The sequence below is a fragment of the Mesoplodon mirus genome, assembly GCF_964341445.2.
Source record: "Mesoplodon mirus genome assembly, chromosome: 9".
Lineage (NCBI taxonomy): Eukaryota > Metazoa > Chordata > Mammalia > Artiodactyla > Ziphiidae > Mesoplodon > Mesoplodon mirus.
The window spans coordinates 29485612-29771128 of record NC_138985.1 but is presented as its reverse complement, the minus strand read 5'-3'; the positions used below and the strand labels follow the sequence as shown (position 1 = coordinate 29771128).

The 285517-nt window shown below is 51.7% G+C and overlaps 5 protein-coding genes and 2 long non-coding RNA genes across 15 annotated transcripts; 4 read left to right on the top strand and 3 right to left on the bottom strand.

The window, feature by feature from the left end:
* Nucleotides 1–99596: 99596 nt before the first annotated feature.
* On the bottom strand, nucleotides 99597–144310 carry RAMP3 (receptor activity modifying protein 3; the record flags this gene model as incomplete). Its single annotated transcript, XM_082632989.1, has 6 exons — nucleotides 99597–100591; nucleotides 104474–104606; nucleotides 123699–123905; nucleotides 141823–141864; nucleotides 142172–142619; nucleotides 144272–144310. 6 exons carry the CDS (start codon nucleotides 144308–144310, stop codon nucleotides 100336–100338), a joined length of 1125 nt encoding a protein of 374 aa, XP_082489115.1. The 3' UTR covers nucleotides 99597–100335.
* Nucleotides 144311–159816: 15506 nt separating this feature from the next.
* LOC309810675 lies at nucleotides 159817–165787 on the bottom strand. The gene is made up of 3 exons (XR_014295041.1): nucleotides 165707–165787; nucleotides 161213–161383; nucleotides 159817–160621 (listed from the first exon to the last, which is right to left on the bottom strand). It is a non-coding gene; the product is annotated as an uncharacterized lncRNA (long non-coding RNA).
* A 23-nt stretch (nucleotides 165788–165810) lies between these two features.
* Nucleotides 165811–175489, top strand: TBRG4 (transforming growth factor beta regulator 4). 4 transcript variants are annotated; one of them, XM_082632847.1, is made up of 11 exons: nucleotides 165811–165874; nucleotides 167802–168266; nucleotides 170186–170509; nucleotides 171115–171286; nucleotides 171568–171725; nucleotides 172347–172457; nucleotides 173224–173368; nucleotides 173766–174011; nucleotides 174187–174298; nucleotides 174412–174526; nucleotides 175196–175489. In XM_082632847.1, the coding sequence occupies exons 2-11, from the start codon at nucleotides 167853–167855 to the stop codon at nucleotides 175295–175297; spliced, it is 1899 nt and encodes a 632-aa protein (XP_082488973.1). In that variant the 5' UTR covers nucleotides 165811–165874; nucleotides 167802–167852; the 3' UTR covers nucleotides 175298–175489. The 4 variants fall into 4 exon arrangements, with proteins under 4 accessions (XP_082488973.1, XP_082488975.1, XP_082488972.1 ...); XM_082632849.1 differs by lacking the exon at nucleotides 165811–165874 and adding an exon at nucleotides 165892–165910; XM_082632846.1 differs by lacking the exon at nucleotides 165811–165874 and adding an exon at nucleotides 166085–166206.
* Nucleotides 175490–181843: 6354 nt separating this feature from the next.
* On the top strand, nucleotides 181844–191799 carry NACAD (NAC alpha domain containing). The gene is made up of 8 exons (XM_082632845.1): nucleotides 181844–182036; nucleotides 184120–190188; nucleotides 190335–190447; nucleotides 190530–190604; nucleotides 190995–191141; nucleotides 191232–191381; nucleotides 191490–191612; nucleotides 191702–191799. Exons 1-8 carry the CDS (start codon nucleotides 181970–181972, stop codon nucleotides 191714–191716), a joined length of 6759 nt encoding a protein of 2252 aa, XP_082488971.1. The 5' UTR covers nucleotides 181844–181969; the 3' UTR covers nucleotides 191717–191799.
* A 1521-nt stretch (nucleotides 191800–193320) lies between these two features.
* CCM2 (CCM2 scaffold protein) lies at nucleotides 193321–249114 on the bottom strand. 5 transcript variants are annotated; one of them, XM_082632851.1, is made up of 11 exons: nucleotides 248950–249114; nucleotides 230560–230715; nucleotides 224326–224499; nucleotides 204390–204473; nucleotides 203412–203595; nucleotides 199858–199994; nucleotides 198821–198956; nucleotides 196111–196168; nucleotides 195625–195763; nucleotides 194794–194932; nucleotides 193321–193841 (listed from the first exon to the last, which is right to left on the bottom strand). In XM_082632851.1, exons 2-11 carry the CDS (start codon nucleotides 230656–230658, stop codon nucleotides 193561–193563), a joined length of 1431 nt encoding a protein of 476 aa, XP_082488977.1. In that variant the 5' UTR covers nucleotides 230659–230715; nucleotides 248950–249114; the 3' UTR covers nucleotides 193321–193560. The 5 variants fall into 5 exon arrangements, with proteins under 5 accessions (XP_082488977.1, XP_082488978.1, XP_082488979.1 ...); XM_082632852.1 differs by having other exon boundaries at nucleotides 230560–230674; XM_082632853.1 differs by lacking the exon at nucleotides 230560–230715 and having other exon boundaries at nucleotides 248950–249113.
* Nucleotides 249115–255578: 6464 nt separating this feature from the next.
* On the top strand, nucleotides 255579–259048 carry LOC309810674. The gene is made up of 5 exons (XR_014295040.1): nucleotides 255579–255709; nucleotides 256044–256092; nucleotides 257334–257428; nucleotides 257755–257975; nucleotides 258923–259048. It is a non-coding gene; the product is annotated as an uncharacterized lncRNA (long non-coding RNA).
* A 3371-nt stretch (nucleotides 259049–262419) lies between these two features.
* MYO1G (myosin IG) lies at nucleotides 262420–277421 on the top strand. Of its 2 annotated transcripts, XM_082631804.1 has the most exons (22): nucleotides 262420–262526; nucleotides 263914–264122; nucleotides 264292–264385; nucleotides 265166–265331; nucleotides 265607–265660; nucleotides 266347–266442; nucleotides 266696–266815; nucleotides 267440–267664; nucleotides 267758–267903; nucleotides 268360–268474; nucleotides 268642–268812; nucleotides 269014–269084; nucleotides 270330–270404; nucleotides 270605–270737; nucleotides 271444–271610; nucleotides 271938–272145; nucleotides 273923–274146; nucleotides 274720–274864; nucleotides 275571–275675; nucleotides 275883–275996; nucleotides 276956–277110; nucleotides 277186–277421. In XM_082631804.1, the coding sequence occupies exons 1-22, from the start codon at nucleotides 262435–262437 to the stop codon at nucleotides 277340–277342; spliced, it is 3042 nt and encodes a 1013-aa protein (XP_082487930.1). In that variant the 5' UTR covers nucleotides 262420–262434; the 3' UTR covers nucleotides 277343–277421. The 2 variants fall into 2 exon arrangements, with proteins under 2 accessions (XP_082487930.1, XP_082487929.1); XM_082631803.1 differs by lacking the exon at nucleotides 262420–262526 and having other exon boundaries at nucleotides 263581–264122.
* The last annotated feature ends 8096 nt before the right edge of the window (nucleotides 277422–285517 follow it).

The window sequence follows — 285517 nt, the reverse complement described above, 5'->3', positions numbered from 1 at the left end:
TATAAAGGAGGGTATGTGGGCAGAATGGGGTCAGCGGAACTCAAGCCCCAGGGCAGGGCTCTGGGGACACCTCAGCGGCTGCCCCTCCACCTGGCCTCCTGGGACAGCCCCATCTTGGCCATCACTGGCTTTCCCTGTTGACCACACGGATAGTGGGTGGCCCTGTCCTGAGACGCAGCGACGTGACCGGGTCTGTGGGACAGCAGGGGCAGCGGGCACAGGGCGCACACTCGTGCATGAAGCCGTGCAAGGAGGAAGCTTCCAGGGGGGAGGGGGGAGGAGGCTGTGTGTGCAGGGCTGAGTGGGCGGAGCTACAGCCCCATGGGGTGCAGACGCGGAGGCCCCAGGCCCCAGAGGCAGGAGCTGTGGCCCCTGGGCTGGGAGTACCTCATACAACCCTCTGAGGAGCTGGAGAGCCCTCTGCGTCCGAGTCTCCGTAAAGGTCAAGACCGCATCCATTTTGAAATCTCAGAATTTGTTTAAAATGGAGCGTCAAAGAAGTCAGCGTGATGACATGTGAGCAGCATGATTCAGGAAAGCACCCCTTCCCCAGAGGTCGTAGGCACAGCCCCTCAGCCGAAGGTCCCAGCACACGGGCCACTGGGGAGTCTGAAGGGTGTGGTGTGCGTCTGTGTGTGTGTTCACAGGTGCGCGTGTGCACATGTGAGTTCATGTGTGCGTTGGCACCTGACATGGGTGCATGTGTGTACACATACATGTGCACTCGGGGACAGGGTGCCACGTTCCGACGTGCCACCAGGTCGCCAGGTCAACACCTACAGACACGTGTGACAGGACGAGTGTTAGCTCCCTGCCCGTGAGGTCCCTGATCCGATACCCAGGGCCACCTTCTTTTTTGGTGGCTTGCATGACCAGAAATGAAGGGACCCCTTGTTTCTCGGTGGGAAGTTTTCTGAGGAGAGAAAGGAAAAGACCGGAGCCAAAAGATATTTTAAACGTCACAGACACACGCTGAGACGCCCCCGTGCTCCTCGGGTGCCTAGAAACGCACGAGGTGCACGGTGGGAATTCATCGATCACCAAACCTTCATGAAATACACGTTCCTAACTTTGTGAATTTCTCCAAAATCTGAAAAAGAGGGAATGACTCAATGCCTTGATTTCTTCTTCTTCTTTTTTTTTTTTTTTTTGGGGGGGGTCGCATCAGTGCAACGTCTGCTCCCAGGCCTGGCAAGTGCTGACCGGACCTGACTGTGAAATGAGAGTGAGTGGTCACATGACACTTGGCTGGTGGGGAGGGGGAGGGCCCTGCTGGTACCTCTGGGCCACGACTCCCACGTTTGCTGTTCTCTGGGATGCCTTGCGTCTGGCCCGGCTTTCCCCGTCCCCACCGCCTGTCCTCCTGATGTGTCCCTCGACCAACATGGCTCTCAGACCCCCACATCGAGCTCTCAGCCCTGCATGCCACCTCTGCCTGCCCCACGTGCCCACCCCCGCCCCCCGCCCTCTCTGCGCCACCACTGTCAGGCTCCACTCCCGGCTGTGGCCTCCCAGCCTCCCTAGCTCCAGTCCTGCCCCCAAGGTGGCCAGAGGGGGGATCTCAGTCTCCTGCCTCTTGTCCTGGTGGCAGAGCTGCAAACTACACAACCTGCCCCAACGGGCTGAAAGCCTGAGGACAAGGATGGGCTCCCAGGCTAGAAATCACAGGTGTGGGGTCCCAGCGGGGCAGAGCCCACCTCTGTCACTTACCACCACGGCCCCGGAGTGGGCTCCACCTGAGGCTGGTTCACAGCAAGGCAGCTGGCAGCACAGCAGGGCCAGCTCCCTGCCCTTGTCCTGCAGGGGACACACAGGCTATTTTTGCTGCTGTCCCTTTGAAACAAGGAAATTCCCTTACTTCTCCTCACGCTCTTTGGCCCCAAGCAGGTCATGAGGCCATTGCTAACCAATCACTGTCCCTGGGAGGCTGAACGCTGACGGTCTTGGGCCTGGGTTCCTGAGTGGGGCCCACAGGGGTGCAGGGGTGGGCTGACCGTGACAGGTGATCTTGAGAAAGAATAACTATCACTACCTTAAGCCACTACGCTTGGGGGGGCTTGGTTATAGGACATTCAATCCTGGCATGCACAGCGATGTGACGAGTAAGAGGACGGCCCTGGAATGTGCTGGGGTGCTTTTGAGGGACCAGCAGGCCCTCTGTGACCTCTGGTGCCCAGGCTGGTAGGAACCCTGACCTTCCTCCACCACAAGCCCCTCTCATGTTTCAGGCTGTTGCCCTCAGCCAGGGCTGCAGGGTATCTCCTCAGGGAGTGTCAGGAAGACCCTCGCAGACTCAGAAGAAGTATATTGAAGCAGAATTCATGACTGTGAAGATCCCAGATGGCCACAGCGTCCAAGCTTCAATGGCTTCTCACATGCTGGGTGACACATGCAGATATGCTGAGAACATGCAGCCAAGCTCGGGAGCTGGTGGGCAGCAAATTTGCCCAGCATTGCAGGGAATGCATCAGTGAAAGTGGCGGGGCCGGGCTGGGCCCCCACGGGGGGACGAGGCCAACACTCTAAGGACCTCCCACAGCGGTGTCTCCTGTAGTCTTTGAGCATTGACTGGGGCCTTGGTTGGGGATGAGGCGACCACATCTGCAGCTGCAGGAGAACAGAGATGGGCAGCGTGGTGGTGACTGATGTAGGGAGTGGTGCAGTGTGAGGGTGCCTGGAGAATGACATCTACCATCATGGTTTCCCAGGAGTCCTCAGGATCTGGAAAGAGCTGGGAGTATTGTTGAATAGGAATCACCATGCTGGGGGCAGAGTCTCTGTGTATAGCGTCTGGAATTGTACATAGGCCATCTTGACCGATGGTGTGGTTGGGCATTCAAAGCACAGCTGGGGGGCTTCCCTGGTGGCGCAGTGGTTGAGAGTCCGCCTGCCGATGCAGGGGACACGGGTTCATGCCCCCGTCTGGGAAGATCCCACATGCCGCGGAGCGGCTAGGCCTGTGAGCCATGGCCGCTGAGCCTGCGTGTCCGGAGCCTGTGCTCCGCAACGGGAGAGGCCGCAACAGTGAGAGGCCCACGTAACGCAAAAAAAAAAAAAAAAAAAAAAAATAGCACAGCTGGAATGTTGGCCTCCCTGGGTGGGTGTGGAGCTGGTCACTGCGGTAGAGGAGCCCTTGTGGCCCCCTGTCCACCATGGGGTAGCTTTGGGTCTTGGCTAGGAGCCTTGCTTGCTTGGTCAGTCTTTTAATTGACCACAGAATGGGCAGCTTAAACAACAGACATTTCTCATCTTACAGTCCTGTACACTGCAAGTCTAAGCTAAAGGTGTTGGCAGGGCTGCTTTCTCCCGAGGCCTCTCTCCTTGGTGTGTAGATGACCGTCCCCTCCCCGTGTCCTCATCGGAGTGTCTCTCTGTGCGTGTCTGTGTCCTGACCTCTTCTTATGAGGATGCCAGTCATATTCAATTAGGGCCCACCTAAATGACCCCATTTTAACTTAATTACCTTTTTAAAGACCTGACCTTTGAAGAGTCCCATGCTGAGGTCCTGGGGGTTAGACTTCAACCTGTGAATTTGGGGGACACAGTTTGACCCACAACATTTCCATTAGTCTCTCTGATCCTCACAAGAAGCCAGGGCACATGTGGGACAGGCATTATCCTCCATTTTATAGATGAAGTGACTGGGGTGAGAGACACTGATGCTTGCCCACCAGCACAGAGGCGGGAGGGTCAGGGAGAAGCCGTCTAGCTCCTTCTTCTCCTTTCCTGCTTGTTGCGCAAAGATCAGGGCTGAGATGAGCATGGACAAGACACCTTGCCAACACACAGCTGACTGCGATCCACCCCTGGAGAGGCTGTCTGACAGGAGTGGGGGACCATCCGGGAGCCTGGGAAGGATGTGGTTGGACTCTCCCAGGAGAGAAGAGGTCTTAGCCAGTGACCACAGCTCTGTACACCCCCAGCCTCTACCTGCACAGCTTCCAGAAGACCTTGCTTCCTGCACCTTCTCCTGGGAAGGCTGTCTCCTTGGGTGAGCCCTGTGCCCCTTGGACCCATTCGGAGTCTTGCAGCACCTGCCTCTCCTTCCTTCATGTCCTTGCCCATTCTCGGGCCACCCTCCTCTGTCACCAGTAGAGACCTATCTGCCTAGTCCACCACGAAACAGGGTGCCAAGTAGGAAACCCAGACTCTCCTCACAGCTCAGATGCAGGCATTCAGGAGATACTCAGTGAGAGGCTGGCACAGCACAGGGTCCTGTTGGTTCTGTTGGGGCCGCCCCCTTGGTGCCACTGCTTCGCTCCTTCCTCCCTGGCAGGACTTCACGTGGTTACAACAGGTATTTACTGAGCTCCTACCATGTGTCACTTCTGGCCCATGGAGCTAACCCACGAGCAGGGTGAACAGACAGCAGGTACCAAACTTCACGCATAGGTGCATCACGGAGTGCACTGAGGGTGCTTCATAAGCACTGAGGGGAGAAGAACAAGGGGTGAGGGCGGGAGGAGGAGGGCGGGGCTGCCGGGCACGGGGGCAATTTCAGTGACATGGAGAAGGTAGGGCCAGCAAGGACTTGACGGGGTCAGACGCCCACCATTCCTTCTGGGATCACTGTAGCAAATTGCACAGGCCCCCGCACCTGCAGTTGTGCCCAGAGAGGTGGGGTCCCCAGCTTAGTGCTGCATGGCTGGTGTGGCAGATAAAGCAGAGTGACTGAGCGGAAGCAGTAAGGAGGAACTTAAGGAAGGATAGATAATTCTGGAACTCTCTCCCTCTGTCTCGTTTCAATATATCTAGCATACCGATTACAAGTCAGCAAAGATTTGTATTGTCCATGGTCACTTTCGGAATGATCCTGCATGCCGTCTCATTGGGTCCCGACTTTTGAAATAAACACATTGGTGCCCGTGTCACAGACAAACAACAGATCACTCTTCAAAATCAAAATTCTCCAAAGAACCGTCTGGAAGAGAATTAAGAGATAAGACAGGGGAGTTTAACTAGGCAATATCTCGTTTCCATCTCTGCACATCCATGATCTTGATGATCTGAAATGTCAACATTCTGCTTCTTCCACTACTTACATGTTCAAAAATTAAGCCAAATCACACTGTCAGGCATTCTCTGAGGACATCTACCTGCCCAGATAGGTGCTGTGAGGCCTGACAAACGTGTAAGCTGCAGTCTGAGTTTGCAAGCGACTTAGCAAAGTAATTTACACATAAAAATATGGACCTTCTTGTATTTAAGCAACCCTATTCAGGAAAGTGCAGGAGGTAGCTGAGTGCGGTAGATAACCACTCTCGGAGAGCACCAGCCTGGGTGGCGGTCCCGACTTGGCCCCCATGGCTTGGCAGGTGCCCTGGGCGATCACCAGCCCCTACCTGGCCTTCTGAGCTGTCCCTTCCTCAGCCACGTGCCCCAGGTCCCACTGGAGTCCCACAATTCTGTGAGAGGTCTGCCCTCAGTCACAAGCATCTATCTGGCCTTTCCCTGTTTTCTAACCCTCTTGACAATTTTACCCAATGAAGATTACACCAAAGGAGACAAGAATCAACAAGACAGGATTCCACCTCAGGGATACTAAATCAAAAGCAAACTGAGACATGTCTTTGCATTTAGTGAGTCTTGAATGTTTTGTGTGCCAAGCTGAAGGCACAGCCTCTGATGCCGAAACCATCTGTGTGCTCAGCTGACCTTGTTGGTACGTGCTGGTCTTTGTATGGGGTTGCTTTCTCTGGACCATGCCGTTCCTTGTCTTGTGTGAGGCAGCGCCTCACCCCTGCGGGCTCATGCTGAATGATATGTGGTCATAATCCTTCTAGAACTTCTTAGCTAAGAGCAAAATGGCTTCGCCTGCTCATTCTATTTTCAACTTCTTTCTGTCTCTTCCCTGTACAGTTTCTCTTGTTCCAGAAACAGGCCTGTATTCAGATCAGAAAGGTGCAAACACCAGCATCGAGTTAAAGTCCCAGGCCAGTGTTCAGATTCTCTGAGCTTTGGTTATTTCACCTCTGAAAAGCGACAGGGACCACAGTGCCTATTGTGATAAAGTGAAAGAATCGTGGAAATGCACGGAGCCCGGCACGCCCGTGCACGTTTGCCGGAAGACTTCCCAACCTGTTCTTCTTGTCTTCTCTTTTATCATTTTTAAACAGGAGACGGCTACCCTCATCTCCTCTCACCCCACACTGAGCAAAACAAAGATGGGGAGCCCGATCAGGAGCAGAGAGTAAACAAAATAATGAGGACTGGCAGGGGCACGGTGAGCGCTGAGTTCCAGGAAACCCCTCTGGCTGCAGCACGAAGGGCTGGGAGACAGAGATGCTAAGACATGCTGGTTTTGCTGAGGGCGGAGTCCCGGGTGGGAAGGGAGGGCCAGCAAAGTGGCACAGCTCCCAGCCTGCTGGCTGCCTGCACGAGGCTGCAACTCAGTGATCTGGGAAGGAAGGAAGGAAGGTGTGGAGGAGAGGATGGAGGGAGGCCGAGCCAGACGCACCTGCCATCTGGAGCGGCAGCTATTCTGGGCCCCAAGCTGCAGAGTGGAGCAGGGTGTCCCCAGAGCCATGCAAGAGAAGGTGCTGGAGGGGAGGGGGGGAGAGAGTGGCGGGCAGAGGCTTCGCGGGGCTGGGAAGCAGATGCAGGAAGCAGATGCAGGCAATGGAAGGGTAACCAGCATTTGTCCACTTCTGCCAGGTGTCCTGGTGCAGCCACCAGCCAAGCCGTGCCAAGCCGAGAGGACCTATGGCCACAGAGCCCAGAGTCCTAGCATCCCCACCGGGTCAGAGAGCAGAGTACGGGCTCTTCACGTGTGTTCCCAGTGGGAGGGGTGCCCACTCCACCTTCCGCCTCCAATGAGAGGACTTTTACTCTTTAGATGGAAACTGGTAATGCTGCTCTGCCTTTTCAGTCTGCAGAAGTCACATCACGTGTCCCTCACTGCGGCTGCCCCTTGAAGACACATGTGGTGCCCACGTCTGCATTTCTTCAACATGTCCTTCCTGGCCTCCCGCCACACGTGCTGTCCAGGTGCTGAGCACTGACGCCCCCAGACTCGCCATGACATCCCGTGCACCTCCCAGGGCTGCAGCTACGTCTCCACCCCCAGACCCCACCCAGGTGCATTTGGGGGTTTTAACCCAAAAACAGAGCCTGATAGCTGTCCTCCCTATCCCATCTCACTGTCTGTCTTCCAATCGCCACAGAACAAAAAAGCAACTAAAATGGAGCTGACACCTTCTTCTAAGAAATGGAAGATTCAAAAATGCTTTTTTTAAAAAAAAAGCTTTAAATAAATGACAAGAACAAGCTAAAAACTCATCATGAATGAAGAAATTTAAATTCCATTTTGATTAAAAATAAAATAGAGAAGTGTTGCTTTCTGTGATGAAACATGTCTCTCACTTTCAAATCTTCATTAAAGTCTCAAAGGTCCCCCCTGTTTTAACACTGCAGCCTGTGTCATGGGGTTATGTGTCTGGGTGAGAAAACTCCCCCCAAAATACCCATTCTGTTGAAACCAGTATAGAGATTTAATGCAATTTCATCCCAATGGCCTTGGTTTGAACTAAACAATAGATTCTAAAATTTATCTGAGAAAATAAATAATGAGATTGTGAAGAAACTTTTTAATATGAAAATTAATGAGGGAGCTTCTTTTTTATCGAAGTCTAGTTGACTTACAATGTTGTGTTAGTTTCAGGTGTACAGGAAAAGGGATTCAGTTCTACATATAGATATTCTTTTTCAGATTCTTTTCCATTATAGGTTATTATAAGATATTGAATACAGTTCCCGGGAGCTTCTCCTTTGAGATAACTTTAAATGATTACGAAAAAAGAGGAAAGTTATTTTAAAAAGAAAAAGCACGTGGGGCTTCCCTGGTGGCGCAGTGGTTGAGAATCCGCCTGCCAATACAGAGGACACAGGTTCGATCCCTGGTCTGGGAAGATGCCACATGCCGCGAAGCAACTAAGCCCGTGTGCCACAACTACTGAAGCCCGCAAGCCTAGAGCCCGTGCTCTGCAACAAAGAGAAGCCACCGTAATGAGACGCCCGTGCGCTGCAACGAAGAGCAGCCCCCGCTCGCCGCAACTAGAGAAAGCCCACGCGCAGCGACGAAGACTCAATGCAGCCAAAAATAAGTAAATAAATAAATATTTTTTTTAAAAAAGAATAAACACGTAAAGATTCTCAGCCAGCTCCAGAAACATGCTTCTCCCCTGAAGGCCAGTCAATAACGCAGTTTGCGGTCCATCCACTGGCCTTGCCTTTGACTCTTCCCGTCGTGGGCATGGTCCTCTGAGGAGGACTCCCTCTCAGTGAACCAGATGTTGGAGGTGCAGATGTGGCTGACACACAGGACGCAGCTGCTATTTCCCGGATTTAGTGCAAATGCACCCATGCAGAGCCCTCACCCCACCACCTCTGACTGGGCCTGTTTTTAGGTGGGAGGTTCTGTCCTGTGGACAGAAAGGAGAGGCAGTGGCCTAACTCCCCAGACGGCCAATTCCAGCTCTTCTGGGCACTTGTGGTTTGGGAACAAGGCTCACCCACCCACCCCTGCCGAGCAGGCTGGTCTCTCCGCCACGTGGGCAGGGCTTAGGGAAGCTTTCCTGAGCCTTATTCCCACCTCCATTCCAACGTGGGGAGAGGGTGTTAACACCGGTCACTAGTGTGCTCGTTGCACTAACCACTCTGCCATTGTCACAGGCATTCGAGTTAGCCGGGTCCTGCTGCGGCTACCGCGCTCCTCGTGGGTGAAGTGAGGGGTGAGACAGGAGACGGTTAGAGAGGGCCTCCTCCACAAGCATTTTCTGGCACAGACAACCTTCTGTTTTTCCAGACACGCTGTCCCTAATGAAATGTGCAGCTACGTTTGTTTTCCCCGACGAGGCTGAGTACCAAACAAACGTACCGCAATGACTGTGTTTAAAGCATAAATTGCTTATGATTCAAATGTTCATATTTCTCAAGCCATGAATCATCATTTTAGTAATACTCAGTAGTTGGAAATGGCCATCGTGTGTGTGTGTGTGTGTGTGTGTGTGTGTGTGTATGAGAGAGAGAGAGAGAGAGAGAAGTGGGGGCCATTAAATGCCATATGGCCTCAGTTTAAAATCAGGTGACCTTATTTACATTTTCCAGTGTTTTGTGAAAAAAGGTCAATTGAGCCCACTTAAGAAACATTGGCGTTGTCTGTGCCTGGAGCCATGTCCTCCTTCTGTGCGTGTGGGAGCTGGGCCCTGGCTGCTGCAGGATGAAGCCAGCTGGGTAGGTCTCTGAGCTCGTCCAGAGCAGGGAGGGTCCGCAGTGCTCGCTTGCCTAGCTGGTTTTGGTGGAGCGGGGACGGTCCCTCCCTCGACACCGCCCCAGCCCGTAGCCTCAGCCAAGTAAGCTTCCCGCAGGGCAGTGGGTGAAGCATCAACACAGGGAACCACAGGCTTGCACGAGGCCACCACTTCCTGACATTCAGGGGACAAGGTGGCTCACTGGCCGGAGGGAAAGTGGAATGAGGAGAGGACCTCGGGAGCGGGCAGGGCAGAGCTAGCATCTCAGCCGCACCCAGGCCAGGTGGGCAGCTCACCTGCTGTCTGAAGTAGCCGGTGCATCTAGCATCATGCCTGGCTGATTTGCTGGGCAGATCTTGCCCGGTGTGGCTGGTGAGCAGAAGAGTATGGAGGGTCACCAGACACCGCATGCCCTCCTATGAGGACCAGTTGGCTAGACCCAGTTCACGGCCTTCGCCCGAGGACCTGCGGGGCCATGCCTTCTGGTCCTGCCTCTTCACCCAGTGCCCCCTCCCTTCATACTGGCTCGTCCACGGTCCAGCTCCAAGGCTCCTCTCCTTTCTCCCACCCACACGTGAAACAAGAATCCTCCACATCTCTGGGCTTCCCCCCAACACAGCAGTTTTGGGCATCCCTGCATTACCATTATGTGTGCATACCTTGGACATCCTCAGTTAAAATGCTGTCTCCGGTAATCCCAAGTGGGGGCAGCATTGGGCACAGAGCCAGCCCCTCTGACCCAGATGCTGAGAGGTGGCCAAGGTGAGCGGCGTGGCTGAGGCCTGCCCAGGTCCAAGCCACCAGTCGTGGGGACCCGGAGCTCTATGTTTGCTGCTACAAAAATGGATTAAAGGGACATTCTCCACCTATGTAGCAGAAGTGCAGGGTCTTCCCTGTTGCTTGGGTTTTTAAATGAAGATGGAAGCCAATTTCTGGGATCCAGGAGAGCCCAAGAGACTGCTCAGGGTATTCTCACAGCCAGAAAGTAATTGAAACACTTTTCAAATAGGCCAGAATGTCCGGTCTGGAAATAGTCTGTGCTTTTTGAAAGTAAAACATATTCACTTCAGATCTCATCCATGCGGGAGGCTTCTCAGCAGCCCTGCTCTGTGCTGGTGATAGGACTTTGTGGAGGATGGACCAGAGGCTCTCACAGCTTTGCATTTCAGCCCCTCTCAGCCCTATCCCAGAGGGTCTGTGAGCTGCAGGGCTGGTCACGAGGGGTCCCTCAGGCCATCTTTCAAAACAACAACAACAGCGATGGCAATAAGAGACCTGCTAGTTACAAACGTCACCACAGTCAGACGTGGCCTGCCGGCTCCCCCCACTCGTCCACAGAGGTCCCAGTGAGCTTGTGCAGCTCCACCTGCTTCTTCGCTCCTCGCCCCCGGGGTCCCAAGATGGGGGAGGAAGCCTAGAGCCCAGCTCCACCTGGGCCTCAGTTGGCCCATCTGTGAAATGGGGATAATGCTGCCTGGCCCGTGTCCCGCTCCCCCCCTCCCCGCCCCCAGGGCAGCCTGGCCTTAGGTGTGGCTGGGGCAGTCAGGCTGTGTTCCAGGAGTCCTTCAGTGATCAGGAGGCGGCGGGACCAGCCACAGCAGAGAGTTGATGAGCAAGAGGCCCCAGCCGCAGGTGGGAGGTGGTGAGGCCAGAAGGGCTCTGAGGTCCCGCATTTGCCCAAACCAGGCCAGTCCTGGAGGTCTTTCCAGTGTCGGGATGGAGACTTCCAACCAGCCCCCTCTCTCGGTCCCAAAGAACAAAAAACTGGCACTCTCCTTTTCCCTCTTTAGCCTGTGAACTCCACCACCTCCCTGGGGGGCACGGGCCTCAGACAGAGGAGGGGGAACACAGCTTCGAGGTGTCTGTGCTGACCCTAGGGCAGTCTCAGTAACCTCCCACCCCGGCCAGCTTCAGGGGCCCAGGCACACCCACCCCACTCCACTCAGCTAAATGTGGACCCTGACTGCCCCTGAGGGCATCCCAGGACCCCTGTCCAGATGGTGCTGGACCCAGCAGGAGCCCCTCCCCACGCGGACCCCACATGCATCCCAGCACCCCTCCCACCAGTCAGGACAGCCGGTGTCCCCGACAGGCTCTGTCCTCCCGTCACGCCCACAAGGAGACAAACACACCAACCTTCACCTCCATCTGACTGTGGGAGGTGAGAGGGTGGGCTTTCCACAGGACCCCAGAGCACCTGTCTCTCCTGCCAGCCCCGGTGACCCTGGCTGGCCCCCGGGCTCCATGCATATCCATGTGGGCTGCAAGCATCCCACAGCAGATGATGGCGCCAGGAGGCTTAGGCACATTTAGACGTTCAGGGCTCCAGATTAGTTAGCCAAAAAGCACTTGTTCTCCCTGAAATAATTTCGGTCTGAAGAAATAACCCCAATAAAAAGTTAATGCACTGACCGACTCATCTATAGCCACTTTGGGGAGGCCCCCAGGGGCCTCAGTCTGACCCTGGTTCTCATAGCAACATGCAAACTTCTCCTGTCTCCGCTCCCTCTTTGGCACCCGGTTCCGGTGTGTAGTCGTCTTGAAGCCTCCTCAAGTGGCTTGGACAAGTCCACCAGTCACGGAGAGTTGTCTGCCTCCTTTTTCCATGCTCCCAACACGCCAGGAAGAAAAGGCACCCTAGAGCCCTGCAGGAAGCCAGCCAGAGGAAACCGTGCCCCCTTCCCCAAAGCAGGTGCCAGGTGACATCTCAGGGCAGCGTGGAGGGAGGGGACTCCAGACTGGATATCAGGTTGAAGTTTCGGTGTAGACTCAATGGGATTTTCACATCAGAGAGTGAGTCCTAATCACTTACAGAGATTCTTCAGGCCATGAGATCTTCCTGAGATGTCGTGTTGTGGGAACTAGGAGACATGAAGACAGCCTCCGCAGGCAAATGGCCGTTTAAGAAGGCTCACTGTGCGCGGTACATTGGTGACACAAAGATTCTTTTTTTTTTTTTTTTTTTGCGGTACACGGGGCTCTCACTGCTGTGGGCTCTCCCGTTGCGGAGCACAGGCTCCGGACATGCAGGCTCAGCGGCCATGGCTCACGGGCCCAGCCGCTCCGAGGCATGTGGGATCTTCCTGGACCGGGGCACAAACCTGTGTTCCCTGCATCAGCAGGCGGACTCTCAACCGCTACGCCACCAGGGAAGCCCTCCCACTATTTTTTAAACCGAGTTTCAGTAGACTTTCTTGAATAAATGCTTCTCAACTTGCTGTATGACTTTGGCCAATTTGACAGAAACTTTAAGAGATTATTTTTTGACAATTTTGTCCAGTATTGTGTATGCTTTGTGGGGGAGAGGATTTGCCAAGCCATTCATTCAGAACTTCCAGAAGTCTTGCCCCAGACAAGGATTCAGATTAGGAAATATTACAAAAAATATCCCCAATGAAAAAAAAGTCTGGGGAAATGTCATAAGTATAAACAATAAGAAAACTCCTTTGTTATCCAAGAGCATAAACTTTTGTATTTTAATGTATAACCCATATGAGCAAGGTCCCATGAACCTGTACTATATCCACAAAATGAAGCCTCGTTTTTATCATCAAATTATGATGGCATGAGCTTTCCCTGGCCTAACTGGGAGATATTAGCTCTTCAAAATTGTTCCCAACGGCTTCTGAGAGTTCTCCAGACACGTGTCCCACATCTACTCAGGAGCCCACCCTTCAGGATTCCCCAAGGCTTCCTCTTCCTGCTTCACATCTAACATCCTATAAGATGACCACTCTTCTGGGTCTAACTGCCACCCATGGAGACAAGCTGAATGCTCCCTCAACGAGGGACACAGCCCCCTGCTCAGTTCCTTCATCTGAGTTGTGTGCAGACTTTTCCAGTTTCCCCCAGAACAACTGTGGCTCTTATCAAAGCTTTAAGAGAGTTTAATTGAGGCGAAGTTGTATGAGTTACAGTTTTAAGTGAGTTGAGGTTCTAATTATGAACAGCAGAAATGGACTCTGACTGATTAAATAGTAAAAGGAATTCATCGAAAAGCTATTTGGCAGATTAGAATATGAACAGGAGCAAAGGGAGAGTGGAAGCATGGACCACAGGTGGAACAGCCCTCAGGAAGCCCCCTGTATACGCTGATCTGTGGACAGTACAAATGGCACTGAGCCCCTGGCACCACCACCTACCTCCCTGACAGTGGCTGCAGTTACATCCTTCCGTTCCATCCATGCCTGCCAAGGATGCTTCTTTCCCAGCTCTTGGCTCCATTTTCAAGCATCTGACTGGCCACGGTAAGGTCACATACCCACTCAACAACAGCCAGAGGCCTGGTTTTGGGGCTACAGGAGGGGGTGGCCCTTTGGAGCCCTCAGACCAAACCTGAGCCCAGAGTTCTTTGCCAGGACAGGCTACATCTTACTCATCCTGTGTCCCTGGATGCTTAGGGCAGTGCCTGACCCACAGCCTGTGCTCAGTGTGCACTTACTGAAATAAACTGAGAAATATTCATCCTCAGAAATAAAAAGTCCACACACCAAAGGATATGCTGCCTTTGATAAAAAGAAAGCAGATTTTTTTTGTCATTGTCCCATCCGAGGACATGTTCCAGTATCCATCTTGGCTTCTGCGTCTCAGCTACCGAAGACCCACTGAGAACCACTCTCCCCATTGTCATCATTCAATCACAGATTCAAGGAGAAACAATTCTGTGAGGCGGGGGCTCTTTCCTGTCCCTGCAATGATCAGTGCTGAAGAGGAGAGTCCTTGCCTTCTGTACTAAGCCCTCAAGGGACTCTGAACAGGCAGGGGGGAAGGGGCTAGTCCATGGCCACTCAGCACATTGTGCTGGAGAAGATGTCCAGACTCCTGAGGAAGGGAGAGATCCTGCCGTTACCGGGCACTTCCTTATTTGGGGCATCAGAGTCTCCACCGGTCAAATGAGTATGCTGAGCTGGCCAGCAAGGTGGAGCCCTCCTGCAGTTCCTCTGTCCAGTACTGCCTGTGCCATCAGGAAGCCCTCCGACCCACCCACCTCTCACCCACAGCACAGACTCCTCCTTGACTCCCCAGGAAGGCTCTTGGGAGTAAAAGAAAAGATACATCTAGATGAAAGTCTTCGAGGGAAGTCAGAGGTCCAGGAAACTGTCTGGCATGGCTTAAAAGCAGCTATGAGCAATGCTCTGTTCTCCTCCTGCTGAAAATAGCCTTCAGATGAGCACGTCCAGGAGGCCCTGTGACTTCTGTTCTCCAGTAACTCAAAAGATACCTTGAGGCTCCTGCCACTAAAATAGAGCCCTCTGTTGTCTCAGGAGCACATCTCTGAGGACTGCTGTGGACAGCAATCTTCCCTGGCGCTCTGAGGCTGCATGTAATCCTGATACTCTCAACCGCACGTAAATCTGGTCAAGGCTCTGCCTTCCTCTGCTAGTCCTTCTGAGTTTGGAGTAGGTTACCAGGAACCAGGTGACGTGCGTGCATCACCACTCATCCTGAAGGCATGGGGAAGGCCGGGCTGTCCTCCCTGTTTGATACATATGGAGACCAGAGCCAGGAGCATGACAGAGCAGGACTCATGGACTCTGAGGCTTTCACAGGGTTAGGGCTTCCCTGGACAGGATAGGCAGTGCCATCTCAACTCAGAATATTTCCTTTTCATTCATTGCTCATTCATTTATGAGTTCAAGAACATGGACCTCACACCAAGCCTTATGCTGGAAGCAGGGAGGTAAATAAGACACAAAACCAGTCCCCGCATGGCTCAGTGTGGAGAGGCAGTGGTCCCACCAACAAACAGCTCCCCGCATGGTGGGGTCTAGGGAGGGATGAGGCATGACCGTCCCGGGGGTACCAGGCTCTGCAGAAATTTCACCAGGAGCAAGGTGAGTGAAATAGCAAACCCCTGGCTGCAAGAAGAGCGGAGACCAAGGCCGGGAGGACTAACCAGACAGGACAGTGCAAGTTCCCCTGTGGTCAGCAGGTGGGGCTCAGTATGGGGGAGTGGAGGCAGGACAACCAGCTCCCCCAACACCCCAAACAAACCCTGGGCGCTGAACTTGGCTTCTGGAATCCTTCTTAGAAGTATACTTCCACGCCAGACTTTGAGTTACTGAGGCCACCACAGGTGCTGCTGGAAACAGCTCCCAGATGGACAGAGCCATGCAGAAGGTGGACATTGTTTTCTCCCCTGCCATGTTGGACTGCTGAACCAGCCAGTACTTACTGTGGATGTGAAATTGGGAAAAACCAAGCACTGCATTCAAAGAGAGCAAACCATGCTTGGCAGGATATTTATTTTCATTAGGATAAATCCTCATCATTCTAAGCAACTGTGATAGATACCTTTAACAGATGTAATTTTGAGAATTAGCAGTGTGCTGTGGGGTAAAAGGAAAGGTATCTGGTATCTGGAGACAAGATTAAAGCCAATGTTCCATCCTAAGAGTCTACATCAGCAGACTCAAAAATGTAATTCTTGTCTCCCAGTGTCTGGTAGCAACCCACTGCATCTTATTACATGTATTTTAAAATTCATTCAAGTGTGGAATAATTGATGATCAGAGAGCTGGGAGAAAGACTTGTGTGTAACTCAATTTGAGGGGCTCTTCACATGCTAGGGGACATAATAGAATAAATAATAAAGGAGCTACCAGATGATGAATCAATTCGAGTGTCAATCCCACACCAAGAACAGCAGAGTCTAGAAGCACCGTGACCATTGCCTAGAGCAGCCCTATCACCCACAGCACCACCATCATGGCTCCCTTGACATTACACCAAGATGGCCATGACCATGTTAGCCCCAGTGCCGCCCAAACCACTGTGCTCGCCCACTGCACCATCATTATTCACATCTCACTTTCTTCCTAACCTACTGACCTCTGAAACTGAGTGCCCTGAGGCTATCCTCAGACCTCCTGCTTTCTGTGTCCACCCTCCTGCAGTCCAGTGGCTTTGAACACCAGCAGTTTCAAGGCCAACTCCATGTGCACACCATTCACTTGAACTTTCTCAGACTCGACACCTCTGCTCAGTCTCCACACAGAAGTCTAAGACGCATTGCAAGTGTAAACATCCACCAGTTTTGGACTTCAGCCCCCCCACCCCTGCTGCCTCCAGCCATTCTCATCTCAATAAATGGCACCTCAACTCTTGCCTCTGTAACTGGCTGCGGAGATGGAAACCTGGCACCACCTTTATTTACACCAAACGCAGGCACCTAGACTTCACCCACAATGCCACGTCTCATGGCCCAGTGCACCTGCTGAAACAATGTGATGCCTTCTTAACTTCCCTCCCTCTGCTCTTCCCCTCTTAATTCTACACAGGAGCCAGCCTCCTTCTTCTAGACAGACGTGAGATCTTGTCACTCCCAAACCCAAAGTCTGTTAAAGGGCCTAACCAGATCCAGGTGCCGCCCCCTGCCCTCAGGTGGCACCGCTCTCCATTTTCCCAGAAGGACATGCCCGATCCCCATCCTCCCACCCTCCCAACATGCCAGACTGGCTTCTTCCTTGGAGACTTTGATCTCCTATTTGCTCTGGAAGCCGGGACCACTTCGCACTTCCTTCACCCATGTTCAACATCGCTCTACCAGAGGAGACTAAGATAAAATACCATGTCACCTGCCGTGCTTTGTCAGCCTACCCCGCTTTGTCTTTCTTCACAGCATGTTTCAGCCTGTTTGGTGTCTGGCTATCCCAATGAAAATGTCAAATCCACGGAGCAGAGGTTGACCTGTTTTCCTTATTGCCGTCTCCCTACCCAGGGCCATCCTGTCCCACGGCAGTCATGGAATGCGTGTTTATCGAGTGGATGAACAGATGGATGAGGAAGCGTGGAAATATCCCTAGTGTTCGTGATGTTGAAACATTAGTGTCTTCCATGTGGGGCATCTAGACCAGAAGGGGAGACACCAGGTCGGCACCGCTAGAAGCACCGCAGACACCAAGAGAAGCACCAGCTCCCGTCTCGGGATCTGGGAGTCGTCATGAAATGGTGGCCAGTGGGCAAGTTCTCACTACACGTGTCCCCACTCCCAGGGAGGGTTTCTGCCAGTGACTGCTTTCAGGAGGTTATCCATAGAAAGGTTCTCCAGGGAGGGGAAGAAATTAACCATGTCCAGATAATTCAAGGTCAGTATTAAAAATTAAAAATAGAAACATAATACAACATTTTCAATAACAGACTTGAAAACTAGCAAAGGAGGTTGCTATAGAGCAGCCCCACGAGAACTTGAAATATGGTAAGGCTGCCCTCAAAACCAAACTGAAAAATCAATCCACCATGTCTCAGAGGTGTGCCAGGTCATCCTCAAAAGACACAGCAGGATGCAGACAACTTCAGCCAAAATGGATGTGGCACCTGCTATGTGCCTGGAGAGCTTCTAAGCACTCTGTGGTCCTGATGACAATCATGTGACCTATTTTGTTGACGAAGGCACTGAGCCACAGGGGGTAGGAGGGGGGCGGAGGGGAGATGAGGTAAATTGCTAGGCCACCCGGCTGATATATGGCAGGACAGGTGCACAGTGCAGGTGGTTGGTGCCTGAACCACCAGCCCTGGTGACTCCTGGCTGTGACCACCTTGTCTTATCTGAAAGGAGAGGGTGTGTGGTGTGTGTGTGTGAGAGTGGCTACGGTGGGGCGTTCTGGTGCCACGGAAGCTTAGAGCAAGGGAAGTCACAGAGATGGCACGGGCAAGGTGGAAGACCTTTACTTCTCTGATCCTCTTGGCAAAGCCATCCCCCTTACAACAGGGCAGTACCCTGGACTGACCCCATTAAATAGGTGTAGGTTGTCTTACCTGATAGCGTGACAGTCAGGCCCCTATGAACCTCCCTTTCTCTGGTGCCCATGTGGGTCTACCTTCTGGAAGGGAGGCACTGGGTCATGTGGGTGGGAATATTCTGGTCTGCACAAATGACATACATTAACAAATTGTTTTATAATTAACCCCTGCACGTCAGTGGAGGTCATCAGCTTCCCTAAGCCAGGTCAGCAATGAGTGTGACTGAGACCTCGGTGGATCCTTTCCCCACACACATCCATAAATTTCTAAGAATCCTCCTGGGAGGAAAGGGATTCCACTTCTGCTCTTACCCCAACTCCCTCCTTGAATACAAGACTGAAAAGCACCTCCTGAATGAGAGACACAACAGCCCCAACCAAACCTTGACTGCAGGTGCAGCAATTACATGGGGTTGGATACTTGGGAGGACTCGCAAGACCGCGCAATTTCTCACGAAAGGTGTGGATAAAGGCGAAGATTCCGGGGGCGGAAGGAAGCACAGGCAACCATAGAAAGATGCCGACCCCCAGGATCCTTTCTCAGTTGCAGAAGACATGTTTCACCTTCGAAACATGAACCACAAAGATACGTGTGAGATGTCTTGGAATTGGGGTCACGGCACAATTAACCTGGAGTAGGGTGCTGGCTGTAGCCATAGGGTCCTATCTTGGGTATAGAGCCGTGTACCTAAAGTGATGGAACCTGGGAATAAAGGGCTGTAATACCTGCCAACTGTGGGCTTTTACAGAGGTGAGAGAAAGAATGCCTCTCCCAGTAGAAAAAGCTGTCTTTCTGGCTTTGCCCACACCTCCACTCTTGAATCTGTCCCCCTCACTCCCCACCCCCCTCCCCACCCTATTCCAGCCACTTCACCTCTCACCTGGCTCGTTGCAATTGTCCTCCACCCTGGGAGTCTCCACTCTGCCCTGGTTCCGTGTGGTGGAGATTGGGGACTGGCACATCACATTCATTCCAATTTTTTCCAGGCCGGCCATCCTCTTCCACAGACCCTGGGGACAAAAAATTAGATTTCTCACATGTCTTTGCACCTGTTCCAGTTTCACCAATTAGACACATCCATACAAGATATTGAAAGCAGAAGAGGTAGGGGCTGAGGACATGGGGAGGGGGAAGGGTAAGTTGGGATGAAGTGAGAGGGTGGTATTAACATATATACACTACCAAACGTAAAATAGCTAGCTAGTGGGAAGCAGCCGCATAGCACAGGGAGATCAGCTCAGTGCTTTGTGACCACCTAGAGGGGTGGGATAGGGAGGGTGGGAGGGAGGCTCAAGAGGGAGGGGATATGGGGATATATGTATACATATAGCTGATTCACTTTGTTATACAGAAGAAACTAACACAACATTGTAAAGCAATTATACTCCAATAAAGATGTTAAAAAAAAAAAAAAGAGGTAGGGGCCCTCCTGCCCCTGTTTCAGCTATTTCTGTTGGCACAAATGGGAGATTTTTCTGCAGTCACATTCCAGTGTCTATTCACCAGCTTTGTGGGCATTTGGAGGCAAGGCGGTATATAGTGACAACAGTGGGTCCCGAATATTGGATCACAACTCAGGTATGTTTTTCCCAGGATGGAATGCAGAATATGACAATAGAATCTAACTAGATTATGAAAGTATAAACCAATTTCACTGAAGGGAGTGGGGAAGAGGTCCTGACCTCAGTAACTTTGGAAATGAGTGGAGTCTGTACGACTCAAGGCAAGAAGAACAGTACATAAATAAGCACTGCACTCTAATTGGCAAAGTTATTTCTCATGGGAGTATGATTTTACAAGTCTGAAATCACTATACATATATACTGGAAATGAAAAATTAACTCAATGGATAGAGGATGGTGAGAACCAGGTTTGTCACTGTTGGAGTTAGAAGTTCCAGAAAAGCTAGAGAAGGTTAACATGAACCATGTGGTATGGAATAAAATTTGGATAGATAACTATGAACTTATGTTTATCCCAATATAGGTACAGATGGATGTGTGTGTGAGTGTGTGTGTGTGTACACAGGTAAGTATACACACATATGTTTCCCAGCCCCATCTGCTGAGAAAGCCTAGAATCAATGTCACTCCTGTAGCAATGAGCACATTCAACACCCAGATCATGGTCTCTAAGAGCATTCTTCAGTAAAAGGAACCAGGGCTCCTTAAAGAAGTGGCTTATTCTAGGACTGGGGCTGGAAATATTGACATATGAAATGATTCTGCAGTATCTTGTGTTATAAAAGATAAGAAAATGCTCAAAAAGCACAAAATGATAGCAGTACACAAAGTGACATAGGAGTAAACCAAAGAGGCTCCTAATGGCCAAAGCTGGAACAATTTGAGCAACAAAATAAGTAATGTAGGATTGGATTATAACACAAAGTATAACATAAACATCCCTGGGTTCTTGCTGATGTAAATGATTGAATAGATGAGTAGACAGGAGGGAATGGACAGGGCTTCTTGCAGCAGAGGTCCAAGGTGTTTATTTCCCCCTCCACAAGGTGGTGCAGCATTGTTCCCCACCCCTCGAAGGTGGGGAGCACGTAGTAACTTCTTTATGAAGAGCACAGCATGGAAGGGGTGGGGGGCAGGGAATAACTTCACATTAGGGGAACTGGCCAGCACTACCCCCAATCCCTCTTCTAGTATTTATACTAGAGAAATGAAAGTGTTCTAATTTTTGTTTTAATTTGTATTTTATAATGATTAGTGTTGTTTAGGATATCCACATGCTTACTTGCAATCCATATATTGTCTTTGAAGTAAGTATCTACGTAAAAATTTTTTTGCTTATTTTTTATTGGGTTGTCTCTTTTTTTGTCTTGTCTTTTTTTTTTAATTCTCTTTTTGTCTCTTTTCTTATACTGAGTTTTGAGAGTTCCTTCTACATTCTGGGTACAAGTTCTTTGTCAGACATAAATAATACTTTGGAAATACTTTCTCCCTCTCTGTGGCTGAGCCTTTTCATTCTCTTAATGTCTCCCCGAGATCAGAAGTTTTAAATTTTCATGAAGTCCAATTTCTTAGTTTGTTTGGCTATGGATCACACTTTGGTATCATTTCTAAGGATGCTTTGCTTAACACAATGCCACAAACATTCATTTCTGGTTTGGCTTCTGTGATTGATTCCTCTTCTCATTATGGTCCTCTTTTCTGGCTTCTTTTCGTGCCTGGTGATCTCAGATTAGATGCCAGCATTATGTATCTTACCCTGTTGGGCTAGGGGAGTCGGGGGAGATTTGGGGTCGGCCTCCCTGTGTCTCCCAGCCCCTCACTCTTCACAGACACCAGGAGGAAGCATTCCAAGCCCTCCTAGGTCCCTCCCTCCCTTACTCTCCCTCTACTTTGCACTTGCTCATCTTGGCTGGGCAGGGCACATCCCCTGTAAGCAAAGATCACCTGTGCTTTCTCTTTTCTTGAGGCTGCTAAATGTGTCAGCCTGCCATCCCCAGCACCACTGGCCCCGGTGACCTGATGACCATTGAAAGATTTCCCCCCCTTAACCCAGGCTTGGCTGCTGTCCTAATGAGAGGAGGGGTCTCCCTTACTGCAGTGGCCAAAGGTGTGGGGGGGAGAGGAGGGAGCCTAGGAGAAGGGCAAGCTCTGCCCCTGCAGGAACATGGAAGGCAGACACAGATGCTTTCTATGATGAACTATCACTTTTTTATTCTAAGATCTCTAAAAAGCAATATTTCCACCCTGAAAGCAGCAGCTTCCTTCAAAGACCCGTATGTGATCTATGTGAGTCTCAGATCCCCCTCCTCTACCTCCACAGCATCAACCTCTGTGCCCACACCAAGCTGACTACACAGCCACCCTTCCTCACACCAGCGCATGCCACGCAGCTTTTCCACCGTTGCCCTGATGGGGTGGGGTGCAAGCCCCCCGACTTTCCCCTCTGGCAAGAGTAGACAGGCTGTGGGAGGAAGACTGAAACACAGTTAGGGGTCATGGCACAGACAAAGGCAGGGTCAGGCTCGGAGCCCACAGGCTGGCCCCAGATGAGAGTCCCACCACCGTCACCACTACCAAGCTGAGGGCAGGAATGAGGGAGCCATGTACCAGGAAGAGCACCGGGGTTTCGGTGGAAAACCCTCTCGGGTTGGAGTCATTGGCTCCTTTCCTTATTAGCTGGATCAGCCTGGGCAAAGGGCCAGGAAGTGACCTAGCAGAGGACAGGGCACCGGCATCCAGGTGCCTTCAGAGGGGCCACCCAGAAAGAGCAGGTTGATGCTCCAGGGAACCCAGGAGTGGCTGGGGCACAGGCTGGATGAGTCCCCAGTCCCTTCTTCACACTTAGTGCTGGCTTTTCTTCCCTCCACCTCTCACCAGGAGACAGAGGGTTTCCTCTCCAGGGAAATGAAGCCAGAGAGGATCCAGGTCTAGGGCACAAGAGGCAGGATAGCAGGAGGGGTGGGACGGGAGCAGGTGAGGAGTGAGACCAAAGGCCAAGCATTGTCTGCAAACCCTCCAAAGCAAGAGAGGTCCACACCCCTGGCCAGCTCCCCAGACTCCATCAAGGCAGGGCACCCTTGGAATACAGCCTTTCTGAGAACCGATATCCTCAAAGATAAGGTTTCCAGGTGGTGACAGGAGGAAAAGCCTGCCCATAGCCAATCTCCACTAAGTACGTGAACACAGCATTTCCCACCAGCTTTAGAGCATGCACGCTCAAATGGGAACCTAGCCTCCACAGCAGGCAAAATGGAAACCTAGAGGAGATAGAGGCAGTGCAGGGGGATAGGATAGAAACCTAGAAATCAAAGCTTCTTTATCTTAGATAGCTTTACCATCCAAAGAAATGAATGGGAAGGGCATTGCAAACAAGGGGGTAAGCAGAAACACAATATGCTAGTGAGAAAAACACAAAGCACTAAAACGTTAATTCCCCTTTGCTTTGATATTTCAAAATTACTGGGAATTCATTCTAAGAAAACAACACCAAACTATGAAAAGCCCCCATGCTTCATGGCTAATAATCATCAGCAATAGGAATCAATCTGAGTGGCAACAATAGAAGAAAAGTGAAGCAAATCACAGCCCACCCACGTGAAGAATTATTGTCTGCAAACCCTCCAAAGGGAGAGTTGCAGCAAGCCAGCAAGCAAGCCAGCATGATAACTAAAGGACCAAGTAGTGATAACAAAGACATTTGTGATGCAATTACAGGAAATTGTATACAGTCGGCCCTTCATATCAGCAGGTTCTGCATCTGCAGATTCGACCAACCACGGATCAAAAATATTCAGAAAGGGCTTCCCTGGTGGCGCAGTGGTTGAGAGTCCGCCTGCTGATGCAGGGGACACGGGTTGGTGCCCTGGTCCAGGAGGATCCCACGTGCCGCGGAGCGGCTGGGCCCGTGAGCCATGGCCGCTGAGCCTGCGCGTCCGGAGCCTGTGCTCCGCGACGGGAGAGGCCACAACAGTGAGAGGCCCCCGTACCGCCAAAAAAAAAAAAAAATCAGAAAAAAAGATTCCGGAATGTTCCAAGAAGCAAACTTGAATTTGCCAAGCTCTGGCAACTATTTACATAGCATTAACATTGTGTCAATTTTTGTCAGTAACCTAGAAATGATCTGAAGTATAAGGAAGATGCGTGTAGGTTTTATGCAAATACTACACCATTTTATATAAAGCATTTGAGCATTTCTGGACCTTGGTATCTGTGGGAGTCCTAGAACCAATCCCTCGTGGATTCCAAGGAACAACTACATGTGCTGTTTGCACATGTTTAAGACGTGTGCATTCCCGGGGGTAAAGGCTGGAAGAACATTGAAAAATGAACACATGGCAAGATTGAATGTGAAGTTTATTAAATGAGGTTCTTGTCGCATTGCTGATTACTCAGTAAATGAACCTTCTGAAAGCCGAAATAACCTAGCTGACTGTGTGTGTGTGTGTGTGTGTGTGTGTGTGTGGTAGTTTAGTGATAGTGTCCCCTGATGGAAGTGGCTGCATAACAAATTGCAATTACCCCTTGCTTCCCAGAGGACACGTCCCCAGGCTGTGTAGACCAGGCTGCTGGAGGCGAAGGCTCTCAGCAAACTGACACTCCAGCAGATGGTTTCCCACACTGTGTTATATGTATTAACATTTAGCCCAGACTTAATTGACAATACTAAATGTTGGTTCTTTAAACATTCAGTTTCATTATTTGCAATGGTAATTTCGGTAAACAGTTGCTATTCCAAAACTCTGTAGTGTGAAATTGAATTTGTTGGTTAATTAATTGGAAGAATGTAGCAACTTCATTCTGCTTACAGATTGTGGCGTTGAAATTAGTGATCTGTAAAATTACTCACAGTACAGCAAAGTCAAAACAATAGAATAAATACACTTATCAGCTTTTAGAAACCAGCAAGCACTGAGTTGCCTGCAACAATGTTATCGGAGAATTAACACACCGCCATGTTGGTTGGAGGATATTCTTGTTTTAATAACAAATTCCTCGCTTGCTTATTGCTTTGGGGTCACTATAGCACCCAAATTATCGTCCTGGACAATTTTTCTTACTAACGTTGCATTTGACAGAATGGAAGTTGGAAAGCCTCACCCTAATGGCAGTTGAAAGGAAAAGGTCTTATTCAGAGAGTGTGGCCTTCTAGCTGAAGGTGGTTACATTACATCAGTATTTTCTATTAGCTTGTTATAAATCTTCCAGTTACAAATTATAACACAAACTACTTCTACCAAGGACATTTTAAATGGTTGACTTCGAAAGATAATCAGCAGCATATGTCTGACGGCCATTAGCAGGCCCAGAACATTACCAATTATAATAATGAGATGACTTTTTTTTTCACCTATTGAATTGGCAAGGATTAAAAGCATGGATAATCCCAGTGTTAACACAGTGGGTAAGAAAGCATCTGACACACTCTTTGAGGAGTAGAAACGGATACAATATTTATGAAAGCAATTTGGTATCAAAATTGTATCAAACAAGTATCACAAGCCTCTGTACAGCACCTCCCAAGAGATTCCATATCTGGAACTCTGGCCTTCAGGTGTGATTGTGGCTGTGTTGAAAAGTGCACACATGAGGATTTGACTCATGGGGCTATTTACAATAATGAATAGTCCAAATGATTAATTTTTCATTGATTCTGGCCAACATTCTGGTGCTGATTAAATGCATTTACAATATGCATTCAATGGGATGATTATGCAAAACTTGGAAATAACGTAGCAGAAGACAACATAACCATACGAAAACCTGTTCATCACATAGTGTCAAGTTGTAAAAGCTGCCTGTGTATTCTGCAGGGCAGCCCCCTTTCCTGAAAGCCATGTGTGTGGGTATTGAAAGTGACTCAGAGGTTTACAGGTGGGGCTTCAGGATGGGGCTAACAGAGGATTTTCTTCTTTTTGGTCATCCATATTTCTTCACTGGAGCATGAAATTGTTTAAGACACAGTAATCACCAGCTCTCCCAAGGAGTGTGGAAATGGCTTCAGCAAGGTCAGGAGAGCACCTCACCTCACTGGGCAACCCAGCCAGCACACAGAGGGGTCTTCAATGAGAAAGTGAGGCCAGGTTGCCTTCCCAGAAGGCTGTACTAGGTTTCCCCTGAATGCCCTGTGGCTTTGTCATGCTTGAAGCAAAGAGGAAATTAGAATTCGAAGAGGCTGGGGTCAGGGACTTCCCTGGTGATCCAGCAGTTAAGACTCACGCTGCCAATGCAGGGGGCCTGGGGTGAATCCCTGGTCAGGGAACTAGATCTCGAATGCCACAACTAAGATCCTACACGTGGCAATGAAGAGCCCGCATGCCACGACTAGACCCAGGCAGCCAAATAAATAAATAAACAGTAAAAAAAAGAAGGGGAGTGGTCAGTTTGCACAGGACCCATAACGGACATCAGCAGATGCTATTGCCCCCAGGTGGGTGGAAATGTCCCAGTTTATCATAATCCTTTCAAGGCTTTTGTCTAAACATCAATTAGTATAATCTGCAAAAATACTGAATCATTATGCTGTAACTATGCTATACACCTAAAACTACAACCAGGCAGGACCCTATGTGGCCTTCCAAGGACAGGCCTTCCCCTTCCCATGGGGGGACCTTCCCCACACCATGTTGTTACCGAAAACCCGGCCTCTGTTCACCGGTGCCGAATAGAAATGGGGAGACAGAGCTTTGGAAGAAAAGAAAGGAGAATCTTTATTACTTTGCCAGGCAGCGGGCTCGTGCCTCAAAAAACTATGTGTCCCAACCCAGAGGGATTTGACGAGGAGTTTTATGACAATACTTCCTAAGGATGGGGTTGCTGACAAGATTAGGGCGTGTGCAGGGGCTCAGGTGGCTGGTCTCCTAACCTTGATGAGCTTCTCTGGTTCCTTTAATCTTGCCTCAGGTGGTTTCTTCTTTTTTCTTTTTTTTTTTTTTAATTTTTGAATTTTATTTTATTTATTTTTTATGCAGTAGGTTCTTATTAGTTATCCATTTTATACATATTAGTGTATATACGTCAATCCCAATCTCCCAATTCATCACAGCACCACCACCTTGCCACTTTCCCCCCTTGGTGTCCATACGTTTGTTCTCTACATCTGCGTCTCTATTTCTGCCCTGCAAACTGGTTCATCTGTACCATTTTTCTAGGTTCCACATATATGCGTTAATATATAATATTTGTTTTTCTCTTTCTGACTTACTTCATTCTGTATGACAGTCTCTAGATCCATCCACGTCTCTACAAATGACCCAATTTCATTCCTTTTTATGGCTGAGTAATATTCCACTGTATATGTGTACCACATCTTCTTTATCCATTCGTCTGTCAATGGGCATTTAGGTTGCTTCCATGACCTGGCTATTGTAAATAGTGCTGCAATAAACACTGGGGTGCATGTGTCTTTTTGAATTATGGTTTTCTCTGGGTATATGCCCAGTAGTGGGATTGCTGGGTCATATGATAATTCTATTTTTAGTTTCTTAAGGAACATCCATACTGTTCTCCATAGTGGCTGTATCAATTTACATTCCCACCAAGAGGGTTGCCTGTTCTCCACACTCTCTCCAGCATTTGTTGTTTGTAGATTTTCTGATGATGCCCATTCTAACCGGTGTGAGGTGATACCTCATTGTAGTTTTGATTTGCATTTCTCTAATAATTAGTGATGTTGAGCAGCTTTTCATATGCTTCTTGGCCATCTGTATGTCTTCTTTGGAGAAATGTCTATTTAGGGCTTCTGCCCATTTTTTGATTGGGTTGTTTGTTTTTTTAATATTGAGCTGCATGAGCTGTCTATATATTTTGGAGATTATTCTTTTGTCCATTGATTCGTTTGCAAATATTTTCTCCCATTCTGAGGGTTGTCTTTTTGTCTTGTGTGTAGTTTCCTTTGCTTTGCAAAAGATTTTAAGTTTCATTAGGTCCCATTTGTTTATTTTTGTTTTTATTTCCATTACTCTAGGAGGTGGATCAAAAAAGATCTTGCTGTGGTTTATGTCAAAGAGTGTTCTTCCTATGTTTTCCTCTAAGAGTTTTATAGTGTCCAGTCTTACATTTAGGTCTCTAATCCATTTTGAGTTTATTTTTGTGTATGGTGTTAAGGAGTGTTCTAATTTCATTCTTTTACATGTCGCTGTCCAGTTTTCCCAGCACCACTTATTGAAGAGACTGTCTTTTCTCCATTGTATATCCTTGCCTCCTTTGTCTCAGGTGGTTTCCTGGCTGCTCCTCCCTTGATTAAGAACTGTTCAAATCTGCCCCCTTGGAACTCAGGGAAGGTCATGGAGGCTGGAGTCTTGCCTATAAGAAATGGGGGACAAAAAAGGCCTCCATGCCCGGGAGCCCCACAGGGCCCTGCTCAATTTCAGTGTCCTCTGCCTGCCTCTTTCTTGGAGAAAAACTTTAGACTCCTGGGCCTTCCCCGAGTTCCAAAGAAGAAGTTTAATTAGAGAAGGGAGAAAATGCAGAGACAAAGAAAAACAGTCAATCAAGACAAAGTTATAATAGTTTAGCCATTAAACAAAGTCAAGGACTTTAGTTCCTCCTCAGGGGCTGTAGATAATATTCTGAGCCATGTCCTTTGAGCTGTTTTGCAGATACTGAAACCCCCACCAGGTGGAAGAAGTTAACTATACACTGCCCACAAGCACATAGATCTCAGAGCTGTTGGAAACAGAAAATTGGTGATGTTGACTCTTGATTACCTCACCATCAACCAATCAGAAGAATGTCCACGAGCTGATCACACACCCCACCACACCTTCCCTCACCCTGCCTTTAAAAACCTTTTCCTGAAAGCCATCGAGGAGTTTGGGTCTTTTAAGCACTAGCTGCCTGGACTCTTGCTTGGTGGTGCAATAAATGTTACACTTTCCTTCAAGATAACCCTGTGTCAGTAGAGTGGCTTTACTGCACATGGGCAAGTGGACTTGAGTTTGGCTGGGTAAAAAAATAAACACCATATTGTAAATCAACTATACTTCAATGAAAAAAGAAAGAAAGAAATGACCTCTGTGGGAACAGGAAAACTTGTCTCTTCTTCTGGTCTGGGCACCTGTTCTGTGTTCTTTTACGAGACGGTTAGTCAGTCAGCCTAAGAGGAGGCAGAAGAGAGGCTCAGAAAAGCAAATTTCTTACACTCGGGAGACATGGAACACCACAAAGGGCCACAGGGAGCACTAGCTGGTCAGGAGGCAGAGGACAGGAGTGAGAGGAGGGCCAATGCCAAAGCCTTTATTAGGGTTTCCTTTGGAAGGACAAAGCAGGGCAGGGTGGACAACTTAGGACTGGTTAGTTTGAGCAATTCTGGTGGCTCTAAGCTATAGATGTGGTCCCTAGTTGCCTGGAACCTTGCCCTGGGGCGATTAAGGTGAAAGAATATTTTCTCCTGGGGCGCACAGGCCAGACGGAGGAGGTCTGCTCTGGACTGGTTAGTTTCCATCTCACAGAACTGCTCCTGGATAGGCTGTTTTCTGTCTCTAAGCATTGGCTAACCCAGAAGAGCCAGTCTCTCCCCAGCCAGAAGGTGTTTGTAAGATGTCAAAACAACATAATACACAGAAAAAAAAATTTTTAATGTAAACAATACAGCACTAGAAATAATGCCAGATACAATAGAAGTTCCTAAACATGGTGTAATGCCAGTACGTATGAGGAGGCTTCTGACACCAGAACAAGGAAGCCCTCAAGTACCCTTTGTACAGACCTCGAGTCTCCTTAGATGGATCCTATACAGAACAGTAATTTTACAGCTGCAGAGACTGTGACTTTGGCAATCGAAAAAAATTAAATATAGGCTTTTAAATAACAAAGGTGAAACACTTGAGAACTATTTAAGGAATACTGCCCTTTCCAGAGGACTTTGGCAAAAGGTGTCTGTGGGGACTAGATGCAGTGTTTGCCAAATAAAAATTGTCGGAATGCTCCCCTTGAACATGAACTGGATGCCAGCCTCATACCAGAGAAAACTAGAGTGGGGCTGCTGTAGACTCTACCCCAAGGGGCAGCCAGAGGGATGACGGCCCCTATGGGATGAACCTCTGGGTGCAAGAGAAGCAGACAGAGACAGAGCTTCCTCTGCAGGATGGTGGCAGGTTGCCCAGCCTGGACCTCGCATGCCTGTGCCTCCTCTGGCTGAAGCCCAGGCAATAGATTTCCTACCCCCTTCCTTCTTCTCCTCATCTCCATGCCACCCCACCAGGGGTCAAAACTGTCGTAGGCTGAGGGAAAGAGGCAGACACACAAGGAGAGAGGAGACAACTCAAGTCAGGAAGGGCAAGGAGACTCCACTCTAACTGGAGGTTGCGTGTGAATTGGGACCAGGCATTTCCAGCACCAGTTTGAGACACTGTGAATATCCAGCACAGTCCCCGAGAAGGACTAGCCCCACGCAGCCGTGCAGGGAAGGGAACCTGGGTCGTATCCACCTAGAACCGTGCAGGTCCCAAGAACCAACCTGCCATCAGGACTGACGTGCGTTTTCCTTGGCATCTGAAGTACAGCAGAGTGTGAGTCACTGAATAAATGCACAGAAGCAGGTCAAATGGTTTTAGCTTAGTCCTTCTTTTTTACTTGAAGTAAATTAAAAGAGTGCTTGTAAACCGAAGCTATTCCACAAAGTGCTTCAATTTAAGTCCTGAGTGCTGATGTCACGGTGGGTTATGTAAGATGAGAGCTGGGAAGAGCCCAGTGGGAGAGCTTAAGGCAGAGGTGCTGCAAATCCCCTTCCCGAAGTCTGTCACATGCCTGGCCGCAGGGGTTCCCATCCCCAAGGCTTGCTGGCGGTGATCTGGGCTTGACTGGCTCCTGGCCAGGCAGGAGCTCAGCGGTCAGTCACCCTGTGCCAGAGACTCCTGCCTGCCACCCCATTTAGTTTACACCCAGGAGACCGTTTCCTCAGAGCCCCAGACACAGGTCCCCTGGTGTCCCTCACAGCCATTAGGGGGCTGCACCACAGACCTGCCTCTGCCCAGAAACTGCCGAAGGCCAAACGTGATTCCTCTATATGCCCAGATGGATGAGATAACGATGATGAGATGTTACAGGAAGGCTCTCGGGGTTTGTGTCTCCCAAGCTCCCAGGGTAGAAACCAGGAGGAAGAGCAGGGTGACCAGTTCCTGACCACACAGGAGGTCACAGGAAAGCTGGGACAAGAGCCCAGATGTCCCTTCCTCTCACAGGTCTGACCCTGCCCCCTCCACCTGGGGTGCAGGTCCCCGGGCTGGAGGTGGCAGAGAGCAGGACTCAGAGCAGGGACTTGCCCAGGTGGCCCCGGTGCTTCTGGGGGCCTCCCGGTCCCTCCATGCAGTAGGAGGACGAGGGGCATCCCTGTGGGCTCCGGGAAAAGGTCAGTGAGATTTGCTGGGGGTCAGGGAGGGTTCTGACAGTATTAGAGGGTCTTAAGGCAGGGAAATGGAAGGCTTGGCTCCACTGCCACACCCCCTTCTCCAAACCTGGTCCCAGGCAGAAATGCACCCACACCAGAACACAGCAGAACAGGGAACACAGGCCAGCCCAGTGCTCCTGGAGGAGGCCTCATTGGGGAAGATGGAGGGGGACACAGGGAGCTTTACTCAGGACACAGACCAGTTTAAGAAAACACAGACTAGGGCCTCCCTGGTGGCGCAGTGGTTGAGAGTCCGCCTGCCGATGCAGGGGATACGGGTTCGTGCCCCGGTCTGGGAGGATCCCATATGCCGCGGAGCGGCTGGGCCCGTGAGCCATGGCCGCTGGGCCTGCGCGTCCGGAGCCTGTGCTCCGCAACGGGAGGGGCCACAACAGTGAGAGGCCCGCATACCGCAAAAAAAAAAAAAAAAAAAAAAAAAAGAAAACACAGACTAGAACAAAACAGTGATGGTGGAACGTATTGGCTTTCTCATCTCTTCCTCTTCCCTCCTCCCTCTCCCTCCCCATCCCTCCCTCCTCCTCTTCCTGTCCCCCTCCCACTTTTCTCTTTCCCTCCTTTCCTCCCCCTTCCTCCCCTCCCAGCTCTGACCTTCACCCTCAGGATGCTCTCTCCAGCTGCTGAAAAGATGGCTCCCAGCAGCCTCTGACTTCCTTGGTCCTCAGCTCCAGCCATCTCTGAAAGAGAGAGGAGTACTTTCCCCCAGTACTTTTGGCAGTACCCTGGGCTTGGCTCTGATGGGCCTGATTTGGGTCATGTTTCATCCCTGAGCCAATCACCATGGCCGAGGAATGCAGCACTCTCACTGGCCAGGCCTACGTCATGTGCCCAACCTGGGCCTGAGATGGCCACACGGACCACATATTGGGGATGAAGGGGCAGTCCCCCAAAGAGATGATGGATAGACAAAAATAAGAGTAACCAAGAGAGTGACTTAAGTCACCCAGGGCACAGGGTCTGCTGTCTCCGTCCAGAATCCAAGATGAAGGAACAAAAGATTCAGAGATGGAGGGCCTCCCTGGTGGCGCAGTGGTTGAGAGTCCGCCTGCCGATGCAGGGGATACGGGTTCGTGCCCCGGTCTGGGAGGATCCCATATGCCGCGGAGCGGCTGGGCCCGTGAGCCATGGCCGCTGGGCCTGCGCATCCGGAGCCTGTGCTCCGCAACGGGGGAGGCCACAACAGTGAGAGGCCCGCATACCGCAAAAAAAAAAAAAAAAAAAAAAAAAAAGATTCAGAGATGGAGAGAGAGAGAGAGCATTCACAAATGCACATCAGCTTTTATGCTTTGATGACACAGAAGAATCAACCATGGCTTTATCAGGGGCTCAAGTCTAGCCAGCTGGACAGGAATTCCTCTTTCTTGGGGGGGGAGGGGATGGGGGGAGCAAGAGTAACAGGATGAACCAGATGGACCAGTGTATAGACTGAGAGGCTCTTCTCCAACCAGCTTCATCTTCCAAGCCCTGAGGCTTCCAGGGATAGTGAGTGAGGCGTTAGGAGAAGCAAACTCCCCACAGCTCAGGAAAGCCACCTCCTGTCATCCCAGACAGCCCTCTCCACTTTTGTCACATGCCAAACAGTCCCCTATGCAAGGGGACTACCTAAAAGAGACTCACTTCAGCTTCAAGGACACACATGGACTCAAAGTAAAAGGATGGAAAAGACAGCAGGGATAGCTCTCCTTGTATCAGAAAACATAAGCGTTTAGCCAGAAATAGTAATGACAGACAAAGAAAGTCATTACATAATGATAAAGGGATCAATTTGTCAAGGGGATTTAACAGTTGTAACTATATATGCACCCAACAAAAGAGGATCTAAATAAATTAAGCAATATAAGGAATCTGCAGCGAGAAAAAGACAATACAATAATAGTAGAAGACTTTAATACCCCACTTCCAAAAGTGGATGGATCACCCAGACATAAAACCTAACAGAGGCACTTCCCTGGTGGCGCAGTGGTTGAGAATCTGCCTGCCAATGCAGGGGACACGGGTTCGAGCCCTGGTCTGGGAAGATCCCACATGCAGGGGAGCAACTAAGCCCGTGCACAACAACTACTGAGCCTGCACTCTAGAACCCACAAGCCACAACTACTGAGCCCACGTGCCACAACAACTGAAGCCCACGCACCTAGAGCCCGTGCTCCGCAACAGGAGAAGCCACTGCAACAAGAAGCCTGCACACCGCAACCAAGAGTAGCCCCCACTCACCACAACTACAGAAAGCCCACACACAGCATTGAAGACCCAACACAGCCAAAAATAAATAAATAAATTTTAAAAAATAAATTAAAAAACCTAACAGACATTCCATCCATCAGCAGCAGAATACACATTCTTCTCAAGCAAAAATGGAACATTCTCCAGAATAAATCATATACTAGGTCACAAAACAAGTCTTTACAAATTTAAGAAGACTGAAATCATACCAAGTGTCTTTTTCAACCACAGTGGTATGAAACTAGAAATAAAGAAAGGGAGGAAAACTGGAAAATTCACTAATATGTGGAAATTAAATAACACACTCCTAAACAACCTATGGGTCAAAGATGTGTGTGTGTGAGTGAGTGAATACACACATATCCTATAGGTGTGTATATCATATATATATGGAGGAGGGGTGTTTATTTTAAGGAATTGGCTCACACTACTGTGGGGCCGGCCAGTCCACAATCTGCAGGGCAGGCAGCAGGCTGGAGATGCAGGGAGGAGCTGATGCTGCAGCTCAAGTCTGGAGGCAGAATTTCCTCTTCCTCAAGGGACCTCAGTCTTTTCTCTCAAGGCCATCAACTGATTGGAGGAGGCCCACCACATTTTAGAGGGTCATCTGCTTTACTCAGAGTCTTCTGATTCAAATGTTAATCTCATCTAAAAAGTACCTTCACAGCATCATCTAGGCTAGTGTTTGATCACACACCTGGGCCACATGGCCTAGCCAAGTTGACACATAAAATTACTCATCACACCATCCTTCAGGAGAGAAAGAATAGGGTCTGAGTTGGTGCAGGTATGGTGAGGGTACCTGTGAGCGGAAGCAGGGTCTGGAGGCAGCAGGTACAGAGTGAGGTCCAGGAGGCTCCTGGCCTGGGTGATCGGCAGGACACAAGGGCCCAAGGCTGATTCAGCCGCTGGGGCTGCAGGGTGATAACTAGCTGCCACTCAAAAATTTCCCCCTGACGGAAGAGCTATTTGTTTTCTCAAGCTAATTAGAAGCACGGCCATCAGGGAGAGTCCCGTGCCAGCGTTTGAAAATAGAATCACTTTCCAAGGCAGTGCTGTGCTGAAAGCTCCCCCGTGGCCACAGGAACAGCTGCCCCCACCTGGAGGGCCAGGCTCCATCACGAGATGGGGGTGCAGTCAGCAGGGCCCTGCAGGGCAGGTGGATGACAAGCTCATCTCCAGATATTCGTGCCCTGGGTTTTCATCATCTGCAGAGACACGGGGCTGAGTGGGTCAAAGCAAATGAACTGGCAGCTGAGGTGGCCCCAGCAGGGCCTTCGACCCTGCAGATAAATGATAGAAGCACAGGCTGTACCAATCCTTGCCTCTCCCATGCTGGAGGCCACAGAGAAAACAAGCTGAGGTCCAATCTCGAAGTGAGAACTTGATTAGATGCTCAAACTTTGAAAGTCATGGTTTATAAATCCACTTGGTATGTTAGCTCCATTTCCAAAACATCCGTGAAGTCGCCCTGCTCGGTCCCATCCCTATTTTTACGTAAAAAACACTTGCTTTCTTTGGGACTCAAGGAAGCACAAGCCATTCATTCATTCATTTATCCATTCATTCATTTATCCAGCTTTATTGAGATGTAAATGACATATAACATTGTGTAAGATTCAGGGGTACCACCTGATAATTTGATACACACATGTATTATGAAATGGTTACCACAGTAAAGTTAGTTAACATCTCCATCACCTTACATAGGTAAAACATGTCTTTTAGTGGTGAGAAATTTTAAGATCTACTCTCTTAGCAACTTTCATGTATACCATACAGTATCTTGAGCAATATTCACCATGCTATACACTAGCTCCACAGAACTTATTCATCTCATTTGTCTTGTACTCTTTGACCAACGTCTCCCCATCTCCACCACCTCCAAGCCCCAGGTAACCACCAATCTATTTTCTGTTTCTATGAACTCAATGTTTTTAGATTCCAATACAATAGCTTTTTTTTTTTTTACAATAGCTACATTAAGGTCTTTGCCAGATACAGTAGGTGGAATAATAGCCCTACAGAGATGTCCATGTCCTAATCCCAGAACCTGTGAAAACATTACTTGACATGGCAAAAGAGTCTTTGCAGATGTGATTAAGAATTTTGAAGTGGGAAGATTATCTTGGATTATTTGGTAAACTCACTGTAATCACAAGGGTCTTCATAAGACAGAGGCAAGAGGGTCAGATTGAGAGAAGGAGAATGATGATGGAAGTTATGTGGGACCACAAGCCAAAGTATGCAAGCAGCCCATAGAAGCTGGAAAAGTCAAGGAAATGGATGATCCCTCAGCCTGCAGAATGAATGCAGCCCTGCCGACACCTTGATTTTAGCCACTGAAGCTGATTTTGGACTTCTGATCCTCCTGAACTATAAGATGACAAAGTTGTATTGTTTTAAGCCATGAGGTTTGTGGTAATTTGTTACAGCAGCTATAGGAAACCAATACATCAGAAAATTCCTACAGCTCCATCCTCTCAGCATTGGCTTCTGTCGATCAGCTTGTCCATGTGGTTGAGACTGTCCAGGTTCTATGTATGGAAGTCATATTGGATTATAAACTGTATAATTTTAAATACTAAGTGATGTAACTCTAAGTCTTATGTAAATTTTATGGAGAATGTTCATTTTTTGTTTTAGGAGGCAGTCAAGTCTTAAGCTCCAGCCCTTCTGTTGGCTACATCCTGATCAAAGTTTGGTTTTCACAGCCTCTGCAGTGCTATTTGGATCTATCCCATGTGCATAGCTCAGGGGCCAGTCTGAGACATGGGTGCCGTCTGTCAGCAAGGTTACCAAAACCTTGGCTGAGTAGGACCAGATCCACACATGCGCAGCTTAGGGGTGAGCTCAGAAGCCCATAAACAACATCACGGGGTCACTTTCCCAGGCTCCTTGCTCACCAAGATCTCACTGGCTCTTTCCATTTGCTTGAGGTTCTCGTGTGTTTCCTCTGGCCCAAAATTGGGAGCATTAGTTGTCCTGTTCTGCTGTGTGCTTCCATAACTGTGCCTGCATCTGAGCCCAAGAAGTGGGAGGGGGGAAACAGTGGGGTCCCCCCTCTTAGAATCACATCATCACCATTTTGAGAGGGAGTCCCTTTCCTCAAATTAAAAATACAAGTATGTGGAGCAGACTTAGAGATACTGATATAAGCACAGTGCAAATAGGATGTCACCTTTCCAATGGGAGATAGTGCCAGTACAATGGGTAGAGAATGAGGGGTCATAATCAGTGGGTACTGCAGACAAGGGTGGTGAGAATGTCATAATTACCTTATGTATCTCAATATATGTAAAGAAAATTAAAGTCAACCCATTTTCATTTTGGAATATGTCATCTCATGAAACTCAAGCGGCTACATAACCTGTTCCTGAAGATGTTCTTCTTAAATACAGCAGAGACAAAACGAAGAAGACCCTGACAAGTGACCTTCCATGAGGCATCAGCCAAGCAGACAGCTTCTGATGAAAATCCTCTCACCTTGAGGTTGAAGGAGAAGAAAACTCAGAAAGGAACCCAAGATTGGAAAAGATAGAAAACCTAGAAAGGACAAAACTAGATGATAAAGGAATACAGTGGTTTTTTTTAAAAAGACAGTACCACAGCTCTTCTTTGCATGAATTAAAGAACCTCAGGGCATTTTCAGGAAACCATACTAGAGTGAGAAATAACTGGGAGAAAGACAAGAGCTGATTCTTTTTTTTTTTCTTTTTTTTTAAATTTATTTATTTATTTATCCATTTTTGCTGTGTTGGGTCTTCGTTTCTGTGCGAGGGCTTTCCCCAGTTGCGGCGAATGGGGGCCACTCCTCATCGCGGTGCGCGGGCCTCTCACTATCGTGGCATCTCTTGCTGCGGAGCACAAGCTCCAGACGCACAGGCTCAGTAGTTGTGGCTCACGGGCCTAGTTGCTCCGCGGCATGTGGGATCTTCCCAGACCAGGGCTCGAACCCGTGTCCCCTGCATTGGCAGGCAGATTCTCAACCACTGCACCACCAGGGAAGCCCGAGCTGATTCTTAAAAGAGACTCTTGATGTCATGTGTCACAGTTCAGCACAGCAAGCACTTATTTCAAAGTGCTAAGCTTTTGAGTTTTAATTTTCTAATTAACAAGCAAAAAAATTGTCACTGTGCTTGGTATTTAAATTGTAAATATATGTGCATAAAATTAATATTTTAAAGAGTCAATTTGTTTCTCTGTTCTGACTTTTCCATCTTTTCTACTCAAATTTTTTAACTCATTCATAAAACAAACAAAAAAGTTTTAAACACCTCCATTGATTTATCAAACAGAAAGGAGTAAATCTAGAATTACTTAATAACCTAAAAGAAATTGAAAGAACTAAAAATCCGTTGGAAATCACTTTTTGTGTATTTCCAATTTTGAACACAAAATACCTTAAGTTATTAAGTAGTTAACCCAAAGTTATTAAATAGTATAATATTAACATTCCCCAAGAGGTCACAATAAACATGCATTTATCCAGATGTAAATTGTACCAAAATGCCCTAGCTGAGTTTTTAACTGGTAGAACATACATACACAGTACAAATAGGAGACTATGGTCACAAAAAGAAAGCTCTTATTAATCTGAGTCCCTTTAAACCTTTTTAAATTGCTACTACCTTAATTCCCAACAGTAAAAATAATCCTGAGGGACACACCATTTTCATTTATAAAACATTTATAAATTTGTTTTATGGATTTCCTCCATAATCAGGAAATCACTCTGTCTTTTGGAGTTTGCAAAAAGCAATTTGATATCAGTTTATTAAGTAAAAATAGTGAGTTAAAAGAGTAAATCTATAATAGGATTTTTATTTTGTATACAAATATGAAAAAATTTCTCACTATTAAGTGAAATATGGAATATTAACATTATGTAACAAGCATGAATGATTTGATTAATTTAATCATCTTTGTACCTTATATTTTTGGAGACATTTATTACTAAAGGAAATATTTTTAAAACAAACTTTTACTCTAGATTAGTGTTAGATTTACAAAAAGTTGTGAAAATGGTACAGAGAGTTCTCGTATAACTTACACCCAGTTTCCGCTATTTATGTTATATTCTTATATTATGTATTATCTTATATACAATATTATTATATTACAGTCCACATCTTATATTAGTATGTTTCAGCTAGTGAATCAATATTGACACATTATTATTCACTGATGTCCACACTTTATTTGGACTCCCTCAGTTTTTTATCCACATTCCTTTTTCTGTTCCAGGTCCCACCTGGAACACTATATAATATTAGTTGTCATGTGTCCTTAGACCCCTCTTGGCTATAACAGTTTCTCGGGCTTTTTCTTGTTTTGGATAACCTTTACAGTTTTGAGATATATTGGTCAGGTATTCTGTACAATTTGCCTAAATTGGGGTTTATCTAATGTTTTTCCATGATTGCACTGGGCCTATAGGTTTTTAGGAGGAAGACCACAGAGGTAGAGTGCCCTTCTCATCACATGATATCAAGGATGCATACTACCAACATGACTTATGGTGCTTACCTTGGTCACCTGGCTGAGGTCATGTCTCCACTGTGAAGTTACTCTTTTCCCTTTCCATGCTGTGCTGTTTAGAGGGAAGTCACTATGCACAGCCCACACTTAAGGGACAGGGAGCTATGTTCCACTTCCAGCAAGACAAAACATCTTCATAAATTATTTGAATTTTCTTCACAAGAGTTTTGTTGCTTCTCCCCACTTATAATTTATTTGTGTGTTCAGCCATTTATTTATATCACACTCGCGGATTTATTTTATTCTTTGGGTTGTAATCCAATACTACTGGGTTAATTTTGTTGCTATATCGGCCCCAGCTTTGGCCATCGTGAGCTCCTCCACTGGGTCCCCGTGTTCCTGTGGCATCATCATATTTTTTCCGACACTTCCTCTTCTGGCACTACCAGGTAGGTTCTCCAGGCTCACCCTGTATATTCCCTGTCCAGGGACAGAATCAGCCAGTCCTCCAAGCAGCCCTAGTTCCTTTTATCAGAAAATGGGAATAGAAACCAAGATCTGGGCTCTGGTTGTGCTTATTGCAACTGGAGTGTCCTTCCTTCTAGGCCTTCTCAGCACACAAAGCAATGTAATATGTGTGTGTGTGCTAACCCGTGTGCATTCGGATATCTATGATCATTTCTGTGTGTACCGTCTGTAGCTGTATTAGCTAAACATGAATACACATTGATGCCTCAGACTGTGATCTTTTTTTTTTAAGATTTTTTTTTGATTGGACGATTTTTAAAGTCTTTATTGAATTTGTTACAATATTGTTTCTGTTTTATGTTCTGGTTTTTCGGCCACGAGGCATGTGGGATCTTAGCTCCCCAACCGGGGATCGAACCCACACCCCCTGCACTGGAAGGCGAAGTCTTAATCACTGGACCGCCAGGGAAGTCCCTCAGACTGTGACCTAATACCACTTTGTCCATTACAGCCTTCCTCCCTTGCTTGTCTGCTTCCTCCCTCTGCAGTAGTGAGAAATCTGCTCCCAGCATCCACCATTCATGTACTTAATTGCTCATTACAGTGTCTGCGGAGTGGTTTCAGAGTTGTTGCCCTGAAAAGGAACAACTTTACCAACCAGAGGACAGTGCCATGAGCAAGAGCTTCTGCCCTTAGTCCTACAGTTACTATTCATTTCCAGAGTTACCTAGGTTCTTATTCTCCCACTCCCTTAATGAGGTTATTTTATACATTTGTGAAAGCTATCTTTCTCAGTATTAATTCCATCTGGGATCCTCCAAACTCCTAGATGAATTTTTAAGTTGCATATATTAAGGTTCACTCTTTGTAATGTAAAGTTCCATTTTAACAAATGCACAGTGTCATGTGTCCACCATTAAAGTGTACAGAGTAGTTTCACTGCCCTAAAAATCCTGTGTGCTTCACCCATTCAACCCTCCCAGCCCAAGAAAACCTGGTAACTGCTGATACCAATCTGTTTACCACCTCAATACTTTTGTCTCTTCCAGAATGTAACATAAATTGAATCATACAATATGTAGCCTTTTCAGACTACCTTCTTTCACTTATCAATAACCATCTAAGGGTCATGCATGTCTTTTCATGGCTTGGTATCTCATTCCTTTCATCACTGAACAATATCCCACCGTATAAATGACCAGTTTGTTTATCCATTCACCTGTTGAAGGATATCTCGACTGCTTCCAGTTTTTGGTGATTATGAATAAAGCTGTTATAGATATTTGCGTGCAGCTTTTTTTGTGGATACAATCTTTCAAATCAGTTGAAAAATATTCAGAAGCATGATTGCTGGATCATATGATAAGGTTATATTTAGCATTATAAGAAACTACCAAACTCTCTGCCAAAGTGACTGTACCATTTTGCAACTCCACCAGCAATGAATGAGAGCTCCTGTTGTTCTGCATCCTCACCAGAAACTGGTATGATCCTCTTTTATTTTTTAATTTTAGACATTCCAGTAAGTTTTTGTCATGATAAATGATGTTGAGAATCTTCATATTCTCATTTACCATCTGTATGTCATTTTTATGGAAAAGTCTGTTTAGATCTTTTGCCTATTTTGTAATTGTGTTGCTTGGTTTATATACTGTTGACTTTTAAGAGTTCTTTGTTATTCTGGACACAAGCCCTTTATCAGGAAGGTGATTTGCAAATATTTTCTCCCAGTCTGTGGTTTGTGCTTTCATTCTCTTAACAAAGCAAAAGTCTTTCACAGAGCTAAAGTTTTCAATTTTAAGGAAGCCCAATTATTAATTTTTTTCTTCCATGGATTGTGCTAATTGTATTGTACTACAAAATTGCCAAACCTGAAGTCATGCAGATTTTCCTACATGTTTTCTTCTAGAAGTTTTATGATGTTGTACATTTATTTCTATCTTGAGTTAATTTTTATATAAGGTGTGGAGGTCTGCTTCTAGGCTCTTTTTTTCTTTGCATATGGGTGTCCAGTTGTTCAGCACTTTTACTGAAAAGATTATCCTTTCTCCATTGAATTGCCTTTATGCCTTTGTCAAAAGTCTGTTCACTATACTTGTGTCAGACTACTTCTAAGTTCTTCTGTTGATCAATGTGTCTGTTCTTTCACCAATATCACAGTCTTGATTATTGTTGCTTTATATTCTTTACATCCTCATAATTGGCAATTTGTGTTTTCTCTCTTTTTTCTTGGTTAGCTTGGCTAGAGATTTGTCAATTTTACTGATATTCTCAAAGAACTAGTTTTTGGTTTTATTGATTTTACCTTTTGTTTGCCTGTATTCAATTTTGTTGATTTCTGGTCTAATTTTTATGATTTCCTTTCTTCTGCCTGCTTTAGCTTTAAATTGCTCTTCAAACTCTTGTTTCCTAAGGTGGAAGTTTAGATTACTTATTTTAGACCCTTCTTCTTTTCTAATATTTGCATTTTAGTGCTATAGATTTCCTTCTACCAACCTCTTTAGCTGCATCCCCGAAATGTGCTAAGTTAAATTTTCTAGAAATCTCTCCCCCAAAACAGAAGCAGAAGTACTTCCCAACTCATTTATGAGGGCAGCACTACACTAATACCCAACACCAAAACCAGATAAGATATTGTAAGAAGTATATTTTAATTTCTCTTGAGACTTCTTCTTTGATCCATGGGTTTTAAAGTGTTTTGTTTAATTAGCAAATATTTGGAAAATTTTCACCTTTCTGTTACTTATTTCTAATTTAATTTCACTGTAGTCCAAAAACATGCTTTGTATGATATTCATTCCTTTAAATATATTAAGACATGTTTCATGGCCCAGAATGGGATTCATCTTGGTGAATGTTCCATGTGAGCTTGAGATAAATATGCATTTTGCTATTGTTGAATGGAGTAGTCTGCAGATGTCAACTACATCCAGTTGATTGATGGTGCTGTTGAGGTCCTTACTGATTTTCTATGTGCTTGATCTATCAATTACTTGACAGAGGAGTGTTGAAGTTACAACCATATAGCGATTTGTCTATTTCTCCTTTTCGTTTTATCACCTTTATTTGATGTATTTTGATGCTCTGTTCTTAGGTGCATACACGTTTAGGATTATTGTGTCTTCTTTTCCCTTCATCATTCTGTAATGTCATTCTTTATCCTTGATGATATTTCTTATTCTGTAGAGTGCTTAGTCTGAAATTAACATAGGTAATCTATCTCTTTGTGGATTACTTTTAGCTACCTGAGTCTTAATATTTAAAGTGGGTTTCTCGGAGACAATATATAGTTCTGTCTTATATTTTCATCCAATCTGACAAAATATGTCTTCCAACTGGTATATTTATATTAATCATATTTCACATAATTATTGGTATAGTCGGACTTGAAATTTTTTTATTTGTTTCATTTTGTCTTCTCTTTTCTTCCTTCTTTTTCTGTCTTTTCCTGTTTTAGTCGAACATTTTATATTATTCCATTTTTATCTCCTCTCTTGGCAAATCATTTAGACTTCCACTTTAAACTTTTCAGTGGTTGCTCTAGGGTTTACAATATACATTTTAAAATAATCTACGTCTACCTTCAAATAACGTTATACCATTTCACATGTGGTGCAATGTTCAAATTCAATACAAAGTGGAGACCAGACTTGAGAATTCTCTGAGCAGACAAAACCACTGAAGCCACATAAGCAAAACTAAATCTAGCTTATTTCACAAACATAAGCAAAACTTAGGTTATTTCTTGTAAATGTCTCTGATGATCATAAACAAGTCATCTTTCTAAAAATGGTATAAGATAATCACTTTTAACCAATCCTCTGGAAAACCCATTGTAATAACCAATCATTGTAAATGCTAAACTTCCTCGTTTTCACTTTATAAGACATCCTATAACATCATGACCCTGAGTTTCATATCAGTTTTAAATTTGGAAGCTCCGAATTTGCGAACCATTCCTATATGTACAATAAAGTCTCGTAAAAACAATTTTATTAATCTGGTGGTTTTAATCTTGCTATTTCTGGATTTTGGACAGCAGGTATCTTACAACAGGCAGACTCTGGGCCCGACGACTTGCCCTGTGCACCAATCCTGCCACTTACCAGCTGGGTGGCTGAGCAATTTACTTCCCTTCCCTGTGTCTCAGTGTCTTCATCTACAAAATGAGTCACATGGCTGTCATCAGGACAACAAAGTGCTTAGAAACTCTCCAGACACATAGCAAGGGCCACATCCATTTTGGCTGAAGTCGTCTGCATCCTGCTGTGTCTTTTGTAGATGACCTGGCACATCTCTGAGAGACTGTGGATTGATTTTACAGTTTGGTTTTAAGGGCGACCTTACCTTATTTCAAATGCTCATGGGGCTGGTCTATAGCAACCTCCTTTGCTACTTTTCAGGTCTGTTGTTGAAAATGTTATGTTTCCATTTTGAATTTTTAGTTCTTTCTTTGAATCAGCTGGACATCACTCATTTCGTCCCCTCCCCAAAGAATCTTTCTATGGATGACTCCCTGAAAGTCCTCCTGGGAAGTGGGGACACACGTAGAGAGAACCTACCCACTGGCCACTATTTCACGGGGACTCCCAGACGGGAGGACAAGAGCTGGTACTTTGTGTCTGTGGTGCTTCTAGTGGTGATGACCTGGTGTCTCCCCTTCTGGTCTGGATGCCCCACATGGAAGACAATTTCCAACAACAACGATACAGCTCCTTGAATCCTGGAGATATTTACATTTGTTCATTCACTCATTCATCTACTCAACAAATCGTATAAATCCTAGGAATAAAAACTCTGTCATTTCCCAACAGACATTTTTGTGTATTCTGTGCTTGAGGCAAGCCCAGAGCTGCATGAGCTGTGAGGAGGGCACAGGGCCAGTCGCTTCTCTAGGGGGATTATGGACATTAAACACATTAACAAACACACACAGAACATTGTGAGATACAAAGGTGCCATGAAAGAGAGCATCTCGGAAGTGGTGTGGGACTGAATGGGCAGGCAGGCTGGTCTGTGGAAACGTCATTTAAGCTGAAACCTAAAGGTCAACAAGAAGCCAGAGTCAGGCAACCATTCATCCATTGCTCCATTTATTTATTCACCACCCCAGGGGCACACTGGGCCTTCTGGAATCTGGTTGTTGATACTGTTGCAGCAAAAATAGAAATGAAGTTTTCCTTTTCATGAGAGCAAGGAAAGCAAAGGGAGCAGTGAAAGGCTGGAGAAGAAACATAACCTGGCCTGAAAGAGTTAATCACTCCTAGTTTTATTTTAACTGTTACTAATCTGTAGTGTCTGTAACTAGATTTGTACTTCACAAAGCTATCCTCACTCCCTGACACTATGTAAATTACATTCTGCACCTATCACCCCTAACTCTGTGTGAGTTACATCCTGTGCCTATCACTCCCTAACCTTATTACATCCAGTTGCTTACATTCTCTACGTCCCCTGGTAACAAATCACCCCCTGTAGCTTTTGCATTTCAGAAAGAAGATCGCTGGCCGATAAACCAGAGACAAACGGACCCAATTACCAGACTGCCCGACCCCAATTACGAGGCTGCCTGAAGCCAGCTATGACTGTTTTGAAATAATGCAAAGGAAAAAGAAAGCAAGACCTTCACTACTTTGATCCTTATCACATACCCCAGACTTTGAGCCCCAAGTGTAAAATCTTCTCCGATTCCCTAGGGAAAGGGGCACAGTTCTTGAGGATCTAGCCTGCTGTGTCTTCCCTTCTGCCTGGCAGGAAAATAAAGCCATCTCTCTCATCCTCCAAAATCTCTGTCTCTGTATTTCTGTTCGGCATCGGTGCACAGAGAAGCAGAGATTTCAGCAACAATACTCTTTAATCCCCCTCAGGTTCTAACCCACTGTACTTCCAAATGAGACCAGTGAACCTATCGGGAATCTCTGAGGAACGATAGCGAAGGGATAAAAGAGAATGGTGGATTTTCAAAAAGCATAAAGAAGTAAGATACTGTGATATTGTGATTTATATTGAGAAATACATACAATCGTTCTTGGGGGATTGGTTCCAGGATTGCCCCATGGACACCAAAATCCATGAATGCTCAAGTCCCTTGTGTAAAATAGCGTAGTATATACATATAAACTACATACATATCTAAATTACTTATAATACCTAATATAATGTTAATGTTATGTAAATAGTTGCCAACATCCAGCAAATTTAAGTTTTGCTTTTTTGGAACTTTCTGAATTTTTTTTCGAATATTTTTGATTCATGGTTGGTTGAATCCGTGGATACAGAAACCAAGGATGGAGAGCTTACTTTCGTCTTTGTCCTATTTCTGACACAGGGCTCCTAAAACCCTTGGAATTTCCTAAGGGAAGAGAGTGATAAAGCTGTCTTTTGTTATATTAATGAGGTGATTTGGGGAGATGGAGGCTGGTTGCCAGGAGAACAATTAGAGGGTTGGAACTCGCTCAGTCCCACCCCTCCCCCAGGCCTCTGAGGAGGGGTGAAGAGCTGGAGGTTGAATCAATCACCAGTGGCCTTTAAAAATATAGCAGTGTGTCTGTATACCACAGGGAACTCTGCTCAATATTATGTAACAACTTAAATGGGAAAAGAATTTGAAAAATAATAGATACATGTATATGTACAACTGAATCACTTTGCTGTACACCTGAAACTAACACAACATTGTAAATCAACAATACTCCAATATAAAATAAAAAGTTAAAAAAAAATCACCAGTGGCCAATAATTTAATCAATCGTGCCTATGTAATGAAACCTCCATAAAAAAAGCAAAAGGAGAGCTTCCAGGTTGGTGAACACTCAGAGATTTGGGGAGAACGGTGCTCCTGGAGAGGGCATGGAAGCTTCGTGCCCTTTCCCCATACCTTGCCCTGTGCATCTCTTCCATCTGGCTGTTCATCTGTATACTTTAGCATATCCTTTAATAAACTGGTAAACTAAGTAAATGTTTCCCTGAGTTCTGTGAGCCACTCCAGCAAATTAAACAAACCCAAGTGTTAGGGGAAACAGTAACTGAAACCACCACCCTGGCCAGGCAAGATAGTCGCAACTTGCACAAGTTATCTTACAACAGGAGGTCCTGGTAAGGAATGCAGAACAAGCTACCATCAACCGGAAGAATTCAGAAAAGGTCAAAGGAGAGAGGAGAGAGGTGCCAGTCCATATGTCTTACCAACCTCCCAGAATCCTTCTCGCTGGAATCCATCTTGGCTGAGTGATACTGGCACCACCAGGAAGGACCCTGAGTCAGAATGATTGGCCAGAGACAACTGGGAAACTAAGCCCATCACCATAAAACCCGAGACTGCAAGCCACATGGCAGAGCAGTTCTCCTGGGTCCCCTCACCCTGCTGCTCTCCGCCCGGGCGCCCCTTCCCCATAAAGTCTCTTGCTTTGTCAGCACGTGTCTCCTCGGACAATTCATTTCCGAGTGTTAGACCAGAGCCCACTCTCGGGCCCTGGAAGGGGTCCCCCTTCCTGCAACACAAGGATAGAGTCATTGCAACCGCCAATCTATAGGTGCTTTACTTGAAGCACAGGTGACAACCTGGACTTGAGACTGGCATCTGAATTTGGGGAGAGAGGATGAGGGGGCCAGTCTTGTAGGACTGGGCCCTTAACCCATGGAATCTAATGCTATTTCCAGGTAGATGGTGTCAGAATCCAGTTGAATTGTAGGACACCCAGCTGGTGTTGAGGAGAATTCCTTGGTGGTGTGGGGAAACCCCCTCCGCATACACATACTCACTCACACTGGAACTTGTACCAGACCCCTTGGTATCAGAACCACTATTACATACATTCTGAAAACTACAGACCCTGGAACTCTACGCTGGTCCCAGATAAGGCTGTAGGGTCAGGGACCTAAGCCGAGGCCCAGGCATATCTAGACAGGGAAGCAGTGATGTCTCCACACCCACAGGGTCCCAAAGACCACAGTGTGAAGGGTGCTGCCTTTTCCGTAAGGTCTGTCTGAGAAGGAGGCCCAGGATATAAGGTCTAAGAAATAAATGTACCTGGACGCAGACAAGACATTTGACAAGATCTTTCATAACACCTCTCTGGCCACAGTGAAGAAGTATGACAGTATAGTGTGAGCTATAAAGACAGGGCGTATCACCAAATAATTGAAGGAGAGCAAGACCCATATAAAAAAAACTTCAGGGGCTTCCCTGGTGGCACAGTGGTTGAGAGTCCACCTACCGATGCAGGGGACACAGGTTCCTGCCCCGGTCCGGGAAGATCCCACATGCCGCGGAGCGGCTGGGCCCGTGAGCCATGGCCGCTGAGCCTGCGCGTCCGGAGCCTGTGCTCTGCAACAGGAGAGGCCACAACAGTGAGAGGCCCGCGTATCGCAAAAAAAAAAAAAAAAAAAAAAAAAAACTTCATTTCAGTTTGCTAAAGCACAGTATATAAAATTGAGGGTTAGAAATAAGTAAGAAAAGAAAAGCAATGGGCTTACCCTTATACACATCAGAAAACAGATCATTAAATGCAGTTTCAACAATATTCCAAATGAATAATCACAGTTATGTTTCTCTCATCAGCTCATTCATTCCCACCTAATTAATTCTTGCTCCATGGGATCCTGGGATAGCATTCTATTTTCAAAAAGCAGTTCTAGCTTGCTAGAAATCTTTTTTTTTTAATTGGCATTGGTTTTTTTAATTATAGAAAATATTATATAACATAAAATTTACCATTTTAGCCATTTTTAAATTTTATTTTATTATGGTAAAGACATAACATGAGACCTACCCTTTTAGCGGATTTTTAAGTGCACCATACAGTATTGTTATCTATAGGCACGATGTTGTACGTTCGATCTCTAGAGTGTATTCATCTTGCATAACTGAAACTTCATACCCGTTGGTTAGCAACCCCTTCAACCTCCTCCCCCAGCCCCTGGCAGCAACCATCCTATTCCTTGCTTCTATGAACTTGACTATTTTAGATTCCTCATATAAGTGGAAACACACACTAACTGTTCTTCTGTGACTGGTTTATTTCACTTAACATGAACCTCAAGGTTCCTCCGTGTTGTTATATACAGCAGCATTTCCTTCTTTTTAAGGCTGAACAATATTCCCGTATATGTATATACCACATTTTGGTCATCCATTCATCTGTTGATGAACACTTGGATTGTTTCCACATCTTGCCTATTGTGGATAGTGCCACAATGAATATGGGGGTGCTAATATCTCTTCAAGTTCCTGACTTCAATTATTTTTGATAAATACCCACAAGTAGGACTAATGGATCATATGGTAGTTCTATTTTTCATTTTTTGATGAATCTCCATACTGTTTTCCACAGTGGCTGCACCAGTTTACACTTCCACCAACGGCGCATGAGCATTCCCTTTTCTCCACACTCTCACCAACACATTGTCTCTTATCTTTTTGGTAATTGCCATTCTAACAGGTGTTAAGTGATATCTCATTGTGGTTTTCATCTGCATTTCCCTGAAGATTAATGATATTGAGAATCTTTTCATATACCTGTTGGCCATTTGTATGACTTGTTTGGGAAAATGTCTATTCAGGTCCTCTGCCCATTTTTAAATTGTGTTATTAGAGTTTGGGGAGGGTTTTGTGTTTCTTTGGTTTTTGTTACTGAGTTGCAGTCTGAAAGTTGTCTAAGCAACATCAGCTTAAGTCCAAAGTCTGTACAGAATTTTTAGAATCTGAGTAGTTGACAGTACCTAGTGCAGTCCTTTCAGTACTAGATTCTGAAATTAACCTTCTTTGTTGAAGACCTAATTTCTCAGCCTTGTAAATTAGAGCAGAGCTTTCAGGCAATCACAAGAAAGCAGAAACCAGCTATTGATGACAAGGCTCTGGTTATTTTATTACAGTTACCAACAGTAGGAAAATAGAGGGAGCACAATACATAATTACTGCATATGGATTTAATCAGTGTTTCTTCTGCAGTTAAGAACATCTTACAGAAAGTGAGGGCATTGACTTATCTCCAGAACCTGCCTGTGAAGTGTACAATCTCTAAAACACAGTTATATTAATGATGTTTTACCTGAAACCTTGGGAAGGTTGAACTTCTCCTTTGATTTGACAGATCTTTCCATACAGTTTTTTTAAGTGTTGAACTAATTAAGAAATATGGAGCATACAAAAAAACTCATTATTTCTACCATAGCTCATTTTATATATAAAAGAACAAATCTTTGTGCTTTTCTGACAGTTCTGTGGGAAATCACAAGGATGGTTTTAAGTGTTTTTTTAATCCAAAATATATTATTTTCCTGAATTCAGGGTTTGATCTCCGTGAGACAAAAAAAATCAAAAGAATTATAACAGGTGATTTGGTCACTTAATTAAGATGGAACCATAGATGCCTAAGAAGATGGATTGGTTACCATTTAAGCAAAATAACATATGTTATTTTAAATAAACATAGAAGATGATAACATGCTTGAAGGAGCCTGATTTATCGCAGAATTGAGGAATTCCCTCCCATGTTCTGTTTTTAATGAAGGATATAACAAAGTCACCAAGAGCACAAAAATGTACCTGGTAGGATAAGGAGTCTCTGCCATCTTGGCAGATTACAGAAAGTAAAAAACTTTTTACTTCCTTGGGTTAAAACAGACTAAGGACTCTAAGCCAATCATTTTAAGAGAGAGAAAATGTAATTTCTAGTTTTTTAATAACATAACAAATGGCAGTAAATGATCTACAAGTTCCTTTTTCAAATATCATTTTATAGTTCAGCACGGGAGAAAAGCTAGATTGAACCATGTGGTAGTGGATGGAGGGTGAAGGCATCATTATGAACTCATGTTTAACCTAATATACAAATGTACATCCAGATGAATGGACATTGACATATATGGACAAACATATATTTATAGACATGTGTATATGCACAGGTCAGTATGCAGACATATGTTTCTGTAGAAGAGGAAATCTCCCCCTCTTCCCTTCTAGGTTCTTGGCTGGTCTAATAATTAAATTGACAAAAGACAGATCAAAAGGAGAAAAACAAATTTAATTTCATATGTACGGGAGTCCATAAAAATATGAGACTCAAAGAAGTGACAAAACCAGGCAGTTTTTATACCTTTTAGACAAAAAAAAAACATAAATTAATCTTATGTAGCAAGACTTTGGTTTAAATTCAGATCTTTTCACCTATTTCTCTCTCTGTATCTTTTTTACTATTATGGATTTTAAAGACAAATTTTAAAGCTAATGAGCAGCATGATAATTCCAATTGTTAAGGATTAGCCCCTGGTGTTATTTCAGAGCTTCCAAATAGTGGTACATAAATGAGCTCCATTCCTCACAACATATCAGTTGTCCACGTGGGCAGGCCCACATTATTATGAGATTCACAAAACTCCAAAAATTTGTCTTCTTTCACGAAATGATGGAAGTCTATAAAAGCTGTGACTTGAAACCCTTGACAAATGTTCATTATGTAAATCTATTGTCACATCAAGTGTAGAAATTTTTAAAAAAATAATTCAAGTAAATCCCACATAGAGTAGAACTGTAACCATGACTCCAGTGCTCCAGGCTCCCACAGAAGACACTATAATTAGTTTTTTCATTTTCCTACACCCCAACAAACAAATGTTTCATTTTCACGGTGCCGTTAGCAGAGGCAATACTTCACGGATGGGGTGCAAGGCTTACGGAGCTGAGTTGTAGCACATTATTAACCCACTAATGGTGTGTAAACACATCATCCTCAATGCACAGTTTCCTCCTTCTAGACACGCTCCCCAGAAAGGCGGCTGGCATATTCTCTACCTCATTTCCCTTCCAGCCTCCTGGAACAGAGTTTCTGATGAATTCCTCAACTCCTTTCATGTCCAGATACTTCAGTTTTGTAGGTTTTGAAGCCAAGGATACAGGAGAAATGGTAACTACATGAGAAATTATAAAGACTTTTAAAAATTAACTAAAGCTTTTTTGAAACAAAACTGAGTTATTTGTAGTGAGGTGGATGGACCTAGAGTCTGTCATACAGAGTGAAGTAAGTCAGAAAGAGAAAAACAAATACCATATGCTAACACATATATATGGAATCTAAGAAAAAAAGTGGTTCTGATGAACCTAGGGACAGGACAGTAATAAAGACGCAGTCGTAGAGAATGGACTTGCTGACATGGGGCAGGGGGGAGGGGAAGCTGGGATGAGGTGAGAGAGTAGCATGGACATATACACACTACCAAATGTAAACTAGATAGCTAGTGGGAAGCAGCCGTACAGCACAGGGAGATCTGCTTGGTGCTTTGTGACTACCTAGAGGGGTGGGATAGGAAGAGTGGGAGGGAGGATCAAGAGGGAGGGGATATGGGGATATATGTATACATATAGCTGATTCACTTTGTTATACAGCAGAAACTAAAGCAACATTGTAAAGCAATTATACTCCAATAAAGATGTAAAAAAATTAACTAAAGCTTTTTAAAAGATAATTTAATGTTTAGGGCAGTAATAATAACAATATATTGTGGAATTTATAACATATGTAGAAGTAGAGTATATTACAATAATAGCACAAAGAACAGAAAGGGGGAAATGGAAGTACACTGCTGTAAATTCCTTTTACCACACAAGAAGTGGTAGAATATTGCTCAGAGGTAGACTGCAATTAGTAAAAGATGTATACCACAAACTCTAAAGAAATCACTAAAAGATCACTACAAAAAAAGCTGATAATCCAACACAATAAGTGGCATGGGAGCTTCCCTGGTGGTGCAGTGGTTGAGAGTCTGCCTGCCGACGCAGGGGACACGGGTTCGTGCCCCGGTCCGGGAAGATCCCACATGCCGCGAAGTGGCTGGGCCCGTGAGCCATGGCCACTGAGCCTGCGCGTCTGGAGCCTGTGCTCCGCAACAGGAGAGGCCACAACAGTGAGAGGCCCGGGTACCACAAAAAAAAAAAAAAAAAAAAGTTAGAGGTTGTCAGATTGAATGAAAAATCAAGGCCCAAGTATATATTCCTTACTGGAAATCTACTTGAAATACAAAGACACAAATAAGTTAAACGTAAAGGACGCAAAAAGGCATACCATGCTATCATTAGTCTAAAGAAAGAAATAGCATATTAATATCTGACAAAGTTGATTTCAGAACAAAGACTATTACAAGGGATAAAGAGAATCTTCTCATAATGATACAGGTGTCAATCAAGAGGACATAACATAATCCTGAATGCTTGTACCTAATAACATAACTTCAAAATACATGAAGTAAAAATTACATAGACAAGGAGATATAAACAAATCCACAGAGAAGTGAAAAGGAGGGAATACTTCCTGAGTCATTATGAGAAGCCAGAAGTACTCTGATATACCAAAACTAGATGAAGATATTCCAAAAAATAAAACTATAATATCTTTCATGTTAAGTGTAAATATTCTTAACAAAATTTTAGCAACTTGAAACTAACAATATATAAAAAGATCATAAATTGCAACCAACTGGGGTTCAACTCAAGGTTGACTTAAAATTAGAATATCAATCAGTGTAATTCACTATACATATTAACAGATAAAAAGGAAAATACATATGGTTATCTCAATGTTTGCAGAAAATGCATTTAATAAAATCCAACATCCATTCCCGATAAAAATTCTCAGCAAACTAGAAATAGAAGTGAACTTCCTCAACCTGATTAAGGGTATGTACAAAAGCCCACAGCTAACATCATAATGATGAAAAAGCAAATGTTTTCCCTCTAAGATCAGGAACAAGACAAGTGTTCCACTCTCACCATTTCTATGAATATTGTATAGGAGGATACACTATTCATAGAAATGAATTTCCAGTGCAATAAGGAAAGAAAAAGAAATAAAAGTCATTCAAATGGGAGTGGAGAAAGGTAAGTCTTTTTTTTAAATGAGGCTGAAACAAGTTGAAATAGATAAGGATATAGACATAGACAGAGATATGGAAGGAAAGAAGAAGGAAGGAAGGAAGGAAGGAAGGAAGGAAGGAAGGAAGGAAGGAAGGAAGGAAGGAAATTCAATTCATAGGTTGCACCATATACAAAAACAAACTGATAAGTTAACCACAGACCTAAAGGTAAAGCCTAAAACTATTATATTTCTACAAGAAAATATAAGAACAAGTCTTTTTAATTTTGGATTAGGCAAAAAATTCTCTTAGATACAATATATGCATGATCTATAAAAGCAAAATTTGATAAATTAACTTCATGAAAATTAAGAACTTCTGCTTTTGTGAAGACATTATTAAGAGAATTGAAAGATAAACCACAGATGGGAAGAAAATATTTTCAAACTATTTCTCAGCAAACTACAAAAAACAAGGGAATAAACCAAGAAAGAGAAAAATAGAAATTCTGCAAATCTGGGAGCAAAGAGTTTTATAAGTTTTTAAAGAATTTTCCAAGATGCCAGAAAAGAGAAGTCCTAGGACTGCAATTCTGAAAAGGTGCAGAGAGCCACCACTGCCCATTGGAGCAGGAGGAGAGATGTCTCCAAAACCAGCTGTATTTGTCATAACACCTACTGTGTTTGTATGTATTGAGAAGAGATTTTTCAGTTCAGAATAAATTAATGAGAGTGTCAAGATTCATTTTATATGTCAACTAGGCTGGGTCATGATGCCCAGATATTTGGTCAAATATACTTCTGGATGCTTCTGTGAGTATGTTTTTGAATGAGATTAACATTTAACTCAATAGTCTTTGAGTAAAGCAGATTGCCCTCCATAATGTGGGTGGGCCTCATCCAATCAGGTGAAGGCCTGAACAGAATAAAGACTGACTTCCCCTGAGCAAGAGGGAGTTCTGCCAGCAGATGGCCTCTGGACTTGAACTGCAACACCAACTCTTCCTGGATCTCCAGCCTGATGACCTTTGGACTCAAACTGCAACTCTTTCCTGAATCTCCAGCCTACCGGCCTTCCCCATCAGATTTTAGACTCAACAAGCCTCTACAATCATGTGAGCCAATTCCTTAAAGAAGGTTTACACAAACACACACATACACATCCTGTTGTTTCTGTTTCTCTGGAGAACCCTTACTGATACAAATAGCTTTCCAGATTGCAATATGTTTGCTCACCACCAGACTGCTGAGCCCAAGTGACACGTTATTCATCTTGGTGATGGCATCATCCTGCTTCAAGGAACTAACAGAGTTAATGTAAAGATAAGCTCAAAAAGACCTCAAGACACAATACCTTGAAGAATAGCGAGATTCATTCCCCTCTCATATCGCAGTTCAAGGTGAGTTCCAGGCTGGTGAGCTGGAAAAAGTGACACATCTTCCTTCCAAGTTGTGTTCTTCTATCCCCAGGGGCTCTATCATCCCCAAAACAGGGTCTGGGCCACTTCAGCTTGTTGTGGGTGGGAAAGGAGAAAGGAGTCTGAAGGAGTTGTGTCCACTGCAATGGTCATGGCCCAGAAGTGTCTGTCATCACTTCTTTTTTTTTTTTATTGGCTGCGTTGGGTCTTCATTGCTGTGCATGGGCTTTCTCTAGTTGTGGCGAGCAGGGGCTACTCTTTGTTGTGGTGCGCAGGCTTCTCATTGCGGTGGCTTCTCTTGTTGCAGAGCACAGACTCTGGGTGCACAGGCTTCAGTAGTTGCGGCACGCAGGCTCCGTAGTTGTGGCGCACAGGCTTAGTTGCTCTGTGGCATGTGGGATATTCCCAGACCAGGGCTCGAACCCATGTCCCCTGCATTGGCAGGCAGCACTGTGTCACCAGGGAAGTCCCCCTCATCACTTCTGCTCACATTCTCACAGGAAGGAATTAGTCACATGGTCACACCCATCTGCCAGGAGGGCGAGGAAATGCAGTCCAACCATGGGCCCAAAAGAAGGGAGGACAGGTGTTTGTGGTGGACACACGACAATCTCTGCCACAGGTTCCCAGGAACCTATGTAAACACAACAGCAAGGTAATTATTAATTTCCAGGAATGAAAACTTGTACAAGAATGGAAATGAAATGATAGCATTCCAAGTCCTGGAACTACAAACACTACTTACCTATTAGAAAATGTAATCACTAGCTATTGATCTAGATTCTGTGACAAAACTATACCAGCACATCAGGGACCAGGGAGGTGTGGGTTTATGAGTGGGAGGCAAGAAAGCTAAATCTTCACCTTTCTACAGTAGAAACAGTAGATAGCATCCAAACCTGGAAAACCAAGAAATTGCAACAGAAATTTATTCCTTAGAAATAGGGAGATGGAGAACAGACCATTACCTCAAAGAGTTGACAGTGGTTGCCAATGGGTAATTAGAATTTAGAACAGGTAGGGATGAAGCAGGTAACTGCTGTTTTAGTTAAAAGTCTAGAGCATTTGTCCTTTTAAATCATGTACATATTACTTTGATGAAATACAAAATATAATTTAAAGAATTTAATTAATGATGCAGAAATGAGAAGGAAGAAGATTGAGGAGACGGCTATCAATTTGGGTCAAGGGCCCAACTGGCCTAATCTGCTGTGATCGGGCAGTGTGGTCAAGAAGGGATCTGAGGCTTCTGCTAGAAATATGAGGTCAGACAGCAGGACGTGTGATGCTTCCAGAAAGGGCCAGGCTGGCCTCCAAAGCAGGAGGGAGGTGGAGGAATGTTTGGGCAAACCACAGGTGCTCACCAGTGACCCAGCTTTGCATTGATTTCTACTGGATACAAATCAGTTCAGAAATACTTGGTTGAACATCGCTTCTGCCCAGTTCTAGTTCAGTTCCCCCAGTGAACTGATACAACAATGAATCAGACATAGGTCTTTCCCTGCTAACAAGAACAAAATTCATCCAAAGGGTTTTACTCTGTGCCGGGTTCCACTCATGAGCACAGGTGCTGTCTCACCTTGCAGACAGTCCTGCTGGGTGAGTACTAGCATTAAGCCCATTTTAAGATGAAGAAACTGAAAGTTGGCCAACTTCCCCCCACCTCCCACCAAAGGAGGAGCCTGAAAAGTGCTCCTTTTAACCGCCACTCCCCATACTGATAAGAATACACGTCTTTTATGGAGTATTCCCACACGCCAGCCTCTGTGAAAGGCGTTCTGAGAGTATTCTTTGACTCTCATAAAACTTGGTGGAAATGGTATTGCTGTTATTTGCATTTTTCCTGTGAGACAAGAGGATGCTTGTCAGCCTCCCCAGGTAATAAAAAAGGCATTCACAGATGACCTTCAGGAGTGGGGGTTGACTTCCGTCATTCAGGAAATCTCATCTGTCCCAAGCACAGTTCCTCTGGGTCCTGACTTCCAGTCCAGATGTGCCCTGCTCTGCGGTCTGGGCGATGGCTCAGCTTTGAGGCAGCCAGAATCCACCCTCTGCCCCCTGCACGTAGCACCAAGGTCTTCTCTAAGGAGATGGGTGAGAATCCTGGAGGGGGTCAGATTGTATGTTCAAGCACCCCAGAAGAGACATCTCTCATTTCACGCTTTCTTTTCATTTCTCTCATCTTCATTTCGCATTGGCCTCCTTGATCGCCCTAACCCGGGTTTCCATGAGGCCCAGTCGCCTACCTTCTTCAGGCCTTTGCTCAAATGCGGCGCCCCGCCCAAAATGCAGTCTCCCCAACAGGCACCCCACCCTTCCCTGTTTGTTTTTCCTACAACTTTTCACCAACTAACACGCTATACATTAATGCGTTTATTGTGATTACTGTCTCACCCCACTGCCCCCGGAAAATTAACCCCACAGGAAAGGCTGTGTGTCTGTTTTGTTCACTGACTTATCTTTAGAACCAAACAGAATCTTTGGGACCTAGCATTAACAAAAATGTTCTTACACTTGGCACCAACACATGATTCATATGAGAGAAACTTAATAAATTAGACTTAATCAAGCTTAAAACTTTAGCTCCTTGAAAGTTCATTAAGCTGATAAAAAAAAAAAACTACAGACTGAAAGAAAATATTTGCAAGCCACTTATCCAATAAAGGACTCGTATTTAGAATATATAAAGAACTCATATATAAAGACTATATGAGAACTCTCAAAACTCAAAAGTAAAACAAACAAGCAATCCAATTAGAAAAAAAAGCAAAAGATATTTCACCAAATAAGAGATACAGAGAGCAAATAAACATGAGTAAATGTCATTAACCATTAGGGAAATACAAATTAAGACCACAATGAGACATCAATATATACCTTTAAATATAAATAAAAATAAAGTTTAAATGAAAATTAGTGGTAATGCCAAAAACTGGCAAGAATGTGAAGCTGGATTTCACATGTATTAATGGAGAATGTAAAATTATACAGCCTCTCTGGAAACGATTTGGTAGTTTCTTACAAAACCCAACACACGCTTGCTTTATAACCCAATCATTACAATCTTGTGCATTATCCCAGGGAAATAGAAACATATGTTCACATATAACCTCTACACAAATATTCACAGCAGCTCTATTTATAATAGAAAAAATACTGTAAAAGACCCGGATGCCATTCAATAGGTGAATGGCTGAACAAATTCTGGTACATTCCATATGATAGAATACTATTCAGCAATAAAAAGTAATGAACACTTTCTGGTTTGGCATGTAAGGAGCCTGGAAGTAGCCCTTCTCTTCTAACAGCAAGTAAAAAGCTGAATAAACTGAAAAATCAACCACTCTTCTTAGAGCTGTAAGAGAAATGAGGTCACGTGCTGAACCTCGGCTCCAAAAGTGGGAAGGCAGATACAGAAAATCACGGTACACTGGAGCAGAAACCTCCACGGGAACCAGTCAAGGTGGGAAAACCAGAACTGTAATGAGTTACCGGAGGCTAGGCGTGGGCTGGACTGAGAGTTAAAAACCCCAGAGGGACACAGGGCAGCCCCTACACGTTTGTGAATTTGACCTCCAGGAGCACAGCCAAGTTCTCACAGTAAATATCACAGAAAAATCCCTTTGTACTTCTGGTAGAGGGAGGGGAAAAGGAACCATTTTGAAATACATCAGAGCCCTCAGTTCATCTTAACAAGGAGAAAGTTGTTAACCAGAGCCTAACCTGCTGGGGTTGATCAGAGCTTAACTGATCAAGGGAAGTACCCAACTCCAGCCCCTTCTGGCTATACTGTCCCACCTAAGGGAGAAGGGAAAAAAAAAAAAAACAGAAACACTTGTAAAGTCCACAGTCCAGAGGTGTGGTCTCACTAAAGGACGGAGACCTAATCACGGGACTATAGAATGCTTCTCCTCCCCCTACACCTTACCACCACGTGATTAAAGGCATCGTATTTACTGCAGTTCCTTTCACCCAGTATGTCACATGCAACTATCAAGAAAAAATTACAAGGCACACTAAAAGGGAAAAGGAAAAAACACAGTTTGAAGAGACAGAGCGAGCATCAGAACCAGACATGACAGGGGATGTTGGAATCAGCAGAGAATTTAAAACTGTGATTCACATGCTAAGGGTTCTAATGGATAAAGCAGACAGTATATAAGAACAGATGGGCAATGTAAGCAGCGAGATGGAAATCCCAAGAAAGAACCAAAAAGAAATGCTAGAAATCAAAAACACTGTAACAGAAATGAAGAATGACTGCTTTGATGAGCTTATTAGTAGGCTGGGCATGGCTGGGGAAAGAATCTCCAAGCTTGAGGATATATCAGTAGAAACCCATAAAACTAAAAAGCAAAGACAACAAAGTCTGAAAAGCAACAGAGCAGAACAGAATCCCCAAGGACTGTGGGACAGCTACAAAAGCTATGATATACCTAGTGGGATTACCAAAAGGAAAAGAAAGAGAGAACGAAACCGAAGAAATATTTAAACATTAATGACGGAGAATTCCCCCCAGATTATTGTCAGACACCAAAACACAGACCCAAGAGGCTTAGACAACACCAAGCAGAATAAAAGTCAAAACAAAAAACAAAAAACAAAAAACCTACACCTATGCAAATCATTTCCAAACTACAGAAAGTCAAAGATAAAGAAAAAATGCTGAAAGAAGCCAGAGGAAAAAACACCTTACCTATAGAGGAGAAAAGATAAGAATTACATCCAATTTCTCCTCAGAAATCATGCAAGCAAAATATGAAATATTTGAAGTGCTGAAAGAAAAAACCCACCAACCTAGAATTCTGTACTCTGCCAAATTATTCTTCAAAAACAAAAGAGAAATACTTTCTCAGACAGAGAGACAGTAAAAGGACTAGTGGTTGCCAGGAGCTGAGGGGAGGAAAGGATGACTAGATAGAACACAGGGGATTTTTAGGGCATTGAAACTACTCTGTGTGATATTATAATGGTGGATACATGTCATTATACATTGTTCAAATTCATACAAAGCACACATAACACATGAGTGAACTCTAAGGTAAACAATGTGCTTTGGGTGATGATGACATGTCACTGTAGGTTCATAGATTGTAACAAATGTATCCCTCTGCTTGGAATGTTGATAATGGAGGAAGCTATGCATGTGCGGGGTGACGTTATATGGGAAATCTCTATACATTCCCCTCAATTTTGCTGTCAACCCAAAACTCCTCTTTTAAAATTGTCTTTTAAAAAAAGCAATGAACTATTGAAGCATGCGACAACCTTGATGGAACTCAGGGGCGTGATGCTCAGCGGGGGAAAAAATTCAGTCTCAAAAGGTTGCTTATTATTTTATTCCATTCAAGTCACTAGGAACACTGAATTTAAAAAGAATAAGATATTGCTTCATATCCATCTGTAAAAAAAAAATAAAATCCCCTAAGGAAAAGTAAAATAAGAGGAATCCCCTTCAGAAAGAACGTATCAGTAGAAAAATGGTTGTAGTGTGGCCAACAGAGACCCAAAATAAAATGGAACCAAGCAGACAAGACAGACCTGGGGTTCAGTCACATACTCTGTGTTCTTAGAAAAACCACCAAGAGACAACAAATCCTATAAGGACTTCTGACTCTGCTAAGGGTCCTACCTAGGAAAGTTCCCAAAGAGAAGCTCCAAGGACAGCCAAACATCCAAAACTTATGGTCAAGCTATAAGGGCCATCCAACCCCCTTTTGCAAGTCTCCCAAGGGTGACTTCTGTGGTTTTTGCTTTTAAAAATCCCCCAACCCTGGCCCATTCCCTCCCTGGGAACGTACTTTCGGTCACAGTTTACAAACCTCGTGAAGAAAAATAAAGCTGTCCTTTTGCTTTAAGATAATCCTGACTCCTTTTCTGGGATTTATTTCTAATTTAGGATGACAAAACGAACCAGAAAAAAAAAAAAAGTAAAAAGCTATAATGTCAGTTGAGGGGCAATGCAAGGAAAATGGTGCCCAAAACAGCAGATCAGGCTGAGGGATATAGCCACCCTCTCGGGACAAATGAGCTCAGAGCCACACAGGCCCACATTCCCCAGCCCTGGTCCTCTCCCCAGGATTCCCAGGGGAAGAGTCAGACCCTCTCTGGGTTTCTGAGGACATGTGAGTTTCTGGGGGACCCTGGGTTAAAATTCAGGAGGGGCCGCTCCCTTGCCTGGCCCGGCCCCTAGCTAGCTGACGGTGTGCTTTCCCACTCGGGGGTCTCGCCCCTCAGCTGTAAAGCCTGTGAGGGCAGGGCGTTGGGTCTGCACATCCTTGAGGCCCCTCCAGCTCTAATCTCTGTAACAAAGCGTTTCACTAAGACCCTCAGGGGAGAGGGACACTCAGATGTGCTGGGGCAAACAAGTGTCAGGGAATCTGGGGAAAATACCCTCCCTCTTAACAGGAAAGACACTCTTTTGACAGAGTTCAAGAAGGCAGCCTGTTTGTCACTGAAGAAAGACTGCCCTTTGGGGTTTGAAAACAGCAGGCCGGGGCCTTGCATCCTCCACTAGGGGTGAGAAAGGAGCTCAGTGCCCGCAGAGCAGAGCATCGCCGGCAGGGGGCAGCAGAGGCCAGGCCACAACGCAGGGCCCCGGCGCCCCAGCGCCCCAGCGCCCCAGGTTGCGTCCAAGATGCTTCCTCCAGGGCTGGGTCCAGGATGTTCTCAGCAAAGCTGCATCTGCAGACCCTCACTCCTAGCCTGGTTTGATTGCGTAAGCACGCATCTTGCCACTAACATCCTTCTGCTCTCCACACCCTGCACAGCCACAACCAGTGCCTGGAAGGGACTGCGCCTCATTTACTGAATGAATGAATGAATGAACAAACAAACGAACGAACATACGAACATACACATGAATAGCGGTGGAGATCAGGACACAATCTGGTGTAGAGGCAATTTGTTGTGACGGAGAGAGTTCAGGTTGAGGGCTCCCTTCTGCTCACCTCAGACGATGCTTGCAACTCAGAGGGCGCGAATTTAAGGCTACTTTATGCCACTGAGTTCGTTCTCAGTGTGTCTTCCCTGTACTAAGTGCCTTGGGGCCACGCCCGGTGTCTTCACCTCTGTCACAGCCCAGTCCTGTGTCCTTGTGAGAAGCACAATGCCTGTAGCAAAATGCTCCCATGATACTGCTGTTAAACACTCTGTTGTAAGATGATGTGTGATATGAACCCAAATTATTTGGGAAAACAAGGGCATTGGTCTTGGAAAGATTCTCACAATCTGACCCCTCCTGATAGAAAAGCGATGGCACCAGTTAGCGAGTCCTCCTGCTCCCGAGTCACTATAAGTGGTAGTCAGATCTAAAGTCCCAGTCATACTCGGGGATGTCTTTGTGTGTTTCTATCAGAGACATGGTATCTGGCTGATGATGTTATTTACAAAATGATTATGTTCCCGGTCTATCATTCCTCACTTATCAGCTGGAAATTTCCATGAAAAAAGAACTTTGTATTTAACCCTTTGTCCTGACTCAGGCAGTTGTCAGTCTAGCTTTCAGGTAGTCTCACTAGCTTTCTGGTGAGATGAGACATCCCGTACTGTCCTTTTCTAGCGTAAGATAGGCCACCTCTCATTGGAGTCAGTTCTCCTTGTAATGGGCAGTGGTTTGGGGGAGACCACAGTCTGAGGGGTGGTAGGCTGGGTACACAGGCTGTCAGTTGAGCTGGATTTGGTTTCTAGGCCTTCGTGACGTACAGAGTGAGGAAATATGTGTATTTTTAAAGGCTGTTCTATGCTCTTGTATGAGATGGTCAGTCAAGTACAGGCGCAAGAGGAAATAAAGGAGAGACTCAGGAAAACAAAGTTGATTACAGCCCCAGGTCCTAGAGACAGGAGACCCAGAACACTACACGGGGCCACAGGGGAAGCACCAGGGTGAACAGGAAGCAGAAGCGGAAGTGATGGGAAAGCCGAGGCCACCGCCTTTATTGGGAAAAAAGGGCAGGGCAGAGCAAACAGCTTGGGAATGGCTGGTTTGAATAATTCTGGGGGGCTTTGGGCTGTAGATGTGGTCCCTAGTTGCCTGGTGCCTGGCCTCTGAGTGATTAAGGCAGAGGAATATTGCCTCCTGGGAGGCACGGTCCAGGCAAAGGGGGTCTGGCTCTGGACGGCGGAGTTCTATATCACAGGTCTGCTCCCGGATGGGGCCTTTGCTGTCTCTAAGGATTGGCTGATCCAGGAAGGGTAGTCTCTCCTCAGCCAGAAAGGGTTTTCAAGATGCCAAAACATCAGAATATACAGAAAATTTTTCACATCAGGCGTACCTCAAAGATACGGCCAGTTCAGTTCCAGACCACCACAGTACAGTGAATATCACGGTAAAGCAAATATGGTAATAAAGCAAGTCACAAGGATTTTTTGGTTCCCCACTGCATATAAAAGTTACGTTCACACGATACTGTAGTCTGTTAAGTGTGCGGTAGCATTCTATCTAAAAAAAACAATGTTCATACCTTAATTTAAAAATACTTTATTGCTAAAAAATGCTAACCATCCTCTGAGCCTTCAGTGAGTCATAAACTTTTTGCAATAGTAACATCAAAGATCACTGATCATAATCACAAAATGATAATGAGGAAGTTTGAAATATTGCAGGAATTACTAAAATGTGGTCACAGACACATGAAGTGAGCAAATGTTGTTGGAAAAATGGCACCAATTGACTTGCTCAAAATGCAGGGTTGCCACAGACCTTCAATTTGTAAAAAACACAGTATCTGCAAAGCAATAAGCAAGGTGCAATAAAAGGATGTCCATGTATACAATACAGAGGCAAAATGCATTGTGAGTTCATATTTCAAAATTAAACACAGAGCTCCAGAGTTTTTGTATACTTTAATCAGTCTTAAATTTGCACCTCCTTTGTCTGTTGTTTTTTTAAATGCCAGTTCCTATTTACTTTATCCAGCATTCCATGTATCTGGTTAAATTTGGACTCCAATGTATACGGAACACATAAATATATAAACAAATGTATATATTAGATAAAATGTAAAATAGAACATATATACTGTTTAATATTTCCTATGTAATATTGTATTTAACCTTTAATAAATAAGCATAATGCATAAAACATAGTATATAAAAACTTGAGGAAAACACAGCAAACTACAAAGAATGATTGTCTCTGGATAGTAATATACAAGCAATTCTTATTTTCATTTTTATAGTTTTCTGAAATTCCTAACAAAACAATATTTAATATGCAAACCTTGATAAGCACTAATTGATGCTCTCCCAAATTTTAATTTGCATGCAGGAAATAATACTACAAAAGAAATATAAAAGCAGGGAATTCCCTGGCGGTCCAGTGGTTAGGGCTCTGCACTTCCACTACCGAGGCCATGGGTTCAATCCCTGGTTGGGGAACTAAGATCCCATGAGCCACGCGGTGCGGCCAAAAAAAAAAAAAAAAGATATATAAAAACAACCCCTTATGAATGATTTTATGATGTTGTTAATATTAGAAATGTTTGTTTTGTTTTTAGTTAAATGTGTGGTGTTTGTAACTTGACCCCTAACATGCAGGATGTCACAGTGGTTGTCTCTAAATGTCAGGACATCCTGCCTAGAAGCGGTACCTGCCCCGCCCACCCCAAAATGCTGTAAGAGTCAAAGAGCTCCTGGTTATTTTCCCCTGGCTGACCCTGCATCATTGCCCCGCCCTTCTTGTCCACAAAGCAGAGCCCCAGGATTCTGGGGATGAAAGGGCCCAGAGTCCACACCTCCACTTAAGCCCATTAACAAACCACGCCTTCCTGTAACACTTTATGGAGCATCCTAATAAATGAAAGCTCATCGTTGCAATGAACAGGTTTCCTAACCTCAGACCTTCGATCTCCTTGTCTCATCTTCCCTGAACGCACCTCCCTACCTCTTCACATCTACCTCGGGTGCATCCTGCAAGATCCAGCTCCACTGCCAGGTTCTCATAGCTGGCCCACACTTCTCTCCACTGCATTCCATTTGTGTGACCCTCCTACCTTGCGGTCCAGTCATTCCTTCTGTGCCTGGATACCCGTGAGTGTCCCCCCAAGTTGGCCTGTGGTTCATTCATCTCTGCATCTCTCAGCACCAAACACATCACAGGCTCTAAGCTTGTATCTATTCAAGAAATGGAAGGTGTCCTTTAGAAAAAGCACACAGAGCTGTCCAGTGCTGAAATGGGAGACCCTGTGGGTAGAAAGCTCACCACACACTCCATGAACATCAGGAAGCTTCTGCCCTTCCGGGCGAGGGGTGTAAAATGGTGAACAAGCCCCTCCTCACCAAGCTTATGGTCCAGAGGCTTATGAGGAGCCTTGCAGACCTTCTCAGTACTGTTGGGCTTTATTAACTATTTTTATTGGAATGCAACTGTAGGGGGCACTGCACAGCTGCACAACTCACCGGCGTACAGCTTGCCGGATTTCCACAACATGCAAACACAGTGTGTGCAGGACCCACCCAAGAAGCTTCTAGGCTCTCTGGAACCCCTTCCAGCCACTGCCACACTTCAGGGTGAGGCCGACCCCCAGACGGACCTCTGACTCTACCGATAAGGACTTCAACTTTTGAAATTGGTGTAATGGAATTTTATGATATGTACTCTCTTTGTGTATGTGGGGTTTTTTTTCCACTTAACAGAATGCTCAAGGGCCATCTTTTTACATGAATAAAGAGTAAACTTTAAATAAATTGCACACCTGAGTGGTTTTAATAATTCAGACAAAAAGTAAAAGGATTTACAGTGAAAAGTATGCCTGTCTCCTACATCCCTTCCTCAGAGGTTACCACTGCTACCAGTTTATTCACCTTCTTTTCAGGCAAACAGGCTTCTGTTATGTATTGTGTGTGTGTGTGTGTGCATTCTTTCTTACAAACAAAGTGGCACATGCTACGTACAGAAAAGAACTCTTTGTGAGATTACCTCCTGAGTATTTCCCGAGTTAGCCTGCCTTCTCTCCGTCCCTATCACCACCACTCAATCCGCCTTCGAAGAGTACACCCAGTTACTTAACAGAAGTCACTCGACTTGGCTTTGTCTGGTATTTCCTCATGACTCGATTAGTTTATGCTCCAGGGACAGTAAGACTCCAGAAGCCATTGTTTCCTACTAGGAGACACTGTGTGTCAGTGTGTCCCCCTGCAGGGACACAAATCTTGATCCCTTGATTAAGGAAGGATCTGTACATACAGATGGATAACAGGCACATGAAAAGCTGCTCAACATCACTAATTATTATAGAAATGCAAATCAAACTACAGTATGGTATCACCTCACACCAGTCAGAATGGCCATCGTTAAAAAGTCTACAAATAATAAATGCTGGAGAGGGTGTGGAGAAAAGGGAACCCTCCTACACTATTGGTGAGAATGTAAATTGTTACACCCACTATGGAGAACAGTATGGAGGTTCCTTTAAAAACCAAAAATAGAGTTACCATATAATCCAGCAATCCCACTCCTGGGCTTATATCCAGAAAAGAGGAAAATGCTAATTCAAAAAGATACATGCACCCCAATGTTCATAGCAGCACTATTTACAATAGCCAAGACATGGAAGCAACCTAAATATCCATCGACAGATGAATGGATAAAGAAGACATATATACAATGGAATATTACCCAGCCATAACAAAAAGAGTGAAATAATGCCATTTGCAACATGGATGGATCTAGAGATTACCACACTAAGTGAAATAAGTCAGACAGAAAGATGGATATCATTTTATATGTGGAGTCTAAAAAATGATACAAATGAACTTATTTACAAAACAGAAATATGCTCACAAACATAGAAAAAAAACTTACAGTTACCGAAGGGGAAAGTGGTAGGGGGAGGGATAAATTAGGAGTTTGAGATTAGCAGACACACACTACCATATATAAAATACATAAACGACAAGGACCCACTGTATAGCACAAGGAAATATATTCAATATCTTGCAATAACCTATAATGGAAAAGAATCTGAAAAAGTTATATATGTACATGTATAATTGAAACACTTTGCTGCACACCTGAAACTAACACAATGTTATAAATCAGCTATACTTCAATTTTAAAACAGGAGGGGTCTGCAGTTTTGTCTATGGTAAAATCACTGAAATCAGTTTGTGATGAGTTTAGTAATTTGTGGGGGCTTCTTTGAGACAATGTGCCTGTTTGTCATCAAGCATCCATTCACAGGGGTGACGCTGCCAGCATCAGCACTTACTCTGGCGCCTGCAGCAGGCTCGGTCTGTGTTCATGTTGTCTTAACTGCCTGGAGCTCCACTGCCTGTGGGACCAGGCAGTACTTCTCAGATCTGTGGCTCCTGCAGTGCAGCTCAGCGTCTTCAGGAGGCCTGCCTGCGGCTGCAAAGGGTGAGATCCAGGAGGAGTGGTGGATGGTGAGGCCAAGGGTGAGGACCTCAGATGCAGAGCCGTGTGCCCAGTCCTGGCCCCAGGGGATTCTGGGGTGCCTTCGATGCCCATGCCTGCTCATCACGGGGATCTTGTCCTTGGTCTTGTCTTCATTCTAAGGCCTCATGAGTTCTCTCTTCCTCTGGGCAGAGCATCTAGAGCTTTGATTTTGAAACCAAATGTGCATTCTTGACCCTAGAACCCCTGTTTATTTGGCAAGTCACAGTCTAGAATCAATGCAAGGGAAGGATTGTTCCTGAATGCTTTGATGAGTACATCTAGCCAGGAGGAGGGGCTGTGGGTATGATGCCATCTGGCTCCTCCAGCTTCATTCTTCACTTGAGGGTGGTCTTGTCCATGATCTTGGCTTAATTCTAACATCTTGCCTTTTCCGGAATGGAGGCCTGATTCTTCAATTCTAAAACCAAATGTGGATTCTAGATTCTACAGTATTGAGATCTAAAGTAAGTTTTCAATATTACTTAAATGTGGAATCTGAAATATGACACAAATGAACTTATCTACAAAACAGAAACAGACTCACAGACATAGAGAACAGATTCGTGGTTGCCAAGGGGGTGAGGAAGGGATGGATAGAGAGTTTGGGATGAGCAGATGCAAACTATTAGATATAAAATGGATAAACAACAAGGTCCTACTGTAGAGCACAGAGGATTATATTCAGTATCCTGTGATAAACCATAATGGAAAAGAATATGAAAAAGAATGTGTCTGTGTATATATCTATATCTATATCTGAATCACTTCGCTGTACAGCAGAAATTAACACAACATTGTAAATCAACTATACTTCAGTCAAATACATGTTTACAAACTAAAAACGTAAAGTTTTCATTGCGTAGTACAACCTGGGTGGATGCATCTCTCAGGACCTTGATCATCTGTGAACGTAGCTTGACTGCATGTGCCGTTTCTAGTGTAATCATGTTTGGGGTCACCCCGAGACATGTTGGAATAGAGTCCTAACAGCCAAGGATGTGACTAGGCACAGAATACTGTTTTTAAATGCATAAATACGATCCTGACAATCTCAGAGACAATGCAGTTGGGATATTGTGATATGTGTGCTTCTTTAGTAATGCATTAAATAAAGCAAAATCCTGCAGAGTGTGCAACAAGCATCATAATTTTATGAAATTTAATGATGAAAATAAACCATATTCAGACTCTCTGCCACAACTGTAATGCAATATGGAATCATTTGTGATTTTCCTTGATGACAAAGTCACAGGTGCTGCTGACAGCGGCTATGCCAGTTAGGTGTTAAGAGCAATAGTCACACCTTTTCTGCCACCTCTTGAAGTGGAATCAACTAAAAACACGGCAGTCGGGGTGATAGAAAATACATGTGTGCATATGTGCGTGTGTGTATGTGTATTTCACCTTCCTCACTGATAAGGTGCTTTAGCAACTGCAGAGTTCAGCCTGCAGCCACAGCTGGACCCCTTCCCAACCCTGACACCTCATCTGTCACACACTCCAAGGCAATTTCCAGTACATGGAGCAGACATTTACCCCGAAGGATCCTCAGGTGCAAAGAGGAAAGAGAGAAGCTTCCTGACCTCCTTCTAGAAGGAGGGGCTGGTGGATCCTGACCTCTGGGGCACCACCTGCCCTGGGCAAGCCTGGCAGGTCAGGTCCGGGGGCTCAGGCCCATCCCTGCTCCTCATGTTGTCAGTCAGAGAAGGGGAGGGTAGACCACCCTCCCAGCTCCCGGTTCGCAGGCCCGGGCACGGAGGTGGGAGGAGTCTTCCGTGTACCCCCTGGTCTTTCCCCCTGAAGCTTGGGGTCTGCGGTGCCGGGTGGCAGTCCTCACTCTAGCCACCTGCAGAGGGAGCTGCTGCTTCTCCATGATTCTCTGGAGCCTCTGTCCCCAATAGACTCCAGAGTGGACAAGAGAGCCTTGCTGAGACTCCCAGCCCCCACCCCACTCCCTGTCCCCTAAACAAAAGCTCTTATTTCAGTCTCACGTGATGCCTGTGATAACTCATTTTGTGTATCAACTTGGCTAGACCATGGTACTCAGTGTTTGGTCAAATACTCATCTAAGTGTTGCTATGAAGGTATTTTTAAGATGTGATTAACATTTAAATCTGTGAACTTTGATCAAAGTACATTACCCTCCATGACATGTGTGGGCCTCATCTAATCAGGTGAAGCCTGTAAGTGAAAAAAGACTGAGGTTTCCTGAGGTAGAGGGGGTTTTGCCTACACACGCCCTTCAGACTCAAGATCGCAGCATCGGTTCTTCCCTGGGTCTCCATCCTGCCTCCTGCCGGGCAGATTTCAGAATTGCCAGCCCCATGATTACATGAGCCAACTCCTTAAAATAGACGAAGAGAGAGAGAGAGATGGAGTAACAGAGAGAGAGATTGAGAGAGACAGATAGAGGAAGGGGAAAGAAAGATTGAGACAGAAAAAAAGAGACTGGGAAAGACAGGAAGAGGGAGAGAAAATGCAGATGTCAGAGTCTTTCTTGGAGATCAGGGAAGCAGAATACAGAGGAAAGAGCAGGGGCAGGGTTGTCAGGTCCACCAGGGCCATGCTGTGCTTCTGTTTCCCTCACACCTCGAAGGCAAATAGAGGATCTTCAGGCCGGACCTGCAGAGCAGATGCCGGGTACCTGGGTCCCACAGCAGCGGGCGGGAGGACCAGGGAAGACACCACTGTGGTCCACCTGCTGTGGTCCACCTGCTGTTCGGGGGCAAGGGGAGGGGGGTCAGGGAGTCGGGCAATTCTGCTCCCCTTACCCGGAGGCAGGACTAAATGACCAGTGATGAAATCAGGATGAAAGAATCTCTCTCTCTCTCTCTCTCTCTCTCTCTCTCTTTCACACACACACACAGAATTTGCTGCTGCTGTTTCATTTTTGTTCTTGTTCTTGTTGCTGTTTACTTATTTTGTGACTTTCCTGGGTTAATTCTGTAGATTCTGTATTCCTGGCAATGCGTGCACATTGAGTTCTCTCCTAGCTTTAGTTCTTTTTGTTATTTTTAAGTCTGGCTTCCTATGAGTCACGCAGGTCAGTATCATTTAGAGATCAGCCAGTTATCGATCCTATGATGTTCTTCAATGCCTTGAACCACCTTTTGCCAACGGGATCTGTTTGTAAAGGCCCACCTTGAAACTGTTGGCAGTTTACAAGATGGTTTAGCTTTCGTTTCCTGCTTGCCCATTTCCCAGGTCCTTCCTGGGCATGGATGCAGCCCTATGCATGCCCAGGAAGGTGCCAGAGCTTTTTGAAGTACCCTATGGTCATCTAGTTCTCCAGGTCTTCCTTTTACATTTTTGGCCAGTCTTTTTTCACCTCAGCTGAAATTATAGCCTGTGTAGCTTCCATATTACTAGCAGATTGCTAGTGTTTTCTGTAATAGGATAGGGCTTTTTTTTCAGAACTGAGCTCTGAGTCAAATCAAGTAGAGGCTGTAACAGCGGAGTGAAGATTTTCCAGGTTACTTCTAGTTTGGTCAAGCTGTTGACTCTGTTCTGAGCTTCGGGCTTTTAGTGGAGCTCTCAAAATGGTCATTCCTCTGTTGGCTGCGAGGCTGCCAACATTTCATGCCACTGAGCTGGGGAGGAGGGGCAGATGTCATAGCCTTAATTTACACCACCACATACCCTGCTGTTCTTAGGAAAATTCAGGATACTTTTTTTTCTCGAATGTATGCTTTTTAGTTTGTTCTGTACCTTTGGTTAATTTCCAGAGTTCTGAAATGGTTGGGTTTTATTGGTTTGTCATTACTTTTGCTGCTTTTGTGGGAAAGTAGGTTCCTAAGATTCACCTTTCCAGAAGTCAATCTTTCTCAACAGCCTGTATTTTTAAGCTGCCTTGAAACCCTTTAGGAAGCAGGTGAGGTGTAAAGCATGAAATGATTATAATAGTCATCCTAGGGCTTCCCTGGTGGCGCAGTGGTTAAGAATCCGCCTGCCAATGCAGGGGACATGGGTTCGAGCCCTGGTCTGGGAAGATCCCACATGCCATGGAGCAGCTGGGCCTGTGAGCCACAACTACTGAGCCTGCGCGTCTGGAGCCTGTGCTCCGCAATAAGAGAGGCCGCGACAGTAAGAGGCCCGCGCACCGCAATGAAGAGTGGTCCCCACTCATTGCAACTAGAGAAAGCCCTCGCACAGAAACGAAGACCCAACACAGCCAAAATAAATAAATTAATTAATTAATTATTTTAAAAAAGAATAAAATAACAAGAAGCTGTAATAAATCTCCAAAAGAAAGTGGATATTTAGAGTTGTGTCTCTAAAAAATGGTGTTTGCGAATTCAATGAAAGTCACTGAATTCAATGGCCTCCTTACCCAGCCACATGAAAGAATTGGTCACTGCTGCTGCTCCCATAACTGGAAGACCTCACCAACGCCATCTCTCTGGGGTCTCCTCTGCCTCCTTTTCCAGGTGATCCTGTCTCCCCGCCTTTAAATGCAAGAATCCCCCAAGTCTTGGTCCCCACCCAGCCCGGCTCCCCCATTTCCAGGCCATGCGCGAGACAGAGGGAGGAATCAAAGATGATGCCAGGGTTTGTGCAGAGAGACTGTAAGAACCTGAGCCCGGCCTGGCCTGAGCCGGGCCGAGGGGAGTAGAACTGGGGCCCTGGTGGGGCCGGAAGCGAGGAGACAGATGGATGACTGCATCTTGCTGGAGTTACAAGGGTGGGAATACTTGGCCTGATAAATCCAGATCAGATGTGAAAGGACATTTGTATTCGTTGTCAAACAAGATGCCTTTTGGTACGTGTCAGAGCACTTTCCGATTTGCCAATCTTTGCTGCATCTCCTGCTGTGGGAAAGTGTAACTGCTGTCCCTGTGTGCTTGTAATGACCCTGGATGACAAAGTAGCAGGCTGACAACAGCCCTGGAACCTCGGAGAGAAAGGCCCCCCGTGGTGTGGTTTTGCCATCAGATACACACAGACGTTCAAGGGAGGTGGTCTGTTGTTGGTTCATGAGGTAAATACAACCCTGTCAACAACTAGCCGTGTAATCATAGGACAACCCACAGGGGCGAGAGCCCTGGTCTCTGGCTGTCCTAATGGACCCCGTGGGCCCATACTGTACTGGTGGGTGATGGACCTGAAGCTGTCCACTGCTGTGCAGAGAACGAAGGCCCCCATTTAAATTCATTAGGCAGCCGATCACCCACGCCAGGCCTCTGTGTACCTGCAGGGGCCCTTTTCTCTTGTTTTCCACTGCAGGCGTGTTTGGGCAAGTGTCCGTGTTCTGGTTTCTTTGGCAGGTCTGTGTGTCTGGAAGGGAGCAGTCTTTCCAGAGACACCACGACGGCTTGGAAAGTGTGGTCCTTAGGCCCATGCCCTTGACTATTAGCCAGTCCCAGGAACACAGGAGAAGATAGATTCAGAAGGACATGTCCCCTGCCCAAGGGAATCAACAAGCCTCACATTTGAAAGGCAAATCTGTTTGTACTGGTTGACAGATCCTAATAGGCACTTATATAAGATCTCTAAGAAGGAAATGAATGCCTCCTAGTGCTTTGAATTCAAACATGCTGACTCTTGGGCTTCCCTGGTGGCGCAGTGGTTGAGAGTCCGCCTGCCGATGCAGGGGACACGGGTTCGTGCCCTGGTCCGGGAAGATCCCACATGCCGCGGAGCGGCTGGGCCCATGAGCCATGGCCTCTGAGCCTGCACGTCCGGAGCCTGTGCTCCGCAATGGGAGAGGCTACAACAGTGAGAGGCCCGTGTATCGCAAAAAAACAAAACAAAACAAAAAAAAAGCTGACTCTTTAAGAAAAATTCTCAATGCCGTGGAGGGGGTACTCCAACTCAGAGGGACAAATGGAACTGAAGCCTCCACCAACCTTGAATTTAGATGCTGTTGCTAAGCTACAAGGCCAAGAGCAAAGAATGTGATTAGTTAGTAGTAAAAAGGAAACAGCTCCAAAAAAGCCTAAAATATCAAGACATTTAAACAAGATATTTTTTTAAATGTCGCTATGCTCTGAAAGAAAACACAGGAGAATTATACAAGGATTTTTCTTGGATTACAAAGAATTTTCATTTCATATTACATGTCACAGTTCATCCTTTGACAAATTTAACTGGTCTAGTCTTGATTTAAAAATCTGCTGTTTATCTTCTCCTGTATGGTATTCACAATGTGGAATACAATGCAGGCAAAGCAAATTGTGTTTGTTTCCTCTTAATAAATTGAATTAATTCAAACGTCTTCAATTTCCTATTCTGGTTTTATGAGTCACTATCATTTCCACTAAACGCTTAGCACTGTGGATGTAATCAGGTATTCAACCAAATTGAATTATAATAACTAATGTCTTTATCTTTAAAAAATCAGTTTGTACATGTCAAACCGTGCTGCAAATGCTGTGGGTCCACAGTCACGCCAACAGGTCTGGGACATCTGCGTGAGCGTATGGCTACAGTTAGCTGAAATATCATTTCCAAGGTGCCTGATTGGCTCTAAGTCCATGATTCGTGAATGATCTTTGATTATCTGGAAATTTTTGAATAAATTAAAATTCCACAAAGAGAGAGAGAAAGTACGGTGAACTGAGTTATTACTTAGACGTGCCTGTCTATATAAAAACAGATTTGCTGGGCTTCCCTGGTGGCGCAGTGGTTGAGAGTCCGCCTGCCGATACAGGGGACACGGGTTCATGCCCCGGTCCGGGAAGATCCCACATGCTGCGGAGCGGCTGGGCCTGTGAGCCATGGCCACTGAGCCTGCGCGTCCGGAGCCTGTGCTCCACAACAGGAGAGGCCACAACAGTGAGAGGCCCGTGTACCCCACAAAGAAAAAAAAAAGCCAAATGCATATCAGCCAATTCTTCCAACATATACTGAAGGCTGGCCGTGGCCAAAGACTGGTCACCTCCGTGGGCGGGAATCCAAGTCCCTGAGTGGGGAGGTAGGGGCCACGTCCCTGCAAGGCTTCCACGTCTGCAGAGAAATATGACGGGTGCAACTGAAGGGGGCCAGGCCCGGGACTCTGCCCTCTCCCCACAGCAGGTGAGGCTCCCGAGGGGCAGGGCTGGCCCAGGGCCTTTCCACAGCACCCCAAGGGCTGTGAGTGCAGGGCCCCAAGGAGGGGTCTCAGGTGTGGGAGACCCCTCACCCCCAGCACCCCCAGCCAGCCTCTGCGTTAAGGGGCCAAGGTTGAGCCCAGGTAAACTGCAAGGTGAGATTTCGTGGAGTCAGGAGGGCAGAAAGCTGAGAAAACAAGGCAGGAGGCCTGCTGGGGATGTGGGTGAGCCTGGTGGGGGGAGGTCGAGGCTCAGGAAACCTCTGCAAAAGCTGGGCTCCCCACACACCAGAGGGCCCAGCCTAGTCAGTCCACACGCTCTCACCCATCCCTTCAAAACCTCAGGGCCATATGCCTCAGCTCTCAACCGACCCACATGAGGCAGCTAGAAAACGTGGTGGCTCCACTTTGAGCTAAAATTATACGCAGTTTGTGTGGGAACATCAGCTACCTGTCACTCCTCAGAAGCCAAGAGAGCTGCTGAGCTCTCGTTTCACCCAGAAGAGGAAAAGCATTGGCACCGTGCTCCCTGCGACGCTCCAGACACGAGGTCTGCAGTCAGGCAACACTAGAAGGGATCCGGGGGCGGGGTGGGGGTGGGTGGGTGCCTGCTCCAGGGTGTGGCTGTCTCCTGGGTGCTCACCTGAGGGGTGGGAGGCTTCTGAGCAGCAAGGGACTGTCCAGTCCTCCGAGCTGAGGATTCAGCAGTCAGTAGGACCCTTGACCCTGCCCTGGAAAAACCCCCTGGACTTCAGCGCCTAGCCCCGCCATGATGCCTTTGCTCTCCCCCCCAGCGGGAAGGGGGTGGGGTAGGGCTGGCTGGTGACCCACTGCCCAGGAGGTGGGAGGCCCAGAGGGACCAGTGCCCACCCCTCCCCCCCAACTTCCCCAGGGAGTCTGGGGTTTGTTCCCATCGACAGCAGACATGTGGAGGGGCTGCCATGGGCCCAAGTGTGCCCTTGCACAACCAGAGAGCACTGGGCAAATTCCACAGCGACCACGTTGCCCCCTCCCTTTCCCGACTTTCCCTGACCACCTCCATCCCCATCCCCATCCCGCCAAGATGTCGGGTACCAGCTTGAACCGGCCTGGTTTAGGAAGGATCCCACCTTGGGCCTCCAGAGGAGCTCAGAGGATGGCTGTGGTGTTGGGGGAGTGAGGCCAGGAGGGGAGCAGGGGGCGCCCAGGGTGACTCAGGGCCTTGGTGTCAAGGGATGCCCATGCGGCAGCCTGGGGGACTTCCTGAGGCCAAAGAGAAGGAGGGCAGTCTGAGAACACGGGGGACTTGCCCAGGAACCAAAACATGTCCTGGCAGTGCCCAGGCAGCCCCCAAGCCACGACCCACCTGCAGCCCCCAGAGAGGCCAGAGCCTTGGCCCTCACCCAAGAGAGACCAAAATAGGCCAGCCGGGGAACCGGACAACTTAGTATGAGGGTGGCCTTGGTGGACGTGGGTGTAGTTGTGACCCTGGGAGTGTTGTGTGTCTGGGTGTGACCCTGGGTGTGAGGATCTGACCCTTGATGTGGACGTGACCCCCTGAGTGAGGGTATAACTCTGGGCGTTTGGGTTTGACCCTGGGTATGTGAATACGACCCGGGTATGTGAGTTTGACCCTGGGTGCAAAGGGAAGAAATGGCCTCCTGGGCTCCCTGGGCAGCAGTGTTGCCATGGGGGCAGCCTGGTTCCTGAGGCACTGGGTGGTGGCCACCTGCCCAGTGGCCTGGAGAAGAAGGCAGCCCTGGCCCAGCATGGGCAGCCTGGGTCTGCAGTGGGAGGAGCAGCCCTGCTGACCTCTGAGTCGCCTTGAGGTTGGTCTTCCCTTTCCTTGAAGGATTACCTAAGTTCACAGCCAAGTGGCCTTGTTGTGCATCCTGTAGGATCTGGGAAGTCTGATGTCTCCTCCCTTTGTCCAGCTCTGCCCGCTTTTGTTCAAGCTGCAGTGTTTCCACTCTGTCATTTCATGATCTTTTTACCCAATGATGGTGAAACGGAACAGGACTCTATGGTCCTTGCCCGCCATGTCCTCCGCCTGCCTTTTGTTTGTGGGAAAACTTTAGCTGAAGAGTAACTTTAATCAGAGACATGAGAAAATGCAGAAACAAAGGAAAGCAGTCAAAGGAGACCAAATAATAATAGTTTAGTCATTAAGCATAGTAAGAACACTTAGTTCCTTCTCAAGGGCTACAGACAATATTCTGAGCCATATCCTGGGAGCTGTCTTATAGAGACTGAAACCTACACCAAGTGGAAGAAGTGAACTACATGATGACCAGACAGTAGCCATGACATCAGCTGCCACAGTTCCAATAATTGGCCTCAGAGAAATGGGAACAAACCAACCGTGGAACTGAAGATTAACTGTACTTAAAACAATCAAGATGATGCTGATCAGACCACCCCATGACCAATTTCAAGATGACTGTCAGAGCTGACTGTGGTATTTCTACACGTAGCCCCCTCCCTCCGTCTATAAAAGCTCTTGTCCATGGATTGTCGGGGGAGAGTAGGCCTTTGGACGGGAGTCCGCCCTCCCCACTGGCTGCCAGCGTCCAAAATAAAGCAAGCTTTCCTTTCCGCCAACCTTGCCTTTTTATTGGCGTTTGAGCGGCGAGCAGTCAGACCCCACCTTCAGTTATAATAGTCCAGCCACTCCCTGGTGTCCTGGTATACACGGATACATAAAGGAGTATAAGAAGCTCATAAAGGGTCTGGTGGGTAAGTCTCCGCGCTCCCAATGCAGGGGGCCCAGGCTCGACCCCTGGTCCGGGAACTAGATCCCACATGCATGCCGCAACTAAGAGTTTGCATGCTGCAACGAAGACCCAGAGCGACACAACTAAGACCTGGCGCAGCCAAAAATAAATTTTAAAATAAATATTTTTTTAAGAAAAGAAGAAGCACGTAAAGAGCATGTGTACACATATACGTAATGTCCACAGATAGATGTAGGTATACAGACAGAAGGAGAACAAGGTGTTCATGTGCCATGGTCACAGTCGGTGATCTGGGTAAAAAGTTTATGGGATTTCTTGCAACCCCTATACATCTGAACTTACTCAAGGTAAGCTTTTTTTTTTTTTTTTAAATATCATTATGTGTGAACCAGGGTTTGGGTTTTCTAGAAAGATGACCCAAACCCGTGTCAAACGAACGTGGCACGTTCGTCCATGAGCTCTGTCTGCACCAGTCCCTTCTCTGGGACTCACCGGATCTCTGACCCACCAGGACCCTGAAGAACATCCTTTTTCTGGGCCTAACGCAACCCACCCCTCCGCAGATCCCACATCCCAGTGTCTCTGGAAACCACTGGCCTGGGCTGTTTCCAGAGCTCCCCTCTCCCAGATTTCCCAGGGATCCTGGCCAGGCTCTGCTCTACTGAGACTCAGGGCGAGGACCCCTCTGCACGCTCAGAAGAGCTGTTTTACACACAGGCCTATGTCTTCCTGCTGCCCGTCACCCAGCCGCTGTCACCCCTCAGGCTCCCCCAGGTCACTGCCCCAGCGCTTCTATATCCAGACATTGCCCTGAGCGCTGGGAGTGGGGTGAACACTTGCCCTGCCCAGGCGCAGGCCCCTGCTCAGGGGGTGCCCTGAAAGCATGGAGGACACTGAGATGGAAGGCAGGGGGAGTCAAGGGGCCCAGCAGTGCTGGGGCGAGCAGAAGGGGAAGGACAGACCTCAGTGGCCCCGGGGGACCGGAGTGGGAACAGTGCCCTCACAGAGGGCCGCGCACTGAGCCTGTGGGCCCTGCGGCCACAGCCCCGCCCCTGTGCCCTGGGTACCAGCGCGCTCTGTGCTTCCATCCTCCACCTGTGACGTGGGGCTGAGAAGACAGCCCTGAGGGCTCCAGGACGGCAGCCCCGCTGCCCTGAGTCCCCTCCAGTGGGCTGCCCCCTGCCTCGCCTCAGAGGTACACTGAGGCAAGCCCTCACTTTTCTGGTCACTCTCAGATAACAGAAGCCACCTTGGTCCTGAGACAGCCTCCAGGTTGGCTGTTAAAGCAGCCAGCCCAACATACAAACCAGTGTCTGGGGAAGGCCTTGCTCCCCGCCGCTTCCTGCGCCCACCTCGGGCTCCTCCAGGCTGCAGGGCAGTGGGTGCAGGGGCGTCCCCTGGCAACCCCCTCTCCAGTCTGGGCAGGGGTTTAGGGCTGCTCAGGTCCTCCCCCAGCACGGCATCTCCACGCTGAACAGCAGGAGATGCACGTGAGACCCTCTGAGCCGCCTCCTCTGATGCTCCTGCCAGAAGACTCAAGGTCAGGAGAAGCCACCTGTCTCCCAAGAAGCCTCCCTCTACCTGCCAGAGCCCTGCTGCCCTAAGTCCCAACCTCTCACCTCCCTCAAAGGGAGGCAGTGGGCACCTGTGGTCCTGAGGTCTCAGCCAAGACAGACAGGGAAACCTTTCTGTCTCTGCATCCTGTGCCATAGGATGGTGCTACGGACTGAACCGTGTCTCCCAAAATTCATGTGCTGAAGCTGTAACCCCAATGTGACTTTCAGAAGACGACATGAGACTTTTAGGAAGGTGATTAGCTTAAATGAGGTCATAGGGTGGGGCCCTAATCTGATAGGACTGGTGGCCTTATAAAAGGAAGAGACACCAGAGCTTTCTCTCTCTCTCTCTCTCTCTCTCTCTCTCTGTGACATGTGAGGACACAGCAGGAAGGCAGCCATCTACAGGCCAGGAGGAGGCCCCCCCCACCAGAACCCAACCCCACTGGCACCCTCATCGCAGATTTCTAGCCTCCAGAACTGTGAAAAATCAATGTAGTTTGAGCCGCCAGTCTGTAATATGTCGTTATGGCAACCGAGCTGACTAAGACAGATGGCAAAACACATCAAGTGTGCCTAAGCAACCCACCAGCAGATTCCCTTAGCCATCAGGAGACAGTTTTTTAAGTCAAATTAGTATCATCTTTCCTTCACATCAGCTTCGACCATAATGCTAAGAGCTGATCTACATGTGGTGCTTCCTTCGTGTCAGGGGTCACTTAGATCCTCAAAGTGACCCTGGGCTGGAGGCATCACTCATGATGCAGGTGAAGAAGCCAGCCCCCACCTGCCTGAGGGGAGGGGGAAAAAGAAGTGAGCCCCGGGCTGCCCTGGCCTGTGGTTTGTGCCCCTTGGTGTGCTTCCTCCTAGTTTGCAAAGTGCTTTCACAAGCATCATATTTAACATGACCATTCAACAGACTTATCCAACAAGGCACTGGTGAGCTCCTTCTGCAGCCCACATGCTGCGTGCATGAGTGCCAGAGGGCCAAGGACACAGGAGACAGACACACCACCGCCCCCCTGCGCTCCATACAGAAGGTAAGAAGCAGTCAAACTTACACAAGTATGTGTAAAGTTGCAGTTGTATAAACTACAAGTTCAGTGCCATCCCACTCGAAACTCTCACTGGAATTTGTGAAGAATGCGAACAAGGACCTTCTAAAATTCATACAGGACAGGAAAGATCTGCAGACAGCTCAGTGCCCTTTGGAAAAAGAGCAGAGGGAGGACTCACTCTCCCAGGCACACAGACTGATTCCAGAGGTGAAAAGCTGGAAGAAAGACCTCGGTTCTTGTCTCCTTTGAAGAAAGAATTCAGCAAAGAGACCAAGATTTTGAAAAAGATAAAAGCATTTATTAGAAGCAAAGTACATGTGGAAGAAGCAGAGTATGTGTGGAAAAAAACAAAATACCTGTGAAAGAGCACACAGGCGAGCTCAGAGTGAGTTGCACCCAATAGGAGTGGCTTAGATTGCTTACATAGGGGCAGTTTTCCGGGTTGTCTCTGGTCAATCATTTGGTCCTGGTGTGAGCACGCGTCTCTCAGCCAAGATGGATTCTAGCTGGCATCTTCTCCCTCCTTTTGTCCTCACCCTGGACTAAGGACCTTCTCTGCGCATGTGTTGGGCCAGGAAATCCACAGGAATGCACCCGATCAGGGCCCAATGGTCCTCCTGGTAACCCATCTCGAAGCATCAGCAGGAGACAGCTGCAGCTGCTCAGCCTGGGGCCTATACATCTCCTACCTCAAGACCTGCTTCAGAACCTCAATGACAGCAGCCAACTTTGCTCCAAACAAAGGGCCCCTTTGGGGGGCTAAATATGAGAGGGAGCAACACCAGAAAGCAGAGGAGAAAGGACAGCTTCATGGGAGGTATTGTTCCTTGTTCCTGACATGGAGACACACAAAGCCAGACCCCATGTCACACCATTTACAAAGGTAGACGCCATGCAGATTAAAGACTTCAATGGGAAAGGTATAATTATAAAGCCATGAGAAGAAAATGGAGAATATCCTCGTGACTAGGGATGAAGAAAGCCTCCTTAAATAAAATAAAAACAATAAGTAAATCTTCTTAAATAAAAGCACAAACCAAAAGTGAAGAACTGATGCATTTGATGACACATCCATATGAAGGCCTGTTCAGTGACGAACATCATGTACAAATTCATGGGTGAAACCACATCTAAAACTGACAAGAGAGTGAAATCTGGACTGTGAGGAAGTCCTGGAATGAATGATGCAAAGTCAGAAACTCCAACAGATAGATGGGGATGAATAGGAATTATGGGAAAGGAAACCCCTTGGCTAATGAGTCTATGGGACACTCTCACCCTCACTGGTAACAGGATAAAGCACAGCTTTTAAAGGAGAGGACACCTTGTACCCAATAGAATCACACACAGAAATTTAAAAGGGGTATGATACCAAGTGCTGGCTAAGACGTGAAGAAAGGGGAATGCTCCTGCTCCACCAGGAGGAGAATAAACTGGATTCAGTCATCTCAGAAGGCAATATGGTGACCCTCATAGCATGAAGCAGGTGCGTGCCGAAGCCCCAGGAACTCTGCTCGAGGGTAGACATTCCAGAGAGACCCTCACAGGGCTCCGAGAAGGGGTCTGTGGAGGATGTCCATCACGGGATTCAGGGTGGCAACAGGGCATTGCAGACCACCCTGGCATCCTCAGGAAGAGAATGGCCAAGTCAATGTGCCAGGTGGTTGGCTGACCCAACACTCAGTCCCCACCCCTTTGTCTACCTCCACCTTGCAGCCTGGAGAACATAAATATTCACTCTTTCCAGATGCCCGCACCGATAGACGTGGTTGTCAAAGAGAGAGAAGCAAGCGTCTGCTGAGGACGTGGGGGGACCCCTTGTTCCCTAACTGGTTCAGCACACTGAGAACGGCGAGACAGGGAGAGGCAGGGACAGAGACAACGGGTAGAGCAGGGAGAGATACTACAGGTGCACGAGGCGAGGGCAGTGAATGGGGAGAGATTTCCCCTTCCACCCTTCCACTGGATACTTTGTTTTTGTGTCTCTCATCTCTCTTGCCTTCTGAACTGGCCTTCAAAGGCATCCAGTGGGGTGGATGCAAGGCCTCCTGTCTCACTGAGGACGGTAACTCTAGGTTTGGAGGTGATGGGGTCTCTCTTCCCCTCCACCCTCCCCTCAGTCTCAGGGTCCTCCCAGATCCATTGTCTGCTTTGTTTGCTCTGATCTCTGTCTTTCAGGTTAGAGGCTAAAATTCCCATCACCAGTTGCCAATGTGTGTGTCAAGTTTGGGGGTGGGGACCTGCACATAGGTCCAGGTAATTCTCTGACACCAACTGGATGTCCTACAATTCCACTCACATCTGACACTGTCTACCTGGAGATAGAGTCGGATCCCACAAGACTGATGCCCTCCCTTCAGATGCCAGTTGAAAGCCCAGGTTGTCACCTGGGCTCCTGACCAGCTGGCTCTAAATTCAAGGTTCCACAACCCCCTCTTTCCTTGGGTTCAATATTAATTTGCTAGAGCAGCTCACAGAACTTAGAAAACACATTTACTCATTTACGCATTTACGAGATCACTGGTTTATTATAAGTGGATGTAATTCAGGAACATCCAGATGGAAGGGATGTGCAGGGCAAGGTATGGGGAAGGGCATGGAGCTTCCACACCCTCTCCAGGAGCACTGCCCTCCCCGAATCGCCAAGCACTCACCAACCTGGAAGGTCTTCAAACCCTGTCCTTTTGGGCTTTTGTGGAGGCTTCATTACATAGGCAGGATTGATTAAATCATTGGCCACTGGTGACTGATTCAGCCTGCAACCCCTCTCCCCTTCCCGGAGTTTGGGGGGCGGGGGTATTGGGACTGCAAGTTCCAACCCTCTAATCACATGGTTGCACGGTTGGATCTCCTGGCAACCGGAAGTTTCTTTTCCAAAATCACATTATTAATTATTAATTAATTAATTAATTTCCAAAATTAACATAACAAGAGACACCTTTATCACTTTCACCACTTAAGAATTCCAAGGGTTTGAGGAGCTCTGTGCCATAAACAGGATGAAGACCAAATATATATTTCATATTATAAATCATGATATCACAGAGGATCTCTGGAGAAGTCAGCTGCCCCTGGACCACATGTGACTATTTAAAGGGAAAACGCTGAAACACTGGCTGGAGGCTCCAGCGAGAAGACAGGGCCAGGGGACGGATGTGCCTCGAGGAGGGTGACCACATGTGGCCACACAGCCTCACCACGGGGGTCCCCAGAGGTCAGCGTGCATGGCTCTGGCCTCCCAGCTGGGTGGCTTCCTTAGGGTGGGGATTGTCCAGCCTCCTGCAGGAGTGGGGAACATTCCGGAGAGGAGCACAGAAAGTGGCTGGGCCTCACCTCCCCACCCAGGCTCTCAGCCTCACCTTCACCCCTCAGCCCCTCTGGAGTCACCGGGTCTCCTGTGGGGGGAGAGGGCACGGGGAGGGCATGGAGGCCTCACTGCTCACCCCGCAGACGGGGCCGACCCACAGCCCACGCCGCTGGAGCCCTGGCTCCCTCCAGGTCCTGGGTCCCGTGGTCCGCCCACTTGCCTCCTATCGGCCTGGCCCACCCAGGCCTCGCTTAGGTCTCACTTTCCTCCACTTTGCAAAATCCACCCACTTCCGGCTTCAAACTGTGCTGCGGATTCTCCTCGGCTGTTGTTTCCTTTGTTATTCTCTTCATCCTCTTGTTCCTCCTGGGTAGGTTTAGTCAGGTTTAGGTGAATGACCGTGTTAATCCACCTCTTTAACCAAAAGTCCTGTCCACAAGTTTCCACCCCGCACCTGGGGTTCTCTCCCAACTGAGGAAGAAAAGGAAGGACTGTGGTCAGGCCAAGCAATCCCACCAGGCCTGCCTGTCTCCAAGCCTTCCGTTACTGTTTCCCGTCTCTGACGTCACGCTGCGTCCTCAGAACCCTGAGCTTTGCCTGAAAGGGGAGGTGTGGAATTTAGACGTCCCTTTTGAAGCCTGGCTTTCTATTCTGTTGCCTCACTAGAAATTCAGGTCAGTCTTGAAACTCAAAGCCAAGTAGTGACCGTCTTGTCATATCCGTTATCTGAGTGAAATTAAGTCAGCAGGAGGGAACCCACGGAACTACCTGAATTATGGGGAAATGGACATGCATCGGTTTGATGTCTGAACAAACACCACCATCCCTCATGGTACAATGGGCACAGGTAGCAGGGGACTTTGGCCCTACCAGGTCTTTTGGGGAGGTAAGAGACTCAGATTGAAGGATGGGGGGTGTTAATATAGCCCAGGGGGAATGGAATGTGCCCGCGGCCCCGCTGCACCAGCCCTTTCGTTACTGCCTTCAGTTCTCGTTTCAGGTTCAGGGCTTCTCCTCTCTTGGAGGCTGGAAACTATGGCCATTCAGCAAGGGGACAATAGGACAAACCTGCAGGTTTCCTGTTTGAAGTTCACGCTCAGCATGGCTCCATCCTGACCCTCAGGTCAATCAGCCCTCAGCAGCGCCAGGCTTTCTTCCTATGTCAAGGCCGGGTGACGTCAGAGCCTTGCTATACCAAGCAAAGGCACTGGGGTCAGACCTGTCACCCAACCTTTCCCTCCAGGCTGGCACCCAGGCTGACCTCACACAGCAGATGTGTCATGAATGGACATGCTTCTCAAGTGGAAGCTCTCATGGGCGTCCCAGGAGACGATGGAGGGAAGCACCTTCCCCTGCCACCCCCTGCACAGTGCCAGGCGTGGGAGGGGCTTCTGGATGACGTCTAACCTTTGGGAAAACACATGCCGTGTGGTCCCATGGGCAGGCGGAGGAAATCCTGCTAGATGCAGTTTGCTGTGTTTTTACAGCTCCTGCAGCTATTCAGAAGTCCAATATCAAATTGGAGGCCTGGGAGAAGCTGTCCCTGACAACCAGATTCCATTCCAGAAACATCAGCTCCCAATCCTCAGTCCTAAACGAAAATCCTATCATTTCTGGTAGCCACCAGTCAATTCATGTGCTCAAGAACGCAGCCACAAATGTACCTAATGACTCTCACAACTGCAACTTTGGTCTAAATCTCTCCTAAGCTCCAGACTGAGATATGTACCCCGGGCACCCAAAACCTAACATGTCTAGAACTGAACTCATGCCAGAGGGAGGGGATCAGGGATCCCCAGGACAAGGAGGCCTTTATTTTTTTTAAATAAGTTTATCTATTTATTTGTTTTTACTTTTAGCTGCGTTGGGTCTTCGTTGCTGTGCGCAGGCTTTCTCTAGTTGCAGCGAGTGGGGGCTACTCTTTGTTGCAGTGTGTGGGCTTCTCATTGTGGTGGCTTCTCTTGTTGCTGAGCACAGGCTCTAGGCGTGTGGGCTTCAGTAGTTGTGGCACGCGGCCTCACTAGTTGTGGCTCGCGGGCTTAGTTGCTCCGCGGCATGTTGGGTTTTCCCGGGCCAGGGCTCGAACCCGTGTCCCCTGCCTTGGCAGGTGGATTCTTAACCACTGTGCCACCAGAAAAGCCCGAGGAGGCCTTTACATTGGGCTTTGCAGGAGAGTAGGAGGCAGAAATGGGAAAGGGGATAGGCAGAAATGGAAACAGATTTGAGAAAATTTTACATTGTAGAATCAATAAGGCCTGGAGATTGAGCAGATGTAGTGGTGGGGTCGGGTTAATAGAGAGGAATCCAACAATATTAAGCAACACATTTTAAAATATTATTTTTAGAATTGATAATACATGTACATGTTCAATATTTAAAGAGTACAAAAAGGTATAAAATGAAAAGTCAATCTCTCCTTCTCTTGTCCATCTCTGGACTGGGTCCACCAGGGGCCATGAAATACACAATGCTCTGAACCTGACAGCACACCGTGGGGATTACCCCCACTCAACACACAACAAATGTACCACCTTGCATTTAACTAGTATTCTGCTTGAACATTCAAGGTGCTCCCAAACTTCTGCTGTAGTGAATGTCCATATAGATTACATATATATATGTAGCCAATCTATGACTACAGTTATTTCCCAGCAGGAGCAAGCCACCAGCATTTCCCACCTCCCCACCAGCTGTAACCCAGGCAAGTGTGGCTGAGAACTCTGGGAATCCCTTCTTCCAACCAACCCCTACTGATAAGGCAGTAGCTCTACCCAGGTGTAGCAGGCTGAGAATCCTGGACCAAATCGTCCTCAACTCAGCTCACTCATAGGGTAATGTTCAATGTCAGGAGAGGCAAGCCACAAATACCAGAGGCTACTGCATATGCCCATCACCCCAAGTGTAAAAGTGGGGTGTCACTTCAAGAGAAGCAAGCCACTGTCCTGACCCCCAGCCTCAAAACAGTGGCCAGAGGTTCTCAGAGAAAGAGACAAGCAGTGAGAACAGACAGCTCTATGGCTCTCTCTGGGGAACTGACTTCATTTAGAACAGAACATGGGGAAGTTCAAGCCCAAGGGCGCCGCCAAACATGATGTAGATTTTGGTGGTGAGCAATTAAGAGGAGGCTGGCAGCTCCATGAGAGCAGCAACTGAAATGGGACTAGAAATTTAACAGAGAGAACTAGGGAAAGAGACAGCTGAGTGGAGCCCTCCTCAAAGGCTTTGAGCAAGCCTCAAAACTGGCCTCAAAGAAAGCCCTGCTAAGCAGTGAGACATTAACTGGATCAGACTGTGAAGCAATGTATGTTTCAGGGCTTGTCAATCAAAAACAGAGCAATCAGCTAGCAGTTAGTGGGTGATACCTGGGTGTGATACCCATAGAGGTAGGCCAACTGGAAGTTCAACAGGGATATCAAGGAAACCCAGTTAAAACCCTTGTCAGCCCTAGGCGAGGAGAGGCTGTGTCTTCTGAGGAGTAAAATCAGAGGCTGCATGCTTCAGGGGATATAGATTTCATCAAAATAGTCTATACAAGTCACTAAACAAATGAGCAAGCAGATGAGAAAACAACAACAAACTCTTGAGGAGAGGGAATCAATATCCAGAGTTGCTACAATAGATTATCTAAAAAATCTAATTTTTCACAAAAGAAATTTGAGACGTAAAGATACAGGAAAGTGTGACACGTACCCAGTTTGGTTTTTTTATAGCAGGCAAAGCCTTGAGGTAGGGCTGGAAACAAAAGATGAGGAAAAACGAGGAAAGGCTAGGGATCCCCCTCTCCAGCACGTGGGGGTCCCTTTGTCTGATGTTCTGTCTACAAACAAGGAGGTTCTCCTGGAGGCTTGCCATCCATTTAGCAAGGTTCCAGGGTTCAGCCCTACCTCAGGTCAAAGCCAGAGGGTAAAGGATAAAAAGGAAACCACAGGCCATGGCCGCTGAGCCTGCGCGTCCAGAGCCTGTGCTCCGCAACAGGAGAGGCCACAATAGTGAGAGGCCCGTGTACCGCAAAAAAAAAAAAAAAATTGCCTGTCTTGTTTAGATTGAATTATAGAAGTACTTTATATGTGTATATATACTAGATATTTGACAGTTGTCCTATCTGGTTTATTCCTAGATATCTTATAGTTTTGTGGCTATTGTGGATAGGATATTTCCTACAATAATTTATATCTGAATATTGCTGTTATATAAATAAATTAAATTGATTTTGGTTCAAGCCACCACTAAAACCTTATTGGTTCTAACTACTTTTATGATTTTCCTGGCTTTTCTACACAGAGCATCATGTTTCTGCAAATAGTGACAGTTTTGACCCTTCCTTTTCAATTATGTCATTTACTGTCTGAGTCTCTCTACACTGACTAGGGTCCCCTCCATAAGACTCAGTGCCAGCTGTGAGTGTGAGCATCTTTGTTTTATTCCTGAATTTAAGACAGATGCTTCTGATGTTTCTCCATGATGAAGCACATGTGTTGCAGACTTCTGGAAGCTGCCCTTTTCTGAGTTAAGGAAGTGCCCATCTACATGCACCCTGTGCTCCAGTTTTGCTCTGTTTTTTTGCAGGCTGCTTCATCCAGAATTCATTCGCACTCCTTTATCTCATGCTTCTCCTCTGGAAGCTGAGAACTGAAAGACTTTCTCTCAGCCGCTCTTGCAGCTAGAGGTGGTCATGTGATATAAGTCAGGCCAAGAGAGGGAAGGAGAAGGTCCCGGGAAAAGCTGGATTTACTGAATAGAAGGTGGTATCCCAACAAGAAGACGCCTTTCCCTTCACCCTATCCCTCTCCTCATGCCTGGATGTGGATGGAATACCTCAAAGTACAGCAGCTGGACAAGCTTGTGGAGAGAGGTAGAGTCAGCCCAGTTCTTTCATGACGTCCTTGGATCACTGCCCCAGCCTTCTGGTCACAAGATAAAAAAAATAAACCACCATCTGTGTCCTTTTATGGGAAGATGCAAGCACAAGAGGAGACACAGGAGAGGCTCAGGAAAACAAAGTTGATTTCACTCCCAGGTCCTAGAGACAAGAAGCGTACCAGGCAGGGCCACAGGGGAAGCACCAGTGTGCTCAGGAGGCAGAAGCAGGAGTGAAGGAAAGTCTAGGACCCTTGATTTGGGTTTCCAGAGGAAAGGCAGGGCAGGCCGGGAGAAGAGCTTAGGACTGGCTTGTTTGAATAGTTCCGGTGGGCTCTAAGCTACAGGTGTGGTCCCTAGTTGCCTGATGCCTGGACTTTGGATGAGTGAGCGAGAGGAATATTGCCTCCTGGGGTGCACAGGCCAGGCAGAGGAGGTCTGGCTCTGGATTGGTCAGTTTGCATATCACAGGCCTACTCCCGGATGGGCCCTTTGCTGTCTCTCTAAAGATTGACTACCCCAGGAGGGTCAATCTCTCTCCAGCCAGAAAGGGCAGCAGAATGAGTCCTAACGGGGCAAGGTGATGCTTCCCTTGTAGAATTATTTGGGGAACTTTCCAATTTTGTTGATCATCTGGAACAGTTTGTATATAATATAGGAATAGATGATGGAACTTACTCATAAACCCACAGGGCCTGTTGTCATATTTTAGAAGGTAATTGAGTAACTTCCCAGTTTCTTCCGTGCATATTATCCTGTTCAGGTTTTCTACCCCATCTTTGGTCTCCAAAATGTATTTATCACTTTATTGTTCAAGTCTTCTCTGACTTTTCTATTTTATTACCTCTGCTTTTATCATTATTTCATCCTTCTATTCTTTTTGGGTTTTCTTTGCTATTTTTTACTAGTGTGTTATGTTGAATGATCAGCTAATTTTGTTTTGGTCTTTCATATTTTCTGAAGAATGCATCTAAGTTTATACACTGACATGGCCATCAGGGATTTGGGTCCCATCAGCATCCCCAGCACTTTCTTCACTTAAGCCGTTTGTGCTGGCAGTTGGCCAATGTTGGGAGGGATGCTGACTGGTCAGTGCCCTTGTTCAGGTCATGCTGGGCAGTAGACACTCTGCATACCTTCCCACACTGAGTGTATATAAACACATCTTGGGTACGTAGGTGTATAGATGGTGCTTTTATTGTTATTAATTTTTTAATAATTTATGACTTCTATTTTTATTTCTTCTTGAAACAAAAATTATTTATATATAGAAACTTTTTCTTTAATTCCAAGTAAAAAGGTGTTTTTTCTTGCCTTTTAGTCCAATAATATAGTCAATATCACTTTAATTTTTGTCAATTTCCCATGGATATTTAAAAAGAATGACTATTTATATTTGCAGAGTATAGATAGATGATAGATACATAGATAGATGATGGTAAATATGAGATATATACTATATCAAACTTATTGTTATTCAAAACCTATACATCCCTACTTTTTTGTGTTTGACTTCTGATCTGTTCAAATCTCCCATAATGTTTATAAATGCCTCTATTTCTCCTTGTGTCTCTGACAATTCTTGCTCTGTATCCTATGAAGCTACAGTGTTTCGTGCAGCTGCTTCTCTGCATGTTCCTGTCTTACCCATCATTCAAGGCTAAACCAATTCTCTTCTGCGAGGCTCCTCAGGTGCACAGAGCTGAGCCTGATCCAGCCCTCCCTGGACACCCCCTTCCTCCCATCTGTCTGATGGATTGACCTCACTCTGCTCTGTAGGGGAATTCTCTGTAACCATCCCTCACCTCCAAGACTCCGAGACAGGGAAGCCTTGAGAGCAAAGATGTTGTCTTAAAGGACCCCACCCTCCTCACAATGTCAAGCACCTATTTAATTAATGCTAGTTAACTAGACCAGCATCTGTGCTTCCCAGATATCTTATTGATCATAACTAATATCTATTTGGTGCTAATTCCTTGATTGAGTACTCAATCTTCCAGTTGTAAAATTAGTAATACTTCTGTACTAAAGCAGATCTGTATAACAAAGAGACATCCATGAATACACCATATTGTGAGCACCACAGACTACACGCAGAAGCAATGATAATATTGTTTTATCTTGTCTGTTATTCCCCACCGTGAATTGGTGCCACCCTGGGACAGAGTCCCTTTCACATCTGCTCTGGTCTGAATGTCTGTGTCCTCCCAAAACGCGTATGTTGAAATTCTAATGCCCCATGTGATGGTATACGTAGGTGGGGCTTTGGGGAGGTGCTGAAGTCATGAGGGCGGAGCCTTCATGAATGGGATTCAAGCTCTTATAAAAGAGACCTCAGAGAGATCCTTAGCCCCTTCCACCAAAAGAGGACACAGCGAGAACGCGCCATCTGAGAACCAGGAAGCGAGCCCTCACCAGACACCTCGCAGAATCGTCCAGCGCTGCAATCTTGGACTTCACAGCCCCCAGAACTGTGAGAAATGATTTCTGTTTATAAACCCCCTGTCTGTGGTATTTTGTTATAGCAGCCCAAAGGGACGAAAACATCCTTGTAAACAACCAAAACGCTTAGAAACAAAACATATGGAGCAGAGAGGCATCAGCCAAAGGAAGCAGCTTCTGTGGCCAGAACCCACTTTCCCTCCAGTTGCATCCATTCAACATCCACTGACGTTTGACTTGAGGCACATCCACGCAGGGTTGGGTCAGGGGCCGAGGGCTGAGCATGGGAGGAAACGCAGAGTGCAGGCCAACACAGTCCCCGTCACAAGTAGCTTGACGTGGGCGTCAGTTTACAAACGTATGATGTGCGTGCCCTGGCTCTTACTGGGGCTCAGTAGATTTTAGCAGAAACAAACTGGAAAGGGGACCTGTGAAACTCGGTAAGGAGACTGAAAGGAATGTCCTGGGCCACCTGGGTGGACAATGCCTAAAGCAAGGCGCACAATCACATCGGTGCTCGGGGGAAGGACGCGCTGCAGTCACCTTCCATCTCCAGGCGCTTTGGCAGGACCACCTCTTCTCCCCGCCAGTTCCCCTCCACCCACTACGGGAGCACTCGAGCCTCTGCAGCCGTCCCATTCTGTGACCTGGGAGTTCTAAGAACTCTGCTGACTGCTCTGTGGCCTGGTGGCCGTTGCCCCTCTGAACAGAGGACGTTCATATCACACCTCCAGCCAGAAGGATCATTTTCAGTGCAAAGGTGAACACAGAGATGAGAGCTTCCCAAAGGGGGTGGGTCCAGCCGTGGAGACTGAGCCCCAGGAAGTGGGACAGAGGTCAGAGAGCCCCGAGTAAGGGTACACAGATGGGCTCTGGTTGGCCAGATGACTACAGAGAGACTTCTGGTAGTGACCAGAGAGTCTCAGAAAAGGACTACACGCACAGGCAGGGGTGCAGCTCCATTCTGGTCAGAATCCTGTAAACAGACAGTGTGCGTGGTGCCCAAAGGGGCAGAGAGCTTCCTCCCCAGCTCGTCCGGTTCTCCTAGTGGTCACGGACGGGGAAAGGGGCAGGTCACGCTATCTGCAGTAGTCAGCTCAGCTGCCATCACAAGGCTGGGCAACTTAAACAACAAACATTTATTCCCTCACTGTTCTGGAGGCTGGAGGTCTGACATCAAGCTGCCAGCAGGGCAGGTTTCTCCTGAGGCCTCTCTCCTTGGCGTGTAGACGGCCGTCTTCTCCCTGTGTCCCCACATGGTCTTCCCACTGTGTGTGTCTGTGTCCTGATCTCCTTATAAGAACACCAGTCATATGGGATTAGGGTCCAGCCATGTGACCTCATTTAACCTTAATAAAAAGGTTTTATCTCCAAAGAAAGACACATTCTGAGATCCTGGGTGTTCGGGCTTCACCACATGCATCTAGGGGACACACACCGTTCATCACAACCACCATCCTGGAACCATATGTGTCTTCGCTGACTTCACACACACACTCACATGCAGTCACACGCAATCACACACACTCACAACACGTGCATGCACACTCTCATACTGACTCACACTTACATACGTTCACACACACTCACACACTTTCACAATTATTCCCCAAAGTAATAAGACCTGCTGACAAGTGACACCCAGGCAGAGAAGACCCGTCTCCCACACAGGAGAGAGCAGTGCAGGGCCCCGTGCAGGCTGTGCAAGCATTAATGTGAGGGGTGCATCCCCCCAACCAGGGCTCAGTCAGCCTCCGGAGGAAGTAGTGTCTCGGCTGAGACCTGAAGGTGGGTCATAACTGCCCAAGCAGAGTCCGAGAAGGGTAGAGCGTCCTGGCATCAGGACAGGAACGGTGTGTGTAGGCTTGGCATTGGAGGAGCTGGTGATGTCAAGAATCATGATGCTCAGGAATATTACTCGGCCATAAAAAAGGAACAAACTAATGCCATGTGCAGAGACATGGATGGACCTGGAGATTGTCATGTTGAGCGAAGCAAGTCAGACACAGAAAACCAAATATCCTATGATATCGCTTATATGTGGAATCTTAAAAAAGGGTACAAATGAACTTATTTACAAAACAGAAGTAGAGTTACAGATGTAGGAAACAAACTTATAGTTACCAGGGGATGGGGGGAAGGGATAAATTGGGACATTGGGATTGACATCTTCACACTACTATATATAAAATAGATGACTAATAGGAACCTGCTGTAGAGCACAGGGAACTCTACTCAGTACTCTGTAATGGCCTATATGGGAAAAGAATCTAAAAAAAAAAAGAGTGGATATTTGGATATGCATCACTGAATCCCTTTGCTGTGCACCTGAAACTAACACAACACTGTAAATCAACTCCACTCCAATAAAAAATTTTTTGAAAATGCCACCAGGAAAAGAACCCAAAAATCATGTGGTGCAGAGGAAGGTGGCTGGGGGTGGGCTGGAGCTACACCGGGCCTGGGGGGTTGTGCACATTCTGCTGAGAGCCAAGGACACCGCCACCTCCTGGCCTGACTTGCGCTTTAGGACACTGGCTAGGTGCAGACCGGCTGGGAGGGGAAGCAGGACCGGGCGTTGGTGAGGGAGGCACTGAGGGGGCGGGGACGAGGCTCTGGGGAGGCCGGGGAGGGTGGGGGGCAAAGCGTGTGGGCCTCCACCCCTTGGGTCAGATCACATGGGGAAAGAATCACTCCTTGTGACCCCACCAGCCTCTCAGCGCCTTTCCTCACTACAGTGCTGGCGGAGGTGGGGTGCCAACATCCTGGGGGAACAGAGAGGAGCCCCATGGCCCCTCCTCCGGGATCAGCTGCCAACCACAGCCGCAAGCCAGTCAGCCACCTCTGCCGCTGCGGGGCTGCCACAGGAAGGCGCAAGCTCCTTTCAGGGTACCCGTTCGGGCTGGGAGCAGATTTAGATGAGGCCCCGGTGGCCACGAATGCCTGTGCCCTGCAGAATCTGGTCCTGGGGCTGCAGCACCCCAGTGGCGCCCGCTGCTTGTACTTGTGCCCCAAAGTTGGGCAGCCCTAGGCCTTTGATCTCATCCTCTGGGCAGTGACTGCACCATGGGGCAACTCTGTCCACATGAGGCAGGCTTTTCTCCAGGCAGGCTGCTCTGGGCCAGCCCACACCTGCGGGCAGTGGGGCAGCCTGAGCCCACCGCAGGCCCTAGGAGGGAAGCTGTCCCGGACCACCCAGGGGTACCTGACGGGGGCCCAGGGCTGTGAGTGAGGCTGACTCCAGAGGGCATCTCTCCTAGGCACTGGGGGAGGGGACGATACTTCTGGCTTTAACTGAGTCAGATCAGCTGGACAGATGGGGGGCTTTCGAGACAGGGAGGTCCCCTGAGGCCACAGAGCCCTGGTGAGCTCTAGCTGGGCAGGCAGACAAGATCGGAGGCCCCAATTCCTTCCAGACTCAGGGCCAAGGAGGGCTGTGGAATGGGAGGGCAACCGTGCATTCCTGTGGCTTATCTTCAGGCTCCTCTCCTCTCCCTCCCCTCCCCTCCCATCCCATGGTCTCTGGTTGGCTGTGAACTGGCTTTTTCCAGGAGCTCGGATGGAATTCCACTGTATCTTGAGCATCACAGAGAGCCATGAGCCTCAAAAACAACAAAGCCGCCCAGTTTCCTGCTCTGCTGATGGGAATCTCCATCCGAAAGGCATGGTGGGAGGAGCCGGCACCTGCACCCTGAGGGAGGGGCTGCCCAGCTGGAGGGGGGGCCACACAGAAGCTGCTGCAGAGGCCGACGACGCAGCAGGAGTGATGGGGAGAAACCCGCCCGCTCTACAAGCTGCTGGGGCCTTTCGCTGGCCAAACCCAATCGGGGAGTCGCCTGGGCAGGGGCCGCTCCCGAGCACAGAGCGGGCCCGGAACGGCCTTTGTCAGACTTCCTCCTGGTGACACCAGGCACCCGCCATGTGGACCCTCTGACTCTGCACGTCCATCACGACAGTGCAGAGCCGTGCCTCCGGATAAGGAGAGTTCTCATAGGCAGGCAGGTGTGGAGGGGACCCCAGTCCCTCAAGAAGTTGCCCCTTGTCCACAGCCTCCCCGGGTCCAACCCTGCATCTCATCCGGCATCCCCTCCAGCCTCCTTTTGTCCTGAGCACATCTGACCCTCTAGCCCCTGCTCAGGCCAAAGCCCCAGTGACTCGGTTCTGGCAGCCTTTGTGGGTCCTCTCCCGCGGCCACCCCGTGTCCTCTGCTGACCAAAGGCCAGGCCAGGGACTTTCCTGGGGCCCCTCGGCAAGTCGGGGAGGAGCCATGTCTTGGGCACCTGTGTAGCCACACACGGCCTCTCTGCTCCCGCAGGACTCAGGGGACAGCGCCAGCCAGTTGCCAACCATACATCCTGTACCCAGTTATGGTCAGAGACATGAAGGGTGACCTTTGGGGGCCTCTTTTGTCTTCCTGGAAACGCGCCGTGTGGCTTGCAGGATCTCAGCTCCCCGACCAGGGATCAAAGCCGGGCCATGGCAGTGAAAGCCCGGAATCCTAACCACTAGGCCACCAGGGAACTCCCCCACCCCGGTTCTGATGTTCTGACTGATCCCCTTCCATTGACTGCATTCATTTTGGCTACTTTGTAAGTTAAATGCATCCACTTTAAACTGAACATAAATGACAGCCATAAGAAGGTGTCTTCATCCCTGGACACAAAGGGACACCCAGCCATAAGTGGGCATCTCTGGACATGGGTGGACACCCTGGACATGAGTGGGCACCCTGGACACCAGGCATGTGGGGGAAGCAGCAGCAGCGCTGGGCTCAGGTGGCCTTGCTCCCCTTTCTTGGCTGCCCCGAGGCAAGCTGTAAAAACAGCCTCAAGGCTTTTGCTGCCTGGTGACCAGACCAGCCCCAAGGAGAAGGCTCCTGATGAGAGGGACCAGAAATAAGCGTGTAGGAGGGACGGGGTCAAACCTTTGCGGGGAAACGCCCTCCCTCTGCCTGCACATCTCTGCCTCCCTGCCGGGAACTGCTGCTCCCCAAGGGGACACCCAGCTTCCCTCCACTTGGGCCCCTGCCCGTGGGGAAAGGGTGGGTCTGCTTTGCTGGAGGCTAGACCGGCCACTAAGGGGGCAGTGGGTGGGAGGAGCCTCTGCAGTGACGACACAGAGGGCCCGTTCCTCCTTCCTCTATCCCTTAAATCTGCTCCCGCCAGGGGAACCTCGCCTTGTTTAAAGCCTTTCCGCATCTCCAGTTGTTTTTTTGTAAAGTGGCAGCTTCGGGGCTGCCCACCTGCTCCTCAGCACCTCTCCCACACCCTTCAGGACCACCCAATCTCCCAACCTTCTGGCCCACCCGTCATCTGCCAACTCTGCTCTTTCTGGAACCTTCTCCAACAGTCCCAGCAGGATCAGGGCTCCCCCAGCAAGCGTCCCCAGTGTAACCGTGGCCTGCTGATCGGGGGAATGGTGAGGACATCAGGGGGGTCAGGAGTGCCCTCCCTCCACGAGGACCCGACTGAAGCCACGTAAGCTTCCCACCATGGGTGACATGTTCTTGGTCCTGTTGCCTTGCAGGACAGGAGATGGTTCTGACAGTGGTCCCAGGATTGCCACCTGACCACATCCAGGGGATTCTTCTTGGTCTCCATGAACTGGATCCCTCAGCAGCACTTGACGCCTTCTGGAAACTCTCTGGTTCTCTCCCTCCCTCACTGTTGCCCGGGACCCTCCTTCCTAAGGTCGGAACCCTCGGGACTTTGCCCTAAGCTCTCTTTGCGCCCCACTCAGCACATCCCCTGGGACCATCGTCCACTCCCACGAAGGGACACGTCACCCTCCACGAAGGGACACGCCAGGGACTCCCCAGTCCAGACCCCAGCCCAGACTTTCCATAATAGCAGCCAACAGTGAGCACCTACTGTGTGCCAAGCTCAGCAAGCTGTGTGGATTATCTCATCCCGTCCTCCCAAGGCCCTGTGTAGACCAGGTACCCACCTGTGCAGAGGCCACATACTTGTCAAAGGTCACGTCGTAAGTGCTCAGGCTGGGATTAAACCCAGGTGGTCCCCTGCAGCACCCTGACCATTGTGCAGAGGTCCACACAGAACACACAGAGCACACCTCGGCCAAGGACACGTCGAGGGTTCCTGCACCAACCCCCTCCAGGGGAGGGGCACCTGGCTGATCTGTGTACGTAAGTAAGACAGAGGCAAGTCTGCACGTGTTCTCGGAGAGTACTGGAGGATGAGGGACAAACTGGGGATGGATGCTGATGCTCACGTGCTGGTCGTGGGTGGACGGGCTGGACCGTCTGTGTGAGCCCACATGTCATTCTCAGAGCACAGCCCTGGGCTCACCACACGCACTCAGGACCACAGAGGCTCCGCAGGGCCGCCTTTGATGTCCCTGTGTCTGATCTCTGTGTGAATCTGTTGTCTCTGCGGGTGTCACGCTCAGCTGTCAGGCTCCACTGGTGTCTGGCTGACTGCTCCACTGTGTTGACAATGACCTGGGACATAAATGCTCCACATTCTAATCCAATTAAATTTGAGTTCCTTGGTGGGGTGGTTTTAAGGCCAGGCTATGAGGTTTGCTCTGACCCTATTGGGGCTCTTTGCAGTAGTCTCTGTCCCCACTTATCTCTGGTGGTAAAATCCAGCTGCCGGTGGTTTAACTTGTGCTCTTATGGAGCTGCCAGCCTCCTCTCATGCTCACCTCTGCGGTGGAGCTGCCAGCCGCTTCTCACTACTCACCACCAAAATGCCCCCAGTTCTTGAGAGCTCCCTTAGGCTTGGACTTCCCTACGCTCTATTCTAAATAAAGTCAGTTGTCATGGAGAGAGCTTCAGAGCTGCCTATCCTTACGGTTGCCTCTCCCCTAGGGAAAATCTCGGACCCACTGTCCAGAGCTTGGGTTGTGGCATGACACCCCCGCTTTATGAGCAGGATGTTGGGTGGGGACGGCAGCTTCTGGTCTTCTCAGCCTGCCTCTCCTGGCAGAAACCTCCACTTTAGAGGCAAGCTGAAGAGACATTGATGGGGCCCCAGTATTCTCAGCATGCCATGCCTGGGGTAGAGCCCCCCAGCAAATACCAGTGAGATCTGGCCGGGGGCAGGGAGCCCTGACATCTCAGCTGCTCATGACTAAACTTTAGTCTCTGTAACATGGAGGTTGGGGTGGAGGGGATGAGAAATCCTGCCCCTCCCAGGGAAATACCATATCGAGATTCCTTGTCTAGAAAGTGGAGAGACATGGCATCCCCTTGTCTGGGAGCTGGAGGAAGAGGGACACAAATGCACACACATATACACACATGCATACACACACACGTTCCCTGTGTGGGCCTGGCACCCAGGACCCTCCATATCCTAGAAAAAAATTCATCAATAGGTGAAAATGTGAGGAAAGATTCAAATATGAAACTTGAGTAGACATGCCTCTTATTCCGGGATCCTAAGTTCTTGAACAGGGTGAATGTTGAATGCAGGTTTATTTCCCTTCCTGATGAGGTGAGTGGGGACCGGCACCTGGGCTCCCACCCCCAGTCCTGTCCACAGCAATGCGGCAGCTCCACGGCCCCCAGCCCTCAGGCCCTCCGTGCAGGGAACTCCAGACTCTCCAAACACACACAGCACAAGGAGCATTTGTCTGTCAGAGTCCCAACCTCACCTCAGCCAGAAATGGTGCCCAGGGACTCCCACGCTAATAAATGTTTCTAGAAATAAGTGCACAAAGGACATCAGACTGCCGGGCCGGCCCTAGAGACCCCTTGCTCCCTGCACCCTCCCCCACTCACAGCCCATGTCCTTTGCTGGATCCTCTTCCCCCCGCCTTCAACTGATGCAAAGCAAGAGCCACTGTGTGCAGGGCACAGGGGTGACACTTAGTGTGCCAGATGGAGGGAACCAGCCCTCTGCCATTGTGGGACACAGTGACAAAATAAAGGAGTGAGACGAAGCGGAGGAGGTGTGAGACATCCATAGGAAAACCCAGGCAGACGGAGGGGCAGAACTGGAGCTGGGGTCGGGGTGGGGGTCCCAGATGTCCTGGGGTCCCCACCCTGGTGGACACACACCCTCTCTGGTTATTCAGTCAAATTCTAACCAGGGCAACAGGATTTCTCAGATGTGATTAAGGTCTCAACTTTACTGGCCCTCAGATAGGGAGATTATCCTGGCAGGCTTACCGATCATATGACTCCCCCCGATAAATCCAAGTCTAGAGGTCAGAGGGGTCAATATGATGTACAGTCTCCTTTGCTGGCTTTGAAGATGGAGGGGGCCATGTAGCCAGGAACATGTGCAGGGCCTCTAGGAGCTAAGAGCAGCCCCACCGACAGCCACAGGAAATGGGGCCCTTAGCCCTTCAACTGGCCTTTGCCACACCCCGTGAGCCTGGGCAAGAACCCCAAGCTCCGGATGACATCTTGGCTCCAGCCTGGAGAGACACTGCACTGAGAACAAGCAAACCTGGACCCTGACTCCAGGCTGCAGAGCTGGACTACATCCAGCCTTGAAACCTGTGATATTTGTTACCCAGCAGTAGGCGCTGACACAGCATCCCTGTGCGTTCTTCACCCGACACATTCAGCAGCCCCGCTACAGGTTTAAGGAGGCAAAGAACTGGGTTAACCGTGCCCTGGTTTTGCCAATGAGCACAGTGAAAGACGAGAGGACCGAGGGGCTGACAGAGCACGCAAAGGCATGACCAATAGTCCACTGACCAGGATTCAGGCTGGGTGGGAGGGAAGGCAGAGAGCCAGAGCTGGACGGAGCTGGCCTGGGGGTCGGAGGTCTCAGTGGGGCCAGGAGGTCTCTAAAGTTAGCATAGTGAAGAAAGTGCACTGTAGAGCTAAGGGGGGTGGTCAGGTGGTCTGGTGCCTGGCCCAGGATTGCAAGGGTCACCACTCTTGGTACGGGTGGGGTCCGCAGCCAAGAAGGGCCACTTGACAGCCATGTGCACACAGGAGCAGCCTCTTGGTGGGGGCCCAGCTTCTTATGGGACCCAGGAAGTGAGGACCCCTGGGGAGGAGAAGGCACACACAGCATGTGCTCCAGAGGCCCTCAAACAGGGAGTGGCCAGGGCAAGCCAGGGGCTGGGCTGCACACCCACCAAGGCATCCAGGCCCCCCAGGACATCATCTGAGAAGAGGGCCAACATTTTAAAGGTTTGAGATGGTCTGAGACCCGCGAGCACTCTGACCCCGCACCCCGGACTCCAGAGGACATCTGGCAGATGTCCAGCAAAGATGGCCAGCAGAGGCTCAGGTAGCGGGAGATGCACTGGAGTCACCGTGGGTTCACATTCAGGTCACAGACTTCTGTTCCTCGGCCAAAGCTGCCTCAAGAAGCAGAAATGCCAGGAGTTTCAGATTCTGTCCCTACACTTTGCCCCTACCCGCACCTCTGGGCACCTGGAGGGGACCAACAGGCTCAGGGGACCACCACATCTCTGGGCAGGAAGGGGGCGGGGCCTCTGAAGGACACGGGGACTGCCCTGTCAGGTTCTCTCCACGTCCTCTCATAGCCATGGCCCACCTCTGGCTCCCAGCAAGACCGTGCTGAAGCCAACAGCCCACATCCCAAAGCCTCGGCCCCAGAACTGGAACACGGACAAGGCCCAACGAGAGGTCTGCGGACAAAGTGCCCCCACCTGCTGCTCCCAGGTCCCCAGGACCAGGTGGGGGTCTTGGCAAGCCCTAGGTGAACTTGAAATGCTGGAAGGATAGTCTCCCCTCCATCCTCAAAGCGCAGGGTGCCAGTGGGAAGCACAATACCTCTTCAAGCTGGATGGGTAGATCCCTCCTGCCTGCCCACATTCCCCTGGTATGAAGCTCTCTTTGCCACTCTGAGCTCTGACATTCTGGAGCCTCAGGCACTCCCCATCTGTAAAATGGGCATGGGGGACTTGCCAGTTCTAAGAGGCCAGGTGGGGTCTCTGTGAATTCCCTGAAATAAAACTGGAAACCCCAGAAGTAGCATGACTCTTTACTCAGAGAAAGTACAGACATGGCAGACAGAGCTCAGCCAGAATGAGAGCACACGGGACCCCACCCCGAGGCTGTGCTCACAGCGGGGGGGCCGTTAGGAAGGAGGCCCACCCAGCTCCAGCCCCTGGTGGTGGCCCCAGACAGCAGGTCTAAGGCTGTGCTGTGGCTCCTTGGAACCCCCAACCCAACCCTCAGTCTTCCAGATCTCTAGGTGGGCTCCCTACCCAGAGGACTCAAGGCCTGCGAAGTGAGGACCTACAAAAACTCCCTCCCAATCTCTCTTCCCCCAACCCCCAGCCAGGTGGGAATAGGCACACCCTTTCAGGTGGTGCCAGGGTTGGGCCAGGGCTGGGGGTGGAGTCGGGACTGGGGGTGGGGCCAGGGCTGGAGGTGGGGTCAGGACCAGAGGTGGAGTCAGAGCCAAGGGGTGGAGTCAGGGCTGGGCTGGGGCCAGGGGTAGAGTCAGTTGGGAGGGCAGGGTCGTGGTCTGGCCGGGGCTGCAGATGGGGCACCGCAGGACTCAGTGCTAGGAACCCCGAGGCCCCAGCCCAGCCTGGGACAGCGTAGGCAAAGCAGCGGTGACTTGTGCCCAGCACGCAGGCTCCAGCCGCGGCACGTTTTCTTTCACCAGCCCAAAGGCCGCCCAGGCAGGGTGGGGGGCAGCCGAAGAGTGTCCACCGGCTCTCCCAGCCCTGGAGAACTTTCTTCTGCTTCTCCAGGCAGGGCCCCTCGGACTCACCGGGCCCTCACACCACCTGGTTGGTGCGTTTGCTGCGCCACACCACCACGCCAGTCATGATGACAGTCAGCAGGATGGGCAGTGCAATGAGCGGGATGAGAATTTCGTCTGTGGGGTCCTTCCAGTGCTGCCTGTCCACGGAGCAGTTTTGGAAGAACCTCCTGTGGACCCCAGCAATGAAGCTCTCCGCCAAGGGGTTGGGCCAGTAGCAGCCCAGCACGTTGGTCTCCACCTCGGTGCAGTTGGTGAAGCTCTCGTAGTACCTGCGAAGGCAGAGGCCTTGACCGCCTGGCTCCCCTGCTCCTTCTCACACTGGCCCTGACCGCCGGGAAAGTGGGGGGAAGTCCCGTCTGGCCTCCTGCTCTCATCATGGCCCCAGGCCACAGGGGAAGGCCTCCTGCTATGAGCCCTATTGGGCCTGCTGGGCCAGCAGGGTCCATCTCCCTGGCGTCCTTGCCCAGAGGTTCTCTGGCATGGCGACCCCATGCCCTGCTTCCCACCTCTAGGCCTCAGCCCCGCTTTCATCTGCCGCTGAGCCCCCTCCCCAAAGCACACAGCCATGTTCTCCTCCCCTTCGCAGGCTGCTGCGTCACAAACTCGATTCCCCTCGTGCCCACCCCAGCAGACAATGACCTCTGCACAGAGCCTGGTGTCATCAAGCCCAACTCCTGACCCTCCCATCTTAAAACAGAGGCAGCAGAGCCCAGCAAGGAAACTCTGAGGCCATGAGCTCCCCAAAATATACCTCATGCCCCGTTCTGCATCTCCTCCATCATCCCTGCCCTCATCTTGGTCATCCACAGCCGTCACCTGCTTCCTATGAGGACGTGAACTCCCAACGCCCAAGGTGTGGGCCCAGCACTTCTCAGGTCTTCCCAGAGGGTACTCTGGGCCTGGCTTCTTTTTCCAAGACCAAGGGATGTGTGGAGTCACAGCCACTTGGACCTGCAAGGCCCTTGTCACCTAAGGCCTCTCTATGGGTCCCCCCCGGGGAGGAGGTCTCTCTGAGGCAGGCCGAGGGCCAGCGGCCTCCCAGTCAAGTCAGCCTGCCCTCATTTACCTGGTTTGGGGGAGCGTGTCCCACCTGTGAGCCCAGCCTCGGCCTGTCTTCCTCTCAGAAGTCCCCTCCCCCAGCCCCCATCTGACAGGACACGTGGGATTCACCCCGCCCCAAGGTCTTCCTGTCTGTGTCGGTTAGCTGGAAAGGGCACTCAGCAAACCACCCATGAGGAGCCACGCCCATCCAGCAGGCAGGCTCTGGACAGCCCTTGAAGCCAACCAAGGGCTACAGCTACCAGGAACAGAGTTCAGCCCCACGGCCAGCTGGCCTGGGATTAGCGGCCTCTGGGGGTGGTGGCCTAGGCTGGCAGCCATTGTCCAAGATGCTCTGGTGAGAGGGCTGGTCAGACACGTGCCAAGGTGCACCAGCCCCAGCACTGCCCACCCTCTCTTGCAGCTGGCAGAGTGCTGCATGCAGGACAGGTATGGGGGCGGGAGAGGCTCCTGCCTCAGATCCCCACAGGCACCAGGCCCTGTGGCCCCCCTCCTCCCTCCGGTGTGGACCCAGGGAGAATGGCCTGGCCTGAGCAACAGGAAGGAACTGCTTCCTGCAAGGAGCTTCTTGTACAGAACCTCGTCTCTGCCTGGAAAGGCGGTGGGAAACGGGGCGGCTAATCGCTCAACCAGGCCTTCGTAGTGCCCACGCCTCCTGGCAGTTCCGGGCAGTTTCCCAGCCCAGACGCTTGGGTTGTTGGTCAGGCACACATCTGCCCTGCACCCCTCAGGTAACGCAGACGAGGGAAAGCCACACGAGGCAAAAGAGAGCGGGAAGCAAAGGGTACGGCCTGGAATCCGTGTGCAGAGCCGTGATGTGGCCCCTGGGACATGCTCAGGCCCTGGGACATCTCACCCGGCAGGTTCTCGGGCAAAAACATCACTCCCCAAGACCCACCCCTCCCACTGGGCCCCGTCAGTGACCTGCCACCCCAGACAGAGCCTCTAACCGGACACCCTGCCAAGCCCCGACCCACCCCAGGGCTCAGTAGGGCTGAAACGAAGCAGATGGAGCTGGGGGAAGCCCCACTGTGGACAGCAAGCTGCAGGGGCTGGGGAGTGGTGTGTGGCCCGAGTGACCCCCACGCACGGAAAACAGCACAAGACAGCAGCTTAGGGGTCAGGATGAAGAATCAATGTCCTTCAATCCCAGCTAGGCCACTGACCATCTTCCTGACTTTGCCCACTTTACTTAGCCTCTGTGAGCCTCAGTTTCCCCGCCTGTAAATGGGGTTCATAATTCTTATCCAATAAGGTGACTGAAAGGACAAATGAGGTGAAGTGAATACACTCCTGGCAAGTGCCTGGCACGTAGTAGGTGCTCGGTGAGGTCTCAGGGTGAGCCCCAAAGGCCAGGAATGGGGCAGAGCTGAGCACAACACCCATCTCTGTGGATCGACCTACAGGGCCAGGCGCAGAATGCCCACACCTGGTGCTTCCCAAGAATGCTGGGAAGTGTCTCTGAATGTTAATAGCAAACGCTTTTAGGATGAAAGGCACCGAAAGGTCAGGCACTCAGACACATGGCAAGAGCTGTAGAGGCCAACTCCCACATCCCAGCATCCCGCCCTTCCCTGCGCTGGGGAGGCAGCAGGCAGGGACGCACACATTTGCACACACAGCTCCCGAGCCCTGTTAACTCGCCAGCCCGAGTTCAGGCTGGAGATGAAATCAGGGTGGCCTTCACAAGGAAGCTGCTGTTTGTGTGACATTGCAGAACCAGGGTCACGACAGGGTCTGTGCTTCCCAAGCGTACCCTGGTCACCCAGGGCCTCCCCATGTCCTCCCTTCAGCCTGGCTCCCAGAGCAAGAGAAGACGCAGCCATAGGCCAGATGGGAAAGGGGGATGCAGAGGCTGGGAGCGAGGCAAACCGCCCCCGTCAGACTCCCTCTCCCGCCAGGCAAATTACCCTGCTCAGGTGGATGTCGGCCCCTCTCTCTCCAACTCCCAGACCCCCCTCCTGGCTGCCCCCTCTGCTGTCCTCAGGCCCCAGGGCTGGATGTCTGATCTCCTCACTGAGGCTTTAGCAGGTGACAAAGGCACAGGATGGGAAGCGCCCACCTCATCCTCCCTTACCCTGACCCCTGCGTGTCCACTCCAGGCTTGGCGTCCAGGCCAGGCTCGGAGGACAAGAAGAAGCCTGGCCAAGCCCCCAGCCCCCTTTCCCAGCAGACACAGAAATTTCATACCGTTTGGTTCAGCGAACGACTATGTCTGCGAGGGGCCTGGGGACGCGCCCACAAGGAGCCACTGTCCCCTGGGGAGTTGGGCGTGGAAGCCCCTAGAACCGCCACTGGGGGCAGAGAACACAGGGGCCGGGGTCTTGGAGGGGAAAGGGCTGATGCGACTGAGCAAACCCGGGGCTCCCAGGAAGGATGGGGCCTCCAGGCAGGCGCGGCTCACAGGACAGTGTGAGTCTGCAGCGGCCGCCAGCAGCACACCAGGTTGAGATGGCCAAGTGGGAAGTGCAGGAGGGCAGGCACAGCCCGTCGGTGATTTCTGAGGAGGTGAAAGGGCCACCTTGACACTTGATGCTAGGTGTGACCAGAGGAGATCAAAAACCTCGGGAGCTTCTAGAACGTGGGGCCCTCTGTGGTGAGGCGCTGCTCCCACCGTGCCAGGTAGAAACCAGAGGGGTTCAGTTTCTCCGGGGTCCACTGGTCCTGACTACAAACCCAGCCCTGGCCGGTGCTGTGAAGAAAACCCAAAATGACAATTTCCACCCAGCATGGACCGTGAAGAGAGGCAGGCACGCCAGGGAAGGACAGTAACCCAATTCAGGAAGGTCAGTGGGTGTCAGGGTTTCCCAGAGACATGACCTCGCTCAGAGGAATGGGGGACACAAAGCCTGGAGTGTCCAGTTTGGAACTGCCAGGGTGGTCCGTGAGGGGAGCGGAGGGTTGTGAGGCTTGGAGTGGACCTCGGAGCATGTGGGGCACAGACGCAGAGGGCAGGACGTGGGCAGGGCAAGGGCGGGGCACGGGCACACGGTCAGCAGGATACGGACGGGCTGTGGGCAGGGGGTAGGCAAGCCATGGGCACGGCGTGGGCAGGGCGCGGGCAGGCCCAGTGCCTGAGCAGGGACACTCACACGATGAACTCCGACAAGTTGCACCACTTCCAGACCTCCACCTTCTTCATCCTTTCAGCAAAGGTCTTGCCGCAGCGAGGCAGCATGGCCAGCATGCGCTTCTCATTGCAGCCGCCCGCTGGGGGACACTCCCCTAGAGAGGAGACAGCCGTGAGCACTGCTGGAATTGCTGGCATGAGCCTTGAAGGGCTCCTGCTGATGTCCCTCAAGGCCAGCTGGGGTCCTCCTCCTTCACCTTGACCTCCATGTGACCCGGGGAGGTTGAAGCCAGTGCAGAAAGAGTGGCCCACTTGGAGGCATCAAGGAGACAGGACCCAGAGGGCCCGTGGCCTCCCGGGGCGGCATGGGAAGAAGCAGGTAAGAGGAGGGCAGCACGCAGAGGGACAGGGGTCCCGGGAGTGGAGAGGCTGAGGGCTGACGGATTCCGGGCTGGGTGGGGGCAGGGAGCAGGGACGACCACTGCACCTCGAGGGTGAGGGCACCTGGAGCATGTCCCAGGAAGGAATCTGAGAGTCTGATGACAGTCCCAGGCCTCTGGGCAGCGACAGAGGCCCCTTGACAGTAAGGACTGCCCACCCTGTCAAAGCCACCCCCTTGAACTCCAGGAGGCCAGGGGCTGAGGGCTGCAGGGTCCAGCAACAGCGGCCAGTCCTTTGAACACTCTTGGGGTCTGGCAGGACCCCTGCCCCACGATTTCTCATCACTCTTCCTGAACTCTGCCCCCAACACTTCCTGTCCCCTCCACCCCCAGAGAACACCCTCCTCCCACTGGGAACACCCGCTTGTCTGACCCTCAGGACCCATCCCCCCACCCTCTCCAGGCACCCGATTTCCAGGGGTCAGTTCCCCACCTCGTAATCTTCCCTCTCATGACCCCCAGCTTTGGGTCCCATCATATAATCAAGAGAAAGCCCTGCTGTGCATGTCCTGGAGTATGTATGTTGTACTGATATATGTATGTGTGTATGTCTATGTGTGTGTGTGTCTTTGTGTACGCTGCCCTGTCATGTGTGTCTTGGTGTGTGTGTGTTGTGTTCACATCTGTGTGCGTTGTGTGTGTAGGGATATCTGCCCTGCCATGTGTATCCTGACATATGTATGTGTATGTATATATGTGTACTGCCCTGCCGTGTGTGTCCTGATGTGTGTTGTGTGTATATGTATGTCTGTGTGGTATGTGTGTTTGTACATGTGTGTGTCTATGTGTACGCTGCCCTACTGTGTGTATCCGGTGTATGTGTGCCTATGTGGGACTCACAACTTCACAACTTACAATCATCTTACAATAATGAAGACAGTGTGGTACCGGCATAAGGGTAGACATATAGATCAATGGAATAAAATTGAGAGTCCAAGAATCAACCTTCATTTTAGAATAAAATTATTTTCTATAATTGCACCAAGACAATTCACCAGGGAAAGAATAGGCTTTTCAACAAATGGTGCCGGAACTACTGTATATACACATGCAAGAGAATAAAGTTAGACCCTTTCCTCACAATTTACACAAAAATTAACTCAAAACATATAAGAGAGCTAAATGTAAGAGCTAAACCATAAAAATTCTGAGGATAAAAGGAGAAAGTCTTTGGGTCCTTGTATAAGACAAAGTCTTCTTAAATATGACACCGAAAGCATAAACAACAAAAGAAAAAGACAGAAGGTGAACTATGTCAAACTTTTTCACTTTTGTGCTTCAAAAGATACCGTCAAGAGAGTGAAAAGACAACCCATCGAATGAGAGAAAATGTATGAAAATCATATGTCTGATAAGGGGCTTGTATCTAGAATAGATAAAGAACTCTTACGACTCTATAAAAAGACAGCAATGACCCATTTAAAAATAGGCAAAGGATCTGAATAAACATTTCTCCAAAAATATACACAAATGACCAATAAGCACATGAGAGGATAATCAACACCATTAGCCATCAGGGAAATGCAAGTAAAAACCATAATCAGATATCACTTCACACCCCCCAAGATAGCTAGTATCAAAAAGATCTAACAAATGTTGGTGAAGGTGTGGAGGAATTTGAACCCTCATATGCTGCTGGTAGAAAGGTAAAATGATGCAGTCACACTGGAAAATAGTTTCCTGGCAGTTTCTCAAACTGTTAAAAATACAATTACTATGTGACCCCACAATTACACTACTAGGTGTAGGTAGTGTGATTTCTGTCCATAAAAGAATGAAGTACTGACATGTGCTGCAACTTGGAGAAACCTTGAAAGCATTATGTTAAGTGAAAGATGCCAGTCACCAAATACCACAGATTGTATGATTCCATTTAACGAAATCTGCAGAATAGCCAGATCTATAGAGGCAGAGTGCAGATCAGATTACTTAAGGCCAAGGGGGTTGGTGGAAGGGGGCATGACTGCTAATGAGCATGGAATTTATTTAGGAGTGATGAAATGTTCTCAACTGGATTGTGGTGATAGTTGGGAAACTCTGTAAATATACTAAAAAACACTGAACTATATACTTTAAATGGGTGAATGTGTGGTATGTGAGTTATATCTCAAAAAGCTTTTTTAAAATTAAAAGCTGGGGGCTTCCCTGGTGGCGCAGTGGTTGAGAGTCCGCTTGCCGATGCAGGGGACGCGGGTTCGTGCCCCGGTCTGGGAGGATCCCACATGCCACGGAGCGGCTGGGCCCATGAGCCATGGCTGCTGGGCCTGCGCGTCCGGAGCCTGTGCTCCGCAACGGGAGAGGCCACAACAGTGAGAGGCCCGCGTACCACCAAAAATAAATAAATTAAATTAAATTAAATTAAATTAAAAGCTTTTTCAAACATTCAAAAGTTGAAAGAAGGTATTACAAGCACACTCAAACTTCAGGTAATATTTAAGAATTTCCTTTAGGGAGAAGGAAAATAATATCAGAAGTAAATATTGATCTTCACAAAGGAATGAAGAGCACCAGAAATTGTAACTCTAGGAGTAAATATATAAAATTTGTTTCTCAATATTTAAATCTTTTAAAAGATAACTGACTGTGAAAACAAAAACAATAATGTATTGTGGGGACTTCCCTGGTGGCGCAGTGGTTGAGAATCCACCTGCTAGTGCAGGGGACACGGGTTCAATCCCTGGTCTGGGAAGATCCCACATGCCGCACAGCAACTAAGCCCGTGTGCCACAACTACTGAGCCTGCACTCTAGAGCCTGCAAGCCACAGCTACTGAAGTCTACGCACCTAGAGCCCATGCTCCACAACAAGAGAAGCCACCGCAATGAGAAGCCCGTGCACTGCAATGAAGAGTAGCCCCCGCTCGCTGCAACTAGAGAAAGGCCATGTGCAGCAACGGAGACCCAAAGCAGCCAAAAATAAATAAATAAATTTATAAAAATAAATAATGTACTGTGGATTTACAACTTAAGTTTAAATAAAATGTATGACAGTGATAACATAAAGGGCAAAAATGGAAGGTTCTTGTGATATTCATGAATTGATAGAATATCATTTAAAGATAGACTGTGATAAGTTAAAGATATACACTACAAACCCTAAAGCAACCACTAAAGTAACCAAAAAATAATAATAATTACAGCCAATTAGTGAAGGAGAAGTTGAAAAGTGAAAAAAGTACTAAGTCCAAAAGAAGGCAGAAAAAGAGAGAAGAAGAACTTACGGTACCATGGTAGATTTAAAACTAACCATATCAATAAATTATCATATTGAAAGTAAATGGTCTAAGCACCCCAATTAAGGAACAAAGATTGTTAGATGAGATCAAAAAGCAAGACCCAATATTAGGCTACTTACAAGAACCCTACCTTAAAATGACTCAAATAGATTCAAAGTAAAAGGTGGGAAAAGATATGCCATGCTACCACTAATCAAAAGAAAGGTGGAGTGGCTAAATTAATACTGGACAAAGTATATTTCAGAGCAAAGAATATTACCAGAGATGAAAAGAGTCATTCCATAATGATAAAGGGCTCAATATATCAAGAGGACATAGCAATGCTAAGCATGTATGCACCCAATAACAGAGCATCAAAATACACAGAGCAAAAATGAATAGAACTACAGGGAGAAAATGACAAATCCACAATTATCATTGGAGAAGTCTATATCCTCTCTCAATAATTTATAGAACAATAGACCAAAAACCCAATAAGATTGGGCTTCCCTTGTGGTGCAGTGGTTGAGAGTCCGCCTGCCGATGCAGGGGACACGGGTTCGTGCCCCGGTCCGGGAAGATCCCACATGCCGCGAAGCGGCTGAGCCTGTGAGCCATGGCCGCTGAGCCTGCGCGTCCAGAGCCTATGCTCCGCAACAGGAGAGGCCACAGCAGTGAGAGGCCCGCGTAGCGCAAAAACAAAAAAAACCCCAATAAGATTATAAAAACTTGAGTAGCAGAGGTGTGCAGGGGTAGGACAGGAGCCCAGTGGCACTGGGGTGGATACATATGGTTGTTGGGTGAAAAGGAGAAGTGACACTGGAAGGTGGACCCAAAGCCAGACTAGTGCAGGTGTGCAGGCCTTCCCAGTTTATTTAAAGCCTAACAGAAGGCAGAGGTGAGTTTTTAAACTCAGCACTCCCCCACTGAACCCAACCTGAGCCTCAGAGCCTTCACGTCACGGTGTCCCAGGCGAGCAGGCAACCAGCAGCCAAGATGGAAGCTGATGCCCCTTCAAGAGGAGGGTTGCCATCTCTGCAGGAAGGGAGGGCGATGTCCTTCTGAAGCTTAACCACGCCACCCATCAGATGCCAGCCCCGCCCCCTTATAGTCACTGCTTTGCTGTGTGGCTCTGGAGAGGCCCTTCACCTTTCTGGGCCTTATCTCCCCGTTTATAAAAAAAAAAGGAGTTATTCTGATTCTGGCTGTTTTCACTCGTTAATAGTCATGCACCTGGGAAATCTCTCTCAACTTGTCACCATCTGGCCCCCACTGCCCCCCACACACACCACTCTGCCAGAACCCTCTGGCCGCCCACCCTCCTCTGCAGGTCACCACAGCCCCCCTTCCCAGGCTCCAGCAGGTCTGGCTTGTGTGCTCCCATGCTGTCAATTCAGTTCTATTTTAACACAGCTCTCGACTTGGTCGTTGAAGGAAATAATCATTGTAATAAAAGCCCATTGAAGGCAGAACAAAGCCATTCCCCTCGGAGGCTGGTGCAGACCACCATACCTGGAGATCTCTGCAGCTAGGGGGGTCCCTCCCGGCCCCTCTCAGCACTGAGTCTCTCAGGGTGACCACGTGAGGTGTCTGACTTGGCCGCACACCAGACTCACCCAGGCCACAGCCCAGGCCCTGAGACAGGGACCAAGAATCAGTGTTTGTTAAACTGCCCCTACGGCCACATAATTCCAACGTGCTGTCAGAGCCGAGAACAAGTGGGAAGAGCAATGCTTGCTCACAGTTACGTGCACACAGGCACGTGGAGATCTTGTGCAATGAAGATTCTGACCCCGCAGGCCTGGGGCACCAAGATGCTAATCTCTGACAAGCTCCAGGTGGGTGATGCGAGACCCAGGGCCACACTCTGCAGAGTAAGAGACAGAAAATGGGAGCGCTGAAACCAAGGGTCAGAGGGGAGTCAGACGGCCCCGTGGCTCTTCTCCCCGGCCCAGACGCACTCACTCTCCTCTCTGAGGCTCGGTTTCCCTATCTGGAAATGGAGCCGTGACACCTCCTTGCCCGGCTTCCCTCTGCTTCAGTTCTGACCCGTGTCCACTGAGTGCCCTGTCCTAAGTGTGGTCCAGCTCGCCGAGCCCTGCAACAGTCCGACAAGACAGGGCCACTGTGACCGGGGCCAAACCCAGGTGCAGCCCTGGGTCCAGAGCCATGCAGGCCCGCAGTTAGTGACTTTAGGGAACGAAGGCTCTCAGGCTGAGGTGGAGGCAGATGATGAGAAGGCAGCCTATGCTCCTTTCTCCCACTGACTGCCCTGTTCCAAAGGCATCTTTTCCCCGCAGCTTGCTGACAGGCTCCCCACCACAGGCTCTGAAAGTCCACCTGATGTTCTCTACATCCAGCCTTTGTACCCATTCCTGGGCCTGTCTTGTCGTCCCCTGACAGTATCCTCTCAGTATCCTTCATGGCTGTCCTGGGCTCCACCCTCCTCCCACATGGGCACAGGCCAGGCAAGTCTCACACTGTTCGCCCCTGCTGGCTGCTGCCACTTCTGCCAGCCATGGCCCAACTGGACCTGGCCCGTCTAGACCACCTGGACCACCATCTAGACCCAACTGAACCTGGATCCATGGACGTGGATGACCTGGATTTTAATCCTCTGGACCTGGACCCCCTGGACCCCTTGGGCCTTGAATACCTGGACCCTGGACCTCCTAGATGTCCCCTGGACATTGAATACCTGGACCCCCTGGACCTCTTGGACCCCTTGGACCTGGACCCCCCTGGACCTGGACCACCTAGACATCCTCAGCCTGACCCAACCGCCACCTGTCAGATCACTGAGACCCAGCCCAGGGCTTTCTCGTCCTCCCCTCCCACTTCTCCCCACCACTGGAGCCCCTTCCTCCTCTTCCTTCCTGCTTCCTCATGGACAGAAGCTCCATGAACCCAGAATCTCCATGTGTCCCAGAATCGCCACATACCCAGCACCACAGGGGCCTGGCCAGGGCAGGTTGAGAATGTATCATCAAGGACCACATGACATCCTAAGGCAGGTTTCCTGGGATAACTTCTCCCACCCATGGGGGCGGGAGGCGGGGTGGGAGGATGCTGTGAGGATGCACAGGGTAGGCACCATGGGACACCTGTCTGATCAACGACAGGTGCCCTCCGTGAGGGGGTGGGGAGACTGGTAATTACGGCACCATTTCTTTTTTTTTTTTTAATTTTATTTTTGCTGTGTTGGGTCTTCGTTTCTGTGCGAGGGCTTTCCCTAGTTGCGGCGAGCAGGAGCCACTCTTCATTGCAGTGCGCGGGCCTCTCACTATCGTGGCCTCTTTTGTTGCAGAGCACACGCTCCAGAAGCGCAGGCTCAGCGGCCATGGCTCACGGGCCTAGTTGCTCCGCGGCATGTGGGATCCTCCCAGACCAGGGCTCGAACCCGTGTCCCCTGCATTAGCAGGCAGATTCTCAAACACTGTGCCACCAGGGAAGCCCATGGCACCATTTCTGATGCACAGGCTTAAGGGGCTCCCAGCCAAACCCAACAACCTGCCCTGTGTTATAACAGTGAGGTAAAGATGCAGATTCCTGACAACACCAAGAAAGTGTGTTGCCGCCACCCACTCAAGCTACCAGCTGCATTAGTAGAGGTCTCGGGAATTAAATTGAAATAGAAAACCATTTCAGTTTGTTCCATCAGAGAAACAAAGAAAATGCAGGACTGTGTTCCTTCTGTCTAGGGGACTTCCAGACTCTGGGAGATGATAAACAGCCAAACAGATGCATTTCCAAGAGAAAGGCCTTTTATGGCCAGTCATTTGGAGATGAAATACAGAAGCTCTCGTTCTCCTCTGGTGCAAATCAGCAGCGAGCAGACTCAGCAGGCTCTGCAGCGATGGGCCACGGCCAGTAGGGCTGTGGGAGGGTGTGGTTTCTGAAAGGTTCTGCCCCCAGTGTCTGCAGTCTGAGGAGTTCCCTCCCCACACTGGACCTCAGTTTCTGTATCTATACGATGAATAGGGACGTCAGAGGACCTTCAAACACCTCTCGGCTAACCACCTCCTTGCAATCACTGCGTCACTGGGGTACTTGATATCCAGCCGCTGCATCTGGGCTCGCTTGAGTCCACAGAATCCAATGTGACAGTAGGTGGCTCAACAGCAGGACAACATTACTCCCACCAGTGACAAAAACAGTGACAGTGACATGTTAATACACATACACACTGGCATGGGCACTCTGTCTGGGGGTGCTGTAAGTGAGCCCCTGGGAGCCACAGTTGCTAGCAAACTCAAGTGCCCACAGAATGCGTCCCAGGCACTGATGGGAGCTTCCCATACATACAACCCTTTCATTCCACACTCTTGGGCCCCGCATGTCGTTATGGAGACTGAGCTCATTGAATCCAAATGGCAATCACAACAGCCCTTTATAGGTTGCTATTCCTGCATCCACACTAGAGTGGGGGAAACTGAAGCTAAGGGCCAGTAAGTAAGTGTCTTATAATCTTGGGGTTAAGCTGCTGCAAAGGGAGGCCCCCAGGATTCACACCCAGACCCAAGGGGCTGGTCAAGGGCTAGGCATGAAACCGAGCAGTAGGCCTTGGATTAATTAGTAGAACTTCAACCAAAAGTGAAAAAGGATAGGGGAAGAGGCTTTTTAAACTCAAGTAAGTAAATTTAACTTAGTCCAACTATTATTTTTGGTTTTACACTGGCCAGGTGAATTGCCATGACACACGATGTCCTGATTCCCTATCTTTCCATTTGTATGTTGTTTGTTGTTAAAAAAGGGAACCTCATTTGGGTAAGTCGAGGGAATTGTTGGACTTCACCCTTCTGTTTTTGTGCTACAAGAGTTGAATTTTGTTCTTTGTGTGTATCTTTGCATTTGTCTTGGGCATAAGTGTGACTTCTATGGGAAACAAAATTTGTTTTCTGAATGCAGCACCTCAGGGTGCATCCTCCAGAAGTGGACCACTTCCAGTTGCAAACCAATGAAACGTAAAAAGATGATTTTCCTTTGTAATACAACCTGGCCATAATACTTCCTAGATTCAGGGGGGAAAATTTGCCCTTTAATGGGTCCCTAAACTACGCTACTATTATGCATTAGAGCTATTTCACAATAGAGAGGAAAAATGGGATAAGATTTATAAACTAATAAGCTTTATATTGAAATAAATACCTGATTCATGAATAAGTTTTAAAATGAAGGTATGGGACTTCCCGGTGGTGCAGTGGTTAAGAATCTGCCTGCCAGTTCAAGGGACACGGGTTCGATCCCTGGTCCAGGAAGATCCCAGATGCCACAGAGCAAATAAGCCCGTGCTCCACAACTACTGAGCCTGCACTCTAGAGACCACGAGCCACAACTACTGAGCCCACCTGCCACAGCTACTGAAGCCCACACACCTAGAGCCCGTGCTCCACAACAAGAGAAGCCACCGCAATGAGAAGCCCACGCACCGCAATGAAGAGTAGCCCCCACTCGCCACAACTAGGGAATGCCCGTGCACAGCAACGAAGACCCAACCTAGCCGAAAATAAATAAATAAATAAATAAATAAATAAATAAATAATTTAATGAAGCTATGAGATCTCTGCCTATCTGGATATATGTATGTCTGTGTATACTTTATAATTATATGTCTTTATCCTTGGATAGTATTACCAAAACTAATTTGTAAATGAGCTCTACTTAATTGGCTTAAAGAAAAGTAAGTGCTTACAAATCAAAATTTCTAAATACAACAAAAAACTAACCAAAATGAATTTCAGGTTCATGTGATCTGGGGAATATTCAGTATTAAGTTAATATCCAGCATTAAAGTTAGTTTAAGTATAGTTAATACAGACATGTCTTTAGAGTCATCAATGTTAAGTATGATAATTTTATTGTACCTAAGTTTACTGAAAGTTAGTAAATTCATATTATATCTATTGAAAAATTGTCAACAAGAAAATTAATTTGGTATGATGATACTGTCATAAGTAAAAAAAATAGAGATAAGTGGTATAGAAGCTTTTAGGTGAACTCTTCAGAAGTAATTACGTTTTAGTCTTTCCAGATTCTTAGTAACTTGAAACTTTCGAGTTTTGCTGAATTAAGTTAAAGGATAAAAATTTCTTGAAGGTCTAGGTCATTTTTAAGTTAAAATACTGGAATATTGATTGCTAGACAAGTCTATCTTCTTTTGTCTTATGAGAGAAAAAAAAACTAAAGATGTTTGGGTTTATTAGACACACATCTTGAACCACTTTAAAGAGAGAAATTATGCTATAAAAATGTATTTTAAAAAAATATGTTTTTAGAGGTTAGAGAGTTTATAAGTTTGCCAATCAGAAAACGTTGGTATAACAAACAGTTCAGTTAGTTGGCTTTTGGTTTTTGCTGGCGATTAAGGTTTTTAAGGGTCAAAAATTCAAATAAATATGTGATTAAACTATTAAAAATAATAAGGAAATCATTTCAGAATGTAAAGAAAATACGCTGTCAGCAAGAGAAGGATGGAGATATTTTTGTTAAAGAAAAAGGGAAAATAATTTTGTCCTAGAGCTCATTGTTTCTAGATGGGAAAAAATAAGGGACAAACTTATATAGATACAGAAAGTTGTAGAAAGTTTATGGAAAAGGAACCTTAAGGAAAGAGTTTTGTGCATGGTCAGGATTGATTGAGATTAGATTGAATTTAAAAGCAAACTAATACAGGACTAGAGTTTGTTTTTCTCTCTCTGTTAAGAGAACAAAGTTTTCCTGGAATATTGAGCTGCCTTGATAACAGATTGTAAGTTTCTTTCTCTAGCTAACTTTGAGTTTCCCAAAGGGCCCCTGAGCCATCTCAGAAAGACATATTAAACTAATTAAGATTATTTGGTCTATTAAACTACATGGAAAACATTATATGAAAAAATTTCTCTAATAAAGTTGTAACAGAGTATAACTACTCGTGACATGTATCACTGCTTGCTTTAAGTCTACTGCTTGGAGCATGTGCAATGTTTGTGTGACAATTTGATCTAATTGATAAGATGTATAACCTATAAAATGTTTCCCTGTCAACATACCTTTGTAGCTGTTTGTTATGTCTGATTAGTTTTCCCCCAACATGGATAACTAGGCAAACATATAAACAAAAAGTAGGAGTAGCACCAAGGGACATGATAGACCCAGAGCAGGCAGCAAACACAATCAAGGGACAGATATTTTTATCATCAGTGCTTTCTACTGAAAGATTTGGAGTCAAAAGGGGGAAATGACAGAAGAAATTTTCACATATTGAGGTATAGGGAAGCCTTTCTGGTTTACATGATTTTTTTTTTTTTTTTTTTTCAGTACACGGGCCTCTCACCGCTGTGGCCCCTCCTGCTGCGGAGCACAGGCTCCGGACACGCAGGCTCAGCGGCCATGGCTCACGGGCCCAGCCACTCCGTGGCATGTGGGATCTTCCCGGACCGGGGCACGAACCCGTGTCCCCTGCATCGGCAGGCGGACTCTCAACCACTGCGCCACCAGGAAAGCCCGGTTTACATGATTTAACTCAAATTTTATGCTAATTTAAAACAGCCTGTTTGTGGTCTACTAAACATACATTGTATGTCTGCTTTAACCATTAAGGGAAAAAATACATTTGGAGAATAGTACAAACATGCATTTTGATTATTATCCTCATTGTAATATATCTACTGATTTTCAAATGTTTGTCTAGGTGCTATGACAAAGCAATCAAAGAGGGAAGTAATGTTTTCATAATACAAAATATTGATGCTAAGCTTGGAAATAGGGACTATTTCCAACTCTGTGTCTGTTCCCCAAATTGAGGCAGGACTAGGTCCCATTTCACCAGGAAGTAACCAGAGTGATCATCACCCCATTCCCTCAAAGATTTGGGAAAAGTTAAAACAAAAACGGAACTAAAACCAAGTTCCTGTCAAGTTTATGACTAACCTTTCTATCCAAAACTTTATTCCCTTTCATATTCTGCACCTGTTCCTCCTCAGGATTGGAAAATATCAAAGAAAAGGGGGGGGGGGCTTCCCTGGTGGCACAGTGGTTGAGAGTCCGCCTGCCGATGCAGGGGACACGGGTTCGTGCCCCGGTCCGGGAAGACCCCACATGCTGCAGAGCGGCTGGGCCCATGAGCCGTGGCCACTGAGCCTGCGCGTCTGGAGCCTGTGCTCCGCAATGGGAGAGGCCACAACAGTGAGAGGCCCGCATACCGCAAAAAAAAAAAAAAAAAAGAAGCTGACAATGATATTTCAAATAAGCCCAATTTTGCATCTTACAGCCAGGGAAACTGAGACCAGTGAGGGCAAGGGAGCATCCCAAAGGACCCAGGGGACAGTGGCCCCCACGGACAGGGCCTGAGACCCTTGAACGCCAGGCCAGGGCTCCCTCCTCCCAGAGCTGGCCAGGCTCAGACCCTGCTCTGCAACTCCCAGTCTCAGCAAGTCTCTCCCACCGAAGCCCTCCCCAAACACGCATACCCTATTACTTGTTCTTGGATGATTTCTTTAGAACGATCTTTCAGAACAACCTTTTCATTCAATCCATTCCCAATTTGTGAGCAATGTGTTCTCCCAGGAGTTGTGTTTTCTTGCTGGAGAAGGGATCTGGGAGGGGAAGCCTCGGAAAGCCGCCCCCTGCCCCCTCCAGCCAGTCTCTCCAGACGCGCACACACACTCACACTGAAACATTGTCCTCGGAAGATCTAGCACTCCCAGTTCTGGATTCCTTTCATCCACACCCCTGCGCCTGGTGTGAACTTAGGAGCCCCGGGACGAGGAGCGCACTATCTCACGGGGAGGAGGGAGACGGACATGCCCGCCGCCGCTGCTCGCTCGGGTGTCGCGCTGGCATGGCGTCCCCAGCTCCAGGGCAGCGAGGCCGGGGACATCGCAGCTGGGAGGAGCAGGCCCAGGCCGAGTCTGCGGCTGGCGGTGCAGAGCCCGCAGGAAACCCTGCGCCTTCCTTCCTAGTCCGGTCGGTCGCCATCAGCTTGGAGAGAGCCTGGGGGCCGCACCCGGTCACCCCTCGCCCTTCCGGAGCGGGGCGCGCCGGGCTCGCCCAGGTCGGTGCAGGGGAGGAGGTGCAGCCAGGTGCGGATGCAGGAAGGCAAAGGCCGCGCGGATCCCACGGCCCCAGAGGCGGTTGGGGCCCCCCGGTGCCGGACCGAGCGTCCCCTTACCGCAGAGCAGCAGCAGCAGCAGCAGCAGTAGCGGGAAAAGGTGCGGGCGCCGCCGCGCTCTTGTCTCCATGGCTGACCAGCTGTAGCGCGCGGTCCAGCTGTGTGGCGCACCATCCAGCTGCGGCGCGCGGTACAGCTGAGTCCGGCTGGGGGCGCTAGGGGCGCCCGGGGGCGGAGCCCAGGCGGGGATGGGGCCACAAAAAGCCCGCCCCCAGGAGGTGCCTTCCCCCAGGATGTGCTCTGCGCCCCTTAGGATGCGCCTCCCTCCCACCCAGGTGCCCTCCCTCAGGTCGTGCTCCTCCAGGACGTGCTCCCTGTCAGGACGCTTCCTCCCCCAGGACGCTCCCATCCCTAGGACGAGTCACCGAAGGACGCGTCCTATCCCCCAAGATATGTCTTCCCTCACTGGACGGTCCTTCCCCAGGACGGATCCCCTCCCTAGCGCAAGCCCCCTTCCTGCAGCCCTGGAGGCGCGGCCCACCGCAAGTGAGCGCCTGGAAGGCTCCACCCATCTGGGCTGCGGGGCAAGATGAGGGGTGGGTGAGGGCAGCCTGCCAAGGGCGGGCAGGATCCTGCGGATGCATCCACCCTCACCCCAGCCTGAAGAAGAGCTGGGCAAGGTGTCTGGAGAAGGACTGCTGTGCATCTCTGTGCCATGAGAGACCGGGGAGGGCAGCCCCCCTGGGGAGAGAGCTGGCTGAGAATGGGGATATCTGTGTGTGAGGGTGTGGAGAAGAGCCCTCAGGGTGGAGCGCAGCTGATCCCCGAACTCTTATTGGCCTCAGGCCCCCAGGATACTTTCCTGGGGCCTCGCCTGTGCCAGGAGCCTTTGCACCCCTCTGGACTAGAGCAGGTGGGGCCCTACACGCGTGCACTCGGCTGCACTCACGCACACACCCCACTGCCCATGGCTAGAACCGTGTCCTCAGGCCCTGGTCCTGCCCTGTGCCCTCTGGAGGCCTCAGGGGACAAGACGAGGGCCAGGAGAGTGACTGGGTACCCCTAAGGACCTGACCTAGAGGAGTGTCATGGGCTCCGAGGGAGGGAGGGACCTGGGATTCTCCAACCATGGGTCACTTCACCTGGCTTGGTCACCTCTGTCACCCTCAGCCCCTAGCATAGACTCTGGCCCCATGGAGAGCTGGTCACATTGTCACTGGTGGGGACCCCTCTGCCCTACGGTGCCCCCAGTCCATCCCCCCCAGCACGTGCTGGTCTGAGGGCTCCGGGAGCAGGGTCGGGAATATGGGGGCCCCCTCAGGGATTGGTTGCTCTCAGCCTGGGCCCTTCCCAAGTCAGAGGGATGGAGCAAGTGGGCTCCCCACCTGGACAAGGGCTCCACCTCTCTGAGTGGTGGGAGGTGGGTAATAACCCCACCCCGAAGTCCAGGTCCTGCGAGGGAGGGCCGGGTAGAGGGATTCTAGTACAGGCCTCGCAAAACAACTACCTTGCAAGAGCTGAACTGACCTTTCTTGCATGAGGAAGTCCACTTAATAAGGGATTGAAGCTTTCTGTGCTTTTTCTGATTACAACCAGAATTATTTCAAGGGAGAATTCAAGCTAATTAAAATTGACCAGCCGTCCTGCCTGCCTTCTGCCCTAGTTGGTGGCAAGCACAGATGCAGGGGCGACTCAGAACCTGTGACCCAGGCCTTCCACGCGTTCAGCGGGGGCTGAAGTCTCAGCCAGTGTTTCCTGCCAGCTGCCCTCTCTCAGATGCCCTGCACCAAGGGAGACAAGCCAAGAGCACGGTCCAGGTGTCCACCAGTGTCCCAGGAGGCCACAGACTCACAGAGGCCTACACCACTCCACGAGAGAGGCTAGGCCAGACCTCGCAGGCAATTGTACACAGCTAGCAGGCTGGAATGGGGGAGATGGGCCAGATCGGGGGGCAGACCAGACAGCACCCTGGAGCCTGCGCCAGCCTGGGGCTGTGGCTCCACACTGACGGTACTAGGGAACGAGCACCCTGGGAGGCAGGGCGCTGGAGGAAGCTGCTCCCCTGTCTGGGACGCCCTCCCCTCCCCCATCCCATAGACTCGGCTCCCTGCATCCCACTTCCATGGAGCTCCTCCGTGCCCCAGGGCAAACTCCCAAGGCCTACAGGCTGCCCACGCATCCCCGTTAGAGGGAGTGCCTGAGAGGCAGGGCCCTGGCTTCCGTTCCCTGTGCACAGTGCCACGGCCCGCACAGGGCACGTGGTCTGCTGGTGCAGGTGGTTTCAGGCAGGTAGTGAGAAGGGGGTTGGGAGAGTCCCAAAGGGGCCATCGTGCTGGGGCCCCACCCTGCTGCTCCCACATTCATCCTGTCCTGGCCCCCGCTGGGCACACTGGACCCCCCTGTGCAGAGCTGTCTCCCCTGCTGAGAGCCGGCTGCTCCCCTTCTCTCCGGAGAGGTCATCAGAGACTCTTCAAAGGTCATCAGACTCTTGGCTGCCCCTCCCCCTGCCCGATCCAGGCTGGCATTAGTGGTTGCTATGGTCTGTGGATCACAGAAGGAGGGACGTTCTGGGAACTCCAGGGCCAGAACTTAAGAGATGGGCAGCTCTGGCTTGTTGCTGTGCAGAGCTGCTTCTTCACGGACAAGGAGCAGCCATGTGGGCGGCCCTGGGGTGAGAGGTCACCTCGACATTCCTCCAGCTGCACTGAGGTCCTGGCTGAGCCGGAGCCAGCCTCCCCCAGGGTGGTGAGGAAGGACGCGTGTTTGCTGTCTACGCCACTAGGTCTGGGTACACGGGTGTGAGGGTGTGATGTTCCCAGGAAGACAGGAGGGGCTGTCCCTGTGGAAAGATGAGCTTGAGAGGGGAAGGTGGGAGGGTGGAAGCTGGGTAAGGGGACACCCTGGACAGGTGGGTTAGGGTCAGTGCTCATGAGAGTGGGTGCTGCCCTAGGACGATGCTGTTTCATCCACAAGCAATCTGCCCTTAAGATGGGGAGAGGCTGTAGCCTGGATCCCTCCAGGATGGAAGCCCCTACTCACAAAACAGCCAGCTCCTCTGGGCCAGGCTGATGATGTCTGGGAGGCCAGCTGCAGCCCTCGGGCCTCAGGGCAGAGAGAACAGGCCAGGTCCAGGGGATTCCCTGAGCTCACAGGCTTTGCTCTCAGAGGAGCCAGTCACCCCTCCCTAGAACCATCTCCTCCCCACATGGATGGATCCAGAAACCCACCTGAGGGTCTCCCAGCCAGCCCTCCTCCTGTTCCCCTGAAGCCCCAACTGCCCTCGGTTCAGCTCACACACCCTTGAGAACAGGTCCAATCAGCTTTTATAGGAACCCGCCCCAAGCTCGAAAACTTCCCCTAGAAACGACAAATCTGGTCCAAGTCCTGGTGTCGGCTCTTCCATTAGACACTCCCAGGGCCTGGCCCCCTCCCCACATGGCGGCCCAGATCTGGGTTTCAGAGTGGGGTGTGGGGGAGCAGGGGGTCCAAGATGCACAAAAGTCCAGCCAAGCTCTGTTATCTCCTAAACACAAGACGCTCAGGAAAAGAAAAAAAAAAAAAAAAAACCCTCAGGGAGCTTCAAGTTTTCCATCTGAAGCTGAAGGGGATAACTGCCCTGCTTCGTTCTCAGGTCAGAGGTGAGGACTGAGGTCAAAGAAGCTTCTCTGTGCTGAGATTCACAGGTACTGGGGGATGCAGGTGGAGGTGCTGGAGGTGAGGATGGTGGAGGTGGACATGGTGGAGATGGTGATGGAGATGGTGGCGATGGAGATGGTGGAGCTGGAGATGGTGGAGCTGGAGATGGTGCAGATGGTGGTGGAGGTAGAGATAGAGATGGTGGAGGCGGACATGGTGGAGGTGGACATGGTGGAGATGGTGATGGAGATGGTGGCGATGGAGATGGTGGAGCTGGAGATGGTGGAGCTGGAGATGATGCAGATGGTGGTGGAGGTAGAGATAGAGACGGTGGAGGTGGACATGGTGGAGGTGGACATGGTGGAGCTGGACATGGTGCAGATGGTGGTGGAGGTAGAGATAGAGATGGTGGGGGTGGAGACGGTACAGTGGAGATGGAGGTGGAGATGGGGAGGACCCAGATGGCCATGACAGGCCCAGAGTAGCCATCATGCCTGTCGGCCTCATCTGGCTCCCCCTTGCAGCACACCCACTCTGAGCAGGCGGCTTCCACATTGGGAAGGCAAGGCCATCAGACCCCACCTTCTCTAGCAGGCCTGCAGGCAGCTCCCTGAGGTCCTCTCCTCACCCCTGCCTGGCCACGGGCCACCAGATGGGAAAATAGCAGATGTGTTGATTGAGGAGGGGCCCCTGCAGGGTCCAGGGACCCATGCCAGGTCCTCTGGGAAACACAGGCACTGGACGAGCACAAGACCCCACAGGTAAGACAGGCCCTCCCCTGTGGTTCACGGTAGGCTCAGGCCCTGTGGAGTAAGCTGAGCCCTCAAGGGTGAGCCCAAGTGGTTTTTCTCCCCTGCGAGTGGCCTGGCAGCCATTGCCACCCAGAGACCAGCTCCGAGGGTGTCATGGGGTGGGGAGATCCCCTGCCCCTAGGGGAGGGGACAGGGCCCACTGCTGGATCCCACAGGGGCTGCTCTCCGTCTGTACTGCTGGGCCCCAGGGTCTGAGACCCCAGAGAGGAAGCGGCGGCTCCTGCACCTGCGTCTTCTCACGTGTGACACGGGGACGCTCGGTCCCCACGCTCACGTATGATGCGCCCAGGCAGCACCTGGCCCCTGACTCGCTCCTCCTGAGGGTGCGGCCCCCTGCCACCGGGGTCTGCTGACCAGGCGTCCCTACAGCTGTGGTCCTGCGTTCCTTCGTAGGCCACCCAGTCTCCGTTCACAGTTCTCTATATCAGACTATCCCATGCCAGTTACTGTGTGGCTTCTCTCTCCGGATCCAGCCCTGACTGACACAGTATTCTCATGATATTTATTCAATAATTTTTCTCGTAATGGTTTTAGGAGCAAATTCTCTCGACAGTAAAGGAGCTGCTTCTCTAAGTAGAGGGTTTGTGAGCAAATGGGATCAGAGAAACACGGGGCGTCTCGGCTCCACGCATCTCGCCCAGGAGCCAGCATGAGAGGAGCCGAGGCTTACGGCCGGCCGACTCCTCCTGGGAGACTCCCCTCAAAACCCAGACCGTGGGAGACTTGGCTGGACAGGCCGGCGGAGCGGGGCAGGTGCACGGGTACTTGGCGCCCCCTGCCGGTGAAACACTGTCTCTCCATCCTCAGTGAAGCGCCGGACGTGACTCCCGCATGTGATGCGGCAGAGCGTCTGTATACAAAGTAGGGGCGGCAGGGAGATCCCCCTCGGCCGGCCGGGAGAGGGACCTGACCCTCAGCTGTTTCCCAGGGCCCAGAACTCAACTCTGTGTTGCTGTTGTCGTTTCTGTTGTTGTCGCTGTCGCTGTGAAACACACATCACATAAAATTTACCATCCTAACCACTTTCAAGTGTACAGTTCAGGGGCATTAAGCGAACTCACATGTGCTACCATCACCACCACCCATCTCCTGAACTTTTCATCTTCCCAAACTCTGCCCCCATTAAGCAGTAATTCCCCTTGTCCTCTCCCGCAGCCCCTGGCAACCACCATTCTACTTTCTGCCTCTGTGAATCTAACTGCTTAGGGACCTCATAAGTGAATTCACTTTTGTGTCTGACTTAAGTCATTTCCCATAATGTCTTCCAGGTTCATCCACATTGTAGTATGTGTCCTTCCTTTTTGGGGCTGAAGAATATTCTGCTGTATTATACACCACATTGTGTTTATCTATTCATTATCACCCACTTCCTCTTTAAATGAACAAAGCAAGTTTACTTTCATTTAATTTCATTTTTGTAAAACCTATCAGAAAATGTTTTCAGGAAAATACACCAAAATGTTACCCATGGTCATTTCTGGATCTGAAGGGATTTGGGGTGATTTTTTTTTTTGGCTGTGCCCCACGGCATGTGGGATCTTAGTTCCCCAACCAGGGATCAAACCCGTGCCCCCTGCAGTGGAAGCGCGGAGTCTTAACCTCTGCACTGCCAAGGAAGTCCCCGGGGTGAATTTTAATTTGTGTTCCTGTTTGTTTTCTCATTTTCCTATAGTGGTGTATGTGGCATGTGGTAGGTCTTATGTCATATGTGTGCTGTGAGACTTTGCGTTTGCATTTATATGTGTGTGAACACGTGTGTGTTATGTGCTGCATATACGTGTGTGTGGTGTGTGGGTATGTGTGGATGTCTGTGTATGTGCAGTGTGTGTGGGTTTGTGTGTGTGGTGTGTGCCATGTGTGACACGCATGTGCTGTGTGTACCTGTGTGCACGTGTGTGCAGTGTGCCGTGTGACACACATGTGCTGAGTGTAACTGTGAGTGTGCATGTGTGTGATGTGAGTGTGCTCCCCAGCTGGACACAGTGAGCACAGTCCTTTCCCAGACTTGACCTCCTCCCTCCACAGCACCTGACCCTCAGCCCTCGGACCCCACCCACCTGTGCCAGGCTCCTGCCCTGTGGCGCGGGCAAAGGACAAGCTGATTTCAGGGCCGGTTTGGAGCACGGTTCTCGTGAGCTCAGGGGTAAATGTGACAATGACAGCAGCTGCCCCGCCTCTCCCAGGGCTGGAGGAGCAAAGGTACTTTGGACACTGGGGGGCACAGTGTGAGTTGAAGGGATGTTCTTTGGGGACGCACTTTCCTTCTCCTGTAAGAGGATGCGGCACTCAGTACGGAGACCAATGGGGACAGAGGGAGAGGCAGGAAACCCCTCCCCACGTGACACTGCAAAGCAAGAACCAGTTCTTTAGAGGCCAAGGAGCCCAGGGGCCCGGCTCCGCTCCAGGATGGTCTCGGGGAGGAGGGCTCCAGCACCACACGCCCCCTGGTGGCTGGGCTTTTAACGTCATGGATGAGAAGATGAACCTGGACTTCGGTGAAAGAGAAAGAGGAAGACCAGTGTGGTTAGCAGAATAAAAGTCCCCAAAGATGTCCTGGCCCTGATCCCCAGAACCTGGAAATATGTCACCTGATGTGGCAGAGGGACTTTGCAGATGTGACTAAGGCACAGACCTTGAGATGGGAAGATCATCCGGGGCTGTCTGGGTGGGACCAACCTATCACCTGACCCCCTCAATCAGGGAGACCTTCCCGCAGGTCTGAGAGGTGAGGTGGAAGGAGGAGGCACCAGAGGGACTCCGCCCACCACTGCAGGCTCTGAAGAGGGACGACGGGGCCACAGGCCAAGAAACATGGGTGGGGGACTTCCCTGGTGGCACAGTGGTTAAGAATCTGCCTGCCAACGCAGGGGACGTGAGTTCGATCCCTGCTCCAGGAAGATCCCACATTCCGTGGAGGAACTAAGCCCGTGCGCCACAACTACTGAAGCCTGCGCGTCCTAGAACCCGCATGCCGCAACTACTGAGCCCACGTGCTCCAACTACTGAAGCCCACGCACCTAGAGCCCATGCATCGCAGCAATGAGAAGCCCTGCACCACAACGAAGAGAAGCCCCCGCTCGCCTCAACTAGAGAAAGCCCTCACCCAGCAATGAAGACCCAAATCAGCCAAAAATAAATTTTTAAAAACAAGAAACATGGGTGACCTCAGAAGCTGAGAGCCAGTGAGGAAGGGGGACCTCAGTCCTACAACCGCAAGGAAGTGAATTCTGCCAGTGACACAAACAAGCAAGGAAATGGACCCTCCCCTGGAGTCTCCAGGAAGAAGGGGGTCCTGAGACACCCTGATTGTAGCCCAAGGGACCCAAACTGGACTTCTGAGCTACAGAACTATAAGAGGATAAGTGAGTGGATTTAAGCTGCTGCGTTTGTGGTGTCATGGCAGCTCCAGAAAACTCATCCACCCTAAAACAAATACGGTAAGTCCCCTATGTATGAACGAGTTCCGTTCTGAGAGCGCATTCGTAAGTCCAATTTGTTCATAAGTCTAACAAAGTTAGCCTACGTACCCAACTAACACAAGCGGCTATGTAGTACTGTGCTGTAATAGGTTTATAATACTTTTCACACAAACAATACATAAAAAACAAACACAAAAAATAAAGAAAACATTTTTAATCTTACAGTGCAGTACCTTGAAAAGTACATTATTACAGTACAACAGTTGGCATACAAGGGCTGGCATCAAGTGAACAGGCAAGAAGAGTTACTGACTGGAGGAGGGAGAGGAGGTGGGAGATGGTAGAGCTGAAGGATCGTCAGCAACAGGAGTCAGAGGGAAAGCTGCAATGTCACTCACGCCTGACGTGGATGGAAGGCATGTTCACATCTTTGAAAGTTCACAACTTGAAGGTGCGTATGTAGGGGACTTACTGTACAGCTCACGTCTTGCCTTGGGCTCCCTGAAACAGACCCCGACACCAGGAACCAGCATGAAACCAACGTGAGTGGTTTCTGGGGAGGCCCAGGGGAGTGGGGTTCACTTGAGGTGGGAGAGGCGAGAGAGGGCGCAGGGGAGGAAAGGAGGTCCAACCCCAGAGGAGTGTGGGCCAGGCCAAAAGCAGTGAAGCCCCCAGGCGGGGCTCAGGGAATGTCCGTTTTATTTTGTGTGCAGTAGGCCTGCTCTGCAGAGCTGATTAGATGGCACTTTCAGCAGGCCCCTATAGCCACAGGGAGGGCACAGCCGGCAGATGCTGACAGGACTCCAGAAAGGATGGACAGAGTGAGAGAGAGTGACTAGTCAAGGATGGATGCCCAGGGAGTGCCCCAGCAGTCCAGTGGTTAGAGCTCCACGCTTCCACTGCAGGGGGCACGGGTTCGATCCCTGGTCAGGGAACTAAGATGCCACATGCCGCGCGGTGAGGCCAAAAAAAACCAACCAAACAAACAAAAACCAAAAACAACCACAACAACGAAACACAATTTTTAAAAAAAAGATGGCTGCCCAGGATGGCAGCTCAAACCCCCAGTGGGTGCTGGTGGCAGTCCCTGAGTAGGGGGAAGAAAGATGTGGGCTGGCAGGAAGGGGTCTGCTTGAGCCCTGCAGGGGAATGTCCCCAGGCAGGTCCATGCCTGGGCCTGGAGACCAGGGGGCAGGTTGGGTGGAGAAACAGGCCTATAGGTCTTTGGCATCCAGATGGTATCTGAAGCCAAAGGAAAACACGAGATTCCCAGGTAAAGTGTAGAGTGAAAAGAAAACGAGCCCAGACAGAGGCTTGGGCGCTCTGACGCTGAGGTGTTCCTGGAGCACCATTTCTGAACCACCCAGACCCCGGTCCTGTCACTGAAGTTTCTGGAAAACTCGGGCTTTGGAGCCAGCCCTCTCGGCTGGAAACCTCAGGCTGAGGGTCTGTGAAGTGAGCACATGGCTGAAACTCTGAGCTTCAGGATTTTAGCTTGAAGATGGAGCGCAGGGTCCACGCAGAGCTGCAGTGGTGCCCACGTGAGCCGGGCCGTGTGCTCCGACCCTCCATGCCATGCTGCACCACACACACTGCCGAGTGACAGCAGAATTCAAGGAACTGAACAAATTGAACAAAAGGACAGGGCCTTAAACAGGCAGCATTTAAAATCAAAGAGGAAAGAGTGGGCTTGGAGCAATCTGTCAGCTTTGAGGGAAATTAATTATATTAGTTCCTGACCTGACACACATTCGCACACATACGATTTCCAACGCACCAAAAGAACTTAACGTTAAAAAATCCATCAGCGTATTACTAAAACTACAGAAGGATGTGTTTATAACTCTGGGCTAGGTTAGTCCGGGTTATAGCAAGAAGGCATAAAGTAGCGCACAATTCTGACCACATAAAATTTTACATCTTTCACAAGACAAAAAAATACCATAGAGTGGTAATAAAAACAACCTAATGAAAGAAAGTATTTGCAACACACAGAATTCATATCCAACAGGTAAGAGGAATGCCTACAAATCAGTAACAGCCTGACAGGAAAGGGCACGGGCCACAGAGTATGAACAAGCAGGGCACAGGAGACGATGAAACGGGGTAACATAAAATGCGGTCACCTCGCTAGTCATTAAGGAGTCAAAATTCAAACAGGTGTAAATTCTGATGCCATCAGTGTGCCTGACACCCACAGAACAAGCTTGGCTGGCTGAGGGGTCCTGCTGAGCACCAAGCCACAAGGCCCGTTCCATGGTCCTGGATGGAGATGGACGCTGGCCACTGCAGGAGTGACCCTGCCAGGACAATATAGGAGGCCATCTCCTGCCCCGCTCCTCCCCTCTCCAGTCCCCCTGTGACGCCTCCTACCGCAGAATCTAACAGGAAGCCAGCTGGCAACACGGCCTCGGAGATGTGGCTCTCAGATCCCTCGCTCTGTGTGACTATTTAGGTTTAATTACCCGCGGTGAAACAAATTACAGATTCAGGTCCTCAGTTGCACTAGTCACGCTGGTACTCAAGAGCCTCCTGTGGCTGCACATACTGGACACACTTCCACCACTGGAGGAAGTTCTGGGGAGCAGCGCTGCCCAAATCACAGGCGCGGGCAGGCTGGTGGCAGTCCACGATGGCACGCTTGTCCTCACAATGTCTCCTGGGGGCAGAGAGGGGGGCCGTCTCCCCAAACCTCCCTTCTCAGGCTTGAGAAATGTGCGCATTGCAGAGGTGCTCCCCACTTCCCTGGGGACCAGCAGAGAGACCGCCACACTCACCCCCTGCCTCGGCCGTCTCCCTCTACTCCTCCCCTACAATCACCTCTTTCACCACGTCCAGACAGGGGTGGGACACACATGACCGCTGCCCATCCACCCATTCACTCAGCAGGTATACACTGGAAAAGTCCCACCATAAACAAGCTTTCCTTTTCCAGCTGGACCCTGACAGATATTCCGGCTGAAGTTCGCATTAGTGATGGCAGACCTGAGCCTTCAATAACATGACCTACTTACCTGATCGATGACCTGATTCGCATGAAGTCCCTCTGTAGCACATGGTGGATGGAGCCTGGCTTGTCTAAGTGCCCTGGCTTCAAATCCCGGCCCTGCTCTCCTACACACCCCTGGGGCTGAAATGAAAGAACGGTTGTCTGTCTCCTGTGGGAAGCATGCTCTTTGAACAGTGCCAAGTCAAAAGTGTGCACCCAATGTACACCTGCTGAATTAATGGATGGATGGGTGGTGGTCATGCATGTCCCACCCTCTCTGGCTGGCAGCTCACTCAGCCTGCCAAAGCTGGTGAGCAAGAGAGCCATCACATCTGCATTTTGAGAAGCGGTTAGGAGGACGGACCCTGAGGCACAAGGTCACAGGGAGAGGGAGGTAGGAGAGAGTGAGGAGTGGAAGTGAGGTATTTAGGGCTAACATTGGCAGGACTTGGCCAGAAGCCCCCCGGGCTTAGCAGGAGAGGGGCTGGCCGGAGCCCAGAGGAGAAACAGGGCTGCCGGGCGGGTGGGCCGTGCAGAAGCCCCAGCAAAGCAGAGGGCTCGGCCACGTGCCTTCAGGACCTCGCCATTGAGAGGCTGGTTGCAGGAGGTTAAGCCTCCTGCCAGGCACAAAGGAGGGGCTGCCAGGCCAGGAGCGCCTGGTGTCACAGTGGGCACAAGAGGACCACACATCACGGGAGCAGGACGATGAGGGCTAGGGGTGCCGACAAGAGGTGGCAGAACCTTGGCAGGAGTGGGTTCAGAGGCGGCGGGCCTGCTCTCCCTGCACTGAGCCTGAGTGGGGAGCTGTGTGCAGTCTCTCCAGCCACAAGGGACCTCTGCTCCCCGCTCCAGGCGTCTCTGTGCCCTCGCTGTTCACTTACGATGCTGACTTTTCTCATTCTTGGAAACCACCATTTCCTCCCTCGGGGGCCCTCCTCCATGTCTGCTCCCCGGGATGACTATGCCTTCTGTCTCCACCTGGCTCTGCCCCCAACTTCACACGCCAAGATCCAGCTCTGGAGTCATCTCCTCTGAGCAGCTATCCCTGGCTCCTTCTTTGACACCCCCTCCCACTTCTGGGCTCAGGATTCTCTGTGGTTACAGCTCTCTGCTGTGACATCTGGTAGCCCCAAGCCACCCCCTCCGCAGCTTGGGAAACGGGTTTTGCCATTAAGTGCTGGAATAGAACTGTCTTTGCCGAACTTAATGAAACTGCCAGGCAGCATGAGCAGTGGAGAACACTGGTCTGCAGAGAGATGGAGCCCAAATGCCGGTTCTTCCTCTGGTCTAGCTGCGTGCTTCCCCCACCTCTGTGTGATCCATGGTTTCTCCTTTTGTTACCGAGTCCAAGCTCGCTCTGCTCACCGCACGACAGGCCAATAAATCAGAGACAGGTGTTGAGGCACGCTGGCAGATCGAGAAGATGGCAGATTAAAGTCTCAAAATAACCATCTTATCAGGGTTTGGATGCCAGTTTCTCTTATAGCACAGAGAGTGGGAGGAGATGAGGAAGTAAAGTAAAAAGGCCATAAGTTTTGCAAATATCACCTGGAATGACCAGCCTCAGGGAGGGGAGGTGTTCATTTCTTCTTTCTTGCAGCCATCCACAAGTGGACAGGGCCAGATGTTTTCCTGAACAAAGGCACTTTGGTTTAACATTAAGGCAGAGGGGCGGGGTTCCCCGAGGCAGGCCATTGTGTATAGACAGTATCCTTTTAGTGAACAAAAGCAGCGGAAAGTGAAGGTTAAAGTAAAAGAAACAGATCCAACATGTCAAATTTGGCTCTTCCTGTTACACTTTTGCTGTGCAAACTGCTTTTTAATTTTTTAGATTAGATTCATGTAAAATAATAGAACATGGAAGATGCCAAATTGTTTTTAATTAATTTGTTATGATCATGCTACCACTCGGTAATTGTAAAAGCCTCTTTTAAAGTTAAAGAGTGACATCAGAAACATGGTTGAGTGAAAAACTACCTTTGTCCTTCCCCTTCGATCTATGCCCAGTAAAACATCCACAGCTCAGCAAAGGCTCCTCTGCCCAACACAACAGGACGGGGAATGTCCACACATCAGTACATCTAAAGGTGGGTGAACTGAAATAGAGAAGACAGAACCGTGGGAACAGTGGGATGGGTGCCTGCCTGCAGTCCCAGCCCTCTGACCACGGCAGCTGAGCCCACAGCTTCAGAGAACCCAGGAGCAGCAGAAGGGGCACATACGACTCAGGCCTCCCGGCTGCACCGGCACCTGTGGCCACAGGTAACTGGGCAGCAGTGGCAGTGAGGGCTGGGGGACCATCCTCCCAGCCGCTGAGGCGCCCACGACACGACCCCATCTGCAGTGGTGGAGCCCGGGAACCTTAAAACACCAGACACAGGAGAGGTGCCCTGTGGACCCTGGCTCCCCTCCCCTTGTCTTCCTCCTCCACAGGGAGCCTGTGTCTCAGGGGATCCCAGACATAAAGAAAGAGCCCACCATCCCAGGGATGGCAGAAACAAGGCACCAATGACCCCAGAGGCACAAGAAATGACAATGAAGGCACAGAGCCATACTTCTTACAGAGACGATGAAGCTGGAAAGTGCACTGAAATAGAACCAGAGGCAGCTCAGCTAAGAGAACCCAAAAACTTGTGTGCTAGCGCCACCTACTGGAAAATAAAAGAAAGGACTCTAACTCCTAACCTGTCCAGCCTCAAATGCACCAGCAAAGGAACAGTTCATCAAACATGAAGAATCACAGTAACACTACATAAAAAGAAAATGACAATTCTCCAGACACCAAACATAAAGTCATGAAATATTGTGATCTGATAGAGAATTCAGATAGCTGTCATCAAGAAACTCAGAGAGATACAAGAAACTTCAGAAAGGCAGTTTAATGAGCTCAGGAATAAAAATGATGAACAGAAGGAACACTTTACCAAGAAGACCGAAACTCTAAGAACGAACCAAAGAGAAATTATGGAGCTGAAGACCTCAATAAATGAGATGAAGAGACTATTAGCACTGGAAATGGAGCAGACCATATGGAAGAGAGAATTAGTGAGCTCCAAGATAGAAGATAGAAATCTAACAATAATACAAGTAAAAGAGGAAAGAGAAATAAGATATTCCTTTAAATGAGGAGATCATACAAGAGCTATCTTTTAGAAAGGGCAATATTAGCATAATGGGTATCCCAGAAGGAGAAGAGAGGGAGAAGGGAATTTATTTAAAGAAATAATAGCTGAACACTTCCCAAATTTGGGGAAGGAACTGGATACACAAGTCCATGAAGCTACAAGAACACCTAATTACCTCAACGCAAGAAGACTTTCTTCGAGACACATTACATTAAAATTGCCAAAAGTCAAGGACAAAGAAAGAATTTAAAGGCAGCCAGGGAAAAAAGAATGGTAATCTACAAAGGAACCCGCATTAGGCTATCAGCAGATTTCTCAGCAGAAACCCTACAGGCTGGAAGGGAGTGGAGTGACATTCTCAAAATACTGAAAGATAAAAATTGTCACTCAAGAAAACTCTATACAGGGACTTCCCTGGTGGCGCAGTGGTTGGGAATCTGCCTGCCAATGCAGGGCACAGGGGTTTGATCCCTGGTCCGGGAAGATCCCGCATGCCACGGAACGGCTGGGCCCGTGAGCCATTGCCACTGAGCCTGCGCGTCCAGAGCCTGTGCTCCGCAATGGGAGAGGCCACAACAGTGAGAGGCCCGCATACCGTGCAAAAAAAAAAAAAAAAAAAAAAAAAAAAAAAAGGTTGGGGGGAGATGAGGTTAGGAGGCTAGTTTTGATACTGTATTTCCATAATAATTTACACAAGTTTTTTAAATAAATTTATTTATTTACTAATTTATTTTGGCTGCATTGGTTCTTCATTGCTGCACACAGGCTTTCTCTAGTTGCAGCGAGCGGGGGCTGCTTTTTGTTGCAGTGCACGGGCTTCTCATCGGGGTGGCTTCTCTTGTTGTGGAGCACAGGCTCTAGGCACATGGACTCAGTAGTTGTGGCACATGGGCTTCAGTAGTTGTGGCTCACGGGCTCCAGAGAGCAGGCTCAGTAGTTACGGCGTATGGGCTTAGTTGCTCTGCAGCATGTGGGATCTTCCTGGCCCAGGGCTCAAACCCTTGTTCCCTGCATTGGCAGGCACACAAGATTTTTTAAAAAGAAAAAGGACTATTTTAGCTATGAGGCATTTTATACAAACCTCAGGGTAACCAAAAAAACATAAACACAGAGCAGAGACATGAAACACACAAAAAAAGGAAACTGAGAAAAATATCAAAGAAGACCACCAAACCAAAATGGCAGACAGAAACACAAGGAAAAAGAAACAATGGAGTTATAGAGAAACCAGAAAACCAAAGATAAAATGACAGTACTAAATCCTCATTTATCAATAATCACCCTAAGTGAAACTGGATTGACTTCACCAATCAAAAGACACAGAGTGGCTGCGTGGATTAAAAAATAAGATCCAAATATATGCTGCCTCCAAGAGACTCACCTCAGCTCTGGAGACAAACATAGGCTCAAAGTTAAGGGATGGAAAATGATACTTCAAGCAAATGGCAGCCAAAACAAAGCTGGTATAGCCATACTTATATGAGACAAAATAGACTTCAAGCCAGAAAAGGTAACAAGAGACAAAGATGGACATTATGTATTGATAAAGGAAACAATTCATCAAGAAGACAGAACAATAATCGATATATATGCATCTAATATAGGAAAACCAAAATATTTAAAGTAATTACTAACAGTTATAAACGGAGAAATTGACTGTAACACAATAACAGTAGAGGAGTTTAACACCCCGACGTCAGTGGAAAGATCATCCAGACAGAAAATCAACAAGGAAACAACACCCTTAAGTGAAACATCAGACCAGATGGATTTGATAGATTTATAAAGAACATTCTATCCAAACGCAGCAGAATACACATTCTTCTCAAGTGCACTTGGAACTTTCTTAAGGATAAACCATATGTTGAGACACAGAAGAAGTCTCAATAAATTTAAGATTGAAATCATATTAAACGTATTTTATGATCACAGTGGTATGAAACTAGATGTCAACTACAAGAAGAAAGCTGGAAAAATCACAAATATGTGGAGACTGAACAACATGCTACTGAACAACTATTGGGTCAACAAAGAAATCAAAGGAGAAATCACAAATTACCAGAAGACAAATAAAAATAAATAGGGCTTCCCTGGTGGTGCAGTGGTTGAGAGTCCGCCTGCCGATGCAGGGGATGCGGGTTCGTGCCCCGGTCCGGGAAGATCCCACATGCCGCGGAGCGGCTGGGCCCGTGAGCCATGGCTGCTGAGCCTGCGCATCCAAAGCCTGTGCTCCGCAACGGGAGAGGCCACAACAGTGAGAGGCCCGTACCGCAAAAAAATTAAAAAATAAAAAATAAATAATAATAAATATACTACATACCAAAATGTGATGCTGCAAAAGTGGTACTAAGAGAGAAGTTTATAGCAATACAGGTCAACTCAAGAAACAGGAAAAATCTCAAATAAACAATCTAACTTTATACCTAAAGGAACTAGAAAAAGAACAAACGAAGCCCAAAGTTAATATAAAGACTGAAATAATAAAGGCCAGAGCAAAAATAAATCAAATAGAGACTAAAAAGACAACAGAAAAGATCAAAGAAACTAAGAGCTGGCTCTTTGAAAAGACAAACAAAACTGACAAACTATTAGCTAGACTCACTAAGGAAAAAAGAGAGAAGGCCTTGATAAATAAAATCAGAAACAAAGAAGAGGAAAAAAAGACAGATACCACAGGAATACAAGGACTATAAGAGAATATTATGAACACCTACACACCAACAAGTTGAACAACCTAGAAGAAATGGACAAATTTTTAAAATCATACAAACTTCCAAGACTGAATCAGGAAGAAATTTTAAAAATCTGAATATACCAATCACAAATACTGAGACTGAAGCAGTAATCAAAAAGCTTCCAAAAAACAGGGACTTCCCTGGTGGTCCAGTGGTTAAGACTCCGTGCTTCCACTGCAGGTGGCACGGGTTCAATCCCTGGTAGGGGAACTAAGATCCTGCACACCGCACGCTGCAGCCAAAATTTTTTTCTTTTAAAAGCATCCAAAAAACAAAAGTCAGGCACCAGACAGCTTCACAGGTGAATTCTACCAAACATTCAAATAAGATTTAATACCTATCCTTCTCAAACTATCCCAAAAAATTGAAGAGAAGTGAACACTTTCTAACTCATTTTACAAGGACAACATCACCCTGATATCAAACCAAAGACAACATAAAAAAAGAAAATTACAGGCCAATATCTCTGATGAACACCGATGTAAAAATCTTCACCAAAATATTAGCAAACCAAATTCAACAATACATCAAAAGGATCATACACCACAGTCAACTGGGGTTTATTCTAAGGACACAAGGATGGTTCAACGTCCACAAGTCAATCAATGTGATACACCACATTAACAAAATGAAGGATAAAAAACATATGATCATCTCAATAGATTCAGAAGCATTTCACAAGATTCAACACCTATTTAGGATAAAAAAAAACTTTCATCAAAGTTGATATAGTGGCCACCTCCTAGAGTAATGGAAATAAAAATAAAAATAAACAAATGGGACCTAATGAAACTTAAAAGTTTTTGCACAGCAAAGGAAACCATAAGCAAGATGAGAAGACTACCCTCAGAATGGGTGAAAATATTTGCAAACAACGCAACTGACAAAGGATTAATCACCAAAATATACAAGCAGCTCATGGAGCTCAATATCAAAAAAACAAACAACGCAATCCAAAAATGGGCAGAAGACCTAAATAGACATTTCTCCAAAGAAGATATACAGATTGCCAACAAACACATGAAAGGATTCTCAACATCACTAATCATTAGAGAAATGCAAAGCAAAACCACAATGAGGAATCACCTCACACGGGTCAGAATGGCCATCATCCAAAAATCTACCAACAATAAATGCTAGAGAGGGTGTGGAGAAAAGGGAACCCTCTTGCACTGTTGGTGGGAATGTAAATTGATACAGCCACTATGGAGAACAGTATGGAGGTTCCTTAAAAAACTAAAAATAGAACTACCATATGATGTAGCAATCCCACTACTGGGCATATACCCTGAGAAAACCATAATTCAAAAAGAGTCATGTACCACAATGTTCATTGCAGCTCTATTTACAATAGCCAGGACATGGAAGCAACCTAAGTGTCCATTGACAGATGAATGGATAAAGAAGATGTGGCACATATATACAATGGAATATTACTCAGCCATAAAAAGGAACAAAACTGGGTCATTTGTAGTGAGGTGGATGGACCTAGAGTCTGTCATACAGAGTGAAGTAAGTCAGTAAGGGAAAAACAAATACAGTATACTAACGCATATACTGGAATCTAAAAAAAAAAAAATGGTTCTGATGAACCTAGTGGCAGGACAGGAATAAAGACACAGACATAGAGAATGGACTTGAGGACAAGGGGAGGGGGAAGGGTAAGCTGGGATGTAGTGAGAGAGGGGCATGGACATATATACACTACCAAATGTAAAACAGATAGCTAGTGGGAAGCAGCCGCATAGCACAGGGAGATCAGCCTGGTGCTTTGTGACCACCTAGAGGGGTGGGACAGGGAGGGTGGGAGGGGACGCGAGAGGGAGGGTGTATGGGGATATATGTATACATATAGCTGATTCACTTTGTTATACAGCAGAAAGTAACACAATATTGTAAAGCAATTATACTCCAATAAAGATGTAAAAAAAAGTTTATATAGTGGGAACATATCTCAACATAATAAAGACCATATATGACAAAGCCACAGATAACATCATACTCTTTTCCTCTAAAATCAGGAACAAGACAAGGTTGCCCTCTCTCATCACTTTTATTTAACATAGAATTGGAAGTTCTAGCCACAGCAATCAAACAAGGAAAAGAACTAAACTGTATCCAAATTGGAAGGGAAGAACTAAAATGGTCACTATTTGCAGATGACATGACACTCCACATAGAAAACTCTAAAATACCAAAAACTCTTAGAACTAATAAATGAATTCAGTAAAGTTGCAGGATATAAGATTAATATACAGAAGTCTGGTTGCTTTTCTATACACTAATAATGAACTACAAGAAAGAGAAAGCAGGGATTTCCTTGGTGGCACAGCGGTTAAGAATCCACCTGCCAATGCAGGGTACACGAGTTAGATCCCTGGTCCAGGAAGGTCCCACATGCCGCGGAGCAGCTAAGCCCGTGTGCCACAGCTACTGAGACTGCTCTCTAGAGCCCACGTGCCACAACTACTGAAGCCCGCGCACCTACAGCCCGTGCTCCACAACAAGAGAAGCCACCGCAATGAGAAGCCCACGCACCGCAACAAAGAGTGGTCCCTACTTGCCGCAACTAGAGAGAAAAGCCCACACGCAGCAACAAAGACCCAACAAAGCCAAAAAGAAAAAAGAAAAAAAAGAGAGAAAGCAAGAAAACAATTCTGTTTAAACTTGCATTAAAAAGAAAAAAATACCTAGGAATAAACTTAACCAAGGGGGTGAAAGACCTGTACTCTGACAACTATAAGATGTTGAAGAAGAAAACTGAAGACAATTCAAAAAATACAAAGAAATCCATGTTCATGGATTGGAAGAATTAATACTGTTAAAATGTCCACACTACCCAAAGCAATCTACAGATTTAATGCAATCACTATCAAAATACCCATGACATTTTTCACAGAACTAGAACAAGTGATCCTAAAATTTATATGGAACTACAAAAGACCCCAGAATGCCCAAAGCAATCTTGAGGAAAAACAAAAAACAAAAAAACAACAACTAAGCTAGAGGTATCTTGCTGCCTGACTTCACACTATACTACAAAGCTACAGTAATCAAAATAGTATCGTACTGACACAAAACCAGACACATAGCTCAATGAAACAGAATAGAGAGCCCAGAAATAAACCCACACACTTATGGTCAATTAATCTACAGCAAAGGAGGCAAGAATATAGAATGGAGAAAAGACAGCCTCTTCAATAAGTGGTGCTTGGAAAACTGGAGAGCTACATCTAAAAGAATGAAATTAGAACATCTTCTTACACCATATACAAAAATAAACTCAAAATGGATTAAAGACCTAAATATAAGACTGGAAACCATTAAACTCCTAGAAGAGAACATAGGCAAAACACTCTTTGACATAAATCATAGCAGTATTTTTTGAATCTGTCTCCTAAGGCAAAGGAAACAAAAGCAAAAATAAACAAATGGGGCCTAATTAAACTTAGAAGTTTTTGCACAGCAAAGGAAACCATTGCCAAAATGAAAAAACAACCAACTGAATGGGAGAAAATATTTGCAAATGATATGACAGATAAGGGGTTAATATCCAAAATATATAAGCAGCTCATACAACTCAACATCAAAAAAAAACCCCACAATTTAAAAACAGGCAGATGACTTGAATAGACATTTTTTCAAAGAAGACATACAGATGGCCAACAGGCACATGAAAAGATGCTTAACATCAGTAATCATCATAGAAATGCAATCAAAACCACACCTGTCAAAATGGCTATCATCAAAAGGACAAGGCCCTGGGAGTCGCTCCTATTTACCAAGTTACTATGTCCTGGCCTCTGAATGTTAGAGGCAGATGCAGATAGGTACAGCCATACAGACAGATACAGAGGTAAAGAAGACATACCCCCTGCCCCCACAGTTAGGAAAACAAGCACTAACTGTGACGCAGTGTGATAAACGCAGGGCTCAGGCCACGTGGTGCTAGAGGGGGCAGGCTGACTGGGTGTGATGGGGTCGGAGAGGCTCTCACACTGAGGGGAACCAAGCAGGGTTGGGGGGCAGGAGGCCGAGGCGGGGGAGCAGGATGAACAGAGGCAGGAAGAGGGCTGCCAGCCAGAGGCAGGAAGGTGAGCCCTTCCGGACATCTGCGCCCACCCTGTCCTCGCAGTGAACCAAGGGAAGCTTGCAGCGTGCTTGCTCTCAGAACAAGTTTTGGGACGTGAATCTATTGCTGCGCAGGCTCTGTGTGCAGACACTGCCTTTCAGAGCCAGGTTTGATGTCCCAGAATGAACCGGAGCTTGAGAGCTGAGAAGGACTTGCAGAAAGTAGAAAGCCACTTCGAATCCAATGAATGTTTCCCTCTAAGAGCTCTAAGGAGCAGCTTTTATGGGGAGTATGAAGACATGAGGACCGTGAGAGTACTTGTTTGTTTTTCCATAGCTTCAGAACTTGAATCTCCCTTGCTTCCCCTAAAACCCCTGGCACCTCTAGCCTGGCCTGATTCCAGCAAAGGTCAGGTCTGTCACTGGCCCTGGCTGACAGGCACTTGTGTCAGAGAAGAGTATCATAGTCAGCTTGGGCTATCATATCTGAATACCACAGAGTGGGCAGCTGGAAGTCCAAGGTCAGGGTTCCAATGAGGGCTTCATCCTGGCTTGCAGGCTGCCATCCTCTCACTGGGTCCTCAGATGGCCTTTCCTCTGTGCATGTGCATGGAAAGAGAGAGAAAGAGAAAGAGGGTGTCTCTCCTCTTCTTATAGGGCACCAGTCCTATGGGATCAGGGCCTCACCTTAGGACCTCAATTAACCCTAATTATGTCCTTAAAGGCCCCGCCTCCAAGTACCCTCACACTGGGGATTCAGGCTTCAACATATGGACTGGGGGCACAAACACTGAGTCCACGAGAAGGAGGTTCCTTAGCTCCAATCATTCCAGCAGGGGAGTCACACACTCAGGCTACCTTCTTCCCCTTGCCTGAAATATAGGACAAAAGTACAACAGCCGGGACTTCCCTCGTGGAGCAGTGGTTAAGGATCTGCCTGCCAATGCAGGGGACACAGGTTCGAGCCCTGGCCCGGGAAGATCCCACATGCCGTGGAGCAACTAAGCCCATGCACCACAACTACTGAAGCCCATGAGCCTAGAGCCCATGCTCTGCAACAAGAGAAGCCACGGCAATGAGAAGCCCACGCACCACAACGAAGAGTAGCCCCTGCTCGCCGCAACTAGAGAAAGCCCATGCGCAGCAACGAAGACCCAACACAGCCAAAAGTAAATAAATAAAATTTTTTAAAAAGACAACAGCCGTTGTCACCACAAGAAGAGCTTGAGCCCAGGTGTTGTTCCACACCTGATCCATTCATAGCCTTGTTTAACCACCAGAGTCAGAAACCCACTTGGACAAGATTAAGCACTAGGTGGGCTGGCCGGGGGCCCCCTGGGACCCTGCCCCCGCTCTCCCATCTCCCTCCCCGTGCTGCAGAGGGACCCAGGCACGGACGTCCATCCTTGGAGCCTACCGCTAAGGCAGAAATCTCCAGATCGAAAAGGCCTCCCGGCCGGCCCTACCATCACCACCCTTGTGTGCCAGGGACCAGCAGCAGCTACCAGAAGTGGGGAGAGCCCTGCCCCACAAACACCCTTCCAGAGAAGAACCTTGGGACCCCACACGATGGTCTCCACAGTGTTTCTCTTCTCCGGGTTTTACTTTGTAAAGAGTATCAGCCATCCCTGTGTCTGCACAGCGCCGAGCTCCCCAGCAGGCTGCTCTGTGCTGCATGTGTTTGGTGTGAATTCTCCAGAGGTGTATTCTCTACTCTGTTCTAGGCCACAGTTTGAGATGGTTTTCCTTGCCTTGTTCTGTGGGTGGGAGCGTTTGATTTCTAGATCTTTGAGTCCTTAGAGCCCCATCTTGGGCACATCCTGGGTTGTGTCTCCTGCTGGCTGTGTTCAATATCAAGTTCGGCTGGCAGGGCAAAGGCCACTTGCAGCTCTGCTGAGCCTTCTTGGGGTCCTTCTTTCACCTTACTCAGCTCCTGATCGTTTGTTGCTACCCGGCGAGGTTTGCTTTCTGTTCAGGACTTTTTCATCGTCTTCACAAGGAGGCTCAGCCGGGACACCTCAGGGGAGTCCCCTCCCCTGGAAGGTGCTGCTCTTGGTGCTTCCATTCCGCGCCCCCCTTCCACCTGGAGTTCTGCATCCTTCTTCCCAACCAGTCCCCAAATGTGGTGTCTCGGGGCTCAGCCAGGAACCCCTTCCTGCACTCTTTCCCTGCAAACCCCATGCGTTTCCCATAAGCTGACAGCTCCCCTGACATTCCGGACACTTCTGGCCTCTGGCTTGCTGTATATCCGGGTCCCGGTGGGTCTGCCTCCAAAGTGCACGGATGCCCCCCACCGCACAGTGCCCCGCCTCACCCCTGCTGCTGTAGCAGCCACCTGGTCTCCCCCCTCACCCTGCCCACCCCTCACTCTGTTCTCCACACAGCAGCCCAAGAGGTCTTTCTAAACACGCACCAGACCCTCCTCTGCTCAGGCCCTTCATTTATTCCCATCACACTTGGATGCAAGTGCAAAGCCCTTTTCCTGGACCATCGAGACGTGGGGTCTCTGTCTCTGCTGCTGTCCCCTCGGTCCCCATGCTCCCACCGTTCCAGCCCCTCCAGACACTCCCCACTCTTGGCCTCAGTCCCCTTCTCCCAGACTGGACAGGCCCTAAGTAGCCCCAGTCTGGCCCCACGCCTTTATTCTCCGCTGCACTGCTTGCGTTCATGGATCAATGGTAACGGAGCCCCCAGTCCCCGGTGGCCTTCCACAAAGCCCGCGTCATGGACCAGCTATGACAAGGGACATGGCCAAAGCAAAGCTCCTGTTCACGGCTCACTTCCTAGAGCAGGACTGCAAAGGCAGCTGTCCAAGCTTACCTTGGGGTCCCTGTCTTCCAATCCTATGGATTTTGATGCTTTCAGTGAGAATTCTGACCACTATTGCTTGGCTTCCTGAGTCGCCCTTGGGAAGGGGAAGTGGATCTGAGTTGCCTCTCCACCATTACAGAAGCGCAAGGCTGGCTTCTGCTTCTTCAAGAGGACCCAGTGAGACTGACGGCCGAATCACATAGAAAACAGGCTTCTGACCCGCAGCCCGCAGCAGCCAGCCCAGGAAGCCGGCCGGCTGTCACTAGGGACAATCCAGGAAGCTAAACAATAACCCCTGTAACAATCAGCCCCAAAAGGCCAGAATTTGGTCAGTAACTGGCAGCTTCCCTAATTTCAGTCCCTACCTCCAACTCAGGACCAACCAGAGAAAGCCAGACACGCTCCCCCAACCAATCACATGGGACACCCCCTTCTAGTGAGGGCACCTCCAGCTTCCCCAGGCCCACAGCCCCCATCAGGGCAGCCCTGAGCCCCTTCTCCTCCAGGAAGCTGTCCCACTGCCCTGCCTGCCCTTGAGTCTCTGCCAAACCAAGTGATGGGAGCAACTCCCTCGCTACAGCCAGCTCTGAACACACACCTCTGCCTTCCCCATCTGGTTGGTTTTGTTTATTTCCACACGAGAAAGCTAGATTTCATGAAAAATTTCCAATTACTTTTTTTTTTTTTTGGCTGCGTTGGGTCTTCATTGCTGTGTGCGGGCTTTCTCTAGCTGCGGCCACTGTCCCAGGGTGAAAAGTGACCGGGCGGCTAACTGGGCATGGGGGAGCCTGTCCTGGCCCCTCAGGGTCTTGACTCCACCTCCTGCAGTGCACCTGAGGCCTTGTTTCCTGATTTTCACAGCTGACGCACACTTCTGTCAGACATGTCACATCTCCAGCAGATTTTGTCTTTCGTAGAAGCAGAGCAGCTGGGCTGCTGGGGACCCGCCTCCCGTGGTTCTGTCCTTGCCCCACCTTGCTTTCCCCTGAGGAGCCCCAGGGGAGGCGGGATCCGGCCACCCCCCCACCCACCTGCCGATCCTGTGTGCAGGGCAGGCCGTGTGCCCAGACCTCAGCTCCTCCGAGGATTCCTGCACAATCTCCTGTGTCAACGATGAGAACTGTCCCCAAGGCACCAAGTGCTGCGCCAGGAGCCCCTGCAGCCAATCCTGCGTGGTCCCCCTCATAGGTAATGCCGCCGTCCCTGCGCCCCAGCGGAGCCCCATCTGGAGAGAGGGAGGGACCAGCTTTGTCCAGGGTCCCCTTGAGCTGGCACTCCACACCCCGCTCTCAGTGAACCGCCCAGCGGCCCCATAACAGCCCGGCCACGACACCGCTTCACCTGCTGGACCCACCAGAGGCCCAGCTGTGGCCCGCCTACTCCCTCCCAGCATCACCAGTGCGCGGCCCAGCGATCCACGAGGGCTGCTGTCCCCCTCCCAGCCTTTAGGCTCCAGGCCACCAAGGGGGGGTGAAGGTTGGGGGCCGCCAGAGACCAGCAGTGTGGCGGCCCCAGCAAGCCAGCGGGTGATGAAGGCCTGGCCCGCCTCTCCCCCAGTGCCTGTTCCAAAGGCTGGCCGCTGTCCCCGGGTGCAGGTCCCGCTGGCCCCAAAGCTCTGCTTAGAGAGAGACGAGTGCTCCAGGGATGACCAATGCATGGAGAGCCAGAAGTGCTGCTTCAGCTCGTGTGCCAGGAGGTGTATGGTCCCCGCCACAGGTAAGCATCCCGGAGACCCCGCCTGCAAGACACCTTCCCGAGACACTGCCCTGGGGATGGTGGACTTGGCTTCTCCCTTTGCCTCCCCTGACCTTGGGGCCTCCGCAGGTCCCTGAAGGCAGTAAGACACAGGAGAGGGCGGGGGCTCAGGCAGCAGTGACCCAGGGCTGCAACAGCTGCAGGCCTCTGCAGGCACTTGATGCCGTTGGGTTAGAGAGTGGGTCTCAGACTAGCAAAGGGGGCTCAGAGGAACACTTGCTTGGTGGGACTTGGTCCAGCCAGGCCCACCTGCAATGCTTGTGCCTTTGCCACTTAATCTGGGGAGGAGTCTGGGTTAGGAGCCCAGAGACATGGTTCCCGGATAACAGTCCCTGCCAGCTGTGACCTCGCCTGCCTGCCTGCCCAAGGGCGATAGTGAGGGCCCGAGACGGTAGGTGTGGAGGGCTCACTGGCCCACACACAGCATCCCTCCCTCCCCTGCCTCCATCATGACCAGGCTCCACCTCCTCTTAGGCCTCCGCGTCCCCTGCAGAGGACTCTCTCCAGTGAGGGACATCCCTGAGAGCCCCTGGCTGCCAGGAGGGACCGGTCCAAGTCCTCTCAGCCAGAATCTTCTCTCCTGGATCCAGTCAGCCCCAAATGCCTCCTACCTGCTGCTAATAAAAACCCACTCGGCTTCATGTCTCTCCGTCTTCTGTCTGTCCTTGGCACCTGCTGAGGGGGTGGGGGGACAAAGCATACAGAGGTTGCCTCCGGGAGCTCCCCAGCAGGCCTGGAAGCTCCTGGAAGCTCCTGGAAGAGCCAGGCGCTGGGAGCTGGGGGCCGTGGTGGCGTCTCTGGGCTGGGAGAGACTTCTCCACCAGGCTCTCGGTCCCGGCCCCTGGGGCCTGACCCCTTTCAGAGGTGCTGCTGAACAGGGGTTTGGGGAGCATAAGCAGAGCCTGCAGGTAGGGCTTGGGGGTCAGCGGCTGCCAGACCTCACTGGCCTTGACCAGCGTAGGGGACACACGAAGGGCAAGGTGTTAGAGGCTGTTCCTCGGGCAGCCTGGTTTACAGCCTCCAGTGACGTGTGCATACCCCACCCCACACCCAGTGAGTGTCTTATAATTCATTTCAGGTCAGACAGAACCAGCCAGAGGGAAGTCCATCTAGTCGAGGAATTAGGGCTCCACGCATCCACAGCCATGGGCAAGGCTTCAGTCCCTGGTCTGGGAACTAAGATCCCACAAGCTGTGCAGTGCAATGCAGCCAAAAAAAAAAAACAAAAAAAAACAAACCTAACCACAGCTCAAGTCAGGCCCCAAAATCAAGGACTCAATCCCATAAAGCAAGGGTCTCCAACCCCGGGCCATAGACTGGTACCAGTTCGCAGCCTGTTAGGAACCGGGCAGCACAGCAGGAGGTGAGTGGCAGGCGAGCAAGCAAAGCTACATCTGCTGCTCCCCATCACTTCCGCATCACTCCCCATCTCTCCCTCATCACTCCCCATTGTTCCCCATCACTCCCTCATCGCTCCCTCATCACTCCCCATCACTCCCTCATCGCTCCCTCATCGCTCCCTCACAACTCCCCAACACTCCCCATCGTTCCCCATCACTCCCTCATTACTCCCCATCGCTCCCTCATCAATCCCCATCGCTCCCTCATCTCTCCCTCATGACTCCCCATCACTCCCCAACACTCCCTCATCACTCCCCATCACTCCCTCATCACAACCCATCGTTTCCCATCGTTCCCCATCACTCCCTCTTCACTCCCCATCACCCCGTCATCACTCCCCATCACTCCCTCATCACTACCCATCGTTCGCCATCACTCCCTCATCACTCCCCATCGCTCCCTCATCAATCCCCATCACTCCCTCATCTCTCCCTCATGACTCCCCATCACTCCCCATCACTCGCTCATCACTCCCCATCACTCCCTCATCACTCCCCATCCTTCCCCATCACACCCCATCACTCCCTAATCACTCCCCATCGTTCCCCATCACTGCCTCATCACTCCCTCATCACTCCCCATCACTCCCTCATCACTCCCCATCCTTCCCCATCACACGCCATCACTCCCTCATCGCTCCCTCATCACTCCCTCCTCACTCCCTCATCACTCCCCATCACTCCCCATCACTCCCCTTCACTCCCTCATCACACCCTCATTACTCCCCATCGTTCCCCATCACTCCCTCATCACTCCCCATCGCTCCCTCATCACTCCCTCATCGCTCCCCATCACTCCCTCATCACTCCCTCATCACTCCCTCATCGCTCCTCATCACTCCCTCATCACTCCCTCATCGCTCCCCATCACTCCCTCATCACTCCCCATCGTTGCCCATCACTCCCCATCACTCCCCATCACTCCCTCATCACTCCCCATCGCTCCCTCATCACTCCCTCTTCACTCCCCATCACTCCCGCATCACACCCCATCACTCCCTCATCACTCCCCATCATTCCCCATCACTCCTTCATCACTCCCTCAAAACTCCCCAACACTCCCCATCGTTCCCCATCACTCCCTCATCACTCCCTCATCGCTCCCTCAAAACCCCCATCACTCCCTCATCTCTCCCCATCACTCCACATCAATCCCCATCACTCCCTCATAGCGCCCGCATCACTCCCCATCAGTCCCTCATCGCTCCCTCATCACTCCCCATTACTCCCTCATAGCGCCCGCATCACTCCCCATCAGTCCCTCATCGCTCCCTCATCACTCCCCATCACTCCCTCATCACTCCCTCATCGCTCCCCATCACTCGCCGTCGCTCCCCATCACTCCCTCATCACTCCCTCAAAACTCCCCATCACTCCCCATCGTTCCCCATCACTCCCCATCGTTCCCCATCACTCCCTCAAAACTCCCCAACACTCCCCATCGTTCCCCATCACTCCCTCATCACTACCCATCGTTCGCCATCACTCCCTCATTACTCCCCATCACTCCCTCATCACTCTCCATCGCTCCCCAACACTCCCCATTGCTCCCTCATCACTCCCTCAAGACTCCCCATCACTCCCTCATCACTCCCCATCACTCCCTCGTCACACCCGCATCACTCCCTCATCACTCCCCATCACTCCCTCATCACACCCCATCACTCCCCATCACTCCCTCATCACTCCCCATCACTCCCTCATCGCTCCCCATCACTCCCCATCACTCCCCATCACTCCCTCATTGCTCCTTCATCACTCCCCATCACTCCCCATCATTCCCCATCATTCCCTCATCACTCCCTCAAAACTCCCCATCACTCCTTCATCACTCCCTCATCCTTCCCTCTTCACTCCCCATCGCTCCCTCATCACTCCCTCATCACACCCCATCGTTTCCCATCGTTCCCTCATCACTCCCCATCGCTCCCTCATCACTCCCCATCGTTCCCCATCATTCCCTCATCACTCCCTCATCACTCCACATCTCTCCCTCATCACTCCCCATCACTCCCCATCACTCCCTCATCACTCCCCATCACTCCCTCATCACTCCCTAATCACTCCCCATCGCTCCCTCATCACTCCAAATCGCTCCCTCATCACTCCCTCATCACTCCCCATCACTCCCTCATCACTCCCCATCGTTCCCCATCACTCCCTCATCACTCCCTCAAAACCCCCCATCACTCCTTCATCACTCCCTCATCACTCCGCATCACTCCCCATCCCTCCCTCATCATTCCCCATCGTTCCCCATCACTCCCTCATCACTCCCTCATCACTCCCCATCACTCCCTCATCACTCCCCATCGTTCCCCATCACTCCGTCATCACTCCCCATCACTCCCTCATCACTCCCTCATCACTCCTCATCACTCCTTCATCACTCCCTAATCACGCCCCATCGATCCCCATCACACCCCATCACTCCCTCATCACTTCCTCAAAACTCCCCATCACTTCCTCATCACTCCCTCATCACTCCCCATCACTCCCCATCACTCCCTCATCACTCTCCGTCACTCCCTCATCACTCCCCGTCGTTCCCCATCACTCCCCATCACTCCCTCATCACTCCCCGTCGTTCCCCATCACTCCCCATCACTCCCTCTTCACCCCCCATCGTTCCCCATCACTCCCTCATCACGGCGCGTCACTCCCTCATCACTCCCTCATTACTCCCCATCACTCCCTCATCACTCCCCATCACTCCCCATCACTCCCCATCACTCCCCATCACTCCCTCATCACTCCCCATCGTTCCCCATCACTCCCCATCACTCCCTCATCACTCCCTCATCATTCCTCATCACTCCCCATCACTCCCCATCACTCCCTCATCACTCCCCATCGTTCCCCATCACTCCCTCATCACTCCCCATCACTCCCTCATCACTCCCTCATCATTCCTCATCACTCCTTCATCACTCCCTCATCACTCCTCATCACTCCTTCATCACTCCCTCATCACTCCCTCATCACTCCCCATCGTTCCCCATCACTCCCGCATCACTCCCTCATCACTCCTCATCACTCCTTCATCACTCCCTCATCACTCCCCATCACTCCCTAATCACTCCCCATCGATCCCCATCACACCCCGTCACTCCCTCGTCACTTCCTCAAAACTCCCCATCACTTCCTCATCACTCCCCATCACTCCCCATCACTCCCTCATCACTCTACGTCACTCCCTCATCACTCCCCGTCGTTCCCCATCACTCCCCATCACTCCCTCATCACCCCCCATCGTTCCCCATCACTCCCTCAAAACTCCCCATCACTCCCCATCATTCCCCATCACTCCCTCATCACTCCCTCTTCACTCCCCATCACTCCCTTATCACTCCCCATCACTCCCTCATCACTCCCCATCGCTCCCCATCGTTCCCCATCACTCCCTCATCACTCCCTCTTCACTCCCCATCACTCCCTCATCACTACCCTTCGTTCCCCATCACACCCCATCATTCCCTCATCACTCCCCATCACTCCCTCATCGCTCCCCATCACTCCCTCATCGCTCCCTATCACTCCCTCATCGTTCCCCTTCACTCCCTCATCGCTCCCCCTCACTCCCTCATCACTTCCCAACACGCCCCATCACTCCCTCATCACTCCCTCAGCACTCCCCATCACTCCCTCATCACTCCCCATGGTTCCCCATCACTCCCCATCACTCCCTCATCACTCCCCATCCTTCCCCATCACACCCCATCACTCCCTCATCACTCCCCATCGTTCCCCATCACTCCCTCATCACTCCCCATCACTCCCCATCGTTCCCCATCACTCCCTCATCACTCCCCATCGTTCCCCATCACTCCCTCATCACTCCCTCATCACTCCCCTTCACTCCCTCATCACACCCTCATCACTCCCCATAGTTCCCCATCACTCCCTCATCACTCCCCATCGCTCCCTCATCACTCCCTAATCACTCCCTCATCACTCCCCATCGTTCCCCATCACTCCCCATCACTCCCTCATCACTCCCTCATCGCTCCCCATCACTCCTTCATCGCTCCCCATCACTCCCTCATCACTCCCCATCGTTCCCCATCACTCCCCATCACTCCCTCATCACTCCCTCAAAACTCCACATCACTCCCTCATCGCTCCCTCATCACTCCCCCATCACTCCCTCATCACTCCCTCATCACTCCCCATCACTCCCTCATCACTCCCCATCCTTCCCCAGCACACCCCATCACTCCCTCATCGCTCCCTCATCACTCCCTCATCACTCCCCATCACTCCCCATCACTCCCCTTCACTCCCTCATCACACCCTCATCACTCCCCATCGTTCCCCATCACTCCCTCATCACTCCCCATCGCTCCCTCATCACTCCCTAATCACTCCCTCATCACTCCCCATCGTTCCCCATCACTTCCTCATCGCTCCCTCATCACTCCCTCATCACTCCCCTTCACTCCCTCATCACTCCGCATCGTTCCCCATCACTCCCTCATCGCTCCCTCATCACTCCCTCATTACACCCCATCACTCCCTCATCACTCCCCATCACTCCCCATCACTCCCCATCACTCCCCATCGTTCCCCATCACTCCCTCATTACTCCCCATCACTCCCTCATTACTCCCTATCACTCCCTCATCATTCCCCATCGCTCCCTCATCACTCCCCATCACTCCATCATCGCTCCCTCAAAACTCCCCATCACTCCCCATCACTCCCTCATCACTCCCCATCGTTCCCCATCACTCCCCATCACTCCCTCATCACTCCCTCATCACTACCTCATCGCTCCCCATCACTCCCTCATCACTCCCCATCGTTGCCCATCACTCCCCATCACCCCTCATCACTCCCTCATCACTCCCCATCGCTCCCTCATCACTCCCTCATCACTCCCCATAACTCCCTCATCACACCCCATCGTTCCCCATCGTTCCCTCATCACTCCCTCTTCACTCCCCATCACTCCCGCATCACTCCCCATCACTCCCTCAAAACTCCCCAACACTCCCCATCGTTCCCCATCACTCCCTCATCACTCCCTCAAAACTCCCCAACAATCCCCATCGTTCCCCATCACTCCCTCATCACTCCCTCATCGCTCCCTCATCATTCCCCATCACTCCCTCATAGCGCCCGCATCACTCCCCATCAGTCCCTCATCGCTCCCTCATCACTCCCCATCACTCCCTCATCACTCCCTCATCGCTCCCCATCACTCGCCGTCGCTCCCCATCACTCCCCATCACTCCCTCAAAACTCCCCATTACTCCCCATCGTTCCCCATCACTCCCTCAAAACTCCCCAACACTCCCCATCGTTCCCCATCACTCCCTCATCACTACCCATCGTTCGCCATCACTTCCTCATTACTCCCCATCACTCCCTCATCACTCTCCATCGCTCCCCATCACTCCCCATTGCTCCCTCATCACTTCCTCATCACTCCCCATCACTCCCTCATCACTCCCTCATCACTCCCCATCACTCCCCATCACTCCCTCATCACTCCCCATCACTCCCTCATCGCTCCCCATCACTCCCCATCACTCCCCATCACTCCCCATCACTCCCTCATTGCTCCCTCATCACTCCCCATCACTCCCCATCATTCCCCATCATTCCCTCATCACTCCCTCAAAACTCCCCATCACTCCTTCATCACTCCCTCATCACTCCCCATCACTCCCCATCACTCCCCATCACTCCCTCATTGCTCCCTCATCACTCCCCATCACTCCACATCATTCCCCATCATTCCCTCATCACTCCCTCAAAACTCCCCATCACTCCTTCATCACTCCCTCATCACTCCCCATCACTCCCCATCACTCCCTCATCACTACAAATCGTTCCCCATCGCTCCCTCATCACTCCCCATCGTTCCCCATCGTTCCCTCATCACTCCCTCTTCACTCCCCATCGCTCCCTCATCACTCCCTCATCACTCCCTCATCACACCCCATCGTTTCCCATCGTTCCCTCATCACTCCCTCATCACTCCCCATTGCTCCCTCATCACTCCCTCATCACTCCCTCATCACACCCCATCGTTTCCCATCACTACCCATCACTCCCCATCGCTCCCTCATCACTCCCCATCGTTCCCCATCGTTCCCTCATCACTCCCTCTTCACTCCCCATCGCTCCCTCATCACTCCCTCATCACTCCCTCATCACACCCCATCGTTTCCCATCGTTCCCTCATCACTCCCTCATCACTCCCCATTGCTCCCTCATCACTCCCTCATCACTCCCTCATCACACCCCATCGTTTCCCATCACTCCCCATCACTCCCCATCACTCCCCATCACTCGCCATTGCTCCCTCATCACTCCCCATCACTCCCTCATCACTCCCCATCACTCCCCATTAACCCCCATCACTCACTCATCACTCCCTCATCACTCCCCATCGTTCCCCATCACACCGCATCACTCCCTCATCGCTCCCCATCACTCCCCATCACTCACTCATCACTCGCTCATCACTCCCCATCGTTCCCCATCACTCCCTCATCACTCCCCATCACTCCCCATCGTTCCCCATCACTCCCTCATCACTCCCCATCGTTCCCCATCACTCCCTCATCACTCCCTCATCACTCCCCTTCACTCCCTCATCACACCCTCATCACTCCCCATCGTTCCCCATCACTCCCCATCGCTCCCTCATCACTCCCTAATCACTCCCTCATCACTCCCCATCGTTCCCCATCGTTCCCCATCACTCCCTCATCGCTCCCTCATCACTCCCTTATCACTCCCTCATCACTCCCCATCGTTCCCCATCACTCCCTCATCGCTCCCTCATCACTCCCTCATCACTCCCCTTCACTCCCTCATCACTCCCCATCGTTCCCCATCACTCCCTCATCGCTCCCTCATCACTCCCTCATTACACCCCATCACTCCCCATCACTCCCCATCACTCCCCATCGTCCCCCATCACTCCCTCATTACTCCCCATCACTCCCTTATCACTCCCCATCGCTCCCTCATCACTCCCCATCACTCCATCGCTCCCTCAAAACTCCCCATCACTCCCTCATCACTCCCTATCGTTCCCCATCACTCCCCATCGTTCCTCATCACTCCCTCATCACTCCCTCATCGCTCCCCATAACTCCCTCATCACTCCCCATCGTTGCCCATCACTCCCCATCACTCCCTCAAAACTCCCCAACACTCCCCATCGTTCCCCATCACTCCCTCAAACCTCCCCAACACTCCCCATCGTTCCCCATCACTCCCTCATCACTACCCATCGTTCGCCATCATTTCCTCATTACTCCCCATCACTCCCTCATCACTCTCCATCGCTCCCCATCACTCCCCATTGCTCCCTCATCACTCCCTCATCACTCCCCATCACTCCCTCATCACTCCCCATCACTCCCTCGTCACTCCCTCATCACTCCCTCATCACTCCCCATCACTCCCTCATCACTCCCTCATCACTCCCCATCACTCCCCATCACTCCCTCATCACTCCCCATCACTCCCTCATCGCTCCCCATCACTCCCCATCACTCCCCATCACTCTCCATCACTCCCTCATTGCTCCCTCATCACTCCCCATCACTCCCCATCATTCCCCATCATTCCCTCATCACTCCCTCAAAACTTCCCATCACTCCTTCATCACTCCCTCATCACTCCCCATCACTCCCCATCACTCCCCATCACTCCCTCATTGCTCCCTCATCACTCCCCATCACTCCCCATCATTCCCCATCATTCCCTCATCACTCCCTCAAAACTCCCCATCACTCCTTCATCACTCCCTCATCACTCCCCATCACTCCCCATCACTCCATCATCACTACCCATCGTTCCCCATCGCTCCCTCATCACTCCCCATCGTTCCCCATCGTTCCCTCATCACTCCCTCTTCACTCCCCATCGCTCCCTCATCGCTCCCTCATCACTCCCTCATCACACCCCATCGTTTCCCATCGTTCCCTCATCACTCCCTCATCACTCCCCATTGCTCCCTCATCACTCCCTCATCACTCCCTCACCACACCCCATCGTTTCCCATCACTATCCATCACTCCCCATCGCTCCCTCATCACTCCCCATCACTCCCTCTTCACTCCCTCATCACTACCCATCGTTCCCCATCACACCCCATCACTCACTCATCGCTCCCCATCACTCCCCATCACTCACTCATCACTCCCTCATCACTCCCCATCACTCACTCATCACTCCCTCATCACTCCCCATCGTTCCCCATCACTCCCTCATCACTCCCCATCACTCCCCATCGTTCCCCATCACTCCCTCATCACTTCCCATCGTTCCCCATCACTCCCTCATCACTCCCTCATCACTCCCCTTCACTCCCTCATCACACCCTCATCACTCCCCATCGTTCCCCATCACTCCCTCATCACTCCCCATCGCTCCCTCATCACTCCCTAATCACTCCCTCATCACTCCCCATCGTTCCCCGTCACTCACTCATCGCTCCCTCATCACTCCCTCATCACTCCCCTTCACTCCCTCATCACTCCCCATCGTTCCCCATCACTCCCTCATCGCTCCCTCATCACTCCCTCATTACACCCCATCACTCCCCATCACTCCCCATTACTCCCCATCGTCCCCCATCACTCCCTCATTACTCCCCATCACTCCCTCATCACTCCCCATCGCTCCCTCATCACTCCCCATCACTCCATCGCTCCCTCAAAACTCCCCATCACTCCCCATCACTCCCTCATCACTCGCTCATCATTCCCCATCGTTCCCCATCACTCCCCATCGTTCCTCATCACTCCCTCATCACTCCCTCATCGCTCCCCATCACTCCCTCATCACTCCCCATCGTTGCCCATCACTCCCCATCACTCCCCATCACTCCCTCATTGCTCTCTCATCACTCCCTCATCACTCCCCATCACTCCCTCATCACTCCCCATCGTTCCACATCACTCCCTCATCACTCCCCATCACTCCTTCATCACTCCCCATCCTTCCCCATCACAACCCATCACTCCCTCATCACTCCCCATCACTCCCTCATCACTCCCTCATCGCTCCCCATCACTCCCTCATCGCTCCCCATCACTCCCTCATCACTCCCTCATCACTCCCCATCACTCCCTCATCACTCCCTCATCGCTCCCCATCACTCCCTCATCGCTCCCCATCACTCCCTCATCGTTCCCCATCACTCCCCATCACTCCCTCAACACTCCCTCAAAACTCCCCATCACTCCCTCATCGCTCCCTCATCGCTCCCTCATCACTCCCCATCGTTCCCCATCGTTCCCTCATCACTCCCTCTTCACTCCCCATCACTCCCTCATCACTCCCCATCGTTCCCCATCACTCCCTCATCACTCCCTAATCACTCCCCATCGCTCCCTCATCACTCCGAATCGCTCCCTCATCACTCCCTCATCACTCCCCATCACTCCCTCATCACTCCCTCATCACTCCCTCAAAACTCCCCATCACTCCTTCATCACTCCCTCATCACTCCGCATCACTACCCATCCCTCCCTCATCACTCCCCATCGTTCCCCATCACTCCCTCATCGCTCCCTCATCATTCGCCATCACTCTTCATCACTCCCTCATCACTCCCTCATCACTCCCCATCACTCGCCCATCACTCGCCCATCACTACCCATCGTTCGCCATCACTCCGTCATCACTCCCTCAAAACTCCCCATCACTCCTTCATCACAACCTCATCGCTCCCAATCACTCGCCATCGCTCCCTCATCACTCTCCATCACTCCCTCATCACTCCCTCATCACTCCCCATCGCTCCCTCATCACTCCCCATCACTCCCTCATCACTCCCCATCGCTCCCTCATCACTCCCCATCACTCCCCATTGCTGCCTCATCACTCCCTCATGACTCCCCATCACTCCCTCATCACTCCCCATCGCTCCCCATCACTCCCCATCACTCCCTCGTCACTCCCTCATCACTCCCCATCACTCCCCATCACTCGCCATTGCTCCCTCATCACTCCCCATCACTCCCTCATCACTCCCCATCACTCCCCATTAACCCCCATCACTCACTCATCACTCCCTCATCACTCCCCATCGTTCCCCATCACACCGCATCACTCCCTCATCGCTCCCCATCACTCCCCATCACTCACTCATCACTCGCTCATCACTCCCCATCGTTCCCCATCACTCCCTCATCACTCCCCATCACTCCCCATCGTTCCCCATCACTCCCTCATCACTCCCCATCGTTCCCCATCACTCCCTCATCACTCCCTCATCACTCCCCTTCACTCCCTCATCACACCCTCATCACTCCCCATCGTTCCCCATCACTCCCCATCGCTCCCTCATCACTCCCTAAGCACTACCTCATCACTCCCCATCGTTCCCCATCATTCCCCATCACTCCCTCATCGCTCCCTCATCATTCCCTTATCACTCCCTCATCACTCCCCATCGTTCCCCATCACTCCCTCATCGCTCCCTCATCACTCCCTCATCACTCCCCTTCACTCCCTCATCACTCCCTCATCGCTCCCTCATCACTCCCTCATTACACCCCATCACTCCCCATCACTCCCCATCACTCCCCATCGTCCCCCATCACTCCCTCATGACTCCCCATCACTCCCTCATCACTCCCCATAGCTCCCTCATCACTCCCCATCACTCCATCGCTCCCTCAAAACTCCCCATCACTCCCCATCACTCCCTCATCACTCCCTATCGTTCCCCATCACTCCCCATCGTTCCTCATCACTCCCTCATCACTCCCTCATCGCTCCCCATCACTCCCTCATCACTCCCCATCGTTGCCCATCACTCCCCATCACTCCCCATCACTCCCTCATTGCTCCCTCATCACTCCCCATCGTTCCCCATCACTCCCTCATCACTCCCCATCACTCCCTCATCACTCTCCATCCTTCCCCATCACTCCCTCATCACTCCCCATCGTTCCCCATCACTCCCTCATCACTCCCTCATCACTCCCCATCACTCCCTCATCACTCCCTCATCGCTCCCCGTCACTCCCTCATCGCTCCCCATCACTCCCTCATCACTCCCCATCGTTCCCCATCACTCCCCATCACTCTCTCATCACTCCCTCATCACTCCCCATCACTCCCTCATCACTCCCCATCCTTCCCCATCACACCCCATCACTCCCTCATCGCTCCCTCATCACTCCCTCCTCACTCCCTCATCACTCCCCATCACTCCCCATCACTCCCCTTCACTCCCTCATCAAACCCTCATCACTCCCCATCGTTCCCCATCACTCCCTCATCACTCCCCATCGCTCCCTCATCACTCCCTCATCACTCCCTCATCACTCCCCATCGTTCCCCATCACTCCCTCATCACTCCCCTTCACTCCCGCATCACTCCCCATCGTTCCCCATCGTTCCCCATCACTCCCTCATCGCTCCCTCATCACTCCCTCATTACACCCCATCACTCCCTCATCACTCCCCATCACTCCCCATCACTCCCCATCGTTCCCCATCACTCCCTCATTACTCCCCATCACTCCCTCATTACTCCCTATCACTCCCTCATCACTTCCCATCGCTCCCTCATTACTCCCCATCACTCCCTCATTGCTCCCTCAAAACTCCCCATCACTCCACATCACTCCCTCATCACTCCCTCATCACTCCCCATCGTTCCCCATCACTCCCCATCGTTCCCCATCACTCCCCATCACTCCCTCATCACTCCCTCATCGCTCCCCATCACTCCCTCATCACTCCCCATCGTTGCCCATCACTCCCCATCACTCCCCATCACTCCCTCATCACTCCCCATCGCTCCCTCATCACTCCCCATCACTCCCTCATCACACCCCATCGTTCCCCATTGTTTCCTCATCACTCCCTCTTCACTCCCCATCACTCCTGCATCACTCCCCATCACTCCCTCATCACTCCCTATCGTTCCCCATCACTCCCTCATCACTCCCTCAAAACTCCCCAACACTCCCCATCGTTCCCCATCACTCCCTCATCGCTCCCTCAAAACCCCCATTACTCCCTCATCTCTCCCCATCACTCCCCATCAATCCCCATCACTCCCTCATAGCGCCCGCATCACTCCCCATCAGTCCCTCATCGCTCCCTCATCACTCCCCATCACTCCCTCATAGCGCCCGCATCACTCCCCATCAGTCCCTCATCGCTCCCTCATCACTCCCCATCACTCCCTCGTCACTCCCTCATCGCTCCCCATCACTCGCCGTCGCTCCCCATCACTCCCCATCACTCCCTCATCACTCCCTCAAAACTCCCCATCGTTCCCCATCACTCCCTCAAAACTCCCCAACACTCCCCATCGTTCCCCATCACTCCCTCATCACTACCCATCGTTCGCCATCACTCCCTCATTACTCCCCATCACTCCCTCATCACTCTCCATCGCTCCCCATCACTCCCCATTGCTCCCTCATCACTCCCTCATGACTCCCCATCACTCCCTCATCACTCCCCATCACTCCCTCGTCACTCCCTCATCACTCCCCATCACTCCCTCATCACTCCCTCATCACTCCCCATCACTCCCCATCACTCCCTCATCACTCCCCATCACTCCCTCATCGCTCCCCATCACTCCCCATCACTCCCCATCACTCCCTCATTGCTCCCTCATCACTCCCCATCACTCCCCATCATTCCCCATCATTCCCTCATCACTCCCTCAAAACTCCCCATCACTCCTTCATCACTCCCTCATCACTCCCCATCACTCCCTCATCACTCCCTCATCACTCCCCATCGTTCCCCATCACTCCCTCATCACTCCCTCATCGCTCCCCATCACTCGTCATCGCTCTCCATCACTCCCTCATCACTCCGTCATCACTACCCATCGTTCCCCATCGCTCCCTCATCACTCCCCATCGTTCCACATCGTTCCCTCATCACTCCCTCTTCACTCCCCATCACTCCCTCATGACTCCCCATCACTCCCCATCACTCCCTCATCGCTCCCTCATCACTCCCTCATCACTCTCCATCACTCCCTCATCACTCCCTCATCACTCCCCATCGCTTCCTCATCACTCCCCATCACTCCCTCATCACTCCCCATCACTCCCTCATCGCTCCCTCATCACTCCCTCATCACTCTCCATCACTCCCTCATCACTCCCTCATCACTCCCCATCGCTTCCTCATCACTCCCCATCACTCCCTCATCACTCCCCATCACTCCCTCATCACTCCCCATCGCTCCCGCATCACTCCCCATCACTCCCCCATCACTCCCCATTGCTCCCTCATCACTCCCTCATGACTCCCCATCACTCCCTCATCACTCCCCATCGCTCCCCATCACTCCCCATCACTCCCTCGTCACTCCCTCATCACTCCCCATCACTCCCCATCACTCCCCATCGCTCCCCATTGCTCCCTCATCACTCCCCATCACTCCCTCATCACTCCCCATCACTCCCCATCACTCCCTCTTCACTCCCTCATCACTACCCATCATTCCCCATCACACCCCATCACTCCCTCATCGCTCCCCATCACTCCCCATCACTCCCTCATCACTCCCTCATCACTCCCCATCGTTCCCCATCACTCCCTCATCACTCCCCATCACTCCCCATCGTTCCCCATCATTCCCTCATCACTCCCTCAAAAACTCCCCATCACTCCTTCATCACTCCCCATCACTCCCCATCACTCCCTCATCACTCCCCATCACTCCCTCATCACTCACCATAGCTTTCATTACTGCCTGAACCATCCCCCTAACTGCGCTCCACTGAAAAATTGCCTTCCACGAAACCCGTCCCTGGTGTCAAAAAGTTTGGGTCCCCCTGCCCTGAGGCTATAAATTCAGGGGTTCCCATAACCCCCCAGATTCAATAATTTGGTAGAACGACCCACAGACCTGTGAAAGCAAAATACTTATGTTATAGTTCTATTATAGAGAATACAGACCAGGAAGAGCCAGATGAAGAGACACATAGGGTGAGGGCGTGGGAGGGGGATACAGGAACCTCTTTCCCCGTGGGCTCAGGGTATGCCACCCTCCCAGCACATTAACCATCACCAGCCCAGAAGACCCGAGTTTCTGTGTCCAAAGGCTTTCTTGTGTGTTCTTGAATAAGCATTGTCAGGAACTTCCCTCATGGTCCAGTAGTTAAGACTCTGTGCTCCCAGTACAGGCGGCCCAGGTTCAATCCCTGGTCAGGGAACTAGATCCCGCATGCCGCAATTAAGAGCCCACATGCCGCAGCTAAAGAGCCTGCATGCCGCAACTAAAGATCCTGCACGCCGCAACGATGATGATCCCACGTGCCACAGCTAAGACCCAGCACCGCCAAATAAATAAATAATTTTTTTAAAAAAGCATTACAAGGAAATCATCAGCAATTGGTGATTAACTCAATCCCCAGCCCTCTAATCACACGCCTAGAGTCACTTCATTAGCATAAACTTGGGTATGGGAAAGGGGCTCATTACAAATAACAAAAGGAAATTAATAAGGAAATTCCTATCACTCAGGAATTTGCAAGAGTTTTTGAAGCTGTGTGCCAGGGACAAAGACCAGATTCCGTTTTTATTCAGTTTTTATGTGCAGCCCGGTTTTCGACACCTACAGTCCACATGAACAACTTTCAGTTCTTTAGACACCTACACCCAGGCCAATTTGCCACCTCAGGTGGCTCAAAGTGCAGCTTAGGGCAGTTCACCTGGTGGTGTCAGACGGCTCCACCCAGACCGACTGGGTCGGAAAGGCAGGTGGGCCCCACCTGCTGTTTTCAGCAGCTCCAGGAAGTCAAAGACTGCTGGGTGAGGCTGCAAGGCTTCCTGATTTCAAGGTGCCCCAGAATCTCAGGCATCTCGCCAAAATGCAGATTCCAATTCTGAAGGTCTGGAATTCTGCATTTCTAGCTGCTCCCAGGGGAGGTAAAAAGTAAAAAGGGAAAGAAAGCTGGCCTTCCAGGACTGGGGCGTGTTGGGGGCCGGATGGTGGGAGGGGTGTGTGGACGGCCACGTTGGAAGGTCCTGAGTTGGGTAATGCACAGCTGGGAGCACAGTTTAGCGCCGGAGAGGAGGGGCTGCAGGAGGACGCACGGGAGGGAGGCCTGGACGCTGGGCAGGTAAAGGGCCGTTCCAGGGTGTGAGAAAGATGGGGCTACAGGTCCTGAGGGAGCCACACCTACCATGCAAAGGGACTCACAGTGCGGTGCTACTGTACCTCCAGGAAGCCCGAAGGCTGGAGGACAGTGGGCACACCCTCCCACACCCTCGCCTGTGCTGGGCAGGTGCTGGAAGAGCTTCTGGGGAGAGAGGTGAGTCTGAGATGGAGCTGAGCCCCTCGACGGAGCTGCCATTCCTGCCGGGGCCCAGACCCAGAAAAGATCCCCGGCGGGCCCTGAGCCCACCCTGACTTGAGCTTAGAAGGAACGGAATGGGGGCCCACCAGCCTCCCCCCGCCATGCTGAGGACTCCTCCCCTGCAGAGAATGCTCATCACGCCCCAGTCTCTGCATTAACCACGTGTCCAGCTTCTGTAAACTTGATGCTTTAACATCTGTCCTACATGCATACACTGGACACCTCGATGATATGCCTGACTCACCTTGCTCAGCCTCCTGCCCCCCACACCCCTCCTTGGGGGTGCAAAGTAACCAATCCGGAGACCACACCCCCACCAGTTCGTCTAGGGGGTCTTATACTCCTGGTCACTCTCCCAGTGCAAGGCCAGGGACCACACCACTAGGGGGAGACCTTCCACCCCAGAGCCCACTGACATTATTCACACTAGCCGGTCCTAATAAGCCTGTTCATCCTGTCTCTCCAGCTCCTTCCAAGGAAACCACAGTAAAGGCTCCTACCCACAGTTTCTCCCCACTCCTGCCCCCCACCTCCCCACCTCCTGGCTGACTCTGTGCTTCCCCATGTGGCTCTTCGTGGAGGGATGTGCCTCCTTCTCCTGGGAACTGTGAATGATAAACTGTCTTCACTGGCAGTCATCTCAGATTTCCTATTAACATGCTATATTTTAATAGTCACTTTCAAGGGCTGGACATCCATCCCAGAGAGACCCAGGGGCTGTGAAGGGGGTTCTCTCCCCACTGCACCACCTCTCGATGCTTGCTCACAGCAGCCCACCCCAGAGTTCCCAGCACCTACTAGGCTGATCCCCTAGCCCCACCATAGCTCTATCACCCCTGCAATGCCCAGAGAGGCCGCCCCCTGCAGCACAGGTACTCAGTTCCTGCAGACTCCAGAGCAGGAGCCCAGGTGGAAGGCAGAAGAGGCTGTAAGAAGGGCCCCATCAGTACGGCTCAGTGCCTGGCCCACAGGCTGCCATCACCAGGCCCCACTCCATCAACTATACCGTGCACTTCTCCACCCCGCACCAGGAGGGCTCTGCAAGACTTGCTGGTGGACGAGGTGGAAGGCTGGGCAAGGTGGAGTGATGGGCAAGGGGGATGGAAGGACGGACATGATGGAAGGAAGGGCAAGGGGGAAGGCTGGGAGAGTCATTCCATGGGCTGTGGGCCCCGGGAAGCCGGCCGTGTTCAGGATTCAGGAGGGCAGAAGGTCCACCACCCTACCCCAGCTGGGAGGGAGCCCCCGGCCAGGATGGAGAGGCATGGGGAGGTTTGGGTGGCTGTAGGAGACCTGGGTGCTCACTCTCCATGTGCTCTTGGGCTGTCCTGCCCTCCCTGGGCCTCAGTTTCCTGTACACAGAGAAGGGCAGAAAGGACATGTTCATGTGCCCAGCAAGAGCTGGGGCCAGGCTGACTTTGGGACAGCCACCAGATCTGATTCCTCCTCTTACTCGGGGGTCTGGAGACGCATGAATGCTACCAGGCCCTGAGGGAAAGTCTTCTCCTGAGAGGAGAGCCCTTGGCCAGGTTTGTCCAGGGTCCCCAAGGCCACCCCCAGGTTCTGTGATTCTCCAAAAGGACTCAGCGTAGAGTCACACCCATGGCTACGATGTATTCTCACAAAGGAGGACAGAGCAAACCCTGCAAAGAGACAAAGGCACGTGGGGTGGACTCTGGAGGAGGCCAGTCATGAGCTTCTAGACCTCTCCCCAGAGAGTCGCCCTGGAGGCACTGAATTCCCTGGCGACAAGCTGGGACCACTGGCAGGAAGCGTCTTCCAAGGAAGCTCGTTAGAGACTCAGCATCCAGGGGTTTTATCAGGGGCTGCTCTTGTAGGCACCCTCTGCCCGGCGTGTACCAAAATTCCAGACTCTCCGAGGGAAAGCAGCTGTCAGCACAGCGCACTACTTGTCCAGTTTGGGCACAGGGGGCTACTCTTACCATAGCGGGAAAGTTGTTGTCAGTGTCGGGAACTGTTTAGCAGCCACGTTTCCAGACACCAGTGGAGGGCCAACCTGGCCGGCAGACCCGTCAGGACTGGCAGCCTCGGACCTGCTGTGTCAGGGCTCTTCTGCACACCAGGGCTTCTGGCAGGTTGTGGTTTGAGTCCACCTGGGGCAAGAGAGAGGGCAGGTTGAGGACATAGTGATCAACCATCCTGGTTGGCCTGGGACTGGGGGATTTCCCTTGATGGGGACTTCCTGTGCTGAAACCAGGACCATGGTGGGCACACCAGGATGGCTGCTCATCTAGTTGAGGCACAATTTCAGGAGAGAAGCCGCTGTTAGCAGAGGGTGGTAGCAAGAGTGCGAGGATCAGCCTGGAAGGAGGCAGAGGGAAGGGAGGGAGGGCATCCACGTGGGGGGCTTATCTGGAGGGCTCCCGACAGAGGCCTGTATCCCTGCATCCTGACCACACATCCTGAAATAGCACTTTGACAAACCTGGAGACTGAGGCAGGCAGGTTCAGTACTCGGCCCAGGTTACAGGGTGGGCACGTAGTAGGACCAAATTGGTACCCTAACCTCCTCACGGTCATCTGCCAGCTCATCTGGCCCTGATTCCAACTGGAATGGGAACAGGTGTTGGCAAGTACCCACACCTCTCTGCACCTCAGTTTCTCCATCTGTCAGCAAGTGTGTTGGATGAGAAAGGCTCTGAGGTATCCCGGCTCTCCTTTCCACCCTCCCTCTGGGAAGGAGACAAACTCATCTCCTACAGCTCTGATGTCCTGCCAGGTGGACCCATGGCTTGTTCCTCATCGAGGACCTTGCTGTCCGAGGAGGGCATTTAGGTCAGATCCCCGCCCCAGGCCATTCCATCCCTCAAAGTCACCAATAAGGCAGTTCTGGGATCAGGAGGAAGGTGGAGGGTGCTAGCAAGTAGAATCAGGAAGGAAATAAGGGGACATCCCTGGTGGCACAGTGGTTAAGACTCCGCGCACCCAATGTAGGGGGCCCGGGTTCCATCCCTGATCAGGGAGCTAGATCCTGCATGCTGCAACTAAAAAAAAAGATCCCTCCCGCGACAACGAAGATCCCACCTTGTGCTGCAACTAAGACCCGATGCAGCCAAATAAATAAACCCACAGAACTGAGTAACTACCTTTCTCCAACACCTCTCCCCACCAAAAAAATGCCAGAAGTTTCTCTCCAGAGAGGGTAGTGGAGGGCATCTGGAATGAATTGCCTCAACCCTCTGGGAGAGCAGGCTTACCTTGTTAAAATCAGAGTGACTGTGGCAGTTCTAAATGCAGCCTCAAATCCTTGGGCACTCCTCCCCTTGAGACTGAGGTCAGAAACCCCCTCTTGAGTTTAGATGGGGCCATGGCCACTTCCACCATGGAGAACGCAGACCCTGTGTGCTTCTTGAGGCTGGTCATGAAAGGCAACGGGGTCTCCCTTGTTTGCTGGAGCACCCACGGCTGAACCCCTGAGCTAAGCAAGAGAGGCCAGCACACACAGGCCCTTGGTAGACTGTCTCTAGCTCTGAGTGGTTCCAGTGGAGGTCCCAGTCATTGCACAGCAGAGACAAGCCATCCTCAAAACATCCACAAGCATAACAAAGCAAACGGCGTCGTTTGTTCCGTAGCAACAGTAACGATGATGAAGGAAACATACGCATGCTCAAACCTGAGGCCACACACCCCCCGCCCCACCCAGTTGTCCTCCTCAGTCAGGCTCCCAAAATGTTGGCAGCTCTGAAAATGCCTCTGCAGAGTCTCACCAGCCCAAGAGGAAAGACCTAAGAAGAAGACAGCAGCAGATACCCAAGAAAATGGCCTGATGGCGAGGTTCACTGCCACTATGCTCCACTCACGTGCTAGAGTTCCTTCTTTTTAGCCCACCGCGCTTTCGTTTTCTTTTTAATATCACAGCTTTATTGAGGTATAATTCACCTAACATAAAATTCGCTCTTTAATGTGTACTCAGCGGCTCATCATACGTTCAGTTAATCGTGCAACTATCTAATTCCAGAACATTTTCGCCACCCCAAAAAGAAATTCCATACCCATTAGTCACTCCCCATTACACCACCGCCCCCATCTCCCCAGCCCCTGAAAACAATTCATCTACTTTCAAGTCTACAGACTTGCCTCTTCAGGACACTGCATATAAATGAAATCATGTAATACGTGGTCTCATTGGACTGGCTCCTGTCAACTGAAAAAAATGCACAATCTAAAAGCTGAGAATTGTTTTATTTGGTGGACTGAGGATTTCAAACCCGGGAGGCAGCCTCTCAGATTGCTCTGAGGGACTGCTCCGAAGAGGTATTGAAGAGGAACCAGGATATATAGTTTTGTAACAAAAACCAGGTGGTCAGAACAACAAAAGATTACTGTTAATTAAAGAAAACCGGGCATCTCAAGTTAATTAATTCAGCGCTTTTTATGTATGCGAAGATGCTAGTCTGCGCCCACTGAAATCATTCCTTTGATACGCACCTCAGCTATCTGGGGCCAGTATCCTGTTCTTTCCCATCCTGAGTCCCCTCGGCTCACCATCAAGGTGCAGCTGTAGTGGCTTGATGGCTGCAACATCCTTTGTTCATTGATTTAGATTTAGATTCCATACTTTAGAAATTTTTAAAAAAAGGAAAAGAATAGAGGAGAAGGAAACAGGAAGGAAAAAAAAGGAAGAAGGAAGGGAAGGAAGGTGGGCGAAAAAACACCTCATGTACAATTTTTGGACTCCACATAAACTCAAAAAGCTTGAAAGCTAGAGGCTCACAGAGTAACCAAGGCTTCAAAATCAGGAAATGATTTCTAAAACACCCAGCCACACTATCAATCAAGCAGGAGGATATAATAAAGACATTTTAGACCTGCAAGGCCTTTACTGACCTCCTTTGCATCATTTCTCACAGAGGTACTGAAGGATGCGCTCCACCCAAACAAGGACATAAACCAAGAAATAAGATAAAGGACAGAAAATAAGAGAGCTAGCATCAATAGAAGCAAAAGGAATACTGAGGACCTGGTAAAGGGAGATCCCAGGACGACACTCGCGCTGAGAGCATAGAGGTGATAATCCACATAGGAGGTCAGAAGGTTCAGGAAGACACTTCTTCAGTAAGATTAAACTGGTGACCTAGCTGAAGTGTCTGAACATCTTGAGAGATTTATACAACTGGTGAAGGATTGAGGTAGAAATTGTGACAAATACATGGAATTTTTTTTTCCATTTTTAAAATTTTTTGGCCAAGCCACACAGCACGTGGGATCTTAGTTCCCCGACCAGGGATCGAACCGACGCCCCCTGCGTTGGAAGCACAGAGTCTTAACCACTAAACCGCCAAGGAGGGCTTCCCTGGTGGCGCAGGGGTTGAGAATCCTCCTGCCAATGCAGGGGACACGGGCTCGAGCCCTGGTCCGGGAAGATCCCACATGCCGCAGAGCAACTAAGCACGTGAGCCACAACTACTGAGCCTGCGCTCTAGAGCCCGTAAGCCACAACTACTGAGCCCACGAGCCACAACTACTGAGCCCATGCACCTAGAGCCCGTGCTCCGCAACAAGAGTAGCCACCGCAATGAGAAGCCCACGCACCGCAACAAAGAGTAGCCCCCGCTCTCCGCAACTAGAGAAAGCCCGCGTGCAGCAACACAGCCAAAGATAAATAAACTTATTTCTTTTTCTTTTCTTTTTTTTTTTTTTTTTTTGGCGGTACGCGGGCCTCTCACTGTTGTGGCCTCTCCCGTTGCGGAGCACAGGCTCCGGACTCGCAGGCTCAGCGGCCATGGCTCACGGGCTCAGACGCTCCGCGGCATGTGGGATCTTCCCGGACCGGGGCATGAACCTCTGTCCCCTGCATCGGCAGGCGGACTCTCAACCACTGCGCCACCAGGGAAGCCCAATAAATTTATTTAAAAAAATAAAAATAAAAATAAACCGCCAGGCAGGTCCCTGGAATCTTAAGCCAAAAAAACACAAAGCAATTCTTAATTCCATGGAAATAAAAAGTCGTGCAGGAAGAAAGATAAATCAAGTCCACATACAAAACTCAGATACATCTTGCTTGGCTTACCCCGCAGTTTCTTTTACAAGTAAACGTCAATATTTAAAAGTCAAGAGACTGCACATAAAATTCCAGAATCCTAGATCCTTTTTTGGAAAAACTGCAAGATCTAGGCAATTTGTGCCCATATTTCCGCACACCTGTGCTGAGAGGCCTTCCCAGCGTGTCACAGCCCAGCCCTGGGCAGTCTACAGCCGGGGCTTCTCTAGAGGCTGTGAGAAACCCGCGGGTAAGGCGCGGGGCTGGGAGGTGGAGGGAAGCACGCACTGACGACAAAGCGTCGCCGCCTATACTCCGAATGAGGGCTGGGTACTGACCAGAGGGCCCCCAGGCCTCCCAGCCTCCGTTTCTGGACACTCTATTCTTCCCCACCGCCCTTCCCATTTTTCCAAAGTTGCTCAGCAACTGTCACTCACTTCATCTAGTCCGTGCCCTGAGCAAACATCGCCCCAGCCGGAAAAAGGAACCGGGAGTGATTTCCGGCTGGGCGGCAGGCGGCGAGCCTAGTTTCCGGCGGCGCGCCGAGTGACGTAAAAGAGCGCGCCGCGCAGCGTAGGCCCAGGGCCGTGCTGGGGCGTATGGAGGTCAGCTGGGGCGCTTGCGGTAGCGGCGGCGGCGGCGTAGGTCTCGGGGCCGGGGGGAAGAGGGTCCTGAGGAGCTCAGGTCCTGAAGGCATGGGGGCGTGGCCGGGAGAGGAGACCTGGAGGGCGCACGGGACGCAGGGGGTAGGGGTGGGGGGCTGGGGGCACGGGGGTGGGGGCGGGCCCGGTTCAGAGCCGCGCCTGCTCGCGCGCACGCGCCCCTCTTCCGAGGTCCCGCGTGGCGGCCTGCGAGCCCCGCACTGGTTCTCTGCGCTGTCGCTGGCTGCCCTTCGTGCACGTCGTTCTCCTTCTGCGTCTGAGGGCCGAACTTCTGGGTTGGTGTTTCCACAAATCCCAGTTGGGCTTCTGAACTTGTTTTCCTCACTAGCTCGTAGGACAGTCTTTAGTCGGGAACGTTTTCAGTGCTTCCCCGCGTTTGGGGCTCTGTGGATGGTGGATGTTACCCTTGGGTCGGTGTTCCTCCTCTCTGAGTCTCTTGCTTTATGTACAGTTAATCTAAGCTTTCTACAGCTGCAACAGTGAGCTCACGTAAAAATAAAATGTCCCACACCAAGTTCTCGGAAATCGAAGGTCAGACACGTTCTCTGCTTTGGCAGGAGGGAGGCCCAGGTTATAACGCCTTTTATCGTGCCCCGGCGGTGTGCCTTACCCAGGTCATTTATTCACGCTGGTGAGCAGCACAGAGTTGTTAAAAGCAGCTGCATCGGGATATGTAACATTCTTGGAGGAGGTAACGTTTTTCGTCTGGGTGCGGGAAGATGGGGGGTGATTTTCCGAACCCTATGAAGGGCGGTTAAAAAAAAAACAAGGCAGCAGGCCTTGCCCTGCCCTGCCCTGCCAAGGTGTAATGAAAGTGCAAGGCCTGTTTAGAATGAGGGTGTGTTCCAGGGAGGAAAAAGGTAAAACTGGGAAGATAGTTCTGGGCCATGTTGTGAAGTGCTTTTTATGATTGGTTCAGGAGGTTTGCTCTTGGAAAGTGTGTGTGTCTGTGTGTTTAGTAGGTCGGTGAGTAATAGTGTAGGTTGGTTTGGGGAGGCTCACTCACACAGCTATAAGTATTAAAATAACATCCACAGAAGCTGTGGGATGTATATATGGACGATATGTCCAGGGTTTTCCATGAGTCTAATTTAAAATATTGTCTCATCGTCTCCATAAGTCAATAATTTTTAATCCTGCGTACTTTTAAAAATAAAAAAAAAGAGGGGGGGAACGCTGTTCAAGCCCTGTGTGCCAAGACTCCCACTCAAGAGGTCTTGGGTCGGGCCTGGGATTCTGAGGTGTTGAACCATTCCCTAGATGATTCTACAGCCAGGACTGGAAACCCTCCAGCCCAAACTGTGATGCTCCTAAGTCTGGTTATTTGGTTATATTATGTACTGAAGCAGAAGCCCTCTGAAATTTTTGCTTCAGAAAACGCTGCTGCATGCACATGGTCAGTCAGGAAGGAGAGGTTTGGGCTGGTTTATGGGGACTGTGGCTGTGACTCTCTCTTTATTTTTTTAATAAGTTTATTTTATTTCTTTATTTTTGGCTGCGTTGGGTCTTCGTTGCTGCGCGCGGGGTTTCTCTAGTTGCGGCGAGCGGGGGCTACTGTTTGTTGCGGTGCGCGGGCTTCTCATTGCGGTGGCTTCTCGTTGCAGAGCATGGGCTCTAGGCACATGGGCTTCAGTAGTTGTGGCGCGCGGGCTCAGTAGTTGTGGCACGTGGGCTTAGTTGCTCTGCGGCATGTGGGATCTTCTCGGACCAGGGATCGAACCGTGTCCCCTGCATTGGCAGGCGGATTCTTAACCACTGCGCCACCAGGGAAGTCCTTGTGACTCCCTTTCATTTGTCTGGTTCTTCTGTTGTGTTTGGAAGTCGGGAACTGCCTCTGCACCACTCCCTTCTCTGTCCTTTTTCTCTTTAGGGCTTTGGAGTCACTTGCTAGGAGGCTTCTCTCCCCGCCCCCCGGGCCGCCATGGCTGCTCGGCTGGTGAAGCGATGCACGTGCCTCCTGAGGGAGGCCACCCGTCTGGCCCCTGCTGTGTCCCCTGTTGGCCAGCTGAGACTCGCCCGGGGAGCCCAGAAGCCTCTGACTTCCTCGGCTACCTCATCCAGCTCCCACCTCCCAGGTCCTTTGTCAGAGCTTGTGGAGAAGGAACAGGTGTTTACTCCCTACCCTGAGCGCCAGGAGGTGGACCAGCTCATCGAGAAGGCCACCAGGCCAGAGGAGCTCCTGGAGCTTCTGGGTGGCGGTCACTGTCTGCACGAGAACCACGCTGCCCTCACGCTCATCCAGCTCTCTCGCCTGCTGTCTGAGAAGCCGAAAGACAAAGCCTTGCTCATACAGGATGCCCGCTTTCGGCAACTTCTCCATCTTGTCAACAGCCAGGTGGGTTCAAGAGCCCTTCCTGCAGGTTCAACAAGCAGAAAACAGCAGAGGCCCTGGAGTCCAAAGCATCCAGTCACTTTCCGGATATAGATAGGAGCTCTGCTGTGTGTTCAGGCCCTCCACGTCCAGTGGTATTTTTTCATTTTATAGATTCCAAAGTACTTTAATGTGTTTCTTCTCTTTTTTTTAAATTAATTTTTATTAGAATATAGTTGCTTTACACCGTAGTTTCTGCTGTACAGCAAAATGAATCAGCTATTCGAATATATATAACTCCTCTTTTTTGGATTTCCTTCCCAACTAGGTCTGCTTTCTCTTTTGTTAATCCTCACAGCAGGTCTGTTAGGTGAATATTGCTGTCCTCATCTTACAGACAGGCAACGCAGACACAGTAAATAGAAGCACAAGGATCGAGCACGGTTCTTCTCAATGCCTTGGGGGCTTTCCCCCTCGCCCTGCAGTCTTGGCTTGCATAGCCCCCACTCAGTGTCTGGCTGATGGGGGATACACTCTTGAGGCTGGAGGAGATGAGGGGTGACTAGCGGAGGATCTTGAGCTGCCCGTGGGCATTATCCGATCAGATCCTTAAAGGTGGAGCGTGGAGAGAAGGGACCTGTGTGTGGCAGGGATTGGGGGCAGGACTCTACCCAGTTTATGTTCCGTGTAAGGAAGGACTCCCTTCACGCAGACTCTTCCCGTGGCTCCGTGGGATCTGCTGGAGCCAGAGGGCCTGGGGCGCAGCAGAGAGGTACAGACCCTCCCCCTGGCTGCTCCAGAAGGGCAAGGTCCTGTGTCCACTTGTCAGGGATGAGGAGGAGGAGACTCGCAGCTCAAGGAAGGGGCCACATTAAATGAATTTTTTCAAACTGTAGGTTATGAAAGTGTAGTAGAAGTGGCCAAGTGTTTTTAATGCGATAGAGTAATGTAGAAAACAGTTCACATGTAGTCAGGGAAGTGTTTTGTGGAACTTTTTGTCTTAGTTAATTGTGTATGTGCAGGCCACAGTACAGATTTATTTCTTACTGAGAATATAACTCAAAAATTAAGTAGATCCCTTCTTTTTCTAAGGCTATAATTCTAGTTATTCATTGAACATTTTACACACAAAGTAAGCTTTAGAGACAAGACTGGACATTTGGAACAAAATTACAAAATTGTAATTACAAAACTACATTGTAACAAAATTACAAGCTAGTAATGAACCAGGAACAAAGTATTTAGGAGGGTAAGCAGTGAATAAGATTTCTTTTAAAGAGCCCTCCTACTTCAGGGAAATCTGCAGAAAAAGCAGGAGCCACTGGGGGCTCTTGTGATACTGAGATCAAATTCATACCTATTATTTTGTTTTGCTGCACCACGCAGCTTGTGGGATCTCAGTTCCCCAAACCAGGCACTGAACCCGGCCCCTGCAGAGGAAGCGCAGAGTCCTAACCACTGGACCGCCAGGGAAGCCCCTCATACTTTTCTTCTTCTGCCCGGCCTTTCGCACAACAGCTTTTTTGTTTGCCCCTCACGTCGTGTGTGTGATTTCAGCTCCCCCTCTCAGCAGTGCAGCCCCATTTCACAGATGAGGGCTCAGGAGACTTGCAGAGTGGCAGAGTTAAGAGCCTCAGCGCAGCAGACAGCAGAGCCCTGCTCAGCTACCAAATACTGCCTTCCCTGGGGGTGGGACCCGAGGGCTCCGCGAGTGGCCCCCGTATTCCTCTGAGGCCTGGAGACATGCCCTGCAGGGGGCGCTGTGGTGGGCCTGCTGGCCCAGACAGGCTGTGATGGAGGAGCAGCCTGGTGCGCCTGTGTAAGTGGCAGGTGGGGAGCTGCTTCTAGGGAGGCAGCCACCAGCTCGGAGCCTTGGCCCGCTCTGTAACAGCACAGGGTCCACAGGGTCCCAGGTGTGACCTTGCCTGTGTCCCCCCACCCAGATAACTGCAGTCTGGCATGGGACCCTCGTGAAGCTGCTCCGGAGCCTCTATGCACTGGGACTTCCCCCCACCTCCAAGGAGCTGCGATCAGTGGAGCAGGAGGTCCGCTGGCGCATGCGCAGGCTAAAGTACAAGCACCTGGCCTTCCTGGCCGAGTCCAGCGCCACCTACATGCAGGAGCAGGACTCCCAGGAGCTGCTGGGGGAGCTGCTGGTGCACCTGGAGCGGCGCTGGGCAGAAATCGATGACAGCCGCACGGTGGTGGCCATGATGATGAAGACGGGGCACCTCTCCGAGTCTCTGATGACCCGCCTGGAGGACAAGGTACTGGGATCCAGAGCCCTGGCAGCTTCTGTCCGGAGTCTGGGGCGTGGCCCTGGAGGGACTGGCGCTTCACACGGCTGGAGGCAGCTCTCCGCTCCCACTGGCTCCTCCAAGCATCTAGGGGGGTGTGGAGCCTGAACCCCACTCCTTTGTATTCCTCCAAAATTGCGTCTTGCACATAACCTGGAAGCGGCGTGGCTGGCACCTTCTGAAGTGTGTCCTGGGCCACCCCCGTGGCTCAGCCTCCGGCTAGTGCTTCCTAGAGATACCACGCCTGCCCACCCCCTGCTGCACCCCCCGCCCCGCAGTCAAGTCAAATTCAGCCCCTGTTCCCGTAGTAGCGGGGGCTGGCCCAGATGACTGCCACAGCAAGCTCTGCAGCTCATGGGCCCCAGGTCCCCTGCCCTGGGACCTGGGGATAAGTTTGGCTGCGGACATGGCGCCCCGGTCTGGGGGCTCCCTGGGGTGGGCGTGGGGCAGGCCCTGCACAGATGGGGCCTGTGTTTAGTAAGCTCAGGCCCAGTTACTGTCTCGCAGGGCCTGCACTGCATGGGACCCCTGGCCCTCGGGCCGTCGAGCTGACCCCTGCCGGCTGTGGTTGACAGTGCCTGGAGCTGGTGGAGCAGTTTGGCCCCGAGGAGCTGCGGAAGGTGCTGGTGACATTGGCAGCTCAGAACCGGCGGTCGGTGCCCTTGCTGCGGGCCATCTCGTACCACCTGGTCCAGAAGCCCTTCCCCCTGACGAAAGGCATCCTCCTGGACCTGGCCTACGCCTATGGTGAGCCCTGTGCACGGAGAGCAGAGTGGGGCGGAGGCTGAGTTCTGGCCGCAGCTGTGTCAAATTCGGTGCCTGCCTCACCCGTGGCGGGCACTGGCCTAAGAGGCTGCCACAGAAACACTGTGACTCACGGGCCCTGATCCTCTCTGCTGGGCCTCAGGGATAAATTTGGTTACAGACACCAAGCTCTTACTCCTTGAGACCAGGGTGGGTGGCGGGTGGGCCTGAGGGTGGCCTGCCGATCGATCCTCACCAGTTAAATCTCGGGCTCTGTCCCCAAGGCAAACTCGGCTTCCACCAGACGCAGGTGTTCCAGCGCTTGGCTGCAGACCTGTTGCCCCACACTCCTCGCCTGACGTCCAGCGAGGTGGCCCGCTGCACCAAGTCCTTTGCCTTCCTTAAGTGGCTCAATCTGCCCCTGTTTGAGGCCTTTGCCCAGGTGAGCTGGGGTACAGACCTGAGGCCTGGCTTTGAGGGCCTTCTGTGCCTGACCCCCTGCTTAAGCCGGCTCCCTGGTTGTTTCATTAGGGAGGCCCCTCCGGCCTGGAAACACTTTCTGGTGGCAAACATGGAGTCTTTATTCTGGCTTTTATTTGGAGAGAAGTGATACGTAGTGAAAGTAGTGAAAGAAAATGTAGTTGAAAACGGCTTATTCCATTCTTCCACCAAACTTTGTAGAGTTTTTGTCTGTCTCTGGGTAGCTGTGTGGGGAGCAGTGTAGACGGCGAGCCTGAGAATCCACTCAAAACTCTCCCTAAACTTCCAGCTGCCCCAGAATGGAGTTGTGAAGAAAGAGGATGTTTGCACTTAGGTTTCTGTGCAACAGGTTGAAACTGTGTTTGTAGGCTGAGGAGTATTTATTTCTAAAGCTGTCGTCAGGGACCTTTTGTGTGTGTAATTGCCTCTGGGAGGATAGGGTCTGGCCCTCTGCCCACTGCCCTGTGTAAATTACCCCTTGGGGCTGGGAGCTCGTGGGCTCTGGGGGAGGACCAGGTCTGCATGGGGCACTGGCCACCGGGCCCCTCTCATCCGGCCTTTGTGTCCTCCCTGACCGGCCCAGCACGTCCTGGACAGAGCCCAGAGCATCACTCTGCCACAGCTGTACAACATGCTCCTGGCTTTCGCCCGTGTGAACTTCCACCCAGAACGGGAGGATCCATTCTTCAGCCTGGTACAGTCTTCACGCCCCCAGCTCCTGCACTCTCCCTGCCTCGGATGCTCAGCCCTCCTCGGAGCAGCTCGGGACTGAGTGGGAGGGAGGGAAGAGACCGGATTTGTGCTGAGGGGCCCCGGGTGTAGGCAGTAAGGAAGAAGGCCCGGCATGGGGACGTGGAGGGAGCTGGCTAGAGCCCGGCGTCCCAGGGATTGTCTGGGGACGAAACGCAAAATCCGGCATGGCAGCCAAGGGTCAGGAGGGCATCCGACGGCTCACTGAGCAGTAGGGCTGGGGGACCCTTGCTCTTGCTTCCTAGTGCTCCCTGAAGGCCCTGTTGGGGCTCAGAGACCTCAATCCACTTGCAGGGGTGAGAGTGTCCTGTGAGTGGACTGGGTATGACCCTAGGGCCCCCGCGGTGGGCACTGCCGCAGCCGGCCAGCTGCTTCCCCTTTCATAATCGCTAACTCCTCTCAGGGCCAGAAATACCTCCCCTGTGCAGGAGACGTGGTTTTGTGCCATAGGTCCCTGCCAGTGGGAGGGGCAGCGGGGGGAACCCAGCTGCTGTCCAGATTGGGCCTAAGGGATGAGGAGGGTTTCTGGTACCTTCCACCAGGGGTGCCCCAAGCCTGCCCAAGAGCACCTTGGCCAACGTTGCTCCCCATCACCCCCCTTGGGCCTCAGCGTGGCCAGGTCATAACGCAGCTCCAGCTGCCGCCCGCCCAGGGATGCCTGCGGCCACGGAGCAAACCTGCTTTCCCTACCCCACCCCGTCCTTGCCCAGGTGCATGAGAAGCTGGGGTCAGAGCTGGCAGGCCTGGAGCCAGCCCTGCAGGTGGACGTGGTGTGGGCCCTGTGTGTGCTGCAGAAGGTGCTGGAGGCCGAGCTGCAGGCTGTGCTCCACCCTGAGTTTCACACCCAGTTTCTAGGTGAGCAGTGGGGGGTATTCCTCCCTCTCCCGAGTGATGGCAAGCCCACTGTGCATCCCCCTCCCCGCCCGGCCCTCACCCCACCCCACCCCATCCCATCCCATCCCATCCCAAGTACCGCCCCAGCCTTGAGCCAGGAGGGAGCCTGGGAGCCTCGGGGCTCCGCTCACCATCGGGGAGACCGGGCAGGCCCGGCTCACCCAGCATCTGCTCCTTCTCTGTCCGCTCCTAGTGGGTGACCGGCAAACCCTCTTCCCGCTGCTCCTGACCCAGAGTCCAGGGTGAGACTTGGGTGAGGGGTGCCTCTGGCTCTCGCACTTGGCCCCCGTGTCCCTCCGCCCTCTTCCTCCTGGCCCTCCACCGGCCCCTCCCCTCTCTCTCCATCCTCTCCTGTTAGGTGGCAAGTCCCCAAAGGATCAAAGCACCTTCCAGAAGCTGCTCCATATCAATGCCACTGCCCAGCTGGAGCACCCCGAGTACATGGGCCCCCTTTTGCCAGCCTCAGCCTTGGTCCCCAGGCCCTCGGCCCTTGACAGGAAGGTGACCCCCTTGCAGAAGGAGCTGCAGGAGACGCTGAAGGGGCTGCTGGGGAGTGCCGACAAGGGCAGCTTCATGGTGGCCACGCAGTATGGCTGGGTTCTGGGTGAGGGCCCTCCCCCTCCCCCTCCCCCTCCCAGCAGTCCCATCTGGGGACTGTTCTAAACCTGCCCCCTCTGCTCTCCAGGGTCTCTGTTCATCCACCGTAGGGGCGGGGCTGTCAGTCCAGTTGGACGCCAAGGGACAGTCCCCAACACGTTTTCATTCCATGCTCTCCCTAGATGCTGAGGTGCTACTGGACACCGACAGCCAGCTCCTGCCCCTGAGGGCCTTTGTGGCCCCTCATCTCGCCCTGCCCTCTGGCAGCCAGCCACTACCCCCGGGGGCCAAGAGGTGAGCGACCACACAACCCTTGGGGGCCACGTGCACTTGGCTCTTCCGCATTCCCTCTTCTCTCCAGGGGCCTAGGAGAGCTGTCAGCACCCACAGCGCCCCTCTCCCTGCAGGCTGGCCTTCCTGCGCTGGGAGTTCCCCAACTTCAACAGCCGAAGCAAAGACTTACTGGGGCGCTTCGTGCTGGCCCGGCGCCACCTGCTGGCCGCTGGCTTCCTGCTGGTCGATGTGAGTATCTGTTGGGTGGGCGGTGACTGCACAGGGAGAAGCCCCCGGCCCAGTCGGGTTATGGGAGGAGCCAGTGCTCACGGGGACCCCAGCTCTTGAGGTCAGGACCCCAGCTCTTGAGGTCAGCCATGTTAGGATTCCCCCTTCACGTGAGAAAAGGGAAGCTTGAAAGGGTGTTGTGTCCTTCCCAACGTCACACAGCTTTTAAGTATCTGATGCCGTAGGCACTGTTCCCACCTCCACAGCCAGGGCCTCTTAGACGGGGTAAGACCAACCAGGTGCCCAGGTCCGAGTGCCCACGTGTGCCTCATCCAGGATTCTGCCGTGGTCCGGCCCTGGGGCCTGGCTCCAGCTTTTCACTGCAGAGACTTCTGCCATGGGAGCAGGCTGTCCTGTTAGGGGCCAGAGATTCACATTAGTGACTCTCTTGTTGAGTTTTTTGTTTTGCTTTTGGTACAACTTATAAAATCTAGAGGCTGCTCTTGGTCCTGTGTAGCCGTGGGCCCCTGCAGCTCTGAGCACTGACCAAGTCAGGGTCTCTTCCCCACACATGCTGCAGCAGCTCCGTGGGCTTCTTCCTTCGGGATTTGGAGGCCAGGGGTGTGGTGTGCAGGGCAGCAGGCGGGACAAGGGTCCCCGCCTGCCCTGACTTGCCTCCTGCGTCCCCAGGTCCCATACTACGAGTGGCTGGAACTAAAGTCTGAATGGCAGAAGAGCGCCTACCTCAAGGACAAGATGCGCAAAGCAGTGGCGGAGGAGCTGGCCAAGTAACCTGTCCCGTAGCGAGGACTGTGTGCCCAGGGGGCCGGACTCCCCTGGAGGCCTAGCCACGAGCGCTGGGTGGGCCAGAGGTGGCACGCTCGAGGACAAACCTCAGGGCAGGACCTTGGCCGGAAGTGGGCTGGTGGCCGGCATCTCTGAGTGGCAGGTCGTTCTTTCGTGGGTAATAAATCTTTAATCAGCTGCCTCTCTGTACCAGCTTCTCTGCCACCCGTGGAGGACCCTTCTCGTGTACATCCGTGCACGGCTGGCCTGTTGCTCAGACGCAGTCAGCCCTGCACAGGCCGAGTCCTGCAGTGCGGAGCCTCGGCACACGAGGACCTTCCCGGGGGGCCAGTTGGGTTTTCAGTGCATGGCTTGGGGTTCTAATCATGGCGTGGTTACTGATGACAGTCATCCTGGGAGGTCCCCTCCCATCCAATGGTCTTGGGAGAGGGGTGGACCCTGACGGCCTACATTGCCACGTGGCATGAGGCCAGTCACTCAGGAGGCACTGGCTCTGAGTAGAAGACGGGCGTGCACTTGACTGCCACTGGGACCAGAAGAGACCCCGGACCAGAGTGCCGTGGTGTCATGCTACCATTGTGGGAACCGTCTGCCTGCGTAGCCCGGCCCCCTTCACCACACCAGCAGCAGCGCCCCCAAATGCTGGAAAGAAATAGGCATTCTCCGGATTCCCTGGCGGTCTAGTGGTTAGGACTCCATGCTTCCGCAGCTGGGGGCCGGGGTTCAATCCCTCGTTGGGTAACTAAGATCCCACAAGCCACGCAGCATGGCCAAAAAAAAAAAAAAAAAAAAAAAGGGCTTTCTTCCAGTCCCTCACAAGAGACGTTGCTGAGGACAGGGCAGTGTCATGTGCCTCCAGCAGTACAGAGTGGAGAGAGGCTGGTGTGAGTGGGGCTGAGCAGAGGAGAAGGGCCATCTCGCCCCCGTGGGCCCCCGTCCCAGCTGTTCCCCGCTCCCCCAAAGCGGTCCGTCAGAGTGAGTCACACAGGCATTGGGGTAGAGGGGGGACCATAGGGCACCAGCTCACAGGACGTGGGTCCTTGTCATTTGCACAGGCTGGCAGGGGTTCTTCACCCAGAGAGAAGGGCAGCCAAGATGGCTTTCTGGAGCTGCCGAGTCCCAGCCCAGGCAAGATGAGGGAGCAGGGAGCACTCCGCAGGGAAGGGCGAGTGTGGACAAGCGCACGGGGGCTGAGCCAGCAGGGGCGCCTCTGGGAGCTCCCACGGAGGAAGGAGCTCGTCCTGTTCACCAGCATCTCTGGCTTCTATCTGAGATACTTTAACAGATTCTCTGCAGTTGTAAGGGACTACACAGTGGTCCCTTGTGCCCCTACCAGTCTCCCCAAAGGTGACATCTTGTAGAACTCTGGCACATGTCACACCAGGACACTGATGGGAATAAAGGTCCACATGCAGGAGATGGGCATTGCCACCAGGACGCCTCCACCTTGTTCTCAGCTAGCCAGCAACTGCCAACCTGTCCTCCATGTCTGTTCTGTCACTTGGAGAATGTCCTATAGAGGAATCATACGGTATATAACCTTGAGATACTGGGTTTTTTCACGGCACCGTTCTGTGGTGGTTCATCCAGTAGGTCCTTCCTTGTTACTGCTGGTAGACTGACTCAGCCCTGTGTGCGGGTGTTTGTGAAAACCTAAGCTTTCATTTCTCTGGGATAAGTGCCCGGGAATACAGCTGCTGGGTCGTATGGGATTTCTATGCTGTTTAAGAAACTGCCACAGTGTTTGCGGGGGTGCTGTACCATGTTACAGCCCCACTGGCCACGTGAGAAGCAGTAAAGTCTTCCACATCCCCGCCAGCCTTTGGTGTTCTCAGGGTTTCCTGCAGCAACGCTGGTGGGTATGGAGTGATACCTTTTCAGTTGCATTTGCCTAATGGCAAATGCTGAACACTTACCTAATTTTTTTATTCTAGTCATCTTGGTGGGTATGAAGCGCTATCCCATTGTGGTTTTGATTATCATTTCCACGATGACTAATATCTTTTCATGTGCTTATGGCCTATTTACATATAATTTTTGGAGAAACACCTATTCAGATCCTTTGTCCAGTTTTTAATTAGGTTGTCTTATTGGGTTGTAAGAGTTCTTTATACGTTCTAGAAACAAGTCCCTTATCAGATAAATGACTTGTAAATATTTTTTCCCATTCTGTGGGCTATATTTTCACTTTCTTGATGGTGGCCTTTGAAACACTAAAGTTCTAAATTTTGGTGAAATAGAGTCTCTCCCACAAGTGGGGGCTAAACAGAAGGGAGCCCCACCTCTTGGCCACACTTACCTGGGGTTCAGCTCCAGCAGCGGGTATCTGGGGGCAGGATAAGTGTCAAAGCCCTTCATCCCCCCAGGGTAGGGGCAGGGGGTGAGGGGCCCTGTGTTCTTGGCTGCACCACTCTGCACAAGGTGGATTCTCAAATACTCTAGACTCTTTCTTCGTAAATTTGCACAGATTTATTTTATTTTTTGGCTGTGCCACGTGGCATGCGGGATCTTAGTTCCCCAGCCGGGGGAAACCCACTCCCCCTGCAGTGGAAGCACAAAGTCTTAACCACTGGACCGCCAGAGAATTCCCAGCGTAGATCTTGAATAGCTATTTCTTCACCTATTTGCCCTTCAGACCCTTTCCAGGAGCTTTAAATGTTTGCCTGTTTTATAATTTTCACCAGTTTTCACTGGGGAGCTGGTCAGTGGAGCTCCTCATGCTTTCATTCTGAAGTCCATCTGCTTTTTACTTATTTTTCTTGCCTTACTGCAGGGGTTAGAACTTCCAGCACGGTTTGAAAAAAGGGCGGCGGAGGGGAGCTTCTGTTGAGAACAGGCATCCCTGCCTTGTTCCCAATCTTAGAAAGCATTCAGTCTTTCACTACCAAGGGTGATGTTAGCTGTAAGGCTTTTGTATATGATTTTTATCAAGTTTATTTTAACTTGCTGAGAAGTTTTTTTTTTTAATCTGACTGGCTGATGGGCTATGTCAAATGCTTTTTCTGTATCAATTGATATATAATTTTTCTTCTTTAGTCTGTTGATGTAGTGGGTTACATTGATCTTCAAGTGTTGAACCACACTTGCATAGCTGGAATAAATTCTACTTGGTCATGGTGTATAATTCTTTTTATACATTGTTGGATTTGATTTGCTTATATTTTAGATTTTTTTGTGCCTGTGTTCATGGGAGATATTGGTCTGTAGTTTTTGTTTGTTTGTTTTGGGTACTGTCTTTGCGTGGTCTGGGTATCAGGGTATGTCTTGTCTCCTAAAATGAGTTAGGAAGTGTTTCCTCCTATTTTGTGGAAGAGATTGTCTAAAATTGACGTTAATTCTACTTTAAGTACTTGGTAGAACTCCAGTGAAACTATCTGGGCTTGAAGACTTCTTTGGGGAAGCTTTTTTTTAAGTTACAAATTCAATTTCTTTCATGGTTTTAGGATTATTCATATTATCTGTTTCATCTAGTTTGAATTTTTGGTAGATTTCAATTTTCAAGTAATTGTCCCTTTCTTCAAAGTTGCTGAATTTATGAGCATTGTTGGTAGCGTTCCCTTAGTATCCTTGAAATGCCCTCAGACTCTGTAGCCCTGTTATTAGTCAGCATTCTCCAGAGAAACAGGGCTAGCAGAATATATGAGAGAGAAAAATGTAAGTGGAGATTTATTACAGGAATTGGCTCTGCAGTTATGACGGCCAAGAAGTCCCATGATTTGCATTTCTCAAGCTGGAGAGCCAGGAAAACCATAGTCATTGGTATAAATCCAGTCCAAGTGCAAAAGCCTGAGAACGGGGAGGGATGTGGGGTGGCGTGTCACTGGTATCAGCCCTGGAGTCCAATGTCCGAGGGTAGAAGGACGTCCCAGCTCAAGAAGAGAGTGAATCCACCATTCCTTCATCTTTGTTTCTCTCTGACCCCACCCCAGCGGATTGGCTGATTCCCACCCACATTGGTGAGGGCGGATCTCTACTCAGTCTACTGAATTAGATGCTAATCTCCAGAGATGCCCTCACATACACACCCAGAAATAGCATTTAACGGGCTAACTGGGCATCCCAAGCCCGGTCAAGTTAACACATAGAATTAACCATCATAGCCCCCATTGCATACTGGTCATTTGTGTCTTCTCTATTTTTGTCCATCTTGCAATTTTACCAATTTTCCAAAGAACTATTCTTTTTTGTTTCATTGATTTCCTCTGTTGTTTTCCTGTTTTCAGTTTCATTGATTTCTGCTCGACTTTCCTTCTTTCTGCTTGTTTTATTTTGCCCTTCTTTTCCTAGTTTCCTGAGGTAGAAACTTAGATGATTGATTTGAGACCTTTCCTCTTTTCTGATATGCTGTAAATATTCCTCTTAGCACTGTTACCTGCAGACCACATAATCTGGTATTTTATATTTTTATCTTCATTCAGTTCAGTTCTGTGTTTCTTAAAAATTTTCTTCTAGATGTGATTTTCCTGGTTGTTGGGTTCTTCCCTGATGTCCCCGGTATGATGGGTGATTTTTTTAAATTGTATCCCAGACAGGCTTTATGTTCAAATTTTTATGAATTTTAGCAGGCAGTCATCCTGTTTGGGTTCAAGATGCAGGTCCTGGGCTGCTTTCACGGCCTGTGGTTCTAAGGACAGTATAACACTCAGGGGCTTTCTTGCACTGTGTTGGTCTCATGCCGCTGGGCCCTGCTGGTGCTCTCGAATGGGTGGGAGGCACTAACTAGGCTGGACCATCCTGTGCCTTGGGTTGGGGGGGGGGTGTTTTCCTGGGGGAGGAAGCCCAGCTTGCTGGGCTGAAAGCCTGCCATGGTGGGGTTTCCCTTGCCAGTGCCCCCATCCGCCAGAGCCTCTGGTTGGGGGGCAGGGGGGCAGGAGCCTGAGTGAGGTGGGGCACGGTGTGGGGAGGAATGTGCTTCCCTTGACCCCATATCACGAGACTTCCCTTGATCGTCGTACCAGTTCTGCCAGACTGCCTAGAATTGTGACAGACTCCCGTCCACATGAGGATGAATACCTGGCCCTCCTGGTAGCAGCTGTGTGTGGGGAGGAGGGGTGGGTTAGGAAATGCCGGGCGTGGGTCCCCTTCCGTTGGGTGGGCTGCTCTGCCGTTCCTCCAGTCCTGGGGTCCCTCACCAGCTCACCTTCCTCTTTTCATCTTTGAGAGTTCAGTTTTGGTGGTCTCTAATTTCCTGCATTTTTCTTGGTTTAGTCAGAAGGAGCAGGGCGACAAGCTCATGCCACAGGGGCTGGCAGAGAAGTGAGACTTAAGAAGGACTCCGCTGAGGCGATGAGAAAGGGGCCTTAGGAGGACGCAACTTTCCCCCCACCCCCGGCTGTGCCGTGGCTTGTGGGATCTTAGTTCCCCTACCAGGGCTTGAACCCGGGACCCAGCAGTGAAAGCGCCGAGTCCTAACCACTGGACCGCCAAGGAATTCCCTGAAGGAGCAACTTAGAAACTCTTGGATGCTTCCAAGACCCAAGAGGGTGAAGATGGGTGTGGAGGAAAGGGAGGAAGAGGAGTCCCCCAACAGTGGGACAGACGGACAGATTTCCAGCGACAGAGAGGGATGCAAGATGCAGGGCTTAGATTGGGACATGATGTGTCTGGTGCCTGGTGCACCGGGGAGATGCCCAGCAGGCAGCCCCTGGCTCCGTGGGCTCTGGGGTAGAGCCAACAGAAGATTGAGGATGGAGGAGACTCCCTCCGCAACAATGGCTGCTCTGATTGCCTGCCCCCGCCCCCGTCTATCTCTGGGGTGGTGACAATCTTCATCTGTCTCCCGGAGCCTGGCACAGGGCGGATGCTCGGCGAATCTGAGTGCGGGCGGGCCTGCGTGGAAGCAAGGGCGCCATCTCCGGAAAGCTCGGGGAGGGTTTGCGTCCTCGGGGGTGTGGCAGGGGCGGTTGCTGAGAATGGAGGAAGGCGTGTTTCTCCATCTTCCTTCCATTGCCCGAGAGCTGAAGGGTGGGACAGCGGGGAGCCCCGGGGACCAGTCAGCCCGGAGCTCCGCTGGGGCTACCTTCCCTGCTGCGCTCCCGCCAGCCGGCTCTGGTTGCCATGGAGCCGGGAGGCGGTTGCCACGGAGACCGACGTGCGAGGACCAGCCAATCAGTGAGAAGCTGCGGCGCCAGCTCTCCTCTTGGATGGAGGCGTCGGGTTAGGCTGGGGACCCCTGCCCGGGTAGCTGGGGGCCGGGAGTTCGATTAGGGGTACTACGCCGCCGCCTCCCCCAAAGCGCCCCGCCCACCAGAACCTCCAACACCGCCCCCGGCCCCGCACCCCGAATTCTGGCGACCCTCTGACTCTTCCCGACCCGGCTAAGGGCTGACGCCTCCGACTGGCCCTGAACCCCTCTCCCGTTAGTGGGGGCGGAGGGGTGATGCTGCGGGAAAGGCGGGGCCGCGGACCGCGGGTGGAGAGTGCAGCCGGGGTGGGGCATGGGGAGGGAAGGAGGCTGTCCCACCCCCTCCGCTCCCGGCGCACCGCAGTGCCTGGCGCGCCCGCGCACGCTCACTCGGAGCGCTGGGCGGGCGGGGCGGCGCTGACGTCATCCACTGACCCTCTTCACCCCCCGGCCGAGGGGCGGTGGCCGCGCAGGCTCCGCGGGACGGACTCACGGACAGACAGGGGACGGAGGGACGGGCGTACGGCCAGGCCATGCCGGGGGAAGCTGCCCGCTCCGAGCTGCTGCTGCCGGAGGCGGGCGGAACAGGGCCCCGCACAGGTGAGGCCGCGGGGCTCTCCCGCCTGCGTGTGTCTCCACCAACCCCTCCCGTTGTCCCCGTCCCCTCTCCACCCCTCTCTCTCCGTCCCTGTCCCCGAACCATCTCCGTCCCCGTTTCCTCTCCGCTCCCCGCCCTCTCTCCGTCCCTCTCCCTTCTCCATCCCCGCTCCATCCCCTTCCTTGGTCTCCTGACCCTCCGGGCACCGGAATCCTAGCCCAGCCCTGGCCCCCACTCAGGACTGCAGGGAAGGGCGGGGTGGAGCTGGGATGTCCTCCAGCAGCCAGAAGCGACTTGAAGGCCTTCGAGCGTCCAGGGCTCCGTGCGCTCCCCGCCAGGGTCCCCTGCCGCGCCCCATTGTCTGAGGGGAGCAAGGAGCCTCGCGGCCGCGGGTTGTCAACTGCACCCTGGCCACTGGGGATGCGCGGGGCACCCGCCCCTCCAGATGCTTGAGAGCCGCCTCAGGGCTGGCGACTGGTCCTGGCTCAGGAGGGAGGAACAGGGCTGGAGCTGGAGCCTGGGGAAGCCGGAGGGCCGGCTGAGGTCTGGAATGTGGGAGGCCCTGGGGGAGCATGGCCTGGGGAGCAGTAGCCCTGGAGTGCAGGCCCGAATCCTTGGACAGACTCAGTCAGCAAGTGTGGGAGGGAATCTGCCTGGGCCTGGGAGAACCAGCCAGCGATGGCCACCGGGCAGGAGGTCAGCCATGTGAGCCTCCGGGAGGGCCAAGGGCACCCGACTGTGGGTGAGAAGTCCCCTGGGGCTGAAACCAGGGCTGTGTCCAGGGGCCTGGCCTCCCTCTGGGTCCGGTGAAGTGCGGTAGGGCTGGCTGTGCTTGGACTGTTTGGCGACCTTGAATGAGGCACAAAAGCCTTTGACCTTTGGCTTCCCTTCCTCCGCTCCCTTGGCCCAGCTCCACCCTCTGGCTGTCTTGGGGCCCTGGAGTCCAGTGCGGTGCACAGGGGTACCACACCAGGCTCAGTGCCAAGAGCCTGGTCTCCAGCACCCAGCCCTGCCTGCCACACCCACCTCTAGGGGTTAGGTATTCATCGCACTCCAGTGGCCCCAAAGGACCCCCTTCTCTGGACCCCCTGGCCACGCCAGCACCCCAGCAGTGTGGCCCAAGGGTCCGGGTTCTGCCACTGCCGGCGGGCAGCCTGGGGAGGGGGCTGCCCCTGCGTAAGCCCCCCTCTAATCCTGGCAGACACTCCCCTTTGCAGACTGAAAGCTGAGGCATAGGAGATGTACTTGTGGGAGGTCTTGGGTGAGCATGGTAGAACAGGAACCCTCCAGAGAATGTGGCCGGGGCCTGGGCAGCCCCTGTCCACTGCCGTGAGATGCCCCACAGATGTCCCATGGCATCGGGGTGGCTGCCACCGTGGAGACTCAGCTGGACGCTCTCTCAGGCCCCCACAGCTGCACACAGGGCAGGGCAGGGCCGCCTCCGCTTCCCCGGAGGGCCAGCAGCACTGCCAGCAGGGCCTCTGGCCGAGCCGGGACGTCCTGCCTGAGGGCCACACGCCACGGCCCCTGCTTCCCCTCGTGCATGTGCCAGCTCTGGGAACGGGTGGGGTGGAGCCCAGGGAGACCCCGACAGCTTGGCCTCAGGTGCAGGCAGCGAGGAAAGGGGAGAGGTGAGGCAGAGAAGCAAGAGCCCCACTTCACAGCAGGCGTGAGATCTGGAATGTTCCAGAGCTGAGTGGAGTGCAGGCCTCCTCCTCCCTGGGGGCCCGCTGACCTGGGGGGTCATGAGCAGGCCTCTCCTGGCAAGCGCGGCCGAGGCAGCGCAGATTACGGGCAAGGAGTCAGCAGGCTAGTGTCCGAGGCGACGGGAGCTGGTCTCATCTTTACTGAGCATCTCGGAGAAGAGCCAGACCTCAAGCTGCTCACTGTGGTCAGAACTCTTGGAAATCCTCCCCCAGGCACAGCAATCGCCTTTCCCTCTCGTGACCTCTCTTTTCAGCGGACACCCACCCCCGCGGGCCCCCAGCCCTGTGCTCAACTCCCGTCTGAGGGGGGACGGCTGCAGCCTGGGAGCTGCTTCTCAGGGAAGATGCCTGCCCTTCTCACGCCCTTCTCTCTCCACAGATCTGTCCTGCGATGCGGCTGCGCCTACCACCCCGAGGGGGGACCAGCTGGAGCACTGTGTCCTGACGCCTGAGCCCAGTGCCCTGGCTCTCACGTTCCTGCCCAGCAAGCCGGGTGCCCGGCCCCCGCCTGACGGAGCCAGCTGGGATGCAGGGCCGGGACGCGCCCCCTCGGCCTGGGCAGTCCAGGCAGAGGGCGGCCCCAGCCCAGGGTCCCCCGAGGTTCGGCCTGCTGAAGGTCCTCTCCCAGCCTCCCTGGAGCCCCGGATTGTGATGGGCGAGGAGACGTGCCGGGCATCCCCACTGCCCAGGGCAACCCTGCCAGAGCTCAGGGACTGGGAGGGTGGGCACGCCAGCCTGAACCCACCCCCCGAGTTGTGTTCTCAGGGTGACCCTCCTGTGCCTTTCCCTGCCCCAGACTCTGATTCCTACTTCACCCCTCCCTCCACCCCGACCGAGACAGCCTCCACCCTGCTCCCTGGCCCCGGGCCCCACAGGGATGCCCAGGATGCCCAGGCTGAGCTGGGGAACTCGCCGCCAGCCTCGCCCTCAGGCTCCTACATCACGGCAGACGGGGACAGCTGGGCCTCGTCCCCATCCTGCTCCGTGAGCCTGCAGGCCCCGGCTGATGGGCTGGATGTACCCTCAGGCTGGGGCTTCTCCCCACCTGGGTCTGTGGCTGATGAGAGGGAGCTGCCCCTTGCCGGGACCCCAGACACCTCGTCCCCAGAGTCCAGCCTCTCAGCAGACAGCAGCTCTTCCTGGGGCCAGGAGGGCCATTTCTTCGAGCTGGACTTCCTGGCCAACGACCCGATGATCCCTGCTTCCCTCCTGCCCTTCCAGGGCAGCCTAATCTTCCAGGTGGAGGCTGTCGAGGTGACACCGCTGCCCGCCGAGGAAGAAGAGGAGGAACAGGCGGAGGAGGGCGAGCAGGAGGCCCCCAGCCCCAGAGAGGACCTGGCCGGGCAGGGCGAGGACGACAGCACGTTCGCATCCTCGCTGCAGTCGCTGTCCGACCTGTCCATCACTGAGGGCATGGACGAGGCCTTCGCCTTCCGAGATGACACCTCGGCCGCCTCCTCTGACCCCGACTCCGCCTCCTACGCGGGGGGTGATGATGAGAGACTGTACAGCGGGGAGCCCCACGCACAGCCCACCACCCTGCTCCAGGACAGCCCTGGTGAGGCCGCCTCCTGGGGCCCTGAGCCCACTCTTGGGGTGTCCGAGGGAGAGGTTGGCCGGGCTGCCAAGAGCCAGGAACCCATCTCCGATATAACCGGGGTGGGCCCCGCTCCAGGCCAGGTGTCCGCTGCTGCTATGGCCCCTCACGTCCCACAGAAAGCCCCAGGCCTCACTGGGGTGACCCCTCAGGCCTGGGCAGCAGAGGCAGGCTCCACCATGGGACCAGCACCTGTTGCCACAATCACACCTCAGTCCCTGCAGGAGGGAGACGGCGCTGCCTTAGGCTTAGAGCCCCAGACTTCGAAGGAAGAGGTGGGCCTCGACCCTCTGCAGAACCTGGAGGAAGAAACAGGCCAGGAGTTTGCCGCTGCAGGCAGCCCTGAGCCCCAGGCAGGAGAAGTGGAACCGGCAGCATCCCCGCCCCTGCAGGATGCAGGCTTCCCCACTGGCCAGGGATCTGAGCCCCAGGCCAGCCCTGAGCCCCAGCCAGAAGAAGTGGACCTGACGGCATCCTTGCCCCTGCAGGATGCAGACCTCCCCTATGGCCAGGGATCTGAGCCCCAGGCCAGCCCTGAGCCCCAGCCTGAAGAAGTGGACCTGACCGCATCCTTGCCCCTGCAGGATGCAGACCTCCCCTATGGCCAGGGATCTGCCCCCCAGGCCAGCCCTGAGCCCCAGCCTGAAGAAGTGGACCTGACGGCATCCTTGCCCCTGCAGGATGCAGACCTCCCCTATGGCCAGGGATCTGAGCCCCAGGCCAGCCCTGAGCCCCAGCCTGAAGAAGTGGACCTGACGGCATCCTTGCCCCTGCAGGATGCAGACCTCCCCTATGGCCAGGGATCTGAGCCCCAGGCCAGCCATGAGCCCCAGCCAGAAGAAGTGGACCTGACCGCATCCTTGCCCCTGCAGGATGCAGACCTCCACTATGGCCAGGGATCTGCCCCCCAGGCCAGCCCTGAGCCCCAGCCGGAAGAAGTGGACCTGACGGCATCCTTGCCCTTACAGGATACAGGCCTCCGCTCTGGCCAGGGATCTGCCCCCAAGGCCAGCCATGAGCCCCAGCCAGAAGAAGTGGACCTGACCGCATCTTTGCCCCTGCAGGATGCAGGCCTCCCCTGTGGCCAGGGATCTGCCCCCGAGGACAGCCCTGAGCCCCAGCCAGAAGAAGTGGACCTGATGGCATCCCTGCCCCTGCAGGATGCAGGCCTTCCGTCTGGCCAGGGATCTGCCCCCCAGGACAGCCCTGAGCCCCAGCCGGAAGAAGTGGACCTGATGGCATCCCTGCCCCTGCAGGATGCAGGCCTTCCCTCTGACCAGGGATCTGCCCCCGAGGCCAGCCCTGAGCCCCAGCCGGAAGAAGTGGACCTGACGGCATCCCTGCCCCTGCAGGATGCAAGCCTTCCCTCTGACCAGGGATCTGCCCCCGAGGCCAGCCCTGAGCCCCAGCCGGAAGAAGTGGACCTGACAGCATCCCTGCCCCTGCAGGATGCAGACCTCCCCTCTGACCAGGGATCTGCCCCCGAGGCCAGCCCTGAGCCCCAGCAGGAAGAAGTAGACCTGATGGCATCCTGGCCCCTGCAGGATGCAGGCCTTCCCTCTGACCAGGGATCTGCCCCCGAGGCCAGCCCTGAGCCCCAGCCGGAGGAAGTGGACCTGACAGCATCCCTGCCCCTGCAGGATGCAGGCCTCCTCTCCGGCCAAGGATCTGCCTCTGAGACCAGCCCTGAGCCCCAGCCGGAAGTGGACCTGATGGCATCCTTGCCCCTGCAGGATGCAGGCCTCCCCTCTGGCCAAGGATCTGCCCCCGAGGCCAGCCCTGAGCCCCAGCCGGAAGAAGTGGACCTGACGGCATCTTTGCCCCTGCAGGATGCAGGCCTCCCCTCTGGCCAAGGATCTGCCCCCGAGGCCAGCCCTGAGCCCCAGCCGGAAGAAGTGGACCTGACGGCATCCTTGCCCCTACAGCATACAGGCCTTCCCGCTGACCAGGGATCTGCCCCCAAGGCCAGCCCTGAGCCGCAGCTGGAAGAAGTGGACCTGATGGCATCCCTGCCCCTGCAGGATGCAGGCCTCCCCTCTGGCCAAGGATCTGCCTCTGAGACCAGCCCTGAGCCCCAGCCGGAAGTGGACCTGACGGCATCTTTGCCCCTGCAGGATGCAGGCCTCCCCTCTGGCCAAGGATCTGCCCCCGAGGCCAGCCCTGAGCCCCAGCCAGAAAAAGTGGACCTGACGGCATCCTTGCCCCTACAGCATACAGGCCTTCCCTCTGACCAGGGATCTGCCCCCGAGGCCAGCCCTGAGCCCCAGCCGGAAGAAGTGGACCTGACGGCATCCTTGCCCCTGCAGGATGCAGGTCTTCCCTCTGACCCGGGATCTGCCCCCGAGGCCAGCCCTGAGCCCCAGCAGGAAGAAGTGGACCTGATGGCATCCTTGCCCCTACAGGATACAGGTCTTCCCTCTGACCAGGGATGTGCCCCCGAGACCAGCCCTGAGCCCCAGCCGGAAGAAGTGGACCTGATGGCACCCCTGCCCCTGCAGGATGCAGGTCTTCTCTCTGACCAGGGACCTGCCCCCGAGACCAGCCCTGAGCCCCAGCCGGAAGAAGTGGACCTGATGGCATCCTTGCCCCTACAGGATACAGGCCTTCCCTCTGACCAGGGATCTGCCCCCGAGGCCAGCCCTGAGCCCCAGCCGGAAGAAGTGGACCTGATGGCATCCCTGCCCCTGCAAGATGCAGGCCTCCCCTCGGTCCAGGGATCTGCCTTTGAGGCCAGCCCTGAGCGCCAGCCAGGAGAAGTGGACCTGATGGCATCCTTGCCCCTGCAGGATGCAGGGCTCCCCTCTGGCCAAGGATCTGCCTCTGAAGCCAGCCCTGAGCCCCAGCCGGAAGAAGTGGACCTGACAGCATCCCTGCCCCTGCAGGATGCTGGCCTCCTCTCGGTCCAGGGATCTGCCTCTGAGGCCAGCCCTGAGCCCCAGCCAGAAGAAGTGGAACCAGCAGCATCCTTGCCCCTGCAGGATGCAGGCTTCCCCTTGGTCCAGGGATCTGCCTTTGAGGCCAGCCCTGAGCCCCAGCCAGAAGAAGTGGACCTGATCGCATCCCAGCCCCTGCAGGATGAAGGCCTACCCTCTGGCCAAGGATCTGCCTCTGAAGCCAGCCCTGAGCCCCAGTTGGAAGAAGTGGACCTGACAGCATCCCTGCCCCTGCAGGATGCTGGCCTCCTCTCGGTCCAGGGATCTGCCTCCGAGGCCAGCCCTGAGCCCCAGTTGGAAGAAGTGGACCTGACAGCATTCTCACCCCTGCAGGATGCAGGCCTTCCTTCAGTCCAGGGATCTGCCTACGAGGCTAGCCCTGAACCCCAGTCGGATGAAGGAGACCTGATGGCATCCCCGCCCCTGCAGGATGCAGGCCTTCCCTCGATCCAGGGATCTGCCTCCAAGGCCAGCCCTGAGCCCCAGTTGGAAGAAGTGGACCTGACCGCATCCCCACCCCTGCAGGATGCAGGCCTTCCTTCAGTCCAGGGAACTGCCTACAAGGCTAGCCCTGAACCCCAGTCGGATGAAGTGGACCTGATGGCATCCCTGCCCCTGCAGGATGCAGGCCTCCCCTCTAGCCAAGGATCTGCCACCAAGGCCAGCCCTCAGGCCTTGCAGGCTGACAAAGGCTACACCCTAGGGACAGAGCCCATGACCACCACAGCCCAACAGAAAGGAGGCAAGACTTTGGAACTGAGGCCAGCGCCTGAGAGAAGGGACCCAGACCACACTGGAGGCTCAGACTCTCTGGCCTTGGATCAGATCCATCTGGGTGGCCTGGAGCCAGCTGCAGATGCTCGGATACCCTTGGACGGAGATGCAGGCCCTTCTAAGCCTGCCACAGAGACCCCAGACACACCTGAGCCTGCCACGGAGGCCCCAGACACACCTGAGCCTGCCACAGAGGCCCCAGGCGCACCTGAGCCTGCCACGGAGGCCCCAAGTCCCCCAGAGCCTGACTCCAGTGGGGAGGAAGTAGCCAAGGACCTTTTGGCACCTGAGCGGGGAGCCTGTCCTGATGCCCGTGTGCATGGGGGTGATGGAGCTGAGCCCAGCTCACCCCTAAAGGAGGCCCCAGGGGCTGAGAACCAGGGGCGTGGAGTTCTAAAGGCAGTCGTCTGCAGCCCAGAGGCTGGCCAGGTGGGGCCCCCAAGCCCCGTGGAGGAGGGAAGGGCCGCCCTGGGGCCCGGGCTTCCCGTGGCTGTGGCCTCAGAGGCTGGGCTGGGCTCCTGCCCAGAGTCTCTATCAAGGGCTGTACCCAGGCTGGGAGGGAGCTGTCCCAAAGATCCTGCCCTGGCATTTCCACTGCCCTCAAGGCAACCAGAGCCTGTGCGGGGCCCGCACAGCGGAGAGCAGGCCCGGGCAGCCCTGGGAGTCCTCGGCTCCTCCCCGCCGCAGCCTCCACGAAGCCCCCCAGGGGGCCTGCCCAGTGCACCCCAAGACAGCATCCAGGGCGCTGAGTCCTCCGCTCCTGGTGTCCTCGTGCAGACAGTCCCCCACCGCGCGGCACCCCCTGGCCCCTGCCCTTGCCAGGTCCCCGGGGAAGACTTGGGGGAGGGCGCGGAGCCCCTGGGCTCTCTGGGGCTCCCACCACCGAGGGCAAAAGGCCAGCGGGCGGTGGCTGCCTTCTCAGGGACCAAGAATCCCCCCGGGGCCGGGCAGGTCAGCCTCCCGCCCCACTTCCCCCTCCTCAGCCCCAAGGTGGCCCCCAAGGGGGCTACCCATGCCAAAGACCTGGCCTCGAGGATCTCGCCCCCCTGCCAAGTGCCTCCTGGCTCTGGGCTCCGGAGCCCAGCCGGACCTCGAGGGCTCCCAGCCGCCGAGCAGCAGGATGACCAGGACAGTTTGGAAGAAGGTGAGGGGCATCCAGGCTGGAGCAGTGTCCTGAGCCGGGGGCTGCAAGGGGCAGGGACGCCACCCCCCGGCGCAGAGCCAGTGCTGCTCGCCCCCAGGCCCCCGTCCGGAAGGCGGAGGCCACCCTCACACCTGCCCTGTCCTCAGACTCACCGCAGGCTCCGGGCTCGGGCCAGCACTCAGACAGCCACGGGGAGTCGTCGGCAGAGCTGGAGGAGCAGGACCTCTCGGGACCGCGGACCGCGCAGTGCCCAGCCCAGGTGCCCTATCGCGGGGGGGACATGCAGCCCTGGGAGGGCTCCACGCCCCACCCTCGGGTGCTCAGACCCCTCTGTTCCTCAGGCCCCGGCAGGCGGCGGGAGCGAGGAGACCGTCACCAAAGTCAAGCAGAGCCGCAGTGAGAAGAAGGCCCGAAAGGTGGGCTGGGGCCCTGCTGGGACCCTGCACCCCCGGGAGGGACCAGGCTGGCCTGCAACCCAAGCACCCAGGACTGGGGCTGGCTACGTAAGGGGACCCCTTCCCACCCCATGGCCGATGAAGTCCACTGGCAGGGGCCGTTGGGTAAAGGCAGTAACGGGACACCTCGTGCAAGTAACTGGGCCTGGGCTGTCAGCTGACGTGGCCTCTCAGCCCGGGTCTGACACCCTCTTGTACACACTGGGGGCCAGCTGGGAGGGTCCACAGAGGGTCCCCGGGAGTCGGTGGCAGAGCCCTTGTGACCCTGGCAGCATGCCACCTTCCCCTCCCCCAGCCCCCACCGGGGACCTCTGGGGCTGCTGCCCGGGCCTGAGACCGCTGTGCCCCCAGGCGATGTCCAAGCTGGGCTTACGACAGATCCAGGGGGTCACCAGGATCACCATCCAGAAGTCCAAGAACATCCTCTTTGTCATCGCCAAGCCTGACGTCTTTAAGAGCCCGGCCTCGGACACCTACGTGGTCTTCGGCGAGGCCAAGGTCCAACTGGCCGGCCGTGGGCGCGGGGCGGGGGCGCGGGCCGGGGGCTGGGGGCGTGGGCTCGGCTGACAGCTGTGCTCTGTGCTGCAGATCGAGGACCTGTCCCAGCAGGTGCACAGAGCTGCGGCTGAGAAGTTCAAGGTACCCTCAGAGCCCTCCGCCCTGGTCCCCGAGTCAGCGCCAGGGCCGAGGGTGAGGCCAGAGTGCAAGGAGGAGGAAGAGGACGACGACGACGAGGAGGTGAGGCCCAGGGGCACAGGCCCAGCCCCACGAGGGGGGCAACTTTGCTGGGGGCCTCTTCCCGGGGGAGGGGACCGCTACAGCACCTCCCTGCTTGCCTCGTTCCAGGTGGACGAGACGGGGCTGGAGCTTCGAGATATTGAGCTGGTGATGGCGCAGGCCAACGTGTCAAGGGCCAAGGCCGTGCGGGCCCTGAGGGACAACCAGAGCGATATCGTCAACGCCATCATGGTGAGTGGCCGGCCCCTTCGCAGGCGCCTTGCTGCCATCTCCGCTGTGGCCTCACATAATGTGACCCTCTCTTTGTGCGCTTCCTGCAGGAGCTGACAATGTAGCTGCTGACCAGAGACCTGGCTCCACCCCTGTCCCCCAGCTCTGCTGCTCAATAAACCAGTGTCCCCTCATCGCCTCTCTGCTCCTCCAAAGGCTCTCCCAGCGCAGGCTCTGGCTAAACGGGTCGGAGGAAGCGTGAAGAGGCTTCCTGAAGCCACGCAGGCCCCAAGGAGGGTGGCGGTCCCTCCCCCGTGTCCCAGGGCGCCCAACTTGCCCAGAGATTGCGGGCAGTCCAGTCACCTGGCTGCGGCCCCAGGTATGGGCCTGGGGACTGCAGTTTCCGGAAGGAACTCCCCAGACACAGGGGCTCAGAATTTTCTGCAGGGCCCCTGAGCCGCAGCAGCTGCAGGAAGGCAGCGTTTGCTCAGGGACTCAGCAGTTCATGCCCCGAAGTTCCTGGCCCCTCACCACGGCCCAGCTCTAGGAGTCACTGTCCTCCCCGTGTCCTCTCCTCTCTCCTACAAAGGCCAGGGATCTGCAGGGTGGGAGCCATGCCCCAGGACAGAAGAGGGAGACCACGAAGTGGGAGGCCACGTGTGCGTGGAGCCCCCGGAGAGGAGGAGCAGTTCCTGACTGGCCACAGAACACTCCTGGGACACCAGGTCCCCTCTGTGCTCAAGCCCAGGGTGGGCTGTGGAGGCGCTGGCCCCTGGACTAGGTGGCTATCTTTAGCTGTTCCAGATGCTTCCAGGGCAGTTCGATTTGCACACATGCCTAGAGACAACACCTACCAACGGTCTCCCTTAGCCTTGCCCAACCCAGGCCCACAACCAGCTCCAGGAGAGCCGGGGCCAGAGCCAAGTGTGAGACCCCTCCTCCCATCCTGCCCCGCCCCTCAGCAGGGGGGGAGCCCAGAGGGCTGCAGACCCCCGTCTGGTTCCCACACGGCCTCACCGCGAGCCCACGGCCCTGCCCTCCCTCCTGGGGGCTCAAGTACCCACCCTGCTGAGCCTGGTGCTTCCCCCACACGCGGTCAGGGGCCTCGCAGCAAAGCGCAGGTGTCTTGCGGGCGAGGAAGCAGTCCTGGAGCAGGGCCCTCCCGCGCCCACACAGCAGTGCCCAGGCCCCAGCCTGCAACCCGACGGCCCTGCCCTGGGGTCACCACCACTGCCTCCCCATGTCCTAAGGGCACAGGAGGGGCTGAGCCCAGGGGGGAATGAGGCAAAGGGCCTTGAAGAGGTGGGCACAGTGCCCCCACTGGCCTTCCTGACGACCGGGGACCCTGGGCTGCAAGACGACGCACTCTCAGGGTGGGGACTGCACTTCCGGTGAAGCGGTGGTGTGCAGGTCTGCTGTGGAGACCACCATGACAGTGGATGAGAGCCGGGGACTGGGGCTTGGGTGATGGGGGAGGACAGCCAGTGCCGCTCAGACAGCCCAGTGCCCAGGTCCCCCCAGCGGGGGCCTGATGTTCACATCCACGTGTGCTTAGGACACCTGCTCTCTGCCCTGTGTCCACAACCCCAAATCAGGCCCTCCCCTTAGGCAGCGGGCATGAGCGCCCAGCCCACTGTGCCCAGCCTGGGCATGCGGGTCTGAGACAGAGGCCAGAGCGCACATCCCGGCTCCTACCCCACTGGAGCAGGAACACGCTAGCAAGCAGAGATAAATTATTCACATTGCAGTAAACTTCTTTTAAGGTCTCTGAGAGTTTCAATAGAAACGTCATGTGCAAAATGACAGCTGTCCGGGGTCTGGCTGACAAGACCCCCTCCCGAGGCAGGGTGGCATGCAGGGGGGCGCAGCGCGGCCTTCCGCCCCAGCACCAGGGTGCCTCCTTCACAGTAGAGCCACCTGCGCCCGGGGCCCCGCGCGGGGAGGGCGGCGGGCAGGGGTTCCGGCGCCATCAGGCCGAGTCCTGGTCCATGCTGCAGCCCAGCGCCTCGATGTCGTTGCTGATGTCCGAGATCATGCGGTCCCACTCGTCCCCCTCCGAGGGCGCGGACTGGTCATCAGAGCTGCCCGCGGCCCTGTTCCCATTGGAGGTGGAGGTGGAGGTGGAGCTCATGGCCCGTCGGTACCTGCCGAAGCTGTCGGTGATGATCCCGCGGCCGTCCTTCACCCCGATGGTCTCCAGGAAGTTCTCGAAGTGCTGGCTGTCCTTCTCGGGGATGAAGGGCCGCAGACCTGCACAGACATAGCACACCTGACCCTGAAGCTCCCGCACAAAGCCCACGGCCCGGCGGGGGGGCCACCCCACCACCCGCCCGCGTCTGGCCCCGCCCTGCCTCTGCAGCGGGGCAGGCGTGGGCCTGGAGCCACACCCTCGTGTCACTCCCCTCAGTCCTCACAGAAGCCCCACTGCACAGGTTTCCAGATGGAGGAGAGGAGAGGAGAGGGCGGAGGGGAGGCTGATGCTGGGCTCTGAGCACTGGGCCCCGCCGCCCAGCTGTGCTCCCGGCGCCCGGCTGACCACCCATTTCCTGGACAGAGACCCCCTCCTATGTGAGGACAATACGAACAGGGGCCATGGACCCCAGCGTCGGGTGGTGACTGACTCCAGGGGGCAGTGGGGTCAGCAAGAGCTCGGACTGAATGCAGCAGGTCCGCTTCCAGCCCTTCACCCCCATGAGCGGTGCGCCCCCATTGGACCGTTGAGGGCAGAGCCCAGGACCCAGGAGCCTCCACCAGCCACCCTCAACCAGCCGTGTTCTCTGGGGTCGGCGTGGGGAAAGCAGAGGCGCTACCAGCCTCGCACGCCTGGGCAGCCGTCCAGGGCCCTGTCCATGGCAGGCTCTAGGCACCCCCGCCCGCCGCGCTGACTCCGCGTGCTAAGCTCTCGGGGCCTCGGCTAAGGCCGCCCTTCACCGGGAGTGGCGTCTTCACCCCCACCCCGCCCAGCAAGCTCCTGCCCCGCCTCCCAAACCTGCACAAGCACCACCTCCTTGCAGAGCCTCCCCCGGCCCTCTCCAGGCAGCACGGCGCCCACCTCACCCTCAGTCTGGCTCCCGTGGGGCCCCTCCCGCTTCCCCGGGAGCAGGTCCCCACCCGTCACTGGGACGGCCCCTCTCAGCCGCATCACTCAGGCCTCGCTGTCTGGCCCCATTCCTAACGGCACCCCCGGCTGTCGAGCGCTCACCGAGCAGCAGGAACTTGCGGCTGTCCCCGTAGAGCTGCCGCAGGTTGATGCAGAATTCGTGCACTGAGGCTCCATCACGGTACTCGTGCAGCAGTGCCGCGAACTGCTGGATCTCCTGCGACGACAGCTTGGTGCGCAGCTGCCGAGAGAGCCGGGCCCGGGGCGGGGTGGTGACCGGCGCTGCCGCCCCCCTGCCCAAACCCCACGCGACCCCAGAGGACCTGCAGCTCCACAGCTCCAGCCGGCAGGAGAAAGAGGAGCCCGTACCATCCGCCCTAACCTGCAGCCGCAGCTGACCAGGCTGACCGCAAGTGGGCGGAGAGCGTGTCTGCACACCACTGCCAGGGGGCAGCGACCAGCGCCCTGGAGCCCACAGTGACGCTCAGCCAGTTGACCGAGTTTCTAATGAGAACATCACGTGAAGTCGGGGGGGTGGGGGGAAAAGAATCTGCTGAGTGATGACAAGGCCCATCTGGCCCTTCCAGGGAGTGACCCGGTCCTCCGCTACCGTCCACCACCAGAGACCCAGGGACAGGCCTGTGGTCCAACCCTGGAGGCCAGAGCAGCCCCCATGCTCAGGCCTTGGCCAACTCACGCCCTCCCCAAAGACTGACCTGGTGGGAAAGGCAGCGAGGCCCAGTTGCAAGCAAGGCGCCCACGCTCACCCCCAGCCCCACAGAGAAGCACGCCTTCATCCTCCCCCCAACCCTGCCCCACCCCCGCAAAGAGATTCTAACCCCAAGCGCCGCCGGCCCCAGCACAGGCCTGCTAGAGCACGTGGGCTCTCTGGGGCCGGGGCCTCCTGACGGCGGCGAGCGGCGGGCAGCGTACCGTGAGCATGTAGTCCTGCAGCAGCTCGGCGGCCGTGGCGCTCAGCTCGCTCTCACTGACCGTCTTGGCGTGGGGCGCCGTCTGCATGCAGAAGGACAAGGGCGACACGCCGCCTGCATGCGCACACTCGGGGAAGGAGCTGCAAGGACGCGAGCCGAGCCGTGGGTGGGCGGCCCCCCAGCCCTGCCCCATGCCTGCACCCTCGACCCCCCACGGGGGCCCAGTTAGGGCCAGGGTCTGAGAGGAGGAGGGGGCCCATCAAGGAGGGAGGGGCTCGGGCTGGACAGAGAAAGACACGCGCAGGGAAGGACCCAGAAGGGGCCCTCAGCCTAGCAGGGTCTCAGTGGAGCGATGATGTCACTGGTGTGACCCTGGGGAGCCCACTCACTGGAAGGCTCCTGAAGGGGGCGGGGTCAGGGGGAGGGATACCGACGAGGAGGGTGGAGCCAGGCAGCCATACTGGCACCACCAGGCGGGGGTACTCACAAAGTGCTGGCTTCCGTCTCATAGGACTCCTTCATGTCCACCTTTGTGGAAGAGTCGTCTGTGCAGAAAGTGCAGAACACAGAAGCTTCGGGTTACGTGAGGGAGGGGGCACTGAGTGCAGTGTCCAAGCTCTAAGCAGGAGACGCAGAGCCCTGGCGGTGGGGAGCCTGCAGGCCTTCATGGGCAGAGCCGGCCAGGCCCCTGGGGTGCACCCCTTGGGCTGCACCCGCGCCTGCTCCTCCTGGGAGTCTTGTGAGATGCACCATCTGCTGCAGGGCTGGGCAGGAGGCAGGACAATGCTCTGGCTCTCGGAGGATGTGCCAGGTGGCAGGGCTGGAGAGGGCTTCCCAATGGCCAGGACAAGAGAAGCACCACTGGCAGACGTGGGCACCACGCCCGGCAGCATCCTAGGGGCTGTGCTACTTTGTCTTCTCTGATTCCAGCAGGTATCACCACTGCTCCAACTTTTAGACGAGGAACTGAATCAGAGAGGTTATGCAACTTGCCCCATGCCACACAGCTGGTGAGGGCAGAAGCCACGATCAGAGCCGGCAGGTCTGAGCCCCAGCCTGGACCCAGCCAGGCTCCATAGGTGGACGGCTGCTCCTCGAGGACAGACACAGGGCCTCAGGGTGCCTGAGCCCCTCAGACCAGCAAAGGGCCTGGTACACAGCAGCTACTCGGGCAACACCAAAGAGATGACCTAAGGTCCGTGTGACACAGACGAGGAGGGACGCCGAGGCACCATCACACGCAGCAAGCGAAGCTTTAAGAGAAAAGGGATCCGAAAACGTGGGAGGGGGGAGGGGACAGGGAGAGAAAAGGGACACTGCTGGCAGTGGGAGGGGAGTGTGCCGTGAGCACAATAATGGCCCCAAGATGCCCCCGTCCAAACCCCAGGTGCACGTGCCAGATGACGTGGCGACGGGGCTGGAGGTTGCTGGGCAGCTGACCCTGAGACAGGAAGACGCCCTGGGCTATCTGAGGGGGCTCGACGTGTGCCCCGGGCCCTTCGGTGTGGAGGGGGAGGGGCCGGACGGAGCTGCAACAACAGGAGGTCAGAGATGCCACCATGGCTGTGACCGTGGAGGGAGGAAGGCCACAGGAAGCTGGAAAAGGCAGGAAACAGCTTCTCCCCAGAGTCTCAGGAGGAAGGCCACTGGCCCGCACCCTGATTGGAGCCAGTGAGACCCCCGGTGGACTCGAACCTACAGAACCGTGAGAGACTAAGTCTGTGTGGCTCAAGCTGCTCGGTCGTGGTGACCTGTCACGGCAGCAGGAGAGAACTGACCCGGCAAGGAAGGCCCTGAGGCGGAAACCAGCAGAGGATGCGTGTCTGAGAGTGTGCGCGCATGGGGAGTGTGTATGCTGCGAGCGTCTGGTGTGCACGCTCGTGTACGTGAAGTGTCTGTGAGGACGTGAGCGTGTGTGCTGTGCAGAGTGTGTGCACGCGTGTGATGATGTACGTACGTGTGCCGTGTGTGTGATGTATGTGATGGGTGCATGTGCACACGTGGTGTGAGTGCAGGTGTGCCTGGACCCCAGAGGGAGACCTGAGGGCTGGGGGACAAAGGACACCCACGCAGAGAGGAGGCCGGCAGGAAGGAAGCCCACGTGGGCAGGCTGAACATCCTGTGTTTACTTCGTGAAAACTCATTTAACGGTATAATTACGATCTGTGTACTTTTTAGTAAAAAAGCTTATTCAAAAAAAACCACTACTGGAAATTTCAATGCTGAACGTTTAAATATAGCTCAATAAACCACCTGCCACCCACTGCGGAAGCCGCGGGCCTCTGGGCCTCAACCTCCCCACCTGCCCGTGAGGACAGGCTGCTGGCCTCGCCGGGCTATCTCTGCAGTGCTGTGGCGGCTCCAGCGTGAACAGCGAGACGAGGAGGAGGTGAGAGAGCCAGCCCTTCCTCAGAAAGCCCCCTCAGCTTCGTCAGCGCGCAAAGGGCTCTGCGCTGCTTGTGGAGACACGTGAGCCGCCGGGGGCGCGTGCAGGGCTGGACTCTCCACAGAGAGACCAGAGGCTGCCTGCCACGGAGGCTACCGCTGCGCTGTCTCCAATACCTTTCCTTCTGTTCACCTGACTGACAGAAGCCACGGGTCCTCAGTATACTAAGCATTTGAAAAGTGGATGCTCTTGGTGTTTAGAAGATTGAGCTCAAGTGGGCTACCACACAACTGAAGCATCTTGTGCGTGCTCACAGATTCCGGAAAACGCTCCCCAGATGCCCACACGGGGGAAGTGGCTCTGAGCGCTGGTCCGGCTACACCGCCTTTGGGCCCCTTGCTCTTCCTGCCATTGCCCCCCACCCCGCCCCGGGCAGGCCTCATCTTGGAAGGGGCCCCATACCCACTCTCAGCCCCAGCGCTGGGAGCCCCGCCCGGCCCTGGGTTCTAAGTTTGGTAAAGTGACTTTGGCCAGGCGTGGTTCCAGAAAAAGTGTTCCCGGCCCCCAAAGTTACGCAGGAAGCCACCAGGTGGCCTAAAGCAGGGAGTGGGGGGAACACGTATGCCTTGACTACACTTGCAGATTAACGCCAACAGTGAAGTCTGGGAACAAAGGGCGTCGGCTCACGTCCCCCGGGACAGTGGCCACAGGGTCACCGCTCAACAAGGCTGCCCCGGCGCTGTCCTGGGACGAGCTCGCGGCACAGTGAGCCCTGGCGGGAAGGGGTGGCGGGGCCCTCTTGCTCACGTACCACTGTGAAGGGACAGGTGGTGGGTGGGCGTCGAGGCCCCGTCAAATATGGCTCTGTCCAGGAAGTCGATGGTGGACTCCGTGTACACGATCTGGAAGACCTGGCCGAGCAGGGAGCACAGCTCTTCCGCGGCGACCTGCCAACGGAGGACAATGCGGAGGCTTCCTGGGCCGCTTCCGGGCGTTCGACACCTCAGATGCAGAACGGACGCCTGCACTGAGGGCCTGACGCCTCCCACTGCCCAACGGGGCCGCAAGGACACCAGCCCACACCCAGGAAGCTGGCTGGACCTGCAAGAGGGTCAGCTGCCGGCCCTCCTCCTCCACTGCCCTTCCAGCCAGCACCGTCTCCCCACTCCTGTCCCAGCCACGGGAAAGGGGCAGGGAGGGAACAGCCCCCGGGCCAGGTCACACGGACGGCATTCCTGACACCGCACAAGTGTTTCACATGTGTGCCGTTAACGCAGGGTCCCATCTGGGGCGGCTCTGCCCCTGGGACACGGGGCAGTGTCTGCAGGAGCTTCTAGCGGGGACAGGCCAGTGAGGCGACCCTGTGAGGAACAACTCCCCAGCTGGAAGGTGGGCGGGGCTGGGGAGGAGGGATGCTGATCAGAGGCTACCTAAGGTGGGGCGGCCCTGCTTTGATCTCACAAATGTGAAAGCTTAACAGAAGGGTATCAAGGGGCTCCCCGAGGCTGGTGGCTCTTGGGTGGCCGAGGTGGGGCCCCAAGCCCCAACTCCCCACTCCCAAGCATCTTCCCCAAGGGCACAGCTTGGGGTACAGACCACAGCCCCCGTCCGCGTGGGGGAAGGAGGGGTGGGGCCCACCAAGAGAAGAACAAACCAGCAGACTGGGAGCCAGTGGGACCTGGGGTGGGACCTGGGTCAGGTGGTATACGGGGCTGGATCAGGATATAGGCGGGGCTGGCTCTGGTGTGGGTGGAGCCTAGGCAAGCTGTAGGTGGGGCTGGGTCAGGATATGGGGGGGATGGGCAGGCCGTGGGCAGGGCCTGGGTACCAGCTGCCAACCCTGCTCACCTTGGTCTCCACGGCCAGGATCACCAGGCAGCATGCCTCCACAGGCCCCACTCCGCTCTCCGACAGGGAACCTGCGGTGAGGCCTCTGGAACTTTCTGCACACAAACTCTGGCTGGGGGAGATGCCGGGGTCCTGGGCTGGGAAGTCAACACCGTGGCAGGTTAGGGCAGGTGTGGGAGCTCAACAGCAGGCTCTGGGCGGCCCCTACCTGACTCAGGTGGGAACAAGCCGAGCCAGGCACCCCCCCACCGTCCCCTTCCCTTCACGAGAGCACCCTCCCACCCTCGCTCCCCTGCCACTGCCCACTCAAGGCCATCACCTTACATGACCTTCTAGCATCTCTGCCAAAGACAGAGCGAGTATCTTAGGCTGAGAGAGGAAACGGCTCGTGTTCAGCTGCTTGTGATCTACACAGACGCAGGCATCCACAGGCTGCTAGCGACAAGGTTCATACACAATCCCGACAAGAGATGGGGAAACGAGGCACAGGGGGCAGGGCGCCAGGCCGAGGGTGGGTGAGGGCCAGAAGCCAGGCAGGGGTCTGGACGTAAGAGCCCCCGCTGTGGGCCTGACACTGCACGCCGCCCCCTCACACACAAGGTCTTGTGGGACGCGAGGGGGAATTCCTGAAGTGGGAAGGGGGGCCTGGGGCCCAGGGAAGCTTCTACAGGAACAGGGCTCCAGGCCTGTCTGAGCGGATGCTCAGACACACCTGGGAGCAGGAAGTGGATGGAGGTGAAGGCTTGAGCTCCCCTGATGCTGGGGTAGCTCAGCACAAGCCCACCCGGGAGGGAGACCACCCGAAGCTCAGACACGGCTGAGAGACGGGAACCCAACCGGGAACAGCCATGCTTGGGGTGGATGGGCCTGCAAAGACCAGGGCTCTGAAGGGCAGGGCTGGCCGCACCCTGTGTGGAGGCTGAGCCCCATGAATCCCACGGTTAGACCCCGGACTGCACCGTCCCACAGACCCATGGGCCACAGGTGCTGAGCGGTACCCGAAGTGGAAACTACCCACAAGGTCTCAGTTAGGACAAAAAAGACTGCGTGAGCTCTCACTAGCAACTGTTACCCTGACCTCACTGACGTGATGTCTGGACATAAAGAGCTAAATGAAATACGTTAGTAACGTTGATTTCACTTGTTCCGTTTTACTTTTTTAGAACATTTTTAGTAGCTTTGTGGCTCGCACCCGTGGCTGCTCTCAAGGAAGCAGACATGTGGCTCCAAAGCCACGCAAAGCAAGCCCCCTTCCAGTCCCCCAGCTGCATCCAGCCACAGGCCTACAGGCTGTCCCCACAGGTGCCGGTTCAGATCCACTGTCCACTCTCCTACATCCACAGAAACATCCTTTAACGAGATGTCTGCATGCTCTCTGAGCTCTGCCTGCCACACGGAACCTCCTGCAGCCAGATCTGACCCCTACCCCTGACCCCATGTTGTCCCAAATGCCAGCAGAGCCCGGGCTGAAGGAGGCACACAGACAGCCTGCGGGTAGTAGGCACTTAGTAAGTGTTAGCTACCACTGCCGGCACCTGTGCTGAGGACGGCCACGACGTGCCTCATTTCACACACAGCGCGCGTGATGGGCACAGGAGCCTCTGAGAGACCAGGAGGCCCCCGGTCTGGAGGCTTCCCTTCTGGGCCATCTGCTAGAATGAGGAGGCCGCTCCAGGACACGGAATTCATTCTCTTCCTTTAACTTGAAAGCTCTCAAAGCCCTGGGCCCTGGTTTTCATCTTTGGGGAAGTTTCTCCTATGGAGCCCATCCCCTCTCTTAGAAATAACTGGGTCACCTGTCTTCCTAGTACTCTGCTCTGTGCTTAACGCTGAGAAATGTCCTGGACGCAAGAAACCCAGGGGCCAGCTCGCCTTCTACCGGCCCAAACGCCGGGAGGCCCGCAGCCAGAGCGCTCTCCTCATTGCTCGGTCCCTAGGGAGGCCCCAGACCTCGGGCCTCCTGCGGGGACAGTCCCCTGGCAGGGCACGGCAGCTACCACGGCGCTGGGCAGCACAGGTGGAAGCAGCTACACAGCCAGTTCCTCAAGCAGCCGCCACCACCCACCCACCGGGCGGCCATCTGCTCCCCGTTAGTCCAGGAGCAGCAGCGGAAGTAAACAGAATCCTCCTGACAGGTTTACTGTGGGGATTAAACGAGATCACGCACGTCACACGCTTTCTACTATTGAGCCGCCTTCAATTGTCATTTTTGTAGCTTGAAATGCAGCTTCATGTGGTTCAACCTAAAATAATGCCTGTCGTTAAATGGTAGCTGCTCACTGAACACAACACGGGGAAGTGAGGAACGAGCAGAGCACAGAGGGGCCCTCGCTCCAAAGTGCAGCACGACAGAGCGGGGTGCGTGTGAGTGTGCGTGTGAACTAGCGAGTGTGAGTGTGTGGGGCCCGTGTGAGTGCATGCGAGTGAGTGCGGGGATGTACATGGGTGTTACACGCATGTGTGGGGAGTGTGTGTGCGTGCATGCGTGCTGCATGTGACGCTGCGGAGGGGACGCTAAGCCACAGCCACACGGAGGAGAGGGGCTGTAGGAATCCCGGCAGCCACCTGCGCAAACCGCTCCAGTTACCTGTGCACACGGGCCCGCAGCATCCCCAGCGGATTCACAGGCCCTTGCACGGGAACCTCCTTGAAGCTCGAGGAGTCAGTAATGAGAAAGCTCACCAGGGCCCTGGCTCTTAAGAAGCCCTCGGATCCCCATGAACTAACGACCTCAAGCAGAAATACAACTCTGCACTGCCGGAAGCACAGCGTGCGACCCAGGCCGGTCCAGCGGGCCACCCTCACGCCCCGCCACCGGCCCTTTGGAAATGAGCAGCTCCAGGGCTCAACCCAGCCGCCGCCAGTGCCTAAAGGAGCCCAGGACAGCGTCCGTGCTGCAGCGACAACCTGAGAACTGCCCACCGGGACGGGCACGGCATGTGTGAAACTGTGATTTCTCTCCTCATTTCTCGGGGACTTAGGCCAGGGCTCTGGACCTGCGAGGCAGCCAGTCCGGCAGTGCCAAGTAAGGCGGCGCTGCACCCTCATCGCCAGGTGAGAGGAGTGGGCTGGGTGAGGGGAGCTGACGGCTGGTTTAAGGTTCTCTCTGATTCTCCTACACGGACACACTCAGAACGTCTCGCAGACACTGCTGGTCTGGTCTCATCTTTGCTTCGTCCGCTTTGGGAAGACTGCCTGGCCAAAGGCAGGGGCTGAATGTTGGCTGGGCTGAGCTGAGGCCCACCCTCAGCCTGTGGAGCCACCTGCGCCCGGGGCTCTACCAGGCCTGGGTGCCAGCGGCCACGTCAGCATCCTGGACGGGGGCCGCGCTGAGCGACGGTGGCTGAGCTCAGCACCTGTTCCCCACAGCCTCCTGGGTCACTGCCCTTCTCCGGCCAGAGGGCTTCTCTCAGGCACAGTGGGCAGCAGTGGCTGACCCACCGCTGTAGAAACTGTCTCCAGAGCTCCATGAAATCCACGGACTCATTCCTCAGGACAGAGGCGTGGTCGGCATCTGCCAAGGACCCTCCTGACCCCGCTCCCCTGGTCCATACCTGTCTTTAGGACCACCAGGTGTGAGGCGTCATCCCGCACGTAGGACACGGCGGCGATGTCATGGATGGGGACCCTGAGGATGGTGTCCTCCCCGTCCCTCCAGGCCAGCTTGACGTTGTAGGCAGACAGGCTGATCACAGCGTCATGCTCCTGGGTCAGGTGTCCGGGGAGCTGGTGGGCTCTCTGGAAGGAACCACACGGCATCAGAAACACAGGGCCCGGCCACGGGCTCCCCTGGGATCCCGCGCCGTGTGTGGCACATGCAGCCCACACAGCCAGTGCTGACTCATGAGCAGAGCGCTGCTCCCTTGAGAGCAGCCATGCTCGCCCCCAGGGCACTGCTGTGTTCAAACCACGTTGGGGGGTCCTTCTGGAACCGCCTTTAGACTCAGACCTGTGGCATGTGGTTTGGATATCTCGAAAACGTGAATTGTGAAACAGCCCAGAACCAGCAGGAGCGAGTCTGGAGAATAAAGCTCATGTTCAGACTGAGGAACAGTCTTGAGAGCCAAGGGCCAAGTGCACCCTTAACATGATGGGACTCGGTCATCCCTCACAGCCATGAAGGCCCAAGGTCAGAGGGCCAAGAGCTGGTGTCAGAGAACAAGGGTCAGAGGTTGGGGTTAGGAGGTGGAACAGGCTGGGGGTCAGAGCTTGGGGTTAGGAGGTGGAGCAAACTGAGGGTCACAGGTCAGGGCTGGGAGGTGGAGCAAACTGAGGGTCAGAGGTCAGGGTTGGAAGGTAGTGCAGGCTGAGGCTCAGAAGTCAGGGTTAGGAGGTGGAGCAAACTGAGGGTCAGAGGTCAGCGTTAGAGGAGGTAGAACAGGCTGAGGGCCAGAAGTCAGGGTTAGGAGGTGGAGCAGGCTGAGGGTCAGAGGTCAGGGTTGGGAGGTGGAGCAGGCTGAGGGTCAGAGGTCAGGGTTGGGAGGTGGAGCAGGCTGAGGGTTAGGAGGACAGAGTCGGGCAGATGGGGTTACCTTTGCATTGTCTATGTAATGCAGGATTTCAGTCCTACTGGAGGGATTCAGGTATCCTGGGATGGATGTTAACTGACCTAAGTACTAAAAGAAAGTGGAGAGAGAAAGTGCCATGAGAAAGGGAAGATGAGCCAACACCACCACGGGCCAGCAGAGCACCGCGAGAGCCTCACGCATCCCCACCACCAGGCCCCTTGGCCGCAGTCCCAGCTCGCAGTGGGGGACTCCCCAAGGTGGCGTGCTCCAAATTTTTAGCAAAATCTCTACCGGCCGAGGAGAACACTCCCACACTTCCCACCAGACTGCATCAATGTTGTCGTCAAAGTCCTGTCTTAAGGACACCTCAAAATTAGTTTGGTGGAATCTGGATTCTAAAAGGACAGACAAGGGACTTCCCTGGCGGGCCAGTGGTTAAGACTCCAGGCTTCCACTTGCAGGGGGCCCTGGTTCAATCTCTGATAGGGGAACTAAGATCCCACAAGGCGCATGGTGTGACCAAAAGATAAAAAGAAAAAAGAAAAATAAATAAAAGGACAGACAAGGATGGCTTGTGTGTCCGGGTCATGGTTAGAAACTGAAAACAATGGTTCTGCACAACCTGCTAAAAGTAAACGTGTTAACTCACGAAGGGCCAGGCAGCAGAGTAGTGAGCACAGAGAAATGAAGTGACACGAGGCCATGAAGCACCTGCCTAACAAACCTCAACGAAAAGGGCCCCGAGTGTGGTGCAGACACAGTGCTGCTTCAGCTGTGTTCACGTCACATCTCCACCAATGAACACAGTCTTTAAGTGTGATTTAATGGGTTACTGATTTCTCTTACAGCCAGCATTTCTCATCCTCTCACTAACTCGAATGTTTAAGGTCGCTGTTAACAGGGTGACAACAGACTTCCTGTCTCCAGTCCGTCGTCACTCCTGTCCTCACAAGAAAAGAGATGAACAAACTGAAAAATCAACATGTCTTCTCAGATCCATCAGAGAACAAGGTCACAGGGCAAACTGCTGCCCCCAAAACTGGAGAGAGCGACGGGGGACAGAGAATCACAGCCCCCGGGGAGAAGCCACAGGAGCCGGCCTGGGAGGCACACCAGAAGGGGACTGACCAAGGGTTGGACACGGGCATAGACAAGCTTGAGACAAAACTCTGGGGGCCAGGGAGGAAGGCCTCTTTACCTCAGCTCCTTTTACCTGAATCACCATACCCAGCTTTCAACAAAAAATTATAAGGCATGGTAATAGGCAAAGAACACTGAACACACAGGGCAAGCATCAGAACCAGACTCAGATATGGCAGAGATTTTGGAATTATCAGACCAGGAATTTAAAACAACTATGATTAACATGCTAAGGGCTCTAATAAAGTGAACATCATGCAAGAATTGATCGGCGAAGTAAGCAAAGAGATGGAAATTCTAAGGAAAAAAATCAATGGGAAATGTTAAAAACCAAAAACATTACAACAGAAATGAAGAATGCTTTTGATTCATTCACCAATAGATGGACACAGCTTGGAGATATGTCAGTAAAAACTCCCCAAACTTAAAAGGAAATAGAAAAAAGAAAAGAAGGGGGAAAAAAAACCCAAAAAAGGAATAGGGCTTCCCTGGTGGTGCAGTGGTTGAGAGTCTGCCTGCCGATGCAGGGGACACGGGTTCGTGCCCCAGTCTGGGAAGATCCCACATGCCGCAGAGCAGCTGGGCCCGTGAGCCATGGCCGCTGAGCCTGCGTGTCCGGAGCCTGTGCTCCACAACGGGAGAGGTCACAGCAGTGAGAAGCCCGCGTACTGAAAAAAATAATAATAAAAATAAAAATAAAAAATAAATAAAAAATAAAAGCACTTCCTCTAAGATCAGGGACAAGACAAGGATGTCCACTCTCGCCACTAGTATTCAACATGGTTTTGGAAGTCCTAGCCACGGCAATCAGAGAAGAAAAAGAAATAAAAGGAATACTAATTGGGAAAGAAGAAGGAAAACTGTCACTGTCTGCAAATGCCATGATACTATACATAGATAATCCTAAAGATGCCATCAGAAAACTACTAGAGCTAATCAATGAATCTGGTAAAGCTGCAGGATACAAAATTAATGCACAGAAATCTCTTGCATTCCTATACACTAACAACGAAAGATCAGAAAGAGAAATTTAAGGAAACAATCCCATTCACCACTGCAATAAAAAGAATAAAATACCTAGGAATAAACCTACCTAAGGAGGTAAGAGACCTGTACTCAGAAAACCAGAAGACACTGATGAAAGAAATCAAAGATGACACAAACAGATGGAAAGATATATTATGTTTGTGGACTGGAAGAATCAACATTGTGAAAATGACCATACTACCCAAAGCAATCTACAGATTCAATGCAATCCCTATCAAATTACCAACGGCATTTTTTACTGAACTAGAATAAAAAATCTTAAAATTTGTATGGAGACACAAAAGACCCCGAATAGCCAAAGCAGGCTCGAGGAAAAAAACGGAGCTGGAGGAATCAGACTCCCTGGCTTCAGACTATACTACAAAGCTACAGTCATCAAGACAATATGGTACTGGCACAAAAACAGAAATATAGAACAATGGAACAGGATAGAAAGCCCAGAGATAAACCCACGCACCTATGGTCAACTAATCTATGACAAAGGAGGCAAGGATATACAATGGAGAAAAGACAGTCTCTTCAATAAGTGGTGCTGGGAAAACTGGACAGGTAAAAGAATGAAATCAAAACACTCCCTAACACCATACACAAAAATAAACTCAAAATGGATTAGAGACCTAAATGTAAGACCGGGCACTATAAAACTCCTAGAGGAAAACATAGGAAGAACACTCTCTGACATAAATCACAGCAAGATCTTTTTTGACCCACCTCCTAGAGTAATGGAAATAAAAACAAAAATAAACAAATGGGACCTAATGAAACTTAAAAGCTTTTGCACAGCAAAGGAAACTGCAAACAAGACGAAAAGACAACCCTCAGAATGGGAGAAAATATGTACAAACAACACAACTGACAAAGGATTAATTTCCAAAATATATAAACAGCTCATGCAGCTCAATATTAAAAAAAAAAAAAAAACAACCCAATCAAAAAGTGGGCAGAAGGGCTTCCCTGGTGGCGCAGCGGTTGAGAGTCCACCTGCCGATGCAGGAGACATGGATTCGTGTCCCGGTCCGGGAAGATCCCACATGCCGCGGAGCAGCTGGGCCCGTGAGCCATGGCCGCTGAGCCTGTGCATCCGGAGCCTGTGCTCCGCAATGGGAGAGGCCACAACAGTGAGAGGCCCGCGAACAGCAAAAAAAAAAAAAAAAAAAAAGTGGGCAGAAGACCTAAATAGACATTTCTCCAAAGAAGACATACAGATGGCCAACAAACACATGAAAAGATGCTCAACATCACTAATCATTAGAGAAATGCAAATCAAAACTACAATAAGGTATCATCTCACACCAGTTAGAAGGGGTATCATCAGAAAATCTACAAACAACAAATGCTAAAGAGGGTGTGGAGAACAGGGAACCCTCTTGCACTGCTGGTGGGAATGTAAATTGATACAGCCACTATGGAGAACAGTATGGCAGTTCCTTAAAAAGCTAAAAATAGAACTATCATATGACCCAGCAATCCCACTACTGGGCATATACCGAGAGAAAACCATAACTCAAAAGGACATATGCACCCCAGTGTTCACTGCAGCACTATTTACAATAGCCAGGTCATGGAAACAACCTAAATGCCCATCAACAGATGAATGGGTAAAGAAGGTGTGGTACATATATATACAAAGGAATATTACCCAGCCATAAAAAGGAACGAAACTGGGTCATCTGCAGAGACGTGGATTGACCTAGAGACTGATACAGAGTGAAGTAGGTCAGAAAGAGAAAAACAAATATCGTACATTAACGCATATACGCATATGTGGAATCTAGAAAAATGGTACAGATGAACCAGTTTGCAAGGCAGAAATAGACACAGGTGTAGAAAACAAACATATGGACACCAAGCGGGGAAAGCGGGGGCATGGATGGTGGTGGTGGTGGTGGTGGGATGAATTGGGAGATTGGGATTGAGATATATGCACTAATATGTATAAAAATAGAGAACTAATAAAACCTGCTGTATAATAAATAAATAAATCAATAAATCAATAAAAGAGAAGCCACCAGGATGAGACGCCCATGCACCGCAACAAAGAGTATCCCCTGCTCACCACAACTGAAGAAAAGCCCGCATGCAGCAACGAAGACCCAACGGAGCCAAAAATAAAATGAATAAAGAATACAAAACAAAATAACAAGAAGTATAATTGATATGTTAAGAAAGGAGAAACAATGGAATTATTAAAATGCTCAAATAAAACCAGATAAAGCAGAAATTGAGTAGAAAACAAAACAAACAAAGAACAAGAGCAACAAATAGAAAACAATTATAAATATGGAAAATATTAATCCAACTATGTCAATAATCACTTTAAATGTGAATCATCTGAATATACCAATTAAAAGACAAAAACTGTCAGACTGGATAAAAAATTCAAGACACAAGTATATGCTGTCTACAAAAAACCGACTATAAAGAGGGTTATTACATAATAAAAACATAATAATCCTTAATGTTTATGCACCTAGCAAGAGAGCTTCAAAAACACATGAGGCAAAAACTGATAGAACTACGGGGAGAAACAGATGAATCCACTATTACAGCTGAAGACTTCAACACCCCCCTCTCAGAAATGGACAGAAAATGACAGATCCAGCAGGCAGAAAATGATAAGGAGAAAGGTGAACTCAACATCTTCCACCAACTGCATATAACTAACATCAACAGACTGCTTCATCCAACAACAGCATTCAACAGAATACACATTCTTCTCAAGCTCACACGAACATTCACCACGATAGAGCACATTCTGGGCCATAAAACACACCTTAACAAATTTAAAAGAATAGAAACCATACAAAGTATGTCCTCAGATCCCAGCGGAATTCTTTCTTTTTTGGCCGCGCTGTGCGGCTTGCAGGATCTTAGTCCCCTGACCAGGGATTGAACCCAGGCCCCCTGCAGTGGAAGCGCAGAGTCCTAACCACTGGACCACCAGTGGAATTCCTTGAAAGACACAATCTACCAAAATTCACATAAGGAGAAATGGATAATGTGAATAGGCATATAAGCTATTAAAGAAATTGAATCAATAATAACTTTCTAAAACGGCAAGTATCAGGCCCAGACAGATTCACTGGTTAATTCTACTCAACATTTAACGAAGAAACTATACCAATTCTCTATAATCTCTTCCAGAAAATGAAAAGAGAAAACACTTCCTAACCCATTTTTTGAGGCAGCATTACCTTAGTATCAAAACCAAAGATACTACAAGAAAGGAAAGACCAATATTTCTCATAAACATAGATACAAAAATCCTCAACAAAATATTAGCAAATCAAATCCAACAACGGATAAAAAGAATTATAAACCAAAAGCAAGTGGGATTTATCCCAGGTATGCAAAGTTGACTCTACATTCAAAAATTATTAAATGTGATCCACCACTTTAACAGGCTAAAGAGAAAAATCATATGGTATCAACAGATGCATAAGAAGCATTTGACAACCTCTAATATTCATAACAAAAACTCTCAGCAAACTAGAAATAGAGGGGAACTTCCTCAACTTGATAAAGAACATGTACAAAAAACCTACAGCTAACATCAATACTTAATTGTAAGAAGCTCTAAGGTTGCCTAAGACCAGGAACAAGGAAAGGATGTCCCCTCTCACCACTGCTTTTCAATACTGTATTGGAAGTCCTAGATAATGCAGTAAGACAAGAAAAGGAAATAGAAGGTAGAGATTGGGAGGGAAGAAATCGAACTGTCTTTGTTTGCAGATGCCCTCTCTGACGGGGGAACCAAGCAGGCAGGTTACTCTGGGGATTATCAAATGCAAGCAAGGTAAACACAGAGGCCTAAGCCAGTTCACCTACTGCTGTGCCAGGCAACCACCTGCCCACAGAGAAGAAAACTGGCACAGAGAGAAGAGGGACTGGCAGAAGCTCACGTAGGGCACAGAAGCAGATACAGGCTGAGTCTAGGCACAGTCAGATGAGCATCCTAAACTTCACAACAGCTGCATTCAAAAGCTGTTCAGTGTGTGCTGGGTAGCTCCAAAGGGAAATGCATACTCATTCTAAAAAGTTTTAGATTTTATCCTTTCTAAGCTTGGGGTGAGGGGGAGAGAATAAAACTAAACTGTGTATTAGTCTCCCCACTCTCTACAGGGCTGAGAATCCACCCCTCTGACAGAACAGTTTAGAAATAAGTAAGCAGCACATCTAATTACTGGCTCATACTTAAGGTTGTTACAAATGAACATTCCAGAACGTTGTCACAGATGTGCAGCTAGCAGAGGCCTTTCTATCTTCTTCTTTTTTTTTTTTTTTGCAGTACACAGGCCTCTCACTGCTGTGGCCTCTCTCGTTGTGGAGCACAGGCTCCAGACACGCAGGCTCAGCGGCCATGGCTCACGGGCCCAGCCGCTCCGCGGCATGTGGGATCCTCCTGGACCGGGGCACGAACCCGTGTCCCCTGCGTCGGCAGGTGGACTCTCAACCACTGCGCCACCAGGGAAGCCCTATCCTCTTCTATGTGTTCATGTAAACCAAATGCAAACCCTTCCTTAAATTTATCAATATTACCTTTCATCTATTCTTACACTTCCTGATTTCAAAACTTACTACAAAGCTACAATAACCAACAGCGTGGTATTGGCATCAAGACAGACATTCAGAGCAATGAAATAGAATAGAGAGCTCAGAAATGAACCCTCATATACAGTGTCAGTTGATTTTTGATAAGCGTGCCAAGGCCATTCAATGGGGAAAGGACAATCTTTTCAACAAGTGGTACTGGGAAAACAAGACTCCACACACAAAAGAATCAAGTTTGACCCTTAGCTAACACCATACACAAAAATTAACTCAAATGGATCAAACACCTAAATTTAAGGCCTAAAACTATAAGACTCTTAGAAGAAAACATAGAAGAAAAGCTTCATGACATTGGATGTGGCAGTGATTTATTGGATATGATACCAAAAGCACAGGCAATAACAGAAGGTGGAAGCAACTCAATTCTTTATGGAAGAACTGGATAAACAAAATGTGTTATAAACAGTGAGATATTATTCATCGTTAAAAAGGAAGGAGGGCCTCCCTGGTGGCGCAGTGGTTGGGAGTCCGCCTGCCGATGCAGGGGATGCGGGTTCGTGCCCCGGTCTGGGAGGATCCCACGTGCCGCGGAGCGGCTGGGCCCGTGAGCCATGGCCGCTGGGCCTGGGCGTCCGGAGCCTGTGCTCCGCAACGGGAGAGGCCACAACAGTGAGAGGCCCGCGTACGGGAAAAAAAAAAAAAAAAAAAAAAAAATTAAAAAGGAAGGAAATTCTGATACATGCTACAACATGGATAAGCCCAGGCACAAAAAGGTAAATATTATATGATTCCACTTATACGAGGTATCCAGAGTAGTCAAATTCAGAGGGACGGAAAGTGGAATGGTGGCTGTCAGAGGCTGGGAGGAGGGAGAAACGGGGTTATTGTTTAATAGGTACAGAGTGTCAGTCTGGCAAGGTGAAAACAATCCTGGAGGTGAATGGTGGTAATGGTTGCAGAGCAACGTGAATGTTAGAACACTTAAACTGTACACTTAAAAATGGTTAAGATGGTAAATTTTATGTTATGTGTATTTTAACACAATTTAAAAAACCTTTAATGTGGAAAAAAAGCAGAGGCAATAAGAGAAAAAAATGACAAACTGGACTTCATCAAAATTTAAAGCTTTGTACATCAAAGGACACCATCAATAGAGTGCAAAGACAACTACCAAATGGTAGAAAATATTTGCAATCATATATCTGAAAAGAAGTTAATACCCAGAATACACAAAGAACTCCTATAACTCCACAACAAAAAAACAAACAACCTGATTAAGAAATATGCAACGGACTTAAATAGATATTTCTCCAAAGAAGGTGTATAGGTGGCCAATAAGCACATGAAAAGATTCTCAATATCACTAGTAACTAGCGAAATGCAAGTCAAAACCACAGTAAGATACTACTTCACACCCATCTGGATGGCTACCATCAAAACAGAAAATAATGTGTTGGTGAGGACATGGAGAAACTGGAACCCTTGTGCACTGCTGGTCGGACTGTAAAATGGCACAGCCACTATGGAGAACAGTATGGTCATTCCTTAAGAAAGAAAACATAGAATTAGCATATGATCCAGCAATTCCACTTCTGGATGTCTATGTAAAAGAACTGCAAGCAGACAATAAAACTCTTAGCAGAGGGCTTCCCTGGTGGCGCAGTGGTTGAGAGTCCGTCTGCCGATGCAGGGGACGTGGGTTCGTGCCCCGGCCCAGGAGGATCCCACGTGCCGCGGAGCGGCTGGGCCCGTGAGCCATGGCCGCTGAGCCTGTGCGTCTGGAGCCTGTGCTCCACAACGGGAGAGGCCACAGCAGTGAGAGGCCCGCGTTAACGCAAAAAAAAAAAACTCTTAGAAGAAAACATAGGACAAAAGGTTCATGATATTGGATTTGGCAATGACTTCTTGGATTTGATACCAAAGGCACAGGCGACAAAGGCAAAAAAAAAACAGACAAACTGGAGTTCAACAAGATTTTAAAGTTTTGTACATTAAGAGACACTATCCACAGAGTAAAAGAGCAACCCACGGAATGGGAGAAAATATTTGCAAATCATATATCTGACAAGGGATTAATATCTAGAATATACTGAGAACTCCTAAAACTCAACAAAAAACACCTGATGCCAAAATGGGCAAAAGATTTGAATAGACTTTTCTCCAAAGAAGATACACAAATGTCCAATAAGAACATGAAAAGATGCTTGAGATCACTAATCATTAGAGAAATACAATCAAAACTACAATGAGATACCACCTCAAACTCATTAGGATGGCTAGTGAAAAACAAAACAAAAACAGAAAATAACGAGTGCTAGCGAGGATGTGGAGACACTGGAACGCCTGTGTACTGTTGGTGGGAATATAAAATGGCGCAGCTGCCGTGGAAAACAGTATGGAGGTTCCTCAAAAAATTAAAAATAGAATTACCATATGACCCAGCAATTCCACTTCTGGGTATAGATAAACCCAAAAGAATTAAAAGCAGGGTCTCAAAGAGATTTCTGTATTCCCATGTTCATAGCAGCATCGTTCACAATAACTACAACATGGAAGCAACCCAAGCGTCCACTGATGGATGAACGGATAAGCGAGATGTGGTATATCCATACAATAGTATATTGTTCAGCCTTAAAAAGGAAGGAAATTCTGCAGTACATTACAACACAGGTAAAACTTGAGAATACTATGCTAAGTGAAATAAGCCAGTCACAAAAAGACTAACAGTGTATGATTCCACTCATATGAACTTCCTAGAGAAGTCAAATCCATAGAGACAGAACGATGGTTGCCAGGGGCTGTGGGGAGGAAAGAATGCGGAGTTTTTGTTTAATAGGTATAGTTTCAGATTCACAAGATGAAAAGAGTTAATTAAGGTAATGGATGGCGGTGATGGCTGCACAACCACGTGAATGTATCTCATACTACTGAACTGCGCCCTTAAAAATGTTTAAGATGGTACATTTAATGCTATATTTTAACACAATTAAAAAAAGAAAAAAAACTGAAAGCAGAGACCCAAACAGACATTTGTACATCCATGTTCATAACAGTATTATTCACAATAGTTAAAAGTTGGAAACAGGGCTTCCCTGGTGGCGCAGTGGTTGGGAGTCCGCCTGCTGATGCAGGGGACACGGGTTCGTGCCCCGGTCCAGGAAGATCCCACGTGCCACGGAGCGGCTGGGCCCGTGAGCCATGGCCGCTGAGCCTGCACGTCCGGAGCCTGTGTCCGGAGCCTGTGCTCCGCAACGGGAGAGGCCACAACAGTGAGAGGCCCGCGTACCGCAAAAAAAAAAAAAAAGAAAAAGAAAAAAGAAAAAAGTTGGAAACAACCCAAAGCCCATTGATAGATGAATGGATAAATAATATGTGGTGTGTGTATATATATATTGCACTGAAAAGTTCTGAAAAGAAAAAGTTCTGGAAATGGATGGTGGTGATGGCTGCACAACTATGTGAGTGTACTTAATACCAATGAAATATACACTTAAACAGTTAATTTTATGTTATGCATATTTCACCACAATAAAAAAATCGTATCCTAGCTTCACTCAATAATTGCATTTGCTAAAAACCTTTTGAATCATAATCAGTATTATACTGTATATTAGTTACCACTTCTAGATGTGTATCATCCCAAATTATTAATTTCGCTTAAATTCAAATAGTAATAAAAAATATATTGACTACGTTGGGGTCATATAAAAGTGCCCTGGTGTTATCATGTCTGCAGGACTGTACAAGGATTGCCCCGCCTCCACATGGCCTGGGGGACAAAAGGTCACCACCACCGTCTTGCCTTTCTCAAAGTGCCACCACACTTCAAACTCAGGCTCACAGATCACCAAGAAGGATTTACTTTCTTCACAGAGGTGAGTCCTCACTCATTGGAGATTTTTTTCGCTGTAACATATGTATTAGTAAAACATGTTTTGTCAAAAAGGAAAATTGCAGCTCTCATTCCTGCTGTAACTCCAGATGGGACAAAGTGTGCCTCCTGGGCAGTTCTTACAAAAGCCTTCCCCACTGTCCTGGGCAGTCCCCTGCCGGTCCTGACCAATGTGCAGCGCCCCCTTCAGCGACGTCAGGGACCAGCCCACACCCGCCGTGAGATGACATGGCGCGGCGTGCTGTGCCGGTTAACTGATCATAGCACATTCAGGTCACAGCTGCAGAGGGTGAACGTGATGGAACAACACAGACCAAGGGGACATCTGACTAGCGGTCACATCAGCTCCATCAGCCCTGGCAGCAAAAGCCGGACTGTCTTGGGCACCCGCTAACCCCACTGCCGTTCCTGCCGCCCTTATAGAGACTACAGCCAACACAGGAACGTGCTGGTGAGCTCATCACTTCAGCTCTAAACAGCGGAAAGTATTTCCAAAAATAATTGCTGATGAGATACAAGAGAAGTCCATTTTTATACTGAGCCGAAGTCAGCCTCCCTATAACATCCACCTATTTGACCTCGATCAACAAGTTTTCCACGGCAGAGCGTGGGCGCTGATGGAACGGCAGGACTCTATGAGACGTGGGATGGGGACACCTAGGTAGATGCACTTGAGAACCTCAATCTCATATTCTTCTCAGCACTCTAGGCCTGCAGAAGTGGCCCAATCCCACTTGTTAGAAGCCACAGGACCCCCATACACACATACGCACACACACACACAGCCCTTGCTGAAAAACGACACACGGGCCTCACTGGGATGGGCACCTTTCATGACGATGCTGTTCTCCTCAGGGTCTGCCCCGTCCGCCCCTCCTGGCCATAAGACCTGTTCCTGGGATCAAATCTCAACATAGCACGATCGGGACCCGCTGGGAAGAGAGACTGAACACTGATGGAGCAGCAGGTGCCGGATGGAGGCGGATGGACCGCCAGCTGGATGAGCATGTCTATGGGGCTCTGCACTTAACCCTGGTCAGGGGCCCGGACACGGCTCTCATGAACTGCAAGCACAGCTTAGAAGCTCAGCAAACACAAGGCCCATGTTAAACTCAGTGGAGATTGCAGAACTGCTGAGCCAACTGTGGATAAAGGTTCCAAAAGATGCAGAGAGGTGGGCCCGCTGGACGGGGTCTACCGTGTAAGACCTGGAACCCCACGACTGCCCCTGCTACTTGGGAGGGCTGGGAGGACACCCCACCCTCAAGGATGAGCTGGAACGAATGGGCTGGCAGGGGTGCTGGCACCACCCAGCGGCTTGGCGGTGGCTGTTCTCAGGGGGAGAGCTAATGGGGGAGATGCTTTAGCACTAGGCTTCCTGGAGCGAGGGGGATGACAGGACCCTGCGAGAGCAGAAGCCCGGGGGCAGCCCTCAGCCACCAGGAGCAGGGCAGGCAGGCATGCTCACTGCAGCGGGCAGTGACTGTAAATGGCCAAATGGTGGGGCGGGGGCTGGTATGCAGGCCCCACAGAGATGCAACTAGAGCAGAGGCGTTCCCAGGGGCCAGGGAGCTGCTGCGAGCCACGTACACAAACAAGGACACCACCACTGAGCGTGCTGCTCCAACGCAGAGTGGCCGTCTCTGACCCGGTTTCCAGTCCCAGGAAGTGCCTGAGGGAAAGGCCAAGCCCAGGAGAAGGAATCTGTAACACCCACACGAGTGTGCGCTGCAGCAACGCCCCCAGTTCCCTCCGAAGGGACTCACAGCCACTCACTTGGGTAACAGTACACGGGGGAAGGAAACTGTTCGAGGCTTGGAAGAGAGGGTCTGAGACAATGCTGAAAGGCAGGGGCCCAGACCACCAGCAAGGTCCTCTACAGGGTCGGGGCACATCCAGGAGGGGACACCTGCAAGGATGCCACACCTCCTCAGAACGCAGGGCACATCTGGAACCAACAGTCATTACACCACGCCTGGTCCCCAGTGGACAGAACGCATGGCTCTGGGCTCCAAGGTACGGCAGCAGGAGTGGCTCTGATCACCATCAATCCAAGAGACCCACTTGGGGAACGTGTGCTCCCAGCCCTGAAACTTTTGGCTCCGTGTGTTTTGAGAGCCTGGCTCTAGGGGTAAAAGGCTTCTACCAGGGGACACAAAAGGGATCTAAACTTAAAACCGCAGTCACCTCCTGATGCCAGCAGACAAGCAAGCAGAGAAAGGTGGTACTGTGCTGCAGGGGCAACCGGCCCGGATCGTGATGAGAAGGTGGGGAAGCTGCTACATACTGGGGACAAAGAGGTGCCTGTGTGGCCTTTAGGGGCCCCTTACACGCCCGTAAGTGGGCAGATACACATCTTTTTCCTCTGCTCCATCCTGCTTCCTTCCCTCCCCTTCTCCTGAGAACACACCCTGAATCATCAAACACAATCTCCAGTTTCAGGCCCTGCTTCTAGAGAACCGAGACATCTCTGAACAAAGACAAGTGACAAACAGGGAAAACCTTAACACTAACTTCACCGCGAAGGGCAAACTCACCTACCACACTGAGCGCTAGGGAAAATGTATGGGAAAACCACCAACCACCCGACAGAAAAATGGCTGTAGAAAGACACTTAAGAGATCTGACTCGACCATACGAAAAGATACACAACCTCACTCGTAAGTACAAACTGCGAGGTAACAGACTATGACCATCAGACTGGCAACGATCAAGAAGCCCGCATGTACACTGTGTGGCCCCTTAGAGTGTGGATGAACAGGCATTCGCCCAGACTGCCCGTGGTGTACACCAGCTTAAATCCCGCATGAAGGGCAACCTGGAAATGTCTGTCCAGACAAAAATAGCCGAGCCCTACACCCAGCAATTCTACTTCTGCAATTTATCCTAGAAGGTTAGTAAAATGTGTAACAGAGACAAATTAAATATGTATGAATAGATCACTGGTTACATAAAATACGGTACAGCCATTATAACAGGAGGGAAATGGACGAGGCAGCTTTATGTGCCCCAACCCACCACGATACGTCAAGATATACTGTTGCGTGTAAATAACGAGGTGCAAAGTGTGCACTAGGTAATCGTTTGGGAACAAATGCATGTGTGTGCTCAGATACGGACAGACCGCCCATGCAGGGACACACGAGAAACTGATGCCAATGGTTCTTTCCAGGGGCAGGGGGGTGGGGGGGACTGGGGACCTCTCCTCACCAGGCATCTCCTTACCGTCTGAATTTTGTACCATGTCCGTAACTTACCTATTCAACTATCTGAATTTTGTACCATGTCCATAACTTACCTATTCAACTTTCAAAAATACAATAAATAAGAAATAACAAAGCTTATCAAGAAGCATCTTGGGTTTGGTATCACACATGTGATTAATTACCCGCTGCTGCCCCCCGAATTAAAAGCCAGAGTGTCGGTTCACAGGTCCCGAGCCTGCACCCCTGCACCACCCTGGGCCTCATGGGGTCGAAATCCTGGGAAGGATGCTTCTGCTTTAAAAAAGCCGGGTGAGGATTCAATGAGAAAATGTATTTAAAATGTTAAAGTGTTGCCGTACAGGTAAGCATTCAGAAACGAGAGGCTACTGTGAAGTGCCTCTCACCTTCACGTTAGTAATGTTCATTCTGAATACAAACTACTTTCCATAAAGAACTACACTCGAGGGCCTCCCTGGTGGCGCAGTGGTTGAGAGTCCGCCTGCCGATGCAGGGGACACGGGTTCGTGCCCCGATCTGGGAGGATCCCATATGCCGCGGAGTGGCTGGGCCCGTGAGCCATGGCCGCTGGGCCTGCGCGTCCGGAGCCTGTGCTCCGCAACGGGAGACGCCACAGCAGTGAGAGGCCCGCGTACCGCAAAAAAAAAAAAAAAAAGAAAAAAAAAAGAGCTACACTCGAGTACGCGGGAGGCAAACTCTCACCACTAGTGCACTGTGTTGTCGTGGCTGCTTTTATTTTTATCAAAGTGATACATGTAGGAAGTTTAAAAACGTAAATAGTCCCCAGAAGTGTGTAACAAAAAACAACCATCTGGTCCCAACCCAGGCAACCCTATAAACTGCTTCCCAGAGGCAGCAACTCCAGGGTCTTCTGGATCTAGGACCAACTTTCTAAGTAATGGTTTTACATTGCTACTGCCTGATTCATCAGTCTAAGACATTAGCTGTTGATTTCCAGTTACGGCAGAGAAAGAGTTAACTCCCTTACATCACCACCCCCATTTCTTCCTTTTTTCTTACAATTTAGATAATTATTACTTAATCATTACTTGGTGCTTATATCCTCCTGTTAGGTACATTCTATTTCACCGCTGTGCCAAGAGGTAGTGAAATCACAATTTTCTTTAAGCAGAGTCTTTAATTTTTTTTAACCTTTAACTCTAAGATAATTGTAAATGGCATGCAGTTGTAAGAAGTAATACACAGAAGTCCACCGTACCCCGCACCCTGTTATACCCAAGGTAACATCTCTGTGATCACCCAGCATCACAACCAGGAGAGTGACTACAAGGTCAGGTTACAGAACATTCCAATACAAGGTCCCTCTCACTTCTCTTTTACAGGCGCACCCACTTCCCACCCACCTGGTCTCCTCCTTAACCCCTAGCAAGCCCTATCGGCTCTGCATTTCAATAATTCTGTCATATCAAGAATGTTATACAAAGGGAATCATGCAGTATGTAGCTTTGGGGATTGGCTTTTTTCACTCAGCATAATTCTCGGCAGATTCCTGGAGGGTGTGAAGCAATCAGTAAATCATGCCTTTTTACAGCTGAGTAGGGTTCCACGGTATGGATGCACATCATTTGTTTAACCATCTACCCACTGGAGGACATCTGGGGTATTTCCAGTTTTTGCCCATTATGAATAAAGCTGCTTTTAATATTCATGTATAGGTTTTTGTGTCAACACAGATTTTCATTTCCCTGGGATAAATACTCAAGAGTGCAACTGCCAGGTCAGACGGTAGTTGCATGTTTCGTTTTTAAGGAACTGCCCACTTGTGTTCCAGAGCGGCTGCACCATTCTACACGTCCACCAGCCATGCATGAGTGACCCCCTGCATCCTCGCCAGCATCTGCTGTTCTCACCACTTATTTAACTTCAGTCCTTCTGTTTGGTGTGTAGTGATGTCTCCCTGTGGTTGTAATTTGCACTTCCCTAACGGCTAGTGAGGTTGAACGTCTTCACGTGCTTATTCCCATCTGACTGTCTGCTTTGGTGAACTAAATGTCTCTTCATGACTTTTGCCCATGTTCTAATCAAGACTGTTGGCTTTTCTACTATTGGGCTTTGACAGTTCTTTATATACTCTAGATAAAAGACCTTTGGCAGGTAGGTGGTTTGCAGATATCTTCTCCCAGTCTGTAGCCGGTGTTTTCATCCTCCTAACGGAGTCCTCTGCAGAACAAAAGTTTTTAAATTTGATGAAGTTCAGTTTACCAATCATTCCCTTTTTGATGTCAAGTCTAAGGACTCTGCCTACCCTGGGTCCTGGAGATTTTCTCTTAGGTTTTTTTCTAAGAGTGCTAGAGTTTTACCTTTTCCCTTTAATTCCACGATCCATTCTGAGTTAATTTTTGTATAAGGTGTGAGATTTAGCGTGAGGTTCATTTTTGTCCCAATGGGTGTCCCACGGCTCCAGCGCCATTTGCTAAGAAGACAGCCCTTCCACTGACTTGCTTTTTGCGCCTCTGTCAAAAATCAGTTGGGTGTCTTTGTCTGGGTCTGTTCCTGGGTTCATGATGCTTTTCCACTGATTACTGTGTCAGTCCCTCCGCTGCTCCCTCACAGTCTTCATTGCTGTAGCTCTAAAGTACATCTTGAAATCAGGCGGACTGATTCCTCTCTTTTAAACTCTTCTTTTTCAAACCGTTCCAGCTATTCTACTTCTTGTGCCTTTCCATACAAATGTTAGAACACTTGTCTATATCTACAAAATATCTTGCCGGGATTTTGATAGGAAATGCATCAAACCTGTATATCGATTTGGGGAAAACTGACATGTTAACTAGGTTGAATCTTCCAAACCATGTACGTGGTATGTTTCTCCACTTATTTAGATCTTTGATCCTTTCATCCGTGTTGTGTAGTTTTCAGCGTACAAATCCTATACGTTTTGTTACGTTTATACCTAAGCATCTGTATTCACAACTGTAATATATTTTTTGCTTCGTACTGCCTGATTTTGGTATCAGGGAAATATTAACCTCACAAATGAGTTAAAAAGTGTTCCCTCCCCTTCTGTTTTTCTGGAAGAGACTGTGTAGAATTAGTGTTAACTCTTTAAACATATGATAGAATTTTCCAGAAACCACCTGGGCCTGGAGACTTTTTTATGGGAGTTTTCAAATTAGATATTTAATTTCTTTAATAGTTGCAGGACTATTCAAATGATCTATTTACTGGTGACCCGTGGCAGTCTGTGCTCTTCAAGAGACTGGTCTGTTTGCTGGCTGCTGTCTGAGGGTGCAGTCGCCTTGGGTGCTTTCATCAGACTTTGATTCTTCAGGGTCTCTTAGCACTTGAAGGATGTCGTCACTTCCTTCTGGCCCCGTGGTTTCTGACACGAAATCTATCATTCCGCTTTCCCTACAAGTAAAGTGTTCTTTCTCACTGCTTTCAAGACTCTGTCTTTGTCTTAATTTTCGGAAGTTTCACTATGACATGTCTTGGTGTGGACTGCTTTGGGTTTATCCTGTCTGTGGTGAGCTTCTTGAATCTCTGAGTCTGTCTTTTACCAAATCACAGCAGTTTCAGCCATGATTCCTTTGATCAGCTTTTCAGCCCCACCGCACCCCGTCTCTTCTCCCTCCAGGACTCTGAGGGCACAAGTGTCAGAAATCTGCTCTAGTCCCACAGGGGGAGGGGAGCACACTCTGTTACCAGGTGGAAGGGCTGACTCCCCACTGGCCTCCGCTGCCACCTGAGTGGGGGGCTCCTCTTCCCTGCTGGACATGGTTGGCGTTCTGGCTCCCCAAGTGGCCCAATGACATGAGGGGTGGTGTGTGTCACACTGCTGCTGTCTGAGGGCAGAATTCCAGGCTCCCCACATGGTCTCCACTGACACCGCAGTTCCACTAGGGGTTCATCAGGGATAAAGCCCCCGCTCCCCACTCAGCCTTCTCTGGGGTGGGTGCTGGCCCCTACACAGTCTTTGCTGGTAGAGGCGGCAGCGGGGCCACAGATTTTTCAGTCACATTCGGTTGGAACTGAGCAGGTACTGTAAAACATTTTCTGTCCTGCTAAGCCATCCCTTTCCTGGTCCTTTGGCCAGAGAGAGTGAACTTTGTTGGCATTTTGTGTGCACCTGTTGGCTGCTCTGGGTTGCCAGCTTCTTCAGTTCCAAGCTTGGGATACATGAGGAAAAAGAGAACCGGGGCACTCACCAAAGGGGTCGCCCCTTGGGTCCCAAGGCCCCTGGATGGTCTGCCGTCACTCTACCTTTCAGAGTCTTCTTACGGTTGTTGTATATATAACGTCCAGGAGTTTCAGGTGTACTTAGTGAGAGGAATATGGAAAAATATGTCGACTCCCTCTTCCTGGAAGCGGAAGTCCCCAACCTTTAAATTTTCCTGGTGTAATATGGGCCTACCCTTCCCTCCACTTGGTTTTCAATGTACACTTCTATCTTCCCAATTCTTCAGCAGCCTCGACTCCAACATATAAAACCATCTGTGTTCTCTTCTCCCAGAGCTGCCCTAGCCTGTTCCTCAGAGTCCCATCTTGGGAATTCCCTCTGTTCTTTTCCGTGCTTAGAGCCCCGGTTCTGGATCTGCATCTCCCACTTCCTGGTGCGTCCCTGTGCTCTGAGGCAGCACATCTCCCAGGAACCTCGTCAGAACGGGCTGTGAGGGCTCACGTTTTAGAAACCTGACTGTCCGGTCATCATGACCAGAAAGGGACCCTCTCGATCTGAGAATCATGTCTGGTGGTGAATTTTCTGCTAAAGGTTCTTCCATTACTGTCTTAACAACTTCCTCCCACTCTCCCCCATTCTTTCTTCTTATGAGTCAGAGGTTGAACCTTCTGGATGGATCCTATCATTTTTTTCTCTCCCTCACCTTTTGTTTACTGATGTTTGACCTCCTTGTCTTTTGACCCCTCTAATGAATCTTTTACGACACATAATTCAGATCCTTTCATTCCGAAAGCTCGTCTCCACCTGTTACCCTGCTATCTCACAGTTAACAGGATTTCCTCTTATCTTTCGGACAACATTCTGTATTTTTATTTTTCCCCCCGTTTCCACACTGCTGCTGTTGCATTCACCTTTACGTCTTGTGTTTGTCCCGGGCTCTATCTTTAGATTAAACGTCTTCCTCAAACGTGCACGTCTCCCTGACTGCCCACGAAAGAGGCCGTGTGCACGGGCAGAGGTGCAGACTGTCAGCTTCTCTCAGGCCGGCTGGGGGGTCACCCCAGCGTCATTCGAGGCGGCACTTCTGCGGGTTGCGTGGCTTCCACATGAAAGCACCCCTCCGAGGATCCCCTTGTGGGAGAGGCCTGGTTGCAGGCCTATCTGGAAGCTTGAGGGAAAGGGGGTGGGCAATTCTCACCGCTCCGGACAGAGGCTTTGACTTAATCTGCTCATCTTCACACTGGGTCTCTCCCCACCCTCCTCCGGGCCAGGTGTCCCCACGTCTAAAGCCCCCCTAGTGTCATGTCTCTACCAGGGAGACCTCCCACCTCCCCCTGTGGCAGGTGAGAGCAAACCCCTCCAAAAAGCCCACACCGTGCTTCACGCCCCCCCAGCCCCCGGGTCCAGCTGGACAGCTCTGCGTCCTCTGACGGACACAGGTCCAGCTCCGTGGGCTCTGTGAACTCGTCACCCAACCTTCGTCAGCTCCCTCTGCAAGTTCACGGGCCTCTCTCGTCACCACAGTCCCCTTTCCCATTCTCTCTGACTGCGCAGTTTTATTCATTTCTTTTCATGTAGTGTTTAGGGGAAGCGCTGACAATACACTAGTGCGCGTCATGTTTACCCACAAGTGGGCAGGGGCTTTGACAGGGTTCAGGGGTCTGTGTCCTAGGCTGTGACAGCGGCACACAGATTAGCTCTCAGCCTTGACCAAGGAACCGAAACACACGGCCAGCCTTTATGAGAAAGGAGGCAGCTTGCTACTGGAGAGAAAGCCAGAAATGGGGCCAGAAGACAGAGACCTGGGGTTTGGGCACCCAGTTATCGGACACACCACCGCAGGGGCACCACCGGGTGGGAGTCACCCGAGGTGTGAGTGGGGACGGGTCCCAGAACCGCGGCGTTTGGTGCATCAGGGGGCCTTTGCTGGCGACGGGCAGGCGGGTCCTGCGGCCGTGGACTTACCTTCACCTCCTTCTCGATATAGTCGCTCAGCAGTCTGTCGGGCTCGACGCGCTCAGGCAGGGACAGCACCACAGTGTGCAGAGGGCGCCTCTCTGTCACCTTCTCATGGGCTTTCTTATCTCTACTCTTTTCACCTTTTAGGAATACTCGTTTAAACGGCGACACAATTCCAGGCTGCAGGCAGAAACGGCAATGATTGGAGTTCATTATTCACAAAGGCTTTGCGCTGTACCCATGGCTAACAAGCGGAAGTGGCCAGAAGCACCACCACGGTCCCCGTGCAAACGGGCCAGGTACTGCCAGCCGGGGTGGGCCGGGCCCAGTGCTGCCTCGGGCACCGAGGGGCTGGCCCCTCACCTGTTCATGGACACTTACAAGGTCAAGGGCCAATTCTCAAGGTGAGTAAACTCAGGAGGCGAGAAGGGGCAGGAAGGGGGAGGTTCCCTCAGAAGACAAAAATGCAGCGTTGCTCTCAAGTGACCTCCCGGGTCCGCTGGGTCACTTCCCTGCAGGGTCCTCGGAGAAGGCGGGGAGGTGCGGCCAGGGCTGTGGCATCAACAGGAAACTCAGCTCAACGGCCGCGAGGCCCGCCTCTTCCCTCACCCGTAGGAACGCAGCACGCGCTCTGCTTTCCCCTCCCTCCGCCGGGGCCTCGGGGGCTCAGGGCGCTGACCAGCACCTGGGTGGCCTCACCCCGTGGTCAGTGTCTAGAGGGGCCTGGAGGCCAACCCTGCGATCAAAGTAAACCTGCAGAGGGAGAGCCAGGGACAGCGGGGAGAATAAAGTCAACCTCGCCTGCGGGCCCCAGGAAAAGGCCCAGGATTCCCTCCCTGCAGCTCTGTAAGAGCCCTCCAGGCCCTCCGCAGGCACAGATGTTCAGAGAGTCAGGCATGGGCACTGGGCACCTGCACACAGAGGCCAAAGGTGACCGCTTCCAGTCACACAAAGGAACCAGAGAACACAAGACGCCAATGTGCAGCCTCGGTAGGGAAACATCACCGAACACAGCAGCGAAACCCAAAGGTGGTGACCCACACCAGACCGAGAAGTCACCTTCCATCGTCTTGTCTGTGATTCTGCAGCTCGCCTGCCTGGGCAGGACCCAACGCCAGACAGCGGCCGGGACCTAGGGCAGGCCTAGCTGTGACCAACACTTACAAGAAACAAATGCCTATGTCACCAAACACATACCAAAAGCTCTCGTTCCTGTTTCTCCTCTGCAAGGGGGAAATTCAGCCACATGCCATATCCCACCCAAAACAATGCCTGTGAGGCGCCTCGGCAGCCCGTCAATCTCACAGATGGAGGATGGAGAGGGGCCCTAACTCCCTCACAAAGGCAGGTGAGGCCTCGTGGGTCTCCAGGAGGTCCTGCAGGGCCCGCCCCACACAAAACATGCCCTTAGCCAAGTGGACCCCAGCATTCTTCCTGCTCCTTCTACAGCCGGAGCCCGGCTTTCCTCCTCTGCTTCTCGGCTTGCACGCCTTACCCCTGAGCACCTGGCCCTTGGATAGCTGCCTTTTACCCCACTGATCCACCACAACTAATACCGGAGCGCCCCTCCTCGCACTGGACACCCACCGAGTTCCCACTGCCCATCCCAGTGCAGCCCCTCAGCACTTCGTGCTGCGTGGGGGGCTGGGGGAATAATGCTGATGTGAGACCCTTGGGGCTGGGGAGGATCAAAGCTAGACGACGTGCGTGTGGGGCTTCGTTTACTTCTCTCTGCTCTTGTTTACATTTGAAATCATCCGTAAGATTTTGTTTTTGAAGGATGAGTACAGTTCCTGCCTACAACTGCTTAAACTTAAGCTGAGACAAGATAACAGCACGAAAGGTTAAGGGAGACAAGATAATCAAGCCCGCCATCATAAGGAGAGCATCATCTCCACGGTCTCAGATGAACTACAGAGGAGAGAGGGGGCTCCTCGGAGGAGCCCGAGACGGCTGATCCCAGCCCTCAGACAGCCCGCCCCCGGGCCTGCTCAGGCTTCTTTCTCCTCCATCCCACAGGAGCTGTCGGCCCCAGCACAGATTCGGGGAGTGGAAGAGAGGGTGAGGCATTTCAGGTGAAATCCGGGGGCAGGGGGGTCTGGACCAGGTGACCGCGATGTAGGGCTCACGTGGAAACGGTGGGACACTGTCACCCGCCATTTGCCAGACAAGCACCGAGGGTAAAGTTGACACTGAGAGCTGAGTAACGTAAACATCACGTTTCGCCAGCCTGACGCAGGCAGGTCAGGCCCGGCCCTGAACCGTGACTGCCACGCTGGCTGGCGTCCGAGGCGGTCAAGGGCACACAGACGCCTCTTCGGTCCTGTTCTGCTGGACTGTGTATCTGCACTGAGAACCTCCGAGCCCCTGTGACGCGCAAGGCACTGCCCCAGGGCTGTGCAAGTACCGAGACGTGCGGTGCAACGTCACACAGATGGCCTGTATCCCAAAGTGGCCGGAGTAAACCTCTGTCCCTACACCATGTCCACCTGGTAACCTCACAAAGTTCACTCTCCCAATCATAACCAGCGCGGGCACAGCCCACGGTTGATTCTGGGCCCGACGGCGCACGAGAACAGCTCAGCTCGACCTGTTTGCTGCTCCGCCTCGCTACTCCTCTACACCTGGGAGCAACAGAAACCAGTTCTGAGACGCGGGGTTTGCCAAGGTCAGCCTCTTACCAAGAAGCCCGTGCCAAATCGCCAGGTCCACAGACCACATGCAACCCATGCCGTTATTTTACTGTTGAGGGACGGGTCGTAAAGTCACAGTCTGCACACAGAATCAGTCTGTGTGGCAAGGACCCAGAGCCCGAGTCCTGCAACCCACCTTAAGGAGAGACCCTCCGCCAGCCCATATGCCTCATGTCTGGCCCCTGCACAAGGAAACCAGGACGCCCACTGCAGACGCCTCCTACTGCTCAAGGATCAGCTTTCCCTATGCTGAGCCCCACTGCGCCTTCTGCTGCCTTTACCTCTTGGGAGTCAGCACCCTACAGGGGAGCAGTAACGTGTCTGATGCCTGTGCCAGCCAGCATCAGGAAGGAAGGCCCTGTGGGGGGGGTGAGACGGAATTCCCACCCTCAAGGTGGTCACCATCAAGCAGGGGGAGATAAGCCCAAAGCAGATGAACAGGGACTGAATCCATGATGAGAACTGCCAGCCAGGTGCCTCGAAGGTGTGCTTTAGGGCCCAAATGCCCTGTTTTTAAAGGAGCTACCCTGGCAACAAGGCACGGCCCCGTGAGGCCCCGTGACGAATAATGGCGCCTGCCCTCCACTGCTCACAGGCTGGCAGAGGCGAGGGGAGCCGCCCCGGAACCCAGGCTGCACACAAGACCACCTGGCCAAGCATGAATTTGGCATGACTGATCTGGAATCAGACAAGCTTCCCTAACTCAGTCCTCAGTGTTGCATACCCCAGGCATCATGTGCTTTTTTTTAACATCCCAAATAAGTTCAACCGGTGGATGAGCCTCCCTAGAAAGTGGAATATTGAAACCATTATGTAAAGAAATGCACCCCAGCAAACCTGCAGCTTTTCTCTGCCGCCTCGCCCTGTTTCAGCACAGAACGGGGGCGGCTGCTCCACCCGAGGACAGCAGGCGTGTGACACAGGAGGTGCACACCCCGCTCCCGCTGCAGGAGCTGGAAAGTAGACACGGCTGGGAGCTGGGGGATGGCAGGCACAGTGGGGGCCCCTCAGCTTTTCCAGAAACACAATGAACAAGAGGGCACCTCAGGATTTTGGAGCCTATGTTGCTTTTAAACATGAAAATGTAAAAGAAAGTTCTGCTTGAAAAAAATAAACTGAGAACAATTAAGAATATTCTGGGACTTCCCTGGTGGCGCAGCGGGGTTAAGAATATACCTGCCAATGCAGGGGACACGGGTTCGAGCCCTGGTCCAGGAAGATCCCACATGCCGCGGAGCAACTAAGCCCGTGCGCCACAACTACTGAGCCTGCGCTCTAGAGCCCGCGAGCCACAATTACTGAGCCCACGTGCCACAACTACTGAAGCCTGCGTGCCTAGAGCCCATGCTCCACAGCAAGAGGAGCCACCACAGTGAGAAGCCCGCGCACCGTAAGGAAGAGTAGCCCCCGCTCGCCACAACTAGAGAAAGCCCACGTGCAGCAACAAAGACCCAACGCAGCCAAAAGTAAATAAATTAATTAATTTTAGAAAAAGAATATTCCGACGCACAGGATCAGGATTCCATTAAACGACTGTGGATTCTTTAATTCACTGGAATAGCCTCCAGATCAATACAGAGTTTTAAAAAGTGGTTTTAGCCCGTGCAATGGTTCATCCTTCACTCAACAGGTATTTTCACTGAGCGCCCATGTTCCTCATCACCGAAATGATCTTGCCATCTTTGACCCCAAAAGACAAAAGGAGCAATTTAGCCCCTGGAAGGAGCACAACGCCAAGCACGGGTTCTCTTCGTGAATGGAGCCCTGGCACCGAGTGCCACCGGCGTCCACCTGTGCCCGAATCTCTCGTGAAGAAACGGAGTGTTGAAGGAACCAGCCGAGGGTCCGAGGCACAGATCCAGGGAGGGGAAGCGGGGCCCCGGCGGCGCTGTCCAGCATCTGCAGACTTCTCACATGGAACACACGCTGCTTCCTAGAACTGAGCAGAACTTCTGAACTGCCTCAGAAGTGATCCCTAGAGGCTTACAGTATTCTTCCAATATATGTTCCATCTTATGCTTGAAACAACTTTTGAAGTTGGAAACCTCAAATGCAGCTCTTCAACACACACAAACTCTGGCCCACTTAGCGCTTTCCTAGAGGAGGGAGCAGGGGCCAGGCTGGCCTTGGGTATTGTTAGATTAAAGCCTGACTTATTAGCATCTCACCTGGGGTGACCAGGCTCCGAGTAACTGCATCTCCTAAACAAATTCTCAGAGGCTAACTTCTCCGTCAGAGTGTCTGTTTATTAATTTACAATAAGAAATGCGTGTGCTGAAGGAACCAGCACAACTGCTCACGGGACAGCGGCCTCTACTTGCGGACCAAAGTGAATAATAAGGTGACATACACCAAGTAACTCCATGTGCACAACGCTCAGCCCAGCGCGTTCTAGAGAAAGCGTGTGGCAGTGAAGGAAGGAAACACGCACTGGGCACCTCGAATGCCTCAGTATGGTGTTCAGGCACCCTTACCTACTCCTTTAGTTAGTAACACAAGACTGCCCCAGAACAAAGGCTTCAAGTGCAATGCCCTGGGGTCCTTCAGTTCAGCATTCAGCAAACGTCTAATGGGCACTTGGCATGTGCCCGGCACTGGGGCTGCACCTCGAGGGACCCCCTTCCCTGCCCCAGGGCCCCTTCTGCTGAGGGAGAGAGAGGGGGACTGCTCGGCGAGGATCAGGCTCTGCAGGGCTGCGGGACAACACCAGGGGTAGACACCCAGGCCAGAGCGTGGGCCGGGCAGAGCCACTGTCCAACTGTCCAGCTGGGCAAGGCAGCAGCTACTCCCCAGATTCACCCCCGCCCAGGTGCACGAGGCACCCCGACAAATCCTCTCCTATAAGCACCACTGTTTAAAACTGCATCTCAACGTTGCCTATCTTAACTCCAACTCCCTGTAACGCAAGTCAACAGATTCACTATCTTTTTAAAAAGAAAGTTAAGCACTTAAGCGCCTACCAACAGAAAAAGAGCCTTTCTTAGGTGCCGCAGAGGCCCAAATAAGGAGTACGACACAGCCCGCGCCCCAGGACCTCCTACAGACCTCAAGTTCCCCATCTCAGGACTAGACGTGAACCTGACCTCCCCCACTGCAGCGGTCTGCTCCGGTGACACACACTGCGCCTGACCGTCCACACAGTGGCCTCGGCCACTCCTGCCGGGCACGTGGCGCCCCTCCTCCTTCCTCAGGCATCCCGGGTGAAATTCCAGGCGCGAGTCTGCACTGTGAGCGTGCTCTTTCTTGACCTCTTCCCTGAATCATTTTCCATCTCACATCTTGGGTCCTAACTGACTACAAATCTACATGAACGTCACTCTTCCTCAGCAGCCCTGACATCCGCAGCCTCTGACTCCTTAAGTGAAGATGGACGAACCCAGCAACCTACAAACAGCTCCTCATCTTGCTCACTTCGCTGGCCACTGGGGCTGCCCATTCTCAGACCCGGAAGCCAGCAGGAACCCTCCACCCCACCTTCCCAAAGCAAAGGTCACAAGACCCAAACAGTCATCCTAGATGGCTCTTTCCACGCTGGGTTTGCACCTACCTCGCTCTCCATGGACCACCCCGCTGGAAAGGCTGCGTGAGGAGGAATTTCTCTGGAGGAATTCTGCTTCCTCCCCCTCTGCCGACAGTTACTGTGCATTCTCCTCTGTTCACTTCTGAGCTTGTTGAAAAATATGGTCAGATGTTAGCCCTCCCTCTGAAAAAAACATGTGAATGAACAGGAAGACCAGAAACCACAGCTTCCTTCTGCAAACCCCACTGAAGCTGTTTACAGTTTTTAAAAAAAGTTTCAGGCAGGCAACACCCTAAAACTGCTGGCAAAATCCAAACAGGCTGCATGCACAAAAAGACGTAAAGTAAACCCACACATCTTCATACTAAACCAGCACGTCTTCTACCTAAACCTCCGCATCTCCTTACTGAACCAGCCCATCTTCTAATTAAGCTTGCACACCTCCTTACTGAACCAGCACATCTTCTAACTAAACCTCCACATCTTACTGAACCAGCACATCTTCTAATTAAACCAACACGTCTTCTTACTAAACCAGCCCATCTTCTTACTAAACCAGCCCATCTTCTTACCAAGTCAGCAGATCTTCTTAGCAAACCAGCCCATCTTCTTAATGAACCAGCACATCTTCTAATTAAATCAGCACATCTTCTTACTAAACCAGCCCATATTCTTACTAAGCCAGCCCATCTTCTTACTAAACCAGTGCATCTTCTTACCAAACCAGCCCATCTTCTTACTAAACCAGTGCACAGACTTACTAAACCAGTGCACAGACTTATTAAACCAGTGCATCTTCTTACTAAACCAGCCCATCTTCTTACTAAACCAGTGCATCTTCCTTACTACCTCTAGTACGCAGAGCCCATGGGTGGCCTCCCCACATTTCTAGCCAATACTGTGTAGTCAGTTGAAGGACATTGTTTTGCAAGTCCGACCATTCTGCAAATCCAAACGACAAAGTTAGAAAGAGTAAGCAAGCAAGCTGAGAGCACTGCTGGGGCTCCCCCTCCCGACGTGCGTTGTCACCTGTGTGGTGGGACCCACCGACCTGGCTGTTTCCGGCCGGCTGTTGCCTGCTTCAGGGCACAGCAGTCCAGGGGGCCTGTGCAGAGCACACCTTCTCCATGACCATCAGCCTACAAAAGCCTCTACCTGCCTCCAGGACTCCTGCGTTTGAGATGCAACTTTGAAACTAAAGAGTATATCCTTGAGCAAGCTCACTTTAACTTCTTCAGGGTCAAATCTGATCCTGAAAAGGAGAAGTTGGGTTTGTTGATGTTGAAGACCCTTACACTCTCTAGATGTTCCAGAATGGCTGCAAATAGGAGAGGCTACTTAATTAACTATTCTGGTTAATTAGAGTGATGATTTAGAGTGACCATATTCACAGCTCAAAACATAACAAATATAATACAATTTTACTGACATTAGATTTATTAATATTAGATTAATATTAGATTTGATTTGATCAAAGTGCTAATTTTCAACAGTTTTCTGCCCATAAAAATGGCTATTTCATATGGTTCAATTGAAACTGTAACAAAGTTTAGTATTTCTTGATTCAGAAAAGACTGGTTCAGAACAATAATTTCATGCCTCAGTTACTACACATGCCGCAGATGTAGAAAGCACAGTAAACCGGGTAAGGAGTACTGCACTAGATTTGTGTGAATAAACATCTGGTATTGACTGGACTATCCCTTTATCTCTTTAGACACACAGGGCACCGTGGGTACTGTCTGGACTCCGCTTCCTCCTTCTTTCTAAAAGCTGCCCCTGCAGAGCAGGATCAGGTAGCCCTGAGGGAAAGGGAACCAGGAGTGAGATTCAGAGACCTCAGGAGGTGGAGCAGCCCCCAGGATGTATCTTGGTGACCGTGGGGCCTGAGTCCACTGCCTGCTCCCCATCAGGTCCCCCTGCATGCAACACACAGCCCACCCTTCCGAAGTCCCAGAGCTGCCCCTCCCAGGGAAACACAGGAAATGAAAGGAAGCCCACCAGCTGCACATACAAGCCAACCTGTCCTGCTTTCACAGATACAATGATCAACAGGGTCAGCATGGAAGAGAAAGGGCAGGGAGCACAGGGGGCAAAGGAGAGACTGGATGGGGGCTTAAATTCTAGAGGGTTTAGAGGCATTTGAGGAGAACAGCATCCATAAATACAGCCAAGAGAGAGAGACAGAGACAGACAGAGCAAACAAGAAAGGTGTCTTAGAAATTACATATATGATCGCCAAAATAAAGAGTTCAATAGAAGGGCTGAATAATAAAATGGGTGTAACTGAAAGCCAAATTAGTGACCTGGAATACGGTGGCACTTTTACAAATGAACATTACAATCAACTTGATGATCGACAGCACTAACTCTGAACCCCAATTAAGCAAAATGTTAGCGCCCCCAAAAGAATTCCATTCCTATTAGGATTGAGTCACAAAAGAATTGTACTTAGTGATTATCATACTTTGAATTTCATCAATGAAAATGTGGAAATTTGTTTTCTCTCTTCTGATGTGATACCTACTTAAAACCCTGAATGTTACCTCTTGGCCCATAAAGCCTAAAACATTTACTATCTGGTCCTTTACATGAAAAGCTTGCCAACTCTATCTTAGAACATAAAGCGAAAGACGAAAAATAAGAAAATATTGGGACTTCCTTGGTGGTGCAGTGGTGAAGAATCCGCCTGCCAATGCAGGGGACACGGGTTCGAGCCCTGGTCCGGGAAGATACCAATGCCGCGGAGCAACTAAGCCCATGCGCCACGACTACTGAGCCTGCGCTCTAGAGCCTGTGAGCCACAACTACTGAGCCCACGTGCCACAACTACTGAAGCCCACCGCCTAGAGCCCGTGCTCTGCGACAAGAGAAGCCACCGCAATGAGAAGCTCATGCACCGCAACGAAAAGTAGCCCCCGCTCGCCACAACTAGAGAAAGCCCCGTGCGGCAACAAAGACCCCATGCAGCCATAAATAAATAAATAAATAAATCTATTAAAAAATTTAAAAATAATAATAAAACTTAAAAAACAGCCACAGTGGCATTATTTTGCTTTAAAACCTGACAGGAATTTTTTTAAATCTTCAACTATCCAATTGGTGTTCAAATTTTTCACCAACAGACTCACTTTTTTTTTTTAATAGTTTGTTCAAATCAAGATGCAAATCAGGTCCATCAATAGACTGCCCTGAGCCAACACAATTCTTAAGTCTCTTGATGCATTTGTTAAATAGCCAGGGCAGGTCGTCCTGTATAATATCCCACTTTCTGGCTCCTTCAGGCTGTATCTCTGTCAGAACTTTGAGGATGCTTCTCAGCCCCTGTATTTCTTGTAGACCGGTGGTTAGATCGTGAGGCTTTATTTAACTCAAGTGTGATGTTTTTTCAAGAATGCTTCCATCAGGGGGCACATAATATTGGGCAGTGACCTGTCACTGACGGCTATGGCCTGGCCCCTTTGTCTCACAGTTGGATATTTTTCAACAGTCTGGTTCCACAATTCCTTCATCATTTATTAGTGGAAACATTTACATAAAGAGACCTTTTCCCTCCTCGACTACTTGGTCACCCTGAGGTACAGATCATTCAGAAAAGTCAAGTTAAATGCATCATCCTTCCTCTTCAGCAATGCTGCTTCCTTGGAATCGCCAGAGCTAAACAATCCATTAGTCATCATCTTATGGACGATCCAATTGTTCCGCCCCGGCCAGCGGCGGCCTCTTCAAAGTGGACCCTGGCAGCTGCTGAGGGCTCCTCAGAGCTGGAATTGGCCACTGCTGCTTCTAGAGGAAAGTGCTGTTTCAGGCCCACTACCACTCACCGAGGGCGTTCGCTGCGCCTGGGACTTGGCACCAGAGAGAGTGAGGAAATAAGCACTTTGTGTTTAAGAGAAAAACCTCATGAATTCACAGTGGTATTTCCAATCCAAAGTAGGATGACAGGGTTATTGATCACATACTTTGGTATTATCTGCACCCACCCACTCCTCCTACGGTGAAAGCCAGTGTGTCATGTTGTTAATGTAACTATAGCTCCACTTTATCCTAAAACATACGGAACAGTGACAATAATACCAGTATTATTACTAATAAAATGATTACTGAAAACAATTTGCTTCAAGTTTTTTTGTTGCTTTTCTTGTCCTTAGTGCATGTCCCACTGCCGGCCTGCTGTCGAATTTCTATGATTTCATTACTTGAAATAACTCTTTTCTGTGGGGTTATGTCTTTTGCTTGTTTTTGCCATTTTTACTAATCCTTTGCTTTTGATCTTTTTAAGTAATTTTTTTTTTAATGTTTGGATTCAATTGTAATCCTTTAGATTGTTATGTGGTCCAAACTCACAAGGCCCATGCTGAGAGGTCAGCCCCTCCCCTCTAGATGATAATCATCTAAGATGGGGCTCCACGCTGCACCCTCCCACCCCGGGCCGCTGTGAGGAGGCAGCACGGTGTAGCGAGCCTGCACCCCAGGGATGGAAGGAGGCCAAAATGAACAGCCTGGTGCACACACTGCCTCGTGTTTTTGCCAATGTTTCCTTGGGGGAGGTTTCTGGAAGTGGGATGCTGGGTCAGTCACGGCACCAGAGTTCAGCCAGACATAGCCCCTTATGCCCTGTCAAGAGCTATGCTGGCCGGTTCCTCATGCCCGACCAAGTAGGGATGTCTGCTGGCCTGAAAGGTGAGAAAAGGTAGCTCAGTGTGCTCTTAATTTGCATTTCTCTTATTATGCAAGAGTCTGAGTTGCCTTTTCACACATTTAAAAGCCATTTGAGTTTCTTTTTCAGTGAACTGTCTGTTCCCATCTCTTGACTTGTTTTTTCCTCTCAGGTCCTCAGCCTTTGTTTTCCTTATTTTTAGAAGCACCTTATATATGGGATACTTACTTTTTGTTTTATAAGTTGTAAATATTTTTTCTCGATTTGTTGTCTTTTTACTTTGCTTACGTTTATGTTATCAGATCTGGTCTTTCCCCTCCTTGCTCTGAATTTTGAATAATAGTTAAGAAAGTTTCCTCGGGAATTCCCTGGCGGTCCAGTGATTAAAACTCCATGCTTTCACTGCTGAGGGCCCGGGTTTGATCCCCGGTCGGGAAACTAAGATCCCACAAGTCACGCGATGCGGCCAAAAAAAAAAAAAAAAAAAAAAGTTTCCTCCTCTCCCAGATCATTGAAGAATTCACCCATGTTTTTGCCTAGTACCTCTATGGCTTAATTATTTTTGCTCTTATTTAAATCTCTGAACCATCTGTTGTTCACCCTTGTGTACACTAGGAAGAATGGATCTGATTTCATCCTTTTCCACACGTTTGTCCAGTTACCCCAATATCACCCATTACTCAGATGTCCCCACTGCTATGAACCACCATTTTACTGGGCACTCAAGTTTCCCCATGGAGGGGGGTCTGTTTCTGTATTTTCTCCTCTGTTCCTGCAGCTTATCCCAGGACAACCCCACCGCTTCAATCGGGGGCGAGACAGCACGACCCGATCTGGGGTTGTTCCCTCATTGTTCTTCTTCAGAGATTGTTCTTGCTTGTTCGTAACAAAAAATGAGCTTTAAGTCAAGTGGTCTCACTCCATTAAGAAGCCCGATGGTATAGTTATTGGGATCACGTTAAAAATTAATTCAGGGGCTTCCCTGGTGGCACAGCGGTTGAGAGTCTGCCTGCCGATGCAGGGGACATGGGTTCATGCCCCGGTCCGGGAGGATCCCACATGCTGTGGAGCGGCTGGGCCCGTGAGCCGTGGCCGCTGGGCCTGCGCGTCCGGAGCCTGTGCTTCGCAACGGGAGAGGCCACAGCAGTGAGAGGCCCGCGTACCGCAAAAAAAAAAAAAAAAAAAAAAATTAATTCAGGGAGAGCAGACACAGTCATGATGCCACTATCCCACCCGAACACAGGGGTCTTCCACTTCTTCAAGTCCATGTTTGTGTGTTGCAGGAGTTTTTCTTATAGAGATTTTGGATATTTCTGTTCATTTTAACCCTAAGGTCTGTACTCGTAATCGTAAACAGGATCTTCTATTATACGCTGGCGTTCCAACAAGACGAAGGGAAAAGCCAAGCTGGCTGGAGGGGCTGTAGAGCAACTGGGCGGGAGGAGACGGCAACCGATACAAGAGCCCAGCCTGGGGTGCGGGAACTGGGGGGGCTGGGGTACGTGGGGAAGAGGACGAGGACCCCCAGGCCCCACATATTCCTGTGTTGTTGACTTGAACGCTGACTGTGGTTTCTGCATTTGAGCTGCACTAGCTGTTTCCATCGGCCCGTGTAACTGGGCGAGAAGCTACAGAGGCACTGGTGGGAGGGCCTGGAGGCTGGTGTAGGTGACCCTGCACGGCAAGCCTTGCCAAATGCATGGCAAGAGGTGCTGCCACCCCTAAAGGGGCCAAGACGCACTACTGAACCCATGTCTGGGCCCGAGGTTCCACCCAGTCAGGGTAGTAGAAGCCACTGGTGCATGGAGCCCGCAAACAGCAGGGCCGCTGTCCCCATACCACCCAGCATGGCAACTGGGCCTGAATGTGTTGCTGCCACTGATGGCTCCCCATGTGCCACCTCAGACACCACCAGTGCCTTCTGAAAGAAAGCTGTGCCCTCTGGGAAGAAAACAAGTCAGTCTGCCTACACCTGGCAAAGTGAACAGCAGACTTTACTGCCTGAACTCTCCATTGCTGCCCAGCCAGCACCGGCCGAGTGATGGTGGGACTTCACTCTTGTGGGAGTCGCAGCAGACTGATGGCTCCCAGAGAGAACCACCCGCGAGGGTTACGTGCCACCCGCCCACCTCTGTCTAAAGGGGCAGGTCATGAGGAGAGCAAAGTCCAAGGCCTGGTTTCCCCGGGTCACCTGTGGGCCATCTGGACAGCATCACGGACAGCATGTCACACTCTAACCCCGCAGCCACTAACAGAGAGGATGCCAATCCCTGATGGCCCCTTGGGATACAGAAGGCGCTTCTCCTGTAAGGACAGGAGCACCCAAGGTGGGAATGGGATGAGGGGGAGGAAGACTCACTGAAGGAAAAATGATGACAGCTCGACCACAATTCGAACAAGTTCTCTCCCAACTGCATTCTCATAAGGTGAGACCCGGCCCAGACATGCCCAACAGAAAGAACACCTCCACTTAAAGGTAAAACCCATGCACTCCCATAAACAGGAGGCTGCACGTGGTCTGGGCCCAGAGGAAGCAAGGTCCACTACCTTACCCACACTGCTGACTCAGGTAGAGCCTCGCCCACCAGACTGGACCCAGGTCACGGAGGGTAAAGCCTGCCTCACTTCTGAGGTGCATGATCCATGGAAGGCTGCAGCTGCCTGCATGACTGATCATGAGTGTCCCACAGTCCAACGCACTGGACACACTGACCAAGGGGCAAACATCCAGGTTCCCTGCTGCAGGACAGATGTGACAACCTATCAATGCATCGAATCTTCATGGACCCCATGTAAGCACCCACAAAGGAAGCGCTGCCATGGGCAAAGCCAACAAGCATCTCCACTAGAGCCTGACCCCCTGGTGATGGGCGACCAGAAGAGACTGGTGCAGCCAAGAGGACGGCCTTTGGAAACCTATCCGCATCCCTGGTGAGCACGTAGTCAGGAATGTGATGGAAGCAACACAGGAGATGCGTACACGGACACTGAGCACCTGCTGAGCGTAAGGGATGGGCAGTGCACACGCAACTCCACCTCCACCTCAGCGCTAATTCTGCTAAGGAATTAGTGGGAGTTCCTGGGCCAGTTTTGCAATTTTTCTTAAGTTTGAAATTATTTCAAAATAAAAAGATTCTTAAAAACACACATCAGGGCTTCCCTGGTGGCGCAGTGGTTAAGAATCCGCCTGCCAATGCAGGGGACATGGGTTCGAGCCCTGGTCCGGGAAGATCCCACATGCCGCAGAGCAACTAAGCCCGTGCACCACAACTACTGAGCCCACTTGCCACAACTATTGAAGCCTGCGTGCCTAGAGCCCATGCTCCACAACAAGAGAAGCCACGACAATGAGAAGCCTGCGCACTGCAACAAAGAGTAGCCCCCGCTCACCACAACTAGAGAAAGCCTGCACACAGCAACAAAGACCCAATGCAGCCAAAAATTAATTAATTAATTAATTAATTAATTGTTTAAAAACCAACTTTTAAGTGCACTTTGGAAAATAAAATCCAAAATTATTAGCAAATGCCATTTTCATCTACCAGCTTGGCAAATATTCAACAGCTTGGAAATATGCCATGTGGGCAAAGGTATTAAAAAACAAGATATTAAAAAACATCATAAATTGCTGTTAAGAATAAAAACTAGGAACTTCCCTAGTGGTCCAGTGTCTAAGACTCTTCCACACTCCCAATGCAGGGGGCCTGGGTTCAATCCCTGGTCAGGGAACTAGATCCCACATGCCACAACTAAAGATTCCACGTGCCACAACTAAAGATCCCGCATGCCACAACTAAGACCCCGAGCAGCCAAATAAACAAACAAATATATTTTTTAAAAAAATAAAGAAGAAGAAAACCTGGGACAATCACTATGGGGAACAATGTGTCAATATCTATAAAATTACAAATGTACGTATGCTTTCCTGGTAATTGCATTTTCAGGAATTAATCCTATAAATACATTTACACACATGTGAAAGGTTGGTAGAAAGCTAATATCTGCATTTTTTGTTAGAGCAAAATGACAACCTAAAAGTCCATAAACAGGCTACTGTTTAAATGAATTATATTAATCCACAGGAGAAAATGCCATTCAGCTCTAAAAAAGAACAAAGAAACTACATACCCATAACGAAAGAGCTCCAGAAAATACTGTCAAGAAAAAATAACACCGAAGAGGTTCCTATTTGCAAAAGAGAGGAGTAGATTGTATCAGAATAACTTTCTCACCAATCAGGGTTATGAACTCTAGGATCCAGAAGTAATAGCACCCCAGTAGCAAGAAGCACATCTACTGACCAGATCTTGGTTTCTAAGTATCATTTCCACCAAGCACAACCAGTGCTCCTGGGACAAACATCAAGCTCAGGGCTGGACAAGAAAGTATCAGATGAACCTGGAGCATCCTGTTGTGGCAAACGTAAGCAAGAACTCAGAGAGTACTGGGGGGCTTCCCTGGTGGCGCAGCAGTTAAGAATCTGCCTGACAGTGCAGGGGACACAGGTTCGAGACCTGGTCTGGGAAGATCCCACATGCCGTGGAGCAACTAAGCCCGTGCACCACAACTACTGAGCCTGCGCTCTGGAGCCCGAGAGCCACAACTACTGAGCCCACGTGCCACAACTACTGAGCCTGCGCGCCCCAACTACTGAGCCCACGTGCTACAACTACTGAGCCTTGCGCCACAACTACTGAGCCCACGTGCCACAACTACTGAGCCTGCGCGCCACAACTACTGAGCCCACGTGCCACAACTGAGCCTGCGCTCTAGAGCCCGCGAGCCACAACTACTGAGCCCATGTGCCACAACTACTGAGCCTGCGCGCCCCAACTACTGAGCCCACGTGCTACAACTACTGAGCCTGTGCGCCACAACTACTGAGCCCACGTGCCACAACTACTGAGCCTGCGCGCCACAACTACTGAGCCCACGTGCCACAACTACTGAGCCTGCGCTCTAGAGCCCGCGAGCCACAACTACTGAGCCCATGTGCCACAACTACTGAGCCTGTGCGCCACAACTACTGAGCCCACGTGCTACAACTACTGAGCCTGTGCTCTAGAGCCCGTGAGCCACAACTATTGAAGCCCGCAAGCCTAGAGCCCATGCTCCGCAACAAGGGAAGCCACCGCAGTGAGAAGCCCGCGCACCGGAATGAAGAGCAGCCCCCGCTCAACACAACTAGAGAAAGCCCGCGCGCAGCAACGAAGACCCAACACAGCCAAAAATAAATTTAAAAAATAAATAAATTTATTTTAAAAAAAATACACAAAGCCAAAATGAACTGAACTACAGGGAGAAACAAGCAAACCTAAAACAATAACTGGAGACTTTAACACCCCCCTTCTCAATAACTGACAGAATCAGCATACAAAAATTCAGTAGGAAACAGTTTGGCAGCGTTTTACAAAGTTAAATATATAGTTCCTATGTAACTGGGCAATTCCATTACTAGTTATTGTCCAAAAGAAATGATAACATATGTCCACACAATGGGTCATTCACAGATGTTCACAGCAGCTTTTCATTATAATACAAAACTAAAAAGAAGCCAAATGTCTGACAAAAGGTGACAGATAAACAAATCGTGGTATATATGTACCATAGACAACTACTCAGCAATAACTGATACACACATTATGGATGGATCTCAAAAACATTATGCTAAATAAAGAGGTTCTTGCACACAAGTATACTGTGTGAATCCATTTGTATCAAGTTCTAGAGCAGATAAAACTAATTCAGACAGCACTAGTGTATCTTGGAAATTAATCCAAACAGCAATAATCTATAGTGGAAATACAGAACAATGGTTGCCTGGGAAAGGGACTTCCTAAGAGGTAGGAAGGGACCTTTCTGATTGAGGATTATGGTCTATTTCTTGGCAGGGGGGTGGGTTACACAGGTGTACGCTTTTGTCAAAATTGAGCTAATGTACATTTAAGATGTGTCCATTTCACCATAAACTTTACAGCGAAAGAAAACTGTAAACAAATACTGAACTCTAGTTAATGATATGCATGCTGAAGTGTTTAGATCAAAGTGAACTGATGTCTGCAATTTACTTTGAAATGCATCAGAAAAATAAAATGGGTCGATGGATAGGTAGAAGGATGAAGAGATGGGTAGACATGAGATAAAACAAATATACCAAACGTTAATGGTAGAATCTAGGCAGTGGGTATATGGGTATTTGCCATAAAATTCTTCCAACTTTGGTGTATTCAAAACTTTTCATAATAAAATGCTTGGGGCGTGGGGGGCGGAGGAAGCAGACTGTGGCTGTAGACTCCTCTTCCGAGAAGTGGCGCTGAAGATGCACATGTTCTATGTGGAGGCTTAGAACACAGCCTGAAATAGGTCTGACATTGGATGTACCAGGGGCAGGTCTGCTTCAGCTACTATGCATGTTTCAGAACATAAAATGTAAGAGCTATTTAGAGCGACACCTCTACCGGCAGTAATAAAAAACTTAGACACAGTCTGACCCAGAACATTTCCTGACATTGACAAGTAGGATAACATACTTGACACGTACGTCTGTCCAAGGCCTTAAACTAATAAAACTGTATCCCCATCGTGTAAACGGCAAGGGGAAAATGGAATATTCTAAACCACACCTGACTGTGGAGTTAATGGTAACGACACACAGGAAGCATATTAGAGATCTGGGGGAAAAACTGCATGTCCTTTCAAACTATAGAATGAATAATAAAGATTCAAGCAAATAAAAGTTTCTTCTTCTCAGAGTCACAAGTAACAACACAGGTGAGCCAGCATCTCCCACACCAGGTAACACGACAGGGTCAGACTGACCATTTTTCTCACTTTCAGAATTCAAATATTCTTTCCGCCTCCTGGGTTACAAGATACACACCGCAGTTCGCCGTCCTAAGCCTCGAACAAAAGCCCAAATTCCAACTTCCTACTGCACTCATTAAAGAGGATTTCTTTTCATGGCACTGAATACATCTAATGCCTGTGATCAAATGCCCTAATTCTTAACGCAATCCAGCAGAAAACTGCTACTGTTCAGGCACACTTCGGAGGAACCTGTAACATTTTTGGGACCAGCACACAGCTAAGAAAAAATGTCCTTTTTATTTCTACTAAATCGACAAATCCAAATCTAAACTCTGTCGCAACTGCATAACCATTAACGCTGAGTGTCACATCTGAAGAACGGCCACTGGCCTTGGACTGAGGGATAAGAAAGGGCGAACGGAGCAGTCAAAGTGCCCACAAAGAACACGGGGCAGGACAATGGCACGGAGGCTGGGCAAATGTGGCTCAGCCCAATCCCCTGCTACAGACCCTAGGTCACATGACCACACTGAGTGTGTGGTTTGCGGCCCACACAGAGCACATGCAGGTGGTCCCGCCACTCTGAGTAGCTCATCCACGTCTAGGGCGACAGTGGAGACCAGGTCCTCAGAACCTCCAGGCTAGAATGAGACCAGGTCCCACCGAACCAGTCCTAGCAGAGGACTGACTGCATTAGACTCTTGTCACATCAGCATGATGTCTAGGGTATGCTTCAAAATAACCCACTGCCTTAATCTGCCTGAACAAAGCACCACAGACCTGGCAGCTTCAACAACAGTTATTTATTCTCTCGCAGTCCCGGAGGCTGGGTGTCCGAGACCAAGGGGTCAGCAGGGCTGGTTTCTCCTGAGGCCGCTTCCTCAGTTTGGAAACAGCCATCTTCTCCCTGATCTTCACATCATCTTTCTACTGGATGCACATCCCCGGTGTTTCTTTGTCCAAACTTCCTCTTCTTATAACGACACCAGTCATGTGGGATTAGGGCCCACCCTAGTGACCTCACTTACCCTTTTTTTTTTTTAATAAATTTATTTATTTTTGGCTGTGCTGGGTCTGCATGCAGGCTTTCTCTAGTTGCAGCAAGCAGGGGGCTACTCTTTGTTTCAGTGCACAGGCTTCTCATTGCAGTGGCTTCTCTTGTTGCGGAGCATGGGCTCTAGGCGCACAGGCTTCAGTAGTTGTGGCACGCGGGCTCAGTAGTTGTGGCATGCGGGCTCAGTAGTTGTGGCATGCGGGCTCAGTAGTTGTGGCGCACAGGCTCAGTAGTTGTGGCGCACGGGCTTAGTTGCTCCACGGCATGTGGGATCTTCCCAGGCCAGGGCTCGAACCCGTGTCCCTTGCATTGGCAGGCGGATTCTTAACCACTGTGCCACCAGGGAAGCCCAACCTCACTTATCCTTCATCAGCTCTTTAAACGCCCTATCTCCAAATGCAGACCCATTCTGAGGTGCTGGGGGGGTCAGGGCTTCAACATATGAGTTGGGGGCACGGGGCATAGTTCAGCCCATAACACCTGGGGAGCAGGAGTGGATGAGGAAAAAGTGTACCTGAAACAACCTGCCCATGCATTGATGATATCTGACATTGTGGCATTTGAATCTGCATTAGAAGATTTTCTCTACACTTGTACTTGATGTCTTCATAACAAAAAGGTTTCCTTATTCACTCTTATCAAATCACACTTCCTAAGATCCATCCTCGTCTGTCCTCTAAGCTCCGCTTCAAGCTCTGTGGCCACAGACCTCATCTGTCTCCCCAGCATCTGCACCTGGCGCACAGTCAGTACCAGCGAACAGTCCTTAAAGCAATGAATGAAAACCTCCAATGGCTTCAGCTGCACCCGGGACCAAAACCAACCCTACACACACACACACCCTGGGCTCCAAGCCCTCCCAGCACTTCAGGGCCTCAGGCCCCACCTTGCCTGCTTCTGTACATCACATGCATGGTCTCCCAGGTGGAAAAGGCTGATGCCTACCTGTCTCTCCTGATATGAGGGCACTGGCCTTCTCTCATTCTCTAACATGGTGTGAGCAGCTTACTCTCCAAATAAAATGAGATGGCCTCAGCCCTTCTCACTGTACTAAGCATGTAACAGGCACCCAAATAAATAAATAGGATGATTTCACACCAATCGGCTAAATCTACAGTACTTAACTGCATCACACCACAGAGTGGTGATGAGGATGGAGCAGGTGGGTCATTCTTGCTGACAGAAATGAAGAAATAAAAGACGAACAGTTAACTGCAGTGACCAAACCTACTAGGTACAGAAGGCACTTGTCCTTGACCTCATAGGGCAGAACACTGACAGCCCTTCCCATTCCAGAGCAGCCCCCTATTGCAGTACTATTGGTCATAAAAACGTCTTCCTCTCAGGGCTTCCCTGGTGGCGCAGTGGTTGAGGGTACGCCTGCCAATGTAGGGGACACGGGTTCGTGCCTCGGTCCGGGAAGATCCCACATGCCGCGGAGTGGCTGGGCCCGTGAGCCATGGCCGCTGAGCCTGCGCGTCCGGAGCCTGTGCTCCTCAACGGGAGAGGCCACAACAGTGAAAGGCCCGCGTACCGCAAAAAAAAAAAAAAAAAGTCTTCCTCTCAAACGATGCTCAGAGCAGAAACAGAAAAGTACTAGAAGATTCTGATGTGCTTTCTGAACCTAAATTATCAGGATCAGTGGGTTATCAATCTGACTGAAGAAGACCAGGGAATTTACAGTTCCTAATGCAGAAAATTAATAAATACATGATACTATGTAAACGGTAATTCTCCAAACCAGAAGAGGAATGAGCCTCATGTTTGCTAGTTATTCTGGACTCATCTACTGACGGCCTGACGTCTGGTCTCCACCAGATACCTCCTGCAGTGGTCTTCTGGCCTCCTCACCACAAGGTGCAACACTGCCACCAAAGAATCACTGTGACAACTATCCAAGAGGAAAGAAAACAAGGTGTAGGGGCCCAAATTCACTTTGTTAACCTATATTATGGCTGTGACACCTACAGAATCAATATAGTTATAAAAGCAATTTAGTAGGTCATGACCAGCAGCTTAAAAAAAAAAAAAAGAACAGAATAAAAAAATCAGAGTGCACGGCTTGTAGTAATAATCATTTCTTTAAACTTTCATTTCAGCTATACAAATACTTACACATATGCACACATACCTGTAGAGAAGGTATGGCTGCCTGAGGGCTGGTCTAGCTCAAACTCCCACTTCCTCACAGACACTAGCTAAGGGATGATTTGGCAAGTACATGGGCTGATAACTGGGGACCCATAACCTAGAGGAATTTTTTTCTCCCCTCTTTTCTTATGGAAACTTCAAAAATTCACAAAAGTAAGCAGAATAACGAATAATGAATAACCACTGCCAAAGCATTCAGCTATCTCCCCTCTTTTTTTTCTAGTCTGAGTAAAGCAAATCTCCGAAATCATATTGTTTCACCTATAAATACCCCAGTGTATATGTCTATCAGATCAGAACTTGACAAAACATTACAAATATTACACCCAACAAAATTAATAATAATGCCTCATTATCATTTACACCAAGTCCTACATTTCTAGGGTACTTTATAACCTTTGTTTTTTTTCATTTAAAGAATACAAATAAAACGACCAATGTAAAACTATTTAGGGTTTCCCTGGTGGCGCAGTGGTTGAGAGTCCGCCTGCCGATGCAGGGGACACGGGTTCGTGCCCCGGTCCGGGAGGATCCCACATGCCGCGGAGCGGCTGTGAGCCATGGCTGCTGAGCCTGTGCATCCGGAGCCTGTGCTCCGCAACGGGAGAGGCCACAACAGTGAGAGGCCTGTGTACCACACACACAAAAAAAAAAACTATTTAACTTTGTTCAGGCTGAAATCATGGCTACCTGTGGTGCGACCTATGCCCCGAGAGCAGCAGAAGCAGCAGAAACCGGGACCTGAACAAGGCTGAGGGCCAAGGGTGACTTCCCACAACTGTGTCTTCGCAAAGGCTGTGATCCGCATCTGAGTCAAGTGTTTTTATAAAAATGCACATAATCCAACTCAAGTGTACACCTAAGCTTCCTACAAAAAGGAATTACATCCTAACAGAAGAGTATCAAAATGCATGGAACCTGGGTCTGCTCTGTAAGGAGGAAGCCTCAGTCTCCAAACCCCCAAGCAGGAATGGTGGCCTGAAAGGTACCAGTCACTCTGGGGATGTTCAGGCAGGAGAGTGACCTCCATGGTCATTCCTACTCCCCAGGTCCCAGGCCTCTGGCAGCTAGTGGACTTCTCTGTCCACACGTCCATACCCCAGACCTCCCCATCTCCTCATCAGCTCCTCCCACACCCCATCACCCAGCACCTTCCACGGGACATTACTGGCTCCTGTCACCCTCATCGTATGTGCCAAGGTAGCCTGAAAAGGACAGGGCTGTACCTGTGCACTTCATATGAAATCCACTCTGGTCTACTGGTTCTCTGGCAGCTCGATGAGTCCTGTCCTGAGGAAATAGGCCACGTTAGAACAAGCCTGAATAACTGCTTGACAGAACACCAAGACAAGCATCTGAAGACCTGAAGAGCCTATCGATCTACATTTTTAAAGGCTTAAATCTGCACTTTTTGAGGAAGCTAACTTGGAAAGAGAATTTAAATGTCCAAATGGTACTTTCATAAAACTATTAAGTCACTACTCGCCGCTTCAACTTGAATTTGTGTGTAAGTTTTACAATCGATAGCTCTAGTTAATTTACGATATGAGAACAACTTAAGCATCACATTGACTGAGTTGGAGATGACCTCACGTTGAGTGGGGCAGCAGAGCAGGAAGGTTCTACTGGCTTGTGATTGGCTGAGAGCAAGAGGTAAAGTGTGCTAAGTCGTGGCCTGGATAGAAATCTATGCCCCAGAGCTCTCTGTCTAGCCTGCCTGTAGGAAAATGAGATACGGCAGCGGCAGAGTACACAGAAAACACAAACCTCCTGGCTTAGGCAACTGTGGAATTAACTGGTTCTCTCCTCTAATAGAAAAAATGAAATGTATTAATATTCTCTATGGCTGAATCTTTCCATTGCCCCCACTATAAAATTCTTGAGATGTACTGGTTCTATTCCAAAAGCTCAGGAATGTCTTACCACTTCTCTGTCTCTCTCAATATGCTGAATGTTCAAATGTTTCTTCCAGAGCTGGTTGAAAGTTCTGGGAAAAATTCATTCTCATCCCTCCCCATCAGACAGGCTAGTACCCACTTGAAGGGAATAACTCTCCTTAGCAGGCATCATTTGGACTGATTGTGGAAGATACCGTGTGGCTAGGATTGGTCCTCTGCTAGGACTGAGCCAGCTTATCTACAGAATGCTGGCAGCCAAGAGCACTGGTGACAGGGCTTCTCCTATAAGGGCCCTGGCCCACCTGCTTATCTGTGACAGGAAAGGATGCAACTGACTACATTTCTTGTGAAGGCATCTACCAGCTTTGGTAGAAACACTGAACTCAGCTTTCCCCCTTTTTGGTGGGCAGCATCCCTCTGGGGTCTAATGCTTGCAGGCTGAATCACTTTCTTGAGCTGTTTTCCAGACTTAAACCATCTTTGTAGGTAACTGCAACTGATACTGCACTTAAATTACACATGTGTATTAATAACCTAACAAAACAATGAACAAAGAAAGTGACAGAAGAAGCACTGCACAATCCCCCGAAGACCACCTGGCTACACTTCATTTCAAATACCTTTGTAAAATGGGACACCTTGTGATGAGTAATCGTCAACTGAAGGACACAGCTGGCTCTGAAGAGCAGAAGATCAGAGGATTTATCAAGGTCTGTTTTAAACTTGCACATAAAAGTGCACACACATTCATTAAAACGAAAATAACAGGTAAGACACTTCGATTATAAAGCCTGTATTTGAAATGGATTTCATTGAAATCCATTCTACATTTTAATGATAGCTTATCTCACATGGTTATTTGTCTCCTTAAAATGCTGAGTTTCTTTATCAATTACTCTAGCTTGTAATTAAAGCCACATTTTAAAAATTACAAAGACTAAGGAGCCTCTTGAACTGTGTCCTAAATCCAACTGCCAAATGTAACGTCACTGAAATCACTCAGCTGGTATTACTCAGCCCGCGCCGGCCGGACCGGACCGTGAACGGGCTGTACCATGAAGTTTTTGCTTCTACTTGGTACCCCAATATTAAAGTCAACTAAGCAGCAAATGTTTCTACATTAATCTTACACCCCATTTTCTCAAGATGCTAACCCTGGAAAACTTTCTGGTCCATAACGGGGTCCAGCTCCTCTGCAGCCCCTGGTCACTGACCCGCGGGGAAGGCCATGTGCAGAGCCTGGGTTTGGGGGAGAGTCACTGACCGGAAGGGGCGGAAAGGCGTGGCTCCTTCCTCCCCCGCGCGCCCGGCCGGCAAAGGACCACCTAACCCCATTGTCCAGGGGCTCGCCTCCTACTCCATCGCGCGGAGACCGACTCCAGCGACCCTGTCCCGGGCCTGACCGTGCGCCGTCCACCCGGGGGCCCCGGTCTGCCCGCCACGCTCACCTCCAACAGTGTGCGCCCCCGGGCCTCCCCACGCCAGACTTCCAACCTGGGGCCTCCCCACGCCGGACTCCCACCTCGGAACTCCCCTTGCCGGGCCTCCCTACGCCGGACTCCCGCCCGGGACCTCTCCACGCTGGAGTCCCACCAGACTCCTGTCCCGGACCTCCCCACGCCTAGCCTCCCCAAGCCGAACCTCCCAAATCAGAACTCCCCTCCAGGGACCTCCCCAAGCCAGACTTTCCCACGCCCCGCACCGGCAGACCGACGGGCGGCCCCGGGGGACCCTCCCGTCTTCCCCTCGCCCCCCGAACCCCAGCCCCTCCGCCTTCCGCCTGCCTCGGTCTGGGGTCCAGCCCGCCCCCCACCCGGCCTTCTGGAGGACGCGCCCCGCAGGCTCACCTTCTTGCCCTTCTTGCCCTCTTCCTCCATGTCGCCGCGAGCGGCCCCCGCGGCCCGGCCCGCCCCGGGAGCCCCGCGCCGCCCGCTGCCGCTACATGCTCGCCCGGGCCCCGCGGCTGCTGCCGCTCCTGCGCCGCTTGCCTGGCCGCAGTCTCCGCCCGCGGCCGCCAGGGGCCGTCCGCGCCCTGCACCCGCACCCCTCACCCCGCACTTCCGGGCCGAGGGGGCGGCCCCGCCCCCGCGAGCATGCCCCTCCCCGCGTGCGCACGCCCCTTCGGCCCACACGCCCCGCCCCCAACCCTTGTGAGCGACCGAGAAAGCGCCTGCCCTCCCCACCCCTTCAGGACCGCGGGAGCGCGCCTGTCGCGCCCCTATCCCGCCCCACGCCCTTCAGGGAGGGCCCAAGCGCGCCTGCCCCGCCTTCAGCCCACCCTCCCGTCCCCTCAGGGCCAAGGGAGCTGCTCCAGCTTTTCAATTCTGCCGCCATCTTTACGGCAGCCAACTTCCCAGCCTGCCTGGCGCTCAGGGAGAGGGAGCTCAGGCCGACAGGAAGCGGAGGACGGGGCCGGTGGGAGAGGTGGAACCTGTGGGGAAGGGCTGGACGGGAAGAGGGTGGGGTGTGGGTCTATAGGAGGGGGCCTGTGGGAGGGGAAGGCGGGGTGACAAAAGGGGCGGGGCCGTGGATGGGAGTGGCCGGCGAGAATAGAAGGGCGTGGCCTGCGGGAAACCGAAGGCGGGGCCTCCTGGAGGAGCCGGGCCTTGGGGAAGGGGCGTAGGACCCACTCCCTTTTCTTTTCTCCCTTTGCCTTCCGTTCCTGCGGCCACAGTGAAGCTTTTTTCTAAGACTTCGTCTGTTCCAATGTCAGACTTCCTTAGGCAAACCCGTCAGGAAAGTTTAAATACAACAGCGAGCCCATCCGGACCCTATCAGAATAAAACGTGGAACCTTAACAGTCACTTAGAAATAACTGCCACCTTTTACAGATGAGGTCCCAATGGGTTGGTTTGCCCAAAAGCACACTGCAAACTGGAGTCAGCAGCAGCAGCCCCACTATTTTGCCACTAGACTAAGCTGGCAGTAAGAACTTTGCAGCACAGCTAGAATGTAAACTGACACCAAACCAGTTTTTGTCTCAATTGATTTTTTTTTTTAAGAGTACTGTCTCCTGTGCCAGTGGTCAATATATTGTCTCTCAGCTCCACATTCACTCTCATTTCTCTTCGCGGGATGGAGCTGGGCCCTTTGAGCATTCCTCCTTTGCCAGGTGGCCCAGTGTGAAGCTTTGCCAGGAGAAACTGCTGGGAGGCAGTGCAGGAGGAAGGGGCTTTGCCACCTGGTTCCAGTGAGCTTTCTCGGCAGGCACCTGCAGAAAGAGGCCTCTGAAGCGCCTACCTCCCTACATCAAGGGTAGCTTCTCCAGCTCTGGGTTCTCCGAAGCACCTGGCTCTGCAGTGCGGGGCTTCCAGCAGTACCCAGTACCCAGCAGCTGGCAGATTCCTCCAGCACCCATGGGAAGTTTTATATCCGAGTGGTCAGCAAGACACCTCCATCAACAGTTTTCCAGAGGGTGGACTTTAGCCAGTTCTGCCAGCACTTCTCTGCCATTCGGTGAGCTATTCTCTCTCCAACAAAGTCTGGCCCTCAGCCCTGGGCAGGCGGGGAGGGGGTCTTCCCTAGACACTCAGCCCTCAGAACAGTAGCTGCTCCTTACACCTACTATTTGTTTTTATTTTATTTATTTATTTATTTATTTAGCCTACATTGGGCCTTCATTGCTGCGCGTGGGCTTTCCCTAGTTGCGGTGCGCGGGCTTCTCATTGTGGTGGCTTCTCTTATTGCGGAGCATGGGCTCTAGGCACACGGTCTTCAGGAGTTGCGGTGCGCGGGTTTAGTTGCTCCACGGCATGTGGGATCTTCCCGGACCAGGGATCGAACCCATGTCCCCTGCATTGGCAAGCGGATTCTTAACCACTACGCCACCACGGAAGTCCCGTCCTACACTTTAAATCAATTCTGACAATATCTACCTGGAGAGAGCATCAGATCTCACCGGATAAGGGCTCAGTCCCATAAGACTGCCCTGCCCCCCACTTCAGATGACAACTGAAAGTCCAGGTTGTTACCTGTGCTTCTGACCAGCTATAAATTGGAGGTTCCCAGGACCCCCTCCTTGGGTGCAATTAATATGCTAGAATGGCTCACAGAACTCAGGAAAACACTTTACTTACTGTTTACCAGTTTATTATAAAAGGATATGATAAAGATACAGATAAACAGACAAATAAAAGAGATGCTCAGGGTAAGGTATGTGGGAAGGGGTATAGAGCTGTCTTCTGAACACACCATTCTCCCAGCCACCCCCCACGTGTTCACCAACCTAGAAGATCTCCGAACCCCATACTACTGGAATTTTATGGAGACTTCATCATATAGGCATGATCAATTATTAACTCTATTTTGTCTCTGGAGGATGGGGAGGTGGGGCTGAAAATTTCAAGCTCCTAATCATGGTCTTTCTGGTGACCAGCTCCCATCCAGGAACCAGCGAGGAGCCCACCCAGAGTTGCCTCATTAGAACAAAGACATTCCTTTCACCCAGGAAATTTCAAGCGATGTGGGAGCTCTGTGCTAGGAACCAGGGGTAAAGGCTAATATAGGTATTTGCTATTTTTTCACAACCTGATCCTAGGCTGACTCTCCTCAGGCTGCTCCTACCCATTAGAACGCCTTTGCCTCATTTCCACACACACAAGTCCAGGCTTCAAGTAAAATTTTGCCTACTAATAATCAGATGGTGATAATTTTGGAAATAAAGGAGGACCAACTAAATGAGAACAGGCAAAGGCTATTTGTTCAGAGCTGGCTATAGTGAAGGAGTCAGCCACCATCACGTGCATCTGGCAGAGACCCAAAGGCAGGCAGAGGAGTGGGAGAGCTTCCAAGTGAAAAAGTCGGGGGTGTGGCCTGGGGAGGCTGGAGGTGGGCTACCTAGAAGTGGGGTATCCATGCGATCGATTGGAGGACTGTGTAGGGCTTTCTCTGGTTGGTCCTAATTTAGAAGTGGAAACAAAAATTAGGGAAGCTGTAAATTATTGGCAAAGTTCTGGCCATTTGGCTTGCTTGGAGGTTATCATTTGCTTTCCTGGATCGTCACTAGAGATAGCAGTCTGACTCCCCCCAAGTCTGACTTAACAACAGCCAGCTTCCTGGGCTGGCTACTGTAGAGAAGGGGTTGGTTCCCTGGGCTGGTTGCTGCGGTTTGTGGGTCAGAATGCTATTTTTGTAAATGGTCGGACCATTGTCTGTGTAGTCAGTCTCTTGTAACAGACATAAGGCTAGCTGCAGTGTTACTTGAGAACAATATTTCTGCCAAGGTCACACCTCAGCTGTAAAGTGTCCCAACAACCTCCTTCTTTGTCGTCATTACTGCTTTCTTACCACTTACTTCCCTAGCCTGCTCTGTGGCCCCATCCCATGAACAAAAATGACTGGGACCCAGTTACTAAACTGCCTGCACTTCATGAAAGCCACAATCTAGAGCTGATCCTCACTTCCCCTCTCCTCTCTTCAGAATTATTCAGTGCAATCCCAAACCTTACAAAACCCCTTTTCTACTCTTGTAATGAGAGGCAGCCCAGAATTCCCTGGGATTCTCCCTTGTTGCAGCAGATTAATAAAACAAACTTCGTTGGACACCTGGTTTGTCCCTGGTGGACTTACCTGTTAGATTTTATCACCCAACTCAAGTATCACCTCTTCCACTAAATCTTTGGATGAAATTTTTTCCTCCCCCGCTCCCAAAGCACTTTATTCATATGTCTCTGATGTTAACCACGTTAGGACATTCCTGTACTAGATCGTTAAGTTCCTGTAAAGATAGGGACTGTGTGGGATTCCTCATTGTATCTGAGAGTTCTAATGAGAGGAATGATGTGCACCAGGCCAGACTAAGATGGAAAGGCACTGACATCACCTGGAGATACCTTTGTACAGATGCTTCCGAGCTAGAGTTTTCAAAAAATCCCTGAACAACTGAAAATTTACCCTCAGTTGACCTGTTCAAAGACAGTTTCCTGGACTCACATCTTTACTAGATTCCAGCTCTTTATTTTTTTTTAAGTGAATCTTTTCACTGTTTCCAAGGCTGACTGCAGCTTTTTCCTTTTTGTCCCTCTCACCCATCGAGAACTAAATAGCTAGCAAATAACTACCTAGGTGTCTCTGAGTTGTTCTTCGACATATGCCATGCAATACTTCATACCATGCTGTGCATGTGACAAATCCAGTATTGAATTAATTAGTGAAGAAAAGAATTCCTTTATAGTTGATTCAAGTGAATTCTCAACGCATTTATAATATCCAGTTTCCAGGCCTGTAAATGATAAAGGACCAAACCAACGCTAAATCATAATGACCCCTTGGAAGTAGAGCCACCCTGTGTGCCTCCGGTGAAAGAAACCTTGTAAGCCCTACTTTGATACCTCCTTGCTTATTACCTTCTTTTTTATTTAATTTATTTATTTATGGCTGCGTTGGGTCTTCGTTGCTGCGCGCAGGCTTTCTCTAGTTGCAGCAAGCTGAGGCTCCTCTTCATTGTGGTGCACGGGCTTCTCACTGCGGTGGCTTCTCTTGTTGCGGAGCTCTAGTTGCACGGGCTTCAGTAGTTGTGGCACCTGGGCTCAGTAGTTGTGGCTTGCGGGCTTTAGAGCGCAGGCTCAGTAGTTGTGGTGCATGGGCTTAGTTGCTCCGTGGCATGTGGGATCTTCCTGGACCAGGGATCGAACCCGTGTCCCCTGTATTGGCAGGCAGATTCTCAACCGCTGAGCCACTGAGGAAGCTCCTATTGCTTTCTATGTATTCTTTCAGAGCCAAATCTCTGATTTTCTTTCCAGGCATACATCCCAATTGGCTTGGAAGAATAATGGAGTTACTCTTTGGAGATGTGGTTTTAGAAAAAGTTCTTTTCAATATTCCGATGAGTACTTAAGAAATTGCTGACAGGTCTGTCTCTCTTTGTGCCAGTCTCATGCAGCCTCCTAGTATAAGGCAATTGAGCTTTGATTATGTGGTTTTTAATGTTTTGGCATCCTTTTTTATTGCTTGGATAAAAGTTTCCATGGAACATCTTTCCCTTTCTAGTGAATTTTGTTATCATCTCAGAAAAAAGCTGTCCTTTTTTAGTCCTTGGCAAGCCCACCTTTTTTGGTCACACATAGACACCCACACTGTCACCCATGTTCTGACCCTCCATAACCAGTTACGTTCCTGGTTCTCTCGATTACATCATGGCAGAGTGACAGAATGGACAGAGCAGTGATCTGAGATAAAACAAACCCTACCAGTCTATGAGATCTTTTTTTTTTTTTTTGCTGTACGCGGGCCTCTCACTGTTGTGGCCGCTCCTGTTGCGGAGCACAGGCTCCGGACGCGCAGGCTCAGCGGCCATGGCTCACGGGCCCAGCTGCTCCGTGGCATGTGGGATCTTCCCGGACCGGGGCACGAGCCCGCGTCCCCTGCATTGGCAGGCGGACTCTCAACCACTGCGCCACCAGGGAAGCCCTCTATGAGATCTTGAGCAAGCCACTTAACCTCTTTGGGTGAATGTTAGTCTCCATGTGAGCAATCTGTTCCCACCCTATCTGTCTCATGACATTTAACAAAATAATGGGATTTGTATACTGTAAACCGCTTGAATGTATTTACTAGGTGCTATACATAAAATATGAGTTTCAAGTATTGCTCTGCTTTTCTTTACAGAGCCAAGTTCTTGCTTTCGTAGCCTTATATTCAAGACCTTTGACTATGTAGTTCTTATCCATTGCTCCTCATGGAGAGGACTCTACAATCCTGTTAATACTTAGCTGTATTTCCAACAAGCCACGCCCTTTCCCGTCTCAGTACCTTCCAATGCGCTTTCCTCTGCCTGCGTGGAAGAAATATATTTAAACCCCAAATTTCCTCCCAACCCAGAGAACCTCTCCACAAAGACAGAAGAGAAAGAAAAGCCAGAATGTGGAATGCGCATCACAGTTAAAAGGGACGCAAACACAGAACGAAACCCCACTCTTCCATATAGTTAAGAGCAATTTGGAGTCAGGTGACAAGTGGGCCCTTAGCCTCCCAGGACACTGGGAGATCAGAGTTTCTCCCCCTTGACAATAACATTTCAGAAAGAAATGTTTCCCAGGCCCTTGGGAAACAATCCTGAGTCGTGAGACTAGCCGTGGGCATATTTAGCCATTAGGGATTGACATTCCTTTGAAAAGGGCAGAGAATTCAATTCTAAAAGCAAAGGAGGTGTCTTCCCCTATTTTGAACAGGGACCTAGCGTCCAGCTTCTCACTTGTGCGACCTTCCGCCTGCACCAGCCTGCCGCGCCCAGCTCCCCGCTGGCTGCCGTCCTCCGGTTCCTTTACGAGGCCCGCTTCCCCGCCTTCCTGGGTCCCCCAGCGCCTCCCGGGGGTAACAGGAACGCGGCTCGCCCCGCCTCCACCAGTTTACTAGACTTCTGCTCTCGGCCTCACAAGGGACTACCGAGGGGCGCAGCTAACGCTCACCCAGCCTCGCCCTGGCGCCCCTCGTGACGTCATCTCCCAGGGCCGCGCAGGTCACGTGACGCCACGTGCGTCTGCCAGCGGGCGGCGGGAGCGTGCGCGGCTGCACCCATGGGTGGCAGTTGGAATGAGGCTGCTCCTGGGGGTCGTGGCCATCCAGTGCCATCAAGGGTCCCAGGCGGTGCCTGCCATCTACTGAGGCCAGGTGAGGGTCGTAGGGCGTGCGGGCCTTGCTGGGGTGTGAGGTGCGGGGCGCCGGGCCCAGCTGGAGCGGGCGCGCCGTCTCCAAGTTATTCCGCGCTTGGCCCCGTCGGTCCAGTGATCGTTGCGGGTGCTCGGCCCGGGCCGTTCCGTCCTGCGGTTGGAGGGGAAACAAGAGGGTGGTTCTAACCGAGCTTCTGAGGGTCCCGTTCGGAGTACACATGCGGCCTTGGCAGGCAGCGCCGGGAGGAATGGGCTCGTGGGTATAGCCTCCCAAGGGGCGAGATCTAGGGAGGCGACACGAGACCTTGCTTGAGCTGACCCCGTGCCCCCTCCAGGTGGACGGCCCTTGACTGCTCCGCAGCAGATGATCTGTAAGATGGCCTGGTAAGTGACACTGCTCTGGCCCCAGCTTCCCGTTCCCGGAACTGGGCCCGCAGTTCTTCTCCACCATTATTTCATGGGAAAAAATGCGGATCGAGTCAACTTTTGTGTCATGGTCTACAGTTCTGAGAAGACTGTGGAAGAAAAGGCGATTTTGTGCAATGAGGTGGTGATAAGGATATTTACAGGGTCGTAAGGAATGAAGTTAAAGTTAACTCCTGTCCTTTCAACTGCTTGACAAAGCTGCCTCTCCCAAGGCTCCTTCCCTTACTCCCTGAGCCAGAAGGGATTGCTGTCTGGAGTCCTTCCCTTCCTACTATTTGTCAGTTCTCTGTGTCCAGTGGGTAAACCCAAGTAGGCCTAATTCAACCCGTGATCTTTTGTCCCAGTTTCTGGTCCCGGCTGGTGCTCAGCAGGAGTACGGCTGTCTGTCCAGAGCTTTAGGGGCTGGAAGGAATGTGGGCTGCAAGCCTCCAGCGTGCTTGGGTCTGCAGTGACCCTGTGCATTCCTACAGTGCTTGCAAGAAAAATTTTGAAACGGTTTGAGGCCTTGCCCTGCTCCATCCAGAGCAAGGTTATAGAAATTTCAGACAGTTGCCTGCTGCCTTCCCTATCTGGTGTGCTGGGCAGCCTACAGATCTGTACTGTCGGATGCGGTGACCACTTGACACATATAGTTAAATTTAAAACTCAGTTTTTCATTTCCACTACCTACATTTTTAGATGCTCAGTAGCCACTTTTGGCAAGTGGCTACTATATTGCACCGTGCAGATTAGAGAACGTTGATATCTTTGCCGAAGTCCTTTTGGATTTCGGTTGTTTGCTCTGTTCCAGGCTTGTGGTAAATTTTATTGTATTATTTTATTATATCGTTCAAACAGAAGCCTTACAGAAGTTGAAAGTGAAGCTCAGAGGGAGTGGTAAAGGTGAAGTTAGACCAGCAACAGGGAATAAAGAGTAGAAAGGAATGATAGGGATGGGCCCTGCCCTTTGGGACATTACCATTTGCGGGTAAACCAAAGAGAACCAAAGGCTAAATTCTGCAGCGGTGGAACGGAGGGAGGGAGGAATGGAATCCAGAAGCGGGTAGGAAGTTTTGGTTCTAGGGAAATGCCATTGGGCCTTGCCTTGTGGTGAGGGCTGTTGGGTACAGGCAGGGATATGGCCAGCATGGTCATAGCAGGGCAGCACAGCTCCTATGCTCCTGCACAGCGGGGGTCACACCACACCTTCTCCCTTGAAGGTCAAGGCTTCTAGCAGATTCGGATCTCCCTCTTCAGTCCAAGTGCAAATGCTGAACACACCAGTCTCCTGGGGCTGCCGTCGGGACACTTGTCGGTGAGTCTCATGGTTCTGCAATCCTAGGAGCGAGGCACTGGCTGCCCTTTGACTTTCTTTTCAAAGATGTTCAAATAGACAGCCTGGGTATGTACGAGCTAGTACTTCCAGAGCAGAGAGCAGGGCTGCCCACTGTCGACTGTAAAAGATTTGGCTTTCCTGTGCTCAGGGTGCCTTTTCTGTGATGCAGCCCACTGCATTGTGAGTGCCTTCTGGCTCCCCTTGTGTCACCCGATGGGAAATGGGGCTGGTGGAGAACGCTGGTGTTCTGTCTACCTACTGCTGTGGTGAATAACCAACTGTCTTTGCTTTGTGTCTCCTACTAGCTTCCATGTAACTGATGGGCTACCTTGTCACGTGCCATTGCTGGGGGGGTATGTCAGACCATTCACAGTTCCTGACAGCACAGCCTCCCAACCCCCAACAGACTCTGCCCTGTGTTCCTGCTCCAGCTTCAGCAGCAGAAATCCCAGGATGTGAGAGCTAGGAGATACTGGAGAGATGATCCCTTCCGTGGATGACAGGTTATTATGGGGACTCTGCAGTGGTAAGTATGCAGGGTCTGGCCTAGCAAATCACTTCACTTCCATTTTATATGTGAATTTTCCTTAAGTCCCCTTGTCAAGAGGTTCAAAACCATCCATTTATTCTTACCTTCCCATATTGTAAGTCGGGTGATTGAGTCTCAGAAAGATGAATTGTCTTTAAGCTCCCGAGACTGTTTTGTGGACAGATAGTTGTCTACTATCTAGACCCGTGGAGCTCTGATTCTTCAGCATGGCATTGTGATTGCCTCTGTGGTTTGGGATTCAACCTGCAGCCTTTTCCCCAAGAATCTCCTAGGTCAGTGGTGTGTCAGCCTGGAAAGGGTGGGCAGCTACGAATTCTCCATCACAAGGGCCTCTTGGCACATGGTGGAGTCAGGAGTGGGAACTCAGGTTCGTTTCTGTTTGTTGCCACTCAGTAGCAGTTGGCAATGACAACAATCCCTGGCTATATCCTCACGTCACTGTATTTTAACAGCAGGCCTCCAAGTTGTTTCCTTGGTTTTTTTTTTTTTTTTGCGGTATGCGGGCCTCTCACTGTTGTGGCCTCTCCCGTTGCGGAGCACAGGCTCCAGACGCGCAGGCTCAGCGGCCATGGCTCACGGGCCCAGCCGCTCCGCAGCATGTGGGATCCTCCCGGACCGGGGCACGAACCTGTGTCCCCTGCATCGGCAGGCAGACTCTCAACCACTGCGCCACCAGGGAAGCCCTTCCTCGTTTTTTATAGATGAGGAAGTGGGAACTGAGGTGCCCACACTGACACACATGGTGAAGGTGCAGCAGAATTTGAACCCAAGCCTTTGCACCACAGTTCTCTGAGCAGGTTCAAATCCTCACTTGCTCCCCTTCCAGGAGTCAGGAATTTCTGGTTCTTGGCCCAGCTGAGGTGTGGGTGGCTCAGGGCCAGGTGTGCATGTCTGCATATCTGACTGTCCTTCTCTGACCCCAGGTTTCGGTGCCGTGTTTTCTGCTTCCAGAACAAGGATCTTCACTGTACATCAGGACCCAGGCCCCTCTGACATCTGCTGAATGAGAAACAAGGGATTTAATAAAACGGTGTAAACTTTGTAGTTCAGTCCAGCCTCTGTTTCTGTTTTCCATATGTTAGGTACAGAGAGGAGGAGGGCCCTCTCCTCCTCGAAGGAGTTTCAGCCAAGTTTGAGGGGGCCCCTGGGGTGTCTCCCACTCTCATTGCTTTTGAGACTGCCGAGTGGGTGGTAGGGCACCAGTCCTGGAGTAGCTTCCACTGGCTTGATGGCGTTCTCTGCCTTTTGTCCTCTTCACCAGCGTGGGTCAGACTCGGATACACACCAAAGTGCTGAGTCCACAGTGTGTGGATTGATACTTGTAGGATGAGTGATGCACCCTCGTGATCTATTTCATGTGATAAATAACTTCACAATAAAAGCCCATTGAGTTCAACGCTGTGACCTTTTCAAGGAATGTCAGCAGGTTAGGCCAAGGCCAACTGAGCTAGAAAAGATTCAGTGAGCTGCGTTTACATTCAGTTTGTTAGTGATGGTGTGAGTGGAAACGTAGCCAAAGGTCCCTGCCCCGCGAGTCACTGCAGCTACACCCTGAGGGGGTGGGGGCCGAAAGCCTCACAGCTCCGCACCGGGTACCAGGGAAAACACTCCTGGCAGCCTCCCGAGCGTCAGAGGATGAGCTGTGTGGCCTCTGTAGGTACATGCCGCTCCAGGGCACCTTGGCAGGGCCCTTCCCTGCAACTAAGCCAACAGTATGTATGCTCTGAGATGAGGTGAAGTAAAAGCAAATCCTAAGGTGGGTACAGTTGTGTAGGGGAACTGAGAAACAAAGGGACTGAGGACCTGCTTCAGAGGGCAATGGCACCAGCAAGGGCAGCCAGAGTGAGGGGCCATCGAAGGGACTGGACAGAGGGCGGCATCTTGAAATCGACCTAGGTCAGATGATGAGAGTGAAACTGCCGCCATTGGCGCCCGGGGGCACCTCCCTGCTGTCCTTCCGTCCTCACTTGACCACCTGTTTGTTCCACCTGTCACTGTGCCCCAACTTGTCAGACGCTACCCCGGGGAAGCTGCATATAGGGCCACCATTTGTCCTGCCTGAGACCAGCGGACCCAGAGGTCCAGCCAGACCCAGGACGGGGAAGGATTTCTGGTGAGCTGTCATTGGCCTCATAGACAAATGAGGCACCGGGTGGCAAATCCTTTGTGCCAGCTGTCAGTGGAGAGCACAGTCCTGACTGCAGTTACGTGCAGGGCCACACAGTAGCAGGGTCTAAAGCTGGGACTGGTTAACCCACGGGCCAACCCCCAACCTAAGAACAGTCTTGACATCTTTACATGGAAAAAAAAAAAAAAACCCAAAGGAAACTATTTTGTGACATGAATTCTTTTTTTTAAGCTTTTTTTTTTTTTTTTTTTTTTTTGGCTTTGGCTGTGTTGGGTTTTTGCATTGCTGCATGCAGGCTTTCTCTAGTTGGGGTGAGTGGGGACTTCTCTTCGTCGTGGTGCGTGGGCTTCTCACTGCGGTGGTTCCTCTTGTTGCAGGCTCTAGGCTTGTGAGCTTCAGTAGTTGTGGCTTGTGGGCTCTAGAGCGCAGGCTCAGTAGTTGTGGTGCACAGGCTTAGTTGCTCCGTCACACGTGGGATCTTCCCGGACCAGGGCTCGAACCCGTGTCCCCTGCAGGCGGATTCTTAACCACTGTGCCACCAGGGAAGTCCCATGACGTGAAAATTTTATCGAGTTCAGGTTTCAATGTCTCAAGCTTCACTGGAACAGCCGCGTCATTTTTTTCACTTGTTAATTTAATGCAAACCCCGGGCCCAGAGGTTGGGGAAGTGAAACTTTGAGGCTCCGTGAGAACTCCCCAGGTACTCCTGAGCTTTGGTTTGGAAAACCCTTCAAAAGCACCAGCCAAAGAGGCAGGGGGTGCGAAGGGGGGGGTCTTCAGAGACTGGGAGGATGAAACTTGACCAGAACTTGCTCAAGAAAAGCCCCAGGCCTGGCGCAGGGTGGAGCCAAAGCCTGGTCCGGAAGGGAGGGTCCCCTCAGAACAAGGGGCGCAGTGCTGTGAGGCTTGGTTTTATCAGGCATTTGAAAATAAGCAGTTTACAATTTCATTAGATATGTTTTCGTTTTAAAGTATTTGAAGGAAAAAAACCCTTGCATATCAATGTTTCAGAGTTTAAAAAGTGAGTTGATTGATGAGGACCTACTGTATAGCACAGGGAACTCCACTCAATGCTCTGTGGTGACCTAAATGGGAAGGAAATCCAAAAAAGGGGATATATGTATATGTGTAGCTGATTCACTTTGCTGTACAGTAGAAACTAGCACATTATAAAGCAACTATACTCCAATAAAACTTAATAAAAAAAAGAGACTTTTGATCACGCTTGGTTAGAAATTTTATTCTAGTCTCGAGCTAAAATGAACCAAAAATTTTATTCTAGTCTAGACCCTAAATGTCACAGAATAAATTCTTTTATTCATTGAGGTTAAAAAAAAAAAAAGTGACTTGACTGAAAGACAGTTCTTAAATAAAGTAGCTTTTTGAGTAGAGAATCCCAAAGGTAGTACACGGATGCCTCAAACTTGGGAAATGCGCTGTCCTCCCTGTGCGAGGGGAGGGATGAGAGAGAACTGCCCCATGTCCCCAACCCGTGTGGTCCAAGTCTGAGCTGGCCCGTCTGGCCACTTGTAAAGGGCCCGCCTGCTCCAGGGAGAGGAGTGAGGCCACACCTCTGGGAGGTGAGGACCAAGGTGGGACAGGAGGGCCCCTGGTGCAGCTCCTGGTCCTCACTACTAGAGGGACAGGCAGGTGGGTCCCAAGGACACAAAGAGCCCTTCTGGGAAACACCGGAAGCCTGGACCAGTGGCAAGACTGGGTCTCAGCAGGACGAACCCAGACCACCAGCCCCGTGGCTGTGGCGGGCTAAGCCTGGAAGCGGGCTTTGTGGTTCACATCGCAGCGTGGTCACACTTGGAAGGAGTACTGCCTAGGCTCCCGCCCCAAGGGCCTGGGTATCGGCATTTGTTCACCTTTTGTCAAGGTGCAATGTACCTACCCGAAAATCCCCCTAGTGTTGAGGTCTGAGAGCTGACGGCTTCTGTGGCCACCGCCACGTCAAGAAAACCCTGCTCATGGTCCCACCCGTGGCTCGGATGCAGCAGGGCCGGGGACTGCAGAGACGCGGCTGCTTGGGGTGAGGGTGAGATCACAGAGGGTCGGCATTTCCTTGACCACCTCGACCATGAGGCACGCTCTGAGGGGAACCAGGAAGCAGGGGTCAGAGCCCCTTGGGAGGGGACGGCAAGCAGGGAGGGCAACCCCTCCCTGGGGCCACAAGAACCCACTTCCTACTTCACCACACCGCTGCGGGAGGGAGGGCTGGGCCTGTGCGAAAGCACCCCTCCCCTGAGCTGCTCTGCACAGGAAGGTCGGGGCAACCTGGTCTGGGTGCTTCCCGCCGGCAGGATGGAGGACGAAGGCCCTGAGTGCGGCAAGCCCGACTTCGTGCTTTTGGACCAAGTGACCATGGAGGACTTCATGGAGAACCTGAAGCTCAGGTAGGGGCAGGGGCTCCCCTTCTCCCCATCCCCGCCTCAGGGCCAGGGCAACCAGCCAGTGCTAGAGCAGGCTTCCCAGACCCGGGCCTCCCACACAGCCCAGGTGCCTCCTGACCCCTCCTCCTGGCAGGTGCCAGGCCCCCGGGCTGGGTGGATGCTCCATCCCCCTTGTGGGGCCGTGCTGGGCCCTGGGGGCTCCAAGGGAAGTGGTCAGGGCCCACCCTGGGGGGTGCAGGTGGACAAGCTGAGATGACACTCTCAGGGGGGCATGTGGGGTGCTTCAGGGCGTGGCTGGTAGAAGTGACACGGGGCCCTATTTGCCAGAGGGCAGAGGGCAGGGATGAGTTGGTGGTGACATGGGGTGGCACCAGGAGCTGGCTTCATCCCTGGACAGCCAGGGGGAGCAGAAGGTGACTGTGCAGAGCTTGGGGACAGGTCCCACTGACTCCAGATTGCTGAAGTCAGGCACGGGCGGGCCCTGAGCCAAGGCCAGGGCTGTGGGATGGAGAGTCAGACAGGAAATGAGCTTCTCTTTTGTATGGGGCAGAGAGCTAAGCATGATTTCACTTCATTCCTATAAAGTAGCTTCTGAGAGAGGTATTACCATCTCCGTATTAACGATGGAACCCTGAGCCTCGGGCCACACAGCTTGTGGATGGGAGAGTCTGTCTCCAGCAGGTCCCGGGTGTGCAGGGAGCCAGGCCAGGGAACTCCCGCGTCCGAGGCAGCTGAGGAAGAGGACAGGCTGTCAGGGGCAGGGCGGGTCCGTCAGGGCAGCAGGCAGGCTGGTGCTCCTCCCAGGGCAGAAGAGTCAAGAGAGGGACGGTGGACACAGGCACCCTTCTGGGTGACTAGGTTCCTGAAGGGAAGGGTCCAGAAGTCTGAGGAAGTGCCCGGGAGGAGGGTGGTGGCACCCCTCCCAGTCCCTGCTGTCTGGGTGGGGCTGGGCTGGGCTGCTTCTGCTTCCGGGTCCCCGCCCAGGTCTTGAGACGGAAACAGCTGGAGGCCCCTCCCTCCGCCTCCCGCCCCGATCTGCTCCCGGTCCTCAACCCAGCTTCCCACACTGCCAGCTCTGCCTTGGCCAGCAAGGCCTCGGGCAAGTCAGTCCCTTAATAAAGTGGGTAGTCATGATTCCCGGGACATCAGGATCCCCGTGGAGAGCAGCTTAGATGCCACCACTGCCTTGTGTGGGGTGCGACTCCCGGCAAACAGCACCAGGAAGGCTCAAGTCAGCCGGCACCCCCTCTCACCCCAACACCCTCGTCTATACTCTCAGCCCTGTGGGTGGGCCAGGGCCCCAAGGCTTCCCGCCTGGGCCCAGCGCCCCGGGACCTAGGTGTGTGTCCCCGAGGCCCCGAGCACTGAGGACTGGCCCTGCCTGTGCCAGGTTCGAGAAGGGCCGCATCTACACATACATCGGTGAGGTGCTGGTGTCCGTGAACCCCTACCAGGAGCTGCCCCTGTACGGGCCCGAGGCCATCGCCAGGTACCAGGGCCGCGAGCTCTATGAGCGGCCGCCCCACCTGTACGCCGTGGCCAACGCTGCCTACAGGGCGATGAAGCGCCGGTCCAGGGATACCTGCATTGTTATCTCAGGTACCTGCCCTGCAGCCAGGGCCCAGGCTCTGGCTCACAGCCTCCCTGGGCCCCAGTGTTTTCATTTGTCAAAGATGGGGAGGTGACTGGAGCGCCTGGGAGTGGAGATGGGCACCGGGAGCGGGTTAAGGGGGAACAGCCAGAAACGGTCTGTCGTCCTTTCCGGCAGGGGAGAGCGGGGCAGGGAAGACGGAAGCCAGCAAGCACATCATGCAATACATCGCTGCCGTCACCAACCCTAGCCAGAGGGCCGAGGTGGAGAGGTGAGGGCGGGGAGGGCGTGGGGAGGGGCCTCATGCCTGATGGGGGGCAAGAGACACAATGCAGCCCGGCTCAGGCCAAGTTCAGTGGCTGTCAGCAAGCCCCCAGGTGAGCCGCAGCCCGGACCTCTCGACCCAAGGAGAGGTGAGGCCCAGCATGTGGGTGCCCTTCCTCTAGGAACAGGAAGGGAGTGAGGTGCAGCAGGCCGACAGACGGGTGCTGGGCCCTCACCGGGACCTGATGGAGGTGGAGAAGTTGGCTGGCCCGTCAGGAAGGCCCAGGATGCCAGGCCGGGTGTCAGGGTTTGCGTCGGGAACCCGGAACCCAGGGCCCACCTGCCTGCCAGCTGCTCACCAGCAGGGATTTGTAGGAGCAGCTTCCTGTGTGGGAGCCCCGGCTCTTCCTGTTGAGGTGGGGTAAGGTGGGGTTCGGGGCAGGAGTGGGGTGGGAACAGCGATGGAAGTTCCCAAGCACACATGGCTGGCAGCGCCGAGCGTCCAGACCCAGCTCCTCACTGGGCTGCAGCTTTGGTCTGGGAAGGCAGGGCTAATGCCTTTCTAGGCTCAAGGCTTTACAGGACAACCGGCATGAGCCCCCTGCAGGTGCCTTTCCCAGCATCTCGGAGTCAAAGGCCTGCAAGGGGCAGCGCAGGGTGAGGCCAGGCCCTCAGGCTCCCTCTCCTCCTGTGATGGGGAAGCCTCAGACAGGGATGCTGGACCTGGGCACAGTCCCCAGCGCGAGGTCTTTGCGTTATAGCCCCTCGGCCCCTCTGCCCCACGCAGAGTCAAGGACGTGCTGCTCAAGTCCACCTGCGTGCTGGAGGCCTTCGGCAACGCTCGCACCAACCGCAACCACAACTCCAGCCGCTTCGGCAAGTACATGGACATCAACTTTGACTTCAAAGGAGACCCCGTAGGGGGACACATCCACAGCTACCTGCTGGAGAAGGTGGGCCTTACTACCGAGGCCCTGGGCAGGTGGGCCACACAAAGGCCTCCCTCGGGGGGACCAGGCAGGCCTGCCCCACCACGCTGAGCCCCCCAGGCCTGGAACCCTGGGGGCAGGAACCTACCTTCTCAGATGTCCCAGCTTCACCGGGCGGGGCTCCCCCTGTAGCCAGGTCAGCCACCACCCCCACCTGCACTGCCCCGGGGGCTCTGGGACAGGTCCCCTGGGGTGGGGCCAGCATCCAGGCCTCGGTCCAGCTGCTCCTCTCTCCTCAGTCTCGGGTCCTCAAGCAGCACGTGGGCGAGAGGAACTTCCATGCCTTCTACCAGGTGAGCCAAAGCAGGCAGGGGGAGACCTGCAGGGAAGGCCTTCTGATTGCCCCACCCACAGTCCCTTGCCCTCCCCCCTCCCTCCATGCCATCGCCCCGGCCCCACCCCTACTGCGGTGGGAGCTCCCTGAACACGGCTGTGTGTGCACCTCATCTGACTCTGACGTGGGGTCCCCCTGGATGCGGGCAGGGCAGTGTCCACACCATGTCTGACACTGAGGTGGATTCTGGACACTGATAGTGTCTACACTGGGTTAGACCCACTGAGGTGGTGTCTCCCTGGACTTGGGTGGTATCTACATTCTTTCTGACTCACCGAAGTGCCTCTGCCTGGACACTGGCAGTGTCTACATCGTGTCTGATCACTGAAGCAGGTCCTCCCAGGACACAGGCAATGTCTGCAATGTGTCTGACCTCTGAAGTGGGTCTCTGTGGACTCAGGTGGTATCTACACCATGTCTGACCACTGAAGTGGTCTTTCCCTGGATAGGCGTGGTGTCTACACAGTATCTGACCTAGAAGTAGGTTCTCCCTGGGCTCAGGCGGTGTCTATACCATCACTGTGCTGACCCACACCATGAATGTGTTGGGTCAGCGGTGGTTGAAGGACGCGTCTGTTTGTCCTGCATACGTGGGTGGGGTCTTTGGAGCTCAGCGGCCTAACGGAGGGGTGTCGGGTCCTCCAGGTGCTGCGGGGCTGTGAGGACAAGGAGCTGCAAGAACTGCACCTGCAGAGAAACGCTGCGCTCTATAATTTCACCCGCCAGGGGGCGGGGCTCAGTGTGAGTGGGGCAGGGAGCCCAGGCTCTAATCACGCTTAGTCCCAGGACCCTGGTGCTGGTGGCCAGTGACTTCAGCAGGGCCCAGGGCGGTGTGCATGGCTCAGAGGGACTGGTGGGGCCCTGACTCGGCAGGCTTTCAGTTGGAGGAATCGGGGCTCAGCGCCGGGATGGGGGTGCAGTGGGTGAGCATGCGCCCTGGGACAGGACTCGAGGCTCAGAGTGGCACCGGGGTGCTGAGCCCTTTCTCCCCCAGGTCTTGGACAGCGACGAGAAGAGCCACCACCAGGCGGTGACGGAGGCCATGCGGGTGATCGGCTTCAGTCCTGAGGAGGTGGCCTCCGTGCACCGGATCCTGGCCGCCATTCTGCACCTGGTGAGCCTGGCTGCGGGCTCTGTGGCCATTTCCCCATGGGGTGCCCTGGCCGGGCACCTCCCCTGGAGGAGAAGACTGGCCTCTGACAACCCAGCCATGTAACTGGCCCACTTCTCCCTCTGCTGAAACTGAGTTGCTTTGGCTATGGGTTCCCACAGGCCGGACCCTGAGCCATGGGCCCTGCATGCCCAGTATGGGCCTGGTCCTTGTCTGGTAGATCAGCCCAGACTTAGCAGGCAAGGGCAGTCTGGGCTCAGTAAAGCTGAGCACATGCAGACCGGCCTTTTGCTTCCGTCACCTAAGAGCTGTGTGGCCTTGGGCAGGTTACTCAGTGCCTCAGCCTTAGTTCTCTCTGAGGAAGCAAGAGGAATGGGTAGCACATAGCCAGCTGCAGAAGAATGCGGTGGGACCATTCACATGACGTTCGGGTGGGAAGCCTTGGGGAAGGCTCTGGCGTGCTCCAGGAAGCGCTCCCCTCTCTCTCTCTGGCTGTGTATGTGGTAGAAGCCAAGCTCTACTGTACCCTGCGTCCCTGCCTCCCCCCGCCCCGCCGGGGGCAGAGGGGTGCATGCAGCAGGCTCCTCTGAGACGCGGAGCCTGACTTCATGGTCCCCGCGTCACCAGGGAAACATCGAGTTTGTGGAGCTGGAGGAAGGCAGTCTGGAGCACAGGCGCCTGGCGGTGACTGATGAGGTGCTGGTGGACCACGTGGCTGAGCTGACGGCCACACCCCGGGCGATGGCGCTGCGCTGCCTGCTGGCTCGCACCGTGGCCTCAGGAGGCAGGGAACTCATCGAGAAGGGCCACACTGCGGCCGAGGCCAGCTATGCCCGGGACGCCTGTGCCAAGGTGCTCTGGAGGTGGGGGGGCAACCTGGAGGCCTTCCCGGAGGAGACGAGGCCAGAGGCAGTCAGAGGCAGCTGGCTCCTGGCCTCTTCCCAGGCAGTGTACCAGCGGCTGTTTGAGTGGGTGGTGGACCGGATCAACCGTGTCATGGAACCCCGGGACCGGGACCCCCGGCGTGACGGCAAGGACACAGTCATCGGCGTGCTGGACATCTACGGCTTCGAGGTGTTCCCTGTCAACAGGTGGGTAGCCCTGCCACCACACCCTGACCCCGCCCACCCTCTAAGGCCGCCTTAGTCCTGGGGAGCTCGGCTGGGCTGGGGAGCAGGCGGTCTGGCGTCGGTGCCGGTCGGTCCCTGGCCCCAGGCTCATGCCTCCAAGCCGGCCTCAGCTGTGCCGCCGTCCACTGGTGCCTGGGAAGGCAAGATCTCGGCTCACTTCCCCTCGCTGGGACTCCCAGATCCACTCCAGGGCGTGCGTGCTGGACTTGGGGGCAGGCGGGTAAAAGGGCAGCCTGGGAGTGGGAGATGCTCCCCGACAGAGAGGCCACTTGGGGCGCCGGGCACCAGCCCCCTCAGGCAAACTTCAGGGGATCTATTTGCGGGGAAGTCTGCCATATGTTGCGCTCGCTCCCCATGGAGCCAAAGCCCTGAGGTGGGCGGTCGAGGCGTGACTCTCAACGGCCCCTCCACCTTCAGCTTCGAGCAGTTCTGCATCAATTACTGCAACGAGAAGCTGCAGCAGCTCTTCATCCAGCTCATCCTGAAGCAGGAGCAGGAGGAATACGAGCGGGAGGGCATCGCCTGGCAGAGCGTGAGTGCCGGGCCCGTCCTGCACACCGCGGGCCCCGGAGGGAGAGGCATGGCGCTGGGCGGGCGGGTGTGTGCAGAGGAGGGCGCGGGGGAGCGGGCGCCGGGCAGGCACTTGGGCGAGAGGCCGGCCGACGGGGCTCCGGAGCTGCCCTGCCTGCCCTCCCGCAGGTGGAGTACTTCAACAATGCCACCATCGTGGACCTGGTGGAGCGGCCCCACCGGGGCATCCTGGCTGTGCTGGATGAGGCCTGCAGCAGCGCGGGCCCCATCACTGACCGGATCTTCCTGCAGACCCTGGACACGCACCACCGCCACCACCCGCACTACACCAGCCGCCAGGTGCCCCTCCGCCCCTGCGGTCGCCCCCGCCCTGTGCACCCCCGGCTGGTCCCAGCACTGGCAAGGGTGCCACAGGTGCCACGCTGCCTGTCTTGGGGGGGGTCCTTGGCGGTGGCTCCGCCTTCTCTGCAGGACTGTCCCCCCCTCCCCCAGATCCCCCCACACCTTCTGTGCCTTGACCTGGCCTGCCCCCGCCCATAGCTCTGCCCCACAGACAAGACCATGGAGTTTGGCCGAGACTTCCGGATCAAGCACTATGCAGGGGATGTCATGTAAGGGCCCCGCACTGAGCGTCTGCCCCCTCCCCTTTTTAAGGCACTGAACATATTTCCTTCACCAGATTCACATGCATACAATGGGGCTTTTAAGATAGCGATTCTCGGGCTTCCCTGGTGGCGCAGTGGTTGAGAGTCCGCCTGCCGATGCAGGGGACACGGGTTCGTGCCCCGGTCCGGGAGGATCCCACATGCCGCGGAGCGGCTGGGCCCGTGAGCCATGGCCGCTGAGCCTGCGCGTCCGGAGCCTGTGCTCCGCAACGGGAGAGGCCACAGCAGTGAGAGGCCCGCGTACCGCAAAAAAAAAAAAAGATAGCGATTCTCAGCCCTGGCTGCATCATAGAATCTCCTGGGAAGCTTTTTAAAAAATGCCCATTTCTGGGAGAGGGGCTGGAGATTCCGAGGTGCAGCCAGGGTGGACCTGTGCTCCTAGCCCAGGGCCAGTTCTTGTCACGCTTTGAGCAAAGCCTGCACATCAAGGTGCAGGCCAGCGAGGAGGGGCAGAGGGGCGAGAGGCTGTGTTTCTAACGAGCTCCCAGGCCAGATGGACACTGCGGGTCCTCGGGCCACACACCGAGTACCGAGGCCCCAGGTGTCTTTCAGGAGTGGCCATGATTATTATTAATTTCCCTGTCACTCACCTCACCCGGAAGTGGATCTGAGGTGACACAGAGAGAGGCACAAGTGTCCAACGTGTCCTTCACAAGGTGAAGAAATAAGAGTCCAAAAGACGAAGCCACCAGAAGTCAGATCCCATGGCCTTGAGCCTTTCTAGGAGCTGCAAGGGAAGCCAAGATTTTAGCGCTGAGCTTTCTAACAGTCAAGGGACGAGACGATGAATCTGAGGTTCTCAGGGCCACTGGAACAAAATAGACCAATGACTCAGGAGTTCCTGGTTGTAACTGCAATCGCCGATGTTTTTGGAAACTCAGTAGGCACTGTTCTGAGCTCGTGGTCTCTGCTGAGGCACAGAGAGTTTAAGTAACTTGTCCTAGGTCAGGTCACACCGCATGTATGTGCTAGAGCCAGGGTTCAGTGATGTGACATTTGGCATCTCTCAGGAGAGAAACTTCTGAGGGAGGAGGGCTTATGTGATGAGAGGGAAGACAGAAAGGAAAGGGGAAGAAGAGAAGCACGTGAGGAGGAAGGAAGGGAGGCTGACCAGGTGGGAGGAGGGGGAGGGGCATGCTGGGGGCCATCCGAGGGCCCCGTCTCCTCAATGGCCCTGTCCCCCCCGACCAGGTACTCGGTGGAGGGCTTCATTGACAAGAACAGAGACTCCCTCTTCCAGGACTTCAAGCGGCTGCTGTACAACAGGTGAGCAGGCTCTGTGGGCATGCGTTTGGGCACCAGAGGGCGAGGGCCCAGGGGCTCTGGCTGGAAGGGCCTTCAGACACTCCGGTCTGACCCTCACAGACAGCCTGAGGGTCAAAGCTGAGGCCATGAAGCTTACAAATGGCCAGGCTGGGGTGTGGGTTGTCCTGGAGGGCGGCTGGCCATGCAGCCTGTGTCCACAGCACGGACCCCACCCTGCGGGCCATGTGGCCAGATGGGCAGCAGGACATCACAGAGGTGACCAAGCGCCCCCTGACGGCCGGCACGCTCTTCAAGAACTCCATGGTGGCCCTGGTGGAAAACCTGGCCTCCAAGGTACGGCCCCCCCCACAACCCCACCCTGAGTCTGGATCCTTCCGGATCCTTCTATTTCCTGTCTGCTGCGAGCCACACCCCCTCCAGCAGGGAGGGACCGGCCGCTGCACAGGCTAAGGTGCCCTGGACCAGGCCGAGGCTTGAGTAAATGCGGGGTCCCAGCAGCCTTCCCCCGGCCTCGTTGCCTCTTGGGGATGGGCTGGGGGAGACCTTGCTCAGAGCTTGGGTTGGCCCAGCCCTGGTCCTGCCCAGATACGGGGTTAGCTTCTGGAAGCTGGGGCCACAGGGACAGGAAAGTGGCACGAGCACCTCACAGAGCTTGGGGCCCAAAGTCAGAGCGGGCAGTGGAAGGACAGCGGAATATCCAGAGACTCAGCAGCGCCTCTGGGAAGCGAAAGGAAAAGCTAAGGGGCTTTGGTGCCCGGTCAGAACCTGGCTCTGGGCCAGCCTCCTGCCCGCACCCAGCACTGGGCTCCCAGGTCCCATGCTGCCCGCCACCCCTCATCCCCAGTCTCCTCCTGGCCTCAGCCTTCGGCCTGCCCTTGGGCCCTCAGCCTCCCCCTCCCCCGAGAGCCTCTTCCCCACGCAGACGGACGGCAGCTTGGGAGGATGGAGACGGCAGGATGGAGACAGCTCGCTTGCTGCCCCTGCCGGGTGACTGTAGGGCCGCGACACTGGCCTTTCCGAGTGTCCTTTGTCCCCACAGGAGCCCTTCTACGTCCGCTGCATCAAGCCCAATGAGGACAAGGTGGCCGCGAAGCTGGACGAGGGCCACTGTCGCCACCAGGTCGCATACCTGGGGCTGCTGGAGAACGTGAGGGTCCGCAGGGCCGGCTTCGCTTCCCGCCAGCCCTATTCTCGATTCCTGCTCAGGTACGGCCCCTCCCCCGGGGGCGTGTCCTTGAGGGGCGTGTCCTTGAGGGGCTCCAGCGGCGGGCCGCGCGGGTGCCCAAAGCAGCGGGCGCTTTTCAGACTTCAAGGCGGGAGCCTGCACGCTGCTGTGACACACGGGGTGGGACGGGGTGGGACGGGGCGGGACGGGGCGGGGATGGGCTGCGTGGGATCGGCAGGGAGGGTGTGGGCGTGGCGCTGGAGTGCGCGGGGGGGGGGCAGGGGCATGGGGGCGGGGCGAGTCAAGGCGGGACGGGTCCGCACTACTCCCCAGGGTCTGGCGCCCACTGCCCGGTCCTTCTGTGACAGGTACAAGATGACCTGTGAGTACACGTGGCCAAACCACCTGCTGGGCTCCGATAGGGCGGCCGTGAGCGCCCTCCTGGAGCAGCACGGGCTGCAGGGGGACGTGGCCTTCGGCCACAGCAAACTCTTCATCCGTTCGCCCCGGACGCTGGTCACGCTGGAGCAGAGCCGCGCGTGTCTCATCCCCATCATCGTGCTGCTGCTACAGAAGGTGCGGCGGGGCTGGACGGCCACCGGGGAGGGTGTGGGAGGATGGGGAGGAGAGAGCTGTGTGCGTTACCTGGGGGGAGGGGAGAGATGGATGTGTACCACCCGGAGTTGGGGGGATGTGCATGCACTGAGGGGAGCCCCCGCTCGCAGGTGACAAACCGACACGGAAATTGACTTAAGCAAAAAGTGTGGATGTTGTTCGGGTCACCTCTGTTCTGTGGCCACCAGCCTCAGGCCCAGGTGCTCAAAACAAGACATTCAGGAATCTGGCTTCCTTCCTTCCTTTCTTTTTTCCTTCTTTTCTTCCACTTATTCTGAAAGATTTCAGGCCTGGAAAAAAGCGTGCAGAGTGGTGTGCTATATTCCCACACGCCTACTGCCCCGTGTCAACCATGTCACATGACCAACGTGGTTTTGGGTAGACATCGCACCTCTATCCCAGTTATTCTGAAGCAAATCATTTCATTTATAATCATTTCAGTATGTCTTCCCAAAGGATAAGGATTCTCCCACCTCTCCCCATAACTTTTTATTTCTAACATTTCAAACCTACAGAAAAGTGGAAAGATTCTTACAATGATTACTATTCACCTGGATTGCTCCAATTATGTTCTCCCCTCCCCCCCACACCCTGTCTCTGTCTCTCTGTCTCTATCTCTCTTTCTCCATACGCACATACAGATACCCACATATGCATATATTTGTATTTTTTCCCAAACCATATAAAGTAATGACACCCCTAAATCCTTCAGCAGGCATATCCTAAGAACAAGGTCATCCACCTTTATAACCACACTGACATTAGCACGTTCAAGAAGCCTAACACTGGGAGTTCCCTGGCGGTGCAGTGGTTAGGGCTCTGCGCTTCCACTGCAGGGGGCACGGGTTCCATCTCTGGTGTGGGAACTAAGATCCCGCATGCTGCAGGGCATGGCCAAAAAAAAAAAAAAAGAAACCTGACACTGATAAAACATATTCTACACATCTGAATGTCTAATATGTAGGCCATATTTAAATTTCTGAAAGGGTACCACTATGACCCATTACATCTTTTATTTTTTAATTTTTTTATTTTTAAATGGTATGGTAGAGTAGTTTGTTTTTTTTTTTTTGGCTGCGTTGGCTCTTTGCTGCTGCATACGGGCTTTCTCTAGTTGCGGCGAACGGGGGCTACTCTTCGTTGCAGTGCGCGGGCTTCTCACCGCGGTGGCTTCTCTTGTTGCGGAGCACGGGCTCTAGGCACGTGGGCTTCAGTAGGTGTGGCATGCAGGCTTAGTTGCTCCACAGAATGTGGACCTTCTTGAGCCAGGGATCGAACCCGTGTCCCCTGCATTGGCAGGAGGATTCTTAACCCCTGCGCCACCAGGGAAGTCCCCCATTACATCTTTTAAAAACCCAGAATCCAACTAAGGATGACACACTGCATTTCGTTGTTACCTCTGTTATCTCCTGTAACACACAGGGTTTTTTTTTTAAGAACATGACCTAATACCATCACAGAAACAGGATTTAGAAAGTTCACACTGACTTGCTGCTGTCCTGTCCAGTCAATAACCACATGTCCCCAGTCGTGTCCTCAGTCTGTTCAACTCAGGGTCTATACGTTGCTTAAGTCTGTTTTAATCTGTGGGTTCGCCGGGCCGCTTGCCTTGTAGGATCTTCAGTCTGGGTTTTGACAGTTACATTCTCGGGTGCCCCTCCATTTTGGGGTCTCCTAAGGTGAGGGAGGTGGGGCCTGGCAGGGCCTAACGGAGCACCACCTCCCACTGGCCCCCCAGGCATGGCGGGGCACGCTGGCCAGGCGGCACTGCCGGCGACTGAGGGCCGTCTACACCATCATGCGCTGGTTCCGGAGGCACAAGGTGCGCGCTCACCTGGCAGAGATGCAGCGGCGATTCCAGGCTGCACGGCAGCCCCCGCTCTACGGCCGTGACCTTGTGTGGCCGCTGCCCCCTGCTGTGCTGCAGCCTTTCCAGGACATCTGCCAGGCACTCTTCTGCAGGTACTCGCCCTCTGTCACCGCCCCTCACTCTTTTCCACTCAGCTAGAGCCCACTGAACACCCGGACCGGGCCATCTGAACCCCTTGGTGCTAGCCAGGAGACAGGTGGTCCCATTGGATAAGCAGGAAAACAGGGGGCTGTGCACATCAACTGGCTGCCCACACCCCACAGCCGGTGGAAGATACCTAATGTCCCCAGCACCATTCTGGACATCTGGAGGGTATGCAGGCCTCCATCTCCTTGCGAGAGGCTTGCAGGGAGGGTGGTGGGTCAGAGCTAGAAGTGGGGGAAACTCTGCAGCTGAGCAGGGCTTTGAAGGCTGAGTAGGAGTTCTTTAGGAGAGCTGGGAAGGGCAACCAGCATGCTCAGAGCAGGAGAGGCCACCTTCCACTGAGACCAGGGAGGCTGGGACACAGAGGGTGGCTAGTGCCTGGCTGAGGGGCCTGGCCTTATCCTGTGGGGGAAGGGACATGAAAAGGCACTAACGTGTGTTCTCAGGAAAAGGGGCACAACCAGGAGTAGGGAAGGGTGAGACCTGCACGGGGGTCTGTCTGACCACCTGGCCCTCTCCAGGTGGCGGGCCCGGCAGCTGGTGAAGAACATCCCCCCTTCAGACATGGCTCAGATCAAGGCCAAGGTGGCTGCCATGGCGGCCCTGCAGGAGCTGCGACAGGACTGGGGCTGCCAGCGGGCCTGGGCCCGGGACTACTTGTCCTCCGTAAGTGTCAGGGCTGTGGGGTCTGGGGGCCAAGGAGGGGCTCAAGGCTGAAACCTTGCCCATGTACGCCTCAGCTGTCCTCTCCCTGAGCCTGGCTGTCCTGTGGGCTGTACCCCTCTGTTCCTGCCCCTGGCCTCTGAAGTTCAAGGGTTTTCACCCAGAACCAGCTAGCCTGGGCTTTACTCAGCACCTCCCCCTCTGCCCTACTCCCACTTGCCTTCCTGTGTTTTCAGGTCAGCACCCCCATTCTCTGGCACAGACCCCCCTTCTTAGGCACAGCCCCCTGACTCCATGCCTTGGCCCCCCTTGGCCCACACAGGTGCTATGAGCCCCCCCCCGGCCCTATTCTGCAGGGGATGAAGCCTCAGGGGTGCGAGGTTTGCCCAGGTGGGTGGCTTGGCATGGAGGAGCGAGGTCCCACCCAGCCCCTTCCATCTCCCAGTCTGCCCAGGCCTGGCGTGGGGAGCTGGGCTGGGGGGTGGGTGTGGAGGGCACAGACATGTGTGCCTAGAACCTCAGGGCTGCAGGGGGTCTGTGCGGTGGGCCTTCAGGGAAGCCAGCGTGGCAGGTGGACCCACCAGGAGGCTGGCGCATGGCCTGACGAGGTTCTCTGAGGTCAAGGATAACTGTGCCAATTCCCTGAGAGTTGCTGTCAGTCAGGCATGGTCCCAAAACCCCATCCCAAGCAGCCCCCATCTGTCCTCAGGCCACAGACAACCCCACAGCCTCAGGCCTGTTCGCTCAGCGACTGAAGACGCTTCGGGAAAAGGACGGCTTCGGGGCCGTGCTCTTCTCCAGCCATGTTCGAAAGGTGAGCAGTGGATGCAGGGCTGCAGGCCTGTGGCAGCCCCGGCCCAGGCCTAGCTTAGAGGTTTCACAGCTGATCCTGAAACTTCAAAAGTAGTCAGCTCCAGCCCAGTCAGTGAGAGAGTGGCCTCAGGGAGGCGAGGCCACCGGCCACACCTGCTGGGGAGCCCCCTGGGCCAGGCAAGTGACCCTGAGAGTACCTGTCCCACAGGTGAATCGCTTCAACAAAAGCCGGGACCGGGCGCTGCTGCTCACAGACCGGCACCTCTACAAGCTGGAGCCGGGCCGGCAGTACCGGGTGATGCGGGCCGTGCCCCTGGACGTGGTGAGCCCTGGGCGGGGGCGGGGGCATCCATGCGGCCCCAGCTGGCCCGGTGTCCTGCTGGGCACTGCCGGGCCCCTCCCCTCATGCCTACCTGGGATGGCTGGAGCTTTCTAGAACTCAGCATCAACTCAGGATGGCAAATCCTCCCCCACCCCATGCGCCCCTGCTGAACAGCCTGCAGAGGCTTCCGGTTGCCCCACGGGTGGGGGGCCCAGAGCCCCATCCTCGGCCTCCTCGCCCCCCTCCTGCTCCACTCTTTGGCAGAATGAAATGCCAAATGGCGCCTCTTCCCCGCATCTGTGCCAGTGCCTGCCCGGGGGTCTCCACCACTGGACTGCATGGAGCTGGCTGCAGTGTGTGGCTGCCACCCGTGGGACCCTGTCCCCCCCTTTCACCCCTCTGTCCAGTTCTGTGACCCACTTGCTCCCTGGAGTAGCAGCTCATATTCCCACAGGCCAAGGGGTGACCCAGGGCAGGGACTGAGGCTGGGGGTCCCTGTAACTGTCAGGGTGGGGGACCATCTGGTATGGTGGCCACGACCCGTGCGGCTATTTAAATGCAATGAAAAGGAAAGAAAAGTAAAAGTTCAGCTCCTCAGTGGCACCAGCACATTCAGGTGCTGGAGAGCCACAGGTTAGCAGTGGTGCCACGTTAGACTGTGCAGATCTAGAACATTCCATTAGGGCAAAAAGCCCTCGTGTGCAGTGCGTCCTGCCCGACCCTCCCCTTTATGGGCAGGACCAGAGAGGGAGGAAGGGGACCTAGAGGGGACAGCAGGGCTGTGGGGCCTGGGGGAGAGGAGGGGAGCTCGGGAGAGGCCGAGGGGAGAGGGCGGGGTGCTGGGGAGGGGAAGATGCATGCGGGCGGGCGGGCCTGTGCTCCTGGGCTGCGGGGCGGAGGTGAGGGTTTGGGGAGGAGGGCCTGCCGCGCCCCTGACCCTGAGACCCCGCCCCCTTCAGGTGACCGGGCTGAGCGTGACCAGCGGGCGGGACCAGCTGGTGGTGCTGCACGCGCGGGGCTACGACGACCTGGTGATGTGTCTGCACCGCTCCCGGCCGCCGCTGGACAACCGCGTCGGGGAGCTGGTGGGCGTGCTAGCCGCGCACTGCCAGGGGTGAGTCTCGGGGCGTGGGGGCGGCTGCGGGGCTGCGGAGCCCTGCCCGTCCTGACCCTGATCTCCCTCCTTCAGGGAGGGCCGGGCCCTGGAGGTCCGCGTCTCCGACTGCATCCCGCTGATCCAGCGCGGGGCTCGGCGCCTGGTCTCCGTGGAGCCCAAGCCGGAGCAGCCAGAGCCGGATTTCCGCTGCAGCCGCGGTGCCTTCACCCTCCTGTGGCCAGGCTGCTGAGCCGGCCTACCCGCCCACACCGGGGCCCGGCCGAGGGGTTCTCCACCCGCGCCCACACCGGGGAAAGATCGCAGTCTCGCTGTGCAATAAAGGACGCTGAGTCTGTGATGGGCGTAGGCTTGTGCCCGGGGGTGGACAGTCTCCAGCCACCGCCGATTTGGCAAATGTCACCCCAGTGTCCTCTGCTGACCCCTGCATCCAAGGCTGCCCCTCTTGGGTTTCCGAATGTCCCCAGAACCTTGGTCTCTTTCTCTCTCCTCCCCTCCTGTAGGACTCCATTGTTCCTATTGGGCCATTGGGGAAGCTTGGGGGTCCCAGGGCTGTCTTGGGACGGGCCTTGGGCAGAGCACACACTGGGGGCACACACTGTCCCAGCTGCTGTCTGTGTCGGTGCTGGGTATGGGCATCCCACGGCCTGGGAACCCTACCTCTGGGACACCGGTAGCCAGGACCCCCCAGACTCTGGGAGCCCGTCCCGTGCCTGGGGTTTCTCCAGGAAGCCAACCCAAGGAAGGCCAGAGTGAGCACACCCGCCCCCGCTCAGGTTAGCAGAGCCTCTCCCCAGCCCTTGCCCCTGCCCCGGCCCCCTCCAGCCCCAGGACCTCTCCTCTCCTCTCTCAGTAGGTGGCTTCTCTGCCCCCACAGCTGCTCTCTTCCTCTTCCTGGGGCACCCTAAGTTTGGGGGCATCCTTGTTTGATTGTGCCCTGTTGGTGTGGAGAGAGGTCGCTGTCTGTTTGCCGTGGCCTTTGGGTGTGTCATGGAAGGGCTGAGAACTTACTGAGGCTTCCCCTTGTCACTGTCACCTCTCCTCTCCTGGCGGTGGGGGGGGTCACCTCCCCCATGCAGGTCTGTGTCTGGCTGCTCCTGCCCTGGAAGAGCAGCTTGACTAAGCCCGGCCTTGGGGCCCCCAGAGCCCCCAGATGGCCTACTCCGGCATCTCTCCCCGGCTCTGGTGACTCTGGTGGCTTTGGGACACGCCCTTCCTCCCGGTGTTCCTGTCCCTGCCGCCTCCCTTCACCTCCATCCATTATTTGGGGCCCCTGCCGAGGCAAGCTGGCTCCACCCCTGAGTAACTGTGGGATCAGCACACTTCTCACCCTGGACTTGCGCCTTCTCACAAATCCTAACCTGCTGCGGTCTAATTCCCTGTGGCTACCAGTCGTCCATGGAGAATGCCACCCGGCTTAACACCCCCTTCTCACCGCACTTAGGAAGACGGCAACACCCCAATCAGATGGGCCTGCTGGCCTTCCAGAATCATCCCCACACACAAGCTCAGAGCGCTTTCAGGTGACAGGACCCCAGCGCCTTCCATCCTCAGGACCTTTGCACATGCTTCTACCTCTGGGAGGAGTGTCCCTGTTGCCCCTCTTCACCTGCTTGAGCCTCCTTCCTCAGGTCCTCTCCTACATGCTCTTTATTCCTTGAATTCCCCTCCCACCCCACCCTCATGGCCCCCTTCTGCGGAGCACCTTGTCCTGAGCTAGTAAGACACACAGTACTTCTCTCTTGAAGCACGCAGGTCACCTGCAAACATTTCATTGGTTTCTGTCATTGTTTGCGTCAGTCCTCACCGCCAGTCATGGCGGCCTTGATGGACGCTGCCCTGCTCACCACCGCAGCTGCTGGCTCCAGTGCGGGGCTGGCCCTGGTGGACACTCACTGACCAATGACAGGAGGTGTTTGCTGAGTGGCAGCTTGGCAGAGAAAGCTCCCGTCAGTGAGAAAACAAAAGCAAACAGGCTTGGGTCTAGAGAGGGTTTGTCAAGGGTATATCTCTCAGGAGGGCCGCCTTCCACAGAAGGGGCCACTTTTGCAGCCTTGTGTTTTGACCTGCTGAGGTTTCCCACTGAGGATGGGAAGTGTTCACATAGAGAGAGTTTCCATGCCAAAAGTACACACTCCCCCCACAAGGGCCATGTACCCACAAAGCAAACCTGCCAGCTCTGAGCATGTCAGACTGCGGCCGTTCACTACAATGAAGCTGAGGTGAGGGTTTGGAGCACCTACCCCGAAGCTCCACAGACTGGGTTCAAGTCCAGCTCTTCTGGACTTCCCTGGTGGCGCAGTGGTTAAGAAACCACCTGCCAATGCAGGGGACACAGGTTCGAGCCCTGGTCCGGGAAGATCCCACATGCCACAGAGCAACTAAGCCCATGCACCACAACTACTGAGCCTGCGCGCTAGAGCCCGTGAGCCACAACTACTGAGCCTGTGTTCTAGAGCCTGCAAGCCGCAACTACTGAGCCCATGTGCCACAACTACTGAAGCCCGCGCGCCTAGAGCCCGTGCTCCACAACAAGAGAAGCCACCACAATGAGAAGCCCGTGCACCGCAACGAAGAGTAGCCCCCGCTTGCCGCAACCAGAGAAAAGCCCACGCACAGCAACGAAGACCCAACACAACCAAAAACTAATTAATTAATTACTTAATTTTTAAAAATCAGTTGACTGTATATGTGGGGTCTATTTCTTAAAAAAAAAAAAAAAAAGTCCAGCTCTTCCTGTTAGAATCGGGTAACCCAGACACGGGCCCTCCTCTCAGCTTCCTATCAACAGAACAAGTCTGCTAGAACATCCTCCTAAAGTTGTTTCGAGGACTACATGAGGCCCTAGGGAAGATGTCTAGCATGCCGGGGTGAGCCTTATCCAGATGCAGGGACATGAAAATTCCATGTGTGGCTTAGTCGGTGGCTCCCTCAGCATGTCTGGTCCCTCCAGAACCACAGGAGCAGGAAAAGCCGTCTCCATTTAGCAGATGAGGAAACAGAACCCTAAAGGTGGCCTTTTTACCTTTTTTTTTTTTTTTAATGTAGGGCTTCCCTGGTGGCGCAGTGGTTGAGAGTCCGCCTGCCGATGCAGGGGACACGGGTTTGTGCCCCAGTCCGGGAAGATCCCACATGCCGCAGAGCGGCTGGGCCCGTGAGCCATGGCCGCTGAGCCTGCACGTCCGGAGCCTGTGCTCTGCAACGGGAGAGGCCACAACAGTGAGAGGCCCGCGTACTGCCAAAAAAAAAAAAAAAAAAAGTAAAGTTATACTGGTCTCCCCTCAAAAAATGCATAGACTTAATTAATTCTTTCAATTATCCTTGCGTACACTCCTGCCACTTTTTATTGAGGTATAATTCACACAACACAAAGTTCACCACTTTTTTTTTAAGAAGAAAGTAACTTTTTTTTTTAACGCTATTTATTTGGTAGCACTGTGTCTTAGTTGTGGCAGGTGGGCTCCTTAGCTGTGGCATATGAGATCTAGTTCCCCGACCAAGGATCGGACGCAGGCGTCCTGCATTGAGAGCGCGGAGTCTTAACCACCGTGCCACCAGGGAAGTCCCCCCAATTCACCATTTTAACATGGGCAATTCAGTAGTTTTTAGTACATTAACAAGGTTGTGCAACAAGCCAGCACCATTATCTAATATTAGAACTTTTCATCGTCCCAAAGAGAAGCTGGCGCCCACTAGCAGTCATGCCCATTCCCCTCTCCCCAGCCTCTGGCAACCACTAACCTACTTTCTGTGTCTATGGATTTGCCTATTCCGACAGTTCACATAAAGCAGCAGTCCCCAACCTTTTTGGCACCAGGGACCAGTTTGATGGAAGACAATTTTTCCATGGACAGGGGTTGGGGGGATGGTTCAGGCGGTAATGCAAACAATGGGGAGTGATGGGGAGCATCGGATGAAGCTTCACTCTCTAGCCCGCGGCTCACCTCCTGCTGTGCAGCCCAGTTCCTAACAGGCCACGGACCACCAGTGGTCCACAGCCTGGGGACCCCTAGCATAAATGGAATCATACAACGTGTGATCTCATTCGCTTGGCTTCTTTCACTTAGCATAATGTCTTCAGAGTTCAACCATATTGTAGCACATGTCAGTACTTCATTCTTTAACGGACAAATGATATTCTATTGTTTGCATATACCACATTTTGTTTATCCATTAATCAGTTGATGGACATTTGGTGGACTACTATGAATAATGGTGCTGTGAACATTTGTGCACAAGTTTTTGCATGGATGTAAGTTTTCGATTCTCTTCGTATATACCTAGGAGTGGAATTGCTGGGTCAAATGGTAACTCTAAGTTTAACTTTCTTGAGGAACCACCAGATGGTTCCAATGTGGCTGCACCAGTTTACATTCCCACCACCAGTGTATAAGGGTTTCAATTTCTCCTCATCCTTGCCAACCTTTTGTTATTTTCTGTTTATTATTTATTTATTTATTTATTTATTTTGCGGTACACGGGCCTCTCATTGTTGTGGCCTCTCCCGTTGCGGAGCACAGGCTCCGGACGCGCAGGCTCAGCGGCCATGGCTCACGGGCCCAGCCGCTCCACGGCATGTGGGATCCTCCCATACCAGGGCACGAACCCGTGTCCCCTGCATCGGCAGGCGGACTCTCAACCAATGCGCCACCAGGCAAGCCCTATTTCTTTTTTTTTTTTTTAATGGCCATGATAAAGAGTATGAAGTGGTATCTCATTGAGGTTTAGATTTGCATTTCCCTGATGACTGATGACATTGGGCAACTTTTCATGTGCTCATTGGCCATTCGTGTCTCTCCTTTGGAGAAATGTTTATTCAAGTATTTTGCCCATTTTTTTTTTGGACATACCGTAAGGCATGTGGGATCTTAGTTCCCCAACCAGGGATTGAACCTGCGCCACCTGCAATGGAAGCGTAAAGTCTTAACAAGTGAGCTGCCAGGAAAGTCCCTTTTTCCCCTTTTTAAAAAAAAATACAATTGTACCTAATATGATTGCTGATTAATTTTTTAATTTTTATTTTTGTTTTATCTTAAAATTTTATTTATTTATTTTTGGCTGCGTTGGGTCTTCGTTGCTGCGTGCGGGCTTTCTCTAGTTGCGGCCAGGGGCTACTCTTGGTTGTTGTGTGCAGGCTTCTCATTGCAGTGGCTTCTCTTGTTGTGGAGCACAGGCTCTAGGCATGCGGGCTTCAGTAGTTGTGGCACATGGGCTTAGTTGCTGCACGGAATGTGGGATCTTCCCGGACCAGGGCTCAAACCCATGTCCCCTGCACTGGCAGGCGGATTCTTAACCACTGCGCCACCAGGGAAGCCCCTGATTGCAGTTTTGAGAAATGTATGGGTGTGTATTGGGGGGGCGGGGCAGGAGAGATCCTACTGCTAACGGTGCTATCGTTTGTATGGTGTCGCTGTGTGTCTTTATCTCCTTTTAGTCAACTCTATCTTTTCAAGTTTATGCTCTGAACGTATGTTATGTTGCAGTAAGAAAAAAAAATAGTTTGAGCCCAAATCACACCCTTGACAAGGAACTACGCCAGTGAGCCTAAGGATGTGGACCTGGAATGCGGCCTTCCCTAGCATATTTCTCTCCGTCCCTGAGCAGAGCAGGGTGGGCAGCAGAGATCAGGGGACAGTGATGGGATTCCAAGGGCCAGGTCTAGGGACTGAGCCTGCCCTTTCTTCTGGGGATTGATTGCAGCTGCCCGGGTCTTGCTCAGCTTCGCACAGTGGTCGTGGCTCTAAGGACCACGTGACACCCACAGACCGAGGCTGGGCAGTCCCCTGCCTCCTCACCTTTCCCGGGTCCCCGCGCCTCGCAGGGCTCCTGCAGGGATCGGGCTGCAGAAGGCGTGGACGCCGAGAAGGGAGAGGGAAAGACCGTGTGCACATTCACATGAGAGGCCCCTCGGAGAGCCGCCCTGCACTCTGGGCCTGACAGAGCTCTCCCTACTCAGTGAGAAGACGAATCAATGGGCCATGAGTGGGCAGTTCAGTGGGCTCTCTACTCTGACCGTGGCATCCTGCCTCTCTGGTAAAAGAACGCCCATCCTCATGGGAATAGCGGCGGTAGTACTTTTTAAAACACCGTCAGTTAGCAAAGTATCAAACTGGTAGTCAGACCTGGGGTGGGGCGGGGGGGGCGGGGGCTTTTGCTCACCCGTGAAATCCCAAAGCCTGGGAACCAAGGGTCTAGAACGGCACTATCCACCCCACATATGGAATTTTAAGCTTTCTAACAGCCACAATACATTTTAATCGTATTTTATTTAACACAATTTATTGAAAATATTATTATTTCAACAGGCATCCAATACAAAATTATCAACATCACATTTTACTTTTGGGGGTACTGTCTTTGACACCCAGAGTGTGTTTGCCACTGGCTGCACACCTCACTTTGGACTCGCCCCGCTGCAAGTGCTCAGAGCCCTGTGGCTGGTGGCGCACAGCACAGCCCGAGAGTTCTGGAGGCCCGCAGGCACTCGCAAGCCATTCAAGAACAACCAGTGAATGGACGGACCAGGGAGGGAACCCAGAGCCAGGTTGCCGGGCCGCAGATCCTATCCGGGAAGGAGCGAGGTGCAGCCGGAGGCCACCAGGGGGCGCGGGCGCTCTGCCGGGCTGGGGAGCTCTTATGCAAATACCCTGGTGGCATCTCCACCCGAAGAAAAACTCCCAGACGTCTGGAAGTGGTCTGCCCCCTCTGAACTCCCCTTCTTAAAGTTGAGGACCCTTCCAGAAGGCCACACTCAGCAGGTGGTGGGCAGGTATTCATAACCTAACAGAAGGCCATGCTCAGTGGGAGGCCACATGGGATGAATGAATGATTCTCACCAAAGGCACTGATGGAATGAATGAATGATTTCCACATCTGCCGTTAAGCCCAATCTCAGTATTTGAGCACAAGTGCAGAAATGGCCCGAAGGCAGCCTCAGACACTAGTTCTGACATTTCTAAAGCACTCTGACACACACCTCATTTGATCTTCACAGCTAACCTTAAAGTGAATGCCCTCATTTCTCAACTGAGGGAAGTGGGGATCCGTCTGCCTGCGGACCCTGGGGAGACAGGAAGGGAGATGAGCCAACCCCCTGAGACCACCTGCCTGCCTCAATCCACTTTCCACCAGGTGCGCTCAGTGGATCTGAACCCACGGTGTAACATAGTAAAAATATGTATTGGGTGTATACTTTCTGTGCCAGCATGGAGCTCCTAAGACCCTTGGAATTGCCTGAGTGGTGGGAGTGTCTATTGTTACTCACTTCGCCTCAGGATGGGGGGCTGGTCACCAGAAAGACCTGGAACTATCAGCTCCCACCCGGGGGCACGGGGGCTGGAGCTGGAGTTCAGTCTGTGGCAGTGACTTCATCACTGAGGCCCACGTAATGAAATGTCCATAGTGCTCTTGGACAAGTGAGGTGCAGGCTTCCGGGTTGGTGAACACTCCCACGTGCTGGGAGGGTGGTGCACTCTGCCACCACCACCACCACCCCCCGCAGAGGATCCAAACCTCCCTTATGTTCTTCATACGGCTGTTCATTTATTTCCTTTACGACTGCAAGTACAGTGCTTTTCTAGTTCTGTGAGTCATTCTAGCAATATGTGGAACATGAAAGGAAGGGTTGTAGGAGCCCCTGAATTTGTAGTCAGCTGGGCAGAAGTGTGGGCAGCCTGCAGCAACTGCTTTCAGGGTGTGGGTAGCCTTGTGGGACTGAGCCCTCCACCTGTGGGGTCTGTGCTCACTCGGGAGGTGAATGTGAGAAATGAATTGAATCCTTTGACACCCACCTGGTGTCGGAGAATCGGTTGATGTCAGAAAAAAACAAACACAGGGCCTGGTGAAAACAGCTGCTTGGCTGTAGTTCAGCCTCTGAGAGGTGCCGAGGCCCTGGGATCACTAAGGGAATTCTAGCCCTGCTGAACAAGAGCCCTGCAGGGACTGGAGGTGCGACTCGTCTGGCAGGCCCCGCAAAGGTGTTCGTGGTTGGCAGGGGGTTACTCTCTGGTGGGGTGGGGCTTTCAGCTGGTCACCGGGTCCTATTTAGACCACATCAGGAGGGTCATTGTGCCACAAAGCAACTCTCTCATGACTCAGAGCTCAGGATTGTGAAGAAGTCTTCCTTCCTACTGAGCTGCAATCAGCCTTTCTTGGGCTAATGCACACCTCACCCAACACAGAAGCCCCTTTCTGTTTGTCCTTCCATGTCTGGGACTACCTTGGCCGGTCATCCTCTCCACTCTCCCACCCCTACCCAGCTCCAAATTTGGGCCAAAACTCCTAACCTAGTTCCTTCAAAGTTCTAGGCCCTTCTCCAGCCTCATCAAGCTCCTTCAAGGGTTTACCTGTCACTAAACCATTGAAAATGTGGCCTCGGGGCTCTGTCCAACCAACACATACACGTGGT

What these genes read in the sequence shown, in the direction of transcription:
- TBRG4 (XM_082632847.1), top strand. Translation starts at nt 167,853, where the DNA reads ATGGCTGCTCGGCTGGTGAAGCGATGCACGTGCCTCCTGAGGGAGGCC. An exon ending in TGACCCGCCTGGAGGACAAG is followed by an intron (nt 170,510 to 171,114) that starts GTACTGGGATCC and finishes TGTGGTTGACAG; the next exon opens with TGCCTGGAGCTGGTGGAGCA. An exon ending in CTACCCCCGGGGGCCAAGAG is followed by an intron (nt 174,299 to 174,411) that starts GTGAGCGACCAC and finishes CTCTCCCTGCAG; the next exon opens with GCTGGCCTTCCTGCGCTGGG.
- NACAD (XM_082632845.1), top strand. Translation starts at nt 181,970, where the DNA reads ATGCCGGGGGAAGCTGCCCGCTCCGAGCTGCTGCTGCCGGAGGCGGGC. An exon ending in CCAGGACAGTTTGGAAGAAG is followed by an intron (nt 190,189 to 190,334) that starts GTGAGGGGCATC and finishes CCCTGTCCTCAG; the next exon opens with ACTCACCGCAGGCTCCGGGC. An exon ending in TGGTCTTCGGCGAGGCCAAG is followed by an intron (nt 191,142 to 191,231) that starts GTCCAACTGGCC and finishes TCTGTGCTGCAG; the next exon opens with ATCGAGGACCTGTCCCAGCA.
- CCM2 (XM_082632851.1), bottom strand. Translation starts at nt 230,658, where the DNA reads ATGCACAGTAACTGTCGGCAGAGGGGGAGGAAGCAGAATTCCTCCAGA. An exon ending in GGTGGTCCATGGAGAGCGAG is followed by an intron (nt 224,500 to 230,559) that starts GTAGGTGCAAAC and finishes TTCTGCCTGCAG; the next exon opens with CCTGGAATTGTGTCGCCGTT. An exon ending in CCGCAAGTTCCTGCTGCTCG is followed by an intron (nt 193,842 to 194,793) that starts GTGAGCGCTCGA and finishes ATGTCTGTGCAG; the next exon opens with GTCTGCGGCCCTTCATCCCC.
- MYO1G (XM_082631803.1), top strand. Translation starts at nt 263,696, where the DNA reads ATGCCACCACTGCCTTGTGTGGGGTGCGACTCCCGGCAAACAGCACCA. An exon ending in GAGGTGTTCCCTGTCAACAG is followed by an intron (nt 267,904 to 268,359) that starts GTGGGTAGCCCT and finishes CTCCACCTTCAG; the next exon opens with CTTCGAGCAGTTCTGCATCA. An exon ending in CGCACTACACCAGCCGCCAG is followed by an intron (nt 268,813 to 269,013) that starts GTGCCCCTCCGC and finishes CCCCGCCCATAG; the next exon opens with CTCTGCCCCACAGACAAGAC.